The 288358-nt window shown below is 43.0% G+C and overlaps 1 protein-coding gene across 1 annotated transcript; it reads right to left on the bottom strand.

Annotated features, from left to right (window-relative positions):
• Positions 1–124309: 124309 nt before the first annotated feature.
• Positions 124310–271485, bottom strand: LOC126418776 (phenoloxidase 2-like). The gene is made up of 13 exons (XM_050085702.1): positions 271420–271485; positions 190050–190202; positions 188219–188414; positions 173765–173988; positions 161900–162102; positions 161411–161561; positions 159494–159595; positions 131168–131332; positions 130671–130799; positions 127653–127841; positions 127442–127577; positions 125382–125608; positions 124310–124620 (listed from the first exon to the last, which is right to left on the bottom strand). Exons 1-13 carry the CDS (start codon positions 271483–271485, stop codon positions 124366–124368), a joined length of 2196 nt encoding a protein of 731 aa, XP_049941659.1. The 3' UTR covers positions 124310–124365.
• Positions 271486–288358: the final 16873 nt, after the last annotated feature.

Here is a 288358-nt window from a genome sequence, read left to right as displayed (position 1 = left end):
TACACATATACATATTCGTCGACATTCTTCAATATTTCATCATTATAAATATGTAGCATAATCAAATTCCTCATATAGCATCAGCTTATTGATCATAAACATACCTCAACAGCATAATACACATCGTCGTCATAAAAATAACATCATAACACCTCAGTCAAATCTCAAAATCGTCGTAGCTTCCTCCAATAATATCAAAACCTAAAGAAAATTCTCTGCTCATTTCAATAGTGTCATCTACCTCAAACGTACTTTACAAATCATGATCTCATACCAAATACATCATTCAAAGCTCTCATAGTATCACAATGGTTCCGAAAAAATATGAACAGTTCACAAAGTACAGACAAAATACAATTTCATAAGTGTGAAGTTATCCAACTGTGTAATTACGTAAACATCTGTCACTGATGTATTAAAAAAAATGTTTGTCTCTCAGTTAAAAGATCAGATAGCTGTGTAATTTGTGTGTTAGAAAAATATGGTACCGAAGTGTAAAGTTGTATAAGCAAATACCATACTAGCTAGGGCTCCTTGTGCTTGCCACACACATGGTACACAAAGTAAACGTGTACCCCCCTGAGGATTAATGTAATTATACCCTCAGGTGTTACAGACTACAGCAATGGAATGAAATGTATCACGGAAAACCTTTGTATCTTTGTACTTCAAATATCTTTAAAAATAAATGTTTTAAGTTCAAAATCAATCACTCAAATACGTGTACTGTAGCGCTAAACTGTTCGTCTTGTTGTAAGATAATCTCTGTGGAAGTGTCGTAGTTATCGTCCTCTGAAAGCTAAGTTCTGCAGAAGCCAATGTACTTACCTCATGATAAACAAAAGTGAAATGCTTTGGGTATAGATATCTTAGTTATTACACTTATTGCCGTGATGAAGAAAGTACTGTGCTGTAATGTATTGTTGTGCTACGGAAAAGGCTGTCTCCTTGTAGCTATACCACAAAAGTTACTACTAAAACATGTTCTACTTTCCAGAAGAACTCAGAAAAACTGTGCAGATATAAAACAGTTACACAGCAAAAGCAACATTGTAAATTGTCACTCATTAGTAGCGTCGTGATAAAATCGTGTAGCTGTCACATAAACTAACCACTGTGTCATCTGGTATCTCGCAGAAAGTACTTTAAATCCAGAATGTATTTTCAAGTAAACCAAAATGTTGCATTAAAATCTCATTAGCAGTACCAGTATATGTTCTAAGTATGTGAGCCTTATAGTCGTTACGTAATCGTGCAACTAACAAGCAAGAATGTACACACACAATAACACTGTGACATCTGGTCACTAAAACAATGCATTCGTAATTTCTGTTTAAATAAGTTCTCTTGGTTCTTGATTGGATATTTAACTTCAAACATTGTTGCATGGTAACAGTTTCTAAGTCTGACAATGTATTCTAGAAATGTGAAGTGAAAAGTTTTATGGCAAAGACAAAGTTAAAAAGCAGATTCTACATCTACATCTACATCTATACTCCGCGAGCCACCTTACGGTGTGTGGCGGAGGGTACTTATTGTACCACTATCTGATCCCCCCCTTCCCTGTTCCATTTACGAATTGTGCGTGGAAAGAACGACTGCTTGTAAGTCTCCGTATTTGCTCTAATTTCTCGGATCTTTTCGTTGTGATCATTACGCGAGATATATGTGGGCGGTAGTAATATGTTTCCCATCTCTTCCCGGAATGTGCTCTCTCGTAATTTCGATAATAAACCTCTCCGTATTGCGTAACGCCTTTCTTGAAGTGTCCGCCACTGGAGCTTGTTCAGCATCTCCGTAACGCTCTCGCGCTGACTAAATGTCCCCATGACGAATCGCGCTGCTTTTCGCTGGATCATGTCTATCTCTTCTATTAATCCAACCTGGTAAGGGTCCCATACTGATGAGCAATACTCAAGAATCGGACGAACAAGCGTTTTGTAAGCTACTTCTTTCGTCGATGAGTCACATTTTCTTAGAATTCTTCCTATGAATCTCAACCTGGCGCCTGTTTTTCCCACTATTTGTTTTATGTGATCATTCCACTTCAGATCGCTCCGGATAGTAACTCCTAAGTATTTTACGGTCGTTACCGCTTCCAATGATTTACCACCTATGGCATAATCGTACTGGAATGGATTTCTGCCCCTATGTATGCGCATTATATTACATTTATCTACGTTTAGGGAAAGCTGCCAGCTGTCGCACCATGCATTAATCCTCTGCAGGTCCTCCTGGAGTACGTACGAGTCTTCTGATGTTGCTACTTTCTTGTAGACAACCGTGTCATCTGCAAATAGCCTCACGGAGCTACCGATGTTGTCAACTAAGTCATTTATGTATATTGTAAACAATAAAGGTCCTATCACGCTTCCCTGCGGTACTCCCGAAATTACCTCTACATCTGCAGATTTTGAACCGTTAAGAATGACATGTTGTGTTCTTTCTTCTAGGAAATCCTGAATCCAATCACAAACCTGGTCCGATATTCCGTAAGCTCGTATTTTTTTCACTAAACGTAAGTGCGGAACCGTATCAAATGCCTTCCTGAAGTCCAGGAATACGGCATCAATCTGCTCGCCAGTGTCTACGGCACTGTGAATTTCTTGGGCAAATAGGGCGAGCTGAGTTTCACATGATCTCTGTTTGCGGAATCCATGTTGGTTATGATGAAGGAGATTTGTATTATCTAAGAACGTCATAATACGAGAACACAAAACATGTTCCATTATTCTACAACAGATTGACGTAAGCGAAATAGGCCTATAATTATTCGCATCTGATTTATGACCCTTCTTGAAAATGGGAATGACCTGCGCTTTCTTCCAGTCGCTAGGTACTTTACGTTCTTCCAGCGATCTACGATAAATTGCTGATAGAAAGGGGGCAAGTTCTTTAGCATAATCACTGTAGAATCTTAAGGGTATCTTGTCTGGTCCGGATGCTTTTCCGCTACTAAGTGATAGCAGTTGTTTTTCAATCCCGATATCGTTTATTTCAATATTTTCCATTTTGGCGTCCGTGCGACGGCTGAAGTCAGGGACCGTGTTACGATTTTCCGCAGTGAAACAGTTTCGGAACACTGAATTCAGTATTTCTGCCTTTCTTCGGTCGTCCTCTGTTTCGGTGCCATCGTGGTCAACGAGTGACTGAATAGGGGATTTAGATCCGCTTACCGATTTTACATATGACCAAAACTTTTTAGGGTTCTTGTTTAGATTGTTTGCCAATGTTTTATGTTCGAATTCGTTGAATGCTTCTCTCATTGCTCTCTTTACGCTCTTTTTCGCTTCGTTCAGCTTTTCCTTATCAGCTATGATTCGACTACTCTTAAACCTATGATGAAGCTTTCTTTGTTTCCGTAGTACCTTTCGTACATGATTGTTATACCACGGTGGATCTTTCCCCTCGCTTTGGACCTTAGTCGGTACGAACTTATCTAAGGCGTACTGGACGATGTTTCTGAATTTTTTCCATTTTTGTTCCACATCCTCTTCCTCAGAAATGAACGTTTGATGGTGGTCACTCAGATATTCTGCGATTTGTGCCCTATCACTCTTGTTAAGCAAATATATTTTCCTTCCTTTCTTGGCATTTCTTATTACACTTGTAGTCATTGATGCAACCACTGACTTATGATCACTGATACCCTCTTCTACATTCACGGAGTCGAAAAGTTCCGGTCTATTTGTTGCTATGAGGTCTAAAACGTTAGCTTCACGAGTTGGTTCTCTAACTATCTGCTCGAAGTAATTCTCGGACAAGGCAGTCAGGATAATGTCACAAGAGTCTCTGTCCCTGGCTCCAGTTCTGATTGTGTGACTATCCCATTCTATACCTGGTAGATTGAAGTCTCCCCCTATTACAATAGTATGATCACGAAACTTCTTCACGACGTTCTGCAGGTTCTCTCTGAGGCGCTCAACTACTACGGTTGCTGATGCAGGTGGTCTATAGAAGCATCCGACTATCATATCTGACCCACCTTTGATACTTAACTTAACCCAGATTATTTCACATTCGCATTCGCTAATAACTTCACTGGATATTATTGAATTCTTTATTGCTATAAATACTCCTCCACCATTGGCGTTTATCCTATCCTTGCGGTATATATTCCATTCTGTGTCTAGGATTTCGTTACTGTTCACTTCCGGTTTTAACCAACTTTCCGTTCCTAATACTATATGCGCACTATTTCCTTCAATAAGAGATACTAATTCAGGAACCTTGCCCTGGATACTCCTGCAGTTTACCAATATTACGTTAACTTTTCCTGTTTTTGGTCTCTGAGGACGGACATTCTTTATCAACGATGATAATGTCCTCTCTGGTAAGCCGTCAGGTATTTTATCGTTTCGCCCAAGGGGGGGTCCCTCTAACCTAAAAAACCCCCGTGTGCACGCCACACGTACTCTGCTACCCTAGTAGCTGCTTCCGGTGTGTAGTGCACGCCTGACCTGTCTAGGGGGGCCCTACAGTTCTCCACCCAATAACGGAGGTCGATGAATTTGCAACCATTATAGTCGCAGAGTCGTCTGAGCCTCTGGTTTAGACCCTCCACACGGCTCCAAACCAGAGGACCGCGATCGACTCTGGGCACTATGCTGCAGATATTAAGCTCAGCTTGCACTCCGCGTGCGATGCTGGTTGTCTTCACCAAATCAGCCAGCCGCCGGAAGGAACCAAGGATGGCCTCGGAACCCAAGCGGCAGGCGTCATTCGTTCCGACATGTGCTACTATCTGCAGCCGGTCACACCCAGTGCGTTCAATAGCTGCCGGAAGGGCCTCCTCCACATTACGGACGAGACCCCCCGGCAAGCACACCGAGTGCACACTGGCATTCTTCCCCGACCTACCCGCTATTTTCCTGAGGGGCTCCATAACCCGCCTAACGTTGGAGCTCCCTATAACTAATAGGCCCGCCCTCTGTGACTGTCGGGACCTTGCCGGAGAATCGGCCACTGGCCCAACAGGCGAGGCACCCTGTGGTGGCTCGGAAACGATGTCATCACCACTAGGAAGCACCCCGTACCTGTTGGAAAGGGGTAAGGCAGCTGCCACGCGGCCAGATCCCACCTTCGCCTTTCGGCCAGGCACGCGCGAGCCCACCACTGTCCGCCATTCACCCTGGAGTGATGGCTGACCGGTAAGATGCTCACTGCCGGAAGACGCAGCGACATCAGGGGTTCCATGTGATTCCAAGGCCACCGAAGTAGGCACAGGTCTCACCACAGTTGCCCCAACGCCACTACGAGCCGACGCCTGCGCCTCGAGCTCGATGAGCCTAACAGACAAAGCCTCCACCTGTCCCCGAAGAGTGGCCAATTCTCCTTGCGTCCGCTCACAACAACCACAGTCCCTACACATGACTATGTTTATCCTATTCTATACGGTGACAAATTCCCAAGATAATCTTCTGATGAGCTACTCTGATAATCAAGAAACACTCACTGAAATACGAGACGCGAAAACTACGCTAGGTTTTCCCAGAAAAACTATTTAAAAGCTAAGCGCAGCAAATAAGTACAAAAACGCTTTATACAAACAGTACTCGCTGCTGCTGGTGCTTTCTTTCAAGAAACGGTTTTACATGTGCAATGTGGTGTAAACCTTTGGTCTTCCTAGTACGCAGAGTTTCAACTTCAACGCAATTATCATGTGGTAGATGTCGGTAAGGAATACTGGAATATTTCTCAATGTTAGCGTCTATGTTATTTTTCTCTGAGCCAGCCGGCGCACGCGGCTGCCTGCTGTACGAGTCATTGTCTGTTATCTCTTTGTCGGCGTGGGTCGTTATTGGGATTAGGAGACCTAACTTCTACAAATTCATCTTGACGAGAAGGCCCTGCCGTGTTTGAAGCTCGCCAGTTCTGATGCAATTCAGGTCTGTCGTTACGATTATATAGTCTGTCGTCGTGTCCGTAGATTCCATAGTTTCTTTCTTGCCGGTCATGTGGTAGGGAATTTCTTCCTGAATTGTAACTGCGCGCTGAACTGTTGCGTCTGAAGTTATTCTGTGTGACCAGTTGGGAAGAAAACAATGAGAGAATTAATGAAGCCATGCTTGTGGATGAATGTCGTTGCCGGAATTCTTAAATGTTTTGAATTTACGTGTAGTAATAAACAGCTTATAGTCAAATTCATCATGTCGGCGAGTCGCATGTCGGTCATTGTTACGTCGTTTCGGGGGATCCATTTCAAAATTCGGTGCGCCTTGCCAATTTCTTTCATAATTTCCGAAATGTCCTGTGTTATTATTTTGTGGTTGTTCCGTATTTCTATGTCCCTCTTCCCGTACTGGAGCGCGAGTGTCCTCTGAAATATGTAATTCTTGTATTACTTGTGCCAACTGATCTTGTACTTCCCGGATTTCTCTTTTGTACAGTGTATTGATTTGATTTTGATTTTGTTTGAATTTTCTGATTTGTTCATACTCTTCAGTGTCCGTGAAGGCTACAGGTCTTGTGTCATTCAAATCATCATCTACCTTTGTAGATAAGTTAGTGAACTGATCTGAAAGTTCGGCTACTTTATCCGATAGTGAAATTATTTCCTCTGTGTGTTTTTCTGAACCAAGTTTCAGGGTGTCCATTTGTGTTGAAATCGTATCTACTGTGTCCTTTAGGTTTTCCTGAGTTTTTGCAAGTTGCGTAACTGAATCGGTAGATGCAACTGAGTCAATTTTAGCTTGCAAGGTGTCGTGACTTTCATGAACAATAGTTTGCAGTTCTTTTATGGCTGCTTCGTGATTCTGTAATGCATTTTCATGACGCGAAAAAATAGGTTTGAAATGCTCACAAATTTGTGTTTTTACGTCATTACAGACTTTTTGACATTTCGATTCGATTTTAAGTAACTCAGCAGTTAAACCTTCACGTGTTTGTTCAAGTGTGGTATCTAACTTTCGAAGATTTTCTTCCATCGTGTCTAACTTTTGAAGATTTTGTTCCATTGTGCCTAACTTTTGAAGATTATGTTCCATTGTGTCTAACTGTTGCTGTGTTTGTCTCTGATTTTGTTTCATTTGTTGCATTAATTACAATAATAATGTATTTGTGTCTGGAATCTGTTCCTCTATGCTTTTCGGCAGTGAATTTGCACCGGCAAGAGTCACATTTTGACAAGCGGAAAATGTGTCTTGACTCATTTGAGAAAACGGTGAGAACCCAAAACCTGAGTCTACTGTATTTGCAATATTGTGTTCTGTCATTCCCGATTCCTGAGGCGAGCTGTTGCTGACCGATCGATCGATAATGCTTACCTGTTCACTACCTGTTTCACTGTCTACACCATTATTTGACGCCTGCTCCATTTCCCTATGCACAATTAGCAAATTACTACTTTGAACATTAGTTAATTCATTACACGGTGGCGCTAACACACTGATTTCGTCTTCACTGTCATTTCTCAGTTTACTTTGGAGCCTAATATTACGTTTTTCACACGCCATTATTGTCACAATATTTCACACGATAACACAGAAAAGCACAATTTGAACAGCAAAAAATAAGAGAACACATTAACATAGCGCTGAAAATAATATCTAGTTAATTGCAAGCGCAGCTGTGAAATACTTGGTGCAAATGCATGCCACAACTGTTTTACTGTACAACAATGAAAGACTGCAACTACAAAGGAGATTCTCTCTACAATTACGCGCTAGCGATAAACAAAAGCTACACTAATTACACAAACTACAAGAAAAAATCAGAAGATTCCATTGAGGTATCCTCGGCTAAGGGTCGACATATGAAACGTCCCGTTAGAAAAATTATACATGACTGTGCTTAAACTGACACACAATATTTTTTAGCGCAACGCAATCTGACTTTCAAAAATTCCTACAAAAGAATGGCCCTGACTAACATTAACCTATACGTTTCACAAATCACTTACCTCACAAAAATCTTGGTTACTCGAACTACTGCAATACAGCGAGCGCCACTACTGCCAGCTAAATAAAAGATTCAAACTACGGAAGGCACTAACTACTGATAGGCATAGTTAGCAAATGAAAGATTGTCATAGAGAACAAACAATGTATTTGCCTTAATAGTGTTGAAAAATCATAATATACATAGCAGTTCATGACATCCAGTCTTACAAATTTCAAAACTCCGCCATTTCTCTCCCCATATCCACCACTGCTGGCGGCTCACATCCAATTGCGCAACGCTACGCGCTGTTAACATCCAGCTGCCCAACACTACAATGGCAGACAACAATACAAACTAGCCACAGACTGCACACAGCACAGCCAGTGATTTTTCATACAGAGCGCTACGTGCCGTTACCAATAAGAAAACATAAACAGCCTACTTACAAAATGTTCACAAAAACAAACCGGCAGCGATAAACTTCTGTTGGGCCCGCGCCGTAGATTTTCCGTAAAACCGTCGGGAGAAAAATGCAGTTGTTTCCTCTTAAATTGTAATTTAATTATGAATGTTTTATATGCACTGGTTACACATAGTAGTGTATTGGTTACGGAATACTTAAATCACAAGTTTGGACTAACGCTGGCCGCTGCATGTCCGACGGGCCAGCTACGTAATTGGTTTTCGCCGGTTTTTTTTTCACTTCCTTTTCGACGTTTCGGTAGCTCTCGTATTTGCTCGGTACTGGATTTTATTGGATTCCTTTCGACATGAGTTTTTTCCTCTGACTTGCGTTTCTATATTTCTGAGCATATTTACCAGGCATATTGCGCCGAATACTTTTTGCCTGCGGCGGGGCGGGTTTAGAAATGCGGCGTAATATGTTTGATCACTGTCTCTCGTCGTACTGTGCACTACAAAAGTTCCACCTACCTCAGTATGGCGTCTGATCACCAGCCCGTTTCTCTGTATACGTAGATACTGTCCAGACGATGTTAAAAGCACCGTTGAAGGAAAACACCGTCAGTACTTACGTTTGCAAAGTCCGCATTAACTCTGGTAGCAAGCTATCCTGTAATATCTTATAACAAATTTCGGGTGGAGGGCGATTGCTTCATCTCTTTAGAAAAATAGTAAAATTCTGCAACGAGTTCTTCTCTTTCCTTAGGTTCAAAATTAAACACTCGCCGTCAGCCCGTATTTAATTAACATCATTGTCCTCAGTTCACAGTTCATACAACCCAGTACACACACATGGCAGCCAGGAATGTACTTAAGCCCGACGTGACTTATTACGCGAATTACAGTCATTACTCTGCTACAATATACGAGTTTCACATTCGGTCCTTTTTCAGTGGATTTCTGATAAAGAAATTGCTGGCCAAATATTCCATAGACGAATATGAAGCCGGCCGGTGTGGCCGAGCGGTTCTAGGCGCTTCAGTCCTGAACGGCGCTGCTGCTACGGTCGCAGGTTCGAATCTTGTCTCGGGCGTGGATGTGTGTGATGTCCGTAGGTTAGTTAGGTTTAAGCAGTTCTAAGTTCTAGGGGACTGATGGCCTCAGATGTTAAGTCTCTTAGTGCTTAGAGCCATTTGATTTTTGAACACGTGTTCTGTCGGAGACAGATCTGAGGATCTTCGTAGCCACGGAAGTACACGCAGACAGTTCTATAGGCAGGTGCAAGGTGTGCCTGGGACTAATCTGTTTAAGAATTATATCACAATAAGACCACATGAGAGGTGACACATCAGGACGCAAACTATCCATGGCGTACCTTTGAGCCATCAGCATTCCCCCAACCACTGCCAGCAGTGAGATGAAGTTATATCCAATGGCCCCACATTATATCAGGTGTAACACCACTGAGCCTCCCCAAAACTTTGGAAGAATAGGATCTCTTCCCAAGCCGCCTCAGTACTCGCCGACTATGGTCATCTGGGCTAATGCAGAATCGCTGCTCATCGTCGAACACAGAGCGATGCCATACTTCAGCAACGCATGATTCCAGGTCACGATGCTGCTCGAAATACAATCGTTGTGTTGTGACGCCTTCGTATGCTTGTTGCTTGACAGGAACCAACTCTTCGAGATGACACAGAATGTTATAGCGAGTCCAGTACTTGTTCTCAGGTGGTAGGCGCAAATGTGATTACATGTGATCGATGCACGATACGACGATCGACGATCCTCCCTTTAATGGCTACACGTGGTCCATCGGAATATAGACGAGTATGTCTGCAGTCATGTTCCCATGTAGTCCAAAATCTTATCACTGCCACATCCGAATGCCTCACAAATCTGGATACTGGATTATTTGACCAGCTGGCCAAACCGAGATCCAAAATTAGGCCCGTTTGAAACTCTCTGTGGTGCTACTGACGGCCTTGGGAGAGCCAGTCAAGACAAAACTCTACCATATGGTGAGCAAGATGTATGAGACAGGCGAAATACCCTCAGATTTCAAGAAGAATATAAGAATTCCAATCCCAAAGAAAGCGGGTGTTGACAGATGTGAAAATTACCGAACTATCAGTTTAATAAGTCACAGCTGCAAAAGACTACCGCGAATTCTTTACAGACGAATGGAAAAACTGATAGAAGCCGACCTCGGGGAAGATCAGTTTGGATTCCGTAGAAATGTTGGAACACGCGAGGCAATACTGACCTTACGACTTATCTTACAAGGGGAGGCCGCCAATTGTGAAATTCAGATTCGATTCATACTGGGCATAATAAAAGCTCATGGCCAGAGGTGTCATGTGGCAAAGCACCAAGATGCACTTCTCAGCCGTTGTCGAGAAAATCGACAGTTAAAAGAAATATATATATACATATATATATATATATATATATATATATATATATATATATATATATATATTTGAATTACAAAAAACTAATAATAAAAAAAATCGCATGGTGCGAGATTCGATCCGACGACCTTCGGATTACGAACCCGAGCGCTTACCGCTGCGCCACGACGCTGTAGAAGGTTATTAATCGTCGAGAGTATTTCACCACAACGGTTTCTTTTAACAGTCGATTTTCTCAACAACGTCTGAGAAGTGCATCTTGGTGCTTTGCCACATTACACCTCTGGCCATGAGCTTTTATTATGCACAGTATGAATCGAATCTGAATTTCACAATTGGCGGCCTCCCCTTGATAGAAGAAAGATAAAGGAAAGGCAAACCTACGTTTCTAGCATTTGTAGACTTAGAGAAAGCTTTTGACAATATTGACTGGAATACTCTCTTTCAAATTCTGAAGGTAGCAGGGGTAAAATACAGGGAGCGAAAGGCTATTTACAATTTGTACAGAAACCAGATGACAGTTATAAGAGTCCAGGGGCACGAAAGGGAAGCAGTCGTTGGGAAGGGAGTGAGACAGGGTTGTAACCTCTCCTCGATGTTATTCAATCTGTATATTGAGCAAGCATTAAAGCAAACAAAAGAAAAATTCGGAGTAGGTATTAAAACCCATGGAGAAGAAATAAAAACTTTGAGGTTCGCCGATGACATTGTAATTCTGTCAGATACGGCAAAGGACCCGGAAGAGGAGATGAACGGAAGGGACAGTGTCTTGAATGGAGGATATAAGATGAATATCAACAAAAGCATAACGAGGATAATGGAATGTAGTCGAATTAAATCATGTGATGCTTAGGGAATTAGATTCGGAAATGAGACACTTAAAGCAGTAGATGACTTTTGCTGTTTGGATAGCAAAATAACTGATGATGGTCGAAGTAGAGAGGATATAAAATGTAGACTGGCAATGGCAAGGAAAGCGTTTCTGAAGAAGAAAAATTTGTTAACATCGAGTATAGATTTAAGTGGCATGAAGTCGTTTCTGAAAGTATTTGTATGGAGTGTAGCCATGTATGGAAGTGAAACATGGACGATGAATAGTTTGGACAAGAAGAGAATAGAAACTTTCGAAATGTGGTGCTACAGAAGAATGCTGAAGATTAGATGGGTATATCACATAACTAATGAGGAGGTATTGAATAGAATTGGGGAGAAGAGGAGTTTGTGGCACAACTTGATTAGAAGAAGGGATCGGTTGGTAGGACACGTTCTGAGGCATCAGGGGATCATAAATTTAGCATTGTAGGGCAGTGTGGAGAGTAAAAATCGTAAGGGAGACCAAGAGATGAATACACTAAGCAGATTCAGAAGGATGTAGGTTGCAGTAAGTACTGGGAGATGAAGAAGCTTGCACAGGATAGAGTAGCATGGAGAGCTGCATCAAACCAGTCTCAGGACTGAAGATCACAACAACTAAGTTACTCAGATGCCTGACAATGCCTTCTATGGTCTCACTTTTTTTGTCAGACAGTGTATTTGAGCGCAGATATGTACTGCAACTCTTCTTCAGAGATACAGGGAGAGGTGGAAATTGACTATGTCCAGAAATAGAAGCAGTGTCGGCCACGTTCAGTACACTTCGACCTCGATAGTTTAGAAACAGTTTCTGGTAAATTCTTATATGCCTCCTTTAAGCTAGTAATTTAAGATGCTATTGTTCCTAAACCAATGTTTAACGATTTTACTAATTCTTCATTTACCTGAGGGGAAATTTGAGTGACCAACTGTTTGTCACGTTCAGTCAAGATATTATTTCGCTGAGATGTCAGCGCTACGTCTCTCTCAGCGTAGAGATTTTTAAAGCCAATTGTTTGTCCCTTTCAGAAAGGGTGTTGTTTATGCGTGAAGCAAGCGCGTCATCGAGTCATTTTAGTGATCTACAATGGAAGGAGGTATTTGCTCGGTACTACTTGGTTGTACCTGCTTATTAACCTCTGCCTGCACATTTTTAGCATCGGATTCTGCCACCGTCGGATCGGTACTACTGTTACTGCCATCGAAGTTATTTTCAGAAATACTGCCATTTGCAAAATCAATGTTTTTCAAATTTATTTATTTTAGTCATAACACAAATTGAAAACATAGTTCAAAATAAAATCTCTTGACAACACGCTGAATAACTGGCGTAAATTGACGTGAAACTAATTGTTGTGTTACTAAAAGTACAAGATGAATGTTTCCAATTAAAACAATACACTGTCACTCGTTTTCATTTTGCTTGGGCACAGCGCAAATGTAGCCGTCTTAGTACAGCGTTTAGCAACAATCACTGCTGCAATTATTGAGTTGCAAAACACGCACAATGCAGAACATCCAAAATTGACCATGAATTAAATGAGCTACTCGCTGCAGACTACAAAAGCAAAGGCAACAGGTCACATGTTGATAACCATACCTTTTTTCCTTCGCTGCTTGGAGTCTGCTTTAATTCCCGATACTTCAGTTAATTCCATTTATGTTTCGTGTAGCCGTCATCAGTTTTTTCTTGACTCCAACATTACAGTTGACTCATGGAAAACAAACAAACAAGCATCAATTAACATCACACAACTTTTTTTGTTCGAACAACATGTTGGCTCCACCAATATAATATTACTGATATTAAAATAATATATTGTATTTATCAGTTTTGCTGTTTGCAAAGCTTCTGAAATGTTAAAATTGTGCATAGAAAATTTTTACTTATTTATAATGACATTATATTTCGCCAACCAGCATCAGATTCCCATCAGACCGACGAGAACGTTGACCGACAGCATTGCTTAGAGACCAGTGACCGATTTCAACGCAGTTTGCGTAATGATGTTGCCCGGATACTCATAGAAAAGACGGATGAAAGAGATCTCAGGGACACTGAAATAACAGTTTGATAAAGTAGATGACAATTGAACACTAGTAGGGATTGCTGCGGAAAATAAGAGGACGACAGCTACAAAAGTCACTGCAGAATTGAGTGTCTCACTCACGAACCCTGTTAGCATCAATACAAGACGAAGGGAACTGCTGCGAGTTGCAGTGCTGTAATTCCAAAACTTCTCATTAGAAGTGGAAATGGACGTAATTGGAAAACGTGGTGCCGAAGCCATGAAACCTGTACTGTCGGATGTGTCAAATTGTTTCCGACTCATGATCGAGTTTATAATCCAAGAGTGAAACATGGTGGGGGTCTCGTAATGCTATTCAGTGGGATCCATGGTTAATCTGAGACGTCGCATTACTGCCACGGATTACGAGACCATTTTGGCTGATCAGGTCCACCACATACAGTAGTAGAATATTTCCTAATGGTGATGTGATGCAAGGCGATAAGGCTCCAGTCCACACAGCTCGCATCGTCCAGGCCTGGTATTGTGAGCACGAGGACGAACTGTCGCATCTCTCCTGATCACTACGTTGCCGGTTCTCTATACAGAGTGTACATAAAGCCCAGGAACACTTTCAACTATTTATTGCACAAGAACTAATCATTGTTCATATGTCACACATATTGCATTTTGAAGAGAAGCTCTGAAAGATTTTTTTACAAACATTCGATATGCGAACCATGAGTGACCCGGCAGACGTCAATACAGTAATCGAATTCTTGCCATACCCGTCCCACATTGGCACCGTCGACTGTGGCAGTCGCTTCCCGTATTCTCTCCCGGAGCTCTGCTACATCATATGGTAGAGGCGGTACATACACCAGATCTTTAATGTGTCCCAACAGAAAAAAGTCAAGCGGAGTGAGATCTGTTGATTGGGGAGGCCATTTCATGAAACAGCTTTCCCCTTCCCCTTCTGTATATGGCCGATCCATCGATGTGGCAGCCCCGTGTTCAGGTACCCACGAACTTCACGATTAAAATGGGGTGGAGCCCCATCCTGCTGAAAGATGAACGGAGAATCCGATTGCATTTGAGGCATCAGCCATTGCTCCAATATTTCCAGTGACAGTGCTCTCGGCGAAGAAGAAAGACCCAAGGCGCAAAAAACAATCACCTTTGGGGAATCACACTCAAATTCAATGCATTCGTGTGGTTGCTTTGTACTCCAGATTCGACAATTATGCCTGTTCACTTTCCAATTAGTGTGAAAAGTGGCTTCGTCGCTAAAAATTAAGCGATCAACAATGCCATCCTCATCCTCAATCAATTGTTGCAACTGCGAACAAAACTCAAAACGCTTGTGTTTGTCGTCGTCATTGAGCTTCTGCACTAGCTCCAGTATAAATGGCATTCTCCGCAAATGAGAACCATATCGATTTGTTCTTCGAAGGAATACACCATTCACATTCGCTTGATTCGACGATACTAGTTTTACCGTTACTATTAGTGTTGTATTGCGAAACTGTCGAATGATGTTTACACGTCAATGACACCTTAGATGGATACGCTGTATTTGGCAAATATTTACTATTTGAACGATATACGAGAAAGAATTGTCAGATCATGTGCTTCGATAAGCGCCGATGTAATAAGGAATACCACTCAATCCATGATAAAAAGATTACACCATTGCACTGATAACAATGGCCATCACTTCGAACACCTTCTGTAAATGGATATTCTTGCCACCTTTGTGACCTTCGTTGACCTTCAGAGAACTATATGTTACAGTTCATTGGATTCGTCTCGATAGCAGCTATCAGAAAATAAGTACAGAACTATAGCATCCCATTTAAAAAAACAAAGTTGACGTTCATATTTCTGAAACGGCCCCACCTAGCAACAAAATACCAGTCATATTATGGCCCCCGTTGTCCCATGCAACTTTTCAGCTCCTATCATACTTCCGGAGTTATTCTTGGTGGCAATAGTTAGTGACTCACCTTGTATACTATAAAGAGAGGAAAGGTTTTTAGTAAAAATCTTTGAAAATTCTTGACCACTTAATTCAGTTCCTTACACCGTACTGTAATAGATATATATGTATACAATGTAAAGGGCAAACCTTTTTGGAAAAAATCTCAACCCTCGGAAAGTTCTTAACCGATTTACTTCAGATTTTTACGTAGTACTCCAATACACATTTGGACGAACGTAAGGTATATGTATATCAACATATTAATGTATTTACTATTTCTATATAAAGACGAGGCATTGTTTAAAGTTGTAACTAAAAATCTCGAAAGTTCTTGACCGACTGATGTCAAATTTTTACACAACTGTCTTGGACGAATACACTATTCATATTGCGTATAGATACATGTGTACTATACAAAGAGGGAACATTGTTGGCAAAAATGGTAAAGTTCTTGGTCGATTTAGTTCAGATATTTACAAAATTTTCTGATCATCATTTATACGCACATAAGCCACATATATATTTTTTTTAAACACCTGTACAGGTTTCCTGTGAAAACCGACAGTGAGGAAAAAATGCTCTGCTGTGTAAATGTGTGGTTTAGTTTTCTTTCTGGAGTCAATTGTAACTACACAAGGCATTTAAACTATAAGATAAATTGTTTTTCCTATATGCATTGTTTCTTACAATGTATATTTTAAATAAAATTTATATACACAGCTTTTTGCTGTTTTGTTTTACGTCTCACAGTCCGTTTTAACAGAAAACAGGAGAGTTGTATTTATGCCTTAGCGGCCAATGATTACAATGGTGCTACGGAATCTCGGTCGTCCGAAACCTTGTCACGCATCTCATTCACAGATTAAAACCATGTGAAATACTGTCATTGCAACAAACTGTCTTCACAGATTCAGCAACTGGAAAAGTCTGTCTCATACACCGTGTACCAATCATCCCAACCAGTTTACCTATTCATTTTAAGCGACATCGTTTCCAATTAAGGTTTCCTGTGGAACACCAGTAAAGAAGGCTCATACACAGAGAGAGGAGGAAAGAGCAGGTGGACGGAGAAGGGGGAGGAAATGAACACAGCGAGGGAAAAGGAGGAGATGAACAGACAGGGGGGGAGGAGGAGAACGACAGAGAGAGGGCGGAGGGGATGATGGACAGAACAATTGGAGGAAGAGATGGACAAAGAGAGTGGGGTGCAAGAGATGGACAGAGAGAGGGGGAATACGAATACTAGGACACACAGCCAATTCCCATACACATTTAGCAATTCTGAAGCATTCCCGGGTTCGCTATTTTAGTATAAAGACAAAAACAAATAGTAACAAAATATACATGAATGTAGATAAAATGTTATCTATAACTAACTGAACCTAATGAAAAATATAAAGCGTCATTTTGCAACTGGACTTTGTAGTTTGGTTTTGGCTCCATATTGGCATTCTACACAACTCTGCCACGACTGTTTCAGTGTGTAGGAAACTACAGACATGCATCTGCTCATCCCTTCCTCTCTCTCTCAAACATCAAATTAATTCGATAATTTTATGATTTCGGGGTTATAACTAAAACTTTATGCTACCTTGATCATGTTGTGCAACACAGTTGACACTAGCACAATAAAGGCGTAAAAATACAGCTGAAGTGGTTTCTATTAATAATTAAAATTTGTAATATCAAAAAGAAAAACATATCCTTTTGTTCCATAAAATTGTATTTATTTGGTTACGAACCGTCTTTCAGCTTCTTAAATCATCTGCAGATTATGTCGCAAATGTAGATAAACATGATGTGCGACTTACAAAATAGCTCAAATGGCTCTGAGCACTATGGGACTTAACTTCTGAGGTCATCAGTCCCCTAGAACTTAGAACTACTTAAACCTAACTAAACTAAGTACAGCACACATATCCATGCCCGAGGCAGGATTCGAACCTGCGACCGTAGCGGTCGCGCGGTTCCATACTGTAGCGTGCGACTTACACAGGTATCATGCGTACAGAAGATATAAAAATTGCATGGAATGCTTACATAGGGAAAAATTACACTTACTAAAAACGGGTGGAACGAAGTTTTTGTGAGGAGATAACCAGGCTTTGTAACTAGTGATTAATTGCTGTTGTCCAGCGTACAGAAGGGGTGTAATTTTACGCATTTTCTCTTTCCGTAGTATATTATCAATCAGGGAAGAGCTACAGCCGTTGTTGGAAGCGATGTGTTCCACGGTCTGTACTTCTTTTTTGTAGGGCTGATACAGATAATGGAACATATATTAGGCGAAAAACTAGCGAATGGGAAACTGCACATTTGTTGCTCTGTGGATACTGAGAGCTTGCAGGGATTACCGCATCTGTAGCTACGTTTTTTACTGTAAATTCCAAACAAGTGTCTTCTTACGCTATATCTTTTGTTGACACCTGAAGATGGTCCTAGAGCCGAAAGCCAGTTCGTGGCCAAATAAATATAATTTACGAGAACTTAAGAAGTGTTTTTCTTTTTAATATTATTATTATGTTTTGACTAGCGCCGACGGAAAATTTAGTTAATACACTCTAAAACAAAAAACGACGCACAATAGAGGAGTTACGCAAATTGGACATAAACTGATATTCATAAAGGCATCGTTGGAAAATGCAAAATTGCAAACTTTGGCGGCCTATCGACGAATGTGTGTTGCTGCAGCGCAATTTCACCGCGCTGCTCGCAGTGATAGTAAACAGGGGAAATGTCGCTACCAGGATATAAAATCTTTGCGAATTTCATCCGGTGTACCCCGTTGGAGAGCAACTATGCCTCGCAGACAGGCAAGTGAACAATATGTGCAGATGTCAGAATTTGAGAGAGGACGTGTAGTAGGGTTCAAAGAAGTCGGTTTGGAGTAACCGGCGAATCGCTCGATGTCTGAATAGGAGCGTGTAACGTATTACCATGTGTACGGCGTTTCTCATCGAGCCATATACGTTATTTCGCATTTCTAGCTGCTTCTCTCACACAGTTAATGATAAAAATTCAGAAATTTAGGGTCGCCAGTAGCCCAAGCCCTTCCTAACCATTTAGAAAGAAACGGAGCTGTAAAATTATTAGTTTAATTACTTTAATAATTTAATTACAAGTACGCAAATTTCTTTAAGCAGCCAGATAAATAGCACTCCATGTCGTGCATGAAGCAACTTGATTAATTCAGGATTGGAAATCGGAGTAAGGCGGTAAGATTGACACCAAAGAATTTATCTTTCACATAGATTATTTATTGTAATTAAATATTTGGTTGCACGTCCTAACTGCACATAACTGGTGTCTGACTAGAAATATTTAAGTAAGAATTAGTGAGAATGAAACAGAGCACAATTCAACAACAGCAAGAAGAAACAGAAGACGGGGGTGGGAGACAATGATGCTATCATCTCCTTTGCAATAATACCATAAAAATATCTTAGTGAGATTTGCATTACGATTCTACGCATGCACTATTCTGGACAGAGGTTTAACCAATACACGAGGCGTGCGATAATTATTTAACATACTAACTGCGTCTGCTGCTTGCAAACGACCGAACCAGAGCACGTGGTGCATTACGGATCAAATTGTTGGGCTGCTTTGTAGAAAGCACACGAAAGAACAGATATTCTTGCCGAAATTATAGCTCATTAAACAAGCAAACTGTTAAAATAAAGCCTATTGCGGTGCCGTGGTGGACCAGAAGGGTCATTTATTATCAAACACGTGGCACTAAAATTGTGTTTTATTCAGTTGCTGTCAGACGGTCCATAAGTGAAAATCATCAACATACCGTAGTACGTGGCACAAAAACGACACACAAAGACAAAAGCAATTTCCACAAAATATAAGATTAAAAATCATTTAAAAAAATAGCTCGCTTCACACGCTTCAGATAAGCTAAAGTTCTTAAGTATTTCACCAGTTAAACATAACGAAGTCCTAACTCAACCTGATTCCTATCACCTGAAACCCCCTTAAGAGTTACGATTCGTACTCACCAAGCGTTCACCGAAGAGTGCCTCTTTCTCTTTCCAGATTACCTAGCTCCCCGTGCAGTGAAAGCTACCAGAGGAGTAGCCCTCCGTCACCAACCTCACACACAAAAACAGCCTTCGACTAAGATGGATAAACCTGTCTGTTCAGGTATTGGAAACCTAAGTTGGTCATCCTGTACTTTCTCCGAACGAGAAGCAACATCGTCTGCTCCCACAAAACAAAACCGAAACCCCACATTAAAACACACATCATATTCAATAGGACTTATTTGAGTGCTCAGTCTTTCTGAAAGAGTTCATGAATTGAGCTAAAATCAGGTAGTAAAATGAATAGGTTGTACCGAATTCGACAAGCGTCTTATGAAACGACTTCACAGAGACGTTTCAAGCGATGCCACTATTCGATGATGTTGGCAGAAATGGGTAACCATGGCTGAACACAGTGCCAAGAACGAAGCGGTCGATCTAGAGAGAAGAAACAACATGAGGACCGAGCAAACGTCAGAGAGGCACTCAGAGTCGAGGATTCATCATTGTGATGGATCCGGGGTACAACAAGTGCTTCAGTGTCAACAAAGACCAGGAAGGGAGCTGAGCTCAGGGCGCCCTTGCGCCACCTCCCATTGAACGCCAAAAAGCCTGTTTTCAGTAGTGTCGGGCACATTCGGCCTGGACTGGAGTAGAATTGTCTTAGCCTCGATGACTGGCGAAGATGTGTTTGGATGCTCCGCGTACAAAAGTGGGATTCCAGTCTGACTGTCACCCGCGATACGGCCCGACAACAGCACTTCATTTCATAGCAGGACCCCTTCGATCGTCATCGGCGGCGTCGTCTTAGCACACCGGTGCGTCGACGATATTATAAGCCCCGTTTCGTTGCCCTTCGTGACAATCCATCCTGAGTTTACATTTCAGGAAGATAATGGCCCTTACGCACACAGCGGGAGTTTGTACCGTTTCTCTCCATGCTTTCTGAACCCTACCTGGGCCAACAAGGTCGCCGAAACTCACCCCAGTTGAGAACATTTGCTGTGTCATTGGCAGGACCCTCTAATCATCTCGAGATTTCGACGCTCTAACACGCCAGTCGAACAGAATTTGGCGTGATATCTCTCAGGAGGACATCCCAAAATACTGTCAATCAACGCTAAGCTGAATAACTGTTTGCATGATGACCAGAGATGGACGAACGCGTCATTGACTTGCTCACTTGGTGAAGCTCTTTCTCATGAATAAATCACCTAATTTTTCGAATAAATCATCCAAGTTTTCTGAAATTGTGATGATTTGATTTTGTGTACATGTACATCGCATCTAGCGATTTCCGTCCGAAAGTTTATCGTATCCTATCGCATTGCAGGTTTGCGGACAGACGTGGCGTGGACACCGAAGAAGCGAGACTCATGCTCTGATAACAGCCTAATACGAGGATCGTCCAGAAAGTAAGTTCCGATCGGTCGCGAAATGGAAACCACAGTGAAAGTCAGAAAATTTTTATTTGCAGCAGTTAGGTACACCTTCCACCTACTTCTCTACATAGTCGCCGCCCCAACTTCGAGTTTTGTCGTAGTGTTGTATGAACTTTCCAATATCCTCGTCATAGAAAGCAGCCGCCTGTGCTTTCGGCCAGTTATCTGCACTGGTCTGCAGCTCGTTGTTGAGCCGTGGTAAAAAATTGCTGTTTTGATTAGCACGCCGCAGTGCGCTGTGTGAAGCAGTCGCCCTCCGTTTCTGGCGGTGGCGCCGCTGTGGCAATCGCAGCTTTGGTGTCTCCCTCTGTTGGGAAAGCGGAAAGGTTGCGTGTTCACGTGCATTTAAGTGGCGTGATCAGCTCGGCAGTGGGGCCATTCCGAGTTAGTATTCGCTGCTCGACTCGCTGCGACACACTTGCTCTTGTCACCGCGCACGTAACGCTATGGCTGTGAAGCAGTTTGCCGCCGCACTCGAAGCTCTCATCCATGCGATGGGGTTCACCGGCCGCCGCCCACGTCCGCCAAAGCGCAGGCAAACGCAGCAGCGCCGGAAGGGCTTCCAGTGCTACAATTGCCAGCAGCTGGGGCATGCCGCGCGGGAGTGCACGAACGCCGTCGCGTGCTTGAAGTGCGCGGCGGCTCACGACACCCGCAGTTGTACAAAGCCTCGTGGTATGGCCAGCAGATGCGCGAACTGTGGCGGGTCCCACGCCGCAAACTCGCGTAGCTGCGCCTACCTTCGGGAGTTCCGCCGTCTGTCCGCCGCACCACGTCCTGCGGCGGTGTCGAGCGCCACGACGGCCGCCCCGCCCCCCCCCCCCCCCCCCCCCCGCTCCGGCGAGGGGTGCTTGCCGCGCCGCCGTGAGGCCGCCACCGATGACGCTCTGGCCGGCTTCCAGGCCGCCTTTACGGCCGAACGGGCCGCACTGAAGGAGGAGCTCGCAGCTGTCCATCGCCAGCTCCAACAGCTGCGCGATGAGCTGCGGGTTCTCAAGAAGAAGCCGCCAGTTCCCGCCGCCGCCCCCGCTGTGAATCGTCCGGTGGGGGTCGCCGTGGCCACGCAAACACCCGCCGCTGTGAGTCGTCCGGTGGGGGTCGACGTGGCCACGCAAACGGCAGCCGCTCCCCCTCCCGCAGCAATGCAGGAGGTGGCGCCCATGGACACGGATGATGTGCCGCCTGGGCTGCCCCCCTCCGCGGTGGCAGCCGCCAGCAAGGGCGCTAAGGCGCCTCCTGTCTCCTCGCAAGCCAAGAAGCCGACGAAGAAGAGGAGGATTCGCCTACCTTTTCCTGACGTGACCAACGTGCAGGTCGTCCTGAAGGACATTGCCGCGGCACTGAAGAATGGGTCCTACCCCTATGCCGACCAACCATATCCCTTCACTCCGCCAGACCAGCCCATACCTTCCCTTCCCCATCGGCCGCTCCACATGCGCACCTACCGATACCGTGACGCGTTTATGGAAGTACTCACAAAGAAGGAAATAGCCCTGCTCAATTCGCACCCCATCTTCACCCCCTCTCAATGGGATGCCTTAGTCGACGTTATCGATGTATTCCTGAAGGAAGAGTACCGGTCTGGTCGGCGGAAGATGGACAGCGAAGCTATGGAAGCCATGGACATTGACAGTAAACATCGCCAGGTTCAGTAATGGACACCACACGCGGCCATTCCAGCAGTAGCGGAGCCTTCAGCTTAAACCACCGGCCAGTCACTTCGGCCCTTCGTTTTCCATTTCTCTCACTGTCCCTCTTACTATCCTTTCATCTTTCTTTTATTTAAAAAAAAAAAAAAAAAAAAAAAAAAACAGCACAACAGTCAAGGACAATACCACGCGTCATGTCACACCCACATTTTCACCTCATCAATGAAGAAGGAGAAGCGCATTAAACGCGCTAGAACTTCGTTTCCGGCTGAGGGTTCAACCCTCCATCATGTGCGTCGTCGTCGTCGGCAGTGGGGCAGTCGGAGTGAGGCTAGATCAGTCCCGCGTCACCAGTTGCTGGTCTATCTCTCGCTTATATTTGTGCGGCAGTTAGTGTCTGTCTGTCGTCGGAGTGCGAGTATGTCGTTTGGATCAAACTTTAAGCCAGAAAATGAGAGTCTTGCCACTCCGCCAGTAACAGAACTCAGCTAGTGGTCGCCCGATCGGGGCTTTGTTTTGGGGTCGTCCCACCATTCTTCTCCGTTTGCCCACCCGCGGGAAGGTGGTTATTGTGAATTGGGTGGTCCGTTTTTCCCTTGAGGAATTGAGAAGGTTTAGAACAATCTGAGTCTGCGCGTTAGGCCGCCAGTCTGCTCGAGTTGCTCGGGCAACGGTCATTGGCGGTTGGGTCGGTCGGTTGGTCGGCCGCGCACTGAGACGCGAGATGACTTGTCCGCCTTGAGCGTCGGCGCATGTGAGATCCCCACGTAAGTCCAGTGGGCAGCGCCGTATAGAAAGGGGTAGTGGCTTCGCGGTTCACAAGAGAGCAACAGGAACGGAACCACAACATCGGGCAGGCCGCGACGCCGTGCGACGAGAGATCGGTGCGCCTTCCTGCGTCCGTTGAAGCGGCTGGCAGCGGACGGTTCGGGAGAGCGTTGGGGGTGCTGCGCCAAGTCTTCGCCAGAAATCGCGGTTTATTAGAAGTTGAGTGATTGGAGATATGTTGTTTCATTTACTTGTTAAATTCTTCTTGTTTCTTTGGTGAGGTCACCAGCCGCTTTGTTTTGGGGTCGTCCCACCATTCTTCTCCGTTTGCCCACCCGCGGGAAGGTGGTTATTGTGAATTGGGTGGTCCGTTTTTCCCTTGTGGAATTCGGGAGGTTTAGAGCAATCTGCGGTTCGGGTTGTTTAGTAACCCCCCCGTCCTGTCAATCTGCCATACGTTAATAGCTGCCTCTGTCATGTTTGTCGGATTCGGTGTTAACGAATTTATTGCTTAAAGGCCGAATTCTTGAAATATGTTTCTATCTTGCTTATCATCTTGCGAGGTGGTATATGTGTAATGTAGAACATGTTCTACATTTTATGTTAAGTCTGCATTTTATGGGTTTTCTTTAAATAGTCATTTTAGGTTATAAGCTTACCACCCTTCCACCGTAAGAGTCCTTAAAAAAATTGCACTTTCGTTGGCAAATAATTTGAGGGTTGTACCATTTCCATTCCTCTTACGGGGTGCATAGTTTACATGTTTGTATGAGTTGTTAAAATTTTTTTGTTTAAAGTAATCTGGTGTGTTGCAGATTTGCACCAGTGTACTCTTTCAGAGGTTGTTGTGAGCGGTCATCACTTGGGCCGTGTCGAAAGGGAGCAGGCAAGCTTCTCAGCCCGAACGCTTATACTGTTAATATTGTTCTTGCCTCTAAATAAAACTGTAACTTGATATTTCGAGGGTGCTTTTCTGCTTATAATTTTAAATCTGTTTTGAAAAGCTTTTAGGAATAAATTCACATTTGTTAAAGGTAATTTTCCATCAGTTACTTCCTGGCAACTACTACCACGCTCACCTATTGTGATTAAATGTGTCAATGTTCTTGATGAATCGCCAGTAAATAAAGTAAATTATTTAAGAAAACATTTTGAAAGTCTAAATCTACGGTTCAGTTGTCTGTGGAAAAAGGCCCTCATACTTGGCGGGAGACGCTATTCCCTACGCATCTTTACGTGCTCACTGTTCACTGAAAACCGAAAAGAGCGACGCGACACGATCGACGGACATACTAGAGACACTGCCCAACACATCTGTGCAAAGATTTACCGGACTTTCCCAGTGGTTTTCATTTCGCGACCGATCGGAACTTGCTTTCTGGACAACCCTCGTATTTATTGCCGTAGAACTTATTAACTATGTGAAGTCTCTTTTTTTCAAATAGGTCGTGAGGTGATGGTGTTAGACCATGCATTTTTGTCTCCTTTACCGAACTTCGATAGAGGCAGGTACGATTAATTCGAATTATTCGCCATACACACTGCAAGAGCAGTTGAGGAAGAAGGTGCTAAGCTGAACTGTGAAGCGACAGCCGCCTCGCGTTCGTGGCGGTGAGGGCAGTTCCAATAAGGGTGGCGCGGCGGCGGTAGGCAGGGACGCCAACGCACGCGAAGGCGCATTTCCGGGGAGACTTCGAGGATACATCCGACGCATATATCGGGCAGAGAGGCGAACCGCAGGGGAAATCTGCAGAAGAGGAGGCGGCGGCGATGGCAGCGACCTCACAGCCTCTCTTAGCCCTGCCTTTATTCTTTTCGCATCCGCGAAAATCCGCACTCCGGTCTCGGAGGACGCGCGCGCCAGCCGCGTTTGTTCGCCCCGCATTGGCGCTCGTCGCCCTACGGGCGAGGTGCTTGTCTGCTGTGCGCTTCACAAATAATAAGGCGGCGCGTGGCAAACTGCGCTCAACCCATTGCTCTCCGCCAAGTATTTCGTTTCTGCGAGTCTTTCCTCTCCTGCCCGAACGTAGCTTTCCTGTTGCCGATCACAGGCTTCCCCAAGGCGATTCTAGTTCACGTTAGTGAGGCCGAGGCAATCATTACATCTACATCTACATGAATACTCTGAAAATCACGTTTAAGTGCCTGGCACAGGGTTCATCGAACCACCTTCACATTTCTCTATTATTCCAATCTCGTATAGCGCGCGGAAAGAATGAACACTTAGATCTTTCCGTACTATCTCTGATTTCCCTTGTTTTGTCGTGGTGATCGTTCCGCCCTATGCAGGTCGGTGTCAACAAAATACTTTCGCGTTCTGAGGAGAAAGTTAGTGATTGGACTTTCGTGAGAAGATTCCGTCGCAACGAAAAACGCCTTTCTTTTAATGATTTCCAGCCCAAATCCTGTATAATTTCTGTGACACTCTCTCCCATATTTCGCGATAATACAAAACGTGCTGCCTCTCTTTGAGCTTTTTCGATGTACTCCGTCAGTCCTACCTGGTAAGGGTCCCACACCGCGCCGCAGTATTCTAAAAGAGGACGGACGAGCGTAGTGTAGGCAGTCTCCTTAGTAGGTCTGTCACACTTTCTAAGTGTCCTGCCAATAAAACGCAGCCTTCCCCACAACATTTCCTATGTGTTCCTTCCAATTTAAGTTGTTCGTAATTGTAATACCGAGGTATTTAGTTGACTTTACGGCTTTCAGATTAGACTGATTTATCGTGTAACCGAAGTTTAACGAGTTTCTTTTAGCACTAATGTGGATGACCTCACACTTTTCGTTATTTAGGGTCAACTGCCACTTTCCGCACCATTCACATTTTTTTTCTAACTCATTTTGCAGTTTTTTTTTTAATCTTCTGATGACTTTATTAGTCGATAAACGACAGCGTCATCTGCAAACAAACGAAGACGGCTGCTCAGATTGTCTCCCAAATCGTTTATATAGATAAGGAACAGCAAAGGGCCTATAACACTACCTTGGGGAACGCCCGAAGTCACTTATGTTTTATTCGATGAGACAAATTAAGATCACACATTCTGACAACTGATGAAATTGCAAATCAAATGACCGCAGTCACTGTTCGACCACATATGTATTAACACATTGTGGAGAGATCCCGAGTTTCCTCGTGTTTCGCACGCCGTCCGTTAAGCTCGGATATCGAGGTAACAAGTGTTTTCTGTACATCTGCTGTGATATCAGCACACATGCAAGAGCATGCATACCTAATATGTTCCAAAATGCTGCACATAAAAACGAGATTTTCCGGTGCGCATACCTGGGGTTCTATTCGTAATCAAGAGGCTGTTTCAAGTATTTTGGAAGCCCTTGGGATAAGGACCGTTTGTATAACCAACAGGAGGGTAGTCTTAGTGTCACTATCCTACAAAGAACAGGCTCAAAGTATTAATATTACACATTTCCTCCTGCTCAGGCAAATAGAGAAAATCCGAAGGTTGTTTTTGCATTTGATGTGGTCTAGCGGTGTGCTTAGTGGGACTTACGGAGGCAACGTTAGTTCCTTGAGAGTTCCACGGAAACCCCGAAAACGGGATTTTTTCTATAGTTTCGCTGTCACCAACGGGCCAAAACCCAAGAAAAGATTTCAAGGCGGCTATACACAGCAAATTACTGAAATTTTTACGATGTATTCCTGAGATCTCGATGTCGAACAGACTTGAAAATTTTCTTGATTATTTTATCCATTTCCAAGATTCAGAGGTTCAAAAATGTTCAAATGTGTGTGAAATCTTATGGGACTTAACTGCTAAGGTCATCAGTCCCTAAGCTTACACACTACTTAACCTAAATTATCCTACGGACAAACACACACACACATGCCCGAGGGAGGACTCGAACCTCCGCCGGGACCAGCCGCACAGTCCATAACTGCAGCGCCATAGACCGCTCGGCTAATCCCGCGCGGCTCAGAGGTTCATATTTACCCTACTTCTACACATAAAATCCGGTATGAGGTGAAATCTAAAGAATAAATAACCGCAGAAAATCGTTCAAATTTTAACGTATATTCTCTAGGCATTTGTCTGAAAGGTCCATTTCCTGTTTTCAAAACTTTTTATCCGTTATCGAGAAACGCTCCAAAACTTGTCTGTTGGATACCAAAACCTAGCCGTGGATTTCGAGACGGCTATGCACAGCAAAAAGCTGTAATTTTTACTATATATTGCTAAGATCCCAATCTCGAACGACCTTGAAAATTTTCTTCATATATTTATCCGTTTCAGAGACACAGAGATACGAAGTTACCTTACGTGTAGGCCTAAAATACGCACGTAAAATCCGGTGTGAGGCGAAATCGTAGTTTATAAAGTGACGTATCACGGAGAGATATACTGTAAAGTGCCTCCGTATTCATCTAGTTACCCCCTGTTGTAGTACTGAAGCACATGCGAAGTATTTCTGCACGTAAAATCCGATCTGAGGTGTAAAATCAGCACTGCATTATTTCAGTGTCACATAAATAAACTATCTAAATTTTACTCACTAACACATTTCCTTTCATGTGAGTTACGTGCTCTGCTGCAGCAAGGGAAAGAAAGGAACCAGTGGAATAATCCTCCTACCAGAGTACACAAAATTTGAATGTGTTCCTGTTTCTTTAAAAGGCTGTGACTGAAAAGTGGGTACCAGCTGTCTCATTCTAACTCCTTCAGCACGTTTAGAAATTTTCCAAAAAGATTTGACATAGGAAAATATTTGCGCTTTTTTAAGCTGAGAGAGAAGACAGTGGTAGGGGCAAAGAGACGGAAAAGTAATAAATTGAGGAAGATAGTAGGCAGCGGTTGTGTTATTGAAAGAGTGAAGCAGACAATGGCTGTGTGAGAAAAGAGAGTGACACAGTAGCAGTGGATCATTGTTGACAGTGATAGAGAAAGTGGAAGTGGGTGAAAGCCAGTGGTAATGAGAGACAGAGTATATGATAATGAAAGAGGAAGGAGTTGATAGTGAGAAGAGACACTAGTAGTGGATAGAAAGGAATGAGATATTAGCAGTAAGAAAGAGCAAGAGGGAGACAGTGACAATAGGAGGAAACTGTAGTAGTAGGACAGGATGAAGGGGATTGTGGTTGTGACGCCAGACAAGACAGAGAGACACAAAGAAATAACGACAATGAGTTGAGCTGAATGTGTGAGTGAGAAAGGGGCAACTGAGAGTGGACGGGTATTGGCGACTTACAGCGATGTGAGTGACAATTAGGGGTGCTTGTGGAAGTTGGAGGTGAGTTGCATATTCAAAAAAAGCGCGGGTATGTTCGCATGTCAAAATCTTTGGGAAAATTTTTAAAGGTGTTGAGGAAAGTGGAATGAGGTAGCTGGTACCCCATTTTTAAGCCAGAGGTTTTTAAATAAGTAAGAACATATTCGCATTTTTGTTCTCTGACAGCAGCATTTTTCCGCTGGTATTATTACTACTTTGTCTTTTAGGTGTTTACATCAGTAACACAAACGTAATTTTCGCTTATTTTGATTGTATTTCGACGTTTGAAATACACGGTCCTATCACGTTGTGTGACCACTGCCCATGTTCGACGTCAGCTTGTAGTACACACTCTTAGACGGTAGGTGGCAGCACTAACAGTGGAGGGTGTGTAAAGTTAGTCGGGATCGGGCGTGATGGGGGACCTGATTACGGTGTAGTATTTGTCGTAATGCAGGAACGAAGAGATTTATCTGACAACCAACAGAACATGAGCATTGGCTTTCGGGTGGAAGCATTTCCGAAACGGCTAAGTTTGTAAACTGTTCGTGTGCCGCCGTGGTTAAAGTATACTGTGCGTGGCTAAATGGCGCTATCTAAAACGCCGCCAAGGCAGCTGTGATGCAAGACGACAGGGGTGAACGACAGCTGCCAAGATGTACTGTATAGTGACGAACAGACATCCAACTGTCCAGTGATTGACCGCCCCCATGAACCAAGTGGCTAGCAACAGTGTCTCCCCAACGACCGTTCAGCAAACGTTGCTGCGTTCGGACCTCCACAGCAGGCGCCTGGATTAGATTAGATTAATACTAGTTCCATGGATCATGAATACGATATTTCGTAATGATGTGGAACGGGTCAAATTTTCCAATACATGACGTAATTAAGTTAATTTAACAACATAATTAAGTTAATGTAACAACTTTTTTATTTTTTTTGTTTTTTGTTTTTCTTTTGCTTCTTAATTTATATCTAAAAATTCCGTTATGGAGTAGAAGGAGTTGTCATTCAGAAATCCTTTTAATTTCTTCTTAAATACTTGTTGGTTATCTGTCAGACTTTTGATACTATTTGGTAAGTGACCAAAGACTTTAGTGACAGTATAATTCACCCCTTTCTGTGCCAAAGTTAGATTTAATCTTGAATAGTGAAGATCATCCTTTCTCCTAGTATTGTAGTTATGCACACTGCTATTTCTTTTGAATTGGGTTTGGTTGTTAATAACAAATTTCATATGTTTGTTGTTGTTGTTGTGGTCTTCAGTCCTGAGACTGGTTTGATGCAGCTCTCCATGCTACTCTACCCTGTGCAAGCTTTTTCATCTCCCAGTACCTACTGCAACCTGCATCCTTCTGAATCTGCTTAGTGTATTCATTTCTTGGTCTCCCTCTACGATTTTTACCCTCCACGCTGCCCTCCAATACTAAATTGGTGATCCCTTGATGCCTCAGAACGTGTCCGATCCCTACTTCTGGTCAAGTTGTGCCACAAACTTCTCTTCTCCCCAATCCTATTCAATACTTCCTCATTAGTTATGTGATCTACCCATCTAATCTTCAGCATTCTTCTGTAGCATCACATTTCGAAAGCTTCTATTCTCTTCTTGTCCAAACTATTTATCGTCCATGTTTCACTTCCATACATGGCTACACTCCATACGAATACTTTCAGAAATGACTTCCTGACACTTAAATCAATACTGGATGTTAACAAATTTCTCTTCTTCAGAAACTCTTTCCTTGCCATTGCCAGCCTACATTTTATATCCTCTCTACTTCGACCATCATCAGTTATTTTGCTCCCCAAATAGCAAAACTCCTTTACTACTTTAAGTGCCTCATTTCCTAATCTAATTCCCTCAGCATCACCCGACTTAATTAGACTACATTCCATTATCCTTGTTTTGCTTTTGTTGATGTTCATCTTATATCTTCCTTTCAAGACACTGTCCATTCCATTCAACTGCTCTTCCAAGTCCTTTGCTGTCTCTGACAGAATTACAATGTCATCGGCGAACCTCAAAGTTTTTATTTCTTCTCCCTGAATTTTAATACCTACTCCGAATTTTTCTTTTGTTTCCCTTACTGCTTGCTCAATATACAGATTGAACAACATCGAGGAGAGGCTACAACCCTGTCTTACTCCCTTCCCAACCACTGCTTCCCTTTCATGTCCCTCGACTCTTATAACTGCCATCTGATTTCTGTACAAATTGTAAATAGCCTTTCGCTCCCTGTATTTTACCCCTGCCACCTTTAGAATTTGAAAGAGATTATTCCAGTCAACAACTATACTGTGAATATCCCTAGATCCTTAAATAAATGTCTGCAGGATGATCTTGGGTGGACTCCAGCTATTATTCTGATTACACGCTTTTGTGCAATAAATACTTTATTCCTCACTGATGAATTACCCCAAAATATGATGCCATTTGTTAGCAATGAGTGAAAATAGGCGTAGTAAGCTAATTTACTAAGATGTTTATCACCAAAATTTGCAATGACCCTTATTGCATAAGTAGCTGAACTCAAACGTTTCAGCAGATCATCAATGTGTTTCTTCCAATTTAATCTCTCATCAATGGACACACCTAAAAACTTTGAATATTCCACCTTAGCTACATGCTTCTGATTAAGGTCTATATTTATTAATGGCGTCATACCATTTACTGTACGGAACTGTATGAACTGTGTCTTATCAAAATTCAGGGAGAGTCCGTTTACGAGGAACCACTTAGTAATTTTCTGAAAGACATTATTGACAATTTCATCAGTTAATTCTTGTCTGTCAGGTGTGATTACTATACTTGTATCATCAGCAAAGAGAACTAACTTTGCCTCTTCATGAATATAGAATGGCAAGTCATTGATATATATTAAGAACAACAAAGGACCCAAGACCGACCCTTGTGGAACTCCATTCTTGATAGTTCCCCAGTTTGAGGAATGTGCTGATCTTTGCATATTATGAGAACTGCTTATTTCAACTTTCTGCACTCTTCCAGTTAGGTACGAATTAAACCATTTTTGAACTGTCCCACTCATGCCACAATACTTGAGCTTGTCTAGCAGAATTTCATGATTTACACAATCAAAAGCCTTTGAGAGATCACAAAAAATCCCAATGGGTGGTGTTCGGTTATTCAGGTCATTCAAAATTTGATTGGTGAAAGCATATATGGCATTTTCTGTTGAAAAACCTTTCCAGAAACCAAACTGACATTTTGTTAGTACTTCATTTTTACAGATATGTGAAGCTACTCTTGAATACATTACTTTCTCAAAAATTTTGGATAAAGCTGTTAGAAGGGAGATTGGACGGTAATTGTTGACATCAGTTCTCTCCCCTTTTTTATGCAAAGGTATAACAATAGCATATTTCAGTCTATCTGGCTCATGCAGTCATGCTGACCGCTGTTAACCGGCGATGAAGGCTGAATTCGCGCGCCAATACTGCAGCTGGACGTCCACTGATTGGCGACAGGCGGCCTTTACAGATTTATAGTGTTTTCTGCTCCGTTGGTCAAATGGCCTGTGGCGTGCACGGCAAGAAACACCCGAAAGCAAAGAGGCCAGGACGGAGGAGGAAGCGTTCCGGCCTGGAAATGTTTTCGTGGCATTCTCTGGGTGATGTCATCATTCAGCAGGGCACTGTGGATCAACACAAGTATGTATCTTTCCTTAGGAACCATGCCGCCCACCCCTACATGCAGTTTTTTCTCCTCGACACGATGGCATCTACAAGTAGGATAACAGAATGTGCCACACAGGTCGCAGTGGACGTGCGTGGTTGGAAGAGCACCAGCACAAGTTTACTGTACTCTCCTGGACACAAAACTTCTAGGATTTAAACCAGATCAAGCATCTGTGGGGCCACCTTTATCGGGAAGTTCGTGCCGTGGGTCCTCAACTGAGAAACCTGGCGCTGCTGGCCTTGATATTGGAGTCGGCAGGGCTCCACATCCCTGTCCGTACCTCCAAGACCTCAGTGACTCTTTTGTTGCACGCCTCTCAGCGGGCAGCGCTGCTAAAGGTGGTTATTCAGGCTTTTGACAGGTGGTCACATCAGTGTGGGTGTACAGTGTAGCTACTCCTGATTTTAGAGATGGCCCTATTTATAAAACGGAAGGAAACGAACAATTTCAAATATCTTTGGAGGTTTGAGACGATGATCATTCACATGTTTCTAGCGAGAACAAAGAACCTGATGACTGTTTGAGACAATGTTTTTATGGTTCCGAGGATGATTCCAGTGACAGCGATATCATCAGTCCTGTAAAGTAACTACGCCAGTGCAGAACTGAGATTCGGGCATCGTCTCGAATGTGTTAAGCAAGTGCGTTAACTTAATATGCATATCTCTCCCTCAAAATCAGCTGTGCGCGTAATTCTGAAACCACCAACGTGTGGTGGAAGGAGTGGACTATCAGTCAGTGACGTCAGAATAATTATGTGATTATCAAGCTCAGTATTATTAAAAATTTCGATACAGCAGTGACCGTTAGGAAACACCATTTCCTTTCAGTTTTTGTTCGTGGTCCGCACGACTGTATAGAGAGACGTTTATCTCCGTGTCTTGGCACCACAAAGAGATTTGAAACCTAGGGATAAGAAATTCTTCGCTCCTTCCATAAAGAGGTGACAGGGGTAGACAGGCCGTGGTGGCCGAGCGGTTCTAGGTTCTGCAGTCCGGAACCGCGCGACTGCTACGGTCGCAGGTTCGAATCCTGCCTCGGGCATTAATGTGTGTGATGTCCTTAGGTTAGTTAGGTTTAAGTAGTTCTAAGTTCAAGCGGACTGATGACCTCACATGTTGAGTCGCATAGTGCTCAGAGCCATTTGAACCATTTTGACAGGGTGAGATCAGTGCATGTTCCCTACAGAGTTGGCAATTTGGACTGTACATATGCTACAGAGAGAGGTACACAATCCAGATTAGGAAACTACACGGAGAACTGCGCTCCATCTCACTCTCTTCATCTCATTCATCTGTTTCGATACTCGTTCGTTTACCCTGTCTTACATCGTTCTTTGTCAACATGAACCCAGACGCAGCAGTCTGCCGCCATGCTACGTAACATGACGCTCTGACCTCCATTACCTGTTAGGCACACTGGCAGAGTCCAGACTTGCAGTTCATTACGTTGCGTCACGTTCTATAGGGCATCGGCCGGCGCTCGAGTAGAGGTCACACGCATTCCTGAGGTTGACGCTACGACTTGCAGCCAAATTTTGTGTTTGTGGTGATCCACTGCCTCCAGATGCCGAATAAACGTAAACATGGTCCTTAGTAGCTGTAACCTTATTTTTATTTAATCGTGCAATTAACTAATTTCGGCTACCTGTCATCGTCAAGCGCTTGTAAAACCAACATGGAAAATTTCTTGCAATTGCATGGTACCAGGTGCATTACCATTTGTGTAGTAATGTTTTATCTTAATGTGAAGTGTGTAACATGCGATGCATGCAGGCAATGTAGTGCTTTTCCATGCTGGTTTTACAAGTGCTTGACAATGACAAGTAGTCGAAATTGGCTAGTCACAAGAGCAAATAAAAATCAAGTTACAGCCTACTACGTATCTCGTTTACGTTTATTAAGTAAGCGTGGTAGTTATTTTATCTGCTGTCGTCTTGGCTCACTTCGTTTAACACGCTATGTACTGGAGCAAACCAACTTATTTTTTCTTTTTTGAGTCGTCAGTCTTCTGACTGCTTTGATGCGCCCCGCAATGAATTCCTCTCCTGCGCCAACCTACGTCTTCAATTACTTTTTGGATGTGGTCTGGTCTCCGTCTCAACAGTTTTTACCCTCTATAACTCTCTCTAGTTCCATGGAGATTACTCCCTCAAGTCTCAATACATATCATCCTGTTGCTTACTTCACCGATTCTACAGAGAACTTCTCCATTTCTTGTCTTATCAGACCACACAATTTTCAAGATTCTGCTACAGCACCACATATCAAACGCTTCGGTTCTCTTCTGTTCCTGTTTTCCCACTGTTCACTACCATACAAAATGTACGAATGGACATGCTCAGAAATGTCGTCGTAAAATTAAGGCCTCCTCTTTGTCAGGAATGCCGTTTTTGCCAATTCTATTCTGCTTCCTTTCTCCGTCCGCCATTGGTTGTTTTGCTGCCTACGTAACAGAATTCTTTAACTTCACCTACTTCGTGACCATCAGTCCTGACGTTAAATTTCTCGCTGTTTTCATTTTTGCTACGTCTTATTACTTTTGTCTTTCTTCGATTTACTCTCTATCCATATTCTATACACATTAGACTGTTCATTCCACTCAACATATGCTGAAGTTCTTCTTCACTTTCACCCAGGATAGCAATGTTATCACTGACCTGCTCCCATCCTGCATTTAAATGCCACCCTTGACCCTTTCTTTCATTTGTGTAACTGCTTCTTCGATGTATAAATTGAACAGTAGGGACGAAAGACTGCATCCCTGTCTTATGCCCTTTTTAATTCGACCACTTCGTTCTTGGTCGCCTATTTGTATTGTTCCTTGGTTCTTGTAAATACTGCATATTACCAGTATTTCCCTACTGCTTATGCGCATTTTTCACAGAATTTAGAACATCTTGTTCAATTGTACATTGTCGCTTGCTTTATCTATCTCAACAGATCTTATGAACGTCTCTTGTTTTTTTTCAGTCTTGCTCCCATTATCAGCTTTACCTTTCCTAAAGTGAAACTGACCGTCAACTAACAGATCTTCAATTTTCTTTTCCATTTTTCTGTGTATTATTCATGTCAGCAGGCTGTGAGCATAAGCTGTTAACCTAACAGTGCGACAGTTCTCGCAGTTATCGGCCCTTGCTACCTACGGAATCGTGTGAATGATTTCCCGAAAGACAGTTGGTACGTCGTCTGTCTCGTATATTCTACAAACCAACTTGAATGGTCGTTTGGTAGCCACTTCTCTAAGGACGTTTGGAATTCCGACGGAATGTTACCTATCCCTTCTGCTTTATTTTAACTAAAGACTAACAGAGCTCTTCTGACTTTAATACTCGATCCCATACGCCGTCCTTATCGGCTCCCGAATCTTCTTCTATCGCGTCGTCAGGTAAGTTCTCCCCCCCCCCATACTGGCCGTCAATGTACTCTTTCCACCCATTCCCTCTCTCCTCTACGTTTAACAGTTGTTACCACTCTTGCTTTTTATTTTCTGTATGCTGAGTCAGTCCTTCCGACGATCAGTTCTTTTTCGATTTCTTCACATTTTTCCTGGTGGAGCCATTTACCTTGGCTTTCATGTACTTCCCATTTATTTCATTCCTATGTGATTTATATTGCTGTATTCCTGTATTTCCCTGAGCATTTTTGTGCTTCCTTCTTTCGTCGAACATTTGAAATATTTCTTCTGTTAACCAAGGTTTCTTCGCAGTTAACTTCTCTATTTCTTCAATACTTTTATATTTCAAGTAATTTCTCTTGTGTAGAAGGGCTAATACACTAATAATCAGGGATTGTGGATTAGTGGCTCCCGTAATGGAGAGGCTGTCTCAGGTTTTGTTTGTATTTAAGAATGTATATTACTCACGCTAAAATTCCACTGTCACTTGTCTGAAACTCTCCCACCCGTCCCAGCATATTAATACAGTCAGTGTTGGCACAAAAGCTACAATACGACAACAGTCCGACGTTACAACGTTCATAGTGACGGAAGAATTTCTCTGTAGGTTGGAAGTTTCTTATCCAAGAGCAGGACAGGAAGCGACATGTAGTCAGAGACAATCAGCCGACATTTAAAATGCCTCTCTCCCCTACCCTTTTACGTCTTTTCTTAGACTGGCTACACACAAGTTGGAAGTGTACCGACAAAATTGTAGAGATAGTTGAATGTGGCGGTCAGTTGCTTGTACTGAAATTTTCGTTAAGGTAAACAGTTACAAAAGAATAAAATAGCATTTTAAATATGAAATTAGATTATGTGTAATAAAGCTGGATCCTCCTCTTCTTTTGGGTGAATTAGTTGATCACTAGGTAATAAATCTCAGAATTTCAGGCTTCACCTGGCTCATGAGATCCTTTCCGGTTGATAACAAACATGTTTTCAAGCAGTTATTAAGTTTGTGAACTACTTATAGAGTTCTTTATCCTTGTCAGGGCTGAAAAGCTTCTCTCAGCTGAGGCACAAGATGCAGGAAATGTGCTGTATCCCAGTTTACTTTTACGCCTCCGTCGTTGAAAGTTTCATGTTTTTACTGAATCATTTGAAGTTTCTTTCCTCTACGCTCTGCAGTGAGGCAACGATATATTTTTACTCTGAGGATGTTCAAATGCCCCCTCTTTATGGAGACGAAAACGACACCAGAAAGAACAGTTCGCGTTCATTAGCCCGTTCAGATACACACTTTTGTGACGCGTTCCGCAATATACACTCCTGGAAATGGAAAAAAGAACACATTGACACCGGTGTGTCAGACCCACCATACTTGCTCGGGACACTGCGAGAGGGCTGTACAAGCAATGATCACACGCACGGCACAGCGGACACACCAGGAACCGCGGTGTTGGCCGTCGAATGGCGCTAGCTGCGCAGCATTTGTGCACCGCCGCCGTCAGTGTCAGCCAGTTTGCCGTGGCATACGGAGCTCCATCGCAGTCTTTAACACTGGTAGCAGGCCGCGACAGCGTGGACGTGAACCGTATGTGCATTTGACGGACTTTGAGCGAGGGCGTATAGTGGGCATGCGGGAGGCCGGGTGGACGTACCGCCGAATTGCTCAACACGTGGGGCGTGAGGTCTCCACAGTACATCGATGTTGTCGCCAGTGGTCGGCGGAAGGTGCACGTGCCCGTCGACCTGGGACCGGACCGCAGCGACGCACGGATGCACGCCAAGACCGTAGGATCCTACGCAGTGTCGTAGGGGACCGCACCGCCACTTCCCAGCAAATTAGGGACACTGTTGCTCCTGGGGTATCGGCGAGGACCATTCGCAACCGTCTCCATGAAGCTGGGCTACAGTCCCGCACACCGTTAGGCCGTCTTCCGCTCACGCCCCAACATCGTGCAGCCCGCTTCCAGTGGTGTCGCGACAGGCGTGAATGGAGGGACGAATGGAGACGTGTCGTCTTCAGCGATGAGAGTCGCTTCTGCCTTGGTGCCAATGATGGTCGTATGCGTGTTTGGCGCCGTGCAGGTGAGCGCCACAATCAGGACTGCATACGACCGAGGCACACAGGGCCAACACCCGGCATCATGGTGTGAGGAGGGATCTCCTACACTGGCCGTACACCACTGGTGATCGTCGAGGGGATACTGAATAGTGCACGGTACATCCAAACCGTCATCGAACCCATCGTTCTACCATTCCTAGACCGGCAAGGGAACTTGCTGTTCCAACAGGACAATGCACGTCCGCATGTATCCCGTGCCACCCAACGTGCTCTAGAAGGTGTAAGTCAACTACCCTGGCCAGCAAGATCTCCGGATCTGTCCCCCATTGAGCATGTTTGGGACTGGATGAAGCGTCGTCTCACGCGGTCTGCACGTCCAGCACGAACGCTGGTCCAACTGAGGCGCCAGGTGGAAATGGCATGGCAAGCCGTTCCACAGGACTACATCCAGCATCTCTACGATCGTCTCCATGGGAGAATAGCAGCCTGCATTGCTGCGAAAGGTGGATATACACTGTACTAGTGCCGAAATTGTGCATGCTCTGTTGCCTGTGTCTATGTGCCTGTGGTTCTGTCAGTGTGATCATGTGATGTATCTGACCCCAGGAATGTGTCAATAAAGTTTCCCCTTCCTGGGACAATGAATTCACGGTGTTCTTATTTCAATTTCCAGGAGTGTACAATAATTGACCATTACAAGAGGCGTAAGCATTTTAATATTATTGCGGAAATAGATACTAAGGTCAAACCTATCTATAACTGTTTTGAGTTCATTATCGGAGCTGTGTTAAGTTTCGTGCTCGGAGCAACAAAAAATCAAAAAAGTATAAACAATTTTTCCTCCATTAAATCTCTGTTAATCACTTTAGGATTTCACAGTCAGATTAATCGGCAACACAATAACGGAAGTAGAAGACAGTTTTCTTCTATCCTGCTACACCTTCCACACCCCAAGCGAAGAGGCGCCATGGTAATCAGTTGTTTGAAAGAATAATTAATGTGGGACTCCTGGCACGAATTCTTCTCCTGTGCCAACGTCTCCATCTCGGATTAGCACTTGCAAACTACGTCCTCGATTACTTCTTGGATATATTCTAATCTTTGTCTTTCTCTGATTTTTTTTTCTTTTTACCACGTACTGCTCCCTCTAGTACCATGGAAGTTATTCCCTGATGTTTTAACAGATGTCCCTTCTTGTAGGTGTTTTCCAGATATTCCTTTCCTCTCCGATCCTGCGCAGAACCTCCTCTTACCTTACCTTATCAGTACACCTAATTTTCAAAATTCGTCCGTAGCACCACATCTAAAATGCTTTGATTCTCTTCTGTTCAGGTTTTCACACAGTCCATGTTTCAGTACCATACAATTCTGTGCTCCAAACGTACATTTAAAAATAAATTTCGCTTAAATTAAGTCGTATTTTTGATTCTAATAGACTTCTCTTGGCTAGGAATGCCCTTTTTGCCAGTGCTAGTCTACTTTTTATGTCCTCGTTGCTCTGTTCGTCATGGATTATCTTGCTGCCTATGTAGCAGAATTCCTTAGCTTCATCTACTTCGTGACCCCCAATCCTGATGTTCAGTTTCTCGCTGTTCTCATTTCTACTACTTCCCAAGACTTTCTTTTTATTCGCTTTACTTTGTCCATATTCTCCACTCGTTACACTGTTCATTCCCTTCAACAGATCCCGTAATTCTTCCTTTTCACTTGGGATAATGTCATCAAAGAATCTTATAGCTGATATCCTTTCACCTCGAGTTATAATTCCACTCTTGAACCTTTCATTTTCGGCATTGCTTCTTCAATATATAGATTGAGCAGTATGGGCGAAAACTACATCCCTGTCTTACACCCTTTCTAATCCGAGCACTTCGTACTTGGTCTTCCACTCTTATTATTCCCTATTCGTTCTTGTGCCTATTGTATACTGTCGTTCTTTTCCTGTAGGTTACCTTTATTTTTCGCAGAATTTCGAACATCTTCCACCATTTTACATTGTCGAACGCTTTTTGCTGGTCGACAAATCCTGTGAACGCGTCTTAATTTAGTGTCTTTAGTCTTGCTTCCATTATCAATAGCAACGTCAGAATTGTCTCTCTGGTACGTTTACCTTGCCTAAAGCCAAAGTGGTTGTCACCTTATGTTCTCTTCTGCATTCTTCTGTATATTATTCTTGTCAGCAATTTCGATGCATGGGCTGTTACGCGGATTCTACGATAATTCTCGCGCTTGTCGGCTCTTGCGGTCTTCGGAAATGTGTGGATGATGTTTTTCCGAAAGTCAGGTGGTACATCGCCAGCCTCATAGATTCTACACACTAACGTGAGTACTCGTTTTGTTGCCACTTCTCCCAGTGATTTTAGGAATTCTGATGTAATGTTGTCTATCTCTTCTTTCTTATTTAGTTTTAAGTCTCACAGAGCTCTATTAAATTCTGTTTCTAACACCGGATCGCCTGCTTGTTTCTTCTATCTCTTCATCTGCCGAGTCCTTCCTCTCATAGAGGCCTGCAATGCATTCTTTCCAGCCATCCGCTCTTTTCTCAGCATTTAAAAGTGGAATTCCCACTACACTTTTAATTTTACCAGCCGTGCTTTTAGGTTCAGCGGAGGTTGGTTTGACTTTCCTATATGCAGAGTTAGTCCTTCCGACAATGATTTCTTTTTCGATTTCTTCACATTTTTCATGCAGCCATTTCCCCCTTGCTTCAGTACACTTCCTATTTATTTCATTCCTAAGTGACTTATGTTTCTGTATTCCACAATTTCCTTGAACATTTTTGTACTGCCTTCTTTCATCGATCAACTGAATAATTTTTCTTCTGTCACCCTGGTTTCTTCACAGTTACCTTCTTCGTAAAGACGGTTTTCATTCCAACTTCTGTGATTTCCCTTTTCAAAGAAGCCCATTCCTCTTCAGCTGAAATGGCAGTGAGCTATTCCTTATCGCAGTATCTATAGCCTCAAATAACTTCAAGCGTACGTCCTGATTCCTTAGTACTTCCATATCCCACTTCTTCGGGCATTGATTCTCCCTGACTGATCTCTCAAGCTTCAGCCTACTCTTCGTCACTACTAAATTGTGATCTGAGTTTATATCTGCTCCTGAGCATGCCTTACAATCCACAGATTTCCAAATCTCTACATGACCATGATGGAATCTAACAGAAAACTTCCCGTATCTCTTGGTCTTTTCCAAGTATATCTCCTCCTCTTGTGAGTATCCGCTATTACTAGCTGAAATTTATTGGAGAATTCAATTAATCTTTCTTCTCTCTCTTATTCCTAACACCAAATCCATATTCTCCCATAACCCTTTCTTCTGCTCCTTCGCCAACAAACGCATTCCAATCTCTCAAGACAATTATATTTTCATCTCCCTTTACGTACTGAATTACCCGTTCAGTATTCTCACATCGTTTCTCTATCTCTCCACCTTCATCTTGCGACATCGGCATGTATACCTGAACTTTCGTTGTCGGAGTTGGTTGGCTGTCGATTCTGTATTATCCAAGCCGAATAATATTACAATATTATTAGAAAGAATAATTAACGTGGGACTCATGGCATTATATTAGCCAAGCCAAATAATTACACAGTCAACTCCAATTGTTGCCACGAGAAGGAGTGATTTGTTAGAAGTGGACTACTGAAACAACTATAAACAACGGACGTACGAACAACATTTGTTTGTTATTTTAATTTTAGTTATTAGCATTTTATCTATTTTCCTATTTCATTATTGGACTTATAACTAAACCGTTTTTTAAATATTGTTACATGGACTACACGGATCTGTACGATGACGAGAGGTATAAAAATCTGAAGGGGAAAAATAAAATTCACAAACCAACTCCCCTGGATTCGGAACGCCAGTTGAAAAACTTTTCAGTTCTATCTTAAACTTCATAGCAGCAAATTCTGCACTGAGTCTTAACAGTAGAAATCTCCTAGTTACACTGCGGTTTACAAATACCTTTAGCCGTTGAGCAACTGGAATTTAATTAAAAGGAAGGTCAGCGTTGGCCGTAATATTCATGTTTTATTGATAGCAGAATCGATTTTCGATCACATAGTGATCATCTTCAGTGCAGTACAAATTAAACTCAGACACTGGTATCAAGTTATCAATAACCAAAACTGAGAAACGATCACAATATCGCTTCTCAGTTTTGGTTATTGATGTGTGTGTGTGTGTGCGTGTGTGTGTGTGTGTGTGTGTGTGTGTGTGTGTGTGTGTGTGTGCAGATAATGGCGCAATCGGAATTTCAATTAAATGTCTGTATAAAAAGTTGTAGACTTATACTGGTGATCACGTCACGGTACGACGTCATAGGGGTGGGAGACGCTGAGACGCTAAGAGAGAAGAAATTAGATTCTGGAGGTGGTGACTGATACTAAAAGGGCTGAGGTGAGGTTCCTCGTGGTCGGTCTATCTGAGGTGGTCTGTCTCTCAGGATCTGACTGTCCGTCACAGCCTCGTGAGTTTGGGCTGGGAGACGATCGTTTTGAGCAGTGGCCTAGCCACGAGGCTTGGGTGTTTGAAAATATTTCGCGTTCTATGTGGACTCTGAAGAACTTCGTGCAATTTTCGACTTACTTTCTGGCACAGTCGAATGACAGCATTATTCGGGATCAGTTTGGACACTGATATTTTGCAGTGTGCCACAGCAGTCTGTGGAATCGTTATTTCAATTCAATATCTAATCGAGCTGCAGAACAGTACATTGATGTGTCAGATAGCTCTCCTTGAGTAAGGATATTTTATCTTAATTTGTAGCTGTGAACAAAATCGGGTGTTTTACAACTAGTTCACTGATTTATTAAATTTATGGTATGTTGTTATTCCACCACTGAATCCTCAAATCTTTCATCGTTGCACAATGGCTTATATTGATCAAGCAGAAAACTATAACATGTGTTGAATGGACAATAAATTTGATTTCTGGAAAAATTACTTGTAGTTGCGTTTGTGATTTTAAAACTTGCACCTATATTTCAGTCTAGCAGTTAGTGTAATTCTGTCCAGTTGTCAGTAACCATTCTACTTTTTTAGAGTTTTATATTAAATTAAAGGGAATAAAGTCTTCTCCTAGACTAACAGAAGCAAAGCCCTGCTTCAGAAATAAATTATAATTTACTTACACATTTCTCTCCATCACGTCGGAATACACAGGCGATATTTTCTCGATCTTGGCAGAAATATGTTGGTTCTGTAAGACATTGATCGTACCTGCCATGGCATAAAACAGAAACTTTTAGATGGTAATCCTGTCCACCTCACATCCCACTATTTGTTACAAGACGATGTCTTGTACTATTGGAGTAGTCCGAATAGTGAGCAATGGTAAATGTGTATTCCTCATCAATCAATAGAGAAACTGACTTGGCTCATGCACTTTAACTGGGCTTATTTTGGAGTACTAAATTGTGCAAGCAAACTCAGTGAGTATTGCTACTTTCCTAACATGTGACCCAGTGTTCAACAGATAGTCAAGACTTGCTTGAGTTGTCAGAAAACAAAAGCCAACAACAACTTCACGTTTCATTATCCAAGGCTGAAGTTTCCCACAAGAGACCATTGTATGATGTGTTCAGCAAGTGATGAGTAAGTCTCCCAGGCTGATATGTTTCCGAGAGTTTGCGAGCCTGTGGTGCTCTCTGACAATGGCACATAATTTGTGAGAGAGAGTCAAGGGGAGAGAATTCTCTGGAACAAAGGGGTTAGACAAATATTGATATCGAAATACCACTCTGAAGGGAATCCTGTAGCAAGATGTTTTCGCAAGCTGTCTCAGTTTTTGTGTATGTACTTGGTGTGAGATCATGTACAGACTAAATGGTGAGACCATCTGGAACAGTGAACAGTGAATAATTTGCCAAACATGACAACTGCTTACACACCACATGAATTGCTGTTTGACAGCCCAGCGGATAACGAAAGGTGTAAACTCATTCAAAAGCTACTGTGAGACAAACAGTCTCAAGCAGATAAAGTAAGACAGATTTTTATAAACTTATCTGTGAACGAAAGGACATCTTACTTTGAGAAGAAAGACACTGAACTTCATGACTATAAAGTCGCTGACTTAATCCTGGATTGCAACCATCCTACGTCTTCTCTTATTGCTAAGAAGACATAAACTAGCAATTCGTGAGGATGGGGCGATTTGAGATGAAATGAACCCACTACCTAGGATCATATCTCCTTATCGTTCCCGATGCAGGGAGAATATGAAGTTTATATCTGCACTGGGACGTGAAACCATTCTACAAATAAACAAACATGGAGGTATGAGTCTTGTCTCACAACTGTATGTAGTTTCCTAATGTGACTTTATGTGATTTTTTTGCTTAGAATAGTCTTATCGTTCATGTTTTATTTTCTTCATCTTCGAATAACATATTTTATGTTAGTAGTCAGGGACTCCACATGTTGTTTAGCTGGACTACACATTTTGATAGGTAACCTGCGCTCTAAACTTAATTAGGATACAGTAGCCAAGGTAATTACATTCTTTGTTGTTGTTATGTGTGTGCAATGTGATCAACCGTAGTTGTGATCTATTTCCCAATGGTATGCTATTTTGTCATGATCAGACATGATTGTGCTCTGTATTTCTTATAGAAATTTCGAGGATAAACTCAGCGCAGAGCTTGCTCTGAAGGACTGTTAACATTACCAGTACAAAAGCCATGACTGTCCACGTGCAATTTGCAACTGTGTGACAAGATAGTGTGGGTCTTCCTACTCACAACGAACACTCTGTATGGCAAGACGTATGGCTATAAAGTTAGAGTCTAGTTATGTTTGGTGCATCCGTCGAGTACAGTCTGATCTGCTCTGAGCACGTTTAGTAAGGTAAATGCAGAATTTCTTATGTTTTCGTTACGGAAAAAAGATTTTTATCGACGAAAGTGCGTTGGGGCCATTATGTTTACGTAATAAGTACTCACTATATCTCACATCACACAATGCGTGTATGAAATTTATTGCCACTTTTAAGGGCTTGAAGTTTACCTTACTTGGATGACTTGGTTGCCTATGTGAGATTTATGTACTTAAGGCTCTGTGGAGGTATCCACTTCGCAGTGAACATGCTAATACTCTCGAATGGGACATGTTGAAAAACAGATAATTACTGCAAGAGGTGAACTGTTCACTCAGATCTCTACAATTTAGGGGAGAGGTCCCAAATATCAGAAGCTTTTCATGAACTGACTTTAATAACATTTCGTTCTATTAGTGCTCATCAACAGACCCTATTAATAAATGTTTGAAACATTATAGAAGAATGATACAGAAAAAACATTTATTAATTTGAAATATTTCTTTTTAAAAATGTCGAATGTTATAAAATGTGTATATAAATGAATTTTTTAGGGTGCCTGACGTTGGATAGTTGACAATCATTAATTTAAAAATTGGTATTATTCATTACAATGCACTTTGTTCTTGTTATGGTCTTCATTCCAGAGCCTGGTTTCATGCAGCTCTCCACCCTACTTTATCCTTTGCAAGCCTCTTCATCTTCAAATAATTAGTGCAGCCTGCATCCTTCTGGTGTCCCTCTACGATTTTTATCATCCACACTTCCCTCCAGTACTAAATACTAAACTGATGATCCTTGACGGCTCAGAATGTATCCTGCCAACCGATCCTTTCTTCTACTCAAGTTGTGACACAAATTCCTCATCTCCCCATTTCTGTTCAGTACCTCCTCATTAGGTACATGACCTACCTATCAAATTTCAGCATTCTTCTGTAGCACCACATTTCGAAACATTATATTCTCTTTTTGTCTAAACTGTTTATCGTCCATGTTTCACTTCCATACATGGCTACACGCCATACAAATACTTTCAGAAAAGACTTCCTGACACTTAAATCTATGCTCAATGTTAACAAATTTCTCTTCTTCAGAAACGCTTTTCTTGCCATAGCCAGTCTACATTTTACATCCTCTCTATTTCGTCCATCATCAGTTATTTTGCTCCCCAAATAGGAGAACTCATTTACTACTTTAATTGTCTTATTCCCTAAACTAGTATCCTCAAAATCATCTGATTTCATTCGACTACATTCCATTATCCTCGTTTTGCATTAGTTGGTGTTCATCCTATCTCCTCCTTTCAAGACACTCTCCATTACGTTCAGCTGCTTTTACAGCTCCTTTGCTGTCGCTGACAGAGTCACAATATCGTCGGCATACCTCAAAGTTTTTATTTCTTCTCCATGGATTTTAATTCCTTTTCCATTTTTTCTTTTGTTTCCTTGATTTGTTTGCTTGCTCAATATACAGATTGAATAACATCGAGGATAGGCTACAACACTGTCTCACTCCCTTCTCAACCACTGCTTACCTTTCATGCTCCTCGACCGTTATAACTGCCATCTGGTTTCTGTACAAATTGTAAATAGCGTTTCGTTTCCTGTATTTTAATACTGCCACCTTCAGAGTTTGAAAGAGAGTACTCCAATCAACATTGTCAAAAGCTTTTGTAACCTCCCCACAAAATTTAAATAAATAATATGAATATGATTCTAATTTAGTGTAACCTCAAGACAAAATTCTTTCACAGTGTAACCTCCCCACAATTTTTTTTTTTTACATTAACCTCCACACAAAATTCTTTCTGATATAATCTAAGCTCAAAATTCATTCACATTTAGCGTAACCTCACAACAGAAAAATTCCTAAACCTCTCAACAGTAAAAAATTATAATTACGTCGCTCACATTCAGTATAACATCCCAATAAAAAAATAAATTCAGTAACCTGGTAATAAAACAATGTAACTAACCTCTCAATTAAATTGTCGCTCATTTATGACTTTTCAATAATTCACTGTGAATTTAACCTGGTAAATTTTGGACGACAGCAGTGCTGCGTCATGGCCCTGAAAGATCATTCTGAATAAAAAAAAGGAAAAATTCTTACCTCAATGAAGTCACCGGATATTTCTGTTCTTACAATAAATTTTTCCGGCACAGCTCTGTGCAATGCTGGCCGATATATCTGTCATTTATGAAAGGAAGCAACTAATTTTTTTTTGCAACAGTTGGGATGATCATGGATGGGAGAAATTAGTAAATTCTTTAAATTGAAATAAATAGTTGTTAGAAGTTACTTTTTATGAGAAAGATTATTATTACGAGTTTTTTTAAAACATTTACTTGGGATTTGAGATAACATTACTACATATGTGCGAGGCTGCTTTTTACCTTATACAATAATACTCAGGCTCCGGCATCGCTGCACCACAACCGGGCCAGCCAACACGATACACCATACCAGACCAGAGCAGACTCCAGACTAGCAACAACTTTCTGCTACAGCTACACAGTTCCTACTGCAGTCAACACTGTTCTCTGGTCAGAGACCTTGCATATCGCAGGCAGCGCATGAGCAATACATCGAAATTACATCTGCTCGGACCTCTTTCATAACCCTGCACTGGGGGGGGGGGGGGGGGGGGCAAAAATTTGGCAGCGATTGTGAGTCAATTGGACTTGCCATGAGCAACAAATTTTTCTAAAATCTACTTAATTAACTAAGTTTACAGTCACAGAGTATATACATATATATAAGTGCAGAACATGAAATGAAATAGAGTGCACATGCACTGAGTACAGAACATATCAAGCAATGACAAAATGTATACACAATGAGTACAAAACACATTAACAAATGGCATAAAGTGCACATGCGCTGTATATACTTTTTTCCCATTTTACAAGAACTAGTATACGCAATGAGTACAAAACATATTAATAAATGACATAAAGTGCGCACGCACTGTATATGTCTCTACCATTTTACAAGAACTAGGAAAGGAAGGGGAAGGATTGCATCATGGTTGTAGCACAGTAGGTTGCACGTAGCTGCACTGAAAGTCCATATCTTTCTACAGAAGCACAACACCAAGTGAGACAATCTGAAGTTCTCTTCCCAGAAGTATTAATCAGTGTAGCCAAGACACTGAAATGTCGTATTAATATTCAATGTTATCATTTTGGCAGTAAATTAAGTGCACCAAACAGTGGGACCATAATAACATCTCCATCGTGCAAGGTGGTGGACAGCATGATGTGTCAACACCACACTCCTGCAGAGTCGATAGTTTTTACCAATGTAGAATTAGTGCAAAATCCAAATATAGTGCTCCATGATCATGAGGATGGACAGGACAAACGGATATTGCAGTAATTTCTGGTAATTAGGTCAGAAGGTGAAGGACTATAAGTCTTATGCTAGTCATCATAGAGAATTACACCAGTCTATCAACCGATTTGAGTAATTGTTGGTACTCATTGCCTAGTTACTAAACATTTCTGTACTATGTATGGAGTATTACAGAACATCATTCATAAGTCATCTGATTACATTAAATATTGGTACTCATTGACCAGTTACAAACCATATTTATGCATTGTTCAGAAGTCATCATTCAAAACAAGAGTTAATTAATGGCATAGCATTAACATAATTCATCTAGTTATAGTAATCATTGGCACTCATTGGCCAGTTACAAACCATTTTTATGCATTATTCAGAAGTGATCATTCAAAACAAGAGTTAATGAGTGTAGCATTAAGCTACTGGTATTCATATATAATAGCATGTAAGTGACATAAGACAAATTTAAAATATAAGAAACAGTGGCATTCATTGGCCAGTTACAAAGTATTCATATAGTTTTATAAAACATTATTCAGTATTATTCAGAAGTCATCATTCAAGTGACATAGGACACATCCAAAATGCAACATACTGCAACTATTACTCAAGGTCCATGGTTAGAAAACATCATTCAGTATTACTCAGAAGTCATCATTCAAAATGAGAGTTAATTATTGGCATAGCATTTGTAGAGTATAATAAAAATATTATTTATAGAAATTATTGGCATAGCATTTATACATTATTACAAAACATCATTCAGTATTACTCAGAACTCATCATTCAAGTGACATAGGACATATTTAAATGTAACACTATGTAACTATTACTCGAGGTCTGTGGCTATAAAACATCATTCAGTATTACTCAGAACTCATCATTCAAGTGACATAGGACATATTTAAAATGTAACACACTGTAACTATTACTCAAGGTCCATGGTCCAATAATACATAGATATAATTGATTCAATACATCTGACAAATCTGCATTATATTTAGTACTATAAATATCTCTTAAACTAATAGCATTATTTGGGACTGGTAATACATTTTTTTGTGCCAGCAATGCATTGCGTTAGGATCGATAATTAATTGCTGGGGCATGAAAATATTTGCTTTTGACTTATTGATGCAAATAACGATTAATAATGTCATTTGTCATGAGTCAGCTGTAGCAAGGTTATGAACAAGTAGAGTATATATGATCACATTCATGAATGACACACACAAATGGGTAAAAAAAATGCAGGTACTAGAACAGGTTTAATAACTAACTGCTTATAGCACATTAATTTCACGAATAGCTTCTCCTGGAAAAAATACAAAATGGATTATTAAGCTGAAAGAAGAAACGCATATTATGATGAAAAGTAGTGAACTTCGAATTAACAGGTAATGAAACGTGTACTCAATATGTATGTACTCTAGCTGTCCTTTCCAAAACATTCAGTCATTATACCATGCGATATAAGACATACTGTCAAAACGAACTGCAACAAATACTTAAATAACTACATAGCATCTCTTAACTAACAGTCATCATTATCCTCATCTGCAAAGAAAAACTTCATTATTCATATTACCATAACTTCATCACTATCATCAGCTGCAAAGAAAAACCTCATTATTCATATTAGCATATTCTTCATATAACTATTCATCATCATTCATTATCATCTGCAAAAAAGTCACTTCATTATTCATATTACCATTTACTTCATACAACTATTCATAGTATAGAGTTTCTTATTTCTAGCATATTTCATCACTAAAACTAGGATGTGTAGTTCTGTCTGACAGTCTGCATCAACCACCTCGTATTCTGAAAGAAAAATAATTAGTTAAGACTGCTATCATACGATGTGTATAGTATATTCTTGTTAATGCTTGTTAATTCTGATCCATTTACTCTTCATCACAAGGTATTCCATTTTTTTCGTTCATTTCGAAGGTCAAATTCCCATTTCATAGTAATCCACTGTGGTATTTCTTTTACACGTTATTGCTTTCAGAAAATGATGAATAAGGATTAATATCTTGAATTTAAATCATATACCCATTAAATAAAAACTTGTTTCTAGTGATACAATTAAGCGTACAGCATAGCATGACAGAAAACGTATTATGTCAAAAACATATACAGTTTTCAAGTGCAAAAAATGTACACAGAGTATCATAATGTAGTAGCAAAAAAACAAAAAATGTAAAATAGTCACGATGTTGAGATGTCATAAGGCAAAATGTCAAAGTCAACTGGTGTTTGTTATATCTTAAAGATTTCGTAGTGCATACAAACAAAACAGGAAAACAATCATACATACACGAAAAATGGAAAATGTGCACGGTCTGATATATAGCGACAAGAAATGACTTTCTTTGTGTTCAGCTTGTATGTTGTGTAGTTGATAGAGGCGAGAGTTGAAGACTTTAATGGAGAAAGAATTTGATAAAATTAATATGTCACTAGATAGAATTGCATAATTGGTCATAAAATATGTAAGTTTATCTAGAAAAATGTGCACGGACTAATGTGTAACGACAAAAAAAGCGACCTGCTAACCTTACCTTGCCGGACACTTGCCAAGAAAAAAATACGATAATCATCAGTAAGTATTCATATAAATATAATTGCATAAGTGGTCATATAAAAATCAGGAAATGGCATTACAGTGCAATAAATCATAAAGTATGTTCATTCAATAAAGGGTTTAATATTGGAGACATGGTGATTGCCTTTACTTTTTCTGGTTCTCAAAGTTTCGACGTGTACTACATTGGGGTGAGGAATGCTGCGAATTCTGTATGGACCTGCATATAGAAGCTCAGATTTACTGCATCTACTCTTTCCTCTGTTGGATAAATAATGTGTGCGTACTAATATCTTCTGTCCAATGTGAAAGTCACGGCGTGTACAAACCTGTTTTTGCTGTCTTCTCCGGCGCTCTGCGGCACGTTTGATGTTGTTCAGCGCAATGTCAATTATTTCATGGTGTCTTAGTCGACGAGATGTAGGAAAGGATACTAATTCTTTAATTTTGTTAGGTGGTTCAACATTTTTCAGTATAACAGTCGGAGATAACATAGTAGATTCATTTGGTATGGAGTTAATTACATCCTGGAATGACAGTATGTGTGTATCCCAATCAATATGTTTTTTATAGCAGTATATTCTACATAGTTTACCAATTTCTTTCATTAGTCGTTCACAAAGGTTCGAAGAAGCGTGATACTTGGATATATAGATCGGAGAAATGTTTCTTGTTCGTAACATACGTGTCCATATAGCAGATCGAAACTGTGGTCCATTGTCGGAAATTACTTTCAATACATGCCCTACATGAAATAAAAAATGTTTTACAAATACTTTCGAAATAGTTTTAGCAGTAGCTTTGCGTAACGGTGTGAAGGTTACAAATTTCGAAGTGAGTTCAATAGCGACAAAGATGTAACAAAAACCTCTATTAGTTCTGAGAATCGGACCAAAAATGTCTACAGCGGCTATGTGTCTCAATTTAACAGGTACAATGGGATGTAACGGTGGAATATGTGAAGTCGTGTCTGACTTAGCTTTCTGGCAGATTTTACATGACGCTAAAACTCGTCGAATACGTTTCTCCATGTTGGCAAAATAACAGTTCTGTCTCAGTATAAGAAAACATTTTCTGGCTCCGTAATGTGCGTAACTTAAATGAGTATACCAAATTAATTTGGTAACAAGCTCGTGAGGAATACATAGTAACCAATTGTTGCTATCAGGGTGAGAACGGCGAAACAGAATATTATTGCGTACAGTGTAATGGTTTCTAATGGTAACATTATTCCTGTCTTGCCAAAGGTGTTTAATTTCTTTCCACACGTTGTCTTTGCTCTGCTCTTGCGCTATGTCTCGTAATGATGCCAAAATAAAATTTTCGAATGCAACTTGTTGAATATACATGACGCTAAAATTTGCTTGGCAGAAGTTGGTTGCGATGTCTTGCTGATTGTTGCTGAGAGAACGGGATAGTGCGTCTGCTACAACATTTTGTGTACCGAGAATGTGAACAATTGTAAAATTAAATTCCTGTAAATAAAGTTTCCATCTGCTTAACCTGTCATGTGTAAATTTTGCTGAAAGTAAAAACTGGATAGCTCTATGATCTGTGTAAACGGTAGTATGTCTTCCATAAGGAAAATGCCTGAATCTCGTAAATGCCCATACAACACATAATGTTTCAAGTTCTGTAACAGAATAATTGCGTTCAGCAGGTGACAGAATGCGACTCGCAAAGGTGATATTTTTAATTACTATAGAACCATCTTCTTCAATTTCCTGAACGCCTAAAGCGGTGTTAGAACTGTCGGTGGCAATGGAAAAATTTCTAGTAAGATCTGGATGTGATAAAAGTGGTGCATTCAACAAAGCTTGTTTCAGATTGACAAATTCAGACTGCGCTTGGCTATCCCAGGACCAAATAGTGTTTTTACCCGTCAATTGACATAATCTAGGGGTGTCTAAAGCAGAGTAATCAATAAATTTACGAAAAAAGTTAATTAAACCCAAAAAGCTGCGTAGTTGTTTCTTCGTCGTAGGTACAGTAATGTAACGTAAAGCTTGAAGTTTTTCCGTGTCAGGAGCAATGCCTTCTGCTGAAATTGCATGTCCAAGAAATTTTATAGAAGTTTTGCCAAAGTGCGATTTACTGAGATTAACTGTGAGTCCTTGCACACGAAAAGTTTGTAACAGTTGTTCAAGAATCAAATTGTGTTCAGACCAGTTAGCTTCTGCAATAAGAATGCCGTCTACGTACGTTGTGATTCTGTCTTTTAATTCTGTTGGAAGTATAGTATTCAAACCGCAAATAAATGCTGCTGAAGAAATAGTTAAACCGAACGGTAATTTGCAAAACTGGTAACAGTCACCAAAACAGAGAAAAGCTGTGTACTTTCTGTAGTTCGGATGGAGCTGAATTTGCCAAAATCCCGATTTTAAATCTAATGTGGAATAAATAGCAGTACCATGAAATTTCTGTAGAAGTTCTTCTAGTGTTTGAGGGCGATCTGTTTCATTAATAATAATGTCATTGATGTGGCGCGAATCAAGTACGAGGCGAAGTGAACCATCCTTTTTCTTAACAATATGGAGCGGGTTTATGTACGGACTAACTGCCGGTTCAAGAATTCCTTGGTCAAGCATAGCTTGCAATTCTTTCTTAACTTGTTCTCTGTGAATATACGGAATGGGATAATGTTTGGCTTTAAATGTGTCGTGCTGTTTAACTTGAAATTCATACATAAATCCGGACATAGTACCAGGGACGTTGTCAAAAACTGGAGCTTGCTGTAAAAGAATTTTGTGTAGTTGAGTACGTCCGTCGTCTGTATTTGCATTGCTCTATTTAACTTTATCAGAAATCATCTGTATAACGTCATAGTCGGCTTCGTCTGGAGTATTATAGTTGTGTACGTACGTATCTGTGAACAATGTGGAATGACAGTCCGTGTTACGTGATGCCGAAATGACCTCTGACCGATTAATTGTTTGTTCTTCTGCAGATAAAGAGTGCTGAAATTCTAATGCCAGTTGTACATTTTCATAATTTAACATTAAATAGGAATTTTGAAAGTCAATAATTGCGTCGTATTGCACCAAAAAATTCGTACCTAAAATAACGTCTGTTGTCAATAAGAGAACAATCCAAAATTTTGAGTGTAACGTATGACCTGCAAAACAAAACGATAAGTATGTCTGTAACTTTACATCTTCTCCTTTACCAGATACTGCTCCTTTTACTTTAGTTTTTCCTAATGGTAACGTAGGATAGGTATTCTCTTTGTTACATTCGTTGAAAGTTTCCTCATTTATAACTGACTTAGGTGATCCAGAATCGATTACTGCTAAAAATTTGGATGATCCAATCTTTACTTCAATGACAGAGTGTGAAATGGTTTTTTGAATAACTGATTTTTCCTGCAAAAGAGTGTCTCGGATGTCTTCAAAAGTAATAACATTTTTGTGAACAAGATTCTGTGTGTCAAAAGTATTGCTTGCGTTGCTGGCAGATGCAACCTGTACTGTATCTAGTCAAATTCTCTCTGACGTGCCGTTATTCGCGGGAGGATGCTGTGGCATTTCGACTATTTGTACTGTTCTGTTATTTCTTCCTGACGCATTAGGTTCGGGATGATACCGACTGTCTGGTTCATTCATGATAATCTGTTTTTGCGGATGATTTTGCTGCTGGTAAGACCGTCTGTTATTAAACGTACGCTGAAAATTGTGCTCATTACTTTTACGTCTGTCATGATAGTCATTTCTATACGGTGCATTGCGATATGAGTTGAAATGGTGTGTTTTCTGTACGTAGTTATTTCCTTGTTGCTGTGCGTTACTATTTGGCGGAGCCGACGCTATACGTGTAGGCGGCGAAACATTAAAGCTTGGTTGACCTTGCACATTAAATTGTTGGTTAGGTATGCTAACCGGTTGGTTTTGTTGCTGTTGTTGGGAAAAACCTCTATTGTTACCAAAATGTGGTTGCGATAGCTGAAAATTTTGTACATACTGATGATTACACTTCTGTCTTTCATTAAAATTACGGTGGTAGTTTTTGTCGCTTCGGGAGTGTCTAAAGAAAACTGTCACTTTCGGTAAAATTTGTCATATCAGGTTTTCTTTACTCATTCTTAATTCTAGATAGATCGATAGTTGAAGAGCTGTTTTGATAGATATAAAGGATAGTAAAAGAGAAGGCAGCAGTGCAGAAAACTATAGATGAAATAGCACTACTACGGCTCGGGGCCCTGTGCACGCTACGGCACATATTCATCGAAGTGTAATGAATCCCCTGAGGTCAATTACGCGCTGCAGATAAATTTTAATTTCTGCATTACAGGCAACGCCGGTGAAAATTCAAAAGTAAATTGTTGTATCCAGTCCAAAGCGTGAATCTGTGTTCTGTCATTTTTAAATACCTTAAATTTTCTCACGGATAGAAAGTGCTTATAATCAAAATTACCATCTCTGAATGTGTGAACAGGTTCTGTCATTTTAAAACGTTCGTCAATTTGGCTGTTCTGTTGTTCAAATCTCGTATCGACTTCCGCATCCAGCGTGTATGAAAGTTCTTCTGACATAAACTCGTCGCGTAACTGTGTTGCTTTTTCAAAACATTGTTCAGCGACTGCACTACTTTCATCTCTAAATAATTTCGTTGTGGCTACACGTGTACTACTTAATTCTTGTGCAACAGATCTAATTTCTTCACTACTGTTCCTAGCACAAGCCTTACTTTCCTCACGTAATTGTTCTTTAGTATCATGACATTGCACGGTAACGGCTGTAATCTGTTCACTAAGTTGTTTGTTCTGTTCGTTAAGGTTGTCGTGTTTTTCATTCGACTATTTGAAACTTTCATTAAGTTGTTTGCACGATTCAGTAAGTTGTTTGAAATGGTTGTCGAAATTTTCATTAAGTTGTTTGAAATGGTTATCTAGTATTTCATTCCGCTGTTTGAAACTTTCATTAATTTGTTGTTTGAGATTTTCATTAAGTTGTAGCAATAATGCCATAACTTGATCCCAGCCAAAATTAGCGGCTCTATTCTCTGTACTGTGTGAAGGTTTGCCAGTTGGATGTGCACTGTGGATCACTACCTCGGAATCAAATAAATCTGACGTGTTTTGTGAATATTGTTCACCTTCGTTAGAAACAATTATCTGTTAGTTACGTAAATTTTCCAAATCAGGCATGTCAAACTGGACAGCGTTCATTGTAACGGAATGTGCCGCGTCATCGATTATTACATTTACTGTGGACATAATTGAATTTGTTTGTTCATCATTAGGATCAAAATCATTACTAGTGGTCGGTACGCACTGATTATCAGTAATTAGAGGGTTATCGCTATTACACTGAGCGTCGCAAGTATTATCGGTCAAATTATTCGAGTTGGCTATTTCACTAATTGCACATCGCGATGTACTGTTAACAGTTTTTCGCGGCATTTTTCACAAATCAAAATTAAGCACAAAAATGATACAAAGACAAAGCAAAAATGGAACAAACACAATTACAACAAAGAGCAATAAATTGCCGATGATCTGTGAAAGAAAGCGTGACAAATTAGTAAATGCGTTGCGCCAGATGCAAACTACATTTAAGTAAATAAGAGCAGATATATGACTACTTCTCAGAGATTCACAAAGAAATACGATCCTGGCCGGTTGTCGCCAAGTGTAACCTCCCCACAAAATTTAAATAAATAATATGAATATGATTCTAATTTAGTGTAACCTCAAGACAAAATTCTTTCACTGCGTAACCTCCCCACAATTTTTATTTTTTACATTAACCTCCTCACAAAATTCTTTCTGATTTAATCTAAGCTCAAAATTCATTCACATTTAGCGTAACCTCACAACAGAAAAATTCCTAAACCTCTCAACAGTAAAAAATTATAATTATGTCATTCACATTCAGTATAACATCCCAATAAAAAATTAAATTCAGTAACCTGGTAATAAAACAATTTAACTAACCTCTCAATTAAATTATCGCTCATTTATGACTTTTCAATAATTCACTGTGAATTTAACCTGGTAAATTTTGGACGACAGCAGTGCTGCGTCATGGCCCTGAAAGATCATTCTGAATAAAAAATTCTTACCTCAATGAAGTCGCCGGATATATCTGCTATTACAATAATTTTTTCCGGCACAGCTCTGTGCAATGCTGGCCGATACATGCATCTGTCATTTATGAAAGGAATCAACATTTTTTTTTTTTTTTTTTTTTGCGACAATCGGGATGATCATGGATGGGATAAATTAGTAAATTCTTTAAATTGAAATGAATGGTTGTTAAAAGTTACTTTTTATGAGAAAGATTATTATTACGAGTTTTTTTTAAACATTTACATGGGATTTGAGATAACATTACTACATATGCGCGAGGCTGCTTTTTACATTATACAATAATACTCAGGCTCCGGCATCGCTGCACCACGACCGGGCCAGCCAACACAATACACCATACCAGACCAGAGCAGACTCCAGACTAGCGACAACTTTCTGCTACAGCTACACAGTTTCTACTGCAGTCAACACTGCTCTCTGGTCAGTGACCTTGCGTATCGCAGGCAGCGCATGAGCAATACATGGAAATTACATCTGCTCGGACCTCTTACACTTTCTCTAAGTCTACAAGTGCTAGAAACGTAGGTTTGCCTTTCCTTAACCTACCTTCTGAGATATTCCATAGGGTCAAAAAATTGGAAATTTGTGGTAAGCACTATGGGACCAAACTGCTGAGGACATCAGTCCCTAAGCTTATGCACAAGGACAACACAAACACCCATGCCCGAGGGAGAACTCGAATCTCCGACGGGAGGAGCCGCTCGAGCCATAGGGTCAGTATTGCCTTGCATGTTTCAACATTTCTCCGGAATCCAAAATGATTTTCCCTGAGGTCGGCTTCTACCATTTATTCCATTCGTCTGTAAAGAATTCATGTTAGTATTTTTGCAACCGTGACTTATTAAACTTATAGTGTTATAGCCACAAGCGACTGGTGACTGGTGCATGTCAGAGAATGGAGACGCGAAGCTGCCAGGGGGGGGGGGGGGGGGGGCAGCTGCTGGAGGTATCACTAACAACGAACAGACAGGACAGACGACAGACGGACAAGTAAGGGACGCTGGGCACTATGACCGTCCAGCACACAACACGAGCCGGCCGTCGTGGCCGAGCGGTTCTAGGCGCTTCAGTGTGGAGTCGCACGACTGCTCAGAAGATGACGGCGTCAACAGATGGAGCAGGGTCTGTGTCTGCCACCCATGAAGGCGTTTGGGCATACTATGGCCATCAATCGGCATGGTGCTATAAGTGCTCAGGAGTAAGGTGAGGGCCGACGTAGTGGCAGAGGATTCGACTGCTTTAGTCAGCTGTTGTTTGAAAGTCCTGACCTTGTCGTTCTGCTGTGTCATTGGAGGACGGATAGAACAGAGGGGTGCGGATGTGTTTGATACCATTGGCCTCACAGAATGCATGGAAGGAGGCTGTCATGAATTGGGGGCCATTATCAGAGACCAAGGTATGAGACAGGCCTTCAATGGCGAGAACCTGAGCCAAGGCCGTGAGTGTGGCATCAGTCGTTGTGGATGCCATGTGCACCACATATCGGTATCTGGAGTGTGCATCCACAATTAGTAACCACATTGAACCTAAGAACAGGCCCACAAAACCGAGATGGATGTGGTCCCAGGACTGGTGAGGCATGGGCCAGGGTGCAAATGACTGTGAAGGGCTGGCCTGGTGATACACATACACTGTACACCCAAGGACAAAGCATTCCATGTTGCCATCGATGCAGGGCCAGTTCACATGCTGGCGAGCCAGCACCTTCATAAAGGACATCACCCAGTGTCCACAGTGTAGCAAGCATAGGATGTGGTGGCGCAAATCGGGTGGGCTGATCACCTGATGGGCGTCCTCCTCTGCAGCCAACAGAAGGACACCTTCTACAACTAAGAGCCTGTGTCAGAGGTGCCGCCATGGGGTGAATTCAGTTTTCAAACGTTAAGTCAGATAGGTGCGCCAGCCATAGGTCACATAGCGGGGAACCTGCTGCAGAATGGCGTCCTGGCGTGTGGCAGAGGCGACCTGTGCAGCCATGTCGGGAAATCTGTCCAGTGTACCTTGGGGTGTCATATCAAAGTGAAAGCAGAGGAGTTCCTGCTGGTCGAAGTCGGGATCAGAGCCCGAGGGGAGACATGACAGAGCATCTGCGTTGGTGTATTTAGACGTGGCCATATATCAGGTAATATAAGTGTAATTGCGTAACAACAGTGCCCAGTGCTGGAGACGTTGAGCAGTTCACTCTGAGAGGTGGGTGTGTGGGCCGAATGGGATAACCAAAGGCTTGTGATCAGTGAGGAGAGTGAACTTTGTCCCAAACAGGTAGATGTGAAACTTTTGAATGGCTAACACCATCGCCAGAGCCTCTTTCCCAATCTGGGAATAATTGCTCTGTGCTGGGGACAGCATCTTGGATGCATACGCTTTAGGCTGTTCTGAGCCATCGGCATTCCTGTGAGCCAGGACTGCCCCAGTACCATTGGCTGAAGCATCGGCTGCCACAACCAAGGAACAATCTGGAGAGAAGGGAGTCAGGCAAGGGGCGGAAAATGGTTCAAATGTCTCTGAGCACTAAGGGACCTAACATCTCAGGTCATCAGTCCCCTTGAACTTAGAACTACTTAAACACATCACACACATCCAAGCCCGAGGCAGGATTCGAACCTGCGACCATAGCGGTCGCGCGTTTCCAGACAGAAGCACCTAGAACCGCTCGGCCACCAGCGTATGGCGCAAGGGGCGGACTTCAGCATTGTTTTCAAGAGGAGAAAAGCTTGATCAAAGGCAGGAGTCTAGTTGAAAGGCGCCCCTTTGTGGTGCAAGTGATTGAGAGTCTGTGCATCAGCAGCAGCTTGGGGTAAAAACTTTAAGTAGTAATTAACCTTGCCCAAAAGAAACCTGGAGGTCAGATAAATCCTTGATGCAGAGAAGGGAATTGATGGCCATGACCTTGTGATCCAATGGACGAGTGCCGTCTTTACTGAGCCAGTGCCCCAGGAATTCCACTTCTGGTCAAAAGAAATTACACTTGTCCATCTGACAGCGTAAGCCTGCAGCCTGCAGGGCATGAAATAAGGTACCGAAGTTTTGCAAATGCTTGTGGTGTATGTGGCTGGTGACCAAGATGTCATGAAGATAATTGAGACAAGCCAGGATGGTCTATGTGAGCTGCCCCAGGTACCTCTGGAAAATGGCCCATGCCGAGGAAATACCAAATTGGAGGCACTTATATAATCCGAAAGGCATGTTGATGTCACCGATGTTCTGGAATCCCTCATCTAAGCATAATTGGTGGGAAGCCTCCACCAGGTCGATCTTAGAGAAGCATTCATCATGTGCGTGTTTGGCGAAAAGGTCTTCCTGCTGAGGAATGGGATAAGTTTCATCCAGGAACTGTGCACTGATTGTAACTCTGAAACCCCCACATAGGCGAAGGGAGCCACTGGGTTTCCTAATCACCACCAACGGGATTGCCCAAGCAGTCCTTTTCACGGGCTCAATGATGCCAGCAGCCTGTAGTCGACCCAGCTGTTGCCTGACTGCTGGATGTAAGGCCAACGGAAATGGTCGAGCCTGGAAGAATCATGACTGAGAATCTGGCCAGAGAGCAATGTGCGCCTGGAAGTCCGAAGCACACTCTAAGTCAGACTGAAAGAGAGAGGCACAGGCCAAGCACAGATCGTCGAGGTGCTGGAACAAGATGGTAGTGGAAACGACCTTAACTTCGTCAGAAATCGAAAAGCCAAACAGTGTGAAAGCATCGAGTCCAAAAATGTTTGACGCCGAGGGATGGTCAACCATCAATAGGGTCAGGAGCTGGGGAACCGAGCCGGGATCAAGAACTGCCTACGGAGGGCGATAGGACCGTCACCATCCGTGGCCAATCACTGAGGGATGGGAGACAGCTCTGGGGAACCCAGGCACCTATATGTCACCAGATTGATGAAGGAGACAGTGTCCCCCGTTTCGACCTGGAAATGAGCGTCCACGTTAAAAATGCAGGGTGTGTGGAACATCTTCCACATAAATGGGGCGTCCAGTGGGACGACTGATTGCAGCAAGTGCACGGTATCGGCCGTGGGTGGGGGAGGGAGCGAGTTGAGCTGCTACAACAGACAGATCAGAGATGGCCATGTCTCTGACAGTGCGTGCATATCTTCCAGCGATAGGGACAGTCTGCGTGAGAATGGGCGGAAAAGCACTGCGGGCAAGACGGAAGTGACCGCCGATAAAGGACGACCGGTTCCTCTGAAGTCATAGAGACATCGGTCAAGGAGAAATCTCAATGATGTTGCCCTCTGTGGGCTGCACCACGCCGACGGCGCGAGGGAGGCGCCTGTAGGGAGGACTCTACTGCTGCAACCTGTAGCCTCACCATGTGACACTGGTTCGCCACTTGTGAGATTTCAAAGGAGTGGGCTAAGGACAGAATGTCTTACAGTAAGGGGTTATCGGGGCTCAACGCAGCTGTGCGGACCTCCGGATCGGGTGCCAGTTGAACGACAAGATCACGAATCAAGAGGTCCGCATACGACGCCTTGCAAGGCTGATTGGTGCAAGTGAAGTCGAATTTACAGCTGAGACCCTGCAAGTATGTGACCCAAGAATCCGGGCTCTGGTGGAACTCAAGCCGAGACGCCACGATGTGATATTGCTGGGAATAGTAGTTAGTCAGCAGCACACATTTCTCGTTAGAGGAGAGAGCCACGGTCTGACAATGGTGCTAACTTGCGGAGCAGAAAGAACGTGTCTGGTGACGCTCAGGACAAGAATAAAGACCGCTGTAGGGAGTCATCCGTGACCTGAAAGGGTGTGTAATGTTGTTTCAGACGATGCAAGTATGTTTCTGTCTTCCTTAGCGCCGTTAAAGGCCGGAAACGACTGCAAACGTGGGGAACCAGGACACCCGGGAGCTGGTGCGGTAGAACTTCCCGTGTCGTGACTTCGTCCATCACCACCTGCAAGGATTGCTATAAGATGCCTAACTGGCGCTGCTGCTGCTGCTACATGAGCTGCTGCTGTTGCTCCAGGAGACAGACCAACTTAGCTTTCATGCTACCGAACCTTTTACCTTGTCGCATGTTATAGCCGTGAGTGACCAAAGAGCAGTGCATGGCAGAGAATGGAGACACGAGGCCACCAGGCAGGGGACCCGCTGGAGGTATCGCTAACATGGAACAGACAGGACAGACGAATAAGACAGTAGCGGATGACACACACAACGACAGACAAGGACACAACATGAGGCAAGCAAGCAAGAACTGAGGTGATAAACATAGCGAGACAACAACAATGTAGGAACACTCCAAACAACATCTGTATACAAGGTGCGACAATAAAGTAATGAGGCTGACGTGAAAAAAATGTTACTTACTGTTTTAATCGAATTTAGTGTTGTCTCCTTCAAAGTAGTTCCCTTCTGATTGCACACACTTTTTCCAGCGCTTCTGCCATTGATGGTACCATTTCTGGCCTCATCTCTAAAAGCCGTCTGAAGCTTACCGTAAGTTGTCGCCGCGTTTTCGCCCAATTTAACGCAAAAAGATATGGCACATCATTGCGCAATATTATGCGGTTCTGTTACCATGACGAGAGACACAAACACGAGTTAACTTATTACAGCACAATTCACATCGATGTGCTGCTTGAACTACAAGCAGCTTACAGACCAAGGTCAAAGATATTGTGCCTATGCAAGCCTGCAGGGTTGCCACATCTTGCAAAGATGTTACTTTATTGTCGCACCTCGTATATCTCAACACACTGAACTGGAACCCAGTACAGCCGAGATGCACACGTGAACTACAGGTAGTACCAGACTGCCGCGATAGCTCCATGTGGCTGCCTAAATACGAGGCCACGGGAAACGCGATTGTCCACGGACTTCATGTGGTACAGAGAGTGGCGCACTCGCACGGCGAGGCTCACGCCACAGGCGGTGCACAGAAACCCCTGGTGGGTATCCAGGTCCATACCCTCTGGCGCACATTCAACTTCCGCGCCTTCCGACACCAGAGATATTTCGGTAATTTTCACACCCGTCAACACCTGCTTTCTTTGGGATTGGAATTATTATATTCTTCCTGAAGTCTGAGGGTATTTTGTCTGTCTCATACATCTTGCTCACCAGATGGAAGAGTTTTGTCATGACTGGCTCTCCCGAGGCTATCAGTAATTCTAATGGTATGTTGTCTACTTCCAGGGTCTTGTTTCGACTTAGTCACTTCAGTGCTATGTCAAACTCTTCTCGCAGTATCATATCTCCCATTTCATCTCCATCTACGTCCTCTTCCATTTCCATACTACTGCCTTCCAGTACATCGCCATTGTATAGACCCTCTACATACTCTTTCCAACTTTCTGCTTTCCCTTCTTTACTCAGAACTGGGATTCCATCCGAACTCTTGATACTAGTACAAGTGGTTCTCTTTTCTCCAAAGGTCTCTAATTTTCCTGTAGGCAGTATCTATCTTATCTCTAGTGAGATAAGCCTCTACATCCTTACATTTGTCCTCTAGCCATTCCTGCTTAGCCATTTTGCACTTCCCTGTCGATCTCATTTTTGAGACGTTTGTATTCCTTTTTGCCTGTTTCATTTACTGCATTTTTATTTTTTCTCCTTTCATCAATTAAATTCAATATTTCTTGTATTACCCAAGAATCTCTACTAGCCCTCGTCTTTTTACCTACTTGATCCTCTGCTGCCTTCATTATATCATCCCTCAAAGCTACCCATTCTTCTTCAACTGTATTTCTTTCCCCAATTCCTGTCAATTGTTCCCTTATGCTCTCCCTGGAACTCTGTACAACGTCTGGTTCTTTCAGTTTATCCAGATCCCATCTCCTTAAATTCCCACCTTTTTGCAGTTTCTTCAGTTTCAATGTACAGTTCACAACGAATAAATTGTAGTCAGAATCCACATCTGTCATCGGAAATGTCTTACAATTTAAAACCTGGTACCTAAATCTCTGTCTTACCATTGTATAGACCCTCTACATACTCTGAAATCTTCCAGTGTCTCCAGGCCTCTTCCACGTATACAACCTTCTTTCATGATTCTTGAACCAAGTGGTAGCTATGATTAAGTGGCTCTATGTGCAAAATCCTACCAGGCGGCTTCCCCTTTCATTCCTTACTCCCAGTGATTATTCAGCTACTACTTGTCCTTTTCTTTTCCTACAGTCGCATTCCAGTCCCCCATGACTGCTAAATTGTCGCCTCCCTTAACTACCTGAATAATTTCTTTTATTTCATCATATATTTATTCAATCTCTTCATCATCTGCGGAGCTAGTTGGCATATAAACTTGTACTGTGGTAGGCATGGGCTTCGTGTCTGTCTTGGTTACAATAATGCGTCCAATACGCTGTTCGTAGCAGCTTACTCGCGTTTCTATTTTTTATTCATTATTAAACCTACTCCTGCGTTACCGTCATTTGATTTTGTATTTATAACCCTGTATGCACCCGACCAGAAATCTTGTTCTCCCTGCCACCGAACTTCACTAATTCCCACTATATCTGACTTTAATCTATCCATTTCCCTTTCCGAGTTTTATGATCTACCTGCGCGATTAAGAAATCTGACATTCCACGGTCCGATCCGTAGAACGTCAGTTTTGTTTCTCCTCATAACGACGTCGTCCTGAGTAGTCCTACTTTACATATCTAAAAATAATTGTTTCATGTTTCTGAACAGTACTTTCATTGTTTTTCACTAAATTAAAACAATTAGGCCAAATTACAAAACGCTCAAAGTACAAAATATAAATTATTGGCATAAATCGTAAACACCAACTCTTCTTTTCGACATCAGAACACAGTTCATGAGTCCATCTAAGATACATGTATTTGGTACAGTGCATCTATTGTTCCCCACTTTTGTCTAAGCGACAGGGATGATTACAATAGATGCATTCTTCATCCGCACTTTTCTCGTCGTCAGTTAAGACCAATCGTCCTCATATTAAGAGATAGACGAGCTACGGCTTCCTTTGTTTTATTGTCGCCTGTTTTGCTGGTTGATTGTTGTGGATGCTTTAGGGACAGCAGTTGCAACAGTCTTGGATGACGATTACGACGACAGACCTAGGGTTGCCAGCTCTTGCTACTCTTTCTCGGTTCGCCATTTCTTTGTAGTTTCTTTTTTTTTTTTTCAAGTGCCATTTCGAATGGGGAGGTTACTGTCGTAGCTGCTGCAGAGAAAGGTCGTCCAACTATGTTGGTGCTATTAGACTGACCTGCTCTTGGTGGTGGACGAATTTGGAACTGCTAGCACTTCTTCCTTCTAGTACACTCACCTCAAAAGCAACGTCACTGTCTTTTTCTAACGGAAACAAATTAATGAGCAGTAAAGATATGGCTGGACATGCCTGTTGAAGGGAATTATGCCACATGACAAACACTTTCAGACAAATCTCAAGGGTCGTACATTTAGAATAAGGATTTCCTAGCGGTTCACCTACCTGAGAGGAAGCTAAAGCTCTGAATGGTTGTTCAGGCATCCAAGAGTCTTCAGTTTGACTATAGTGCAATTTAAACTGAGCCGTGAAGGACATGTCCAAATGCTTCAACTTGTGGGTTTTATATGTCGGTAGATAAACAACAATAACATTAATAATGCTGTAGTGCTAGGCGGGTGACACGGAGGTTCCTTGTGTAGGAGGAATGCCCATCCAAGATGAGAACACCTTAACTTTCTGCAGTCGGCTTTGTATACTCCAAGAAATGATGAAACCCTCCGTGCAGATATGGATCTGAATGCATCAAGAAGGACGACAGCTAGCTATAGTTCCTGGGAGACAATGGTCCAGCAGCACAGCCTTCGTGTTCTCCCGAGGGAAGACTGTCAAAGCCGGAACGAACGTATTGGCCACATTCAACCAGTAAACCACTGCCTCAAGAGCCTCTCTCTCCTGAAAAGATACGACTTCCAGCGTGTTTCTACCCTTTAAAAGTAATTATTATCGACCGTCGACTCTGAACAACAGTTGTTCCAGTTTCGTCCACATTAATCACTTCTGCTGGATTGAAATTAACTTTTTCCATCTCCAGCTTTAGTCTGTTGAAAAACAAGTTCACCCTTCCCTTGGAAAAGCGTTTCGCTATAGCTGGCGACACTGATTCCGGTGTTCTCAAGCTGAGAGATGGACGTCGCTTCAAAAAATCTCGGAACCATTTTTCCCCGGCTCTCCTCTTGAGAGTGGAAGCGGACTCATACAGTTTCTCACAGCAATTGAAAAGTTAGTTGCCTGATATTGGAAGATCTTAATCCACGACGTCGCAGTACCCAACTCTGCTTCCATTTCATCTCCTAGGATATACTTTGTCGAAGCTTCATATTTTTTAAATTAGTTATGTACTTTGATTTACGTCTTACATAGTCTTCAATAGTTGATTTTGGCACATTGAACACTTTCAAAGCTTTGAAATACTCCATCTTTTTTCGTTAACTGCAGTTATAGCTTCCATCGTGCACTGCTTATTCCATTGTTTCTACTTCTTCGCATTTTTTAAAGGTGACCTCTATAAAATAAAGCTGCCAGTATAAGACAATTAATCGAAGTCTAATACTGGACATCCGATATTCCTAACTATCCGATAATGACAACCCTCCGGATCACGAAGACAAATACGCATAGAAAGGAAACTGCGTTATGTATTCAATAAATTAGAATTCAAACAGTTATTTCGAATGACCACATAAAACAGCAGACGATAAATGCTTACATTTAATTGATGTTCTCAGGTACACTGAACGCAGCAAAATATTTCTCAGCTACCTTCTCACAACACCTCTCAATAAGCTAGCACGTGATATTCTTTCTGCAAGCAAACTTAAAATGGCCGCGTAGGAGAAGACAAAGCATGTCATGCATACTCCGGCAGAGTGCAGCAGTTATAAGAAAGGGCCGGCCGCTGTGACCGAGCGGTCCTACGCGCTTCAGTCCGGAACCGCGCTGCTGCTACTGTCGCAGGTTCGAACCCTGCCTCGGGCATGGATGTGTGTGTTCTCCTTAGGTTAGTTAGGTTTAAGTAGTTCTAAGTCTAGGGGACTGATGACCTCAGGTGTTAAGTCCCATAGTGCTTAGAGCCATTTGAACCATTTATAAGAAAGGAAATCCTACTATCTGATGTTGGGAATCCATGATAATCGGACCCTCTTCCATAAGAGGAAATAAAGTGGAAATACATTGTAATGTCTGTGTTCGTGGCGACAGTCAACCTCTCATAGAACATTAATGTTTAAAAAATATTATGCAGACTCATTTGTTAACGAATTTACACTCCTCGTCGAAATGTTTCCGTTCCTTACTAAAGGCGTCGGCACAAGGGACGATGCAGCTAACGTTGACGTGAGTGCAGGCGAGATATCCCACGTCACGGACACAGCGCTGTCTGCACACGATACGAGCTGGTTGACGTGACTTTGCGCTCTCAGCGCTCTCCATCGGCGGTTGTCGGATTTATTTCGCTGGAAAACCATACAGTTCGTTCACAAAAATGGATGAGAACAGAATTCCTAACTTAGCTCTATTACAACGAACATTTCGTTTCCTGGCCGTACGCTATTCATGTTGTTGTCTCTGTGATATACATAAATAAAAATTTTAATATCCATGAACGTGTCATAAGACAAAACCGGAAGGTACATGTCCACTCGAGAAAGACAGCTTATAAAAGTTCACACACACACACACACTTCTGACAGAAAGAGCACTCATATTTACTTAACATCAAATATTGCAGAAATTATTTTTATTAATTTCATTTGAAACTCCCATAACCTTTTCGAAAACGCGAACGTGAAAAAAAGAAGTGGTTATTGCGGGACGCGAACCCGTGTCCACCCTACTGCTCGTTTCATCATGCAGTGCCTCAGCCAACTACGCTTCTTTTTTTTATTGTTTTCGGTATTGTTGGTTGCATTTGGTCTGGACGGGCGTTATTTACATCCGTTCGAATTGATTGTAGATTCCTGTACTCCGTTTTTTTTTTACTTTTTTTTTTACAGGAGGGCGACCAGCCCTCGTACCAAACATGCGGAGCTAACGTACCAGGCAGCTAAGCTGACATGCACCGGCAGTTTCCTCTTTTTTATTTTATTTTCCACATTGTTATAGATTCTCAGTTATACACTCCTGGAAATTGAAATAAGAACACCGTGAATTCATTGTCCCAGGAAGGGGAAACTTTATTGACACATTCCTGGGGTCAGATACATCACATGATCACACTGACAGAACCACAGGCACATAGACACAGGCAACAGAGCATGCACAATGTCGGCACTAGTACAGTGTATATCCACCTTTCCCAGCAATGCAGGCTGCTATTCTCCCATGGAGACGATCGTAGAGATGCTGGATGTAGTCCTGTGGAACGGCTTGCCATGCCATTTCCACCTGGCGCCTCAGTTGGACCAGCGTTCGTGCTGGACGTGCAGACCGCGTGAGACGACGCTTCATCCAGTCCCAAACATGCTCAATGGGGGACAGATCCGGAGATCTTGCTGGCCAGGGTAGTTGACTTACACCTTCTAGAGCATGTTGGGTGGCACGGGATACATGCGGACGTGCATTGTCCTTTTGGAACAGCAAGTTTCCTTGCCGGTCTAGGAATGGTAGAACGATGGGTTCGATGACGGTTTGGATGTACCGTGCACTATTCAGTGTCCCCTCGACGATCACCAGTGGTGTACGGCCAGTGTAGGAGATCGCTCACCACACCATGATGCCGGGTGTTGGCCCTGTGTGCCTCGGTCGTATGCAGTCCTGATTGTGGCGCTCACCTGCACGGCGCCAAACACGCATACGACCATCATTGGCACCAAGGCAGAAGCGACTCTCATCGCTGAAGACGACACGTCTCCATTCGTCCCTCCATTCACGCCTGTCGCGACACCACTGGAGGCGGGCTGCACGATGTTGGGGCGTGAGCGGAAGACGGCCTAACGGTGTGCGGGACCGTAGCCCAGCTTCATGGAGACGGTTGCGAATGGTCCTCGCCGATACCCCAGGAGCAACAGTGTCCCTAATTTGCTGGGAAGTGGCGGTGCGGTCCCCTACGGCACTGCGTAGGATCCTACGGTCTTGGCGTGCATCCGTGCGTCGCTGCGGTCCGGTCCCAGGTCGACGGGCACGTGCACCTTCCGCCGACCACTGGCGACAACATCGATGTACTGTGGAGACCTCACGCCCCACGTGTTGAGCAATTCGGAGGTACGTCCACCCGGCCTCCCGCATGCCCACTATACGCCCTCGCTCAAAGTCCGTCAACTGCACATACGGTTCACGTCCACGCTGTCGCGGCATGCTACCAGTGTTAAAGACTGCGATGGAGCTCCGTATGCCACGGCAAACTGGCTGACACTGACGGCGGCGGTGCACAAATGCTGCGCAGCTAGCGCCATTCGACGGCCAACACCGCGGTTCCTGGTGTGTCCGCTGTGCCGTGCGTGTGATCATTGCTTGTACAGCCCTCTCGCAGTGTCCGGAGCAAGTATGGTGGGTCTGACACACCGGTGTCAATGTGTTCTTTTTTCCATTTCCAGGAGTGTATAATAAATCATATTAAGAACTACATGTTTTCAGGAGTCATAAATGTGGCGTTGCTTTAAAACAGCTCACTCTGATTACGCACGAGATATAACGCGAAAGTAACAAAAACGAAAATTCTTTTGGCACCAGTATGAATTTTCCAGTCATTTTATTGCAACTCCTCCCAATAACGATTCATCTAGAGACATTCAACGTGCTGGTACTTAAAAACAGTATTTATTCATACGGTGCAGCGTGTAACATAAAACCCATCGAATATGGGCTTTTGCTGAACCCAAGTATAGTACGGCGTCTTGCTTTCTGCTTGTTACGTAGGGAGCGTTCTTGCTTTACTGGTTCCACTTCGTGCTGCACGTTGCTGAAATATCGCAGAACTTATTGTGTGTTTCATGTGACGAAATGGCTTCTCGACGAGAAATAGCAGGAAATGACGTCACAAAACTCATTGAGCGCCACGTCAACATTAGCTAACCGTACCGCGTGCTGACGGCATAACGTTTAGAAGGGTGAAATACATCTTTAGGTTCGTCAGGCATTTTTTATTTTCTTTGTGATTGCCAACTTTTGTACCTTCTTTTTATGCAAAATATAAATGTGCGTCCCCGTGGAGGTCACTGAGACCAGCGTACTTGTAACAGTTTAAACACTGATGTGTGTTGTACGATCTGCTGTATTTATGACACAATGAGATACGTTATGCAATGGAGATCTTTTTCCCTCATGACAATGCATCCTGTCATCACATGTTGCTGTTGTCGAGATATTCTGCCTACGTCATGTCAAACCTGTACTACATACCATGTACCCACATAAAACTACGATGTTGGATGCCCCTATGCTGCGGGTTTTAAGGAGGATTTCCCTACAGTTAACGGTCTAATGATCTGTAACATTGCAATGAAGTGACTGAGTATCCGCGGTGAAATTGCAGCCCATTCTTGCTCAAGAGCCGAAACCATTAGGGGGACAAGGGGGTGCAGAACCACTGACGTCATCCAAGATGGCGGCCGTAACGTCGCTTGACGTCAGCTGATGACCCGAATACCACCATCCAGAATGGCGGCCGTGACGTCAGCTAATGACACGAATACCATTATCCAATATAGCGGCCGTGACGTAAGCTGATGACGCAAGTTCCATTATCCAAGACGGCGGCTTTTGGCAGCAAAGCTCCTAGCCCCCTGGGGGGGGAGTTTGAATTTTGGCGCGGAAGTGCCAAGCCCCCTGCCACGCCCCCCTGGGGAAATTTGAATTTAGGTGGGAAATTGAATTATGTGCTTCTATGGGTGCCCTGCCCCCTCTTTCAGGCTTTTTTGCGTGATGGCATGTCATTCTCTTGGAAAATTGGCGGGAATTTCGAATTTTTGAGAGAATTTCACTCTATGAGCTTACAGCTGCAGCTGAGGGGAGTTAGTATGGTGTTGCCCCCATTAGAGGCTGCTCACTGAATTCGAATATAATTTGTTGAAATTTGTCTAAATTTGTTACCTACCTTCAGCTGTAGTGGCTTAGTGTGGTGTTATCGCCACAAGAGGCTGTGATATCAGTGCCTGTAGAGCTGTCAGTGTGGAAGGAGCATGAAGAAATACTGATGCCAGGCAGGGGGAGTTTTAATAGCTGTATTACATGCATTTATTCAGTCAACGAGTGCATCCACAGCTCGCTGCATGAAGAATGGAACCGAGCATTAATAATTGAACATATGAAGGGGAAGAATATGGTCCTGCAAATAAATGTTTTTCATTAAAGATGCATTACACAACGTATAGAAACATCTGTCTCTGCTGGAATTGTCTGTCATTTCTAAAACCTACGTATAAGCTCCTATCACACAAGAGGCAACTGCCTCTGATCCACCAGACCAAACAATTGACCTAGTTTGGGAGTTCACCACTAGACGGCACTGCAATAGGCCATGTGATCATGCAGGTCAGTCCTATCGTCACGTGTTTTTCACAGCTGCACGTGTGCCTGAGCCTCCTCATGCCCCCCCCCCCCCCCCCCCCCCCCGCAGTGGGGCGGATGGGGGAAAATTGGCGGGAACAGGAATCAGCCTGTTCTCAGCTGCTGGAGAGAGGAAGGAGTCTATTTATTTTTGGAACAAATTATTTAGGTACAGATTTCACATAGTTCATTTATCATACTGATACAAAACACTCACCCTGATGTGCTTGAGACCGCAATATACAGTTGACAGACCTGGAAACTAACCGTAAATAATGCAATACACTGATGTACAGAGGCACAAACAACTCGCAAATTACCAAAATAATCCAATACACAGCATACTGACGTGCAAACTACTTGTAGATCACCGAAAGAATGCATGCAAACACGCTCACACCGATTAAACGCCCGAAACCAGTGCACGTAAAAAAAAAAACAAAAAACCAAAAAAACGCGAAGTATCAGCATCTCGTACGCTGATTCTACTGGATGGAAAGCCTAAGTGTACCCCGTAACAAATGGAAACTGTCCAGATGTGGGAGAGGAATGTTAGCTTAGTGTACTTTATTTATTTTTCTCTGAAACTTGACTCAAAAGTCGATCCTAAGTACATAATTAATTACAAATATCGGTCTAATTACACACCTACACTTGCACAAGGACGGTTTGAAATCGCAATACAGCTCAAAAACTAACTATACCATACAACTGGTGCTATCCTGCTAGGAAAAAAATTAGCAATACTACTCGAAACTCACGCAAATATCGATCCTAATTACATCTTTAATCACAGACATCGGCCCTAATTACACAGCTACACAATGACGGCTATAAATCGCAATGCAGAACAAAAAATAATTATGCCATCCAACTGATTTCATCCAGCTGGGAAAAAATTTCGCAATACCAATCGAAACTGACCCAAATATCGATCCTAATTATGTAATTAATCCCAAAAGTCGATCCTAATTATGTAATTAATCCCAAAGGTCGATCCTAACTACACAACTATATGCATTATCAGATAGTATCTTGTGGTCATAAATGTGAATGGGCCCTGAGGGACACTGATCTGTAGTACTTATATGTAGTCTGAGGATGCACCACAGTGCAGTAGCGAAAATCCTCGTCGTCCGTGTTCCTGTTTCTATCGAATGGTCAAAAGACAGTCCTGTCGCAGTAACACAGCTCAGCCTGTTTCTACATGGGTTGCAATAGGTGATAGATACAGTTTTCTTTGTGTTCTACTCAGTTCCGACTTAAATTGGTAAGATAACTTGCGTAAAGCTGCAGAAATGGCAGCATTTCCACAGTGCCTAAGGACTACCTGAAACGAGGTTGTAATTTTACTGTAACATATAGGTTTGGGAAAGGTGACTCGTTTCCAGATATGAGAGTGCCGGAAATATGATTCACTAGTGGCTGTAATCATTAAAGGAATTCTACATAGGATCCAACACAGGTATGTGCTTGAATGGGGAGACTTGATCCAAATCCCACACAGCATTTCTAGTGGATAACGTAGTGCTAGAGATCTGAAAATCTAGTGTACATTTCTTACAACCTCAATCAGCACACCATCTACTGTTTGTAATCCTTCTGAATCAACCACCGTCTACAGCCCAGTCGATGTATCTCTCAACCTGTGACGTGGCTCCGAGACATAATGCGTTGCAAATACTGGAGAGGGGCGGCGGCGTGAGGGAGTAGCAAATACCAATTTCATACCACGTTCCTTAGCCGAATCACTTTCTAAATTCGGTAATTTTATCACGAGTTTGGTCTGATACTATACGCTTTGGCGATCACCGTCTATATTCAGTGTCACGGTATTTGTCTGAAAAATACAGAACTACTTCATTAAGAGGTAATGCCGTTTCTCGATTTATAATGCCAGTAAAACTTTTAACGTGGATACTTGTATGCACCTGTACAACCTTGACCTCTAGTGATGGTAATATGGTTGCTTTTTTTTACATCTTACGGTTTTTAAGACGATTACGCCTCTCTTTCTAAGACATAGTGTTACTTATGAGACATGCCCACCAATCATTGATTTTCGGTCAGTATTATTTCGAATCGCCAGCAATCAGTTACTGACGACGTATTATACTTCGTAGTGGGGATGTGTGCTAGGTACGCCATGAGCATCAGGTTTATAAAGTATGTGTTTGTATTTTGACATGTGCAAAGGAGACGACTATGCCCAGTGGTAAGGAAGGTATGGATTTGACGTGGAACACTGTGACAGCAAAGGGAAGAGTATGTCAGGTCATAAGAATGGTACAGATATTTCTATTTCCAGAGTCACATCCACCAGCAGGGTGTATTTCCGATACTTCGGTCACTGCCGGATGTCATTCAACTGAAACCACAATCGTGACATTTAATTGTAAGTATAGCGATCAAATATATATGTGACTGATTTCGTAGGATGATTGTCACTATGCGTGGCCTGTGGCGGGAATGATTCACGTTTCCTGACAACGGCAGAGGCCGTCCCAATGAAGATGCCTTTTGCAATGCAGGAATGTAGTTGACTTAATTATGTAGTCCTCTAGACGGCCGAATAGCGAACTAATACTTCATTTCTGTTGGACTGTTTTCGTGGTCAAGTGGAAATTCTAGAAGATTCAATGTGGACGTGTGTTTACGCCGGGCCATTATTCCCTACCTTGTAAAATTGTTCGGTTGACTGCTTCTTCACATTTCCATCTTTATTTAGTTGAGAGAAAATATACTGTAGTGTGTACACTAGCAGGTGGAATACACCTTTGCTGGTTCTCTAGATATGAGAAACATCCTATGTGATTTTTTAAATTATAGGGTTGATTTGGAATCTGCTACATCACCGACATCGGTATTCGTGAATGGAAATAACAGTTTCCTCTATTTTCTTTTTCGAGTTTCCATGTAAATGTCTTCGCAGATGGGATAAGTTTCTCAGTTGAACATGAAAAGCTATATCGATTTTGCTCATAAAACTAAATGAAACTGACCTTTGTCAATTTTGGTGGAAAGAGGACATTTATTATCGACACGAATTTTTTTTTCCTTTTGTTAGTAGTTGCTTTATTATAGGAGTCGAGGTGATGTTAAATAAGCCCTCGCAGAACGGCAGGTGAGGTCTCTAGGAGACTGTGGCTCTCGTCTGGTCCCTCCTGGAGCATCCTACGTGTTGTTAAAAAAAAAAAAAAAAAAGTGTTTTCCATCCCAGAACGAGAGGCCTATTGGAGGCGTTGAGGGCTTGTCTAGTATGTGACAGCCCGTTGTCGCAGTGGCGCCTCCTAACCATTAGGGGCGGCTGCGCCACTATGCTTTAGACAACCAAGATTCATTTGGGAAAGCCGCCCTTTTATCTCTGTACTTGCTTTTGTGTTGGCGGATTATGGCCAGCACAAGCCAAGAGGCTGTCGGATGAGTAGCTGCCTCCCTCTGTCCTTACATCCCGTAGAGTGGATTTTCAGCAGCTTGTGACTGAACATGGAGGAGAATGCACGTTCCAATGCAGTCTTTTCCCCAGTACATGAGATGCATTATGACCAGTTCAGTAAGAGGGCTGTTTTTTTTTCACGTCAATTTCGAAGTGTAACTAGAACTGTGATGCATTTTTTCCACCAGCTGTGATGCACGTATTGGCTTTGGCTAGCTGGGCTGTAGAGTGACTTTTAGTAGGCGTGTGTAGTGAACTCTGACGTCAAACGGCGATAGATGCTATATGCTTGCAGGTAATACACTTTTTTTAAACTCCATTCTGTCCAACACCAGCATCTAGTCAGTTGAACGTATTTCCCACCAAAAAGAATAAAGATTGTACCTTACACTCCAGACTCTTCCCCCCTCTAGCTTATAGGTGTATGGTGGGGTTTGAGTGTTTCTGTTATTGGTTTCGAGTGGTATTAAGAAATTTTTTCCCAGCAGGATAAGACCAGTTGGATGGTGTCGTCAGCTTTTACACTATATTGCGATTTTATGCCGTGCTTGTGCAGTGATAAGCATATAGTTGTGTAGTTAAGACCGATCTTAGTGATTAATTATGTAATTAGGATCGATATTTGGGTCAGTTTCGAGTGGTATTGCTAAATTTATTCCTAGCAGGATAGCACCCATTGTATGGTATAGTCAGTTTTTGAGGTGTATTACGATTTCAAGCCATCCTTGTGCAGCACTACACATGTAGTTTTGTAATTAGACCGATATTTGTGGTTAATTCCGTAATTAGGATCGATATTTGAGTCAGTTTCTCAGCAAAATAAATCAAGTACACTAAGCTAAACTTCCTCTACCACATCTGGACAGTTTTCATGTTTTAGGGGTGCACTTAGGATTTCCATCCAGTAGAATCAAGGTACGAGACGCTGATACTTCGCGCTTTTTTTATGTGCACTAAGTGTTTGTACACTGCATTGTTTTCGGGTGTTTAATCGGTGTGAGCGTGTTTACATGCATTCTTTCGGTGATCTACAAGTAGTTTCAACGTCTGTATTCTTGTATTGGATTATTTACGTAATTTACGAGTTGTTTGCATCTCTGTATATCAGTGTTCAAATGGTTCAAATGGCTCTGAGCACTATGGGACTTAACATCTATGGTCATCAGTCCCCTAGAACTTAGAACTAATTAAACCTAACTAACCTAAGGACAGCACACAACACCCAGCCATCACGAGGCAGAGAAAATCCCTGACCCCGCCGGGAATCGAACCCGGGAACCCGGGCGTGGGAAGCGAGAACGCTACCGCACGACCACGAGATGCGGGCTATATCAGTGTACTGGATTATTTACAGTTACTTTCCAGGTCTGTAAACTGTATATTGTGGTCTCAAGCACATCAGGGTGAGTGTTTTGGATCAGAATAATAAATAAACTATGTGAAATCTGTACCTAAATAATTTGTTCCAAAAATAAATAGACTCCTTCCTCTCTCCAGCAGCTGAGAACAGGCTGATTCCTATTCCCGCCAATTTCCCCCCATCCGCCCCACTGCGGGGGGGGGGGGAGAAATTGAGGAGGCTCAGGCACACCTACAGTTGGGAAAAACACGTGATGTCATGATGCTGTGCTCCTATGGACTGAACGATCACGTGACCTATTGCAGCGCCTTCTAGCGGTGAACTCGCGAACTAGTTCAGTTTTTTGGATCAGAGGCAGTTGTCTATTGTGTGGTGGGAGCTTATACGTAGGTTTTAGAAATGGCAGACCATTGCAGCAGAGACAGATGTTTCCATGTGTTGTGTAATGCATCTTTAATGAAAAGCATTTATTTGCAGGATCGTTTTCTTCAATTCATATCTTCAATTATTAATGCTCGCTTCCATTCTTGCAGTGAGCTGTGGATGTGGATACACTCTTTGGCTGAATGAGTGCAGCTATTAAAACTCCCCCTGTCTGGCATCAGCATTTCCTAATGCTCCTTCCACACCGCCAGCTCAACAAACATTGATATCAGAGTCTCTTGTGCTGATAACACCACCCTACGCCACTAATGCTGGAGGTAGATAACAAATTTAGATAAATTTCAACAAATTTCAACAATTTATATTTGAATTGAGTGACATCATGAGCAGCCTCTAATGGTGGCAACACCATACTAAGTCCCCTCTGCTGCAGGAGTGAGTTCATAGAGTGAAATTACCTCCAAATTCAAAATTCCCTCCCATTTTCCAAGAGGATGACGTGCCATCATGCAAAAAAAGTCTGAAAGAGGGGCCTGGGGACCCGTAGAAGCATATAATTCAATTTCCCGCCAAAATTCAAACTTCACACTAGAGGGTGTGGCACTTTCACACCAAAAGCCGCCATCTTGGATAATGGTACTCGCGTCATCAGCTGACGTCACGGCCGCCATCTTGGATGATGTCAGTAGGGCCGCACCCCCCCCCCCCCTTTCCCCTTTCTAAAACCAGAGGGGCTAGTAATGTTGGGCGCTGGGGTCTGGTGCGAAGTTGGCGTTTACCTCTTCCAAAAGATATTACATTTGGCTATTCCATTTCAGGAATATTACGGTCCACAAACCTTTCTTTACCTGACATGCTACTTTAGGACAGGGTGCATTGTCATACTAGAGTATGCAGAACACAATGCTGTAAAATTTATTTTTATCCTTCTGATTTAACGTTTTCTTAAGCGCAATAATGGGGCCACACTCTTTAACTGCGAAAACCACCCTCGTACCATAATGCCACCTCATCCATACTTTACTGTTAGCGCTGCACAAGATGGCAGGTCACATTCCGCAATCAATCGACAAACCGAAACCCATCCATCGGATTGTTACATGGTATAAAATGGTTCATCACTCCATGTCGCTCGTTTCCACTCATCCACTGTCTAGTGGTGTCACTCTTTACATCACCTCAAGCGTCACTTAGAAATTTTTGGCTTATGAGAAGTTGCTCGACCATTGTAACCAATTCTTTTTAGTTTCCTACACACAGTCTTTCTGCTAGCTGTGCTACTAGTAGCACTTATAACGTGACAAGTGATTCCTCCCACTGATTTCATGAGATACTTTATAATCATCCTTCGCAATGGTCAATAGTTCCAGTCCATCGGTACATGAGGGCTGCCTGGTCTCGGTTTTACTGCGGTTGTACCTTCACTTTCCCACTTCAGTCACATCACCGACGGCTGACTTGGGCAGCTTTACAAGGGTTGAAACACCCTGATGGAATTGTTACTCACAATAACATATCACTTACGGAAGTGCTATACCCTTAATACACTGAAGAGCCAAGGAAACTGGTACACCTGCCTAATATCGTGTAGGGCCCCCGTGAGCACGCGGAAGTGGCATGAACTCGATTAATGTCTAAAGTAGTGCTGGAGGGAATTGGCACCATGAATCCTGCAGTGCGGTTCGTAAATCAGTAAGAGTGCGAGTGGGTGGAGATCCTTCTCAACAGTATTTTGCAAGACATCCCAGTTATGCTCAATAGTGTTCATGCCTGGGGAATTTGGCAGAGAGCGGAAGTGTTTAAACTCAGAAGACTGTTGCTGGAGCCACTCTGCAGCAATTATCGACGTGTGGAAAGTCGCATTGTCCTGTTGGAATTGCTCAAGTCCGTCGTAATGCACAATAGACACGAATTGATGCAGGTGACCAGACAGGATGCTTGCGTATGTGTCACCTGTCAGAGTCGTATTTGGATGTATCAGGAATCCCATAACACTCCAACTGCACACGCCCCACACGATTACAGAGCCGCTGCCAGTTTCAGCAGTCCCCTGCTGCCACACAGGATTCATGTATTCATGACGATGTCTTCATACCCGTACACGTCCATCCACTCGATACAATTTGAAACGATACTTGCCTGACCAGCCAAATATTTCCAGTCATCAACAGTCCAACGTCGGTGTTGATGGGCCCAGGTGAGGCGCAAAGCTTTGTGTCTTGCAGTCATCAAGGATATACAAGCAGGCCTTTGGTTCCGAAAACCCATATCGATGTTGTTTCGTTGAATGGTTCGCACGCTGACATTTGTTCATGGCCCAGAATTGAAATCTGCAGCAATTTGCGAAAGGGTTGCACTTCTGTCACGTTGAACGATTCTTTTCAGTCGTTGTTGTTCTTCTTCCGGCTGCAACGACTCCTGATATTCAGGGTAAAACGGGAAAATGCCCACTTCATTGCCTCCTCGGAGATGCTGTGTCCCATTGCTCGTGCGCCGCTGTAACACCACCTTCAAACTGTCTTAAATCTTGATAACCTGCCATTGTAGCAGCAGTAACCGATCTAACAACTGCGTCAGACACTTGTTGTCTCATATACGCGTTGCCGACCGCAACGCCGTATTCTGCCTGTTTACATATGTATGTATTTGAATACGTATGCCTATAACAGTTTCTTTGGCGCTTCAGTGTATGTTCTGCTGGCACCAGAGGCTCTTGTAGAGTTTCAGAAAGTCGGTGATGGGAGAAGGACGTTTAATATTTGCTACTGTGTATCTATTGTGAAAAAGTGTGAACATTTTTGCATAGGAGACAGAGCTTTTGAGGATGTCACATATTGAATGTCGCATTTCCCAAATTCTGAAATCACAGTTTATCCAAAAGTCAAAAGCTAACTATGTTTTGTCTAATATTATAAAGTTAATGAAGACAGTGATAAGAAGATGAAATGTGTTTTAACTATTCAAGGTGCTCAAATGGAGTTTTTTGCTTCAGATGGGATTTCCTGTCATGTTAGTGAATACTGACCTTCCTTTCTAGAGCATCCAACGCAAAGTGACCGGTTGCTGAATTTCTACAAGCAGTTTCCCAATTTTTTACTGTCTTCCCATTTTTCTTTTTTTATAAACAGATCATCTGCTGATTACTTTATAAGAATTTAAAACCGGTTATAATATTGTTTGCCTGACCTGAGGACACAAAATACAGTAAAGTCATCTGTAAAAATAAACGCTTTGGTAGCGGCTCACATGAGCGGCATTAACAGCACTGCCAATCTTCCCTACGAGTAAAATTTGAAAACAGACTTGTTTTAATACCATCGCTGCAGCACGTGTGTCAGACACTGGCGAGAAAGTTTTTACTAGAACGCTGCAGTTTTGTGCAACTGGTGGGTAGAGCATACTACGTTTCTGGGTGCACATATAGATGAAAATCTTAATTGCAAAATTCATATTTTGGATCTCCTAAAGCTACTAGGTTCAGCAACTTTTGCAATCGGAATAATTGCTAATTTTGAGGATATAGAAATTAGCAAGCTAACATAGTTTCACTCTCTGATGTCATACGGAATAATATTTTGGGGTAACTCAACACTTAGCCAAAAAGTGTTCACTGCTCAAAAGAAAGTGGTTAGAATAATGTGTGCGGCTCATAGTCGCACATCTTGTAGGCATCTGTTTAAAAGGTTAGGAATGCTTACAATACCTTCAAAGTACATTCACTCACTAGTAACATGGACCAGTTTAAAACAACAGTGACATTCATGATTATGATACCAGAAGAAAGAAAGACTTACACTCTCCTCTACTTTACCTATCTTTGGCGCAGTGCTGCTGTAAAACTTTTCGATAAATTACCAGATGAAGTAAAATGGCCGGCCGCAGTGGTCTAGTGGTTCTAGGCGCGCAGTCCGGAACCGCGGGGCTGCTACGGTCGCAGGTTCGAATCCTGCCTCGGGCATGGATGTGTGTGATGTCCTTAGGTTAGTTAGGTTTAATTAGATCTAAGTTCTAGGGGACTTATGACCACAGCAGTTGAGTCCCATAGTGCTCAGAGACTTGAAGTAAAATGTGTGACAGACAGCAGTAATACTTTTAGAAATAAATTTAAATCATATCTCCTTGATAACACCTTCTATACCATAGATGAATTCTTGAATAGGAATAAATAAATCTATAGGTATAATATATGCATTTTGTGCCATTTAACGGAATGGGGTAGATAACAAAAATTTTAAGCTTTAAAAAAATAACCCTCGATTCATGTGCGCATTTCTTATGCACTTGACACGTTCCACATCATAACGGTTACCGTGAGGTTGATCAATGGAACACGTAACTAACTAACAAACTAAAAACATGTCGAAAGGTTTTGTAGAAATGTCGATTTCGAAAGTACCCAACCGGCGCTTATTAAGGGGACACACCCCCAAACGGACTGCATGTTTAGCTTTATTTCACCCTCATAGTGCAATTGATCTATAAATGAGAAATAGCTCAAAATTCTTACTCATAATTAGGGTCATTAGTCAAAGCATTTCCCGAAAAATCATTGAGATATTTATTATATTTTGGTACTGACAATAATATTTAAAACAGTATAAAAAACGGAACACTATTTTACTGCGTTACCGTTGTGTTTGGAACCACTGACTGCACATCTTGGAAAAAGAGTCAGAGTACAGACAACATTGACGTAAGTGTTTTGTGCTTCCAGTTTCCTTCCGCAATGCTGATCTGTGAAAAAGACAAGTAATTTATTTTACTAAACAAAAGTATTTAAAAATGTAGCTCAAATATCGCAGACGTCATCCTCATGTTATAAATTTTTCAGTAAATAATAGGCAAGGGAGGTCATTCCAAATATCTGTACCAAATTTTTGTGAGTTTAACTTTAGTCATTTAGGAGAAAAGTGTACCTGAATGATGGAAATTCAAGTTTTCCGTAAATCGCAAAAGAAGATTTACAGATTTATTAACTTACCACTTTGCTCATTTAGAACATTCCAGCTGCATACTCTAGTTGTCCTCCTGTTTCCTTATCCTCCATACTCTTTCTCTTCGTTCTTTTCTTTATCCTTGACTCCTTGGTAGCAGCTTCTGCCGCTGTCACTGCTTCGGTTACCTGCTGCTTATCAGTAGCAGTTAGAGCTGAAGCCATATTCATTCCCGCCTGGATGTTCAATTTCTTCATTACATTGATCCTTGAAATTGCACCATCATTGAATGTTATTATTACATCCATTACACCAATCTTTAGCTCTATCAGCCCAACAAATACAGCTGTTGATGCTTTCATTTGCATTCTGAGAGAGACCATGCATACATTTCCTAAGTAGATTTTTATTTGCCAGAATCCTATATATAGGCCTAATTACCTCCATTACAACGAGTGGTAATGAATGCTTGTGGGTATATTGTATGCCGTAGCAATGCTCAATCAGTATTTGCACCACGAATCTTCCCCTTTTGGACACTAACCATGCTGTGGGGTTTCATCTGTTGACACTCTGTGAAACCATGTTGCCCAAACAGCTCATCTCATGTTCTCCAAATCTCCTACATTTCTCCTTATTGCTAGTCCATAATATTGAGTCAAAGAACTTTTTGTAAGGCGATCTGGACCACCTATGTGTTTCCCATCTGACAGTTTTTTTTCCACCGAGGTCTTTACATAATTTTCTCAGCCGAGCTTCCATTCTTTTTTATACATGCCCAACCCATTCATGCTTTTCTATCAGAGAGTCCCCATATGGTCTGTCATTAATAACAGTAATGTGTCCTTTACAATCTCCATCCCAAAAGTAGCCTACATACATCACACCACGACTGACCTCAGATCTTCTAAAACGTATGACCTCTCTTCTGGCAAGATCCATCAAATGCTGCTACAATGTCAGTATTCCCAGACAAGGCTACTGCTTCTTCTGCTGCTCTTTTCATTGAATGTTGACTTACACCACATAAAGCATTATATATTAATTTATTATATCTGGCAAACCTCAGTGGAGGTGGAGGCAAATCCATCACTGCACAAGAAATCTGGGGAGCTCTCTTCCCCTTCCAATACATTGCATTGCATAAGCAAGCTGAATATTTACACTCCATTGTAATGCCGACTGTCAGTTATTGGCGATGTCATAGTATCACAGTGCATCTTACACGAGTTACAGACAATCACTAACCGACGTGAAAGACCCTTCCTTGCTGAAATGCCCTCAGAAAGGTCAGTACTATCTTCACAATTGCAGTACTTACATTTCACAGCACTGAAAAGTCTTGACAGCATATTTAGATTCACAGTAACATTTCTGTTGTTATTGCTGCTCACAATACTACTAGGCTTGTTCTTATTACATTCAGAAAGCGAAAGGTTACGTCTAGAAGCACTGCCAGTAGCCACAGTTTCCATGGGCGACTTCTGAAACAACTGATGTCTATTATTCGGTTGTGTTTGGAACTGTTTGCCGTGAAACTTTCGTTTGTGGCAAAATTTCTTTACTCTCGGTATTTGTAGCACAGGAAACACACACACAGAAACAAACCAACACACAATAACTACAAAATCACACACATATAAAATTCCAAAATCACATTTTCCCAGATATTTTTACAATCAAACGATAGCCTTCTAGACATGCCTGTACTTTGGTTCTGGGAATCAGTGCCTTCTAAAATACACCTGTGTTAACTAACCTTAACTAACGACGGAAAAAACGAAGAGCAAAATAATGCATCTCGTATTCTGAAGCTCTTCAAACTGACAGGATGGGCTTGGCCCCTGTGCAACATTACGTTCAATCTCAATATTATAACGAACAGAAAATGAGAATGCCCATGAACTATACATTTTTAAATCAGCAGGAAATGCTCTTTTCTATAGTCGAAGAATTTTTTTCAAATTTTGGTCATTTTCACGAGCATGGCCCTGGCTTGAGGCAGCAAAATTATCACAACAGATCTATACATGATAAAGAATGTAGAAATGCTAAGGCAGTTCATAGGTCTCTTGCCAGAATTTACCTAAAATTATTGACGTTTACGACGGCATACTTCATGTGATGCAACCATGAGGTGGCAATCAGCCTCTCGAGTTTGTAGCAGCTGGTCGAGGGCATACAGTAAGACTCAGGATGGAGGCTTGGAAGTATAAATTACATGAAAAATGAGATGTACTTCTTCTCTGTTAAATATGACAACGATTAACATAATAAGTTTCGTACTTCAGTTATGAATTGTGGTACTACCACATTAACATTTAGAGACAGTTGGGATCAAGAGCTCATTTCTTGAATACAGATCAAATAACGATACAAATCAAAATAGTATTTTCATTTATTTTTGTTGCTATGAATTTGAAATAAAACACTTACTGGTACTACACTACTGGCCATTAAAATTGTTACACCAAGAAGAAATGCAGATGATGAAGGGGTATTCATTGGACAAATATATTATACTAGAACTGACATGTGACTACATTTTCACGCAATTTGGGTGCACGGATCCTGAGAAGTCAGTACCCAGAACAACCACCTCTGGCCGTAATAACGGCCTTGATACGCCGGGGCATTCAGTCAAACAGGGCTTGGATGGCATGTACAGGTACAGCTGCCCACGCAGCTTCAACCCGATACCACAGTTCATCAAGAGTAGTGACTGACGTATTGTGACGAGCCAGTTGCACGGCCACCATTGACCAGACGTTTTCAGTTGGTGAGAGATCTGGCCAGGGCAGCAGTCGAACATTTTCTGTATCAAGAAAGGCCCGTACAGGACCTGCAACATGCGGTCGTGCATTATCCTGTTGAAATGTAGGGTTTCGCAGGGATCGGATCAAGGGTGGAGCCACGGGTCGTAACATATCTGAAACGTAACGTCCACTGTTCAAAGTGCCGTCAATGCGAACAAGAGGTGACCGAGACGTGTAACCAATGGCACCCCATACCATCACGCCGGGTGATACGCCAGTATGGCGATGACGAATACGCGCTTCCAATGTGCGCTCACCGCGATGTCGCCAAACACGGATGCGACCATCATGATGCTGTAAACAGAACCTGGATTCATCCGAGAAAATGGCGTTTTGCAAACCCAGGTTCGTCGTTGAGTACACCATCTGGCGCTCCTGTCTTTGATGCATCGTCAAGGGTAACCGCAGCCATAGTCTCCGAGCTGATAGTCTATGCTGCTGCAAACGTCGTCCAACTGTTCGTGCAGATGGCTGTTGTCTTGCAAACGTCCCCATCTGTTGACTCAGGGATCGAGACGTGGCTGCACGATCCGTTACAGCCATGCGGATAAGATGCCTGTCATCTCGACTGCTAGTGATACGAAGCCGTTGAGATCCAGCACGGCGTTTCGTACTTCCCTCCTGAACCCACCGATTCCATATTCTGCTAACAGTCATTGGATCTCGACCAACGCGAGCAGTAATGTCGCGATACGATAAACCGCAATCGCGATAGGCTACAATCCGACCTTTATCAAAGTCGGAAACCTGATGGTACGCATTTCTCCTCCTTACACTGGGTATCACAACAACGTTTCACCAGGCAACGCCGGTCAACTGCTGTTTGTGTATGAGAAATCAGTTGGAAACTTTCCTCATGTCACCACCTTGTAGGCGTCGCCACCGGCGCCAACCTTGTGTGAATGCTCTGAAAAGCTAATAATTTGCATATCACAGCATCTTCTTCCCGTCGGTTAAATTTCGCGTCTATAGCACGTCATCTTCGTGGTGTAGCAATTTTAATGGCCAGTAGTGTAAATGAGCAAAATATCGTAGATTTTTACGGCAGTCAGTAAGAGAAACAGAAGTATGGTATTGAGTGGATGGATGCTCCTTAAATGGACTTTATAACGTATTTTCTATTCGTTAACGGTGAAAATAACCAGGAAACTTACTTCTAATACTTGTTGTTGGTTTTTCGATGCCGTTTACAGCTCATGTTGAAGCAGAAATTTATCGAACACAGGATACCCAGCATTTAGGCGATACATCTGCTTCTTAACAACGCTGCAGTTGACGAATGCTGCAGTGTGTGACTGCGCGCTGCTATGAGCTGCTTCACGTGCAGCCACAGCCACTAAACGGTGCCACTGCCGGCCGCCTCGGTCCTCTGCTTGACTGTGACTGGCGACCACAAAAAGTGGCTCACTCATGCCTGTACAAGCAAGATAATGGTAGCGCTCAGACTGCGCCTCAGCCGCACCACTATTTCAAACGCGCAAATGCAAACCCTTCCAAAGGACGAGTCGTGGGCGGCTTTGTCGATAGCGCAGGCCTATTGAAATGTCGAACGGGTAGGCTGTGTTCCGCCATAGAACGTGACGCTGGACACGGGAATGCACAGGTCAAACATTAATACAGATCTTCTGGTGAAATTGTGTGTTTCATGGCTGTGTGTTTTCTTCAAATCACGCTGATTCCATCCAAAACATCTTGAAATGAATTTTTCGACATACGATAATAAGAAAAAAGTTACAAACATGTTGCTGAAAAACATCAAGTAAGATGCGAAAAAATACAGGATTAAGTCTTTTTAAAATCAGACGATAGACCCAGATTCTTCTATTTCGACGTCTATTCTTCCCAGTAAAGTCAGAATGAAATCAGTTTCTATATCCATGGCCAGTGCAATACAAATTTGCACAACTTGAACAGAGCTTGTAGTGCCACTAACGTGCGCTTGCAGCGCTACAAACGGCGCGCTCGGAGCGCTATTTGCAAGTCACGTAATCCACGTTTTCCTAGCCGCGGGAATTTGTCGCAGCGTGCTGCGGGATACGCTTGCGTCTTTCGCTGTGCGATGCGGGTCGCAGGGCGCTGCGTGAAACGTTTTCCTAGGCGCGGAGCGGTGCGTGTCACAACCTAAAAAAAGGAACTTTTTTACAATTTGGTAACTGCACCTGATGGAGCGATTCGAAAGCTACCTCCTGATACCTTTTTTTAAACTCAATGAAAATTTTGTACTACTGAAATAGATTAATATCTAAGATTTTAAGAAGAGTTGATTTTTCGCGATATTTAACACGCCATATCTCCCAAACTAAGTGTCGTACAACAACATAACTTTATAGTAGCCCTCAGTAGTATATGTCGATAAGGCCTGCAAACGCTCTGAGCATTATGGGACTTAACATCTGAGGTCATCAGTCCCCGAGAGCTTATAACTACTTAAACGTAACTAACCTAAGGACATCACACACATCCATTCCCGAGGTAGGATTCGAACCTGCGACCGTTGCGGTCGCGCGGTTCCGAACTGAAGCGCCTAGAACCGCTTGGCCACAGCGGCCGGCCGTCTGCAAAAGTTCTGGCCAATAGAGTCGGTAATAATGAAGCAATAAATTAAAATGTAACGTCTGACGCGGAACTTATACCAAACCAATGTCCAAAATGTACTAAGCGACAAACTTTTTCCCGTTACATTTTTTGTGGGGGTGAAAGCGAGAAAATGTTTCGGAAAGGTTTGAAATAATTTTTACAGTTTGTTGGAAGTCGGTGGGTGCTATAGTTACTCCCAGACGAGAGCAGTTTCGTGCGTTCATTGGCGCGACGTTATTTCCTGCGTGCTGCGAGGAGCTTTCTGCAAGGCCCGGGGCAGTAGCTGCGCAGTGCTCGGGCAAAAAAAAAAAAAAAAAAAAAAAGTAAATTGGGGCACTCCGAGAGTACATGGAAGTTAGGGAAGAGGAAGAAGACTGTATGTTACTGAAAAGAGTTCTCAGGAAGCGCAAATCATTGAGACAAATGTTCTTGCATAGCGAAGAAGAAGAAGCATAAAAAATTTTAGTTAAAAAAAACATTTACTCGGCGATGAGGAGAAGTTTAAGGCATTTTTCAGATTCACAACCCAACCAGTTTCATTATCTTCTTTCGTCAATTGAAGATAAACTGAGAAGTAATTCCTGTAACTGAGTGACAAAAGCCGGCCGGAGTGGCCGAGCGGTTCTAGGCGCTTCAGGTTCGAATTCTGTCTCGGGCATGGATATGGGTGATGTCCTTAGGTTAGTTAGGTTTAAGTAGTTGTAAGTTCTAGGGGACTGATGACCTCAGATGTTAAGTCCCATAGTGCTCGGAGCCATTTGCACCATTTGAGTGACAATACCGATTACACCAGCAGAAAATCTCGCACCAGCAGAAAAACTCGCAGTTACATTAAGGTAAGTTTCTCAATAATAATTAACGTTAATGTAACTTATTGGGCTATATGATGTAGTTATAATTGTTAAATCTATGGCTGTGCCATTATTTCAGTAATATCGATTGTTATAATACACTTTGCACTGCTTTGCCATTGTCCCAGTAGGATAAATGCAAATTCGCCGAATTTCTGTTAGATATATACATGTGGTTTGTACTGTTTCCGACAGCAGCAATTGGGACAAAAATATTGACACTGTAGTTTGAAGAAAATTTATTGCAGCAGAAAGAGAGAAATTAATACTACATGGCATAATATAGAAAGCATGTTTCACTTATTATAGGTATCAAAGTTTGAAGCCGTAACATTATTGTCGCAGTTCACAGGGCCTTGCTCACTGTTAACACTACGGATAGAAGCAGGAAGTCTGCTGTTTACGTACCTAAACGTTGAGTTGTTGCCATAGACTTGATCTCTCTGATTTATGGTCTATGTTCATCACAATATTGCAGATATAGCTTTGGCTTCGCATATAAGGTCGGATCTAATTTTTTTTTTTAATTTACTGTTGGTGCCATGGATTTGCTTAACAAATCAGTTTCGTCCTCAGTTGCAGGTCCATTAGCTTGTTGATAATTTTAGAAAACGTCTGTCGATCTTCACATCTTTCTTTAACGGGTTCCTGTAGCACACTGTTACTCACAACTTTTGTTTTCCTTGCTGCGGATCTATGGAAAAGTGGAAGAGAGCTGTTAGGTATTTGAATGGTCCTTTCAGCATTACCAAATGAAGCTGTGGAATCATCCTCTGGTTGGTGGCTGTATTCATAGACTGTTGCCTGTTCCACGTTATTAGACTCCATATATTCCGCACTGACGTTCTAAAACGTTTTTCTTACATCCTCCATGCTACACTACTGGCCATTAAAATTGCTGCACCAAGAAGAAATGCAGATGATAAACGGGCATTCATTGGACAAATATATTATACTAGAACTGACTTGTGATTACACTTTCACTCAGTTTCGGTGCAAAGATGCTGAGAAATCAGTACACAGAACAACCACCTCTGGCCGTAATAACGGCCTTGATACGCCTGGGCATTGAGTCAAACAGGGCTTGGATGGCATGTACAGGTACAGCTGCCCATGCAGCTTCAACACGATACCACAGTTCATCAAGAGTAGTGACTGACGTATTGTGACGAGCCACTTGCACGGCCACCATTGACCAGACGTTTTCAATTGGTGAGAGATCTGGAGAATGTGCTGGCCAGGGCAGCAGTCGAACATTTTCTGTATCCCGAAAGGCCGGTACAGGACCTGCAACATGCGGTCGTGCATTATCCTGCTGAAAGGTTGGGTTTCGCAGGGATCGGATCAAGGGTAGAGACACGGGTCGTAACATATCTGAAACGTAACGCCAACTGTTCAAAGTGCAGTCAATGCGAACAAGAGGTGACCGAGACGTGTAACCAATGGCACCCCATACCATCACGCTGGGTGATACGCCAGTATGGCGATGACGAATACGCGCTTCAAATGTGCGTTCACCGCAATGTCGCCAAACACGGATGCGACCATCATGATGCTGTAAACAGAACCTCGATTCATCCGAAAAAATGGCGTTTTGCTATTCGTGCACCCAGGTTCGTCATTGAGTACACCATCGCAGGCGCTCCTGTCTTTTATGCATCGTCAAGGGTAACCGCAGCCATGGTCTCCGAGCTGATAGTCTATGCTGCTGCAAACGTCGTCCAACTGTTCGTGCAGATGGTTTTTTTCTTGCAAACGTCCCCATCTGTTGACTCAGGGATCGAGACGTGGCTGCACGATCCGTTACAGCCATGCGGATAAGATGCCTGTCATCTCGACTGCTAGTGATACGAGGCCGTTGGGATCCAGCACGGCGTTCCGTATTACCCTCCTGAACTCACCGATTCCATATGCTGCTAACAGTCATTGGATCTCGACCAGATAAATATTTAGGTAACAGTGCTTGTTCAAGTGCCTCGAGAACATGGGCACAAATGTAATTATTGCACAAACTGAAAGGCGATGTGAGAATTGTAGAGATTCCCCAGTTGCAAGATACCTGAAAAAATTATGGGAGTAAATTACTCTGTATGAAAAGTAAGCAGTTAAATTTGAAACTGACGCAAAATTCAATACATAACAACATTTTTGAATATGAATAACAATGTTAACATTATAAATAAAACGTGTTTAGACGTAGTTTAACTGTTCGCTCTTTGTAAGATTTTTAACAGTTCCGATTTGAAATCCGAGATCATGACATCTTGGGTTGTTGGGTGTTCTGCCGGATATCAGCGTCGTACTTGCACGATATTTCGGTCACGTAGCTCGTAACCTTCATCAGGTGCGACCTGAGACTGCTCCTCGAGTGGACCTGGTCCAGTATTTATGCCTATGGCCTTCCCCCTCCACCAACGGCTGCAGGCGCTTCCTCTGTGGTCCGCGCCCATTCCCTGCGACCTGCTGGAGCGTTGCTGCTCCGTTTTCCGTCCGCTGTGGTTCTAGGTGTTCCCTCTGCGGTCCGCGCCCACCAAACCCGCTCCTGGGGGTTTCATCTACGGTCTGGGGTACCATGCGTTCCCCCTGCGGTCCGCGCCCGCTCACCACGACCTGTTGGAGCGTTGCCGCTCCGTTTTTCGTCCGCTGCGGCTCTGGATGTTCCCTCTGCGGTCCGCACCCACCAGTCCCACTTCTGGGTGTTCCATCTTCGGTCTGGTGCGCCTGGCAGTCCGTCAGGGGCTCGTTTTCCATCCCCATGTCTCTGTTTCTTCTGTTTGTGTAGTGTTGCAGCTGGCCCCGTTGCTCCTTTAACAATTCCAGAGCCGGATCCCAGGCTCTGCTTAGCTGGTACCCTGTCACGGTTCATAAGATCGTCAGCCATTTTAATTTCTATCGATTCTCTGATAACACTGTCCCAAAATCTGGGTGTTTGTGCTAGAATCTTGGTATCCTCATACTTCATGGCATGATCTAGTTCTAGACAGTGTTCAGCAATGGCTGACTTAGTCACCTGTCTTAATCTAGTGTGCCTTTGATGTTCTTTGCACCTGATCTCCACAGTTCTTGTCGTCTGGCCAATGTAGGACATGCCACATAGACTAGGTATATTGTAAATCCCTGGTTTTCGTAACCCCAGGTCGTCTTTGACACTCCCCAGCAGTCCCCCGATCTTGTTGGATGGACAGAAAACACACTTGATATTGTGTTTACGGAGGATCCTACTGATTCTGGCAGAAATAGAGCCAGCATAGGGCAGATATGCCACCTTCTTTGTTTCATCTTGGTCTTCTTCAGGAACCTGTGGTATAGTGGCTGGTTGAAGTGCCCACTCAATTTGTCTGTCCGTGTATCCATTCTTGGAGAAAACTGTTTTGAGACGTTCTATCTCTATAGGTAGATTCTCTTGGTCTGACAGGACACGTGCTCTGTGGACCAAAGTCTTCAGAACCCCATTCTTCTGTGCAGGGTGGTGACAGCTGCTGGCCTGCAGATATAAATCAGTGTGTGTTGGTTTTCGGTACACACTGTGGCCAATTGACCCATCTGCTTTTTTCTGCACTAGAACATCCAGAAATGGCAGCTGGCCATTCTTCTCCAGTTCCATGGTGAACTTGATATTTGGGTGGCATGAGTTAAGATGTTCAAGAAACTCATTGAGCCTGTCCATCCCATGTGGCCAGATCACGAAGGTGTCATCCACATACCTAAAGAAGCATGTGGGTTTAAATGCGGCTGTCTCCAATGCCCTCTCCTCAAAACTCTCCATAAACATGTTGGCAACCACAGGGGACAGTGGGCTGCCCATAGCTGGTACCCTGTGTCACAGTTCACTTGAGGAGCAGTCTCAAGTCGCACCTGATGAAGGTTACGAGCTACGTGACCGAAATATCGTGCAAGTACGACGCTGATATCCGGCAGAACGCCCGACAACCCAAGATGTCATTAGATCGCCGGGAAAGCCTGAAGAGTTACATCAAAAGTCTCTACAGGGAGGAGATGTATCAGAATATCAAGAAGCTGGACAAGCTTTGGCAGAAGAAAGGGAAGATGCTGAGTTCTCTCAGTTGTTTGCTGAGGTGTCGAGATGGAGAAGTAGTACCAGTATTTTCCAGAATTAAACATCACATCAACTCCAGAGCGGCGAACAAGATAAAACGCAGAGCCAGCATGGCACTGGTGAGAGAGAGGATTCGAGATATGCGCCACAGGTTAGATGTTGTGGCCATGGAGCTGTTACACATTCATCTGTACATGGCAGCCTCCTTAACAAGAGAAGATTTGGAATGGGTAGACCGTGCCTCCTGGTCTTTAGCTGAGTGTGCTAAAAGGAATGCCTCATCTTGTCAATCTGCAAAGTTTGACCGCATGAGTAAGAGAGCACAGCAGATGGAAGAGACACGCACTGTGATGAATCTGTGTGGCATACAGTTTGATGATACAACCTTAAAGGTACTCAGCAAGGGTCTCAACTTTGCTACAACCCCTAGAAACGTACCCATTTCAGGTTTCGTCAGTGCAGTAGAGCAAGTTGCAGCCACATTTTCTCCTAATGTGGCAGAGGAAGTCCGCCGAGAGACCTGCAGGGCCCTCACCAAGGCCAGGCCGCCGAAATCGAACATCACAACCGAGGAGAGGTTGCACTCAAGAAACTCCGGGAAGACAACAGCATTGTGGTACTGCCAGCAGACAAAGGGAACTCCACAGTCATCTTACAGCGGGTGGAGTATGATGAGAAAGTACGCCAACTTCTGGAGGACCCTGCATACAGAATTCTGGAGTGTGACCCCACGGACAAGGTGGCCAAGAAGACTAGTGCTTTCTTGAAGGAAACAGGGATGCCCGATAAGATCATCAGACAACTATGGGAAAAAGCGCCAGTGCCACCTAGACTAAAATACACAAGGAGGGCGTGCCCCTACGTCCAATTGTCAGTAATATTGGGGCACCTACGTACACAACAGCCAAGTACTTGAAAGGTCTCCTGTCTCCATATGTGGGCAAATGTATTCACCACATCCGCAACTCAGAAGATTTCCTGCAACGCCTCAAGCAACTGCACATCACCGATCGGACATCATGGTTAGCTTTGATGTGGTATTGCTGTTCACCAGGGTCCCACTGAAGGACTCACTAGAACTGATTGCAGAGAAATTTGACGATGCTCTGTTGGACCTGTTCAGTCATACACTGACATCCACGTATTTCCTGTACAGAAGCCGAAGTTGTAGCTATGGGCAGCCCACTGTCCCCTGTGGTTGCCAACATGTTTATGGAGAGTTTTGAGGAGAGGGCATTGGAGACAGCCACATTTAAACCCACATGCTTCTTTAATTATGTGGATGACACCATCGTGATCTGGCCACATGGGATGGACAGGCTGAATGAGTTTCTTGAACATCTTAACTCATGCCACCCTAATATCAAGTTCACCATGTAACTGGAGAAGATTGGCCAGCTGCCATTTCTGGATGTTCTAGTCCAGAGGAAAGCAGATGGATCAATTGGCCACAGTGTGTACCGAGAACCAACACACACTGATTTATATCTGCAGGCCAGCAGCTGTCACCACCCTGCACAGAAGAATGGGGTTCTGAAGACTTTGGTCCACAGAGCACGTGTCCTGTCAGACCAAGAGAATCTACCTATAGAGATAGAACGTCTCAAAACAGTTTTCTCCAAGAATGGATACACGGACAGACAAATTGAGAGGGCACTGCAACCAGCCACTATACCACAGGTTCCTGAAGAAGACCAAGATGAAACAAAGAAGGTGGCATATCTGCCCTATGCTGGCTCTATTTCTGCCAGAATCAGTAGGATCCTCCGTAAACACAATATCAAGTGTGTTTTCTGTCCATCCAACAAGATCGGGGGACTGCTGGGGAGTGTCAAAGACGACCTGGGGTTACGAAAACCAGGGATTTACAATATACCTAGTCTATGTGGCATGTCCTACATTGGCCAGACGACAAGAACTGTGGAGATCAGGTGCAAAGAACATCAAAGGCACACTAGATTAAGACAGGTGACTAAGTCAGCCATTGCTGAACACTGTCTAGAACTAGATCATGCCATGAAGTATGAGGATACCAAGATTCTAGCACAAACACCCAGATTTTGGGACAGTGTTATCAGAGAATCGATAGAAATTAAAATGGCTGACGATCTTATGAACCGTGACAGGGTACCAGCTAAGCAGAGCCTGGGATCCGGCTCTGGAATTGTTAAAGGAGCAACGGGGCCAGCTGCAACACTACACAAACAGAAGAAACAGAGACATGGGAATGGAAAACGAGCCCCTGACGGACTGCCAGGCGCACCAGACCGAAGATGGAACACCCAGAAGTAGGACTGGTGGGTGCGGACCGCAGAGGGAACATCCAGAGCCGCAGCGGACGAAAAACGGAGCGGCAACGCTCCAACAGGTCGTGGTGAGCGGGCGCGGACCGCAGGGGGGAACGCTTGGTACCCCAGACCGTAGATGAAACCTCCAGGAGCGGGTTTGGTGGGCGCGGACCGCAGAGGGAACACCTAGAACGGCAGCGGACGGAAAACGGAGCAGCAACGCTCCAGCAGGTCGCAGGGAATGGGCGCGGACCACAGAGGAAGCGCCTGCAGCCGTTGGTGGAGGGGGAAGGCCATAGGCATAAATACTGGACCAGGTCCACTCGAGGAGCAGTCACAGGTCGCACCTGATGAAGGTTACGAGCTACGTGACCGAAATATTGTGCAAGTACGACGCTGATATCCGGCAGAACACCCAACAACCCAAGATGTCATGATCTCGGATTTCAAATCGGAACTGTTAAAAATCTTACAAAGAGCGAACAGTTAAACTACGTCTAAACACGTTTTATTTATAATGTTAACATTGTTATTCATATTCAAAAATGTTGTTATGTATTGAATTTTGCGTCAGTTTCAAATTTAACTGCTTACTTTTCATACAGAGTAATTTACTCCCATAATTTTTTCAGGTATCTTGCAACTGGGGAATCTCTACAATTCTCACATCGCCTTTCAGTTTGTGCAATAATTACATTTGTGCCCATGTTCTCGAGGCACTTGAACAAGCACTGTTACCTAAATTTTTACCTGCTCCTGACCAGATAGACTGGGGGAGGAAGGCAGAAGAATTCTGGATACGGATATTTCCTAATGCTATTGCTGGGCTTCATGGTAAACACCTTATGATTTTAGCACTTAACAAAACAGGAAGTCTGTATTAGTTACAAAGGCTACTTTTCAGTAGTTCTCCTTGCCATGGTGGATGGGAACTACTAGTTTCTTGCCTTGACATATGCTCTTATGGCACAGAGGGAGACGCCGGAATATTCAATAAATCGGAAATAGGGAAATTAATTAAAAAATGAATCAATTATCCCGCCGCCACAGGTATTGCCACAATTAAACAAGCTGTTGCCGTATGTCATACTTTGCGACAAGGCCTCCAGATTAGACGAATAAATGATGAAACCGTAATGCAAACAACAAATGCTAGAAAATGCACGTAAAAGAAACATCAATTACCAGTTAAGCAAACCACTGTGGTCTTCAGTCCTGAGACTGGTTTGGTGCAGCTCTCCATGCTACTCTATCCTGTGCAAGCTTCTTCATCTCCCAGTACCTACTGCAACTTACATCCTTTTGAATCTGCTTAGTGCATTCATCTCTTGGTCTCCCTCTACTATTTTTACCCTCCACGCTGCCCTCCAATACTAAACTGGTGATCCCTTGATACCTCGGAACATGTCCTACCAACCGATCCCTTCTTCTAGTCAAGTTGTGCCACAAACTTCTCCCCAATCCTATTCAATACATCCTCATAGTTATGTGATCTACCCATCTAATCTTCAGCATTCTTCTGTAGCACCACATTTCCAAAGCTTCTATTCTCTTCTTGTCTAAACTATTTATCGTCCATGTTTCACTTTCATACATGGCCACACTCCATACAAATACTTTCAAAAATGACTTCCTGACATTTAAATCTATATTCGATGTTAACAAATTTCTCTTCTTCAGAAACGCATTCCTTGCCATTGCCAGTCTACATTTTATATCCTCTCTACTTCGACCATCGTCAGTTATTTTGCTCCCCAAATAGCAAAACTCCTTTACTACTTAAAGTGTCTCATTTCCTAATCTAATTCCCTCAGCATCACCTGATTTAATTCGACTACATTCCATTATCCTCGTTTTGCTTCTGTTGATGTTCATCTTATATCCTCGTTTCAAGACACTACCCATTCCGTTCAACTGCTCTTCCAAGTCCTTTGCTCTCTCTGACAGAATTACAATGCCATCGCCAAACCTCAAAGTTTTTATTACTTCTCCATGGATTTTAATACCTACTCCGAATTTTTCTTTTATTTCCTTCACTGCTTGCTCAATATAAAGATTGAATAACATCGAGGATAGGCTATAACCCTGTCTCACTCCCTTCCCAACCACTGCTTCCCTTTCACGTCCCTCGACTCTTATAACTGCCATCTGGTTTCTGTACAAATTGTAAATAGCCTTTCGCTCCCAGTATTTTACCCCTGACACCTTCAGAATTTGGAAGAGTATTCCAGTCAACATTGTCAAACGCTTTCTCGAAGTCTACAAATGCTAGAAACGTAGGTTTGCCTTTCCTTAATCTATTTTCTAAGATAAGTCGTAGGGTCAGTATTGCCACACGTGTTCCAATATATCTACGGAATCCAAACTGATCTTCCCAGAGGTCAGCTTCTACTAGTTTTTCCATTCGTCTGTAAAGATTTCGCGTTAATATTTTGCAGCTGTGGCTTATTAAACTGATTGTTCGGTAATTTTCACATCTGTCAATACCAACTTTCTTTGGGATTGGAATTATTATATTCTTCTTGAACTCTGAGGGTATTTTGCCTGTCTCATACATCTTGCTCACCAGATGGTAGAGTTTTGTCAGGACTGGCTCTCCCACGGCCGTCAGTAGTTCTAATGGAATGTTGTCTACTCCCGGGCCTTGTTTCGACTCAGATCTTTCAGTGCTCTGTCCAACTCTTCACGCAGTATCGTATCTACCGTTTCATCTTCATCTACATCCTCTTCCATTTCCATAATATTGTCCTCAAGTACATCGCCCTTGTATAGACCCTCTATATACTCCTTCCACCTATCTGCTTCCCCTTCTTTGCTTAGAACTGGGTTTCCATCTGAGCTCTTGATATTCATACAAGTGGCAGTATCTATCTTACCCCTAGTGAGATAAGCCTCTACATCCTTACATTTGTCCTCTAGCCATCCCTGCGTAGCCATTTTGCACTTCCTGTCGATCTCATTTTTGAGACGTTTGTATTCCTTTTTGCCTGCTTCATTTACTGCATTTTTATATTTTCTCCTTTCATCTATTAAATTCAATATTTCTTCTGTTACCCAAGGAGTTCTACTAGCCCTTATCTTTTTACCTACTTGGTCCTCTGCTGCCTTCACTACTTCATCCCTCAGAGCTACCCATTCTTCGTCTACTGTATTTCTTTCCCCTATTCCTGTCAATTGTTCCCTTATGCTCTCCCTGAAACTCTGTACAGCCTCTGGCTTAGTCAGTTTATCCAGGTCCCATCTCCTTAAATTCCCACGGTTTTGCAGTTTCTTCAGTTTTAATCTACAGTTCTTAACCAATAGATTGTGGTCATAGTCCACATCTGCCCCTGGAAATGTCTTACAATTTAAAACCTAGTTCCTAAATCTCTGTCTTACCATTACATAATCTATCTGAAACCTGTCAGTATCTCCATGCTTCTTCCATGTATACAGCCTTCTTTTATGATTCTTGAACCAAGTGTTAGCTATGATTAAGTCATGCTCTGTGTAAAATTCTACCAGGCGGCTTCCTCTTTCATTTCTTAGCCCCAATCCATACTCACCTACTACGTTTCCTTCTCTCCCTTTTCCTACTACCGAATTCCAGTCACCCATCACTATTAAATTTTCGTCTTCCTTCACTATCTGAATAATTTCTTTTATTTCATTATACATTTCTTCAATTTCGTCATCATCTGCAGAGCTAGTTGGCATATAAACTTGTACTACTGTAGTAGGCGTGGGCTTCGTGTCTATCTTGGCCACAATAATGCGTTCACTATGCTGTTTGTAGTAGCTTACCCACACTCCTATTTTCCTATTCATTATTAAAGCTACTCCTGCATTAGCCCTATTTGATTTTGTATTTATGATCCTGTATTCGCCTGACCAAAAGTCTTGTTCCTCCTGCCACCGAACTTCACTAATTCCCACTATATCTAACTTTAACCTATCCATTTCCCTTTTTAAATTTTCTAACTTACCTGCCCAATTAAGGGATCTGACATTCCACGCCCCGATCTGTAGAACGCCGGTTTTTTTTCTCCTGATAACGACATCCTCTTGAGTAGTCCCACCCGGAGATACGAATGGGCGACTATTTTACCTCCGGAATATTTTACCCAAGAGGACGCCATCATGATTTAACCATACAGTAAAGCTGCATGCCCTCAGGAAAAATTACGGCTGTAGTTTCCCCTTGCTTTCAGCCGTTCGCAGTACCAGTACAGCAAGGCCAGATCAGTCTATCATCCAGACTGTTGCCCCTGCAACTACTGAAAAGGCTGCTGCCCCTCTTCAGGAACCACGCATTTGTCTGGCCTCTCAACAGATACCCCTCCATTGTGGTTGCACCTACGATACGGCTATCTGTATCGCTGAGGCACACAAGCCTCCCCACCAACGGCAAGGTCCATGGTTCACGGACGGCGGGGGGGGGGGGGGGGGGGGGGGGGGGGGGGAGGGGTTGCAGATCTATCAGAAATTAATGAACTGCCCAAGGACAACTTGATACCCTTGGCAGGAGTTGGTAGTTACGCCAAAGCTGAGGGGCTCACTGTGAGAAGCGGATTCACTGATTACTTCAATGGACTGATCACAATACCAACTTCCAACTCATGGTTAAAAAATTAGTAGGAATATAATTATAAATGTATTACATTCGACATAATACAAAACATGTGTACTTACTTGTTTCTTCATTTTTCTTCCCATTTCTGCCCAAATTAAGTCCTTTTTCATTTGATTTTTCCACTCTGCGTCTGCCATATTCCACAAAATTTGCTTTTCGGAAACCAGCTCAATAAGCTGCTCATCCTCTGAGGCAGAGAAGCGGTCAGTCAACATTTCTGGTGATTGTTTCTGTAACAACTCTGCTAAAAATTGTCTGGGTGTTCATGTGTTCTAGACCTAGCCACCTTGTAGATAAAAAGATATATTGGTGTGATATTTAAACCTGAAAATGGCTTCATTTGAATCTTCATCTGCATCTACAGGGCTATCCTGCAAATCACACTGAAGTGCCTGGCAAAGGGTTCCTCGAACCACCTTCACAATAATTCCCTATTTTCCCCCTCTAGAATAGCGCGCGGAAAAAACGAATACCTATGTCTTTCCATGCAAACTCTGATATCAATTATTTTATTATGATGATCGTTTCTCCCTATGTTAGTCGGCATCAACAAAATAATTTCCCTTTGGAGAAGAAAGTTGATAGTTGAAATTTTGTGAGATAATCCCGCCGCAACGAAAAACCCCTTTGTTTTAATGACATCCACCTCAAGTCCAGTATCATATCCGTCACGCTCTTTCCCCTATTTCTGGATAATACAAAACGCGTTGCCCTTCTTTGAACTTTCTCGGTCAAGTACTAAATTTAGGAATTTCGAGAAAAGAAGAAGTCAAATGATGTGCTAAGAACGTGCTAACTGAATAAAACTTCAAAATAAAAAAATGAAAGGAATCGGTCAAATAATATGTGCAATGATTTGCCTAAAAGAAATAAAATGCATCAGAGAAACATTTTATGTGCCATTAAATGAAAGGAATCGGTCAAATAATTTGTGCAATGATTGCCTAAAAGAAATAAAATGCACCAGAGAAACATTTTATGTGCCTTTAAATGACGTTAGACTCAAATGGCTCTAAGCAGTATGGAACTTAACATCAGAGGTTATCTGTCCCCTAGACTTAGAACCACTTAAACCTAACTAACCTAAGGAGGCAAGATTCGAACCTGCGACCGTAGCAGCAGTGCGGCTCTGGACTGAAGCGCGTAGAACCGCTCTTCCACAGTGGCCGGCGAAATGACGTTAGAAATCATGTACCGAAAATGATATGCATCAAATGTTTCTCCAATATGTTTCATATCTCACTTTCAGACAAATCATTTCACAAAATGTTGGACCCTCTTTTCAATAATGTTGTGTGCTTTATCAATGCAGACTATTTAGATTAATAGAAACGTTTAGCCTTAACTATGATTGCTGACAAATTAGGTTCCCAACAGTCAAATATCAGTAGAATTTCATGGTTGTTAATTGTGTTGTATTAGGAATTTAACGTGTGTGTTATACTGAGGCAGGTGAATATACTCTTGAATATCATGTACTTTGGCAAGACCGTACAAATACTTTGAGACGCAGTGTAAACAGTACAGATGAAAGTTAGTACATACGATTGGTGACAGGGTTGTAGCCGAATCAGTTAGAATACAAGAACTGAATGGGATCGATCCCAGGACCGAACGACAGTCCCGGTTAGCAGCCGAAGGCGCTATCGTTACACCATGCGGTAAAGTTCTTGGTTACGCAAGAAACTTTCGTCTTTATTTATTGATGACATAGTCGAACGTCTCTGCTCATCCATATACATTCGAAGAATTTGTCTGCTGATCTTCATAGCTGATGATACAAATTATGAAATTCACCATGAAGATTCCTCCCTTCGTAAATTTCAAGGTCAGCGCTCCTTTATCGCATAATTTTTCAAAGGAAAGCTAATTCTACATCTACATCCATACTCCACAAGCCCCTGACGGTGTGTGGCGGAGGATATCTTGAGTACCTCTAACGGTTCTCCCTTTTATTCCAGTCTCGTATTGTTCGTGGAAAGAAGGATTGTCGGTATGCCTCTGTGTGGGCTCTAATCTCTCTGATTTTATCCTCATCGCCTCTTCGCGAGATATACGTAGGAGGGAGCAATATACTGCTTGACTCCTCGGTGAAGGTATGTTCTAGAAACTTCAACAAAAGCCCGTACCGAGCTACTGAGCGTCTGTCCTGCAGAGTCTTCCACTGGAGTTTATCTATCATCTCCATAACGCTTTCCCCGCTACTAAATCATCCTGTAACGAAGCGCGCTGCTCTCCGTTGGATTTTCTCTATCTCTTCTATCAACCCTATCTGGTATGGATCCCACACTGGTGAGCAGTATTCAAGCAGTGGGCGAACAAACGTACTGTAACCTACTTCCTTTGTTTTCGGATTGCATTTCCTTAGGATTCTTCCAATGAATGTCAGTCAGGCATCTGCTTTACCGACGATCAACTTTATATGATCATTCCATTTTAAATCACTCCTAATGCGTACTCCCAGATAATTTATGGAATTAACTGCTTCCAGTTGCTGACCTGCTATTTTGTAGCTAAATGATAAGGGATCTTTCTTTCTATGTATTCGCAGCACATTACACTTGTCTACATTGAGATTCAATTGCCATTTCCTGCACCATGCGTCAATTCGCTGCAGATCCTCCTGCATTTCAGTACAATTTTCCATTGTTACAACCTCTCGATATATCACAGCACCATCCGCAAAAAGCCTCAGTGAACTTCCGATGTCATCCACAAGGTCATTTACGTATATTGCGAACAGCAACGGTCCCACGACACTCCACTGCGGCACACCCGAAATCACTCTTACTTCGGAAGACTTCTCTCCATTGAGAATTTGGTTGCTTTACTCTCTTCGGTTTAGGAGCGCCATTTTGTAGAAACATTTGGTCAGCTCTAGTAGGCGTCTTGTAGCGGGAGAGGTCAGTCGCACGCAGGACGCCTGGGAAGTACCGTCCGATGTTGCCGCTTGCTGGTGGAGTGTCGTGTATCCAGACGTCGCCCGCTCTCGGTCACTTCAGAGGCTCGCGCAAGTCTGCGCACCTGAGAGGAGCTCACCAAACCTCATTGGGCTGTTCTTCCTGATCCACCGTACATCCCAGACACTGCACCTTCCACCTTCCATCTACTTGGCCCAATAAAGGGTGCACTCCGCAGGAAGCAGAACGTGAATGATGGGAAGGCTATTGATGCTGGAACCGTTGACTGCAACGTTGACCACTAAAGTAGTAACATGCGGGCATACAGGCCTTCCCGGTAAGGTGGCATAAGACCGTCGCATTGGACGGAGTTTATATTGATAAAGTAGGGTTTTGTAGCCAAAAGAGTGAGGAATAATTTGCTAAATTAGAATCCTGAATAAACCTAACCTGCTTTCAGAAAAATATGTGTTGTATTACTTGCTGAACGTCCATCATATTTCGTATTTCTCATTGTGATTTTTTCTTGTGATATTCAAGGATAGTTCGTCAAGGCCTATGTGTCGAGTAGGGTCGTCTCTTCAGCAGATGTTGATTGTTTCTGAGGAATGTGACCTGTTGACAACCAGCCCCCCATTAAGCAGCTGCTGTGTGTCGCCAATAGGGATCGTGGGAGAGGAATCTCGCGTTCACTGCTGGCTGACACTGGAGAGCGTCGCCACCAAGCAGTTGCTTGGGCAAAATCTTAACAATGTGCTACAATGTGGTGGCCTACAGCCTTTAGACTTAAAAGAATGGCAATCGTAACTAAATTGAATATATTAAATTTGTGTGTTTAAGGCGACCTATAACTACTCCGTTCCTCATATCCAGGGTTTCACACAATTTCTGCATGGCTCAAAGTTCTTCTCTGTCTTAGATTGTTCGAAGGCATATCACCAAATCTATATTGCACCTGCCAGATATTCCGAAGATGGCCATCATCACAAGCTTCAGCCTATTTGAATATTGTTGTATGCCTTATAGCTTGAAAAATGCTGTGCAGACGTGACAACGCTTCATTGATTCCATTTTGCTACCTCTGCCTTTCACTTTCGCTTATTTGAATGACATCCAGAATTTTACCTGTTTGCCGAGGAGCACCAGTTTCACCTTGATGCAGTTCGTTTGCCTCTCGCGGCCAACGGTGTGGTGATCAACCACGACAAATCTCAAATATGTTCTACATCTGTTACTTTCCTTGGCTATACGGTCTCGGCTGACAGATCCTCGTGTCGAAACTATTCTCGCACTGCCTCTTCCTGAGGATTATGCTCAACTCTGTCGTTTTCTGGGCATGGTAAACTTTTATCGACGCCATATTCCTCGGGCTGCCTCTGTCCAATCGGCCCTCACCGACGCCTATCCAGTAAAAATACCACAGAGTAGCGAAAGGTGGACTGGACTAAGCCCATGCTCGATGCATTTGATTATCTGAAAACTGCGATCGCGAAAGCGATCACTCTAGCCCATCCAAACCCCAAGGCTGGTATCTCTATTACGACCGACACTACCGAGTCAGATGTGGGTGCTGTCTTACAAAAGCACACCGTGGACTCCACTCAGCCGCTCCATTTCTTTTCAAAAAACCTAACCAGGAGTCAGTGTAAGTGGTCGGCCTTCGACCGCGAGCTTCTCGCAGTTTATGAGGCAGTCAAACACTTTCGGAATGGCCCGGAGGGGAGTCCTTTCACTATCTACTCGGACCACAAACCTCTCATTGACGCAATATGCAGCCCGACGAAGGATCTCCTGTCGCGACACTTCCAGCACATGGACTATGTTTGCAAACATTCCTCGGATGCTTGTTACATCTGCGGTGCGGAAAATTTTGTAGATGACTATGTACCTTGTATCTCGGTGGTCTCTGCACCCTTGAAGTTACACGACCTCGCCCGACTCCGGACTGAAGATGCAGATACACAGTGTTGGTTTCGGACAACAAGTCTTCGCTCGCTGTCAAACCTGTTGTATTGCACGGGTCAACGACCCCAGTCCTGTGCGACGTTTCTATGGGCTCCCCCCGCCCCTTGGTGCCGTCTGGTCTTCGGCGCGGGATCTTCGACGCTTCAGACAACCTGGCCCACCCTGTAACGTGGGCAACGGCGAGACTAGTCACTGAACATTTCGTATGGCCCGGCGTGAGGCATGATTGCCACTCGTGGACCCACGCGTGTGTCCCTTGCCAAGGTAGTAAAGTGGGCAGACACGTGCAGCCTCATTTAGGACAGTTCGACGTCCCCAGGGGTCGCCTTCGGCACGTGCACATTGATGTGGTTGGTCCTCTCCGTCCTTCTAAAGGGTACAAATACATATTGTCTATGATCGACCGCAAAACCTGTTGGGTCGAGGCAAACCCTCTTGTCAACATATCGGCAGTGACCATAGCTCGCGCTTTCCTATCGGCGTGGGCAGCGAGATTTGGCTGCCCCTTTTACTTACTATGAAACGTCCCCTCAAAAAAATTAACGAATTACTGTGCTGATAAACCTCTTACGTTATTTGATTTTCAAACAGCTGAGCAGAACTGAACGTACTCAGACATTTTTCTCTTTACTTATTACAATAAACACTAAACTGACACACAATATTTTTAGTGCAACGCAATCTGACTTTCAATAATCCCTACAAAAGAATGGCCCTGACTAACAATAACCTATACCTTTCATAAATCACTTACATCACAAAAATCTTAGTTACTCGAACTACTGCAATACAGCGAGCGTCAATACTGCCAGCTAAATAAAGGATTCTAACTACTGAAGGCACTAACTACTGAGAGGCATAGTTAGCAAATGAAAGATTTTGGTAGAGAACAAACAATGTATTTACCTTAACAGTGTTCAAAAGTGATCATGTGATACAGTGATCAAGTGATATATATCAGTTCATGATATCCAGTATTAAAAATTGACGCTTTCTGACGGACACACGTCCAGATCATCCTCTCTCAAAATTCTGCCATCTCTCTCCCCACATTCACCACTGCTGGCGGCTAACCCCCAAATGCGTAACGCTACGCGCTGTTCACACCCAACTGCCCAACACTACAATAGCAAATATTCCAACAATGCAAACCAGCCACAGACTGCACACAGCACAGTCAGTGATTTTTCATACATAGCGCTACTTGGTGTTACCAACATAAAAACCTAAACAGCCCATGGGCATACCCAGCAAGAGCAGGGGGGGGGGGGGGGCAGCTGCCCCCCCCCCCCCAGAAGATATTCGCAGCTTTTCACTAGTTTACTGTTTTATTTAATAAGAAATGCTGCATGTTTTCTCAGATTGTACAAGTGCATTCTTGTATTTAAAATGTTTATTAAAAGCAGTTTTTCACTGGTTTACTGTTTTATTTAATAAGAAGTGCTGTATGTTCTCTCGAGTCCTTGTTTCTTGAGACTAGTATGACCCCCCCCCCCCCCCCCCTAGATCAGATCCTGGGTACACAGCCTACTTACAACTATGGATCAGGGACGGCAATTCGAGTCCACACTTTTCGCTCGAGCTGCGCAGAGTAGCAAAATTCCACACTACGGCCTATCACCAACAGGCGAACGGCCTGGTTGAACGATGGCACCGAACTCTAAAAGCTGCTCTCATGTGCCGCGGTGAGCTTTTGTCCGAGGCACTTGCTTGGGTCTTACTCGGCATCCGTTCCGCCCACAAGGACGACCTGAATGCTTCGCTGGCGGAGGCCTTATATGGAGAACCCCTCTTCCTGCCAGCTGAATCCATCGACGATGCACCCCTGACTGCTGAAATCGACCTGCCGGCCCTGTAGAACAAGTGCGCACGCATGTCGCCTGCCTTCGACCACTCCTGCCTCATGGTGTTTGTCCACAGAGACCTGGCATCATGCGAGTTCTTAATGCTGCGCGACGACTCCTCACATGCGGCCTTGCAACCTCCTTACTCGGGTCTTGTGCCGCGGAGCGAATACTTTCATGATACTTCTCACAATGGAACCTCCCATCGCACAGCCATCAGATTTAGCTACAAGTTGACACAATGGATAGGCCTTGAAAAACTGAACACAGATCAATAGAGAAAACAGGAAGAAGTTGTGTGGAAGTATGAAAAAAATAAGCAAAATATACAAACTGAGTAGTCCATGCGCTAGAAAGGTAACATCAAGGAGAGTGCGAGCTCAGGAGCGCCATGGTCCCGTGGTTAGCGTAAGCAGCTGCGGAACGAGAGGTCTTTGGTTCAAGTCTTCCCTCGAGTGAAAAGTTTACTTTTTTATTTTCAGATAGTTATCTGTGCGTCCGTCCGTCCGATGGATTTGACGGTCTACACACGGGGAAAAATTTGAAAACGTTAAAAACATATGTTTTGACAGAGCACAGGGAAAACTGTACTACTGTGAAACTGTTGCATTCATTTGTTGCAGTTTATGTGACAAACTCTTATGTTTTCACCACTTTTTTGGGAGTGATTATCACAGTCACGAGAAAACCTAAATTGGGCAAGGTAGAAGAATCTTTTTACCCATTCGCCAAGTGTACAAGTTAGGTGGGTCGACAACATATTCCTGTCATGTGACGCACATGCCGTCACCAGTGTCGTATAGAATATTTCAGACGTGTTTTCCTGTGGAGGAGTCGGTTGACCTATGACCGTGGGATCAAATGTTTTCGGCTCCCGTTGGAGAGGCACGTCCTTTCGTCTACTAATCGCACGGTTTTGCGGTGCGGTCGCAAAACACAGACACTAAACTTATTGCAGTGAACAGAGACGTCAATGAACGAACGGGCAGATCATAACTTTGCGAAAATAAAGAAAGTAAACTTTTCACTCGAGGGAAGGCTTGAACCAAGGACCTCTCGTTACGTAGCTGCTCACGCTGACCACGGGACCACGGCACTCCCGAGCTCACATTACCCTTGATGTCTGTCTTGCGCATGGACTACTCAGTTTGTATATTTTGCTTATTTTTTTCATAGTTCCACACAACTTCGTCCTGTTTTCTCGATTGATCTGTGTTCAGTTTTTCAAGGCCTACCCACTGTGCCAATTTATAACTAAATCTGAGGGGGGTGCGTTGGGGACGTTCCCTTGTCAGTGGACGACCGAATGTGGTTTCAGTTAACCGATTAAAACTGGCGTGGTCCCTCGCCGAACCGCCTTCCGTCGACTCCGGTCTGCCTGCCATGGCCGCCGCCTCGCCCGCTGATGACACCGGCGTGACCTCCAGCGACGCTCCACCGCCTGCGCAGCAGTCTAATGCACGTGACACTGTCGGCGTGGCTTCTGAGTAGAGATGGGTCGAACTCGTTCATTCCCGTGAAGTACTTCATTCATTTCACTCTTTGCCGTGAAGCGTTCAAATGAAGTAGTTCATTCATGAAGTACGGAAGCCTGGGGAAGTTGTCCAGTTCGCCGCTCAGCCGCGGCTACGCTCGCTTCGCCTCGCTCGTACTATAAAGCTTCGTAATACTTCATAATTTTACCAACAGATGGCCGAACTATGAAGTAACGTCCACGTAACGTTTTGCGTCTTACAGCGTCTGAGGTAACTTAAATACAGCATGGTCGAAGGGGACAAAGGAAAGATAAATAGAGAAGCCTGTCACATATAAAGAAGGTATTACGTTTAACCTTGCTCGACATTTTTTCATGAAGCGCCAAAAAGAGTCTTCATCTGCCAAGTGAAACCTTATTAGTTGTGTTTATGGACTGAAAACTAGGGCTACCAACGAAATTAAGTCCAATTTTATGTTCCTTTTAAAATTTAATCCAAAATAGAATGAGTATGTTTACCACTGTCACAAAGTCTATATACCTACGTTAAGTAATTATTCAGAAGTTTTCCTGTAGATTTTATTTTTGTTGAGAATAATAACCCTCTAAATTCAAAACGTAAACTGTCACCTGTAGTCATTGGTACGATTTCAGGTAAAATCCCTCTTTATTTTATTCGGAAAGCAATTTTTGTGTGTTCACGCTTATACAATGGCTAGCAACTCGCGATCGCGTAGAAGTAGTGAAATTTGGGGTTTCTTCGCCGAATTAGGTGATGGGAAAGCAAAGAGCAACTGTTGTTGTAGGTGTATTTCACCGCGCGATTCGTCGACAGGCAGTGGAGGGAGGACTGAAGTGAAGGGAGAATGAGTGACGTAGCGCCAATGTAGTGGGAGAGGGAGAGGGGAAGAGAGTGAGTGAACGAACTAGAAAAAAAGTGTGGAGTGTGCTATCTGTGGAGAGTTTGAAGTACCAGTTCATTGAACTTGAGTGGTTAGTTCACACTTCACTGGAGTGAAGCGTTCATTTGAACGACTCATTCATGAGCTCCCCACCACTACTTCTGAGGCACACACTTCTCGCGCTGGAAGCCGCCTTCAACCGCCGCGCTGGCTCGAAGAGATTTTATGTTCAAGTGTGAAAGCTTCCCTCTGCCATGCTCCGCACAGCCGACGGGGGGGGGGGGGGGGGGGTGGGGGGGGGGGGGTGTCTCTGTGCCGCCTCTGGCGTAAAACCCCGTTATCTCAGGACCAGAGGATCTTTTACTTACTTTTGTCTATGTCTTCTCAACACGCTACGTTTTTACAGCCATGTTGTATTCGCCTTGTTCTGTGCTTAAATAAATGTTTATTCGACAGCTGAAGTGTGTTATTACCGATGTACAACACGTAATATCCAAAGACTTTTTCCGACGTGCTCGACCATGATCGGCTTCGTTTTCTTTAAGTTCACTATTAATTTCCATATACTCACAACAACACACGATAACGTGAGAGTGAAAAAAATGTATTTTAAGAGTGTCGTTTGTTGAAGTCGAAACCATGCCGCCTGATGTAACGTCATTTTAAAGTCATTATTAATGTGACAGTTGCTTATCTTTAACAGTTCCACTAGGAATTTCAGAGTAATGTAGGGTAAATTACTGTTAATAGTTTTCTAATTATGAGAGGATATCGTTTGAAATGACACTTTAGCGCTTTGAGATTCAGGTTGTAGCGCATCAAGTTACTACGAGATGACATTCGTTGCAGTAAGGCACGCAGCCATCTAGTGCAGTGGCTGCAGAATGGCTATGTGCTATTTATTGTTTTTGTTTTTTTGTTTCTTTTTTTCACTTTGCTCACAGCACAGCTGACGCTGCCTGCAGTGAGATCTGCATAGCGTAACATTCAATCGATACGAAGATTCATACACTCCACCAATCTAAATAATCCATATTAGTTATTATCCGCTTTTGTTCAAATTTGGTACACAGCGTTTTGTTGTTAATGGAATGATGCTGTGAAAATTTCAGATTTTTATTTATTATAGTTTTGGAGATAAAGAGAATTACCTAAAACCTCAAAAACCTACGCTTGTTTTTTTAAAACCAAGTTAGGAACAATAACAGATTGCCTTTCATTATCATTTGAAGCCATTCCAAAGTTATCAGTGCATAAAAGTCAATTAACAGGAATTTTATTTCTAAAGCTTTAGTCACTGTGCGTTACGTAATACAAAGATTGGTCAAAATTATTATTTGATTATATTTTGCCGTGTGAGTGCCTGAGAATGATTGAGAGAGTAAAACCTAGTACAAACGGACTGTGGCAAAGTTATGTTGCAACCATGGAGGTAGAATTTTTACCTCCATGGTTGCAACAACGATTCAGGTGACATATGTCGGTGTGTACTTGCTTTTGTATAAAGTAGCCAGAATGGAAGTTAGAGATGGAATAAGTTTATTTATCAATTTGAAGAATATTTCGCAATTCGTTTATTTCGATTAAACAAAATACAAATATTTGAAGTGTGTGAGGAATGTTTGGCGGTACCTTTTTGTAACACCCTGTATACATACAAAATATGCAGGCATATGTCCGCCCAAACGTTTATTGGAGTATCGTGTAAAAATCTGAGCCAAATCATTTTACAACTTTTCGAGATTTTTGATGACATTAAACTACATCTTGTCTTTATGTACTAGTATAGACTGGATGGATAAAAAAATCTACTCACCAAGTGCCATCAGGAGAACACACATGTAAAAGTATTGAAATTTGCATGCTTTCAGAACCAGTGGCTCCTCCTCCTGGCACAAGGGCTGCAGGGAAAGGAAGATGGGTGAAGGGTAAATACTGGAAATGGGGAGAGTTCAGAATAGTTGCCTAAATTCTGGGTCAGGGAAGACTTACCAGATGGGATGAGAGGGAAAAACTTTCCTTCCACTGGCTCCAAAATCTTACAAATTTCGACACCTTCATATGTATGCTCTTCTGCTACTGCTTGGTAAGTAAACTTTTTTATCCATCCACTTACATTACTAATCTCTTATACTAGCAAACTTCGAGGAATCCGTGGAAGCATCACTGGCTTCTTGGTTCACAACTTGACAATCTTTTCAGTCTCTTTTGCCACAAATTGTCTCCAATCCATGTCTCCACAGTTGTTAACCTGAGTCACAGCATGACCATCTATTTTATCTCGTGCTCCAAAATCTCCACGAACAATATCTCCTTGCTTTCTAGGCTCACAACTCGAGATTAATCCTTTTGTGGTAATGTTGACAGTAGATTCACTGGCATTTTAATCAATACACTTTCTTCTACAGTTTCTTGGTCCATTACTTTTCACATGGACTCACACATGTTCAGTCAGAGTGAAATGATCATGGGGTTGATGAAGCCTGGTTATGTTGTGCACTTTCCCATGGGCAGTTCATAGACCTGGTAATGTGGAGCATTTAGCTGATAAAGAGTTACAAGTCCCATTGCCTCCATTTACTAACACCACATCTTTTCTCACATGAGCACTCTTTTCTCTCTAAAATAAAATATCTACTTCCCACCACTGCTTTGTCAGATTTTTATGTAATACAATTGAGAGCTCTGGCACTTAGTCAGCTACTGCGACTGGAAGGATATTTTACAGCAGAAAATTAGAAACCCACTCTATGAAAACTCTTGAAACACATTTCTTCATGATACCAACCTAACTTTCTGGAGTGAAACTGCAATAAGTGTTTCAGGATACAGACATGAGCTGCGGCAGCAGGAATGAGAATGTTATCATGCCATCATTCTCTAACAGTGCTTTTATTGTTCTTAAACGTGCATGTCTACTAACAAGTAAGCTTCTGCGAGGTGGACGTGGAAACATTCCCAGCAAGTTAACTTCCTCAAGTTTCATCAACATGCAGAAATAGCCAGTGCAAGTTAGTGGAAACAGTTTATTGCATCTTTCTCAAGTACTTGCTGATCTTAAAAAGTTGCTGGAAGTTGTGTGTTTTCAATACCAGTATGAAAATGTTAAGTGTCGAAAAGGACAATGGTGCAAAGACAGATGGGCCAAACAAGTGTACCACTGGAACCCCCTAAACATGTACAGTTGGCCACCACAGCCAAGTATGAAATTAATTTATTGATTATTTTGTTTCACCAGGAGGAGAAGTAGAATGGCAGTACATTTATCTCTAAATTTTAGGAGATTTTTTAAAATATTAACTTAAATGAAATGCATCTGTGATAAAAACTGTTGGCAAAAGTTGAACAGTAATTAAAAAGGCGTTTCTTGGTGGTATATCTTACTTCATTTTTATATCCTATTTTTCAAATATTTGATTGCACAATGGACAAGATATGTTCAAAACTAGCATATGACCTTCTCAGGAAGTTCTTAATCTGAGTTAAGTCTTCTAATTGTGTACTAACTAAACATAACACCTCCTTAGCCTTGTTTCACAAACTTTATTATTACAGTAAAACCTATGTTTTGGCTTAGAAGCCCATTTTCTAGTACATAAGTGAAGCCAAAGATGAGAACAGGCAAAGATAACTTTTTCAATTTATTGATTCTTGAGTTAAACTGTAAAACGCTGATGACCACGCTGTTTAGCGCCCGAAAACCTCAAACCACACACACACCAAACTGTAAAAGCTAACTCTGTTGACAATTTTGACAAAATTACATATGGATTTGCAAGATTTAATACAAACGCATTTATGATAACTACGACAAAACCTATATTATAGTAGAGCTATGAACAGGAAAGGAATTTTTTGTTATCTGAGTGAAGGCACCAAGGTTCTTCTATGTAGGGGGTTACAGTATTGTTTAAAACGGGTGAATAAGCAAGTATAATTTGTTCATTCAGTAATGTGGGGATACATGTATATATTTCTTAATTTCTAAAATTTGAAACTCAGTGAGCTTTGCACCCTTTCCCTCTATGTGTAAGACTTTTGTAACTATTATGTATAATTGCGGCATTCATTTACACAGTGTTCAGCAAAGGATATTTCTGGCTTCTTTAATCTCCAATTTCTCTGGTGTTCTCTGAGCCTAGTGCAGACTGACCTCCAAGTCTGTCCAACATAGCAACACTGACACTCTCAGCAGATGATCGTATAAACCCCACTTCTTATTATGTCTGGTTGTTTATCTCTTGAATTGAAGAGACATCTACCTACTGTCTGTTGGACACAGAAAAGCACAGAGAAACCCGCTGCTTTTAAAATGTTGCTTATCCTACTTGGAGGTTTACCTACAAAACAAACTGCACCGTTTTCTTTTCAATCTATTTGTATTGTTGATTGGGTACAGTAGGGGGCTGGACTGCTGCTTCAGTTTTTTATTGAGAATTTTGCCAATAGTGTTGGAATCAGTTTCATTATTTGTGGCTATTGGTTTTATAGTACTGAGTTATTGGTTATAGCCTTCTTGGGACATGGGATTAGAAAGCAGGTGAAATGCTGCACATTTGTTGAGAAGAAGATGGGATGAATATGTCAGTAAAGGAGTCTTTTCAGTAAATTTTAACTTTAGGATTGTTATTTTCCATCGGTAAACATATTTCTAGGACATTATTGCCATGACTCCCAAATCCGTACCAACCTTTATGCTAGTTTGCCACTGATTTATGTTTTCCATGACCTAGTGGAGTTATCTAATGAAATCTTTCTACATACAGAGAATGTCGTCGACATATATGTACCAACAAACAATTTGTTATGCCAATGGTTCACCCTTATGAACATCAGTCTTCCACTTCTCCATGAACACTTCTGTGAGTGAGGGGGGGTAAGGATGAACCCTTTGCCAGACCATCTGCTTGTTTATAATATCTCCCTTCAGAGCAGGAATAATTCTCATTAAACAGAATTCATCTGCTCTTCCAGATTAATGTTGTGTAAATACAATTATTGTCACACTATCTGTAATTATAATCTTTCACGGGAATACTGAGAGCAAACTGTGTACATCAAAAGAGACTAATTTTGCGTTTGTCCATATCTTACCATCTGTTGTTAACTTCTTAACTAAATCTAAACTGTTCTTGATGCAATATTTTGCTGTGAAGTTCAGTTTTTTCCCATTCAGTAGTGTTTCTTGATAACTGATCTCTGCAACCATTTCTTCACCCATACATCTATTTGTTTCTTAATAGTTGTGATTCCTCTCTTTTTAACCATTACACTCTAAACTTCCACTTGCCTGTCTCACAACACAACTCTAATGGAAACACTTCTGTAAGTACTTTCAGCAAGTCCCTGAAATTGACTTACAGAGGTAAACTTGTGAAACTACTTCTAATGTAAGCACCTCACAAGTGCCTGTAGAAGTTACTTGCTAGTGGACACATGCCTTTGTGCTATTCGATCCATCCATCATTTCATCAGCATGTAAACTGCATTAATCCATATCCTGTTGAGTGTCACAATGTCTTTCAAATTCTCCTCACTAAATGTAGATACTATAATCTCCAGACACTATATCGGGTTTCTCTATGGTAAACACCCAAGACAAAAGCTTTTAGTTAGGAAAACCAAGCCCATAACAGCCCACCTTGTATCGATATGAGTGTCACTCCAAAAGAAATGCACACTATATTTTTTTAATCCATCTTTTATTCTACATGTTTGAAAGTTTTACAGTGTGTAGATACATCCTTTAGGAACAATATTTTCAGTTCTCCACATAACTTCCGTCCCTCTCAACTGCCTTACGCCATCTTGGATCCAGTGCCTGTATACCCGCATGGTAAAATTCTGGACCAACCTGCTGGAGCCACTGTTTGGCAGCGTGCACAAGGGAGTCATCATCTTCAAACCTTGTTCCATGAAGAGAGTCTTTCAGTTTCCCAAAGAGATGATAGTCACATGGAGCCATGTTAGGACTGTAAGGCGAGTGTTTCAGTGTTGTCCACCCAAGTTTTGTGATCATTTCCATGGTCTTTTGTCTGACATGTGGCCGTGCATTGTCTCATGCAGCAGCAAAACATCCTGCTTTTGCCGATGTTGTCGAACATGACTCAGTCAAGCTTGAAGTTTCTTCAGTGTCATCACATATGCATCAGAATTTATGGTGGTTCCACTTGGCATGATGTCCACAAGCAAGAGTCCTTTGGAATCGAAAAACACTATAGCCGTAATTTTTCCAGCAGAAGGTGTGATTTTGAAATTTTTGTTGGGTGAATTTGCATGATGCCACTCCTTTGATTGTCTCTTCGTCCCTGGTGAAAAATGATGGAGCCATGTTTCATCACCTGTCACAATTCTTCCAAGAAATTCATCTCCACCATTCTCGTGCTGTTCCAAAAGTTCACTGTGTAACTTTTTCTTGTTTCTTTGTGAGTCACTGTCAACATCCTGGGAACCCACCTGGCACAACATTTTTCAATGCCAACAATTTCAGTATTCTGGAAACACTTCCTTCCCCTATTCCAACGTAGTGTGATAATTCATTCAGTGTGATGCGTCTATCAGTAGTCACCAATTCATTAACTCTCTGCACATTGTCTGGGGTGTGTGTGCAGTACGAGGTCTGCTGCTGCGAGTACAATCCTCAATATTGCCATGCCCGCTTTCATCACTTAACCTGCTTGCCCCCTGAGTAACTGTACTGCAATCAACAGCAGCATCTTCATACACCTTTTCAACCTCTTGTGGATGTTTCCCACTGTCTCATTTTCATTTTCACAGCACAGGAATTCTATGACAGCACGTTGCTTCTGACAAACGTCAAGTGTAGCAGACATTTTGAAGACATGCTGTGATGGCGCCGCTCATGGGAACAGGTTGAACTAAGTTTGAAAACAAGTGGGAAGGATGTATCTACACACTGTAAAACTTTCACACATGCAGAATGAAAACAGTATTTTTACAAAAATAGTGTGCATTTCTTTTGGAGTGACCCTCGTAGTAGCATTAGCCTGCCTGTGAATTGCACCCCATCAGAATGGAAGCATTTTGATTGCCCACACCACCATTCATATAACATCTGCACTTCAGTTGAAAATGCTTACACACTGAGCACACCCATTTCCATCCTTATCCACAGATTAGAATTAGCCTTCCAGCCCTCTGAAACCAGAAAACACTTTTAGGTGGAGAAACTTGTAGTTATGTAACCAACAATCAAAATCGGAGGCACTGTTCTAGTGCTATAGTATGCTAGCTATCTCCCTGTTTTGATAAACTTTTCTTTACAGGGGAACTTAAATGCACAATCGATTTTACCCTATTGTGGTTCATCAGACGTAGTGCAGTGATCAATCGCACACCACTGCAAAAGAGTTCCTATTTACAGTTATCACAAATTTACACTGATTATTATGCAGACTTAATAACAGTGATTTAAATAAAAGAATGTAACTGGAGATGTTTAAAAGAAATAAGCTAACGACTCCACTTTTCTTGAATTGCTTATTCATTAAAAATGCAACTGTACTAGTGACTCTAGTAAACTTTACCAAACAGGCAAATTCACAAACCAGGTTCAAAAGTATCTCCAGTAGTATATAATTAAGCGTTCACTCTGTTATTTTATGTTGACCAACTTCCCTACAAAACTTTAAAGCCTGTCAAGTTCACACTTGTAGAAAAAGTCCAAGAGTTGCAAAATGTACAAAGACCCAAAACTTGACTCCTCTGTGGACACTTGCCACCCAAAAATCAGTCACTGAGTTTACTACTTGCATCCTGGAGACAGCTGCTCACCATTAAAAGGCCCAGCACAAAGTTCCACTGGTGCTCTTCAAGCCTCAGCACAAAAGTTCCTCCTTTCTCGGAGTCTAACATAAAACTTATCTCCTGTCTTAATGTTCAAGCCCAGTTTCCTATTGGCTGCCAAGTATCATCTCCTCCCTACCACGCCATTCTATCCTAATAATGTGCATGTAACTACAGTATCTTTCGTAACTGTGAGCCAACTAGTGAACGTTAATTAAAAAGTATATAACAGATCATACCAAGCATTGATCAAAAGACATCAAACACTTACTAGAAATGAATTATTTTGTTTCTAACCAAAATAGATAAATATTGTGCATATTTTTCATATTCAAAGTTGTCACTGGGGTTTTGAAGGTAAATTTAATTGGATTTGCATGCTCACGTGTGTACATTAAATGTTGGTAAGCATGCATCTGGTGAAAATTCCACCTCAGTCATTTTTGGCACCCTATTTCACATTGAGATATGCTTGTGCCCACTTGCGAGGCCATGGAGGTCTGGCCTAGATTATCTGACACTAGCTACCCAAGGTGGAGTTATGGAATACCAGACTAGATTGACAGTAGGATCCATTTGCAACTTTCGAAAAGTGGAAATGCCTCATCAAATTTGCACACACTAACATCTCATCCAGCAAATATTTGTAAAGCACTGCTCCCAGGTAGAAAGACAGTAAGTGCTAAGGGCTCTTCCTTTCAGATTTATTATTGTTATGACATTTAATGAAAGAGGATGACACATACCGTGTGCTGTGGCCTATAATTGTACAGAGTAATTTGAGGTGATAGGTCTTCCCACCTTTTGACTAAGATTTTGTGATCTTTTTGTGCTGCTGCCGCCATGTGGGGGAGAGATGCACTGCTTGTAGTTTTACTGTAGGGCCAGAAATCTGGGAAGGCAGAAGCTACCAGCTCTAGGTAGAATGGTAGAGTGTGGACAAGAGCTGGTGGCTTATTTTACTTATGTAGTGAGGCTTGCACAACGACCAAGACGGGGACTCGCGAAGTGACCAGTGGTGTCCTACTGTTTATGCAGGATGGCATATTGTTTCCAATGCTATCCAGACTGTTTTTATGATTTTTGAGGTCCCCCTACGGGGTGGGCCAGCACCCTCATAACTTTCCTGTTGGGAGAGAACTTTTTTTGAAATCTGCAGATATTTGCAAACCAGATGGCCAAGGACCTTTTTCAGGGAATCTTATCTGCTGGTGTTGTGAAAGACTTCTCCTCAGAGAGAATCACATGCTGCTGGGTGCCTGACAGTTTGTCACCAATACAGCCAGAGTATTTTCTTGAAATCTTTTGCTTCCCATGCCAAGTGATTTCCTGTGAGGACTGAAAATAAGTGTCATGATTGGGGTATCAGGCGGCGACATCGGAAGATGCATCCAGGGTGTAAGTAACTATTGGTGGCAAGCCACTCTATTGTGGGAGGGACTTTTGCCCATCTCTTGGAATGAGGCAGTGTGCAGACTTTTGCTTATGCAATTTGTGTGAAGAACATCATGCCACTTGCAATTGGAAGCTTGAGGGACTTTTTTTTGGGTGGTCCACATGGAATGTTTTTTAGGAGTTCATGCATGGGCACCAATCTAAAGATTTCATGTGGGTACAGCATGGTGTGCTCATCACAGAGTTCATCCAGCAGTGGAGATCAAGGCTGGGTCCAATGTCTGAATCTGAGGGCTGGAGCCCTGGTCGCGGACTCCAGATTTTCACAGCACTGAGCACAGGATGTAATCACAATGGCAGCAGTTTGTGGTGAGCATATTTGCAGCTCCATCACATAGGGAAGTTTCTGTGTTGCTTTACAATCTCAGCACCATGTTCTTTCAACTTGCAGCGGCAGCTGTTCACTTAATATATGTAGTACATCCTTAAAGTTTGGTAGTTCAAAAACAGTCAGTCAGATAGGTTTACTGTTCAAACTGTCAGATGGAGGCATTGCATAGAGAATTCCAATTCTTTATGTGAACATTGCCACCTATTCATTACCTTTGACATAATTATGATTTTTAGGTGTTTTACTACATTGGTGTTTCTTTTCAGTCATTAAGTTGGATCAGCATACTCCATGCATTTTTCTATTGCAATAATCAGTTGTTTCAATGAATAACCTCACTCATTTCAGTAGAGAACATTCCTTGTTTGTTTAATAATTTTGGTTATGTTTATGGGGCTGTTCATGTTATTTATTCTTTTACCGTAAGTTACCAGCTTGGGGTTCACTACTAGGGTCACACAATATCAATATGCATTCAAATTAATTTACAAGTGTATCTTAAGATTCTGTGGTTCTTTGTCAGGTGTCAATTCAGTGCAGAAATTAACTATAGGTAATTCACACAATACCAAACCACTGTGACATCTTGCAAAGTTTTCTACTGCTTTGTCATGAGCTCACAGCTTGAAAATTCTTAAGCACCTGCATCATCCCTTGCCAGAATTCTGCAACACACCACTTTCAGGAGTTGAAGTGTCTGTCCAAGTGATTCAAAATCTTATTTGCCACACTGCAGTTACCAGTCCACTCAAAATGAATGCAGGTGTCCACTTATATCCTTCAAGTACAATGTATAAATTCATAATGGAACCAACCCAAAAATTTTCTTTCTGAACTTCACAAATTGCTTTGATGTAATGGGATTATAGAAACAGCATGCAACATATGATGCACAACAGAAGTAGATACAAATACAGACTTTAGTAACAGGGGTGGCAAATTATAAAGAGACTGACTATGGGTAGTAAGATTTGATATGGGGTGGAGTGTATTGAGGGGTTAAAAAAGCAGCCAAGAGATCTGGCTGTAAGGTATACATTTTTGAGTGTCAAAGACAAGGTTTCAAGAAGTGTGCAAAACTACTCAAGTAACCTTTGGGAGTGTGAAGAGAAAGTATTCCAAAAATATAACTGAGCAGGTCAAAAATACTTCATAGAAAAATAAACTAATAAGAGGTAGACCCAATGAAAGGTTAACTTCAGGAAGGGGTAGAACAGCCTGAAAATGTTCAGCAGTCCTTTGAGAATCCTGATCAATGAAGTGCCACTGCGAGGTGGAGACAGCCCTTCATTATAGCCCCCAAATAGGGATCAGTCTAAAAATGTGACCACCATTTATTTATCATTTCAGTTGTGATGTGGAAACCTATTCTTCCTGATGTTTCTGTATGAATTGTCATTAGTAAGCGAAACATTTATCTAAGATAAACCGGATACTACTTCTACAGGCAGCAGTACGTGCCATTTCTCAGCGTACTGTAAAACACAAACGTACAGCCTTCCACTCCATGCTGTACTGTCTGCTGTCTATATTATAATATTAATCAGATTCTGAAAATGAATTAAAATAATTAAAGCAATTACATGTTGTAATTGTTATAGTCCTACTTTAATTGATAACATACTTAGAAAGAATATACAGGCTACATTATTCTAATTCCACATCTGTTTTGTTTTTTTAATTACAATCTTAACTACTATTTATGTCATCAATTTACATAGTACTCGGTTATGTCACCTTATTTTTATCTGTGAAACTGTGTATTGAATCTAAGTAGTAAAGTGAGTAGTAGTAGTAGTAGTAGTAGTAGTAGTAGTTATCTTCAGTCCTGAGACTGGTTTGATGCAGCTCTCCATCCCACTCTATCCTGTGCAAGCTGCTTCATCTCCCAGTACCTACTGCAACCTACATCCTTCTGAATCTGCTTTGTGCATTCATCTCTTGGTCTCCATCTATGATTTTTACCCTCAACGCTGCCCTCCAATACTAAATTGGTGATCCCTTGATGCCGAAGAACATGTCCTATCAATCAATCCCTTCTTCTAGTCACATTGTGAAACTTCTCTTCTCCCCAATCCTATTCACTACCTCCTCATTAGTTGTATGATCTACCCATCTAATCTTCAGCATTCTTCTGTAGCACCACATTTCGAAAGCTTCTATTCTCTTTTTGTCTAAACTATTTATCGTCCATGTTTCACTTCCATACATGGCTACACTCCATACAAATACTTTCAGGAAGGACTTCCTGACACTTCAATCTATACTCGATGTTAACAAATTTCTCTTCTTCAGAAACGCTTTCCTTGCCATTGCCAGTCTACATTTTATATCCTCTCTACTTCAACCATCATCAGTTATTTTGCTCCCCAAATAGCAAAACTCCTTTACTACTTTAAGTGTCTCATTTCCTAATCTAATTCCCTCAGCATCTCCCGACTTAATTCGACTACATTCCATTATCCTCGTTTCGCTTTTATGAGTAATATGCCACAGCATTTGTGTTGTGGCATAACAACATTGCATCAAGTGTCATTGTTATGTCAGAGGCTCCAGGCAATAGTAAAGACTTCCACTGGAACAGCGTGGCCTGATAAATAAACAATGGAAAATCCAGGATGGGATGTAACATCATTATGAAATGGACAGTTGCTACTCACCATATAGTGGAGATTCCGGGTTAGTTTTCTATTTCTAACATAGGTCTTGTTGTCTGAAAGCTTATTTTCTACACACTTTCTGTTGTCTCTGCAACACATCATCTCTGCTATATGATGAGTAGCAACTATCCTTTCCTTAATGTGACCTAATAATTGATATACTAGATTCCACATGTGTTATTGGCTGCGTGCAGAAGGCCAGATCTCCCTTTACGACTCAGCCTATTGACCCTTTCTACAAGCCTAAGACAGTGGCATGGTAAACTGATATCTGGAGCATGCTTAACCTTCCACTGGGCATATTCATTAAAGTACTTGAACTGAGGCCTTGAATGGCCAAGTGCTATGTCATGTTCCAGGGGCACTTGTTTGGTCTTGTTAGAGATTCTTTATTACAACGTTATGTTATATTCTATGCTGTGTATTAGTAGACCATAAATATCAAGGAAAAGTCTGTTTTATGTTTGGAAGAAAATTCAGAGTTGTATATTTTGTAACATTGTTTCCCATTGCTTCTTTTAAAACATGCTGTTATTCTTACATATTAAGTATTCTCAGGACGTGGTTTTTATGATGCACAAACAGTGCCCGAACTCTTACGGGAATCGGCAGTAAAGCAGCGAGTAATGAGTATGATGGACAGAGGCACAAGGAATATAGTGCGGGACAATAAGTTGCGAATGTGGGTCTCACGGGACGTGTGCCAGCAATAAGTCCCTGCATTAGCACTATCCTCTGTGTCCTTGGTGGCTCGGATAGAGCATCTGTCATGGAAGCAGGAGATCCCGGATTCGAGTCCTGGTCAGGTCACACATTTTCAACTGTCCCCATTGACATAACATCTGTACGCAGCTAAGGATATTCATTTCATTGTACTTTCATAAAAATAAGTGGCTTGTGTTGGTATGACCATTTCTAAGCGCAACACAGCCTGGTCATAATGGGAACTGCAAACAAATCTTACAGTTTTTACTATTTTTTTTATTTTTTGTCTGGATGTCTTGGACACACAGAACACAGTGTATTTTGCTGGTGGGTTGGCAATTTACAGGTGCACTGTATCCGTTAGGCTCTTACTCATACCTGTGGCACCTCTGGCACAAAACGCCATGTCTTTGGACTCTAGCATCTTTGTACTAAATTTGTTCTATTCTCCTGGCATGCAACTTTTGTACTGCCATGATGTTTTGACTTACTTCAGTGCTAAATAAATGTATAAATGACATCTAAGTGTGTAATTACCACCCCATAATATGTGATAACCATAGTGGTGACCCCAACATCGTCATCGTATGTTCACGAGTTATTTTTTGCTTCTCTTCATCATTACCGGACTTCGTGTGCCAGCCCACATTGTCTTTGGAACAACACATCTACTGGTGTCTTTCTGTGCTAGGGCCACACAGCCTATTAACTGTCCTTGTGCATATACAAGTGTAAATAATGCAGGTTTGATTAAAAGTGAACAAATATTTACACCCAGCTCAAAATGACCACTGTCAAGTGCAGCAGCTCAACAACTGTCACAACATGGACAGTGCATGCCACCTAGTGACTTCGTGGGTGATCATCCAGTTAAAGACGTTGTGGTTTACCCTTCATCTATGCAGTTACTTTCGGGGTGGTTTGATGTGCCAACAAAATTCTTATATGTTAGTGTCGCTGCACTGCACTGCAGTGTCTAATCTTGTCTAATCTGTGGCAACAAACAATAGCTTGAAATCTTTTTAGGTGCATAGCGCAATGAAAATAGGCCTGCCATATTTCTCATTCCACTGTTCCCTCGAGTCCTCCCACCCTGATCTCGAAGCTCCAGAAAATATGAAAAATTTAGATCATTCCATACCACAGGTGTACTAATAGTATACCTTATTTTCATTCTACTTTTACACTGCCAAGCACTTCTGTTTCCATAACCACAACAGATATTTCTGGGTAATTAAGTTTTGAACTAGGGATGCCACTTTAGGAACAGGTTTACCCCAGATAAGATGTAGTTTGGTACTTAATTGGAGGCTCTTTATACCCAAGTGTTTCATTTTTCCAGTGAAATCTGTCATGTCATTACTTATTACCATGAATGACATCTTCCTTAGCCGCCTCTTCCATTACCACTGCTTCCCCTCTGTTCGCAACGTGAGTGTAAGTATTTGTTGCGATTCAGTCAAAAATGCATTCATTGACATTGGCAATATCCCACATATGAAGAATCTTCTTACCCTCTGCACTGAACAACTTTTCCATCAAAGATAACTAATCCTGTATAGTTGAGGTCTTTGAAGACCCCAAGTGCTCACTTTCATTCATTCTTAATATACAAATTAAAGCCACAGTTAATGGTATTTCTGCATATCGATCTTTTTGTAATAGCAGGAAAAGACATCTGGGACCAGAACATTGTAGGATCATTAAGCAATGAAGCACAGAAAGGGCAAGGAGTATCAAGTTTTAAGATCCATGTGTGAACCAGAGAGGTAAAGTCTGAAGTGCTTCATGAGGCACATTTTACAAGTGCTCTAGCATCTCTTGATGTGTGCTCATATCCCATCCATATATCTTTAGCTGCCATTCAAAAATATGGATCGTCCCCCTTACCTTTTATCAATCACTTCTTAACATTGCAAATGTTAAATTTCTTCCATGGACTTAATTCTGTGGCATTTAATATTTATCTAGTAACTGCAAAGATTCTAATGCCGATACCATGTTCCTTCAGAGTTTTGTCAGGTTGGAAGCCCAACAAATTTAGTCTTTTCAAAAATCTGCAAAATTACAAAATGCTTCCTTGTACAAAAGCTGTCTACTTAGTTTCAGGAATTTCCTCTTTTTCCTCCTGTCCGTGCCCACTAGTTGACTTCTACAGAAGTGTTTTGAAAGTGGATATGGCAGGCTTAGGAAGGTGTAAATGTCACTCTTTCCAACCGGATCATTTCTTCTTCTTTCACATATCACTTGGAATATACCATGTTACATCCTTTATCGCTATATATATATGATGTGACTTACCAAACTAAAGCGCTGGCACGTCGATAGACACACAAACAAACACACAAAATTCAAGCTTTAGCAACAAACTGTTGCCTCATCAGGAAAGAGGGAAGGAGAGGGAAAGACGAAAGGAAGTGGGTTTTAAGGGAGAGGGTAAGGAGTCATTCCAATCCCGGGAGCAGAAAGACATTATATATAGTGAAAGCCATTGGTTTGTCATTACATATGTGAATATGGTTAGTACCAGCATCAAACCTTGCCGGAGGCTCCTTTTGAGTGGAATTTTACTCTTTAGTTCCTTAATAATGTTTGTTACTGAATGCTGTTACATATGCAACATATCAGGTCCAAAACTAGATTTTTACAGCTTTAGCAATCGAATGCCGTGTTGCAAAATACTAATTTGTACTAAAAAAATTTCTGTATAAATGTTGCTTATGCATTCTGACTAGATAACTGTTGAGACAATGCTGTGTACTGTTAAGGCAATCATTGTTCACAGACTACTCAGTGGGGTAATTTGTATTTTTTGTTGTTGTATCAGGACTTCATTTACACCACCATGCATTGTGTGTATAAAATCTTTTCCAGAAGTGAACATGAGAAATATTTCTTGCATTTATAAATTGCCACAAAATGCCTTGAGTCTGTGACATTGCAATAACTTAGAAACCCCATTGTAGCCCGAGTCACTTTTCATCAATGTAACAATTGTGACAATTTCAGATTGTGTGCATGAAACTGAAGTATCAAATGTGTGTGCAAGTTGTGTTCATTTCAGTAAATGCAGATTTATCAGTTGCTCATACTGTGCGAGTTGAATGAACTTAGTTGTTCATCAATCTTGCAGCCAATTTAAGTATTTCATCCTGGTATTGCTTCATTCAATGGAAAACAGGTTGTTTCCAATTTCCCAAACTGGGTCATGTTGTGTCATGCCTTTTTGTAAATGATCTACGATGTTCGTGTGAACTGTGAACTGATGTAATCTATCTACAGGGCTTTCTATTGTTTAAATCCACATATGAACTATGACAGCTAACCTTATAGTCACATTTCAGTGTATCTTTTAGATTAAGTATGTCAATTTGCATACCTATTGGGCGAGGGTAGCACAACCTTTCTAGATGCTTTATCAGATTCATGAGAATATGGAAACTTTTCTCTAGATGCTCGTTAGTTTTCATCCCTTACTATTACTAATTTAATTTGTTGTGCATCAAGACATAACCTGAAAATTCAGTAATAGATATTTGCTCCTATCTTTTGCAAAAAGTAAGCACCAAACTTTAGTTCATTTAAGGTCAAAAGTTCTCCACTGTTGTCATGCTTGCAGTGCCACTATGTGTTTTGTACCTTATCCTTAACTTTATTTCCTGTTGCTTAGGTTAGAATTTACTTTCTGGTAAATAATTTGTGCCACTTTTTCTGCGAAAAAATGCCTTAATTTTGTTGGAAGAGTTTTCATTATTACTAACTTTATAAAAATAACAAATAGTAATGTTGAAATTTTGTTTATTAAAATTATACATGGAAAAGTTTTTATCCAAAATTTTTGTAGGAGTATATAAGGCATCTGCAGTAAGTCATGAATATAAAATACTAATAATAAATAATAAAGATCATAATTGGCTCAGATTAGGAGGCAGCACAGGAACATTTCCAGGCCCTGGGCCTACAGTGGTTTCATAATGCCTTATTTTCACATCAATTAAGCCCATGTTTGGTGTCATGAACTCACGTAAAGTATTTACACCATCTCTTGGCACGCGGTCAAAGGGGTAGCCCATGCTGCGGCGATCTGGGTAGAGACGCTTGTGCAATCCACAGTAACTATGAGCTGCACGACAATTTTGTTCCGGAGGGGGTTGTTCAACCTGGAAGCAATGACAATTTGAACTGTATGTTCCACATGTAAGGTAGTGATAAGTATATTCAAGGTGTGTGTTAATGTAAGTAGTGCCTCATTATATCCACCAAACTATGTAGCAGCTGAAAACCATGACATTTTGTACAAAGCCATATGAAACACTTTGTAGAGCCCTTAATGCTACAGCAGACTATTAGGGTGATCTGGCTGAAAAATTGTGTGCAAGTATTATCTGTAATTAAACTAATATACCAAGTCTGCAATGTATGAACACATTTTAAGCAGGTGATACTGTTTATAATTTTAATAACCTCTAAGTGATCCAGTACATGCATTATGAAAATTATCAACCACAATAGGAAATTTTACGGTACTTCATAGACAAATTGGTTGAAAAACTTAAGCAGGCACTTCGTTATGAGCACTTTAAATGCTCATGAGAACATCCTTAAAAGAATCTGAAGTGATTGTCACTTTAATTACAAACCGCAGTAAATATGATGTGAATACTTTTTCCATATCAAATGACAAGAAACTGGAACCCCATTCAGTGGCCAGCATATCTGAGATGTAGGCACCACATGGTTTCGCCTTTCAGATAGGATGTCCATCAAATAATTATGGGGAATTACTAACCTTTAAGCACTGCTATTGTTTGACAAACTATTGTCAATGAATTTTCCACCTTGTGCATAATTTACGAGAAATCTTTTATAGCAATTTTTGCTGGAAATGGGCAATTCAAACAGCTGGCAGAAGAAAACTCACCTTGTCTATACTACCATCTGATACCATGACAAAGAACTCAGCAGGTAGGCCCCCTTGGCGCCCCTTTGGTATCAACATGTGTTGTGGCCATCCACAGCCACAATAGGTATATTCCGCCACCTGTTGAGACTCTCCTACTCCAGTCAAATTGCGGAATGTTCTCTCAAATGGTATTGTTACTGATGATTCATCTGAACGGCGCTGTATGATGTTGCTACCACTCTTTACTGGAAAAGGGAATTTACCACTGAATTTAAGTGAGAAAACATTTACAATTGGATTTATAGATAAGACGCAATGGAGTATTATACACTGGAAGTAGACAATACATTATAAATTCATTATTATTACATGGTGGTGAATGTAATACTGGCTTCTTTTAGTAGATGAGATTTGAAGTAAAATATCTTAAATTGTTTAACACCTGTTAAATTGCTGAACTAGCAGAATAATTTTTGTTAAGGTATTTCACAGCATATCTTTATGGAAACTTCAAGAATTGATGTTTGATACACAGCTTATCCTTCCACAATGAAATAATTTTTCACATTCACACCAAAATCCAAGCTGCAGTCACTTGGAAGTGTACCTTCCATCTTTTAACACTACGTTAACTTAATACCTGAAGAATGTAGCAGGGTTAAGGAAGAATAAGCTAAAAACATGAAGTTTTAAGATTTCAACTATGGAAACCAGTCTTAAGATTTTTATAGTATAGTTGAAACGTACTCTTTGCAGTTTTGATTTATAAGCCATGAAAAGGAACTAAAAAAATGATGTAATTTAATCTCAAAGATACAAGAAGAAAATTTGTTTGACTGTCATACCAGAGGACTACTCCGGTAAACTTTATCATTGAGAGACAAAGGACTAATTTCGAGATGCTTTCATACTTCTAGTATTAACTACCTTCTTGTTCTGATGTGCTGGCATAAAGATGTACTGTATAGTTTCATGTCTGTGTGTGTTAAATGAAGGTGTCAAATGATGAAAAATGTGTTTTCTAATTTCTGTCAAGATCAAGCCTAAATCCCATACCAATGGAGTACAAATTATTCTGTTAATTCGACAAGGCGAATATTAGATGGAGGCGACCAACTTTACAACGGCGCTGCTCAGCAATAGAGGTACACGATTGTTCTCACTACTTTACTTTGGTGGCCGCTAAGATTAATTTCGGTGCGTTTTTGCCAAGACATTCAGAACCTGCAATCTTCCTTTTGGTATAAAAATAGGAGTGATTGGAAAAGAAATATTCTTAAATTTAAATAATTGCAATTTTTTTACCCAGGCCACGGGGAATGATAGGAAGTACGTGCCTCTACCCTGATTGTACGTTCGCAGTCTCCGAGTGTTACAACATAATTATTTTACAGAAAAAAATTTAAGACAGATCTTTCATCAGATCACAACCACTCGTACAAGAATGTACGTACCCTCTGAATGTGTCTAGTCAGTCGTGCGCATTGTTCTAAAGCTTTTCTGTTAATATTCTGTGGATTGCATCTCCACAATTAATTTTTGTTTATGCCGCAAATCACACTTCACGCGAAGTATCTGTTACTCAAGCTTCGGGCTCCATTTAATGTCAAAAAATTCCGAATTACGGCTGACTAAGCAAACTGCTACAATAATTTCATATCTCTACAACTACAATAACAAAAAACAATAACAAAAAAAAAAACAGAAAACAATAACAGAGCGGGTACATTACAGCTGTAATAGCTGTGTACAGACAAAAGGTCTATTTTTGTATTTTTCTTCATTCATTCCACAAAACTATTGCATCATGTATTTTCAATGCAACACTCAAGTGCAACTAAGTAAAGTATTTGCTGATGTAACCAATCCAGTTTTTGCTCACAGACTGGGCTTTGAGTTACAGCCCACTGAGCATAACTACCAAAATTTGTTTTGGAGGAATTTTGTGACAAGGGAATTGCCTCATGATGGTATCTTTTATGGAGATCTTTACATATTTTCATCCAGCATTTTTGCCATAATGATGAGACTTTGAAAAAGCCTTAATATACATGCTGCTTATGAGAGTAAATACTTACACTGCACAGAGAACTTGTCAATTTCAATGAAGAGGGATCTCTGGTCTCTTAACAACATTGGAAGACCTCTTTCATCGTACTTTGGTGCCATGAAAATTCTCACAGTTCCTGGTCTTTGAGGTCCTTTATTTTCAACCTACAAGTATCACTTATGTTAGTTTGTTTTCATTGAATAGCAAATTGTAAAATTTAGTAGATGATTTATACGTACTTGTATCTTAATCACAAATGGTGCATGCTGCAAATGTGTGAAACGAACGAACACTGGACCTCGTGGTGCAAAGTCAAGTCCCCGTGAAAGATCTATATCATTTTGCTGCCAGTATGTGACAAATTCATTCTTTGGAGCTTTCTCTGATATGACTTCAACACCAGTAACATGAACATAATCAAAGCTTAGCTGAAAAAATAATTCAATAAAATAATAGTTTCACTGCAACATGTTTCCAACAAAGTTGGAAACTACAGACCTTACTCTCTATACCTTCAGACAAAATGTCTGACACACACACACACACACACACACACACACACACACACACACAGTAACTGAACAATACACCATAGATTAGACTAGAGTAGTACTTGTTCCATAAAAGAATGAAGCCTTTGCAGACAGATAAAAGTGGAAGAACGAAAGACTTTAAGAGGTGGTAATAAATGACAGGTCTAGGAAGACATTAAGCCCCACTTTATCTCTTACTTTCTGTATTGTTGGGTTTTTTTCTTTTGTATGTTTGCTACCTATAGCAGCAGACATTCCAGATTCTTTGTTTTCATGTATATGTTTCTCAGCTTCTGTTTGGCACCTCAATTTATAATCACTGAAACCACTAAGTTATTTGTGCTAACTAAATAAATACAAATGTTAACATAGTGTTATTGATGATAAGTCTTCAAGTGAAACTAAACCAGTTTCTGGCATTCCCCAAGGTAGTTTTATTCTATATGAATTTATTTTCTAAGTGTTTTGATGAAGTGAATTTTTGGTTGAATTAGGTAGGTGCATAAGTTGATAGCATTTGTTGATGTTCTGGTTGCTATGGGCTTATTTGTAAACTGCCATTTTCAATTTGTAGCTCACCGTTTCTATTTGGGTTTACATATTTTGTCATATGGAGATAGTTAAGAGCTGTGGATGCTAGAAAGTGGAGCATGAAGTGGAGAAATTGAGCAATTTTGAGCTCTTGTTCTGTTTGAGTGCAATAGGCCAACAGCCTTGCTGCAGCAAGGACACCAGTTCCTTGAGATCACTGTAGTTAAGCACTATTCTAGCTGGACAGGTGACCATCCAGTCTGCCGAGCACCGTTAGCAAGCAGGATGCACTCAGCCCTTGTGAGGCACACTGAGGAGCTACTTGACTGAGAAGTATCAACTCCAGTCTCAGATTGACTTATGGCTGTGAGCCATGTGCTGACCACATGCTCGTCCATATCTGCATCTAGTGATGCCTGTGGGCTGAGGATGACAGCAGCCAGTTGGTACCTTTTTGTCTTCATGGCTTATTCAAGTCAAGAGTTCCGAGTGCAGTGAAGGGGTGACAGCAACAGAGGCAACCAGGAACATTTGCACGACACATGGCAATCACACCATTTGATAGCCTAGCAAGAAAAACTGTTCCGATTTTAAGGATGTGCATGTTGACATTTGTGACTATTAGGGAAGACCTTTTGGGTTTTATGAAATCTTTCAGATTCATTAATACAATGTCATGACATGTCGGTGAAGTCCAGAACTGGCCAATGTGAGTAACTGGCCATTTTACTATCAGTGACATTTGCATGCAATGGGGAAGGTATAAAAAAATCTGGTGTATGTGTACCAATGAAAACAAAAACTCAGTGGCTGGACATGTGCATCTCTGCTTGCTCCTCCTCAGTCAGCTCATTGACAGCAGCTGCAGCAGCAACCATTCCTGCCTTTTATTACTGACAATGAGAAATTGTGTCTTTATGCTAACATGAAACAAGGAAAGAAATGATTGAGCCCAAACAGAACAGCAACTTCCTGTACATGAACCTGTGTGCACCCATGAAAGATAATGTTATGCATCTGGTGGAACAGCGATAGTGTCTTACTACAAATTGCTTTCCTGAAATTTAACTACTACTGCCCACATTTATTGTTAACAATCTGTGTTCCTTCCAAATGCTATCCAAAAATAGTGATCAGGAGGATTGCATGAAGTGATGCTACTCCACAGTAACTCCCACCAACATTCTGCTACTCTGACATGACATTGTACAGGTGACTGTATGCGAAGTCATTCCACAGCCCCCTTATTCACCTGATCTTGTGCCCTCACATTTTCACCATTTTGTTCTCTATTTAAAGAAAGTCCAAGGAAATTCCTTTCCAAATGGAAATGTGCTCCAAACATGGCTCAAATGTTTCACTACAAGAACACTCAATTTCTACAGTCATGGAATAAAAGTTCTCAGCATTGGTAGATCATTGTGACCAGTAAAGGAGACACTATTACTGATGACTGAAGTCATATGTGTATCTGCTTTTATTAAGTTTATGGACAAATACAACGAACTCTTACACCAACCCAATACACAACATCTTTCCTGAACGTATCTGTCTGATTTTAACCTTCAGATATTTCAATTGCAAATGCATTTGGTATTTTACCTATTACACAGTGACAGTAATGTTTAACCAGTTCCTGATTGACATAAGAGCACCCTGTTCATTCTTGGACATTTCTGGACTCTTGAATAGGTAGAGGATAATTTTTTTCTATTAGCTATTACTTTATGGAATTAATGTTTCTTGAGCAAAACTGCAGTTGGAGCATTAACATTTAACTGTGCACCTTGTGAAGTTCTTGTGCCTGCAACACCAAACTATAGTTAATATAATTTTTTTTCTGACAGATGCTTCATTAGGTACATGTATTTGTTCTTTTAAACCAATATGGCAGATTTTGACCTGCATCCCTTTTTAAAATACCCTCCTTAAAAAATCATCTTTGTTGTAAATGTTATACTCCATAAATCTCTATTTGGTAATCCTGTGTACTTTGTGCATTAGCATTGCTTGTTAAGTCAACAATTCAGGGTCTCTGTTTGGCTTACTGTTCAAATTTTTTTTTAAAAAATTAGAAAAACATAATTGTGAGAGTCAGAACATTATTAGATCACTATTATTTGAACTGATGATTTACATTGGTCAAGACCTGTAAAAACAGTATGTATTTCAGGCAATCAAATTGTACCATACCTGCTGGACAGTGTACCTAGGAAGAACCTTCTTGTGCTCCTGGAAGATGCCATCTATGAAAGCATGCCACCTGTAGAATATAGGATCCCTCATTGTCGTTGCTGGATCAGCAATGACCCCAAATGTTTCCTGTCATGGGAGATTTATTAGTGAGAAGTGAATAAAATTATACAACCTACAGGAATTACCTTTAATGGAAATTAAATTTATAAAGAAAATCTCCCTAATTTGATACAGTTTATCCCCTACTGGTGAAATTTTTTTTCTTGTTTGACACTGACAATATTATTAAGTGTGTGCATTAGCTTCCAATTTATAATCTTGTATGCATGACATTGCAAAGCTTATATTTTGTAAGATATTTTAGCCAGTTTTTTCTGATCAATATGCATTCCAGTCTATGCCACAAAATATGTTTTTATACATACAGTACAATTTACTTTGCATGCAGAAGAATTTACAATACAAGGTTCTTAATAAGCAGAATTTGCACTTACGAGATGTCTGGCATCAGGATCATGGCAGAATCCCATCATAACATGGCCAAGGTTGTGTAGATCGCCGTACAGATTGGGGTTGATAGACAGTATGCTTGCATCTACGATGTTACCAAGAATATCTATTCCATCAGTTTCTGTCAGTTCAACAATTTGCTTTTTTTCCTAAGAAAAGGGAAAGTAAAACATTACTATGTCTTGAACAAATAAATCGGCATGTAAAAAATGCATGATGAAGGGATATTTAAACCCTCAAGAAAGGAACAGCCTTCCTAAAACAAGAAAACAAAAACTAAGTGAAAAAAGTGGTGTAGTGAAAACAGTGGAACAGTAGTGAAAAGTAGTCACAAAAACAGTCTTATTGATATTGTTAAGCGTGATTTGCAAACCAAAAAAGGTGTTATGATGAAAAATGTAATATCGAACTCAGAATATGTCAAGACTACAAATAAATTTATGTGGACTGCAGTAAAGCCCAAAAACGGAACACTAAACTATCAAGAAAATAGAAAACCAAAACAAAGCACTAGAAGCAGTGCACCAGTTACATCAAATAAGTTTTCAGCACCAGATTCATCCAGCGAAACAACGAATAGTGTAAGCTAAAGTAAATATAATTAATCCTCCAATAAAGGTCGTAACAGGAAAATTCTGACACCTTGAAGCACAAAAAAAAGAAAAAAAAAAAAAAAAAAAAAAAAATTTACTGTATGCCGACAGCCACGGAAAAAGCCTTTCAGCTCCCCTCCATGAAGCTGTACACAATGAGTATTCTGTATTTGCTTAAGTTAAACCAGGAGCTACATTACATGCTGTAGCCAAGAATTTATCAGAAACAATCTGAAAAAAAGATAACTATGTTTTAATCATTGGTGGCACCAATGGTGTTCACAAAAACAAGAGCAAGTAAGCACTCAGTTTATAGGATGTTATTGCCAAAACTGTACAACACGAATGTTAACTTACAAACCTACCAGTACCACTCTCCTCCAGTGGTCTTGTGTTACTACAGAAGTAAGGTGCTGTAATTTAGAACTGTAGAAACTATGTAAAAAACCAAATCATGTGCACTTGCTAGACATGAACTGAAACATGAACATACCTGGCACAGACTTGAACAGAAATGGAAAGCTCAAGTTAGTGAACCAGATAATTTAACTCTGTAAAGAGCTGCATAAAACCATGGACCCCGTCATTTTAGATTATAATCAACAAGTTTTTTAGGCTCAATTTCAAGCAACACGATTTTGCTGAACTAAACCCCTTGGATTGGAGAGAATCCTGGTCACATGCCAAAGGAACTGACTTTGAAGACAGTAAATTGTCATTACAGTGCAGTGTTAAAGACTCTGGCGATAATTCAACTGATTCAGAATACCAATTCACAGTGTCTTAAGATATCAGTACCATTTAGGATAATTCATCGAAATGTGCAGTATCTGAGGAATAAAAATCTGCTGTACGAATCTGTGGATGAGAATTCACCACACCTCTTAGTATGAGGGTCACTCCAAAAGAAATCACTATTTTTTAAAAAATACAGTTTTCGTTCTGCGTGTGTGAAAGTTTTCCAGTGTGTAGATACATTTTTCCCACTTGTTTTCAAACTTAGTTCAGCCTGTTCCCGTGAGTGACACCGTCATAGGATGTCTTCAAGATGGCTGCTACTCTTGACATTTGTCAAAAGCAACGTGCTGTCCTAGAATTCCTGTGCTGTCAATGAGACATTGGGATACATCCACAAGAGGTTGAAAATGTGTATGGAGATGCTGCTGTTTATCGCAGTACAGTTACTCAGGGGGCAAGCACGTTAAGTGATTAAAGCGGGCATGGCAATATTGATCATTGTCCTCGCAGTGGCAGGCCTCGTACTGCACACTCTCCAGACAATGTGCAGAGAGCTAACGAATTGGTGACTGCTGACAGACGCATCACAGTGAACGAATTGTCACGCTACATTGGGATAGGGGAAGAAAGTGTTTGCAGAATACTGAAAGTGTCAGTGTTAAAAAGGGTTAGTGTCAGGTGGGTTCCCAGGATGTTGACAGTGGCTCTCAAAGAAACAAGAAAAACAGTATGCAGCAAACTTTTGGAACAGTATGAGAATGGTGGAGATGAATTTCTTGGAAGAATTATGACAGGTGATGAAACAGGGCTCCATTTTTCACCAGCGACAAAGAGGCAATCAATGAAGTGGCATTTTTTTTTTGGTGGGGTTTAAGGGCGCTCAACTACTGAGGTCATTAGCGCCCAGTCACTGTTGTTAGAGCACATGGAATCTAGTAAAACTCAAGGGGAGGGGGGACACCAGAAAGACCTGACAAAGATGCAGATGAAATAAGGAAAAAGGTTAGATGTCTTTGGACATGCCAGTCAAAGTTATAAAACGCAGAACACGAGCAGCTGCTGGAATGTCATCAGCTAAAATATCCGGTAAAGTAGATGGCAGGGACAGGACAACACGAGATTGACTAAAGCGGGGACACGACAATGAAACATGGCACACTGTTAATGCCTGACCACAAGGGCACTGCGGGGCTGGGTCACCGGAGAGCAGGTAGCGGTGGCTAAACCGGCAATGCCCAATCCGCAACCTGGTCAGAAGGACCACCTCTCGCCGAGAAGGTCGGGAGGAGGTTGTCCAAGCAGTTGGGAGCGGTTTTACTGCCCGGAGCTTGTTTCCTTGGAGGGATGACCAAGCATCCCACCACAACGACAAGCCTCTTACAGACATCCCCACGAACGTCAGATGACGGGACACAATGGGAGGCTGGCCGAGGCAGGAGGACTGCAGCCTTGGATGCAGCATCTGCAGCCTCATTCCCAGGCACTCCTATATGTCCAGGAACCCACAGAAAGCTGACCGGAGAACCATCATCAGTGAAAGAATGGAGGGACTGCTGTATCCGTTGAATCAAGGGAGCTCCAAGGCTCTGAAGAGCACTGAGTGAGTCAGAGCAGAGTACATACGATGAATGGCGGTGGCGGCGGGCATACTGAATGGCCTGATGGAGAGCAAAAAGCTCGGCCGTAAAGCTTTAACATTGGTCGAGGAGCCGGTATTTAAAGGTGGCGGCCCTGACGACAAAGGCACAGCCGACACCATCGTCAGTTTTGGAGCCATCGGTGTAAATAAAGGTGTGACCGGCAAGTTGAGCACGAAGTTCGACAAACCATGAGCAATGCACTGCAGCCGGAGTACCCTCCTTCGGGAGTGAGCTGAGGTCGAGATAAATATGAACCGGAGCCTGGAGCCAAGGTGGTGTCAGGCTCTCACCCTCTCTGAAGGTGGCAGGGAGGGCAAAATCCAATTGTCGAAGCAGGCGACGGAAGCGGACTCCGGGGGGGCAGCAGGGCAGAGACATACAACCCATACTGACGGTCGAGAGAATCGGCGAAGAAGGACTGGTAAGAGGGGTGGTCGGGCATAGACAACAGCCAGCAGGCATACCGACACAGCAGTACGTCGCGCCGGTAGGTTAATGGTAATTCGGCAGCTTCAGCATAAAGACTCTCGACAGGACTAGTGTAGAAGGCTCCGGTCGCAAGACGTAACCCCCAATGGTGGATGGACTTGAGACGGCGAGAGGGATGGCCGAGCAGATGAGTAGACGAAGCTCCCATAATCCAGCTTCGATCGGACTATGGACCGATACAAGCGAAGCAGGACAGTGCGATCCGCTCCCCAAGATGAACCACTAAGAACTCTGAGGACATTAAGTGAACGTGTACAACGGGCCGTCAAATAAGACATGCGGAGACCAACACAGTTTCCTGTCCAACGTGAGCCCTAGAAACTTTGTTGTTTCCACGAATGGGAGAACAACGGGACCGAGATGTAAGGATGGCGGAAGGAACGCTTTATATCGCCAGAAGTTGATACAAACCGTCTTCTCTTCAGAGAACCGGAAGCCATTTGCCACGCTCCACGAGTATAGACTGTCTAGACAACGCTGAAGGCAGCGCTCCGGGAGGCATGTTCTCTGGGCACTGCAGTAGATCACGAAGTCATTGACAAAGAGAGAGCCTGAGACATTAGGTGGAATGCAATCCATAATTGGATTGATCGCGATGGCAAAAAGGGCTACGCTCAAGACGGAGCCCTGAGGCACTCCGTTCTCCTGGAGGAAGACATCGGACAATACGGAACCCACACGTATCCTAAACTTTCGATCCGTTAAAAAGGAATCAATAAAAAGGGGCAGGCGACCGCGTAGGCCCCACCTGTGCATAGTGCGGAGGATACCTGCTCTCCAACAGGTATCATAAGCCTTCTCCAAATCGAAGAACACGGCTACCGTTTGGCGCCTTCGCAAAAAGTTGTTCATGATGAATGTCGACAAGGTCACAAGGTGGTCAACAGCGGAGCGGCGGCGACGAAAGCCGCATTGGACATTGGTAAGTAGCTGTCGAGATTCAAGGATCCAAACTAACCTAGCATGAACCATGCACTCCATCACCTTACAGACACAGCTTGTAAGAGAAATGGGGCGGTAACTAGAAGGAAGGTGTCTATCCTTCCCGGGTTTGGGTATAGGAACAACGACGGTGTCACGCCATCGCACAGGGACATGACCTTCGGTCCAGACGCGATTGTAGGTATGAAGAAGGAAGCTTTTGACCGCCGGAGAAAGGTGTGCAAGCATCTGAACGTGAATGGCATCTGGCCCCGGAGCAGAGGACCGGGACAGTGCAAGCGCACGTTCGAGTTCCCGCATAGTAAATGGGGCATTATAAGTTTCCAGATTCAGCGAGTGGAAGGAAGGTCGCTGAGCCTCTTCTGCCTCTTTCCTGGGAAGGAAGGCAGGGTGGTAATGGGCGGAGCTTGAAACCTCTGCGAAAAACCGGCCGAAGGCGTTGGAGACAGCCACAGGATTGACAAGGACCTCATTACCCGAGGTCAGGCCAGGTACCGAGGAGTGGGCCTTAATGCCCGACAGCCGGCGCAGGCCACCCCATACGACAGAAGAGGGAGTAAAACTGTTAAAGGAGCTGTTGAAAGAGACCCAACAAGCTTTTTTGCTGTCTTTGACGACTCTACGGCATTGCGCTCCGAGTCGTTTGTATCCAATACAATTCGCCAACGTAGGATGGCGGCGAAAGGTGCGTAAAGCACGTCGTCGAGCACGGATAGCGTCTCTACAGGCCTCGTTCCACCAGGGGACGGAAACGCGACGTGAAGAAGAGGTAGTACGAGGAATGGAACGTTCGGGAGCATTGATGATAACAGCCATGAGGTATTCGACCTGACTGTCAGAACTGAGAAAATCGTGGTCCGGAAAGGTCGCCAGGGAGGAGTAGAGTCCCCAGTCAGCTTTCGGTATGTTAAAGCTCGAAGGACGTGGGGATGGGGTGTGGTGCAGGAGACGAACGACACAGGGGAAGTGGTTGCTCAAATAGGTGTCAGAAAGGACATACCACTCGAACCGACGGGCAAGAGTGGTAGAGCAGATCGAGAGGTCCAAGTGGGAGTAGGTATGAGTAGAGTCCGAGAGGAAAGTCGGGACACCAGTATTGAGGCAGACAAGATTGAGATGGTTGAAGACATCCGCCAAGAGTGAGCCTCTTTGACAGGATGCAGGAGAGCCCCAAAGGGGATGATGGGCATTGAAGTCGCCAAACAATAAAAACGGCGGGGGAAGCTGAACTATCAGGTGCATCATGTCAGCCCGACTAACAGCAGATGACGATGGAGTGTAGATGGTACAAACTGAAAAAGTAAAAGCAGAAAGAGTAATACCGACAGCTATTGCTTGGAGTGGGGTGGTCAATGGGATGGGATGGTAATAGACATCGTCCCGAACGAGCAACATGACCCCGCCATGAGCAGGGATACCGTCCACAGGGGTGAGGTCATACCGCTCCGAGGTATAGTGGGTAAAGGCAATATGGTCAGTCGGGCGCAACTTGGTTTCCTGGAGACCAAGGACAAGCGGACAGTGCAGGCGGAGGAACAGTTGTAATTCCTCCCGATTAGATCGAATACCTCTTATGTTCCAATGTAACAAGGCCATCGCTAGTCAAAAGAGGGAATGAGACGGGAAGAGCTGGTCACCTCAACGGCCGCGGAGGGCCATGTTTCGAGGGAACAACGCTACAACCGGCGGGAGATGGATCCTGTTCCATCGAGTCGTCGCCAGCTGCAGCCGCTGTCCCTGGTTGTGTAGGAGGGGCAGCATCTTTTGCCGATGAGAGGCCAGCTGAGCACCTGGCAGCATAGCGTCCCGGCGAAACTGAGGACGGCCGGGAGCAGCGACTCACAGATGGAGCGTCAGCCGAAATGCGCCGGGGTGGAGAGGGGGATAGAGACTTCTTCTTAGAGGCCTTCTTGTCAGTCCGAGGAGGCACAGGGATGGTGGGCTGGGCCCGAAGAAGGTCCTCACGCGCGGGGTCCATTTTGGAACGCCGGACTTCGGAAGCTGGGGTCCGGAACGTTTCCCGATGGACGCCTGAGAAGAGGATCGCTTCTCGGGCAGCGGCGGGAGGAGGAGGAGGAGGAGGAGGAGGAGGAGGAGGAGGAGGAGGAGGAGGAGGAGGAAGGGTGGCCCCTGGGACAGAGGGGCACGATGTGAACAAAGTGGAGGGGTAGCCCTACTTAGCAAATGACAATGGCTAAAAAGGCAGTGCCCAATACACATTGGTGATGCCAAATGGACACCACCTCCTGACAGACAGCAACACAGGTATTGTCAGAGGTAATACAGGTACTTGAGGGCCGAGGTACAAAGACTGCAGCCTTGGCAGCAGCATCAGCAGCCGCATTTCCTGGCACACTGACATGACCAGAGACTCTCTGAAACATTACAATGGCTCCACCAAAGGTGAGCAGCTGACAGTTTTCCTGGACTTGCTGCACTAAGGGATGAGCAGTGTACAGCGCACATGGACTTTGGAAGGTACTGAGTGAGTCCGAGTAGAGGACGTAAATGGGAAGCTGTATTGCTGGATGTACTCCGTGGCCTGATACAAGGTGAAGAGCTCGGCTGTAAATTCAGAGCAGTGTGCCAGAAGCCATTATCAAAAGACATAGGTGCCAATGATTAAGGCACACCCAACCCCACAGTCAGTCCAAGAGCCATCAGTGTATACAAAGGTAGTATCACAAAGTTCCATGTGAAGGTCATGAAACTTAAGGTGATAAACCGAGGTTGGAGCAGTGTCCCTAGGAAGCGTATGAAGGCCCAGGTCAACAGGAAGCCAAGGTGAAGGGTTCACAACCACTGGGAAAGTTGCAGGTTGTGTGAAGTTAAGCCACTGTAGCAAGTGGCGAAAGTGGACTCCAGGATGTAGCAGAAGAGGGACAAGCCCCATACTGACGATCAAAGGAATTGTCAAAGGAGGCGGCATAGGAGAGGTGACCAAGCATAGCAGACAAATGGCACGCATACCTGCTGAGGAGAAAGTCACGGCAGTAGGACAGTAGCAGTTCAGCAGCTTCAGCATACAGACTAAACCAGGCTAGTGTAGAAGGCACCTGTGGCCAAACGGATGACATGAATGTTGAGGGAGCGTAAGAGGGATGGGCGAGCAGACACATGAACAAGGCACCCATCATCTAGTTTCAAATGGGCAAGGACCGGTGCAAACTGAGGAGGGTAGTTCCCTCGGCACCCCCACGAAGTACCAGTGATTATACATAGGAGGTTGAGGGACTGTATATCGGGCTGCCACGTCAGACACATGGGAAAAATCAAGAGTGTTTCCTATTGAGCATGAGCCCCAGAAATTACGCAGTTTCTGGAAACGGAATGGCAACAGGCCCAAGGTGAACAGATGGTGGGAGAAACCATTTGTGCCACCTGATAGCTAAAGCCATTGTCGATGCTCCAGGAGTAAAGGTGATCAAGCAGATCGAAGACGCTGCTCTGTGAGACAGGTCTGGGGAGAACTGCAATAGATGGCAAAATTGTCAACAAAAAGAGATCTGGAGACATCTGGTGGAAGACAGGCCATGAATGGGGGGAGAGGGCTGTATGGCAATACCAAGGATGACGATTCTCTGGACAGAACCCTCAGGCACACCATTTCCCTGGATAAAGGTATCCAACAAGGCAAAACCCACATGCTCCTTGAAAACTCTGTCTTGTAAAAATGCCTGAAGGAAACGGCAGGTGGCCACGGAAGCCCCACGTGTACAGAGTATGGAGGATACTAGTTCTCCAGCATATGTCATAGGCCTTCTCCAAATCAAAAACAGCCATAGTCTGATTTCTGCAGAAAGCCATTCATGACATGGATGGACAAATTAATGAGATGGTCAACTGCAGAACACTGCAGTCTAAATCCACACTGTGCATTCATTAGTAGATGTCTAGACTCTAGCCACCACGCCAACCAGGCATAGATCATGTGTTCTATCACCTTTCAAACACAGCTGGTAAGAGAGAAGGGGCTGAAGCTAGAAGAAAGGTTTTGTCCTTACCGGGCTTAGGTACGGGTATGACAATGGCTTCATGCCAGCATCCACGAAATGTGCCCTCTGCCTAAATGCAGTTGTACACGTTAAGCAGAAAATTCTTGCCCGCAAGGGAAAGGTGTTGCGACATCTGAATGTCGATGGCGTCTGGCCCTGGGGTGGAGGATCTGGATGAACAGAGCAGGATCTAGCTTAGTCATAGTAAAGGGTGACACTGTAGCACTGATGATTCGAAGGAGAGAAGGTTATCACCCCAGCGGCCTCCACTCATTTCTGATGGAGGAAGGCAGGGTGATAGTGCGAAGAACTCAAAACTTCTGCAAAATGGCGGCCCAAGGTGTTTGAAATTGCAATAGAATCCACGATCACATCGCCAGTGACTGTCAGGCCAGAAATTGGGGAATGGATCTTTGTGCCAGAGGGCCATTGGAGATTTGCCTACACAACAGAGAAAGGTGTTGTTTCAAAACAGTTCAACTAATTAATGAAATCCAGCTGGCTCTTGCTATCCTGAAGAACAGGATGACACTTTTCACTAATCTATTTATAATGAATGCCGTTAAAAACGCAGACAGCACATCTACATGTGTGATTTGCATCGTGGCATGCCTCAGTCCAGCAAGGGAGTGGGTCACAACGTGGTCAAGAGGAAGTGCGGCGGATGGAACATTCTGTAGCAGTAAGGATAACTTTTGTGAGATATTCTACCTTGTCATCACAGCTGGGGAAATCTTGTTCTTCAAAGGTCACCAGGGAGGAGTAAAGCTGCCAGTCAGCCCCATGAAGCTGCCATTTAGGTGTGCATGCAGGTGGGGTAGGGGTCAGCAAATTGATAGCACACTGGAAATTATTGCTTGAGTAGATGTCAGGAAGAACGGACCACTCAAGATGATGGGCAAGCTGGAAAGTGCAGGGGAATAGGTGTGCGAGGAGTCCGAAAGGGAAGTGGGTGCTCCAGTATTAAGGCAGAAGAGGTTAAGTTAGTTAAGAAAGTCACTTAAGAGGGTCCTGGGAGAGCCCCAAAGGGGATTATGTGCATTAACGTCACCAAGTAACAAAAATTGGTGAGGTAGCTGCCCAGTAAGTTTTAAGAAGTATGACCTGGCAACAGCAAATGATGTAGGGACATAAATGGTACAGAGGGGGAAAAAAGTCAGGCAGGGGAGGAAAAGGAGAATTGCAACAGCTTGAGGACAGGTAGTCAGCGAGATTGGCTGACAGTGTCATCCTGTATGAACAGCATGACACCCCCCATATGAGGCAATGGGGACTTCAGGGGGAAGATCAAAACCAATCAGTAAAAAATGTGAAAGCTCAAAGCAGTCTTAAGGACGCAATTGTTTCTTGAAGGCAGAGTGCAAGGGGACACTGCTACATTAAAAACAGCCATAAATCATCCTTATGGGACTGAAGGCCGCAAATATTCCATTGGAGGAGAGTCACAATGAAGAGACGTGGGACTGTCACCTCGGCGGCTGTTGGGGAAGAGGTGCTGCTACAGGGCACAGAAGGAGGAGGATCCTGCTCCATGGGGTCTACAGAAGCATCAGCTTGCTTGTGTGGTCAGTCTGGAACCCACCGCTGAGAAACGGATGTTGGTGCGCACTGGCAATATGGAGACTGGCTGGGCTAAGGTATCATGTCCAGACACCATCGAAGAGGATCTTCATGGTGGCAAAGGAGAAGACTGCTTGCCTTTGGAGGATTTCTTTGGGCTTTTCCGGTAGAAGAACACTCAGGTATTATGCTATCCTGACACTGGGCGATTTCACAACCTCAGAGCTGAATTGGAAATTGTATGTCTGCGTGGCTGTGTCCTTCATGGAGCAAGGGGGTAACAAGAACAGATCTATAGGTACCTGATGGGAGAACAGTTTGCGACTCGCCAGTAACTTGCAAGCAAATGGATAAGGCACCTTTTCCTTTATGCAGATCTCTAACAGCCTGCTCATGAAGAAACACTGGACATTCTTGAGAGGTGGCGGCATGGCTGCCATTGCAGTTGGTACAGCAGGGAGGAGGTGGTGATGGACGATCGCCCTCTTGAACACTCCTATAACAGATGACATTTGGTTGGGTGTCAAGTCATTCTAGTGTGGATGAAACAATGACACTGGTAGCAGCACATCGGGTTCAGAATGTGTGGTTGGACGATGATTTCATAGCCTGCTTTGAGATTGGATGGAAGCAACACTTTATTAAAGGTGAGAGAGAGTGCAGGTGGGCACTAAGGAAGACTCTACCCTTTTCATTACATGATGAATGTCAATGACACCCTGATCAGGAAGTTAAGATTGTGTTTCAGCCTCAGACCATCAAGCAGCCTGGTGTAAATTACACCACAGAAGGATTTCAAAGTTCTGCAGGCCTAGACATGAACTAGGTAACAATGGAGAGGTGAGGCAGCAAGCAATTGTCGAGCTTGAGAATCAGAAGTGGTCTCCAGAAGGAAAATGCCATTCTGTGAACTGGAGCAGGATTTCACAGGGCCATAAATTGCATCTACACCTTTCTGAAAAATAAACAGATTTACCGGGGTGAAGAACTGACCATTTTCAGTACGTGAGACCACGAGGAACTGTGGTACAGCAGGAAGTAGGTCTAAATCATTAGCCTCATTGCGTTAACATTTTGTAGAAGGGGAGTGGGAAGACGATTGATGCATCATGAGGACATTTGCAATGATTGCTAGTGTCTCCGATGGCATGCTCCTTCCAACTGGGGCCCCTCTTCGCAAGGGGGCACCAGCCTTAGGTGATTGGTCCTTCTGTCAAGTGTTTGGGGGTGTGAACAATCGGCAATTTGGGTAGATTGCAGTTCAGGCAATCACCCTTCCATGGACCCAGCCTGTGCCAGGAGGTATGTACAAACCCTACCTGCCGACCTGGGCTGGGAATTACATCTTACCCAGTAACCTGTTACGTGTCAGACACATGGGCACAGAGGGAGGAAGAAGAATGAAGAGGATCCTTTTACGCTGAAGCAGACTCAAGAGAAGGGAAGTAAAGAAAGGAAAAATGAGTGACAAACAAAGGTGTAACTGCTTGCACATCAGCTCAGAATCATCATCATAATAGCAGGAGAAGAGAGATGCAGCACGGAAGGGAAAACAGATGCTGCAATGACTGGGACCCCATAGTAGCCTAGCACGAGCCCACCAATGAGTGGCGAGCCCCCTGGGGGATTATAGAACAGTGCTGAAGCACTTTGACTGCTGCTGCCCTCTCAAAGAAATAATTAGTGTATGAACCAACTGTTGGCTTTAGAGAGTAATACTAGGCTGAAACTTACCCCTAGGCTGATTATGGCAGAATATATATGATCTTGACTGTATATAAGGAGAGAAAGCTACATATATGAAAGGAAAAGTCATATCAAGCCAAAAATACGTAAGACAGACATTTTACACTTGAGGAAATGGGTAAACAGTGATGCAATAGAGCATTCAGGCAATGTAAGTAAGGCATCCTACATACTAATCAAAAATTGTTATGCCACCAGCAAGGGACAGAGTGAACCAGTTAGCATTAGACAAGAGCCAGCTAGTAGAAAATCCATATGAAGTATGTAATTTGTTCATTAAGCATTTTAACTCTCCTTTTGACCAACCAGCCCTTATTATAGATCTACAGGCTGACACACCAAATGATGTCACAGAAGGTATAGAACTAATTTATGGAGGTGTATCAACAGGAAATGTGTAACAATACAAAAGCTGAAGACCAAGCATCCATCTGGATGGGATGGTATCTCAAGTGTGGTGTTAAAGGGATGTGCCAATGAAATAACTAAACCCCTTACATATCTTATCAGTTTTAGTATTAATGAAAACATATACCAAATGCCTTCAAAATAAGTGTAATTCAGCCAATCCATATGAAGGAAGTAAAGAAGTAGTTTCAAATAATAGACTGGTATCACTAATCCTTACCTTCAGTAAAATATCTGCAACAGTTATCCTATCACAACTCAACATTTTTCTCAAGATACAAAATGCTTACCGAATCGCAGCATGGGTTTAGCAAAGACCTAAGCATGGCCACTGCTGTTACCAGTTTTTTTCCATGAAGTATATAGCAAATATAGAACAGGGTATGCAGACAGCCGGAATATTCCTTGACCTGAGCAAAGCTTTTGATTCAGTAAACCATGAACTCTTAAAACTGTGGGCGTACAGTATCAGTGATCCACCAATGAAACTTCTATATGACTACCTGGTGAATTTGAAACAGTGTACCAAACTTACACGTCAAATTAACAACACCACCATAACTTTCGAATCCACAAGTGAGTGACACGGAGTCATTCAAGGCTCAATTCTTGGACCTTTCCTCTTTTTTAGCGTAAATTAATGACATTGTACACCCCATTAACTTGCACATTGTAAATGCTGATGACACCTCAGTTTTATTTCATGATAAAGATTGTGAGGAACTGAAATTTTCAGAATACTAAAATTAAGGTCATATTTTCATGTACAAGGATTAAAGGTCAATGTAAATAAATCCCAGATGGCAATATTTACAACTGGCAGCTCACACCACTCTTGCTTAAATGAGGTATGGGGCATAGTGGCAGAGGAAGCAAATGAGTGCAAATTTCTAGGGTCCACCTGGACTCAAACCTCCGGTGGATTAGCCACATTAATGCTGTATGTAAAAAGTCAGAAATGGGCTGTATCTTAGCCAACTATCCAAAATGGTGCCCACCCACACACTTAAAACTGAATTATGGGACAATCTATCCCTATCTTAGCTACTGTATAGAAATATGGGGTTGTGCTGCAGACATTCACCTTAATAGAGTACTGTTGCTACAAAAAAGAGGTTAAGGATTATACATGGACTAGTCTATAATAGAGAGTCTTGCTGTGATGTTTTCAGACAACACAAGTACTTCACCATATACTCTTATCTTTATAACTTAATTACTTTGTCTCCCAGAAAACTGCAGTAACTAAATGTAGTGACATATCTGACCACAACACCAGGTCCACAGAAAATTACTACGGACAAACAATAACACTAAAAGTGACAGACCAAAGCCCATATACTAATGAACCAATATGGCATAATTAACTGCCAGAGCCCATGAAGAAACAGTAATAAAAAAGCAACTTAAATCCAAAACTAAAATAATTCTTAATTGAAAAGTGTGTTCACTCAGCAAATTTTAGATGTTTAAGAGCTGTAAAATAATGTATAAAAATAATTGGCTGTATTAATATGTGTAAGATTTATTTTGACAAGCATCAATTTACTGTTTAAGTACATGACAAGAATGTAATATCTATGTTTACAGTATGTTAATCTTTTTGTTACTGAAACAAAAAGTAACGTTTTCCATCAAGTTCTATTTTAGTATCTACACTGGCATGCACTACACTGCACTATCAGCGCAGGCACTTCATGGGGCCAAATGGCTCTACAATGACTGAGAAATCAAAATCCACAAGAGGGAACTAATACTAATTATGCAAGTCAATCTGTGAGTGGCAAAACACCATGCACCTTCAGGGACATAGGGATAGCTTGTGCACAGCTAGCATGGGCAGTTGTGGACCAAACACTAGGCACAAACACATGTTCATGTTCAAGGTGATGTCTTGAACAGTTGAACTCAGCATAAGCACTGGCCTGCTCTGCTCATGACTATCCCCAGGTAAACTTCGATGAGCATGTCTGGCCATACTACACATCACAAGCACCTTCCATGACGCGTTTCTGTACTATTCCACTGTGTTGCTCAAGCCAGCTCATCTGCATTCATCCACTGGTAGGCATACCAAAGTCCTTACTTGTTAAGGCCATGTAGGGCTGACAATTACCCGTTCCTGGTCACAACCTCCAGCACAGGACTGAAGAACATGGCAGCAGTTTGGCCACCGAAGAAGTCAATGCAAACATTACCTGTTTCAGTGAAAAAGCAAAAGGGCACAGATGCTGAGGAAATGGGGGTCCACTGATTTGCATGCGCAGAAGGAGGGATGGGGGGCAGTTGTATGAACAGGCTGGTTCGAAATATATCTGCTTTGAGAAGCAGCAATATGGGCCAACTTATTCAAAGACATATCAACACATGTAAATAAACACAAACCCCCACTTGTAATATTGGTACAGGGAAACTATCGTTATTACTGTTCTATTTGATGAAAAGACCTACAAAACATGTTAGCAACAAAATCCAACTTTTAATTTAGAAGTTGTTTCAATTTTTAAAGCCAACATTGTTGCTAGGTGGTTTTTCCATGTTGTGGTTATGTGAACCATATTACTTCAGCTTCTTTATTCTAAAATGATTAACATTTTAGAAGTCTAAGTTCTGTAACTACTTTTGGAAAACAACTCAATTTATAGTTTTTAATTAACGCTTTAACCAGTGTTTTAATTTGTACTTCCATCACTGTAACCCACATTATGCCATTGGCAACAGCACTGGCATCCCACTGTTTTCCCAGGTTTTATCAAGCTCTGTTTAACATTTGTGATTATGTTTTCAAGAATAAATTGTGTTTCAGCTAGATCATTTCACTTGACATTTATTAACAAACAATTGCCTGGCAATATGTCAGATACAGGATTCCAATTATCACGTGGAGCAAACTGCAGTGCATAGAGATTGAATCTTCAGTGTCAAGAATCAAAGCTAAGTACTAATTGTCATTGCCTAATTAAATGGTTTCAGATCGATTATATACAGTAATGGTAAGATAGAGATTTAGGAACCAGGTTTTAAATTTTAAGACATTTCCAGGGGCAGATGTGGACTCTGACCACAATCTATTGGTTATGAACTGTAGATTAAAACTGAAGAAACTGCAAAAAGGTGGCAATTTAAGGAGATGGGACCTGGATAATCTGACTAATCCAGAGGTTTCACGGAGTTTAAAGGAGAGCATAAGGGAACAATTGACAGGAATGGGGAGAGAAATACAGTAGAAGAAGAATGGGTAGCTCTGAGGGATGAAGTAGTGAAGGCAGCAGAGGATCGAGTTGGTAAAAAGACAAGGGCTAGTAGAAATCCTTGGGTAACAGAAGAGATACTGAATTTAATTGATGAAAGGAGAAAATATAAAAATCCAGTAAATGAAGCTGCCAGAAAGGATTACAAATGTTTCAAAAATGAGACCAACAAGAAGCGCAAAATGGCTAAGCAGGGATGGCTAGAGGACAAATGTAAAGATGTAGAGGCTTCTCTCACTAGAGGTAAGATAGATACTGCCTACAGGAAAATTAAAGAGACCTTTGGAGAAAAGAGAACCACTTGTATGGATATCAAGAGCTCAGATGGAAACCCAGTTCCAAGCAGAGAAGGGAAAGCAGAAAGGTGGAAAGAGTACATAGAGGGTCTATACAAGTGTGATGTACTTGAGGACAATATAATGGAAATGGAAGAGGATGTAGATGAAGATAAAATGGGAGATATGATACTGTGTGAAGAGAGTGACAGCATTTAAAGACACAAGTCTAAACAAGGCCCTGGGAGTACACAACATTCAATTAGAACTACAGACAGCCCTGACAAAACTCTATCATCTGGTGAGCAAGATGTACGCGACAGGCGAAATACCCTCAGACTTTAAGAAGAATATAAGAATTCCAATCCTAAAGAAAGGAGTTTTTGACAGATGTGAAAATTACTGAAGTATCAGTTTAATAAGCCACGGCTGCAAAATACTAACAAATTCTTTACAGACAAATGGGAAACTGGTAGAAGCTGGCCTCAGGGAAGACCAGTTTGGATTCCGTAGAAATGTGGGAACACTTGAGGCAATACTGATCCTACGACTTATTTTTGAAGATAAATTGAGGAAAGGCAAATATAAGTTTCTAGCATTTTCAGATTTAGAGAAATACTTTTGACAAGGCTGACTGGAATACTCTCAAATTCTGAAGGTGGCAGGTGTAAAATACAGGGAGCAAAAGGCTATTTACAAGTTGTACAGAAACCAGATGGCAGTTATAAGAGTCTAAGGGTATGAAAGGGAAGCAGTGGTCGGAAAAGGGAGTGAGACAGGGTTGTAGCCTCTCCCCAATGTTACTCAATCTGTATAATGAGCAAGCAGTAAAGACGTCAAAAGAAAAATTCTTAGTAGGTATTCAAATCCATGGAGAAGAAATAAAAACTGAGGTTCGCCGATGACATTGTAATTCTGTCAGACAGCAAAGGACTTGGAAGAGCTGTTTAACGGAATAGCCAGTGCCTTGAAAGGAGGATATAAGGTGAACATCAACAAAAGCAAAACGAAGATAATGGAATGTAGTTGAATTAACTCGGGTGATGCTGAGGGAATTAGATTAGGAAATGAGACACTAAGTAGTAAAGGAGTTTTGCTATTTGGGGAGCAAAATAACTGATGATGGTCGAAGTAGAGAGGATATAAAATGTAGACTGGCAATGGCAAGGGATGTGTTTCTGAAGAAGAGAAATTTGTTAACATCGAGTATAGATGTGTGTCAGTAAGTCCTTCTGAAAGTATTTGTATTGAGTGTAGCCACTTATGGAAGTGAAACATGGACGATTAATAGTTTGGACAAGACGAGAATAGAAGCTTTAGAAATGTGGTGCTACAGAAAAACACTGAAGATTAGATGGATAGATCACATAACTAATGAGGAGGTATTGAATAGGATTGGGGAGAAGAGGAGTTTGTGGCACAACTTGACTAGAAGAAGGGATTGGTTGGTAGGACATGTTTTTCAGGCATCAAGGTATCACCGATTTAGTATTGGAGGGCAGTGTGGAGAGTAAAAAATCGTAGAGGGATATTAAGAGATGAATACACTAAGCAGATTCAGAAGGATGTAGGCTGCAGTACGTACTGGGAGACGAAGCAGCTTGCACAGGATAGAGTGGGATGGAGAGATGCATCAAACCAGTGTTAAGACTGAAGACAAGAACAACAACAACAAAATGGTTGTGTTTTTTTTTGTTTGTGGTTTTTTAGGGCGCAAAACTTCTATGGTCATTAGCGCCCAGCCCGTGACGTAGAAAACAGGAAAAAAAAAACGAAATTTAACATCAGCAGCAATGGAAACAAAGTCAGAAAATTTGAGAAACTAAAGGCAGAAGGAATGCTTAAAAGTCCACTATAGAAAGGGGTTGGTTGTCCCCAAAAAAAAGCTTCAAATGACTGACGTCATTTCACTGTCACTAATAAACTGTAGAACGCGGTCAGCTGAGCGCGTGTCATCTGCTAAAATCGACGATAGATCAGGCGAGAGCTGTAGACGGGAGCGTAACGGATTAAAATATGGGCATTCAATTAAAAGGTGTCTGACCGTCCACAGCTGAGAGCAGTGGGGACAGAGTGGGGGAGGATCACCGCTTAAAAGATGTCGATGACTAAAAAGACAGTGCCCTATCCGGAGTCGAGCTAAAATTACCTCCTCCCGACGACGCGTTCGGGAGGAAGAGGTCCAAGCGCAAGGAAGGGCTTTCACTTCCCGCAATTTATTGTGGGGAAGTGTTGACCAATGCGCATGCCATAAATGAGTAACTTGGCGACATAAACCGCTCCGTATATCGGTAAACGGAAGAGACTGAAGAGCTGGCCGAGGAAGAGAGACTGCAGCCTTGGCCGCTATATCGGCCGCCTCATTTCCACAGATACCAGCGTGTCCCGGGAGCCAGAGGAACGCCACTGAGACGCCCCCCAGGTGGAGCAAGCGCAGACAGTCCTGAATCCGGTGGACCAGAGGGTGCACAGGGTAAAGAGCTTGGAGACTTAGGAGAGAGCTGAGAGAATCTGAGCAGATTACGTACTGTATCCGCTGATGGCGGCGGATGTAGTGGACAGCCTGGAGAACAGCGTAAAGCTCCGCAGTATAAACCGAACACTGGTCGGGAAGCCGAAAGTGATTTGGGGTGTCGCCAACAATATAGGCACTCCCTACACCTAACGATGTTTTCGAGCCATCGGTGTAAATAAATGTGGCTTCCGTCATTTGTGCACATAGAGCAGCAAATGCCCGACGGTAAACAAGTGTAGGGGTACCATCCTTGGGAAATTGACATAGGTCTCTTAGCAAGTCGATCCGGGGACGGAGCCAAGGCGGTGCTGTACCCCAAGTTGTCAAGAAGGTTTTAGGAAAGCGGAAGGAAAGAGAATGGAGCAGTTGACGGAAGTGGACTCCCGGGGGTAGTAGGGAGGAGGAGCGGCCTGCATACCAGACATCAAAGGAGGCGTCGAAAAAAAGGTTATGGGCTGGATTAGCAGGCATGGAAGACAGATGGCTAGCATAACGACTCAGAAGGACTGCCCGCCGATTGGACAGCGGAGGTTCAGCAGTCTCAGCATAAAGGCTTTCCACAGGGCTGGTGTAAAAAGCTCCAGACACTAAACGTAATCCACGGTGGTGGATAGAGTCGAGACTCCGAAGAATAGACGGCCGAGCAGAGGAGTAGACTATGCTTCCATAATCCAATTTCGAGCGCACTAAGGCGCGATAGAGGCGGAGAAGGACCACTCGGTCCGCTCCCCAAGAGGTACCATTCAGGACACGGAGGGTGTTAAGGGAACGCAGACAGCGAGCCGAAAGATAGGAAACGTGGGAGGACCAGCACAGTTTTCTGTCAAACATAAGACCCAAGAATTTAGCGACGTCGGAAAACGGAAGGTTGACAGGACCTAGATGTAAGGAGGGCGGAAGAAACTCCTTACGTCGCCAAAAATTAACACAAACGGTCTTACTGGGTGAGAAACGGAAGCCGGTTTCGATGCTCCACGAGTGGAGGCGATCGAGACATCCTTGAAGACGTCTTTCAAGAAGGCTGGTCCGTTGAGAGCTGTAGTAGATCGCAAAATCGTCCACAAAGAGGGAGCCCGAGACATCAGGAAGGAGACAATCCATAATTGGATTAATGGCGATGGCAAACAGTACAACACTCAGCACGGAGCCCTGGGGTACCCCGTTTTCTTGGGAGAAAGTACGGGAGAGAGTAGTGTTCACCCGCACCCTAAATGTGCGCTCTGCCATAAATTCGCGAAGAAAAAGGGGCAGCCGGCCTCTAAAGCCCCAAGAGAACAGTGTGCGGAGGATGCCTGTCCTCCAACAGGTATCGTACGCTCTCTCCAGATCAAAAAATATTGCTACCGTTTGGCGTTTCCGGAGAAAATTGTTCATGATATAAGTGGAGAGAGCAACAAGATGGTCAACAGCAGAACGATGCTTTCGGAATCCGCATTGGGCTGGTGTTAAAAGACTGCGGGACTCCAGCCACCAAGCTAAACGGTAATTCACCATACGCTCCAAAACCTTACAGACACTACTCGTGAGAGAAATGGGACGATAGCTAGAGGGGAGATGTTTGTCCTTTCCAGGTTTCAGAACGGGAACGACAATAGCTTCCCGCCATTGCCTGGGAAAGGTACTGTCGGTCCAAATTCGATTATAAAGGCGAAGGAGGTAACGCAGGCTATGGGTTGATAAATGCAGCAACATTTGGACATGGATACCATCCGGTCCTGGGGCGGAGGAACGAGAAGAAGAGAGTGCATGTTGGAGTTCGCGCATGGAGAAAACAGTATTGTAGCTTTCGCGATTTTGAGAGGAGAAATCAAGATGTCGCACTTCCGCTGCACGTTTCTTGGGGAGAAACGCTGGTGGGTAATTTGAAGAGCTCGAAATCTCAGCAAAGTGCTGACCCAATGAGTTAGAAATTGTGACGGGGTCCACTAAGGTATCATGCGCGACAGTGAGCCCAGAGACCGGGGAGAAACTAGGCGCGCCTGAGAACCGTCGAAGCCGACTCCAAACTTCCGAGGAGGGAGTGAAGGTGTTAAATGAGCTAATAAAGAATTTCCAGCTTGCCTTCTTGCTATCGCGGATGACGTGACGGCATCGCGCACGGAGCTGCTTATATCGGATACAGTTCGTCAAAGTTGGATGGTGACGGAAAATGCGAAGAGCACGTCGCCGCTCACGTATTGCGTCACGGCATGCCTCGTTCCACCAAGGAACTGGAGGGCGCCGGGGCAATTCGGAGGTGCGTGGTATTGAATGTTCCGCAGCTGTGAGAATAACGTCGGTAAAATGTGTGACCTCATCGTCGACGCTGGGAAAGCGACGGTCATCGAATGTCGCTAGAGACGAAAAAAGTGTCCAATCGGCTTGGGCAAACTTCCAGCGTCGCGAGCGCATATATGGCAGTTGAGGCTGCAGTCGAAGAACACATGGAAAGTGGTCACTCGAGTGTGTATCATCAATGGCGAACCATTCGAAGCGCCGAGCTAGCGGAACAGTTCCAACCGCAAGGTCCAAATGGGATAAATTTGCCGTGGAGGCAGATAAAAATGTGGGGACCCCAGTGTTGAGGCAGACTAGATCCGCTTGGTGGAAGACGTCTAGCAATAGTGAGCCACGTGGACAAGGATGTGGAGATCCCCAAAGCGGGTGGTGGGCATTGAAGTCCCCAACCAACAAATAGGGGGGTGGAAGCTGATCAAGAAGATGAAGGAGATCAGCTCGTGCCATGGGTGTAGACGATGGAATGTATACCGTACAAAGAGAGAACGTGTACCCAGAAAGGGAAAGACGGACGGCGACAGCTTGGAAGGAAGTGTTTAAGGGGATTGGGTGATAATGGAGAGTATCATGGAGCAGAATCATGAGTCCTCCATGGGCTGGAGTGCCTTCAACAGAGGGGAGGTCATATCGGACGGACTGAAAATGAGGGAGAACAAAGCGGTCATGGGGACGCAGCTTTGTTTCCTGAAGACAGAAGATGACCGGCGAGTAGGATCGTAAGAGGATCGACAATTCCTCCCGATTGGCGCGAATGCCGCGGATATTCCAGTGGATAATGGACATTGGGTGAACAGAAAAGGGAGGAACGTGACCAAGGGTGCTGTCAACTCAACGACTGCTCAGAGCTTGCGACCGACAGCATGGAATGGCATTCAGTCGAAGGCAGAAGATCCTGATCCATAGGTTGGTCAGGAGCAGCTCCTGCCACCAACGATCGGCCAGTTGACCGGCCACCAACAGTGCGCCTCGGCGACACAGAAGATGGCCGAGGGCGATTTCCGCCAGGAGGTGCTGTAGATGGGACACGCCTTGGCAGAGAAGGAGAGGAACTGTGTTTCTTCGTAGCCTTCTTGGAGGTATGTTTAGATGAAGGAGGAACCGATGGTTGTGAAGTTGTAGTACGTAAAAACTCTTCACGAGAATGCTCTTTTTTTGAAGACTTGGCGTCTGACTTTTGGGCTCGAGATTTAGCAGAACCCGACGAAGGGTGAGCCATAGAGTGGGCAGGTGAAAGTGGTGAGGTTGAACGGGCGATCTTTGCGCTGGCCGATCTGACGACCGTGGTACTAAATGTGAGGTCGCAAGTCTGCGTGGCCGCCTCCTTTGTTGACCGAGGAGAAGCAAGGACAGCGCTGTATTTTCCTTTCTGAGGCACGGTGGGCTGGCGACTGGCGAGTAACTTTCGAGCAGCAAAGGTCGACACCTTTTCCTTCACTCTTATTTCCTGGATCAGCTTTTCGTCCTTAAAAACGGGGCAATCTCGAGAGGAAGCAGCGTGGTCACCCAAACAGTTGATGCAGTGAGGGGATGGAGGTGGACAAGCACCCTCATGGGCATCCTTGCCACATGTAACACATTTGGCCGGATTGGAACAGGACTGGCTGGTGTGATTGAACCGCTGACATCGATAGCAACGCGTAGGGTTTGGGACATAAGGGCGAACGGAAATTATCTCATAGCCTGCTTTGATTTTTGATGGGAGTTGAACTTTGTCAAATGTCAAGAAGACAGTGCGGGTCGGAATGATGTTCGAGTCAACCCTTTTCATAACCCGATGAACAGCGGTGACGCCCTGGTCAGACAGGTAGTGCTGAATTTCTTCGTCAGACAATCCATCGAGGGAGCGTGTATAAACGACTCCACGCGAGGAATTTAAGGTACGGTGCGGTTCCACCCGGACAGGGAAGGTGTGGAGCAGAGAAGTACGCAGCAATTTTTGAGCCTGGAGGGCACTGTGTGTTTCTAACAACAGGGTACCATTCCGTAATCTGGAACAAGACTTTACGGGACCCGCAATTGCGTCGACACCTTTCTGAATAATGAAAGGGTTGACCGTGGAAAAGTCGTGACCTTCGTCAGACCGAGAAACAACAAGGAACTGTGGTAACGATGGAAGAACCGTCTGTGGCTGAGACTCAGTGAACTTACGTTTGTGAGCAGACATAGTGGAAGGTGAGGAAACCATTGCGGAAGAATCCCCCATGATTACCGGCGTCTCCGATGGCGCGCTCCTCCCTTGTGGGGGCCCTCACCGAGGGCACACCCGCCTTAGGTGATTGTTCACACCTCAGGTCACACCTCCCTACAAACGGACGGAGGGACCAATCGGCACTTTCGGAAGGTATCAACTCGGGTAATCACCCCTCCCTGGGCCTGGCCGTTACCAGGGGGTACGTACGTGTCCTACCTGTCTACCCGGGGCGGGGAATTACGCGTTACCCCGTCACCGGCTACGCATGGAAGTGCGTGGGTCGGCCTTCAGACATGCACAGGGAGGAAAAAAGAGAAAGGGAAAGGAAAGAAGAGGGGGTCTCAAACGCCGCAGCAGAGAAAAGGGCAAGGAGAAGAGGGAAGGAAAAGAGAAGGACAGAGGAAGGACGAGGACTTGTAAGTGTAGAAAGCAAGTAAGTTGGAAAAGTTTCGAGCGTCCGTCTCCGGACGTAGGCACAAACCATACTCCCAGAGGGGGAGAAAGGGAAGGAAATAGTCAGAGGTGAGGGGGGGGGGCGAAGATGGGGGACGGGGAGGGATGCGGAAAGGGAAGGGAAGGTATGCAGCCCGGAAAGGAAGGAGGGCCACATTAGCTCGGGGTCCCGTGCTCGCTACGCACGTGTCCACAAAAGAGTTGTGGACCCCTGGGGTTGTGTTATGGACTACTTCAGCAGCGTAGGTGCAAACCTCACTGGGGCTTCAAGTCTGCAGGTGACAGCAAGGGGCACAGAAACTGTGAGGCATGCTGCTTTAAGTTTAACTAGCACCTGGAACAACAGTGTTACCAACCCTGTCATCCAGGACCAGAAGACTGTGGCAGTGACATTCCAACAGTGCATGGGCATTACTGATTTGCACAATCGCTAAGCTGCTCCCTATTGTCATCCACAAATTGCCAATCTTTGCGGCCCACACTAACACCTGGAAGTCATCCCTACCACCAGCTCAATGACCAGACCTCATGGCATCCCGAGGATGGGTACTCCATGTGCCGTGGTGGTGTGTGGCATCCGAGTACAACAAACCCAGGAGCACACAGCTTTCACCCATGTAAATGTTATACCAGACTGCACACACTGACCAGCATCACCTGGTACGTAGACAACTGAACAATGTCCCATGATGGGAAGAGGCAGACACGGGCCACTTAATTTGTGTCTAACGTACACAAGAAGTACTCCACCTCCATTTAAGAAGCTGCAGGAAGTGGGGCAGTTTTCTTTCTCCCTGTTTCATGTAACACATCAAGTTCCATGTCCGACATGATTTTGAATGTGAAAAATCTTCAAACGCCAATGACAAGTTGCCTACTGTTATTGGACAAGGCTCCAGAGCAGATACAACAATGCCAAGAATAGTTATCAATAGCAGTTGATGTGGAAGACAGCTTTATTACATACAAGAAATTTAATACTGCATCTATCATCAACAACTACATGCTGCCCGAAACAGATCCAGAAAATCAACATGCACTTTGCCCTAGGATGCTCCAGGACCAGCTAAGGAGGAAACTAATGGCTCCACAGTCTGCTTCTGTGCACAAACCCACATCAGACATTCTATGTTTTGATCTACTGCAGATCAGTAGACCTGAAGTAGCACAGTACCTTCACTTAAGCCATTCCCAGAGCACCCAACAACTGCAGTGCATGCAACAACTGGGAGATGACTCGACAGCATTGCTCCTATGTGGCAAGCATGATGATCTTGACATTGTTTAGTCCATCATGGGCAGGGAGGGGAGAGGGTGATCCACAGCAGGAGAGATGCAGTCTGGCCAACACATCTGGACAATTTTCCAGAAACGTGGGTCAGCAACTGCAGTGGTTATAACACATACTGTGAACAGAAAATCTGACTGGGTTTTCAGAAAGTCTTCAGCATGAACACAGAGCCTCCTGCCAGTCGAACTCTACCTGAGGCCCCACATGAAGCCATGAGAATGCTGAGCAGTGGAGTCTTAATAATGATAGCAAAAATTACTGAGAAAGAGGAACTACCTCTGCAGTTTGTGGGCAGTCCTGTCGGACAGCTTGGAATGAGATTCAAAGACACCAGTGGCTTTGTCAGGGATTAGGGGGAACGTCATCCACGGGCAAGACAACGGGGGATTTTTTAACTCTCAAACTAACAGCTAGTGCTTCGTTTTCCTCTTCTGAGTAATTTCACTGCATGGCAGAAAATGTCTGATGCATAGGCGATGGGCTGTTTGGTGCCATACAGGTTTCTGTCAGACAGAATTGCATCTGTGCCATAATGGAACGTCACAGGCCAGGGGTAAAGTTTCACTGTGTAAAAGTAGTGAGACAGGGAGCAGAGCATGAACACTGCTTGAGGGACTGAAAATCCCATTGATCAATCTGCAGACCAGATGAACGTGAAGCCCATCTAGCAATACCAATTTAGAGGATGGTAGATGTACATAGCCAAGAGGGGGGGGGGGGGGGGGGGGGCACCTAACTGTGGATAATACAGAACACCGGAGATCCTTCAAGTTCTTGGGCACTGGCATGTTGATTTAGGTTTTGTGTGGGCATCCATTGTAAAAAATGTACAAGAGGCACACCTTTGAGGAGAGAAGACTGTTTTTCAACTGCAATGAAGGGAATGCTGCTCTTGTAGGGCTGGTTAAGATGTCAAGGTAACCGATGCAACAGATAATATCTGTAATAATCTGCTCCAAATTCTGTCAATTTTCGGTGCAGACAAAGTTCTGAAAGGCTAGTAATTTAACTAGTGAAGCCCAAAGGGGATATTTATTACTAAGAGTCATTGCGACAATCCAACAGCAACTTTGAGTAGACATGGCAGAAGTCACTGCATACTTATTTCCCAACAACTCCAGTCACACCACCACCTGTGGAATTGGATACAAATCCAGGACGTTGTGCATTGACCGTCTGTTTAAAATTGCTGCAGTCACATGGTACTATCTGTCTTTAAACATCACCGAAGGGGGAGGCCCACTGACTTTAGATAATAGCAGTAATTAAGGCTTAACCCTGCCAAATTTCTACTTTCACCTTTTCACACATGGCAAAGTGAATGGGGGAGGGCAACAATATTTAGTAAGTGTTGACAGCTGAAGAGCAGAATGCCTAAATTTTCAGCCTGTCCAAAAGTACTCTCAAACAGGAGGCCTTATGAATGGATATGGAGTCCAAGTTGTGTATTTAGCGACTCAACACATTTTTCACAAAGACAACTGTCTCTGAACCAAGAACAGTTTTTGGCAACAGCGAATTTACCACTAACAATTTGAGCAGCCATTCCACTTTCTTATAATGTGCACAGATGGAGAATTGCCCCTGTGAATGAACACACCATTTATTGTAAGCCCCAACCTGACAACAGCTGTTGCAATTCTGAGCACTGAGCCTGTACACACACCTCAAGTAACGAGGCTTAGCGTCTCTCCCAAATCTACTTTAAACTCAATGGGCCACCGCACCATAAACTTCAGTGAAACATGGTGGGGTGATCTGCTCCGAGTGGGAAGGACATCCCCACTGTCCAGTGAAACCTCAGGGGCATCTGGCGACTTACTCTCAGCATGCCAACTGCCATTAACAGTGGCCACAGTCTATCGGATGACTGACAGACAGACAGACACATGAAATCTGCACAGACCACTGGCAACCCTCCCTCCCATTTATCGGCCTCCCTTACTACTGTCGTCAGCTAATTAGAGTTGATAATCAGATCAATGTTGGCTACAGAAGGGTCCAATGTGGTCAACAGCCTGGTCTGAACCTTGGACTTAGTGATAAGCAGACTATCACATCCACAATTAGTGAGTGAACAGAAGTGAACAACATTTCTGTCATTCAAAAATCACACTTGCAGGGGAGCATGATTATTGGCAATCTAGACCACATACTGCAGCTAGAGAGCCTGTGGTGCTCTAACTTCAACACAATATTGGTTTAGTGTCCATAATATCACATCAGGAACCAACAAAACTGGTCTAAGAGAAGTATCTCAGGACTTCTTCAAACCTGCACTGCTGGACAAAGCAGTCTTACCTGGTCTGCAAGAGATCATCTGGCCCACCACTGGCAGGTTAAGGACATGAAGCAATTCCACATTCTTGCACACCAGTACCTGTATCTGCTCCTGCTGTTGCCACCATAAGCGTAACAGTTCCTGCTGGCATTGAAGAAATGCTGGGTCCATGGTGACCCCAAAATTAACACTAGGGAAAGGGTAACAACTGCACAAATGAGAATGTCTTCCACTGCTACTTTAGTATTTGCCTGGCATGACAACACTGTTGCACTATACTGTTGGTGGGAGCACTTTGTGGGCTGATTGTGACTTTAGAAAAGTGGTACAGAACCCAGTGAGGGGAAATTTATACGCTCCATGTGACTCACTCTACAGGGAGCATAAAGTCTGTACCATCAGATGTGCATGAAGGTAGCTCAACATGCATCTGGCGCAGGCAGCTGATCATTTACATTGGGGGGGGGGATACTAAATGAATTAGCAAATACAGTTTAACATTCATTCTTAATTAAGAAAATTATTCTGTTTTCTGTATCCAAAGCAAATGATAACAAGAACGCATCCTGTGTGATTAAGCAGTTCCTGAGAAAGTTTAATTTTGACGTTTCTTGCTTAATGGCATATGCACAATTTTCATATTGATTGCAATTTTAGTTTTGAAAAATATATATGTATCATTTGGCAAGAAGTGAAGCACTCAGAAGAGAAAGAGGAAATTCTTGGGTTGAAAAGGTGTGTGATGTTGCTTCAGTGATTACAAAATAGAGTCAAATTTCCGATCAACTTGGCAGTATGATATTGCACCCATCCTCTGGCCAGGATGCATGTGAGCACTGATTCAGTTGGGAAGGGGCTCAAAGCTGTTTTTCTTCTCATGAGGCAATATGGCACACAGCTGTTCTAACTCTTGCTTGGTACCCTGAATACTGGGGACTGGGATGGTGCTGATAACCACGCTGGCCCCCCATATATTCTATCAGGGCCAGATCTGGGGCTTTTGCTGGCCATTGGAGCATTGTAATACAGAGTTCACGATAGACACACATGGTATTTGTCAATCATTGTGCAGTTGATAAGTGGCACCAAGATACTGTCACACAGGAGGTAACATGAAGATGCGGTACGTCTAACGTACCAGCATGCCATCAGCACCACTACCAGCAGCTCCGACATGATCTCCAACTCGATTGCTCCCACTGTCTGGACACTGGGAACAACAGTTGTGCACCCCCTCCAAAACTAGGGAATTATTTAACATTTGCACAGGCCACTGCTTGACACTAGGGACTATTGTGCACGGTGTAGAACTAATTACTCGACATAGTGTAACACCATCAGTATTGCATACTTCGTGATCATGGCACCATTGCAAATGCAATTTGTGTTGTATGGACATTGAGTGAAAGTTTATGTCCTAATTTTTTATACATTGTACATTATTAGTATGATTCAATGTTATACACCAGCTGTTAATACTGCTACATGCAGACTTTCCAATTTCTAATGTCACTAATGAATGACAAGCAAAGGCTTAAACTCATGTGAATTTACCAGGTCAGAGAGAGAGAGAGAGAGAGAGAGAGAGAGAGAGAGAGAGAGAGAGATAACCAAATATTTGTACATTCTTCATCACATATCCATTAACTATTAGCAAATACTCACATTTATAACAGATCCACTGTGGATAGCTTCAAAGATGCGGTCCCTCCAACGCTCTAAATCCTGGATATCAAACTTAATTTGATCTAGTTCTCTGTTTATGTCCTGCAAGAATTAGACATCTCATTAATGAAAGCACAATTACCCACCCTGCATCATTGGAAACATTGCAGAATAACTGCAGAAAGCATATGTTCCCACCATGTCTAGGACTCCCATTAGTAATTGTGTTCAGTCCCATTTTTTTCATTAACACCTTATAAATAATTTATTCCTTTTAAACCGTTTTTCATAAATTTCCTTGCTTTGGTGTAGTTCTGCAGCAGCTAGGACAAATACACTGTAGCACAAAGATATATCTTTAGCTGTGTATTACATCAGTAAAATAAATATTTCTTGTTTCTTCCTTGCACTCTGAAGTGACAACCAGTAAGTTTTTTGTACCTTGTTTCTTTGTCCCTAAAGTCTATGCAGAATTTTTTATTGACTTTATGTGCACATGTGATTACAGCCTCAACTATTCCACACGCATCTATAAAGCATGGAGAATCGCTGCACACAGATTATGTGGGCAATTTATTTACTACATAAAATTGTAGAGGAAACTTTAATGTTCCAGAGGGGTCATTAAAGAAGATTGTTAGGCCATATCTCTAATAATGCCAACCACATGTGACTAGAGAACACTGAATGAAAAATGCATGCAGTACGCATCATCAAACATCCATGTTATTGTCAGCTTTTTTCCAACCCAAACAAGTGCAAAGGAGTGTACAATACAGCAGTGAAAACAAGTCTATACTACCAGTCCCAGGAAACAGTGATTGAAGTACACAGTCCAATTATCTTCCACTCACAAGAATACTGGACACCTATTTTTTTTGTAGTTTTATTTTATTTCAATGGGATATTAGGTTAAATGGAAAGATAAGACATTGGAACTATCAACACAGCCATTTTTAATTACTTCCTTTACTGACTTGAGTAGTTTTTAGCAGGAGAGTGCACCTTTCAAGGTATGTCTTCACATGGCTTAAGTGGTCCATGTCTGGTTTGATAAGTAAATTATTTTTCTTCCCTGCCAAAAATTTCCAAATTTTAGTTTTTTTAGATAATAAGTCTTGTGCACATGACCACATTTCCTAGAAATTAAATTAAAACTTATACCTATTAATTGGCCCACCAGGTCCCCAGATTTCTTTCTGTATTGTCTCTTTGAAAGCATATCACTAAGTGTACTGAAGCTGGCAGCTCTACATCTGAACACTAATTGGAGACGTACAGTAGCATTGGCCTCGACCCACTGTCACAATTGCACATCGAGTAGTCCCCTGTTCAGCATGCCAGAGGAATACGACATTGTGAATAGGGTTTCCGATTGGAAGTTATGAAATACTGGTCTGTCCTACCCTCAAAGCAGGAAGAAGTATCTCATGCCACTGAGTATCATGTCTTAAGTTATGATTGCGCACCCCCATTCCTATTTGTCCAATTAGATCGCCGTCTGTGGCACAATGGAGAGAATGGTAAACTTTGGTGTGTTGCTGCAGTTATGGAAACTGCCAGCTGACAAAGCCAATTGATAGAGTAACCCACAGTAAATAGATTCTGCTCAGTTAGTAAACTTTTAGTGTAAATGAGCATGCACATCCAAGAGTTTATTGTCATAAATGGTTTATTAGTTTTTAAGTGTAAGGTATTACTAATATGAATGTATCAGCATATGCTTAAATATTAATGATGATTCCTTGTGTTATTAACCTTGTTTATTAAAGAACTGTTGATTGGTACCACTCTTCAAAAACACTGACTCATTCCAGATTCTAGTAACTCTGGTGCTACTGGGATCAACAGACATAGCAGTAAAACAAAAATCCATCACCACAGGTATGCTACTATTGCTGTATTAGGCAATCTTACCCGTAGAGTCGTAAATGAATTCCTTGGGGGCCAAACTCTGCTGGAAACGATATTATCAAGTTTTGGAAAGTAGCCTTCCTCCACTGGTTCGTGCCAATTCAGTAAGCGTTTTACACGAGCAAGCTTGTTGCTCAGCCGCTCAAAGTTGTACCTGGAAGATGAAATTTAACTTTGTTTAACTTTCTCAGGCTGTTTTAACTCATTTTAATGAGAAAATTGTAAGTCAGTATCATTGTTATCACTAGTTTCTCCAGAACCACTTGCTTTCTCTGTAAACAAAAGAAATAGTTTAACCAAGTGTGTGTCTTCTCCATATACTTTGATATGCTCCGACATCACAAGGGATATTCTCAGTACCAAAATCTAACTAAACAAAGGAAGGGCGTAAATTTATTATCTTGATTCACAAAATGAAATGAAGGTACAATGAAGTCAATTGTGAAGCTTTTCTTGATACATCACTAACAAGTTCAGTTAAGAAATACAAACCTTGCTATGATCTGTTGATGAAAATAATAGAACAGTTCACCTCGACGATCTTTCTTGACAATTTCCATCATGCCAGAGAATGGGTAATAAAGATGCCATTGCCAGTGCAGTAAATTTATGCCTATATCCTCCCGAAAGTATGCAACACGGTGCTCTGGCTCCAGATCAGAAGCAGTGTAATCCAGTGGAATTATGATTGGAAGCTAGAAATAGGACAGAATTAAAATCTACATATAGTAATCAATTTACATGGTGACATTACTGGGACCTCAATCACATTTGGAGCAATGCAAGGAATGAGTAGGTGGCATCAAACAAGGCACAATACTGCTAAAAATACAAGGGAACTCAGCTGATTAATGTATTCCGTAAACAAGGAAGCCACCATAACCAATGCTTTCCCAATATGGCTGCTCTCCAGTAACAATTATTTCATTGTAATTGACTACTCTGTCAGATTTTCAACATTACTTAAGAAAATGCATTTGACAGTTTTTTAAATAATGCTCTTTGCCCAAGACCAAGGAACTGGACTACTTACACTGTTTACACTTTAAGAATGAGTCGATGTACAGTCCTGTGATGTGTTTACAATGAACTGTGTTAAAGTGCTACCAAAATTGCAAGCTAACATGCTAAAGATGTTCGGGCTCACATGCAGTTTCTCTTTGTCAAAATGTCTTGGCTCAAACTCGTCTAGGAGTTTTACCGCACATGTCACATTACACACCATAAATTAGACACTTGTGACCCTTTGGTTAAATTGTCTGGCTGATGGCATGTTTGCAGAAAGCAAAGTTAATGTAATATATTATAACAGTAATAATAATAATAATAATAATAATAATAATAATAATAATAATAATAATAATAAACCCCGTGGAGGCCCGGGAAAAGAATAGGCCTCCGGTATGTTCTGCCAGTCGTAAAAGGCGACGAAAAGAACAAACCACTAATAGGGCTAACCCCCCTTTTAGTGTGATTACTTTGTTCAGGACAGAACTAAAGAAGCCTCGGAAAAGCGCCGTCATGGTCGGGGACGACGCTTGAACCCTATGCCCGCCCACAATGGTAACGACACTACTAGCCACACAGAAAATGATTTAAATCCAAATAGAGGTGTTTTGCAGGATATGCTTCCTGCAACCACCCTAGAAGGAAAACAAAGACAGAGGATGAGATGGTCAGATGAAGTCAATCGACACCTCATGTTCTGTTATTACCAAGCAACAAACCTAGGAACCAACACAACTGGATACAGATCACAAGTATACACAACATTTATTACCAGATACCCAGAATTAAAATTTTTAACAGAACAACGTCTAGCTGATCAGATTCGTGTAATAATAAAAAATAACAGGATACCCCAGTCAGAATTAGAAAACATCAAACAACAAGTACAAGAAATACTGGAACAAAATAATGTGCAATTAGAAGAAGAAGAAGAAAATACAGTAATGGACTCAAACATCCCAGAGCAAACAAACAAAGAACAACACGCATCAATTAAACAATCAGAGGAAAAAGAAATCTTAAGACATTCACCAACACAGGCACAAATAGAACATGAAGTGACACACATGTTAGATATAGAAGAAAAATTTCAGTTGACATATATAGAATACAAAGACACAAATACAGACATTAGACCATTCTTGCATAGACCACCAAATAGCCCACAAGTCGAAACAACAATAAAAACTATCAACACAATCATACACAACAAAATAAATGAAAATACAACTATGGAAGAGTTACAATTACTGGTTTATGTAGGAGCACTCACTACACTAAATATACACACTAGACAGATCAGAACGAACCAACACACAGAAGAAACCCACAACACCAGCATGGCAACACAGGCTACAGATCAGAATAGAAAAACTGAGAAAAGACATCGGACAGCTAACACAATTTATAAGAAATGAAATATCAGACAAAAAAGGAAAAAGGTTAGATAAAATCTCACAACAAGAAGCAATAGAGCAGTTGGACGAAAAGAAGCAGAAATTACAAGCTTGGGCCAAACGACTTAGAAGATACAAAAAAAAGTGAAAATAGAAGGAAACAAAACCAAACATTCAACACCAACCAAAAGAAGTTTTACCAAACAATAGATAACACACACATAAAAATAGACAATCCACCAAACATAACAGACATGGAACACTTCTGGAGCAGCATATGGTCAAACCCGGTACAACATAACAGGCATGCACGGTGGATACAAGCAGAAACAGACACATACAAGGTGATACCACAAATGCCTGAAGTGATAGTTTTGCAACATGAAGTCACCCAAGCAATTAATTCTACTCACAATTGGAAAGCCCCTGGAAGAGATAAAATAGCAAATTTCTGGCTAAAGAAGTTCACCTCAACACATTCACATCTAACTAAATTAGATAACAATATAATGGAAGGAAACATTCCACGTGGGAAAAATTATAAAAAATTATAAAATTATAAAAAATTATAAAAATTATTTAACAGTTACATTGCAGACCCATACACATTCCCTGATGCACTTACACATGGAATTACATATCTGAAACCTAAAGATCAAGCAGACACAGCAAACCCAGCTAAATATCGCCCCATAACATGCCTACCAACAATATACAAAATATTAACTTCAGTCATTACACAGAAATTAATGACACATACAACACAGAACAAAATTATCAATGAAGAACAAAAAGGCTGTTGCAAAGGAGCACGAGGATGTAAAGAGCAACTAGTAATAGATACAGAGGTGACATATCAGGCTAAAACTAAACAAAGGTCACTACACTACGCATACATTGATTACCAAAAAGCTTTTGATAGTGTACCCCACTCATGGTTACTACAAATATTGGAAATATACAAAGTAGATCCTAAATTGATACAGTTCCTAAAGGTAGTAATGAAAAATTGGAAAACCACACTTAATATCCAAACAAATTCAAATATCACATCACAGCCAATACAGATTAAGCGTGGAATATACCAAGGAGACTCATTAAGTCCTATGTGGTTTTGCCTTGCCCTGAACCCACTATCCAACATGCTAAATAATACAAATTATGGATACAATATTACTAGAACATACCCACACAAAATCACACATTTGCTATACATGGATGATCTAAAACTACTGGCAGCAACAAATCAACAACTCAACCAATTACTGAAGATAACAGAAATATTCTGCAATGATATAAATATGGCTTTTGGAACAGACAAATGTAAGAAAAATAGCATAGTCAAGGGAAACACACTAAACAAGAAGATTACATACTAGATAACCACAGCGACTGCATAGAAGCGATGGAAAAAACAGATGCCTATAAATATCTAGGATACAGACAAAAAATAGGAATAGATAATACAAATATTAAAGAAGAGCTAAAAGAAAAATATAGACAAAGACTAACAAAAATACTGAAAACAGAATTGACAGCAAGAAACAAGACAAAGGCTATAAATACCTATGCTATACCAATATTGACCTACTCATTTGGAGTAGTGAAATGGAGTAACACAGACCTACAAGCACTCAATACACTTACACGATCACAATGCCACAAATATAGAATACATCACATACATTCAGCAACAGAAAGATTCACATTAAGCAGAAAGGAAGGAGGAAGGGGATTTATCGACATAAAAAACCTACATTATGGACAGGTAGACAATTTAAGAAAATTCTTTCTAGAACGAGCAGAAACTAGCAAAATACACAAAGCAATCACCCACATAAATACATCGGCTACACCACTACAATTTCATAACCACCTCTACAACCCTTTAGATCACATAACATCAACAGATACAAAGAAAGTAAATTGGAAAAAGAAAACACTACATGGCAAGCACCGTATCATCTAACACAGCCACACATCGATCAAGACGCATCCAACACATGGCTAAGAAGAGGCAATATATACAGTGAGACGGAAGGATTCATGATTGCAATACAGGATCAAACAATAAACACCAGATATTACAGCAAGCATATTATTAATGATCCCAATACCACAACAGATAAATGCAGACTTTGGAAACAACAAATAGAAACAGTAGATCACATCACAAGCGGATGTACAATACTAGCAAATACAGAATACCCCAGAAGACATGACAATGTAGCAAAAATAATACATCAACAACTTGCCATACAACATAAACTAATAAAACAACACGTTCCCACATACAAGTATGCACCACAAAATGTACTGGAGAATGATGAATACAAAATATACTGGAACAGAACCATTATAACAGATAAAACACCACCACATAACAAACCTGACATCATACTCACCAATAAAAAGAAGAAATTAACACAACTAATTGAAATATCCATACCCAATACAGCAATTATACAGAAGAAAACAGGAGAAAAAATTGAAAAATACATCCAACTGGCTGAGGAAGTCAAGGACATGTGGCATCAGGAAGTAAAGGACATGTGGCATCAGGATAAAGTTGACATTATACCAATTATACTTTCAACTACAGGAGTCATACCACGCAATATCCACCAGTACATCAATGCAATACAGCTACATCCAAACTTATATATACAACTTCAGAAATCCGTAATTATTGATACATGTTCAATTACCCGAAAGTTCTTAAACGCAATGTAACATATACCGTACAGTTAAAAGGAAGTGATGCTTGATCAAGGTCCGCGTCACTTTCATTCCGAACCAGACCTAAGGTCTGAGAAAGGAAAGATAATAATAATAATAATAATAATAATAATAATAATAATAATAATATCAGGAACTCTATGACCCATAAGTGATGTAGGCCACAAAGTTGCAATTTGGTTAGAGTAATGTTTATTCTAATTGTGAAAGTTGTCATATTTAGAATTACTATTGCCCTCTAGCACATATCCATTTGACACAGTTCGATCATTCACCATCTCATTGAGAATTACGAGTTCAATACTCCATCTCAATATTTACATGAAAAGTTAGAGTTCACACCAGGTGCACAGCTGCTCACCTCTTGGAGACTAAGTCCCGTGGTATCACACAAAGTGAACTTTGCTAAGCCCTTTCACTTCCTAGTTACCTAAAGAAATGTCTGCTTTTGCATGTCTATTCGAACTGTTCCCTTTGGTGTCTAGACCAGAACTGTCCACTTTCTTGTTTGCTGCAGCACCGTCTACGTTGCCGCCTCCAGCCACACTGTTCCTCTGCGCGTCCCTGGCTGCATTTCCTGCAAGTCTAATATCCTCACTCATCAACTCACTAGGGCAGTTCCCTTTACTGAAGCTGTCCATCCGATTGGCTACAGCTTATTCTACATTATTTTACATTTTAACATATTTAAATAATCAAAGCTTCACCACTTTCACATTCCAAATAAAGTAACAATAGTATGCATTACATAATAAACGTTAAATTCTTTTACATAACATCAATACAATTTCCTTCTGAACTTTGAATGTCACAGCCCGTAGTCTTGCACCAATGTGCTTTCTGATAAATAAAGAACAAAAGTAACTTATGCACTAAACTTTACGACAAATATTCTGTTACCTAATGATTCAGTAAGGTGTCATGCTGGCATCATTCAATGTGTTGTGTGGGTGAAATGATCTGATGCTCAACTGTAAGTAGTGATATAGTAAATTTACTATATCTTTTAGACAAATTTACAGAGTTGATATTTACAACATTTGTCATGTTAATGACACGCTTCTATATGAAATGTCTGTAGTTAAGATCGACCAAAGCTTTCAGATTTTAGCGTTCAGGTCTTTTAGAAAACCAGTTAATTTCATTGTAACAGTAAATCCTGAACTATTATAGATATGATCAATATTCAAGTTTTATTGGGATCACCATGAAAATTTATAGAGGATGGTAGAATAAAATAAGTGTGGCTTAATTCCCTGAATTACTACAGAATTGAATAGTTTTCATTAATTTTTCCCTTTATGGCAGATCTCAGGTCCGCAATATTGATCACTGCTATGCTACCCTGGGTTTCCCTATGATGTAGGGCCTGTCTCACTTGCACACTACAGCACTTGGGCTGATTAGCCTGGCCCCATTGATCACAGTAACTGCCTGTGGACTTTCCTCATCTCATGGTGAATCTGCGCTCTTTGTGGCGGAGGTTCCTGGATGACAGGAAAGCTGCCTCTTTCGGCCATGTATTTAAATGAGAGAGAAATACTTGTTAACTCACAATATGCTTTCAAAGTTTTCTAGGAATAGCAAGCAGGATAAATTTTGATGTTTGTTTCACTTATCTTAGCATACATTAACTTTATTTTGTATACATGGAGAACTGGTCAGGAACATTTGTGGCAGATTAAAGTCTCTGCTTGATTCATTAGGCAGGGATGCAAAGTTAATATGGAATTAGCTTCTTATCGTATGATAGTCATTTACTAAAATTGAGTGATAGCCTCAGACATTTACTGTTTAATGTAGTGAGTGAAATACAATAATTTCTAGATCACTGAGAAAGGATCCGGTTATGATGGTAGTAAGCTGTTTAGGGTGCATAATGTAATTCTGCATGTGTTGTGTGATAATAGGTATATCATGATCCTCTGGATATATAAATCATTAACCAAATAACAGATATTGAATGAGATTTATTTGTAAATAAGTCATCACTTCCCAATACCTTTTTTGAAGACTAAAGATTTAAATAAAATGTCTTCACACAGAGTTATGACAACTGCTTTTGCAAACATAAGAAATTAAGGTATTACAGTAATTTCATTTACAAATTATGTAATATACTACAATTTTTAGTCATATCTATTTTATAGATTTATTACTTTACAGCTCATATACTGTTCCATTATCACAATCAGTGTCTTAAAATTCAACAACTTCATATTAGAATGTGTTCTATTAGAAACGGTAACACCAAATTTTTAACGTCATTCCACTTTGGTAATTTGTCAAACCAAACCACTGAAGCAGGGGCTTGGATTTGTCAGTTTCAATTTTGTTTGTTTTTCATTAATTTCATGAGAAGATTCTCTGTGAAAAAGCCTTGTGCAAGTTCTGTTGTTTTCTGTAAGGTTTTTTTTACTGCAGTCATCAGCTGCACAGCCCGATTCAGTCCCAAAGTTAAATCTTCCTGTAGTATATTATTTTTAAGGTAACACTGGGCACTATCATTGCTAGCTGGCTAAGCAGATAACACACTACTGTCTTTTCCACATACAATAATGTGGTTTCTTCACAAATTTTCCACCAACGTTACCACCTATTAATTTACAGCTGCCAATTTCTGTTGTTGAGAAGTTACATTGACATTCGTGTGTTGAGAACTGTTCATTTTAAATTTCAGTAATTGATATTTACTGACATTCACATTGAAGTATTTTGGCAAGTTTGTTACAGCTCTAGTAATGAAAGATCCTCACTACAGTTCCAACCATTAAATAAAATTTAGTTTGATTGATAAAGAATCTGCTTATGTGACTGCAGAAGGAAACACAGAAGTTACGGAAATTTTTAAGCTTTTCGAATCAGTGGTAGTTTCTGCAGTGTGTTGAAGGGGAAGGAAGAGGGATCAAGGGAAATTACTTGCGAGTTTTGGGAAATGGGAGAGTTATAGGAAAGTCTCACAGAACCCCAGGTCAGCGAGACTTACCAGATGCGATGACTCAATCTTCTCATCCCGCCCAGCAAATCTCCCTTGACCCAATGCTCTGGGCAACTTTTCCATAACTTCCCATTTCTTAAAACTTTCTAATCTTTCTTTTATCTCTTTTCCTTTCAACCTTGTTAGAAGGAGCAACTGACTCCTGACATTCACACATTTCCATGAATTTTGTGTTTTCTCCTGTACCACTTTTTAATTACTTTTTATCCAGCCAATTCTATTTTCAAAACTTCATTATTGCCATTAACATATTTATCCACAGGACAAGAGAACTCATTTCCATAGTTAAAGGGTTGTGTTAAGTCATTCATAAAAGCAGTGTACAAAGGATTGAGTCACAAGTTTCATCTTTTATGATAGTTTTACTGGTAAATTGGAAGTTTATAATGATAGATGCTTATAATCATCATCATTATTATTCGGATACCCCTACACATTGTCTAATTGACCACTGAACATCATGAGAGGTTGACTTGCTAGTACAAAAGAAGGCAATGAGTATTGTTGTCACCAGAAACACACCAACATCAGAATGGGTCAGTCAAGTGAGCTTAGTGACTTCGAACATAGGCTAGCCATTTGGTGTCACCCAAATAGCAAATTTAACAGGGGTATTTCAGCCCTTCTAAAACTGCCCAAGTCACCTGGTGATGAGATTGTGAAGTGTAAATTCAAAGGAACAATCATAGCTAAACCAAGACCAAGCAGGCCTCATGTACAGAGACATCTGACATCTAGCATTGCTAAGGGTTGTAAAAATTTCATGAAATAAACAGAAGAATCATTCAAGGTCTAGATTGCTACTGCAGTTAACAAGATTGTACAAAGTTAAAACGAATGTGGTACAATGGTCAAGCAATGCAACACATTACTTTAGGTGCTGTAAAGAGTGACACCTGTGGGCAGTGAATGACCAGAATTTTGTCATTTCAAGCAATGAATACCCTGTGGCAATGCAGTGGAAGTACTGAGGGTATGGTGGTTTTCATGGCTTTGAAGTGGTCACCTTGTGTTTAAGAAATGAAGGGTATGAACACATTCTACAGCACTGCATACTATGTGCAGTAAAGGAATAGCTGCATTAATTCTGTTTCTTCTAATATTTTGGCTATGTCTTTAGAGTGAGCTGGAAGATTGATGCTCCAGTAACCACTATGTTTTTATACTTAAGACTGTGCCACTGTGCATTCATGCACAGATACACAAGCACCAATGACTGATCAAGGAAGTATGATATGCAGGAATTCTAGCTATGGCTGCACAGTTCCTGGGATGTTTATGTATCACTGCAAGCTGTACTGTGGAAATGCTTTGTACATTTGCAGAAAGTGCTGGATTCCTTGATTTATCCGAACTGAAGCCACTATCACTATTAATTTAATTCTTCATTAAGCAAATTTGAATTTTCCCCATCACACTGAGTGCCAAAAGAAAAGTGGGTGCTAAAATGTTGATTTATTTGTACAACTTACAATGACCAGCGTAAATACACTGCTCTGCCACAATAGCTGAAAAGCCAGGTGTACCTACAGTGTTCTGCACACCTTTCACAGATTCAGTTTCTCAGTCTGATGTATGAAAGGCCACATCTGCAGAGAATCTCTTTAACCCAAGCCTTCCAGAGCACCAAAACATTTGATGCAAGCCAGGAGTGCTTCTGTCTTTAGTGGAGGATGAAATACCACTTGGTCCATGCTTACTGAGAATCTGTCATATTTCTGATGATAGGCATCAGACAGACTGCAGGAAAGCCACAGATTAACTTTCTGTTCACCTTTCATTTTATCCATAACACCATATGTATCTGCTGTGGAAAATACCAATTGGCTCAGAAAACTTAAGTGCAGAAGTTCATCCTGAAGACTGCTCTCATCAGCAATGATGTGCACTCTGAACCAAATTTGTGAGAACACTCTTCCTCTGGGAAGGGTAGTGGCAGCTATTTGCACATAAACATAAATCTGTGTGTGTGTGTGTGTGTGTGTGTGTGTGTGTGTGTGTGTGTGTGTGTGTGTGTGTGTGTGTGTGTGTGTGTGTTTTTCCATACACTGCATGTCCCAAAGTGACATCTTCACATCAAGCTGAAGCATCACATTGTGACGAATTTAGTAAGAAACGACAGCTTCAGTTCAAGTAGGTCTTTTAATATGGAAGTTCCTGTAATAAAATTGTGAAGACATTCTTGAAGCACAGCTTTTAGTGGTTACAACCATATCCCAGAGTGGAATGACTGACTTGTCCATATCTTACTATTTTGCTGCCGATCAATGTCTCCAGTCCTTCTGTAGCTAACTGCAAGTGTTGTGGCCCTGTGGCACAGTGCCTAGTATAAAACTAGAGTGAGCTGGAGCATCTGTCTTGGCTCCCTCTGAAGCTATCTGAATGACATACAGCCAAAATTTTACAACCATCAGAATTTATGTGGCCGCTATTGCAAAATTTAATGGAGCAGTCATTACACCACGAAAACTAAAAAATGCATGATAAAGGGATAGTGTAGAGACCATGATTCACTGCATCAGCATGATGTGTACCCTGTCAAAGGAGCATCTGTGAGGTGTTATGTTCATCTCCTTGGGACTTACGTAGTACTTTAGTTAGCTCTCATGATGCTTTACTTATCAGAGTATTCTATATCTATTTAGTTCCTGTAGTTAGCAATTTCAGTTTTAAAAGTGATTGTTGCCTGATTGCATTTCTCCTTAAAAATGTGCAGAGTATAAAGCAGGTTTATCTCTCACAATCTGCCTGAGCTTAATCCAACTTGGCAGATGTTTCTACTTCTGATTATTTCCATTTTGGCAGTATCTTTTTTACTCCACAGCAGGACAGCAATGATCAAAGACTCCACAGGGTTGGCTAGAACTCGTTGAATTTCCAGTACATCAATGAGTTTCAAGTTTACTATCTGAATCTATTTCTAATGGAATCACCACATACAGTTAAGCCATCAGCACTGGTCTGTCCAACTACACTACTGAGTATCCATAAACATTACTACATCACCATTTTGATGACAACCCTATCACTTTATGCTTCACTGAGCTCATTAATGTGGAGCCCAACACCTCATTGTGACTGATTATTGGTCCTGTGCTCAAGAAATTAACTGCCATGTTTTTACTAGGCTAATAACATTTCCAGATCACCTTTATGGTATTGCCTGCTATAATTATTTGCTAGTAAGTAACCTAATTTATAGAATATTGTTGCTCTGGATTTTAGTCCCTCTTCAGTTATTACTATCACATGGTATGTGTTCCTTTTTGTATATGTTGCTCTAACTACTCAACAGGCCCATAACCTTTAAGGATGTTATTCATTCTTGGTGATTTATCATTATGAATCACTTATTTAATTTTTTTACATATCCTGTGTAACATAGTTAAGATAAATGTTGTTAGCTTTTCTCGTATTCACTTTTTGTAGATATGAAGACTGTTTCACAATACAAGTTGTCTTGTTAATTGTAGCTGCAGTTTCAAATAAACTGCTTAATTTCTTTAGCATTTATTTTTTCAGGATCTATCTTGATTGTAATTATCTTAGGTCAGTATTATATACTGGGATAATATTCAAATTTCGAATAGCAATAAATGAAAAATATTTTGTATTTGCACAAAGAAAGTTCAAATTAAAGGCCAACTGATTTTACCAGTGCAGTCTTGATTCTGTTTTACTTTGCTGCATATCAGAATGCTGAGAAATTTTCTTTAAAGTAATTGGTTAACCAACACATTTGTAACAATGTGAATTCCTGGATGAAACAACACACACAACAAAGGGAAGGCTATCACCAGAGCTGACTCATGTGGTGCATAGAAACTCACTTTTGTTTATGTGCATATCATGCAAGTATTGCACAAATTGGGATTTTTAAGGTTTATATTTAAGTTTTTTCAATAATTTTGAAGCTCTTCAACCAAGGAAATAAATGATAGTGATGTTCACATACGTTTTTACCTGAAAACAGTTACTTTTGATTTGTTATTTATACAATACAGAAGAGAAAACCAGACACCAATTTTTCCAATACCTTATTTCATTTCCCTTACTTTATTTTAATTCTTTTAACTCAGTATTTTAACTTGGTACTGTTTGGGTTGTGGAGCAAAGTAAGTTTTTTGTGTACTTTACAAAAAGGTCATGTGTTACATTGTCAGTGAATGATAGTTACATAAGACAGTGACAATACTAATTTACTTATTTTCTTACCCTGTTCTCACTGCTGACAACATTTGCTTCCTGACGAGCTTGTGAAAAAACTGCACCATCCATATACTTGTCTGGAAACACTTCTGTTAGAGGTGGCAGAGGAAGTTCATGTGTATCTGAACGATGAAGCATTGCAATTGACAATGCATAAGTGTACATGTATGGATTTATACGATCACGACAATAGACTGACAAGGAAAGAAAATCTTCATATGTCCGCATTCCTGAAATGAAAAAGTTAACAACAAATTAATATGTAACTACTGAACCACACTGTATTAAATTACAGTTGTTTCGAATCTAGATTTAGATTTCTCAGGACATTTCACTTTGGAACAGCACATCAAAATGCATTATTTAAATCTTTAAGTGCTTCAGAAAACAATTATTTTTGGTTGATGCTCTTCATGAAGCCAAATTTAAGCCGACTATTTTTGTATGTCTATTATTTCACAACAATAAACCCACAATATGTACTCTTCACTTATGTCACATGTTAAATTCCCCATTTTGTCTCCTAGGGCTACTATAAATATCTGACACAACCTTTAAAAATACACTGTACCTGGTTGAGGCAATAGATGTTTGACTAATTCTTAGTTATTGACTGGAAGTAATTGTTTAATATGATTTACATCTCTGGCACAGCATGGTTTTTTTGCATTTGTGGACCCGTGAAACAAAGTTATGAAATAGCTAGACTGCTACTCACGTCTACAGAAGATGGACACAGAATTACTTTTCATTGTGCCTGTCTGCAACTGAACACCTATATGGCTGGCAGCAATCATTCAATTGCTTTCAACAGCTTTAAAGTTAACTATCATAGAATATTATGCAACATTTAAAAATTGTTTTCTGTGTGGATATTGCGGAATTCTTGCTAATTGTGCATATCAAAATGAGCTGTAAGTCTGCATCACAAGTGGACCATTGATTATAAATCTTCACCACTATTTTATGACTCCCCATTCGTCTCGTGCACCACTGCCTTGACTTGCTCACAGTATGTACCAAACTGAAGAACAACTTGTTAACATAGTTTTCTGTGACTAGTACTGGGAAATTCTCTCACTGTACCCACTATCTAATGTATCTTTTCCTCATTACTAGAGAACCCAGGATTAAGAAATTAGCAGGTTTATTTACTTGAGCAAAATCAATGACAATATCAGATTGTGCAATATGTTTGAAATTCTACAAAAAATAGGTATAAGCCATGGGGGGGGGGATATTATTTATAATTATCCAACACGTACAAAAGCCAACGGAGTAACAACAGTGGAAGACCAAGAATGAAGTGCTATGTCAGGGATGCAGGTGTAAGCCAGGGATTCATTTTTTTGTCCTTGCTGTTGAATCACTGAAGTGAAGGAAAGGGTGAAGAGTGGAATTAAAGCTTGAGGTGAAAGGGTATCAATGGTAGGATTCACTGTAGGCTTTGCTGTCCTCTATGAATGAAGAATTATAGAATGTGCTCAATGGAATGAACAGTTTGATGAGCACAGAATATGTAGCGAGAGTAAATCTAGGAGACTGAAGTAGTAAGAAGTAGCAGAAATGTGAACAGCGAGAAAGTTAACATCTAGATTGGTTGGGGGGAAGGGGGGGGGGGGGGTCATGAAGTAGATTAAGTTGAGGAATTCTGCTATCTAGTCAGCAAATTAACCCATGGCAGACTGAGCAAGAAGATGGAAAGACTAGGACTGGCATGGAGGTCATTTCTGGCCAAGAGAAGTCTACCAGTATCAAACATTGGCCTCAATTTGTGGAATAAATTTCTGTGAATTTATGTTCGGAACACAGTGTTGTATAGTAGTGGAACATTGACTGTGGGGAAAACTGGAGAAGACAACTGAAGTGATAAGATGTGGTGCTACAGACAAATGTTGAAAACAGATAGGATGTGGAATGAGTTGGTTCTGCTTAGAATCTGAGAGGAGAGGTATATATGAAGAGTGTGGTGCTGGAGAGGGATTTATGGCAGACCATATCAGACCAGTCAGACCAGTCAGATTCCAAAAAGGTGATCAACTGCAATTGTAAAATCTACTTTTTCCTAGTTACTGTTCCCATATACTCTACTTGGGAAATTTATTAAATTTAAGTGGACACAGTCACAAATGATACTAAGAAACATCATAGCCGATATCTTTAGCAGTTCACCTCTAATCCCCTCAAGTTCATTAAAGAAGTGCCCATAATTCCATGATATTTTATTACACAATTATTTTATGCCTTGAAGGGAACTTGACTCTTGGGAGAGTGCCTCAATTCACTTGTTAAAAATGAATCACCCTTCTACATGTTCCCAGAGGAATTTGTACTTCAGTGAGCCTTGATTCACACATTAAGGTATTTATCTTTAATGACCACCTCTGTCCACTCTCATTCGAAGCTAGTTAGTGTATTATGATCTGACCAACAAATCATTACACAAAAAAGAAACCTTATTACTTGTCAAAAACCATTATCAGCACCATCTTTAGTACCACATTTACTTTTCTCACAGCACTGTTAGCATTTCATTCACTGCGTCATTTCAAACATTGAAGTGAACACCAGTGGTGGAAGTCTGAGCTACGATCTTGTCCACATCACCCCTTGTAATATGAATGAAGAGGCTGTCACAACTGTTCCCATTCCCAACTTCCATTATTATTCTTTCTTTTTCTCAGACATTATGTCTGGTCAAAAATGGAAAGTGACGCAGACCTTTATCAAGCGTGACTTCCTTTTAACTGTACGGTATATGTTATATTGCATTTAGGACCTTTCGGGTAATTGAACATGTATCAATAATTACAGATTTCTGTAGTTGTATATATACGTTTGGATGTAGCTGTATTGCATTGATGTACTGGTGGATATCGTGTGGTATGACTCCTGTAGGTGATAGTATAATTGGTATAATGTCGACTTTATCCTGATGCCACATGTCCTTTACTTCCTTAGCCAGTTGGATGTATTTTTCAATTTTTTCTTCTGTTTCCTTCTGTATATTTGTTGTATTGGGTATGGATATTTCGATTAGTTGTGTTAATTTCTTCTTTTTATTGGTGAGTATGTCAGGTTTGTTATGTGGTGTTTTATCTGTTATAATGGTTCTGTTCTAGTATAATTTGTATTCATCATTCTCCAGTACATTTTGTGGTGCATACTTGCATGTGGGAACATGTTTTATTAGTTTATGTTGTACGGCAAGTTGTTAATGTATTATTTTTGCTGCATTGTCATGTCTTCTGGGGGTATTCTGTGTTTGCTAGAATTGTACATCCACTTGTGATGTGATCTACTGTTTCTATTTGTTGTTTGCAAAGTCTGCATTTATCTGTTGTGGTATTGGGATCTTTAATAATTTGCTTGCTGTAATATCTGGTGTTTATTGTTTGATCCTGTATTGCAATCATGAATCCTTCCGTCTCACTGTATATATTGCTTATTCTTAGCCATGTGTTGGATGCGTCTTGATCGATGTGTGGCTGTGTTAGATGATACGGGTGCTTGCCATGTAGTGTTTTCTTTTTCCAATTTACTTTCTTCGTATTTGTTGATGTTATGTGGTCTAATGGGTTGTAGAAGTGGTTATGAAATTGCAATGGTATAGCCGATGTATTTATATGAGTGATTGCTTTGTGTATTTTGCTAGTTTCTGATCATTCTAGAAAGAATTTTCTTAAATTGTCTACATGTCCATAATGTAGGTTTTTTATGTCGATAAATCCCTTCCTCCTCCTTTTCTGCTTGATGTGAATCTTTCTGTTGCTGAATGTATGTGATCTATATTTGTGGCATTGTGATCATGTAAGTGTATTGAGTGCTTGTAGGTCTGTGTTACTCCATTTCACTACTCCAAATGAATAGGTCAATATTGGTATAGCATAAGTATTTATAGCTTTTGTCTTGTTTCTTGCTGTCAATTCTGTTTTCAGTATTTTTGTTAGTCTGTCTATATTTTTCTTAGTTCTTTAATATTTGTTTTATCTATTCCTATTTTTGTCTGTATCCTAGATATTTATAGGCATCTGTTTTTTCCATCGCTTCTACGGAGCTGCTGTAGTTATCCAATATGTAATCCCTTTTAGTGTGTTTTTCCTTGACTATGCTATTTTTCTTACTATTGTCTGTTCCAAAAGCCATATTTATATCATTGTTGAATACTTCTGTTATCTTTAGTAATTGGTTGAGTTGTTGATTTGTTGCTGCCAGTAGTTTTACATCATCCATGTATAGCAGATGTGTGATTTTGTGTGGGTATGTTCCAGTACTATTATATCCATAATTTGTATTATTTAGCATGTTGGATAGTGGGTTCAGAACAAGACAGAACCAGAAAGGACTTAATGAGTCTCCTTGGTATATTCCACGCTTAATCTGTATTGGCTGTGATGTGATATTTGAATTTGTTTGGATATTAAGTGTGGTTTTCCAATTTTTCATTACTACCTTTAGGAACTGTATCAATTTAGGATCTACTTTGTATATTTCCAATATCCATAGCAACCATGAGTGGGGTACACTATCAAAAGTGTTTTGGTAATCCATGTATGCATAGTGCAACGACCTTTGTTTAGTTTTAGCTTGATATGCCACCTCTGCATCTATTATCAGTTGCTCTTTACATCCTCGTGCTCCTTTGCAGCAGCCTTTTTGTTCTTCATTTATAATTTGGTTCTGTGTTGTATGTGTCATTAATTTCTGTGTAATGACTGAAGTTAATATTTTGTATATTGTTCATAGGCATGTTATGGGCGATATTTTGCTGTGTCTGCTTCATCTTGAGGTTTCAGATAAGTTATTCCTTGTGCAAGTGTATCAGGGACTGTGTATGGATGTGCAATGTAACTGTGGGATAGTAGGCCCACCCAGAAAATAATTGGAGTAACTTTTACACAGCAAGTACTGTGGGTGGCACCACTCTGAACACAAGAAGTAGGGTGAGAAACTGCTCCAGACAGAATTGTGGAGCTGGGTCAAGAGACCCCACTCATGGAGAGTAATGAGTATGTGGTGATGCTGTGTGGTGTCACGAGCACTACACAAGTTGAAGACAGTCACAGTATATTGACAGTGGGCAAAAACTGACTGAGTAGCAGACTCCAGGCAGATCAAATGGTCAGTAATAGAGTGGCCTTAGCAAAAACCACCCACAGATGAAGTGGAAAGACCCCAAGACTCCCTGTATCAACACAGGGATTGTCACATACGTTCGAGCCACTTAGAGAATGTTAGTGAGGCTAATTGAGTGACAGCTGTCAATCTCAAGGGGATTTTTTTTTTTTTTTTTTTTTTTTTTTTGTTTGTGGTTTTAGGGCGCAAAACTTCTATGGTCATTAGCGCCCAGCCCGTGACGTAGAAAACAGGAAAAAAACGAAATTTAAAATCAGCAGCAATGGAAACAAAGTCAGAAAATTTGAGAAACTAAAGGCAGAAGGAATGCTTAAAAGTCCACTATAGAAAGGGGTTGGTTGTCCCCCAAAAAAAAGCTTCAAATGACTGACGTCATTTCACTGTCACTAATAAACTGTAGAACACGGTCAGCTGAGCGCGTGTCATCTGCTAAAATCGACGATAGATCAGGCGATAGCTGTAGACGGGAGCGTAACGGATTAAAATAGGGGCATTCAATTAAAAGGTGTCTGACCGTCCACAGCTGAGAGCAGTGGGGACAGAGTGGGGGAGGATCACCGCTTAAAAGATGTCTACGACTAAAAAGACAGTGCCCTATCCGGAGTCGAGCTAAAATTACCTCCTCCCGACGACGCGTTCGGGAGGAAGAGGTCCAAGCGCAAGGAAGGGCTTTCACTTCCCGCAATTTATTGTGGGGAAGTGTTGACCAATGCGCATGCCATAAATGAGTGACTTGGCGACATAAACCGCTCCGTAGATCGGTAAACGGAAGAGACTGAAGAGCTGGCCGAGGAAGAGAGACTGCAGCCTTGGCCGCTATATCGGCCGCCTCATTTCCACAGATACCAGCGTGTCCCGGGAGCCAGAGGAACGCCACTGAGACGCCCCCCAGGTGGAGCAAGCGCAGACAGTCCTGAATCCGGTGGACCAGAGGGTGCACAGGGTAAAGAGCTTGGAGACTTAGGAGAGAGCTGAGAGAATCGGAGCAGATTACGTACTGTATCCGCTGATGGCGGCGGATGTAGTGGACAGCCTGGAGAACAGCGTAAAGCTCCGCAGTATAGACCGAACACTGGTCGGGAAGCCGAAAGTGATTTGGGGTGTCGCCAACAATATAGGCACTCCCTACACCTAACGATGTTTTCGAGCCATCGGTGTAAATAAATGTGGCTTCCGTCATTTGTGCACATAGAGCAGCAAATGCCCGACGGTAAACAAGTGTAGGGGTACCATCCTTGGGAAATTGACATAGGTCTCTGAGCAAGTCGATCCGGGGACGGTGCCAAGGCGGTGCTGTACCCCAAGTTGTCAAGAAGGTTTTAGGAAAGCGGAAGGAAAGAGAATGGAGCAGTTGACGGAAGCGGACTCCCGGGGGTAGTAGGGAGGAGGAGCGGCCTGAATACCAGACATCAAAGGAGGCGTCGAAAAAAAGGTTATGGGCTGGATTAGCAGGCATGGAAGACAGATGGCTAGCATAACGACTCAGAAGGACTGCCCGCCGATTGGACAGCGGAGGTTCAGCAGTCTCAGCATAAAGGCTTTCCACAGGGCTGGTGTAAAAAGCTCCAGACACTAAACGTAATCCACGGTGGTGGATAGAGTCGAGTCGCCGAAGAATAGACGGCCGAGCAGAGGAGTAGACTATGCTTCCATAATCCAATTTCGAGCGCACTAAGGCGCGATAGAGGCGGAGAAGGACCACTCGGTCCGCTCCCCAAGAGGTACCATTCAGGACACGGAGGGTGTTAAGGGAACGCAGACAGCGAGCCGAAAGATAGGAAACGTGGGAGGACCAGCACAGTTTTCTGTCAAACATAAGACCCAAGAATTTAGCGACGTCGGAAAACGGAAGGTTGACAGGGCCTAGATGTAAGGAGGGCGGAAGAAACTCCTTACGTCGCCAAAAATTAACACAAACGGTCTTACTGGGTGAGAAACGGAAGCCGGTTTCAATGCTCCACGAGTGGAGGCGATCGAGACATCCTTGAAGACGTCTTTCAAGAAGGCGAGTCCGTTGAGAGCTGTAGTAGATCGCAAAATCGTCCACAAAGAGGGAGCCCGAGACATCAGGAAGGAGACAATCCATAATTGGATTAATGGCGATGGCAAACATTACAACACTCAGCACGGAGCCCTGGGGTACCCCGTTTTCTTGGGAGAAAGTACGGGAGAGAGTAGTGTTCACCCGCACCCTAAATGTGCGCTCTGCCATAAATTCGCGAAGAAAAAGGGGCAGCCGGCCTCTAAAGCCCCAAGAGAACAGTGTACGGAGGATGCCTGTCCTCCAACAGGTATCGTACGCTCTCTCCAGATCAAAAAATATTGCTACCGTTTGGCGTTTCCGGAGAAAATTGTTCATGATATAAGTGGAGAGAGCAACAAGATGGTCAACAGCAGAACGATGCTTTCGGAATCCGCATTGGGCAGGTGTTAAAAGACCGCGGGACTCCAGCCACCAAGCTAAACGGTAATTCACCATACGCTCCAAAACCTTACAGACACTACTCGTGAGAGAAATGGGGCGATAGCTAGAGGGGAGATGTTTGTCCTTTCCAGGTTTCGGAACGGGAACGACAATAGCTTCCCGCCATCGCCTGGGAAAGGTACTGTCGGTCCAAATTCGATTATAAAGGCGAAGGAGGTAACGCAGGCTATGGGTTGATAAATGCAGCAACATTTGGACATGGATACCATCCGGTCCTGGGGCGGAGGAGCGAGAAGAAGAGAGTGCATGTTGGAGTTCGCGCATGGAGAACACAGTATTGTAGCTTTCGCGATTTTGAGAGGAGAAAGCAAGATGTCGCACTTCCGCTGCACGTTTCTTCGGGAGAAACGCCGGCGGGTAATTTGAAGAGCTCGAAATCTCAGCAAAGTGCTGACCCAATGAGTTAGAAATTGCGACGGGGTCCACTAAGGTATCATGCGCGACAGTGAGCCCAGAGACCGGGGAGAAACTAGGCGCGCCTGAGAACCGTCGAAGCCGACTCCAAACTTCCGAGGAGGGAGTGAAGTTGTTAAATGAGCTAGTAAAGAATTTCCAGCTTGCCTTCTTGCTATCGCGGATGACGCGACGGCATCGCGCACGGAGCTGCTTATATCGGATACAGTTGGACAAAGTTGGATGGTGACGGAAAATGCGAAGAGCACGTCGCCGCTCACGTATTGCGGCACGGCATGCCTCGTTCCACCAAGGGACTGGAGGGCGCCGGGGCAATTCGGAGGTGCGTGGTATTGAACGTTCCGCAGCTGTGAGAATAACGTCGGTAAAATGTGTGACCTCATCGTCGACGCTGGGAAAGCGACGGTCATCGAATGTCGCTAGAGACGAAAAAAGTGTCCAATCGGCTTGGGCAAACTTCCAGCGTCGCGAGCGCATATATGGCAGTTGAGGCTGCAGTCGAAGAACACATGGAAAGTGGTCACTCGAGTGTGTATCATCAAGGGCGAACCATTCGAAGCGCCGAGCTAGCGGAACAGTACCGACCGCAAGGTCCAAATGGGATAAATTTGCCGTGGAGGAAGACAAAAATGTGGGGACCCCAGTGTTGAGGCAAACTAGATCCGCTTGGTGGAAGACGTCTAGCAATAGTGAGCCACGTGGACAAGGATGTGGAGATCCCCAAAGCGGGTGGTGGGCATTGAAGTCCCCAACCAGCAAATAGGGGGGTGGAAGCTGATCAAGAAGATGAAGGAGATCAGCTCGTGCCATTGGTGTAGACGATGGAATGTATACCGTACAAAGAGAGAACGTGTATCCAGAAAGGGAAAGACGGACGGCGACAGCTTGGAAGGAAGTGTTTAAGGGGATTGGGTGATAATGGAGAGTATCATGGAGCAGAATCATGAGTCCTCCATGGGCTGGAGTGCCTTCAACAGAGGGGAGGTCATATCGGACGGACTGAAAATGAGGGAGAACAAAGCGGTCATGGGGACGCAGCTTTGTTTCCTGAAGACAGAAGATGACCGGCGAGTAGGATCGTAAGAGGATCGACAATTCCTCCCGATTGGCGCGAATGCCGCGGATATTCCAGTGGATAATGGACATAGGGTGAACAGAAATGGAGGAACGTCACCAAGGTTGCTGTCAACTCAACGACTGCTCAGAGCTTGCGACCGACAGGATGGAATGGCATTCAGTCGAAGGCAGAAGATCCTGATCCATAGGTTGGTCAGGAGCAGCTCCTGCCATCAACGATCGGCCAGTTGACCGGCCACCAACAGTGCGCCTCGGCGACACAGAAGATGGCCGAGGGCGATTTCCGCCAGGTGGTGCTGTAGATGGGACACGCCTTGGCGGAGAAGGAGAGGAACTGTGTTTCTTCGTAGCCTTCTTGGAGGTATGTTTAGATGAAGGAGGAACCGATGGTTGTGAAGTTGCAGTACGTAAAAACTCTTCACGAGAATGCTCTTTTTTGGAAGACTTGGTGTCTGACTTTTGGGCTCGAGATTTAGCAGAACCCGACGAAGGGTGAGCCATAGAGTGGGCAGGCGAAAGAGGTGAGGTTGAACGGGCGATCTTTGCGCTGGCCGATCTGACGACCGTGGTACTAAATGTGAGATCGCAAGTCTGCGTGGCCGCCTCCTTTGTTGGCCGAGGAGAAGCAAGGACAGCGCTGTATTTTCCTTTCTGAGGCACGGTGGGCTGTCGACTGGCGAGTAACTTTCGAGCAGCAAAGGTCGACACCTTTTCCTTCACTCTTATTTCCTGGATCAGCTTTTCGTCCTTAAAAACAGGGCAATCTCGAGAGGAAGCAGCGTGGTCACCCATACAGTTGATGCAGCGAGGGGATGGAGGTGGACAAGCACCCTCATGGGCATCCCTGCCACACGTAACACATTTGGCCGGATTGGAACAGGACTGGCTGGTGTGATTGAACCGCTGACATCGATAGCAACGCGTAGGGTTCGGGACATAAGGGCGAACGGAAATTATCTCATAGCCTGCTTTGATTTTTGATGGGAGTTGAACTTTGTCAAATGTCAAGAAGACAGTGCGGGTTGGAATGATGTTCGAGTCAACCCTTTTCATAACCCGATGAACAGCGGTGACGCCCTGGTCAGACAGGTAGTGCTGAATTTCTGCGTCAGACAATCCATCGAGGGAGCGTGTATAAACGACTCCACGCGAGGAATTTAAGGTACGGTGCGGTTCCACCCGGACAGGGAAGGTGTGGAGCAGAGAAGTACGCAGCAATTTTTGAGCCTGGAGGGCACTGTGTGTTTCCAACAACAGGGTGCCATTCCGTAGTCTGGAACAAGACTTTACAGGACCCGCAATTGCGTCGACACCTTTCTGAATAATGAAAGGGTTGACCGTGGAAAAGTCGTGACCTTCGTCAAACCGAGAAACAACAAGGAACTGTGGCAACGATGGAAGAACCGTCTGTGGCTGAGACTCAGTGAACTTACGTTTGTGAGCAGACATAGTGGAAGGTGAGGAAACCATTGCGGAAGAATCCCCCATGATTACCGGCGTCTCCGATGGCGCGCTCCTCCCTTGTGGGGGCCCTCACCGAGGGCACACCCGCCTTAGGTGATTGTTCACACCTCAGGTCACACCTCCCGACAAACGGACGGAGGGACCAATCGGCACTTTCGGAAGGTATCAGCTCGGGTAATCACCCCTCCCTGGGCCTGGCCTTTACCAGGGGGTACGTACGTGTCCTACCTGTCTACCCGGGGCGGGGAATTACGCGTTACCCCGTCACCGGCTACGCATGGAAGTGCGTGGGTCGGCCTTCAGACACGCACAGGGAGGAAGAAAGAGAAAGGGAAAGGAAAGAAGAGGGGGTCTCAAACGCCGCAGCGGAGAAAAGGGTAAAGAGAAGAGGTAAGGAAAGGAGATGGACAAAGGAAGGAAGAAGACATACAAGCAAGGAAGAAGAAGAATGCGGTACATTTACAAGCGTCCGTCTCCGGACGTAGGCGCAAACCATACTCCCAGAGGGGGAGAAAGTGAAGGAATCAGCCAGAGGTGAGGGGGGGGGGTGAAGACAGGGGATGGGGAAGGATGCGGAAAGGGAAGGTATGCAGCCCGGAAAGGAAGGAGGGCCACATTAGCTCGGGGCCCCGTGCTCGCTACGCACATATCCACAAAAGAGTTGTGGATCCCCTGGGGGGAATCTCAAGGGGAGTTAACCAGTTTCAGTACTAGACTATCACATCCTCTCACTATTGAGATGAGAACTTGCCTTCAGTGCAGATATGGTTGAAAATGTCAAGTATATGATGTTGGTGACCCATTGCCAAGTGTTTTAGCATGGTCCTGGAGTCTTTTCAGGGCACAGGGCTGGGGCACTGAGGAATTCCAACTCACTGAATGAATAACTAAGGTTCCAGGTGACGTGTATTAAATTAAACTGTAAATGAATTCTCTCTACCTACTGTTTGAGGACACTAAACACAGGCTGATAATTCTCACATGGAAAGACCCAAGTACGCTGAAAATGAAAATATTTTCCAACGGCATCTGGATGTAGACATCACCAGTAACAGAGATACCATGTACATTTTCAGGACACTGGTGCCCATAGAGCATCCTATGGCTATCAGCCACTGACTGGCTGGCATCCAGTTGCAGGTCAGCCTAGTCTAAGAGAAAGTACCCTAAAGGACACCTTCTTGGTAAGGGATGTTGGAGTATGGCATTACTTCTCCTGCTGGGGTTGGGGACTGACATCCCTTATGGATAGGGAGTTTGAACTCCCAAAGAGGGTGTGGGGGAAGCAGAACCAACATTACTACCAGGCCAGTGGATGTGGTGGTTATTTTAGGTGAGGGACACCCAACATCATGGTGATCAGTGTCCTGTTGAGAAGGCACAGGGTCAGATGAAGGCTGTCCCAACATGCAGAGCATGTTTATAATATATTAAAGTCTGCCTCCCTTCCCCACCAATTTAGAGATGAGGTCTGACAATTCACAGGATGTCACCACACTTAACACTGGAATCAATATCAGTGAGACTGATGGCAGCCATCATATCAGAATGTAAGAGACACACTGTCAAAATATGGTAAACTGAAAGTGTTACACCACAAACCTCAAGAGTGGTGGATCCTCCCACCAAAAGAGGAAGCCATGTGGTAAAGAGCTATATCCAAAGCACAGCCTGGTAAGCAGAACCTCCTTCCAGTGGCAAGACTGACATGAAGCCCACCATGCCTGTGTGGTCGATTTGAACAACTACAGTTTGTTCTGTCACCTTCTTTTAATGTATGATGCAGCTTTCAGAAAATGAGAAGACTGCACACAACAGGATGGGACATTAATTGCCAATTCCATCTTGACATGCTACATTGGCCGCTCTGTTGGCCATATCATTTCCCAATACCGCTACCTGATCAGTACCCCACACAAGATCAAATTCTTACCACTGTGTTGGAGCCACTGTAGGGTGCTTAGATGTATTGAATCAGCTGGTCTACTGGATACATTTGGTGAAGCACTTTTAGTGCATGAGAGTGAACACAAAAGAAACCTTGTACTATGATGTCTGAATCACCTGTAATGCCATGTAACCCTACATCATAATTTGCAAATTATTACGGAAGATTTACTTTGGTAACACTGTCAGGGAAAACAGTGGGTCAATTGAGGACATTCACTTGCTCAGAGCCATCAGTGTAGACAGTGATACAATTGTGGTACATACTTAAAATACAAGGAAAAGTTGTAAAAATCTAATCACAAGTTGAAGTTTTCTCATAACGCATTGTAATCCACCCCCTCCTTCCTACTTGCAGCTATTGTCCACAATAAGCATATTCTTCTAAGAAAAATTTAATAGGAGGGAAGATTACAGTAAACTTTCTAGTTTACTAAGCTTTTTGTGTCTAGGGGTGTATTTCTTGAAGATGAAAATGTCATATTTTAGATCCTCATGGTTGAATTTAGCTAAAATTTGAAGATTGTTGCTGCATAATTTTTGTTGTTACAATCACTCTAGGCCTCTGAAGACACCAAGGTGGCAATGCTTTCCATCCCTGCCTACGTATTCAGATGTCCGATACAGAGCCTCGACTGCCAGCGGCACATATCCGAAGTGGGTTGTTCATATGGGGCCATTCCCTTAAGAGATATTCAGAATATGGTTGGACTGCGGCACTAAATGCCTGTCAAGCCAAAAGGATATGTAGCCAAATCTAGAGTGCAATCTGCACTGGGCTGGTCCAGAAGGACCCAGTCAATATTCCAATGATCTCATGGTGGACAGCATCTAACCTTTTTGGATAGGAAGTAAGGACTGATCCGGAGACAATGCTGCCCTAATCTAAACATGATCAAACAAGTACCCTAGGCGGGATCTGTCAGCTCTCTGTGCTTTTCCTGTAAGTCATTTCAAATGATTCAATGAAGGGATTGGATTTTGTTCATATGTCTTTCAGGTATGGAAGCCAAGTCAGATAAACTGGAAAGTGGACAGTTCCCTGAAAACTAAAATGTTGTTCAAAAATAGCCCGTCAATTGTACAGCGACCAATATGCTCTCTGAATCATCATCCACCTTCACGGTCTTCTTTCAACCACTATCTGAGTTGGGAGACAGATCCCCACTGGGAAGTGGCCACTAGAATGTATCTGTAGCCACTTTCCACTGAACTCCGTTTACAATAGCTGTAAAGCGAAAACGAAGGTCAGTGGCTGAGAGAGACCTTGTAGCTGTGGGAAAGTGTCATCTGACAGGACTTCAAAAGAAACGTTCTCAGAATGGACAAGTCATTCTATAATTTGACCCCTGAAGTAAGTGCTAGCTGATCCCCCTCCCCATCATTCAGAGGAGCAGCAGCCAGTCAATCTCAAGAGACCATAAAACTATGAATAATAAGTTGAAGGCCAGAAAATAAGAAAATAAGTGTCCAGAACACAAACAAGTTCAAAGCATAACTGTCACTAGGAGGACCATCCCATGGGAATAGGGAAAGACTTTCAGCACAGAAAGGGAAGTAGTGCTGCAAAGGGCTTGGGTCCCATGTTGACAGTATGTACCGTCAAAGAGATGGAAGTGCTTTATATTTTGCTTATTTTCAGTGAGATTGCTCTTTATGAAAATTTAATAGTTATCCTTTGATGGTATGAGGGACTGGGCCAGTAATTGCACAACATATAATTTGCATGTTTTCTGTTTATGATATTAAATATTATTTTTCTCCGGGTTATTACAACAAAATTGAAGCCTGCAATTTAATTTTGTTAAAATATTGGCATCACTGACTTATCAATAGTCAATTCTCCATTTCCCACTTCATTTACTGTGAATCCACCAATCATTTGACACTTCAGGAGTATAACTATGCAGTCACCAACCTTCAGTAGTTTCACTTACCAAGAAATGTTTCCACTAGTCTTGAAGCCATTTTCCTGTGATGTGGCAGGAAAGGAGAAAAGTTCTCTCTACGGCTAAGTGTCATTGGATATGAAAGATCAGGCAAGGTGATTGGCTTAACATCAATTTCCATTCTATTTTGAACTCCACCCCATCTGTCTGTAATTTCTGAAACTATTGACTGGTAACGAGGTGTCTGGAAAGAAGGACAAATTTTAGAAAATTCTGCATAGAAATTTTTATTTGCATTCTTTGATGATAAGTTATTAAGGAAATAACATTTGTGAAAAATATGACATTCTTAAAAACATCACCAATACAATTTATAAATAGTAACATGTTAACTTTTTTCAGGAAAGTTATGTATTGTTGCTTATTTGTAATGAGTATCTTCCCAACCTTTCTGTAAGTTCGATAACTATTTCACCAAGTTAAACTGACTTGTCTCTACAAAGACCATTCATGAATAAATTTTATGAACTTTTTGATGCTGTTTGAGAAACATTTATGCCGAGGTAAAAAGGTTTACCACTTATTTAACTTATTCTGTAAATTTTAAGGAAGGAATTTCAGAAATGTTCAATGTGTGAGCTAGTACAACAATCTTAACATCCAGGCATGTTATTTGCCTTGGAATGACCACCTTAATACAACAACTCTTCTCCTGTAGCTGGTATTCAACACCAAATTAAGATTAGAAACATTTTAACTTGTCAGACTTATTAATTAAGTGGCAAAACAACACACTTCCAGTTCATTGATGTGTTGACAACTCTTGTCAATATAAAATGAGCAGAGCATGTACTTTAAATAGAATATTTAATCTGATGAAAATCTCATGCGTTTCCAGTCAGTATGTTAATGGGGCTACCTGGCTGGAAATTTTAGTTTTCATCTATCTATATTCACATGAATACTTGATCCCTTATCAGAAAATGCGTGAAAATTATGTGCAACCTTTTCCCCATATGAAAACTATGGGTGTTCAATTACCATTCACTGTACCTTACTGTTATTTACAGCTTGTTATCTCTCATCTATGCTTACTCTTCCATGCCTTGTCTTCCATTGTGCTGCCTTGCCTATTATTTATTCTGTATCAATTTTTCCTCCTCCAATCTGCTTATTTCACACCGATTGCTAGTCGGTTTTAGCTAAAATTAAACAATGGAAAATCTAAGATGGAATGTGACAATACTATGAAAAGGAGTTTTGCTTCTCACCATACAGCAGAGATGCTATGCTGGGCCACAGATAGGTACAGCAGGAACACCTTCACAATGTAAGATTTTGGCCATCAAGGCCTTTGTCGAAAATAGATCACACATGCAGTCTCTGGCAGCTGAAGCCACACTGCAAGCAACAGCAGCAGTGCACGATAGGAGTGGCAACTGGGTGGGGGTAATGAGGAGGCTGGGGCAGGGAGGAGAGAGGAATAGCAAGGTAGGGGTGGGGGCTGAGAAGTGGTGCTGGGGAGCACACAAGGATGAGGTGAAGAGAGAGGCAGGGGGGGGGGGGGGGTGTTTGCAGAAAGGAGGCAAGTAAAGACTGGGTGTGTTGGTAGAATGAAGGCTGTGCTGGAATGGGAACAGGAAATGAGTGAGAAAAGTTACTAACAAAGGTTGAGGCCAGGAGTGTTATGGGAATGTACAGTTAAAAAAAATTAGAATTTTGCAGTCAACCATTCCATGAGGTTTGTCAAGTCTCGTTCCACTTCTAACTGCAGTTTCTCAGTACTGCCTGCTAAAGATATCTAACTGATAATTGTCATACCAGTAAATTACATGTAATTACAGATTTGTTGCTTTTTGGTATGAAATTTGTCACTTACCAAGTACTCAGGTGGAAGTTTGAACACTATTTTATTCTCTTCTCCTTTTGGTAAAAATAGTGGTTCTGCAACTCTGTCGAACAGGTAAAGTACATTTCTATGGTTATTGAAGGCAATCGATCTTGAAGCTGCTGTGATATTCAGCTGTTGTGCCTGAAAATTTGGTCGATGACCAGCATTAGTAGAATCATGAATTTACTGTCCAATTTTACATTATGTAACTATGTCATTACATTAATAGTACACTACACTTTACCGAACATCTTTGCAGTCTTATCTCTATATAACCAAAAAGAAGAGCTCTTACCCCATACCTACAGAAGACAACAAGGCCAAAGTTTACTTCTCCTGGCTGTTTGAGTACACTCACAGTATCCACACTGGCCAGAATATTAGTAAATATTGTAGGTATGCTCCGGTTGAGGTTGCTAACCTTTATATGAATCTAGAAGTTTGGTTACTATCATTGAAGGGATGTCTCCAGACAAGGCTAGAGACCCAGAATACAATGGTCAGATGTAAGAACTTATCTGCTTTGTGGAGAAATTCTTCGAAACAGAATTCAGTGCACAAAGTATCCAGTGCTGTCCATCCAAGTCCTGCAGACCATATTCAATTTATATACACTCCTATACGCAATTTTGGATAGGTAAATATCGTTCACTTTTCCAGTTTTCACTAAGCAAGCCTTAATTTGCAAATGGTTCTCACTTTAGAAGTCCATGTCTCTCAGCCCCAAATCAGGACTGTTTATACATGCTTCTGAAAATGTTTGTTTACAATTAGCATTCCCAGGCCATATTTACTGTATTTTCCTAACCAACTAGTTCAGAAACTTAAGTGACAATGTGTTATTTCTTTTCAGTATTCCACTTGACACTTTCACATAGCCATTTTGAATTTTACTCTCTCTCTCTCTCTCTCTCTCTCTCTCTCTCTCTCTCTCTCTACTACTACTTATCAGAACTTTACAACTTTCCATCTTAATCATTTACCACATGGCAGAAGAAACCTGTTGAGAAGACTTCTTAATACATTGTTCAAGAAAGCCAGATCCAGGTTCGAGTTTGAGTTTCACTCTCAGCCTTGACACAGACCACACACAATATTGAGCTTGTGAAGGTAAGTAGTTAATTCTATAATAACTTAATTAAGCATGTAAGGAAGCTAGAGGGTTTCATATTATCTATTGGAGGTATCACTAATATCAAAGAATTTACCAGGAAAAAAAACCAGAATGTAAGTGCCAGTTTTCACTTACTTTAGTCTTAGTTTTACATACAAATTTGAGACATTTGCTTCAGTATGAAGTGAAGAAATTAGGTTGTTTTGATTACACATACATTTAGTAGTTACATATCTACTTGAGGAATTAAAGGTTTTAAGGTCTTATTTCCTTTCAAATAGTTTATGTGCAATATATACTTTACACTATCTTAGGCCTAATTTTTGAGGTATACCAGATTTGATTTATAACATTAGTTTAAGTACATTACTACGTTAATAGTATAATAGTATATTAGTGTTCCACATAACTTTATTGACTCTTGTGATCTGTAATAGAAATATTACTGTTATTACCTACATAAATTTTGTAAAAATATTGAACAGCCACAAGCAAGAAGTGCTTGAGCTGCCATAGGGAAGTTAGTTCTGGGGTTCTGTGCAGCTGTTGTGACAGATGGTTGCAATGGGAGGCATGTAGTAGCATGGGAATTGGGGAAGTAAATGGGTCTCTTCTATGGTATTGCAGAGGATGTTAAAGGGATAGGAAAATAGCTGAACAGGAAGAGAAGATCAGAGCCCTTAAGGCTGAACTGGATAATGTTAGGGAGGAACTGACAAGGTTAAGAGGGGGGATGGAGAGGGAGGGGGGGGAGAGGAGGATGAAGACAGGTGGGAAGTGGTAGCAATGAACAGGGACACAGAAAGAACAGTATCTGACAGTTTCACCATTGGCACAATCAATACATTTGCCTTGCTTTCTCAGTCAACTAAGAAAGAGGCAAAAGTAGATTTAAGTGTACTCAGCACTCAACAGACTTTCACTAGGAAACCAACTGTCTCAAATAAAGGAAAATGTAGGAGAGAAGTTCTTTTATGTAGTAGCCATGGAAGAAGTGTGGGCCAGATCTTGAAGGAAAAATTAGGTGACAGGTACCTTGTCACTAATTTTTTCAAGCTCAGTGCATGTCTTAGCCAAATGATAGAGGATGTAGGATCGTTGTGCAATCATTTTATAAAGCAGAATCTGTTGTTGGGTGAGGTGGGAAACAGTATTTATAGGGATCAGGCATACAATATTTAGTGTGACCTGGTAAAAATAGCATCTGCAAACAAACAAATGTTGGTTTGGTTCTTGCTTTCATGTGGTATGATCGACCCCAATTGAACAGCTCTCTCAAGAGAGATCTAACTAAATAATTGTACTTTTGTAATTGTAGAAGTGTATAGGTTCCCATTCAATCTGTATATTGAGCAAGCACTAAAGGAAACAAAAGAGAAGTTTGGAGTAGGCATTAAAAGCCATGAGAGGAGGATATAAGATGAACATCAAGAAAAGCACAACGAGGATAATGGAAAGTAGTCTAATTAAGTCGGGTGATGCTTAGGGAATTACATTAGAAAATGAGACACTTAAAGTAGTAAAGGAGTTTTGCTATTTGGGGAGCAAAATAACTGATGATGGTCGAAGTAGAGAGGATATAAAATGTAGACTGGCAATGGCAAGGAAAGCATTTCTAAAGAAGAGAAATTTGTCAACATCGAGTATAGATTTAAGTGTCAGGAAGTCATTTCTGAAAGTATTTGTATGGATTGTAGCCATGTATGGAAGTGAAACATGGACAATAAATAGTTTGGACAAGAAGAGAATAGGAGCTTTCGAAATGTGGTGCTACAGAAGAATGCTGAAGATTAGATGGGTAGAACATAACTAATGAGGTGTTGAATAGGATTGGGGAGAAGAGGAGTTTGTGGCAGAACTTGACCAGAAGAAGGGATTGGTTGGTAGGACATGTTCTGAGGCATCAAGGGATCACAAATTTAGTACAGGAGGGCAGCGTGGAGGGTAAAACTCTTAGAGGAAGACTAAGAGATGAATACACTAGACTCAGAAGGATGTAGCCTGCAGTAGGTACTGGGAGATGAAGCTTGCAGAGGATAGAGTCACTTGCAGACCTGCATGAAACCATTCCGACGACGACGACGACGACGGGGACGACGACGACGACGACGACAGCTCCTGTCAGTAATATTTATGAGGATTTCAGGGTAGATTTTCAGAAAGATATTGATATGAAGTTTGAGCTCCAAGTATTATTTGGTTCTTTCAATTGGAAGTCTTATTACTTTTCCTACTTGGGTAGTACAGGAAAGCAGCACACTGACAAGTTTTTTTTTTAGGCCAAGATAAATTTAATCAAACAAAAACATTTCCTATTAAGAGTGGTCTGTCCAATCACGATGCATATCTAGTTACAGTATATGATGTAGCTTCATACAGTAAAGGAGAACAGTCTTCCAAAATGGTGCATTCAATTAATGATTTAACAATCTAAAATTTTAGGGTAAGCTTCCAACAGTTAGACTGGTATGAGGTGTTCAGGGAACCTTCCACTAATTTGAAATTAAACCTATTTCATGAAACCTTTGTGAGTATATTTGGAAACAAATACAATTTTAAGAAACCATCTATAAATCCATGGCTCACTAAACAGATGAAACTGTCTTGTAAACTAGAAAGCTAGGAGGGGGAATGATCCAGAAACAGTGAAACGAAGACTGTTGTTGTGGTCTTCAGTCCTGAGACTGGTTTGATTCAGCTCTCCATGCTACCCTATCCTGTGCAAGCTGCTTCATCTCCCAGTACGAACTGCTACCTGCATCCTTCTGAATCCGCTTGGTGTATTGATCTCTGTCTCCCTCTACGATTTTTATCCTCCACACTGCCCTCCAATACTAGACTGGTGATCCCTTGATGCCTCAGAACATGTCCTCCCAACCAGTCCCTTCTTCTGGTCAAGTTCTGCCACAAACTCCTCTTCTCCCCAATTCTATTCAATACCTCATTAGTTATGTGATCTACCCATCTAATCTTCAGCATTCTTCTGTAGCACCACATTTTGAAAGCTTCTATTCTCTTCTTGTCCAAACTATTTATCGCCCATGTTTCACTTCCATACATGGACACACTCCATACAAATACTTTCAGAAACGACTTCCTGACAAATCTATACTCAATGTTAACAAATTTCTCTTCTTCAGAAACACTTTCCTTGCATTGCCAGTCTACATTTTATATCCTCTCTACTTCAACCATCATCAGTTATTTTGCTCCCCAAACAACAAAACTCATTTACTACTAGAAGCATCTCATTTCCTAATCTAATTCCTCAGCATCGCCCGATTTAATTGAACTACATTCCATTACCCTCATTTTGCTTTTGTTGATGTTCATCCTGTATCCTCCCTTCAAGACACTGTCCATTCCATTCAGCTGCTCTTCCAGGTCTTTCACTGTCTGACAGAATTACAATGTCATCAGCGAACCTCAGTTTTTATTTCTTCTCCATTGATTTGAATACCTGCTCAGAATTTTTCTTTTGTTTCCTTTACTTCCCTTTCATGCCCCCTCGATTCTTGTAACTGCCATCTTGTTTCTGTACAAATTGTAAATAACCTTTCACTCCCTGTATTTTACCCCTGCGAACTTTAGAATTTGTAAGAGTATTCCAGTCAACATTGTCAAAAGCTTTCCCTAAGTGTACAAATGCTTGAAATGTATGTTTGCCTTTCCTTAACCTTTCTTCTAAGATAATTCGTAAGGTCAGTATTGCCTCACGTGTTCCAATATTTCTACGGAATCCAAACTGATCTTCCCCAAGGTCGGCTTCTACCAGTTTTTCCATTCGTTTAAAGAATTAGTGTTAGTATTTTGCAGCTGTGACTTATTAAACTTATGGTTCAGTAATTTTCACGTCTGTCAACACCTGCTTTCTTTGGGATTGGAATTATTATATTCTTGAAGTCTGAGGGTATTTCACCTGTCACACATCTTGCTCACCAGATGGTAGAGTTTTGTCAAGATTGGCTCTCCCAAGGCTGTCAGTAGTTCTAATGGAATGTTGTCTACTCCCAGGGTCTTGTTTTGACTTAGGTCTTTCAGTACTCTGTCAAACTCTTCACGCAGTATCATATCTTCGTCTACATTCTCTTCCATTTCTATAATAATGTCCTGAAGAACACCGCCCCTTTATAGACCCTCTATATACTCCTTCCACCTTTCTGCTTTCCCTTATTTGCTTAGAACTGGGTTTCTATCTGAGCTCTTGATATCCATTGAAGTGGTTCTCTCTTCTCTAAAGGTCTAATTTTCCTGTAGCCAGTATCTGTCTTACACCCAGTGAGATAAGCTTCTGCATCCTTCCATTTGTTCTCTAGTCATCCCTGTGTAGCCTTTAATAAGCGCAAAAATTAGTGCACTGTATTAAGTAAAGTTATGAAAGAGTCCAGAAGTATGTGCATTATGTCCGAGACTAGCACATCTGATAATATTAAAAGTTTGGAATATTGTTGAAGGGGAACAGGGCAACAGAAGACAAGAAGAATGTATTTCTATCAAGCTCATTGAAAAGTTATTTAACAGTATGTCAGAAGTAGAAAACATTTTGAAGTGTTTTAGAGAAAATAGGATCCAGCAATTCATTAGAAAATGCAAGGTTGTATGTGGAAGAGGAAATGCCTATGCATGAAAAGGTGGGGGGGGGGGGGGGGGGGGGGATGGAGATAGGGCAGTAGTTGATAGCATCAGACCTATGTTTTCAAGAGTAGCATCACGTATTTGTAAAAATAGAGTACAAACAAAATGTCAGTTTGGTTTTCAGAACGACTTTGCAACAGAGAATGCTATATATGCTTTCACTGATTGAATATTAAATGCACTGAATAGCTGAATATCACCCTTTGGGATATTTTGTGACCTTAAAGGCTTTTTATTGAGTGTATCATGAAATTATTGTAATTAAGCTTAACTGGAAGAATGTGGAAGGTTGAAATTAACAGTATAGATAGTTTGCAAAAATCAGTAGAGTCCCCCAGCTGGGGAGGTATGAAGAATGGTGTCCCACAGGGTTCAGTCTTCGATCCCATATTGTTCTTTATGTATATTGATGACATGCCACTCTACATTAATTAAGATGCAAAGCTTTTTTGCTGATAGAAGTATAGTAATCACACCCAACAAACCATAATCAGCTAAGGAGATGGTAAATATTGCCCTTTTCAGAAAATTAAGTAGTTCCCTTCAAATGGACTAAATTTTGAGAAAACAGTAAATAAAATTCTGTACAGTAAATGGTGAAACACCACTGAAAAATATAGACTATGAACAGACATCTGTTGCTAAGACAGAATATTCCAAATTTCTGGGTATGTGCATTGATGAGAAACTGAATTGGAGGAAACTTCTGTGTACTGAAACAGTTAGGTTCAGTTACTTTGTTATTAGGGTTATTGCAAATTTTAGTGATAAATGTACCAGTGAATTAGCCTACTATGCCTATTTTCATTCACTGTTTTTATATGGTGGCATATTTTTGGGTAATTTGTCACTAAGAGAAAAAGAATTCATTGCACTCAAGTGTGTAATCAGAATAATAGCTGGAGCCCACTGAAGATTACCTTACAGACATTTATTTAAAGAACTAAGGATATTCACAGTACCTCTGCAATACATATATTGACTTATGAAATTTGTTATTAATAACCCATCCCCATTCAAAAGTAACAGTGAAGTACATAGCTACAACACTAGGAGAAGGGATTATCTTTACTATTCTGGGTTAAATCCGACTTTGGCATAGAAAGAGGTGAATTACACTGTCAGAAAAATCTGTGTGTCATTTGCCAAATAACATTAAAAGTCTGACAGCCAGCCAACCAACATTTAAAAACAAATTAAAAGAATTTCTGAATGATAACTCCTACTCAGTAGATGGCTTTTTAGATGTGAAGTGTTAACTGAAAAATTGTTTTGTGTAAAGAAAACTTATGTTACAGTGACATGTTCCACATCATTATGATATGTCATTCATGGTCTATGCAACATGTACGTATGTATGTATGTATGTATGTATGTATGTATGTATGTATGTATGTATGTATGTATGTATGTATGTATGTATGTATGTATGTATGTATGTATGTATGTATGTATGTATGTATGTATGTATGTGGTTTGAATTTCACAAACTGACATGCACACCACTGAATCAAAATTTTCTATTCACTATGTTCCTGTAAGTGAATAAGGAATTGAAATCAGGAGGCAATGAATTTTTTTACTGCATTGTTTCCTTGCCTGGATGAGAGGACAAGTATGTAAGAAGTGAAGTAGAATTTTAAAACATTCTCAGTATCCAGATTTACATGTACTTTGATTGGGCAAGAGTAACTTATCTGGCTGAGGCCTTGTTGATACACTGCTTTCAGCAGTGTAATATGTTGCAATGAAATGAACCAAATAGGCCACCACCTTTAGAAAAATAATTTCACCGAGTGATTCTAAATTTTATGTCGGCAATACCTAGTATTTCTTTCTTGATGGAAATTGCAAAGAAACAATCAGGTCAAGTTAGCTAAATTACTCAGTTCAGAATTATTCAGCAACAGAATATACTTCCTGGCAGATATAAACTATTTGCCATACTGCAACTCAAACCCAGGACCTGTGCTTTTTGTGGGCAAATGCTGTACTGACTAAGCCATTTAAGCACAACTGATGACCCACTCCTACAGCTTTGCTTCCACGAATACCTTCTAACAAGGTATGCTGGAGAATTAAGTATGGAAGATAGGAGAGGTATGGGTAGAAATTAAATTGCATGGACATGTCAGGAACAGTGCACAATCATCTAATTTGTTACAAAGGCATAAATTCCAATACGAAGTCTGACGGTAGTAATCTGTGTGTGTTTCAAAATCCTTTTTTGAAATTGTTAAGTTATGCTACTCAGTGTAGAAACAAGTTTTAGGAAACAACCCCATGACAAATAGTTAAGATGAAAGAAGGTAGTATGTCTGTTCTCGAGCTAGATAAGTCTTCCATACACCTCTTTTTCCATTTTAGATTAGATGCACTCCATTTCAATGGATCCATTATGAGGAGATCCTCCCATATACAGAATGTAAAAAAAACACTAACATTTATGAAGAAAAACATATCCTAACACACATTCCAAAGCTATTTTCAAATAATGGAATACACTCATCATAGAATAAATTAAATTTAATGTTAGCACTTTGTTCATTATGAATTTCAACTAAGGTTATCTTTTCTAAGCTTTTCTTAAGAAGATTTTTCCTGGCACATTAAGTATTCTAATCAACTCCCATTGAGGGGAATCCATACTGTAAGGCACTATGATATGTAAACTGTGCATCATAATCTGAGATAGCATTTGTTACTGGGTGAACAATTATTTTCTTGCTTTTAGCTACAAAGACCATTACCACTGAGGGTCCTCCTGTCTATCCACCCATGTCTGAAAGTTGATTACTATGATCAAATTGTAGGGTCCAAGAGAGACTTGGAGATTAAAAAATCTCTAGTGAAGTCGCCACAGACCATTTTCTGTTTGCTGCTTTCTGACAAATAGCAAGGCACCTAGATCCCTCAAAAAGTTCAAATTTTCCCAATGAGGATCTGTGTACAGTTATAACTGCAAGTGAATTATTTTTCAGTATTAATTCTGAAGCATACACCTCTGTGTGCGCCAATCACTACTATGGTTTTGAAATTGTGCTCTTTTTAATATATATTAACAAACAACAGCTACTTTTCCTTTTCCTCAGTTCCACCTCTGTTCCCACCCACTAAATCCACCTCATCCAGTCACATCTGCTTTCCCCTTCTTTACGCTTATCCACCCTTAAACCTGCTACCCACAGTAATTTATTAATGATTAGTTATTCTCTACTTTGACCCTTGTGACTTCTCGCCAATTTTAGTGAGTTTTCACCTTCCACTATTATCTTTGTAAGATTTCATCTCGTTTCTTCCCTTGTGCATCCATTTTGCCCTTTTCGTATTTGTCACATGTATTGAGTGTAGTTTTGTGTAATCTTTCTGATGTAATTCCACTTTCTTGCGTAATTTTTCGGATTTTCTTGCACCACCATAGATCCTTACTGCTTCCATCTGCATCGATACAGGAAAGTTTCCTTATCCCTAGCCAGATCCCAGTCCCACATACTGTTCCTGCGTATTCTCCTGCTGTGCAATCCCAAATTCCTGGAACTCTTAACACACATTGAAACTCTTGCCGTGCAGGAACTTCAGCAACATGCACACCACCACCTCAGAAAGCTTTCCATCCTGCTCACTTCCTATTCCCACCTTGGAGTACCACTGTCTACTTCTACAACAACCTCCTAACCTTCTCACACCCCCTCATAGCTGACAAACCCTGTCTCACAGACCTACTACACTTACCCCACCCTCCAAAACTCACTCCCACCACCACACACAACCCAGAACCTAAACAGACCTGTAACACAGATATGAACCTTTCCTCCAGAAGCCTTAGTCCCACAGAAGTATCAATCCTCTCCAAAGGCCTCATGTTTCACCCCACTCCCAAATTCAACCATGCAGGACTAGTTGAAGACCTTCCCTCCTCCCCCCGATCCCTACAGTGGAAACACTTTCACCACCAACCTGACCAATCAGACCAATCAGACTCAACCAAAGACCAATATTGAACCTTGCCTAACTCTGTTCACTCTTCTATCCAACCGTGATCCACCCCCACTGCCTCCAAACCACCCCCGTTAACTTTCCAGAATTTCTTAATCTCGAACCTTGCCTCACCATCATTCCCCTAATCCCTCAACATGCAAACTAACCTTACACCCACAGAAAGAACTGCGGTCCACCATCTAAAACTGATCACGACCTTATAATCCTACCTGCAGACAAAGGCACCACCACCGTTGTTTTGAACTGCAATGATTATGTGGCAGAAGGACTCCATCAGCTGTCAGATACTTCCACTTACAAACCATGCCACAGTGATCCCATTCCAGTAATCCAGCAGGATCTCTAGTCACTGAAGTCCATAAACCCAACCACCCAGGGTGCCCCTTGTGGCCAGTTACTGTGCCCCCACTGAAAGAATCTCTCAGACCAACACCTTCAACCTATTACCTGGAATCTATCCTATATAAAAGATAACCATTTCCTCGACTGACTCTCCACAGTTCCTGTCCCTTTACCACACTGTGCCATGCTTGTCACTATTGATGCCACCTCCCTGTACACTAACATTCCTAATGCCCAAAGCCTTACTGCTATATAACACTACCTTTCCAACCAAACCAACAATCTCCTTCCTAGTCTCCATGACCAACTATATCCTCACCAACAATTACTTCTTTGAAGGCATTACCTACAAACAAATCCGCAGTACAGTTATGGGCACCTGCATGGCACCATCCTATGCTGATCTATTCATGGGCCATCTAGAGGTATCCTTCCTAGAAACCCAGAATCCTAAACTCCTCAGCTGGTTCAGATTCATTGATGAAATCTTTGCTATCTGGATTGAAAGTGAGGACACTTCATTCACATTCCTCCAGAACCTTAACTTCTCCCCTATTTGCTTCACCTGGTCCCCTGGTCCTACTCAACCCAACAAGCCACCTTTCTAGATGTTTACCTCCACCTCAGATGGCTACATCAGTACTTCCATCCATATCAAACCTACTAACCACCAGCAATACCTCCACTTTGACAGCTGCCACCCATTCCGTACCAAGAGGTCCCTTCCATACAGCCTAGCCACCCAGGGTCATATCTGCAGTGTTGAGCAGTCCCTCTCTCAGTACCAAGGGTCTCACTGAAGCCTTCACTGACCATAATTATCCTCCAACCTTTGTACAAAAACAAATCTCCCATGCCTTATCTTTCCAGACATCCACCACCTACGCAAGTCCCACAGTCCACCCACAGGGGAAGATTCCCCTCTTAACTCAGTACCATCCAGGACTGGAGCAACTGAATTACATTCTCCACCATGGTTTTGATTACACCTCGTGAGAAATGTCCTTCCCGCTATCCTTCCCACCCCTCCTACCATGGTATTCCGCTGTCCACCGAACCTACACAATATACTGGTCTACTCTTACACAACCCCTGCTCCCAGTCCCTTATCTCATGGCTCATACCCCTGTAATAGACCTAGACGCAAGACCTGTCCCATACATTCTACCACCACCTACTCCAGTCCGGTCACTAACATCACCTAACCAATCAAAAGCAGGGCTAACTGTGAAACCAGTCATGATTTACAAGCTAAGCTGCAACCACTGTGCTGCATTCTATGTAAACGTGACAACCAATAAGCTGTCTGTACGAATGGCCACCAACAAACTGACCAAAACAAGTGGATCACCCTGTATCTGAACACACTGCCAAACATGATACCCCTCATCTCAATGACTGCTTCACAGCCTGGGCCATATGGATCCTTCCCACCAACACCATCTTTTCTGAATTGCACAGGTGGGAACTTTCCCTGCAATACATCCTATGTTCCCGTAACCCTCCTGGCCTCAACCTTCATTAGTTACTGTCTTCACCCATCCAACCCCCTCCCTATTCACATTCCAGCACCACACAGCCATCATTTCACCACAACACCCAGTCTATTTCTTTCTATTTCTCTCCTTTCCATTACTTACCCCCTCAGCACACCTCTCCTGCCCTCTGTCTAAACTGCAACACTTCATTGTCCACTACTAGCACCATACTATCCCTCCCCCTCCCTGCCCCAGCCTCCTCCTCACCCACACCCAGTCACCACTCCCATCATGCACTTGTACTGCTGCTCACAGTGTGGTTTCAGCTCTGCAAGACTGCAGACATGTGTAAGAATTTTGTTTCCGTGTGACAAAGACCTTTATGGACAGCTCTACCAGTCTCCTTCAGTGTATCCCATACTGTTATTTGATATCTGATTCTCTTGACACATTAGTTTGATGTTCATATTATTTCATTTAACATTTTGCAGTGTGCCTGGTAATGGGCTATTGTATCAACGTAAGATGTGATTTACAGGTACAGTTTCCTTTTCATTTGAAGATACCTTTGTAACTAATAATACATGGCATCTATGTAGACTTTGGTCTAATCCAGGTTAGTTTTGGCAGCAAACAGTGTTCATGTCAGGTAAGAACTTATTAAAAGTTTTTTTTTTATTTTGAGCATGTACATTGATCAGCACTTGAGCTAGAAAAACCATGTCACATACATATCCAAAAAACTCAATTCAGCATGTTTTGCACCAAGAATAATTTCTAGAGTTTGCAGTGCAGAGTGTAAAAGCTTAGTGTATATGGCTATTTTGATTCTATTATATACTATGGAATAACATTCTAGGGTGTTGCTTGAGAGATGTGTTTAAATTACAGAAAAGGGCCATTAGAATTGTTACACACAGCTCCCCACAAACACACTGCAAGCCCTTGTTCATGCAGCTAAACATACTTACAGTACCATCTTTGTACATATTGAAAGGCATATTGCATGGAGGAACACACTTTAGTAGTTTACATGTAAATTCAGATCTTCATGACTACAATACACGAATGTGTAAGAATCTGCACATAGAAAGAACAAAACCTCAATCATGTGAGCCACTATGGAGTAAAGCTTTATAATGCTCTGCCACTCTGCATCAAGGGAACAGAAGAGGAAGGAAAATTTAAGTCAGGTTGTTCTCATTGTCAGTTCTATGTCTCATTTATACTCTTAACTCTAAATTATGTTTAATATGTGTTTCCCAAAATGTACTAAATATATATAAAGCCATCACATACGGTACGTGTTAAAAGAGCATGTAAAAGGACACCACATTAATTCAATGTTTTAATTTTCAACATAATGTTAATTTTGTGTGTTTGAAAGAAATTTTTAATATTCTGCTGTGCTTATTCTGGACAGTATTAGGACAAATATCATGTAAATGATGGTTGGTTGGTTTGTGGGATTAAAGGGACCAGACTGCTATGGTCATCGGTCCCTTTTTCCAAAATTTCAAACACCCACACAGATTAAAAAACAACCAATGGAAAAGATGACACACACAGGACAAGACAGACTTACAGACCAGACAAAAGGAATTAAAATCACACAGAGTGACAGTGGTTGGCCGACCATAGAGACGAAAAAGGAAAAGCCAACCACCAAGAAACACACTAAAAACTCAGACTAAAGCCGTAGGCCAAAGGCCAGAATCAATACAAAAAGGACAAACACTTAGATTAAGTGATAAAAGCCCCCTGACCGAATAAAACGCTAAACTAAGCCTGCCATAGCAGTGTCATCTTTTAAAAGGGCAGGGAGCGTATCAGGCAGTGCAAACGTCTGCCTGAGCACAGTTAAAAGGGGACAGGCCAACAAAATGTGGAGCACCATCAAAGCCAACCCACAGCGACAGAGGCTGGTCCTCATGGCGCAGTAAATGGCTGTGTTACAAGTGGGGGTGGCCAATGTGGAGCCGACAAAGGACTACTGACAAGGGAACCTCCCCATCGCACCCCTTTCAGATTTAGTTATAAGTTGGCACAGTGGATAGGCCTTGAAAAACTGAACGCAGATCAATTGAGAAAACAGGAAGAAGTTGTATGGAACTATGAGAAAACTAAGCAAAATACACAAACTGAGTAGTCCATATGCAAGATAGGCAATATCTAGGAGAGTCCGAGTTCGGAAGTGCCGTGGTCCCGTGGTTAGCGTGATCAAGTGCGGAACGAGAGGTTCATGGTTCAAATCTTCCCTAGAGTGAAAAGTTTACTTTCTTTATTTTTGCAAATTATGATCTGTCTGTTCGTTCATTGACGTCTCTGTTCAGTGTAATAAGTTTAGTGTCTGTGTTTTGCAACCGCACCGCAAAACCGTGCGATTAGTAGCCGAAAGGACGTGCCTGTCTAATGGAAACCGAAAACATTTGATTGCAAGGTCATAGGTCAACCGATTCCTCCACAGGAAAACACGTCTGATATATTCTGTACGACACTGGTGACGGCATGTGCATCACTTGACAGGAATATGTTGTCGACCCACCTAACTTTTACACTTGGTGAATGGATAAAAAGATTCTTCTACCTTGCCCAATTTAGGTTTTCTTGTGGATGTGATAATTACTCCCAAAAAAGTGTGAAAACATAAGAGTGTCACATTAACTGCAACAAATGAATGCAACAGTTTCACAGTCGCACAGTTTTGTCTGTGCTCTGTCAAAACATATGTTTTTAATGTTTTCAAATTTTTCCGTGTGTAGACCGTCAAATCCTGCATATGTCCAAGCAAATCTGAACATGTCCTGGAGTTTTGGAGAGCGAAGTTGATTATATGTGAGTGCCTGAACTTTGATAATTGTCTGAAAATAAAAAATTAAAATTTTCTCCCGAAGGAAGACTTTAACCACGGACTTATTGTTCCGCAGCTGCACATGGTAACCACGGGACCACTGCGCTCGTATGTTCACAGCGACCTAGTTGTTGCATATCTTACACATGGACTACTCAGTTTGTATATTTTGGTTTATTTTTTCGTAGTTCCACACAACTTCTTCCTGTTTTCTCGATTGATCTGTGTTCAGTTTTTCAAGGCCTATCCACTGTACCAACTTATAACTAATTCTGAGGGGGTGCGATGGGGAGGTTCCCTTGTGAGTCCCTGCGAGTGGCTCACATGGATGACCACCACACATCCGTCGTCTTCTTGATAGGATGCAGTTTGTTTGGTGTGTTCAGGTTGCGTCATTCAGCATCCGAAAGTTCAAAAACTTTGCGGTGTAAGATTGCTCGCAAATCAGTCTCCGGGAGGCCAATGTCCAGAGATTGTTTACTGGTGACCTGTTTGGCAAGGCGGTCAACATGTTCATTGCCGGGTATCCCAACATGGTCTGGGGTCCACACAAAAACCACAGAGCAGCTGCAACAGGCAAGAGTATGGAGGGACTCCTGGATATCCATCACCAGACAAGAGTGAGGGAAACACTGGTCGACAGCTCGTAAACCACTCAGGGAGTCACTATAGATAACTAAGGGCTCACCTGAGCAGGGGCGGATATACTCTAGGGCACAAGAGATGGCGACCAGCTCAGCAGTGGAAATGCTGCAGCCAGCTGGCAATGAATATTGTTCGTAATGGTCCCCTAAGAGTCAGAGCAAAACTGACATGACCAGCAACCGTCAAACCGTCAGTGCAAACAATGCCAGTGCCCTGATATGTGGCAAGGATGGAAAGAAAGCAGTGGTGGAAGGCTTGCAGAGGGACTGAGATCTTCAGGCTCTGTGCCAATTCGAGCTGAAGGCAACGGTGGGGCACGCACCACAGGGGTGTACGCAGTGGGGCCTGGAAAGGAGGTGGCAGAGGGAAAACCTCAAGCCCTGAGAGAAGCCCTCCGACACGGGACCGCGACCTTACAGCCCGACCGGGACCGATGTTCTGGGAGATGGACAACTGACCGAGGGAACAGGAGACGATAATTAGAATGCCCAGGCAAGCTACAAACATGTGCAGCATAAGCGGCCAGTAAATATTGGCGCCGTAACTGCAGTGGAGGGACACCTGCTTCCATAAGTAAGCTGTTCACAGGGCTGGTCTGGAAAGCACCAGTGGCAAGTCTTATCCCACTGTGAGGGATTGGGTCCAGCACCCTCAACACAGAAGGGGATGCTGAACCAGGATCCCATAATCCAGATGGGACTGGATTAATGCCTGGTAGAGCCGTAAGAGGGTAGATCAGTCGGTGCCCCAGCTGGTGTGACTTAAGCATCACAGAGCATTAACATGTCGCCAGCACATCCAAGCTGCCGAATGTGGGAGCCAAGTCAACCGGGCATCAAAAACCGATATGTCTCCACCCCAGCAAGAAGTTCGCCGGCAAGGTAAAGCCGCAGCTCAGGGTGAACTATACCTTGCGGACAGCACTCTGCAGCCGACGTTCAGGACGCTGAGACAGAAGTTCCCACCACCACAGCGAGTCCATTAATTGCAATTAAAAGCAGGTAGACACTTAGGACAGATCCCTATGGTACCCCGTTCTCCCGAACTCAGGAGGGACTATGGGAGGCCGCGACTTGCACACGGAAAGAACGACGTGACAGAAAATTTCATAGGAAAATCGGCAGTGGACCCTGAAGACCCCAACCATGAAGTGTAGAGAGGATTTGATGGCGCCACGTTGTATCGTACACCTTCTGCATGTCGAGAAAGACAGCAACGAGGTGCTGACGGTGGGCAAAGGCCCTATGGATGGCTGACTCCAGGCTCACCAGATTGTCGGCGGCAGAGCGGCCTTTATGGAACCCGCCCTGAGACAGCCAGGAGGCCCTGAGACTCCAGTACCCAACTCAACCGCCGGCTCACCATGCGTTCAAGCAACTTGCAAAGGACAGTGAGGCTAATGGGGCAGTAGCTGTCCACCTCCAATGGGTTCTTACCAGGTTTCAAAACGGGGATAACAATGCTTTCCCGCCATTGCGATGGAAACTCACCTTCGACCCAGATACAGTTGTAAAGGTCGAGGAGGCGTCGCTGGCAGTCCACTGAAAGGTGTTTGAGTATCTGACAGTGGATGCGATCTGGCCCGGGAGCTGTATCAGGGCAAGTGGCTAGGGCACTGTGGAGTTCCCACTCACTGAATGGAACATTGTAGGATTCAGGATGGCAGGTGTGCAATGAAAGTCTCTGACATTCCACCCGCTCTTTAATGCGGCGGAAGGCCAGAGGGTAATTTGCAGAAGCAGAACTCTGGGCAAAATGCTCTGCCAAGCGGTTTGCAACTACATCAGAGTCAGTACAAACTGGTCCATTCAGTGAGAGCGCAGGGATTGACAGGGGTCCAATAGCAACAGAGGCGCCTAATCTTGGCCCAAACCTGCGATGGAGAGATATGGAGCCCAATGGTGGAAACATACCGTTCCCAGCACTCCTGCTTACGTTGGCGAATAAGGCGGCGGGCCCGTGCACGCAGCCGTTTAAAGGGATGTCGGCTTGTGACACTGGGGCGCCCGCCGGCGATCTTTAATCGCCTCAGAGATCTCAGGTGATCAAGGCACAGTCCTCCACTGGGGAGACCCAGAAGAACGGGGAATGGCAGATTCTTCAGCAGTAACGATGCCGGTGGTGACCGAGTGAACCGACCGCATAAATGGCTTCATTAGAAAGAGGCGCAATAGCAGCCATGGAGGAGAACAAGTCCCAGTCAGCCTTATTCGTAGCCCATCTGCAAGGGCGCCCAGAAGAGTGACACTGTGGCAGTGACAGAAAGATTGGAAACTACCATACAGGCCGTCATGAACACTCCGTTGGACAGACAGTAAGAGGCTAGTGTTGCAGATCGAAAGGTCAATGGCTGAGTATGTACCATGTGCCACACTGAAATGTGTGAAGGCACCATCATTTAAAATGGAAAGGTCGAGCTGTCTCAATACATGCTCAACGGTGGCGGCTCGACCTGTTGCCACTGACCCACCCCACAGAGGGCTATGGACATTGAAGTCGCCCAGTAACAGGAAAGGTGGCGGCAATTGGGCTATCAGCACAGCCAGGACATGCTGTGGGACATCGGCATCCGGTGGAAGATAAAGACTGCAGATAGTAACAGCCTGTGGCGTCCACACCCAAACAGCGACAGCTTCTAAAGGTGTTTGTAGAGGGACACACTCACTGTGAAAGGAGTGAAGGACATAGATGAAGACACCACCACAAACCCTTTCATAAGCTGCCCAGTTCTTATAATAACCCCGATAGCCACGGAGGGCAGGGGTTCACATTGCCAGAAACCAAGTTTCTTGTAAAGCAATACAGAGGAAAGGGTGAAGGCTGAGAAGTTGTCGGAGCTCAGCTAGATGGTGGAAGAAACCGCTGCAGTTCCACTGGAGGATAGTATTGTCCATGCCTGAGAAAGGCATGAAGGGACTGGGGAGGCAGTTTACGCCACAGGGTCACTTGCTGCCACCGATTCAGTACCCATGTGAGTGACATCCATTGCGTCTGAGGCACCGGCGAGATCCAGGTCTTCAGCGGACACCAGAATCTCTACCTCATCCTCAGACGCTGAGCTTTTAGGAAGCAGTGGGACGGGTGCCACTGCAATGACAGGATTCTTGGGAACCTTTTTCTTCTGTTTCTTGCGCTGTGCCTTCAGTGGTTTTGGCTGGGAGGGCTTCCCTGGGTCAGTCTCAGGGACAGATGACGACCGTATGAGGCCCTACGACCAGTGACCGGTGGTTGTTTCAGCCACTTGCGGGTATCCGCTTTTCTGTGGATCTGAACTTGCAAAGGGAGGTCCCCAAGGGACCCCTTCCTGGTGAGAAGAGCCGAAGTAGTCTTACACTTCTCCAACTGGGAAGGGGGACTGATGTGCCCGATGGTTGGGGGGGGGGGGGGGGGGGGGGTAGGGAGGGGTGTTGCTCCTGAAGTAGATGGAGCAGGAGCAACATGGAGTGAAGTGCCCCCCCTCCCCACAATCAAGGGGGGCGCAGGTGGATCCCAACAGATAATAGAGCCAACCGTATGTGAAGACATGGAATATAAGACCCTGGACTGCCTGATGACCTACATTGAGGCTAAGCGGAAATGAGACTGTATCCTGTGCCAAAGAAGTCAACCTACGCCGCTGCTGCAACAACGGTTCTCCCATCTCCCATGTCTTCACATACGGTTGGCTCTATTATCTGTTGGGATCCACCTGCCCCCCTTGATTGTGGGGAGGGGGGCACTTCACTCCATGTTGCTCCTGCTCCATCTACTTCAGGAGCAACACCCCTCCCCCCCCCCCCCCAACCATCGGGCACATCAGTTCCCCCTTCCCAGTTGGAGAAGCGTTCTCAAGTTTATTAGTGCCAGTGAAATGACGTCAGTCATTTGAAGCTTTTTTTGGGGACAACCAACCTCTTTCTGTAGTGAATTTTTAAGCCTTCCCTCTGTTTTTAGTTTGTCCAATTTTATGACTTTCGTTCCCATTGCTGCTGGTTTTCAATTTCGGTTTTTTACTGTTTCCTAAGTCACGGACCGGGCGCTAATGACCATAGCAGTTTTGCGCCCTAAAACCAAACCAAACAAACAAACCCCAATACTCCATGTGCCCCGCCTCCCATCTGTATTACCTGAGAACACCATTACCCCTGCTCGCCAGACTAAGATAATCCAGAAAGAAACGTGGGAGGACCAGCACAGTTTTCTGTCAAACATAAGACCCAAGAATTTAGCGACGTCCGAAAACAGAAGGTTGACAGGTCCTAGATGTAAGGAGGGTGGAAGAAACTCCGTACGTCGCCAAAAATTAACACAAACGGTCTTACTGGGAGAAAAACGTAAGCCGGTTTCGATGCTCCAAGAGTAGAGGCGATCGAGACATCCTTGAAGACGTCGTTCAAGAAGGCTGGTCCGTTGAGAGCTGTAGTAGATCGCAAAATCGTCCACAAAGAGGGAGCCCGAGACAATAGGAAGGGGACAATCCATAATTGGATTTATGGCAATGGCAAACAGTACAACACTTAGCACAGACCCCTGGGGTATCCCGTTTTCTTGGGAGAACGTACAGGAGAGAGTAGTGTCCACCCGCACTCTAAATGTGCGCTCTGCCATAAATTCGCGAAGAAAAAGGGGCAACCGACCTCGAAAGCCCCAAGACAACAGTGTGCGGAGGATGCCTGTCCTCCAACAGGTATCGTATGCTCTCTCCAGATCAAAAAATATTGCTACTGTTTGGCGTTTCCGGAGAAAATTGTTCATGATATGAGTGGAGAGAGAAACAAGATGGTCAACTGCAGAACGATGCTTTCGGAAACTGCATTGGGCAGGTGTTAAAAGACTGAGGGACTCCAGCCACCAAGCTAAACGGCAATTCACCATACGCTCCAAAACCTTACATACACTACTCGTGAGAGAAATGGGGCGATAGCTAGAGGGGAGATGTTTGTCCTTTCCAGGTTTCGGAACAGGAACGACGATAGCTTCCCGCCATCGTCTGGGAAAGGTACTGTCTGTCCAAATTCGATTATAAAGGCGAAGGAGGTAACGCAGACTATGGGTTGATAAATGCAGCAACATTTGGACGTGGATACCATCCGGTCCTGGGGCGGAGGAGCGAGAAGGAGAGAGTGCATGTTGGAGTTCCCGCATGGAGAAAACAGTATTGTAGCTTTCGCGATTTTGAGAGGAGAAAGCAAGAGGTCGCACTTCCGCTGCACGTTTCTTCGGGAGAAACGCTGGCGGGTAATTTGAAGAGCTCGAAATCTCAGCAAAGTGCTGACCCAACGAGTTAGAAATTGCGACGGGGTCCACTAATGTGTCATGCGCAACAGTGAGCCCAGAGACTGGGGAGAAACTAGGCGCGCCTGAGAACCGTCTAATCCGACTCCAAACTTCCGAGGAGGGAGTGAAGGTGTTAAATGAGCTAATAAAGAATTTCCAGTTTGCCTTTTTTGCTATCGCGGATGACACGACGGCATCGGGCTCGGAACTGCTTATAGCGGATACAGTTGGCCAAAGTAGGATGGTGGCGGAAAACGCGGATAGCACGTCGCCGCTCACGTATTGCATCACGGCATGCCTCGTTCCACCAAGGAACTGGGGGGGCGCCGGGGCAATTCGGAGGTGCGTGGTATTGAATGTTCCGCAGCTGTAAGAATAACGTCGGTAATGTGTGTGACATCGTCGACGCTGGTAAAGTGACAGTCATCGAATGTCGCTAGATACGAAAAATGTGTCCAATCAGCTTGGGCAAACTTCCAGCGTCGCGGGCGCATGTATGGCAATTGAGGCTGCAGTCTAAGGACACATGGAAAGTGGTCACTCGAGTGTGTATCATCAAGGGCGAACCATTCGAAGCGCCGAGCTAGCGGAACAATACCGACCGCAAGGTCCAAATGAGATAAATTTGTCGTGGAGGCAGACAAAAATGTAGGCACCCCAGTGTTGAGGCAAACTAGATCCGCTTGGTGGAAGACGTCTAGCAAGAGTGAGCCACGTGGACAAGGATGTGGAGATCCCCAAAGCGGGTGGTGGGCATTGAAGTCCCCAACCAGCAAATATGGGGGTGGAAGCTGACCAAGAAGATGAAGGAGATCAGCTCGTGCCATTGGTGTGGACAATGGAATGTATACAGTACAAAGAGAGAACGTGTATCCCGAAAGGGAAAGACGGACAGCGACAGCTTGGAAGGAAGTGTTTAAATGGATTGGGTGATAATGGAGAGTTTGATGGAGAAGAATCGTGAGTCCATGTGTTGGAGTGCCTTCAACAGAGGGGAGATCATATCGGACGGACTGAAAATGAGGGAGAACAAAGCGGTCATGGGGACGCAGCTTTGTTTCCTGAAGACAAAAGATGACCGGCGAGTAGGATCGCAAGAGGATCGACAATTCATCCCGATTGGGTCGAATACCGCGGATATTCCAGTGGATAATGGACATAGGGTGAACAGAAAATGGAGGAATGTGACCAAGGTCACTGTCAACTCAACGACTGCTCAGAGCTTGCGACCGACAGCATGGAATGGCATTCAGCCGAAGGCAGAAGATCCTGATCCATACGTTGGTCAGGAGTAGCTCCTGCCACCAGCGATCGGCCGGTTGATCGGCCGTCAGCAGTGCGCCTCGGCGACACAGAAGATGGCCAAGGGCGATTTCCGCCAGGTGGTGCTGTAGATGGGACACGCCTTGGCGGAGAAGGAGAGGAACTGGGTTTCTTCGTAGCCTTCTTGGAAGTATGATGTTTAGATGAAGGAGGAACCGATGGTTGGGAAGTTGTGGTACGTAAAAACTCTTCACGAGAATGCTCTTTTTTCGAAGTCTTGGTGTCTGACTTTTGGGCTCGAGATTTAGCAGAACCCGACGAAGGGTGAGCCAGAGAGTGGGCAGGCGAAAGTGGTGAGGTTGAACGGGCGATCTTTGCGCTGGCCGATCTGACGACCGTGGTACTAAAGGTGAGGTCGCAAGTCTGCATGGCCGCCTCCTTTGTTGGCCGAGGAGAAGCAAGGACAGTGCTGTATTTTCCTGTCTGAGGCACGGTGGGCTGTCGACTGGCGAATAATTTTCGAGCAGCAAAGGTCGACACCTTTTCCTTCACTCTAATTTCCTGGATGAGCTTTTCATCCTTAAAAACGGGGCAATCTCGAGAGGAAACAGCGTGGTCACCCATACAGTCGATGCATTGAGGGGATGGAGGTGGACAAGCATCCTCATGGGCATCCTTGCCACAAGTAACACACTTGGCCGGATTGGTGCGATTGAACCGCTGACACCGATAGCAACGCGTAGGGTTTGGGACGTAAGGGCGAACGGAAATTCTCATAGCCTGCTTTGATTTTCGATGGCAGTTGAAATTTGTCGAATGTCAAGAAGACAGTGCGGGTTGGAATGATGTTCGTGTCAACCCTTTTCATAACTATGAACAGCCGTTACGCCCTGGTCAGATAGGTAGTGCTGAATTTCTTCGTCAGACAATCCAGCGAGGGAGCGTGTATAAACGACTCCGCGCGAGGAATTTAAAGTACGGTGCGGTTCCACCCGGACAGGGAAGGTGTGTAGTAGTGAGGTACGCAGCAATTTTTGTGCCTGGAGGGCACTGACTGTTTCTAACAACAGGGTGCCATTCTGTAATCTGGAACAAGACTTTACAGGACCTGCAATTGCGTCGACACCTTTCTGAATAATGAAAGGGTTGACCGTGGAGAAGTCGTGACCTTTGTCAGACCGAGAAACAACAAGGAACTGTGGCAACGATGGAAGAATTGTCTGTGGCTGAGACTCAGTGAACTTACGCTTGTGAGCAGACATAGTGGAAGGTGAGGAAACAATTGCGGAAGAATCCCCCATGATTACCGGCGTCTCCGATGGCGCGCTCCTCCCTTGTGGGGGCCCTCACCGAGGGCACACCCGCCTTAGGTGATTGTTCACACCTCAGGTCACACCTCCCGACAAACGGACGGAGGGACCAATCGGCACTTTCGGAAGGTATCAGCTCGGGTAATCACCCCTCCCTGGGCCTGGCCGTTACCAGGGGGTACGTACGTGTTCTACATGTCTATCCGGGGTGGGGAATTACGCGTTACCCCGTCACCGGCTATGCATGGAAGTGCGTGGGTCAGCCTTCAGAGACGCACAGGGAGGAAAAAAGAGAAAGGGAAAGGAAAGAAGAGGGGTCTCAAACGCCGCAGTGGAGAAAAGGGCAAAGAGAAGAGGGAAGGAAAAGAGAAGGACAGAGGAAGGACGAAGACTTGCAAGTATAGAAAGCAAGGAATTTGTAACAGTTTCGAGCGTCCGTCTCCGGACGTAGGCACAAACCATACTCCCACAGGGGGTGAAAGGGAAGGAAAGAGCCAGAGGTGAGGGGGGGGAGAAGATGGGGGACAGGGAAAGATGCGGAAAGGGAGGGTATGCAGCCCGGAAAGGAAGGAGGGCCACATTAGCTCGGGGTCCCGTGCTCGCTACGCACGTATCCACAAAAGAGTTGTGGACCCCTGGGGGGGGGGGGGCGGGGGGGGGGGGGGAGAGTACTGGGATGTGAAGGACGTTCACAATCTACACGTGATGCCTGAAGTACATCGGGATGACATATGCCCAAACTTGCAGCATTTAAAACACCGCATCGGAGGATGGATATATGTTTTCACATCACAGCGGTAAACCATCACCTTAACCTTTTCTGTTAAAACGTCACCCTCGAAGGCCAAGATGAAGGCACAGGTGGCCACCTAATTATCCCTCAGCCCCCGATGGACACGCCGGATGAAGTGAACACCTCATCGTTCTAGGCTGACACGCAGTTCATCGTCCAACTGCAGAAGAAGATACCTGTGGAATATAATAACCTGGACGATGTTTAAACTGAAACATCCAACTTATCGCAAGCGAGCAACCTCCGTGACTGGGCAGAGGATGCTGTTTTGATTAGAACTGACCCAGAGCGCATTTTGGACAAGCCCTCCACCTCACCGAACTTGTCCTCTAAATGCTCCACAAAAACTGATGCTTGGTCAACATAAATGATTCACCATCAATTCTCGCACAGACGAGGTACTGGGGTGAATAATCTCCACTGCCTTCTTTAGCCATATGTTCCTCCCATGGAGTGGCCAGGGAGGGAAATGATCTCTGATTGTATTTCTTGCCATTGAGGGTAGACCTTGATCGCTTGGAGACTGCTTGTGGAGGCCCACCAGCGAGAGATGATGTACCACGCTTCATTGTGGGTCATCCACATTGATGCCACCCACTCCGACCAGGGGCTCTCCCCACCTGGCAGAATGGCCTTTGCCAGGAGTCCTGATGCCCCAGAGAGATAGGCATCGACTCCTTGGTGTACGTGGGGAGGTAGCAGCTCAGGCATCAGCAGTGCGATCCCTGTGTAGTCAGGGGCTACCACCAAGAGGGTACATGATAACCCCAACACAACAGACTGGCTACCGTGCTGGGTGTCAGGTGTCTAATATCCACGTATATCGCAAGGACAAAGATGGAAGTGCACAATTGAGTTAATGTATGCTACCCGGAACACACTGCAGCTGATGTGGCCGGATGCTCGGTGTAGGTCCAACTCCAAAACAATATGGGGTGTGCCAGATCGTAGAGAAAGATGGCTATAGAATGCACCACATAAGGTGTCCTTCCCCAAATGGTACACACTAACAGAAAATTTTGAAATGGAGTGGTCAAACCCCTTAGCGGACCATCACATTAAAGGCCGAAATGGTTGAGACTCCTGTTAGTTGCCTCTTACGACAGGCACAGGAATACCGCAGGCCTATTCTTACCACCGAACCTGTAGGAAGGGGGGGGGGGGTGTAAATTATGAAAAGGATGATAATAAATGCAATGAAATCACACCATGAGCACTGCACCCATCACTCCAGCACTGACGCCTGAAGACTGTCTTAAAATAACTGTCTTACTGACTACCCTGTGTAACTCAGATTTAATAGATTTTATATCTTCCACAGTACCATGTTGACATTTAACCAAAGAGCTGCATGTCATGGTCTCTTAAGCCATTGACTACTGGTTTTGTAACAGTGCTGTTAATTAGATTTATGTATAAAGATTTTATAAATGACGATGTCAGCAATTGGCTATACTAGTTGGGAAATGCATCACAGCATGAAGATGCAAAAGGCAAAGGAAACCACTGCATTAAATACATGTAATATTTATTCAAGGCCATGTGGCCTGTAACTGAGCAAGTTTCATGATGCTCCCCATTTGGATCTCTGGAAAGGGACTGCCAAGGGGAAGGTGATCGTGAGAGAAAGATCAAATGATGAGTGAAAGGCTGATCAAGTTGGCACATGGAATGCATTTGAGACAGTACCCCACCACATACTTAAAGGTACAAGCTTATGGAATAGATTCCCAGATATGAGTGGCTCTAAGACTAATGTCATAGAACCCAGTATGTTGCTTTCAGCAGCAAGTCTTCAGAGACAAGATGATATCAGGAGTGATGAAGGAAAGTGCAACAGGACCACTTATTTTCTGTATGCATAAATGTTCAACAGACAGGATAGCCAACAATCTAGTTGTTTGCTGCTGATACTGTGGTGTAAGGGAATGTGTTGAATATGAGTGACTAAGATGATCCAAAATGACTGACAACTAGCTCCGAATGTATGAAATATGATATGGATCAGCAGGGAGAACTAGTACTGTTTGGATACAGTGTTAACTCTGTCCTGCTTGACAGTCACACTACTCAAGTTATCACAGCAGTGTCATGAAGTGATATGGAGTAAGTATGCAAGTGTTTTGTTGTTATGCTTTAGGGTCCAAAAACAACTGGGGCTATATGCTCCCAAGTCAGAACTACAGAACACAAAGAAGGAGTAAAAAAGTGACTACATCAGTCCGAATTGACATAATAGAAAACAGCTAAAAATAAGCATGTGGAAGAAGGACTAAAAGAGAGACCATACAGAAATGGAGGTCCAAAACTAAAAATTAAATGGCTCTCACTGTTTAGCCCTGATATAAAAAGTAAACTGTGGTCAACAGCCCACATGTCATTTGCTAAATTGGCCACTAGCTCAGATGGCAAACAAAAAATGGAGACAAAAGATTAAAAGAAATGGACATTACATTAGGAAAAGGTATAGTTAGAACGTGGCACAGTCCGTACAAAGTGGTGGGGTAGCACCACTTAGCAAATGACGATGGCTAAAAAGGCAGTGCCCAGTATGCAGCTGAGTTAAAATAACCTCCCCCTGGCAGGAGGGCTGAGGAGACGTCATCCAAGCTGCTGGGAGAGGCTTAGTAAGAACGAGCTTGTTCCCATGAAGGGAGGACCATTGGTGATGCCATAGGGACACCACAACTGACAGACGGCAGCACAAATCAGAGGGAATGTAGGTACTCACAGGCCGAGGTACTAGGACTGGGGCTTTGGCAGCAACGTCAGCAGCAGCGTTTCCTGGCAGACTAACATGACCAGAAACCCACAGAAACATCACACTGGTTCCCAAGAGCGAGCAGCTGACAGTTTTCCTTGGCCTGCTGCGTTAAGGGATGGGCAGTGTACAGTGCACATAGACTTTGAAGGGCACTTCTGAGAGTTTGAGCAAGACACAATTGGAAAGTGTGTCGCCGGATGTACTCTGTGGCCTGATACAAGGTGAAGAGCTCAGCTGTAAATACTGAGGAGTGTGCCAGAAGCTGATATTGAAAGACACAGGCAACAATGACGAACACACACTCACCCCAGTCAGAGAGCCATCAGTGTATAAAAGGTACTATCGTGAAGTTCCATGCAAAGGTCATGAAACTGAAGGCGATAGACCGAGACTGGAGTAGTGTCCTTAAGACGCGAATGAAGGCCAAGGTTAACATGGGCCACTTCATGAAGCCAAGGTGGTCAAGGGTTCACACCCAACAGGAACAGTGTAGGTAGTGTTAAGTTAAGCTGCTGTAGCAAGTACCAAAAGCGGACTCTAGGAGGTAACAGAAGGACAAGCCCCATACTGATGATCAAAGGAGGCATAGGATGGATGGACACACACACACACACACACACACACACACACACACACACACACACACACACACACACACACACACACACACACACACACCTGCTGAGGAGAAAGTCACTGCAGTAGGACAGTGGTAGTTCAGCATACAGACTCAACTGTGCTGGTGTAAAATGTGCCCGTGGCCAAATGGATGACATGGTGGAGGATAGTGTTCAGACAGCGTAAGAGGGATGGGCATGCAGACACACAAACAAGGCACCCATAGTCTAGTTTTAAATGGACAAGGGACCGGTTCCAACGGAGGACAGTGGTTCAATTGACACCCCAATACATACCACTGAGGACACTGAGGAACTAAGTACAGCAGGCTGCCAGGTAAGACACATGGGAGGACCAAGAGTTTCCTATCAAGCATGAGCCTCAGAAACTTTGTAGTTTCAATGAACGGAAGGGCAACAGGCTCAAGACGTAAAGATTGTGGGAGGAAGCACTTGCATCACTAGAAATTCACACACACAGGTTTGTCAGTGGTAAAGCAAAAGTGATTGTCTATGCACCACGAGTAAAGATGATCGAGACATCACTGAAGATGCCACTCAGTGAGGCAGGTCCGTGGAGAACTGCAATAAATGGCAAAAACATCACAAAAAAGGGAACTGGAAGTGCCCAGTGGGAGAGAGGCCATGATAGGGTTAATGGCGATAGCAAAGAGGATGTCACTCAGGACATAACTCAGTCACACCATTTTCCTGGATAAAGGTGTCAGATAAGGCAGAACCCGCAAGCACCCTGAAAACTATCTTTTAAAATGCCTGATGGAAACAGGGCAGGCAGCTATAGAAGCCCCACGTGTAGAGAGTACGGAGGATACCGCTTCTCCAGCAGGTGTCAGACCTCCAAATCTAAAAACATGGCCACCGTCTGGGATTTCCGCAGAAAACTTCACGACATGGGTGGACAAAGTAACGAGATGGTCAACTGCAGAACGCTGCACTGTAAATTCACATTGTGCATTTGTTAGTAAATGGCGAGACTCAAGCCACCACACCAGTCGCGCATGAATCATATGTTCCATCACCTTGCAAATGCAGCTGGTACGAGAGATGAGGCAATACCTATAAGGAAGGCTTTTGTCCTTACCGGGCTTAGGTATGGTTATGACTGTGGCTTCATCCCAACATCCAGGAAATATGCCCTCTGCCCAGATGCAGTTTTACATGTTAAGCAGAAAGTGCTTGCCTGCAAGAGAAAGGCGCTGCAACATCTGAATGTGGATGGTGTCCGGCCCTGGGGCAGAGGATCGTGGTGAACAGAGTGCATGATTGAGCTCCATAGTAAAGGTGGCATCAAAACATTCACAATTCTGAGAAGAGAAGGGTATCGCCCGAGCTGCCTCTGCTTGTTCCTGATGGAGGAAGGCAGGGTGATAGTGGGATGAGCTCGAAACTTCTGCAAATGTTGGCCCAAGTTGGAGATAGCAATAGGGTCCACGATAACATCATCTGCTACTGTGAGGCCGGAAATGAGGGAATGGATCTTTGTCCCAGAGACCATTGGAGGTTCACCCTCCTGACAGAGGAAAGGGGTGGAACTGTTGAACTAGTGAATGAAATCATGCTCGGTCTGCTATCCCAAAGAACATGACAGGAGTATGACCGTTAAAAATGTGAAGAGCACATCTCTGCATTCAAATTGCATTGCGGCATGCCTCAGTCCACCAAGGGACAGGTAAATAACATCAAAGAGAAGTACAAGGAATGAAACATTCTGAAGCAGTATGGATAACATTGAGACTTCCTCGCAGATTAAAACTGTGTCGGACCGAGACTCGAACTCAGGACCTTTGCCTTTTACGAGCAAGTGCTCTACCATCTGAGCTACCCAAGCACGACTCACACCCTGTCCTCACTGCTTTACTTTTGCCAGTACCTCATCTCCTACCTTCCAAACTTTACAGAAGCTCTGCTGCAAATCTTGCGGAACTAGCACTCCTGAAAGAAAGGATATTGCGGAGACATGGCTTAGCCACAGCCTGGGGGATGTTTCCAGAATGAGACTCGGCCCAGCACACAGTCTTAATCTGCCAGGAAGTTTCATATCAGAGCGCACTCCACTGCAGAGTGAAGGTCAGCCAAGACAGCACCTCCCCAACAGGTCCTGGGAGAACCCTGAAGAGGATAATGTGCATTAAAGCCACCAAGTAGCAAAAATGGGGGAGGTAGCCGCCCAATGAGTTTGAAGAAGTCTGCCTTGGTGGCATCAAATGCTGTAGCGACATAAATGGTACAGAGGGAAAAGGTCAGGTGGGGAAGGAAAAGTTGAATTGCAACAGCTTGAAGACAGTTGTCAGAAAGATGGGATGACTATGGATGTAATGTGAAAGCTCAAAACAGCCGTGAGAGTGCGATTTTGTTTCCTAAAGGCAGAGTACAAGGGGATCCTGCAATGTTACAAGCAGCTGTAAATCCTCTTTGTGGGACTGAAGGCCAAAAACATTCGATTGGAAGACAGTTATGAGGAGGAAGAGATGTAGGGGTGTCTACTTGGTGGCCGCAAAGTGACAGCCCATGTAGAGTTGCTACTACAGGGCAAAGAAGCAGGAGGATCCTGCTCCATGGGGACCACATAATTGGCATGCTTGTGCGGTCAGTCTGTGGAGTCCCAACACCGAAAAACAGTAGTTGGTGCACACCAGCAATACAGAGGCTGGCCAGGTTAGGGTACCACGTGGTGACACCATCTAAGAGAACCTTCGAGTTGGCAAAGGAAAAGACTATTTGCCTTTGATGGACTTCTTGAAGCCCTTCCGTGTAGAGGAAGACTAGGGTGTTATTTGGATGGAGGTAGTCTTCACAGGAGTATTTCTGTTCCTTCTAGCCTAACAGTTGTGTAGCTTGTGGCTTTGCCCCTTGAGGCCAGAGTTTGACAGCTTGTTGCACAGCTGAATGGGGGAATGGCGATGCTACCTTGCCACTTGGCAATTTCACAACCTCAGATCTGAATTGGAGGTCTCCTGTCTGCATGGCCTTGTCCTTCATGGAGCAAGGGTAACAAAAACTGAACTATAGGTACAAGGCAGGAGAACACAGGGTTTGCGACTAGCCAGTCACTTTTGAGCGATTGGGTAAGGCACCTTTTCCTTTACCTGGATCTCTTTAATAGCTTGCTCATCAAGATACACAGGACAATCCCGAGAGGAGGCAGCATGGCCACCATTGCAGTTGATACAATGGGGAAGAGGTGGACAACCACCCTCATACATATCCCTACCACAGGTGACATTTGGCTGCTGTCGACAAAACACCTAGTGTGGTTGAAACGATGACACTGGCAGCAGTGCATCAGGTTTGGAATGTATGGCCAGACTGTGATAATTTCATAGCCTGCTTTGAGCTTTGACAGAAGCACCACTATCGAAGGTGAGAGACTGCAGGTGAGCGCCAAGAAGAAATCAACCTTATTCGTTACATGATGGATGGCAATGGCACCCTGCTCAGAGAGGTAAGATTGGATTTCAGCCTCCGTTAGACCATTGGGTAGCCTAGTGTAAATTACATTAGGTCTTCCGGGTCCAGATCTATCTGATTTGGTGAAGGCTGCCGGTCTTGCTCACGAGATGAAGACAGAGCTCACCATATGCAGCATCATTGACAGAACCGACTGCGGACCTTTGGTGCAGAGCCGGGTGGAGGGCCTGAATCAGAGGCTCAGACGGTTTTGTGACTGTGTTGGCTGCAGACTCCTTGACTTGCGCCATAGGGTGGTGGGGTTTCGAGTTCCGCTGAATAGGTCAGGAGTTCACTACACTCAGCTGGCGGCTACACAGGTAACGGAGGCTGTGTGGAATGGACAGGGCGTTTTTTTAGGTTAGAAGGCCTCGGGAAAGTACAGCGTGGGCTGCAATCTCAAAGGGTGCAAGGCAGATACAGGACGTGCTTGGATCAAGAAACAGTCGGAATTTTGCTTGTAAATTGTTGTTGTGCTGGGAAAGTCCCTGAGTTTCAAGCGCTATTGGAAAGCACAGAAGCTGAAATCGTTATAGGTACAGAAAGCTGGCTAAAGCCTGAAATAAGTTCTGCAGAAATTTTTACGAAGTCTTAGACGGTGTTCAGGAAAGATAGATTAGGCATAATTGGTGGTGGAGTGTGTGTGTGTCAGTAGTGGTTTATCTTGCAGTGAAGTCCAAGTAGATACTCCGTGCGAATTGGTATGGGTGGAGGTTATACTTAACAGACGAACTAAGTTAATAATTGGCTGCTCCTACCGACCCCCAGACTCCGATGATATAGTTTCTGAACAGTTCAGAGAACACTTGAGTCTCGTAACAAATACCCCACTCATACGGTTATAGTTGGTGGGGACTTCAACCTTCCCTCGATATGTTGGCAAAAATACTTGTTCAAAACCGGTGGTAGGCAGAAAACATCTTCTGAGATTGTCCTAAATGCTTTCTCCGAAAATTATTTCGAGCAGTTAGTCCACGAACGCACGCGAATTGTAAATGGTTGCGAAAACACACTTGACCTCTTAGCCACAAACTATCCAGAGCTAATAGACAGCATCATGACTGATACAGGGATTAGTGATCACAAGATCGTTGTAGCTAGGCTCAATACCGTTTCTTCCAAATCCACCAGAAACAAACTCAAAATAATTTTATTTAAAAAAGTTGATAAAGTGTCACTAGAAGCCTTCCTAAGAGAATCTCCATTCCTTCCGAACTGACTATGCAAATGTAGACGAGATGTGGCTCAAATTCAAAGACATGGTAGCAACATTAATTGAGATTCATACCTCATAAATTGGTACGAGATGAAACTGATCCCCCATGGTACACAAAACAGGTCCGAACGCTGTTGCAGAGGCAACGGAAAAAGCATGCGAAGTTCAGAAGAATGCGAAATCCCGAAGATTGGCTAAAATTTACAGACACGCGAAATGTGGCACGGACTTCAATGCGAGATTCCTTTAATAGGTTCCACAACGAAACATTGTCTCGAAATTTGGTAGAAAATCGGAAGAAATTCTGGTCGTATGTAAAGTACACAAGCGGCAAGACGCAGTCGATACCTTCGCTGCGCAGTGCCGATGGTACTGTTACCGACGACTGTGCCGCTAAAGCAGAGTTATTGAACGCAGTTTTCCGAAATTCCTTTGCCAGGGAAGACGAATGGTATATTCCAGAATTTGAAACACCAACAGCTGCTAGCTTGAGTTTCTTAGAAGTAGATACCTCAGGGGTTGCGAAGCAACTCAAATCGCTTGATACGAGCAAGTCTTCAGGTCCAGATTGTACACTGATTAGGTTCCTTTAAGATTACATTGATACAATAGCTCCCTACTTAGCAATCATATACAACCGCTCGCTCACCGATAGATCTGCACCTACAGATTGGAAAATTGCGCAGGTTGCACCAGTGTTTAAGAAGGGTAGGAGGAGTAATCCATCGAACTACAGACCTATATCATTGACGTCTGTTTGCAGTAGGGTTTTGGAGCATATACTGTATTCAAACATTATAAATCACCTCGAAGGGAACGATCTATTGATACGTAATCAGCATGGCTTCAGAAAACATCGTTCTTGTGCAACGCAGCTAGCTCTTTATTCGCACGAAGTAATGGCCGCTATCAACAGGGGATCTTAAGCTGATTCCGTATTTCTAGATTTCCGGAAAGCTTTTGACACCGTTCCTCACAAGCGACTTCTAATCAAGCTGTGGGCCTATGGGGTATCGTCTTAGTTGTGTGACTGGATTCGTGATTTCTTGTCAGGAAGATCGCAGTTCGTAGTAATAGACGGCAAATCATCGAGTAAAACTGAAGTGATATTAAGTCTTCCCAGGGAAGCGTCCTGGGACCACTGCTGTTCCTATATAAATGACCTGGGTGACAATCTGAGCAGGTCTCTTAGGTTGTTCGCAGATGATTCTGTAATTTACCGTCTAGTAAGGTCATCCAAAGACCAGTATCAGTTGCAAAGCTATTTAGAAAAGATTGCTGTATGGTGTGGCAGGTGGCAGTTGACACTAAATAACAGGAAGTGTGAGGTGATCCACACGAGTTCCAAAAGAAATCCATTGGAATTTGATTACTCGATAAATAGTACAATTCTCAAGGCTGTCAATTCAACTAAGTACCTGGGTGTTAAAATTACGAACAAATTCAGTTGGAAAGACCACATACATAATATTGTGGGGAAGGTAAGCCAAAGGTTGCGTTTCATTGGCAGGACACTTAGAAGATGCAGCAAGTCCATTAAAGAGACTTTTTTTTGGTTGGGTTTAAGGGCGCTCAACTGCTGAGGTCATTAGCGCCCAGTCACTGTTGTTGGAGCACATGGAATCCGGTAAAACTCAAGGGGATGGGGGGGGGGGGGACACCAGAAGGACCTGACAAAGATGCAGATAAAATAAGTAAAAAGGTTAAATGTCTTTGGACAAGCCAGTTAAAGTTATAAAACGCAGAAGACGAGCAGCTGCTCGAGCGTCATCAGCTAAAATATCCGGTAAAGTAGATGGCAAGGACAGGACAACACGAAATTGACTAAAACGGGGACACGACAATAAAACATGGCGCACTGTTAATGCCCGACCACAAGGGCACTGCGGGGCTGGGTCACCAGAGAGCAGGTAGCGGTGGCTAAACCGGCAATGCCCAATCCGCAACCTGGTCAGAAGGACCTCCTCTCGCCGAGAAGGTCGGGAGGAGGTTGTCCAAGCAGTTGGGAGCGGTTTTACTGCCCGGAGCTTGTTTCCTTGGAGGGATGACCAAGCATCCCACCACAACGACACAAGCCTCTTACAGACATCCCCACGAACGTCAGATGACGGGACGCAATGGGAGGCTGGCCGAGGCAGGAGGACTGCAGCCTTGGCTGCAGCATCCGCAGCCTCGTTCCCAGGCACTCCTACATGTCCGGGAACCCACAGAAAGCTGACAGAACCACCATTATCAGCGAAAGAATGGAGGGACAGCTGTATCCGTTGAATCAAGGGATGGACCGGATAGGGAGCTCCAAGGCTCTGAAGAGCACTGAGTGAGTCAGAGCAGAGTACATACGATGAATGGCAGTGGCGGCGGGCATACTGAACGGCCTGATGGAGAGCAAAAAGCTCGGCTGTAAAGCTGGAACATTGGTCGAGGAGCCAGTATTTAAAGGTGGTGGCCCCGACGACAAAGGCACAGCCGACACCATCGTCAGTTTTGGAGCCATCGGTGTAAATAAAGGTGTGACCGGCAAGTCGAGCACGAAGTTCGACAAACCATGAACAATACACTGCAGCCAGAGTACCCTCCTTCGGGAGTGAGCTGAGGTCGAGATAAATATAAATGTCCGGGAACCCACAGAAAGCTGACAGAACCACCATTATCAGCGAAAGAATGGAGGGACAGCTGTATCCGTTGAATCAAGGGATGGACCGGATAGGGAGCTCCAAGGCTCTGAAGAGCACTGAGTGAGTCAGAGCAGAGTACATACGATGAATGGCAGTGGCGGCGGGCATACTGAACGGCCTGATGGAGAGCAAAAAGCTCGGCTGTAAAGCTGGAACATTGGTCGAGGAGCCAGTATTTAAAGGTGGCGGCCCCGACGACAAAGGCACAGCCGACACCATCGTCAGTTTTGGAGCCATCGGTGTAAATAAAGGTGTGACCGGCAAGTCGAGCACGAAGTTCGACAAACCATGAACAATACACTGCAGCCAGAGTACCCTCCTTCGGGAGTGAGCTGAGGTCGAGATAAATATAAATGTCCGGGAACCCACAGAAAGCTGACAGAACCACCATTATCAGCGAAAGAATGGAGGGACAGCTGTATCCGTTGAATCAAGGGATGGACCGGATAGGGAGCTCCAAGGCTCTGAAGAGCACTGAGTGAGTCAGAGCAGAGTACATACGATGAATGGCAGTGGCGGCGGGCATACTGAACGGCCTGATGGAGAGCAAAAAGCTCGGCTGTAAAGCTGGAACATTGGTCGAGGAGCCAGTATTTAAAGGTGGCGGCCCCGACGACAAAGGCACAGCCGACACCATCGTCAGTTTTGGAGCCATCGGTGTAAATAAAGGTGTGACCGGCAAGTCGAGCACGAAGTTCGACAAACCATGAACAATACACTGCAGCCAGAGTACCCTCCTTCGGGAGTGAGCTGAGGTCGAGATAAATATGAACCGGAGCCTGGAGCCAAGGTGGTGTTGGGCTCTCGACCTCTCTGAAGGTGGTAGGGAGGGCAAAATCCAATTGTCGAAGCAGGCGATGGAAGCGTACTCCGGGGGGCAGCAGGGCAGACACATACAACCCGTACTGACGGTCGAGAGAATCGGCGAAGAAGGACTTTTAAGAGGGGTGGTCGGGCATAGACAACAGCCGGCAGGCATACCGACACAGCAGTACGTCGTGCCGGTAGGTCAATGGTAACTCGGCAGCTTCAGCATAAAGGCTCTCGACAGGACTAGTGTAGAAAGCTCCGGTCGCAAGACGTATCCCCCGATGGTGGATGGAGTTGAGCCAGCGTAAGAGGGATGGCCGAGCAGACGAGTAGACGAAGCTCCCATAATCCAGCTTCGATCAGACTATGGACCGATACAAGCGAAGCAGGAGTGCGATCCGCTCCCCAAGATGAACCGCTAAGAACTCTGAGGACATTAAGGGAACGTGTACAATGGGCCGCCAAATAAGAGACATGTGGAGACCAACACAGTTTCCTGTCCAACGTGAGCCCTAGAAACTTAGTTGAGTCCACGAATGGGAGAACAACGGGACCGAGATGTAAGGATGGCGGAAGGAACGCTTTATATCGCCAAAAGTTGATACATACCGTCTTCTCTTCAGAAAACCGGAAGCCATTTGCCACGCTCCAAGAGTAGAGGCTGTCTAGACAACGCTGAAGGCAGCGCTCCAGGAGGCATGTTCTCTGGGCACTGCAGTAGATCACGAAGTCATCGACAAAGAGAGAGCCTGAGACATGAGGTGGAATGCAATCCATAATTGGATTGATCGCGATGGCAAAAAGGGCTACGCTCAAGACGGAGCCCTGAGGCACTCCGTTCTCCTGGAGGAAGACGTTGGACAATACGGAACCCACACGGACCCTGAACTTTCGATCCGTTAAAAAGGAATCAATAAAAAGGGGCAGGCGACCGCGTAGGCCCCACCTGTGCATAGTGCGGAGGATACCTCCTCTCCAACAGGTATCATAAGCCTTCTCCAAGTCGAAGAACACGGCTACTGTTTGACGCCTTCGCAAAAAGTTGTTCATGATGAATGTCGACAAGGTCACAAGGTGGTCAACAGCAGAGCAGCGGCGACGAAAGCCGCATTGGACATTAGTAAGTAGCCGTCGAGATTCGCGAATCCAGACTAACCAAGCATTAACCATGCGCTCCATCACCTTACAGACACAGCTTGTAAGAGAAATGGGGCGGTAACTAGAAGGAAGGAGTCTATCCTTCCCGGGTTTGGGTATAGGAACAACAACGGCGTCACGCCAACACATGGGGACTTGACCTTCGGTCCAGACGCAATTGTAGGTACGAAGAAGGAAGCTTTTGCCTGCATCTGAACGTGAATGGCATCTGGCCCCGGAGCAGAGGACCGGGACAGTGCGAGCGCACGTTCGAGTTCCCGCATAGTAAAGGGGGCATTATAAGTTTCCAGATTCAGCGAGTAGAAGGAAGGTGGCTGAGCCTCTTCTGCCTCTTTCCTGGGAAGGAGGGCAGGATGGTAATGGGCGGAGCTTGAAACCTCCGCGAAAAAGCGGCCAAAGGCGTTGGAGACAGCCACAGGATCAACAAAGACCTCATTACCTGAGGTCAGGCCAGGTACCGAGGAGTGGGCCTTAATGCCCGACAGCCGGCGCAGGCTACCCCAAACGACGGAAGAGGGAGTAAAACTGTTAAAGGAGCTGGTGAAGGAGGCCCAACAAGCTTTTTTGCTGTCTGATGACTCTACGGCATTGCGCTCCGAGTCGTTTGTATTCAATACAATTCGCCAACGTAGGATGGCGGCGTAAGGTGCGTAAAGCACGTCGTGGAGCACGGATAGCGTCCCTACAAGCCCCGTTCCACCAGGGGACGGAAACGCAACGTGAAGAAGAAGTAGTACGAGGAATGGAACGTTCGGCAGCATTGATGATAACAGCCGTGAGGTATTCGACCTGACTGTCACAACTGGGAAAATCGTGGTCCGGAAAGGTCGCCAGGGAGGAGTAAAGTCTCCAGTCAGCTTTCAGTATGTTCCAGCTCGAAGGACGTGGGGATGGGGTGTGGTGCAGGAGACGAACGACACAGGGGAAGTGGTCGCTCGAATAGGTGTCAGAAAGGACATACCACTCGAACCGACGGGCAAGAGGGGTAGAACAGATCGAGAGGTCCAAGTGGGAGTAGGTATGAGTGGAGTCCGAGAGGAATGTCGGGTCGCCGGTATTGAGGCAGACAAGATTGAGATGGTTTAAGACATCTGCCAAGAGTGAGCCTCTTTGACAGGATGCAGCAGAGTCCCGAAGGGGATGATGGGCATTGAAGTCACCAAACAATAAAAACGGCGGGGGAAGCTGAACGATCAGGTGCATCATGTCAGCCCGACTAACAGCAGATGACGGTGGAGTGTTGATGATACAAACTGAAAAAGTAAGAGCAGAAAGAGTAATACGGACAGCTATTGCTTGGAGTGGGGTGGTCAATGGGATGGGATGGTAATAGACATCGTCCCGAACGAGAAACATGACCCCACCATGAGCTGGGATACCGTCCACAGGGGTGAGGTCATACCACTCCAAGGTATAGTGGGTAAAGGCAATAGGGTCTGTTGGGTGCAACTTGGCTTCCTGGAGACCAAGGACGAGCGGACAGTGCAGGCGGAGGAGCAGTTCTAATTCCTCCCGATTAGATCGAATACCTCTTATGTTCCAATGAAACAACGCCATCGCTAGTCAAAAAGTTGGGGGAACGAGACGGGGGAAGAGCTGGTCACCTCGACGGCCGCGGAGGGCCAGGTTGCGAGGGAACAACGCTACAACTGACGGGAGGCGGATCCGGTTCCATCGACTCGTCACCAGCTGCGGCCGCTGTCCCTGGTTGTGCAGGAGGGGCAGCATCAGTTGCCGACGAAAGGCCAGCTGAGCGCCTGGCAGCAGAGCGTTCCGGCGAAACTGAGGACGGCTGGGAGCAGCGACTCACGGATGGAGCGTCAGATGAAACGCGCCGGGGTGGAGAGGGGGATAGAGACTTCTTCTTAGAGGCCTTCTTGGAAGGCCGAGGAGGCATAGGGATGGTGGGCTGGACCCGAAGAAGGTCCTCACGTGCGGGGTCCGTTTTGGAACGCCGGACCTCGGAAGCTGGGGTCTGGAACGTTTCCCCGATGGACGCCTGAGAAGAGGATCGCTTCTCAGGTGGCGGGGGGAGAGGAGGAGGAGGAAGGGTGGCCCCTGGGGCAGAGGGAGCGGGTGCCATGGGGAGGAGGATTTGGAAGGGAGGGATTTGGGAGGCGGAGGCAGAGCCCCCTGATGGGCGGAGGAGGTGGAGGGGGGACAGGATAGGGGTGAGGATACCGCGGAAGGAGTAGACACAACTGAGGCAAACGAAGTGGTCAACGGCACGGGATGGAGGCGGTCATACTTCTTCCTGGCCTCAGAATAAGAGAGCCGATCCAAAGTTGACTTCCTGCATCTTCTTCTCCTTCTGATATGCGGGGCAGTCAGAGGATCTAGGCGAGTAGAGGCAGGGCAATTAATGCACCGAGGTGGTGGGGTGCATGTATGTTCCTCACGAAGAGGACGTCCGCAATCGCCACAAAGGGGCTCAGCCTCACACCATGACGACATGTGCCCAAAGCGCAAACACCGAAAACAGCGCATAGGAGGCGGGACGTAAGGTCGCACGTCGCACCGGTAGCACATCACCTTTACCTTCTTCGGGAGAACGTCCCCCTTGAAGGCGAGGATAAAAGCCCCGGTGTTGATGCGACGGTCTTTGGGGCCGCGCTGGACTCGCCAGACGAAATGCACGCCTCGGCGCTCCAGGTTGGCCCTGAGCTCCTCATCAGATTGTAGCAGGAGGTCACGATGAAAAGTAACCCCCTGCGTCCGATTTAGTGCCAGATGCGGGACAATGGACACTGGGATGTCCCCAGGCGGTCGCATGCCTGGAGCGCTGCCGACTGTGGCGGAGGTGTTCTTGATAAGAACGGACCCCGAACGCATCTTGCTGAGAGCCTCAATTTCCCCGAAGATGTCCTCAATGTGCTGAACAAAGAACATGGGCTTGGAGGTGGCGAACGTCCCCCCATCGGTTCGAGAACAGACAAAATAGCGGGGGAAGTACTTCGCCCCAAGCCGGCGGCCTGTCCCTCCTCACAGGGAGTGGCCAAGGGGGAAAGGGCAGGAGAACCAGAACTAGAAACGGTACCTTTTCTTTTGAAAGACTCTGCCGCAGAGTGACCTGATACGTGTTTATGTTTGATCTGCGAAACGTCCGCCCCGATACCACCCACTCCGACCAGGGGCTCTCCCCACGGGCGCCACCCAGCCTCAGCAAGGGCCACCTGGCAGGATGACCGTTGCCGGGAGTCCTGATGCCCCAAGGAGACGGGCATCTACTCCTTGGCCGACGTGGGGAGGGTGCAGCTCAGGTATCGGCAGTACGATCCCTGTGTTGTCAGGGGGCTACAACCTAGAGGGTACATGACGACCCCACCACAACGGGCTGGCTACCGTGCTGGATTTCTGGTGCCATGGAAAGTCCATCATGATCACTGGTGCAGATGGGGACACACTATGTGCGTAACTTGTACAACCCATCAGGCGTTTAGGCCCAATTTGAGGAATAGTGGGCATGGTTACAACACCGGTACAGTGCTGAGTGCCAAGGTCTTAGTGCACTTAGGACCAGTGGTACACCATGTAAGGTGTCCTTCCCCAAAAGGCTCGTACTTCTGTAGAATTTTGAAAAATGGAGGTCAAACCCCAAGGGGGACCATCACATGGAAGGCCGAAACGGTTGGAACTCGTTTTAGTCGCCTCGTACGACAGGCAGGAATACCTCGGGCCTATTCTTACCCCGGACACGCAGGCGGGACTAAAGAGACAGCTTACACTACACTCGTTCGTCCTCTGTTAGAATATTGCTGCACGGTGTAGGATCCTTACCATGTGGGATTGACGAAGGACATCAAAAGGCTGAAAAAAAAAGGCAGGTAGTTTTGTATCATCACGTAATAGGGGAGAGAGAGTGGCAGATACGATACGTGAGTTGGGATGGAAGTCATTAAAGTAAAGACGTTTTTCGTCGCAGCGAGATCTATTTATGAAATTTCAGTCACCAACTTTCTCTTCCGAATGCGAAAATATTTTGTTGGCATTCACCTACTTAGGGATAAGTGATGGTCATTATAAAATGAGTAATCAGATCTCAAACAGAAAGATCTGTGTGTTCCTTTTTCCCCACGCGCCATTCCAGAGTGGAATGGTACGGAAGTAGTACGAAAATGGTACGATGAACCCTCTGCCAGGCACTCAAGTGTGAATTGCAGAGTAACCATGTATATGTAGATGAAGGGAAGAATTCAAAGTTCTATGGGCCTCGACACAAACAGGGTAACTGTGGAGAAGCGAGTCACTGAGCAGTAATTGTGCCTGAGGGTAAGAAGCAGTCTCCAAAAGCAAAGTGCCATTTGTGGACGAGAGCAGAATTTCACAGGGCCAGCAATTGCATCAACACTTTTCCGAATAATGAAAGGATTTACCATGGTGAAGGACTGGCTGACTTCAGTACACGAGACACCGTGGTGCAGCGGGAAGTGCCTTTGAATCATTAGCCTCATTACGTTTACATTTTTTAGACAGTGGGAAGATGATTGACCGATCATGTGGGAATTTCCCACTATTGCCAGTGGGTCTCAGTGTGCTCCTTGCAACTGGGAGCCCCCTTCACAAGGGGGTGCACCCGCCTTAGGTGATTGTTCACACCTCAGGTCACACCTCTAGACCAATCGGCAATTTGGGAAGGATACAGTTCAGGCAATTACCCCTCCCTGGGCCTTTTTTTTTTTTTTTTTTGTGGTTTTAGGGCGCAAAACTTCTATGGTCATTAGCGCCCAGCCCGTGACGTAGAAAACAGGAAAAAAAAACGAAATTTAAAATCAGCAGCAATGGAAACAAAGTCAGAAAATTTGAGAAACTAAAGGCAGAAGGAATGCTTAAAAGTCCACTATAGAAAGGGGTGGGTTGTCCCCAAAAAAAAGCTTCAAATGACTGACGTCATTTCACTGTCACTAATAAACTGTAGAACGCGGTCAGCTGAGCGCGTGTCATCTGCTAAAATCGACGATAGATCAGGCGAGAGCTGTAGACGGGAGCGTAACGGATTAAAATAGGGGCATTCAATTAAAAGGTGTCTGACCGTCCACAGCTGAGAGCAGTGGGGACAGAGTGGGGGAGGATCACCGCTTAAAAGATGTCGATGACTAAAAAGACAGTGCCCTATCCGGAGTCGAGCTAAAATTACCTCCTCCCGACGACGCGTTCGGGAGGAAGAGGTCCAAGCGCAAGGAAGGGCTTTCACTTCCCGCAATTTATTGTGGGGAAGTGTTGACCAATGCGCATGCCATAAATGAGTAACTTGGCGACATAAACCGCTCCGTATATCGGTAAACGGAAGAGACTGAAGAGCTGGCCGAGGAAGAGAGACTGCAGCCTTGGCCGCTATATCGGCCGCCTCATTTCCACAGATACCAGCGTGTCCCGCGAGCCAGAGGAACGCCACTGAGACGCCCCCCAGGTGGAGCAAGCGCAGACAGTCCTGAATCCGGTGGACCAGAGGGTGCACAGGGTAAAGAGCTTGGAGACTTAGGAGAGAGCTGAGAGAATCTGAGCAGATTACGTACTGTATCCGCTGATGGCGGCGGATGTAGTGGACAGCCTGGAGAACAGCGTAAAGCTCCGCAGTATAAACCGAACACTGGTCGGGAAGCCGAAAGTGATTTGGGGTGTCGCCAACAATATAGGCACTCCCTACACCTAACGATGTTTTCGAGCCATCGGTGTAAATAAATGTGGCTTCCGTCATTTGTGCACATAGAGCAGCAAATGCCCGACGGTAAACAAGTGTAGGGGTACCATCCTTGGGAAATTGACATAGGTCTCTTAGCAAGTCGATCCGGGGACGGAGCCAAGGCGGTGCTGTACCCCAAGTTGTCAAGAAGGTTTTAGGAAAGCGGAAGGAAAGAGAATGGAGCAGTTGACGGAAGCGGACTCCCGGGGGTAGTAGGGAGGAGGAGCGGCCTGCATACCAGACATCAAAGGAGGCGTCGAAAAAAAGGTTATGGGCTGGATTAGCAGGCATGGAAGACAGATGGCTAGCATAACGACTCAGAAGGACTGCCCGCCGATTGGACAGCGGAGGTTCAGCAGTCTCAGCATAAAGGCTTTCCACAGGGCTGGTGTAAAAAGCTCCAGACACTAAACGTAATCCACGGTGGTGGATAGAGTCGAGACGCCGAAGAATAGACGGCCGAGCAGAGGAGTAGACTATGCTTCCATAATCCAATTTCGAGCGCACTAAGGCGCGATAGAGGCGGAGAAGGACCACTCGGTCCGCTCCCCAAGAGGTACCATTCAGGACACGGAGGGTGTTAAGGGAACGCAGACAGCGAGCCGAAAGATAGGAAACGTGGGAGGACCAGCACAGTTTTCTGTCAAACATAAGACCCAAGAATTTAGCGACGTGGGAAAACGGAAGGTTGACAGGACCTAGATGTAAGGAGGGCGGAAGAAACTCCTTACGTCGCCAAAAATTAACACAAACGGTCTTACTGGGTGAGAAACGGAAGCCGGTTTCGATGCTCCACGAGTGGAGGCGATCGAGACATCCTTGAAGACGTCTTTCAAGAAGGCTGGTCCGTTGAGAGCTGTAGTAGATCGCAAAATCGTCCACAAAGAGGGAGCCCGAGACATCAGGAAGGAGACAATCCATAATTGGATTTATGGCGATGGCAAACAGTACAACACTCAGCACGGAGCCCTGGGGTACCCCGTTTTCTTGGGAGAAAGTACGGGAGAGAGTAGTGTTCACCCGCACCCTAAATGTGCGCTCTGCCATAAATTCGCGAAGAAAAAGGGGCAGCCGGCCTCTAAAGCCCCAAGAGAACAGTGTGCGGAGGATGCCTGTCCTCCAACAGGTATCGTACGCTCTCTCCAGATCAAAAAATATTGCTACCGTTTGGCGTTTCCGGAGAAAATTGTTCATGATATAAGTGGAGAGAGCAACAAGATGGTCAACAGCAGAACGATGCTTTCGGAATCCGCATTGGGCTGGTGTTAAAAGACTGCGGGACTCCAGCCACCAAGCTAAACGGTAATTCACCATACGCTCCAAAACCTTACAGACACTACTCGTGAGAGAAATGGGGCGATAGCTAGAGGGGAGATGTTTGTCCTTTCCAGGTTTCGGAACGGGAACGACAATAGCTTCCCGCCATCGCCTGGGAAAGGTACTGTCGGTCCAAATTCGATTATAAAGGCGAAGGAGGTAACGCAGGCTATGGGTTGATAAATGGAGCAACAGTTGGACATGGATACCATCCGGTCCTGGGGCAGAGGAGCGAGAAGAAGAGAGTGCATGTTGGAGTTCGCGCATGGAGAAAACAGTATTTTAGCTTTCGCGATTTGGAGAGGAGAAAGCAAGAGGTCGCACTTCCGCTGCACGTTTCTTCGGGAGAAACGCTGGCGGGTAATTTGAAGAGCTCGAAATCTCAGCAAAGTGCTGACCCAATGAGTTAGAAATTGCGACGGGGTCCACTAAGGTATCATGCGCGACAGTGAGCCCAGAGACCGGGGAGAAACTAGGCGCGCCTGAGAACCGTCGAAGCCGACTCCAAACTTCCGAGGAGGGAGTGAATGTGGTAAATGAGCTAATAAAGAATTTCCAGCTTGCCTTCTTGCTATCGCGGATGACGCGACGGCATCGCGCATGGAGCTGCTTATATCGGATACAGTTGGCCAAAGTTGGATGGTGACGGAAAATGCGAAGAGCACGTCGCCGCTCACGTATTGCGTCACGGCATGCCTCGTTCCACCAAGGAACTGGAGGGCGCCGGGGCAATTCGGAGGTGCGTGGTATTGAACGTTCCGCAGCTGTGAGAATAACGTCGGTAAAATGTGTGACCTCATCGTCGACGCTGGGAAAGCGACGGTCATCGAATGTCGCTAGAGACGAAAAAAGTGTCCAATCGGCTTGGGCAAACTTCCAGCGTCGCGAGCGCATATATGGCAGTTGAGGCTGCAGTCGAAGAACACATGGAAAGTGGTCACTCGAGTGTGTATCATCAATGGCGAACCATTCGAAGCGCCGAGCTAGCGGAACAGTACCAACCGCAAGGTCCAAATGGGATAAATTTGCCGTGGAGGCAGATAAAAATGTGGGGACCCCAGTGTTGAGGCAGACTAGATCCGCTTGGTGGAAGACGTCTAGCAATAGTGAGCCACGTGGACAAGGATGTGGAGATCCCCAAAGCGGGTGGTGGGCATTGAAGTCCCCAACCAACAAATAGGGGGGTGGAAGCTGATCAAGAAGATGAAGGAGATCAGCTCGTGCCATTGGTGTAGACGATGGAATGTATACCGTACAAAGAGAGAACGTGTACCCAGAAAGGGAAAGACGGACGGCGACAGCTTGGAAGGAAGTGTTTAAGGGGATTGGGTGATAATGGAGAGTATCATGGAGCAGAATCATGAGTCCTCCATGGGCTGGAGTGCCTTCAACAGAGGGGAGGTCATATCGGACGTAAGAGGATCGACAATTCCTCCCGATTGGCGCGAATGCCGCGGATATTCCAGTGGATAATGGACATTGGGTGAACAGAAAAGGGAGGAACGTGACCAAGGGTGCTGTCAACTCAACGACTGCTCAGAGCTTGCGACCGACAGCATGGAATGGCATTCAGTCGAAGGCAGAAGATCCTGATCCATAGGTTGGTCAGGAGCAGCTCCTGCCACCAACGATCGGCCAGTTGACCGGCCACCAACAGTGCGCCTCGGCGACACAGAAGATGGCCGAGGGCGATTTCCGCCAGGTGGTGCTGTAGATGGGACACGCCTTGGCGGAGAAGGAGAGGAACTGTGTTTCTTCGTAGCCTTCTTGGAGGTATGTTTAGATGAAGGAGGAACCGATGGTTGTGAAGTTGCAGTACGTAAAAACTCTTCACGAGAATGCTCTTTTTTTGAAGACTTGGCGTCTGACTTTTGTGCTCGAGATTTAGCAGAACCCGACGAAGGGTGAGCCATAGAGTGGGCAGGCGAAAGAGGTGAGGTTGAACGGGCGATCTTTGCGCTGGCCGATCTGACGACCGTGGTACTAAATGTGAGGTCGCAAGTCTGCGTGGCCGCCTCCTTTGTTGGCCGAGGAGAAGCAAGGACAGTGCTGTATTTTCCTTTCTGAGGCACGGTGGGCTGTCGACTGGCGAGTAACTTTCGAGCAGCAAAGGTCGACACCTTTTCCTTCACTCTTATTTCCTGGATCAGCTTTTCGTCCTTAAAAACGGGGCAATCTCGAGAGGAAGCAGCGTGGTCACCCAAACAGTTGATGCAGTGAGGGTATGGAGGTGGACAAGCACCCTCATGGGCATCCTTGCCACACGTAACACATTTGGCCGGATTGGAACAGGACTGGCTGGTGTGATTGAACCGCTGACATCGATAGCAACGCGTAGGGTTTGGGACATAAGGGCGAACGGAAATTATCTCATAGCCTGCTTTGATTTTTGATGGGAGTTGAACTTTGTCAAATGTCAAGAAGACAGTGCGGGTCGGAATGATGTTCGAGTCAACCCTTTTCATAACCCGATGAACAGCGGTGACGCCCTGGTCAGACAGGTAGTGCTGAATTTCTTCGTCAGACAATCCATCGAGGGAGCGTGTATAAACGACTCCACGCGAGGAATTTAAGGTACGGTGCGGTTCCACCCGGACAGGGAAGGTGTGGAGCAGAGAAGTACGCAGCAATTTTGGAGCCTGGAGGGCACTGTGTGTTTCTAACAACAGGGTACCATTCCGTAATCTGGAACAAGACTTTACGGGACCCGCAATTGCGTCGACACCTTTCTGAATAATGAAAGGGTTGACCGTGGAAAAGTCGTGACCTTCGTCAGACCGAGAAACAACAAGGAACTGTGGTAACGATGGAAGAACCGTCTGTGGCTGAGACTCAGTGAACTTACGTTTGTGAGCAGACATAGTGGAAGGTGAGGAAACCATTGCGGAAGAATCCCCCATGATTACCGGCGTCTCCGATGGCGCGCTCCTCCCTTGTGGGGGCCCTCACCGAGGGCACACCCGCCTTAGGTGATTGTTCACACCTCAGGTCACACCTCCCGACAAACGGACGGAGGGACCAATCGGCACTTTCGGAAGGTATCAGCTCGGGTAATCACCCCTCCCTGGGCCTGGCCGTTACCAGGGGGTACGTACGTGTCCTACCTGTCTACCCGGGGCGGGGAATTACGCGTTACCCCATCACCGGCTACGCATGGAAGTGCGTGGGTCGGCCTTCAGACACGCACAGGGAGGAAAAAAGAGAAAGGGAAAGGAAAGAAGAGGGGGTCTCAAACGCCGCAGCAGAGAAAAGGGCAAGGAGAAGAGGGAAGGAAAAGAGAAGGACAGAGGAATGACGAGGACTTGTAAGTGTAGAAAGCAAGTAAGTTGGAAAAGTTTCGAGCGTCCGTCTCCGGACGTAGGCACAAACCATACTCCCAGAGGGGGAGAAAGGGAAGGAAATAGCCAGAGGTGAGGGGGGGGGCGAAGATGGGGGACGGGGAGGGATGCGGAAAGGGAAGGGAAGGTATGCAGCCCGGAAAGGAAGGAGGGCCACATTAGCTCGGGGTCCCGTGCTCGCTACGCACGTGTCCACAAAAGAGTTGTGGACCCCCTGGGGGGCTCCCTGGGCCTGGCTTGTACCAGGGGTATATGTGAACCCTGCTTTTTTTTTTTTTGTGGTTTTAGGGCGCACAACTTCAACGGTCATTAGCGCCCAGACTACGTGAGGAATGCACCGCGAGTCACAAGTTTAAAACAGCAACGAAACGGAAAACACGATAAAGGACAGACTAACAGGCATAGGATTAAAAAAAGGAAGACAGTAGAATCAAATGTCCTTTGAGAGGGTTGTCAAATTGATAAAATGAAGAATGCGAGCAGCTGCTCGTGGGTCATCCGCTAAAATGGCTTCTACAGTACAAGGCAGGCCAAGATCAAGACGCAGGGTGTTAAAATCTGGACAGACCGTTAAAATATGGCAGACCGTCAGCAACTGCCCACAGGGGCAGAACGGCGCCGGCGCATCCGTCAGCAGATGGCGATGGCTGAACCGGCAGTGGCCAATTCGTAACCGGGCCAAAACGACCTCCTCCCGCCGAGAAGGGCGTGAGGAGGACGTCCAAGCCACGGGAAGAGGTTTCAGGGCCCGAAGTTTGTTGTCTTGAAGTGCAGCCCAATCGGCATGCCACTGCGATAAAATGCGCCGACAAATGACCCTGCTACAATCTGACAAAGGGACACAACAAGATGCTGTCCGAGGCTGGAGGACCGCAGCCTTGGCCGCGGCATCTGCAGCTTCGTTCCCAGGGAGACCGACATGGCCAGGAACCCACATAAAGCTAACCGGAGAACCGACGTCCACCAGCTGCTGAAGAGAGCGTTGGATCCGGTGCACGAAAGGGTGAACCGGGTACGGATCACGGAGGCTCTGGATAGCGCTCAGGGAATCGGAGCAGATGACATATGCAGAATGTCGGTGGCGGCAGATGTAAAGGACAGCCTGGTAGAGGGCAAAGAGCTCAGCTGTGAAGACCGAACAAAGGCCATGGAGCCGGTATTTGAAACTTTGTGCCCCGACAATAAAGGAACACCCAACCCCGTCATTGGTCTTAGAGCCGTCTGTATAAATGAAGGTCATATTAATGAACTTCGAACGAAGTGCGATAAAACGGGAGTGGTAGACTGAACCGGGGGTAAACTCCTTCGGGAGCGAGCAGAGGTCAAGGTGGACGCGAACCTGATCCTGGAGCCAAGGTGGCGTGTGGCTCTCGCCCACTCGAAAGGTTGCAGGGAGTGAAAAATTAAGGTGTTGAAGGAGGCGACGAAAGCGAACTCCAGTGGGTAGCAGGGCAGAGACATACAACCCGTATTGACTGTCTAGAGAGTCATCAAAAAAGGAACAATAAGACGGGTGGTCGGGCATTGCCAGTAGCCGACAGGCATACAGACAAAGCAGTATATTGCGCCGGTAGGTGAGTGGCAACTCACCAGCGTCAGCATGAAGACTCTCGACGGGACTAGTATAAAACGCTCCGATCGCAAGTCGTAAACCCCGATGTTGTATGGAGTTGAGGCGGCGTAAGATGGATGGCCGTGCAGAGGAGTATACGAAGCTCCCATAATACAGCTTGGAGCGGACGATCGACTGATATAGACGAAGCAGGACGGTTCGATCCGCTCCCCACGACATACCACTGAGAACACGGAGGACATTTAGAGAACGGGTACAATGGGCAGCCAAATATGACATGTGGAGACCAACTAAGTTTCCTGTCAAATGTAAGACCTAAAAATTTTGTTGTCTCCATGAATGGGAGAGCAACGGGACCGAGTCGTAAGAACTGTGGGAGAAACTCTTTGTAGCGCCAGAAGTTAATACAGACCGTCTTCTCGGCAGAAAAACGGAAGCCATTGGCGACACTCCAGGAGTAAAGACGGTCAAGAGAACGCTGAAGACAGCACTCCAGGACACGTGTACACTGCGCGCTGCAATAGGTGGTAAAATCGTCCACGAAAAGGGAGCCTGATACATCAGCTGGGAGGCAATCCATTATTGGATTGATCGCGATGGCGAAGAGAGCGACGCTCAAAACTGAGCCCTGTGGCACACCATTCTCCTGGCGAAAGGTGTCTGACAGGACAGAACCCACACGTACCCTGAACCGTCGATCCATTAAAAAAGAACGAATAAAAAGAGTGAGGTGACCGCGAAGGCCCCATGTATGCATGGTGCGGAGAATGCCCGCCCTCCAACAGGTGTCGTAAGCCTTCTCCAAATCAAAGAACACAGCCGCGGTCGGGCGCTTCCGCAAGAAGTTATTCATAATGAAGGTCGACAAGGTAACCAGATGGTCGACAGCAGAGCGGCGCCTACGAAATTCACATTGTACATTGGTAAGTAGGCGTCGAGACTCGAGCAGCCAAACCAATCGAGAGTTAACCATTCGCTCCATCACTTTACAGACACAGCTGGTAAGCGAGATGGGTCGATAACTGGAAGGCAAGTGCTTGTCCTTCCCCGGCTTAGGAATCGGGACAACAATAGACTCGCGCCACATGCGGGAACATGTCCCTCAATCCAGATGCGATTGTAAGTACGAAGAAGAAAACCTTTACCCGCAGGAGAAAGGTGCTTCAGCATCTGAATATGAATAGAATCAGGCCCTGGAGCGGAGGACCATGATCGGCCAAGTGCGGTTTCGAGTTCCCGCATGGTGAATGGGGCATTATAACTTTCAAGATTCGAGGAGCGGAAGTTAGGTGGCCTAGCCTCCTCTGCCTGTTTGCGGGGGAGGAAGGCAGGGTGGTAATGAGCGGAGCTCGAAACCTCGGCGAAAAAGCGGCTGAAGGCATTGGAGACATCCTCAGGGGCCACAAGGACGTCATTCGCGACCGTCAAGCCAGAAACTGGTGAGTGAACCCTAGTGCCAGATAGCCAGCGCAGGCTACCCCAGACAACAGAAGGAGTAAAACTGTTGAAGGTGCTTGTGAAAGCAGCCCAGCTGGCTTTCTTGCTTTCTTTAATAACACGACGACACTGAGCACGTAATTGTTTATAATTGATACAATTCGCCACTGTAGGGTGGCGTTTAAAGGTGCGTAAAGCACGTCGACGAGCACGTAAAGCTTCTCTACATGCTGCAGTCCACCAGGGGACCGGTACGCGACGTGGAGAAGAAGTAGGGTGAGGGATGGAATATTCAGCAGCAGCGAGAATGACTTCCGTGAGGTGTGTGACCTGACGATCGCAGCTTGTGAAGGTTTGACCCTGAAAGGTCGCCCTGGAAGAGAAGAGCCCCCAATCTGCCTTGGAGATGGTCCAACTAGAGGAGCATGGAGAGGGGGTATGCTGCAGGAGATGGATAACACACGGGAAGTGGTCGCTCGAATATGTATCAGAAAGTGCATACCATTCAAACCGGCCTGCAAGTTGGGGAGTACATATAGAGAGGTCTAAATGGGAATAGGTGTGAGATGTGTCCGAAAGAAAAGTAGGGGCGCCAGTATTGAGGCAGACAAGGTTGAGCTGGTTGAAAAGGTCTGCTAACAGGGAGCCCCTCGGGCAGGATGCTGGAGAGCCCCAAAGGGGATGGTGGGCATTGAAGTCTCCAGTTAACAAAAATGGTGCAGGTAGCTGAGCAATAAGTTGCATCATGTCTGCCCTGGTAACGGCAGATGACGATGGACTGTAAACGGTACAAATGGAAAATGTATAAGTGGGGAGAGTAATGCGGATGGCAACTGCCTGCAGGCCAGTGTGCAACGTGATGGGATCATAGTAAATATCATCCCGGACCAGCAACATAACCCCTCCATGAGCCGGGATACCCACCACAGGGGGTAGGTCTAAACGCACAGAGGTGTAGTGTGCCAAGGCAATTTGATCGCATGGGCGTAGCTTCGTTTCCTGGAGGGCTACGACGAGCGGACGGTGCAAGCGGAGCAGCAACTTCAAGTCCTCTCGATTGGAGCGAATGCTGCGAATATTCCAGTGAATAAGTGCCATCGTAAGAAAAGGAAGATAAAAGAAGGGGTCACCTCGAAGGCCGCAGAGGGCCTGGCTTCGAGCGAGCACTGCCACCGCTATCAGTAGGCGGACAGTCTTCGTCCATTGGGTCTATAGGTTCATTGGCCATCTTGGGAAGATGGCCGGGAGGGGGGGCTTCCTCCACCGGTGAACGGCCAGATGTTCGGCTACCAGCGGTGCGGCCAGGCGAAACGGATGACTGCCTGGGGCGGCAACCGCTGGGTGGCGCAGGAGAAGAAATGCGCCTTGGCGGAGAAGGAGAACTGTGCTTCCTAGGAGCCTTCTTGGAAGGTCGTTTGGTGGAAGTACCGGTCGAAGGCTGGGAGGTCGAGGTACGTAGGAAGTCTGCACGGGACGGTTCCTTCTTAAAGGCCCGTGCATCTGACTTCTGGGTCTTCGTCTTGGCAGAAGCTGATGAAGGTGCTTGTGTCTGAGGGGTGACGGGAGGAAGAGGAGACGTCGACCGGGCGATCTTAGCACTGGCCGAACGGACAACTGTGGTGCTGAAGGTCAGATCGCATGTCTGGGTTGCCACCTCCCTGGTAGTCCGAGGAGAGGCGAGGACAGTACTATATTTCCCCGCTGGGAGCAGCGTGGGCTTCCTACTAGTCAATAGCTTGCGAGCAGCCGAGGTGGACACTTTCTCTTTGACCCGAATTTCTTGAATACAGCGTTCTTCCTTATAGACAGGACAGTCACGGGAGGACGCGGCATGGTCACCCTGACAGTTCACACAACGAGGAGACGGAGGTGGACAGTCACCCTCATGGGCATCCCTGCCACAAGTGACACATTTAGCCGCATTGGAACAAGACTGTCGAGTGTGATTGAAACGCTGACACTGGTAACAGCGCGTAGGTGTCGGGACATAGGGGCGAACAGAAATAACCTCGTAGCCCGCCTTGATGCGCGATGGCAGCTTAACACTATCGAAGGTCAAGAAAAGTGTCCGGGTCGGTACAAGGTCATTGTTGACCTTTTTCATGACCCTATGGACAGCCGTCACACCCTGCTCAGCGAGGAAAGATTGAATCTCCTCGTCAGTCAGTCCGTCGAGGGAGCTAGTATAGACCACACCACGAGACGAATTCAAGGTTCGGTGAGCCTCCACCCGCACAGGGAACGTGTACAGGAGTGTGGCCCGAAGCAGTTTTTGTGCCTGAAAGGCGCTCTCAGTTTCTAGTAATAAGGTACCGTTACGCAACCTGGTACAAGATTTGACAGATCCGGCTATGGCATCGACACCCTTCTGGATAACAAAAGGGTTGACAGAGGAAAAATCCTTTCCGTCCTCAGATCGAGAAACAACAAGGAACTGTGGGGCAGGCGGTAGTACTTTTGTCACTGATGGCTGGTCACGTTTCTGTTTTTGGGCAGAAGTCGAGACAGATGGAGTGAAATCCATTGCGGAGGAATCCCCCATGATTGCCAGCGTCTCCGATGGCGCGCTCCTTCCTTGTGGGGACCCTCACAGAGGGCACTCCCGCCTTAGGTGAATGTTTACACCTCAGGTCACACCTCCCGAGAACCAGACGAAGGGACCAATCGGCATGGTCAGAAGGTATCAGCTCAGGCAATCACCCCTCCCCGGGCCTGGCCTTTACCAGGAGGTACCCGCGTGCCTTACATGTCTACCCAGGGCGGGGAATTACGCGTTACCCCGTCACCGGCTACGCGTGCGAACGTGTGGCGTGTGGGTCGGCCTTCAGGCACGCACAGGGAGGAAGGAAGAAGAGGAAAAGGAGGAGAGAGGGAGAGAGAGGACAGACTGTCTCAAACACCAAGGCGGAGACCAGAGAAGGCAAGGAGAAGAAGGCAATGAGAAGAAGGCAATCAGAAGAAGGCAATGAGAAGGCAAGGAGAAGAAGACAAGGGAAAGAGTAAGGAAGACAGTGAGGTGGAAAAGAGCGAAGAAAGGAACCAACCAAAGGAAGGAAGAAACGAGAAGTGAAAAAGCAAAATGACCGCAAATAGAGGTCGTGGAACCGTCCGTCTCCGGACGCAGGCGCTAACGACCCCCTTGAGGGGGTGGGACTCCTTTTAGTCGCCTCTTACGACAGGCAGGAATACCTCGGGCCTATTCTAATCCCCGGACCCGCAGGGGGGGGGGGGGGGGGGTGAACCCTGCTTGTGGACCCAGGGCTGGGAATTACATGTTACCCAGTCACCTGTTACACATTAGACACATGGGGCGGCCTTCAGGAGCACACAGGGAGGAAGGAGAAAAACAGGATACTTAAATACTGAAGCGGAGGAACAACAGGAGAAGGGAAACCAAGGTAAAGGGAGCAAACAACAGAGGTGAGACTTTGCATGTCAGCAATAGAATGCAGAACATTTCCAGTAATACCCCAGACACGTTCCCCAAAGTAGGGGGAAAATAAAAGCCCGAAGATAGACTTTCAGTACGGATGGGAAAAAATGCTGCAAAGGCTGGGGCCCTGTGTTAGCCAAGCACAAACCCGTTTAAGAGTGGCAAACCACATGGGGGGCCAAGTATGTGAGGATTGTTGCATAGGGGGATGGTTGACTTCCGTTTAGTTGGAGAATTTTTTAAAAAAGTGGTTTATCAGTATAGGAGATTGTATACAGATTACTAGTGTAGCACATTCTTGAGTACATCTGGAGTGTTTGGAATCCACATCAGCTTAAATTAATGGAAGACATCAAAGCAGTTCAGAGGTGGACTGCCAGATTTGTTACCGGTAAGTCCAAACAACAAGCAAGTGTTACCGAGGTGCTTTGGGAATTCTAATGGTGATCCCAGGTGGGAAGGAGGTGTTCTTTTTGAGGAACACTACTGAAAAAATTTAGAGAAAGATTTGAAGCTGACTGCAGAACTGGTATTGTCACCAAGATACATCTCACATAACAGCCACATAGATATGGTGCCAGAAATTAACAATCATACTAAGGAATACAGAAAGTAACTTTTCCCTCCCTAACTGCAGGTAGACTAGGAAAGGAAACAAATGGTGAGAATTTACCCTCCACCACATGCTCTACAGTGGCTTGTTGAGTATGTACATAAGTGTAGATGTAGACTGTGGAAGAAAAGCTACAAAATCTGAGCAGGGAAATGCTAAGGCTCAATCTAGATATAGAGCATAGGACAGTGAAGTGAAATGGAATGGAAAGCAAGGATTTCTGGTTGTCCTAGTATATGGTAATATTAACAGCAGCAGAAAATGATGCAATGGGCATAGAATAGGAAAGTAGGGCAGAAAGGGAGTTACTGTGAACAGTAAAGTGATAGGGTCGTGCTCATCACAATCTACAGCAAACAAAGACTCACAAAAATAATTGACACACTCCAACATCAGAAGCAGATGATCACGAGACAAAGGAAACTACGATACTGAATGAATAGTTCAATGTGTGAAGAGATGAAAACTAACACCCATAGAAGATTGGATTGCAGTGTTAGGGAGATGATAGAAGAAGGGATTATGGTCAAATATTGAGTTACATGGTAAATATCATGTTAGTACTAGTGAATAATCTGTTCAAGAATCACAAGATGAGTTGGTATACTGGGTAACAGCCAAGACATGGGAAGATTTCAGTTAGATTAAATTGTGGTCGGGCAGAGATTCTGAAATCAGATACTGGATTGTAAGGCTAGCCAGAAGCAGATAAAGATTTAGATTAAAATTTATTAGTGATGAGTAGGGTGAAGTCAGACTATTCAGGAAGAATCAATGGGCAAAGAAGTGGTATATGGAAGTACTAAGGAATGAAGACGTAGACTAAGTTCACCAAGGCTACAGACAATGCAATAATGAATAGCTAATTAAGTAGTTCGGTTCAAGAGGAATGGGCACCTCTTAAACAGGGCAGCCACAGAAGTTTGAAAGAAAAACATGGGTAGAAGGAATGTAACTGAAAAAGCCATGGATAAGAGAAGAAATACTTCAGATAATTGATGAAAGATTTACAAAAAATGTTCGAGGAAATTCAGGAATATAGAAATTTAAGTTACTTATGAATGAAATAAATAGGATGTGTAGTGAATTTTAAGTGAAATGACTGCATGAAAATAAAACTAAAAAGAAATGATTGTAAGGACGACTCAGCATGCAGAAGAGTCAAAATAATCTTCTGAAAAATTAAAACCAAGGGCAGTAACATCAGGAGGTAAATGGGAATTCCACTGTTAAATGCAGAGGAAAGAGCAGATAGTGTGTATTGAAACAGGATGCAGTATTAGAGCTTTGGACGACTTAAAATGAAATAAGGCGGGAGCAATATGTAACATTCCATCAGAATTTTACAATTGTTGGGAAAGCAGCAACAAAATGACAACTGCAGTTGGCATTATGAACCTACGAGCTGCAACACCATCAGACTTTTGGAAAAACTTCATCCACCTAATTCCAATGACACAAGGCGAGATAAGAGTGAGACTTCTTGCACAATCAGCATAACAGCTCATGCATCGAAGTTGCTCAGAAGATTAATATAGAGAAGAATGGAAAAGAAAATTTACTCTTTGTGAGATGATCTGTTTGGCTGTAGGAAGGGTAAAGGCACCCAAGAGGCTGTTTTAACTTTTCAGCTAATGATGGAAGCAAGACCGAGGAAAGAATCATGATGCATTCATAGGATTTGCTCTAGGATTTAACAAATCCTGAGAAAAATCTGGGTAAGCTATAGGGAAAGTTGGGTAATAAGCAATGTGTACAATAACAGTGAGACCAATAAGAATGGAAGAGCAAGAATAAGATTAAAGAGTGTAACACAGGGATTTAATCTTTCACTGCTACTGTTCAGTTACACAGGGAAGAGTCAGTGATTGAAATAAAACAAAGGTTCAAGAGTGGGGTTAAAATTCAAGGTGGAAGGGTATCACTAATAACATTCACTGATGACATTGCTATTATCAGTGAAAGGTGATAAGAACTTTATGATGTGTTGAAAAGAAAGAGTAATGAGCACAAAGTATGGATAGAGAGTAGATCTAAGGAAGATGGAAGTAATGATAATTAGCAGAAATGAGGTCAGAGAGGAACTTGACATCAGAAGTAGTGATCATGAAGTAGACTAAGTTCAAAAATTCTGTTACGTAGGCAGCAAAGTAACCCATGATGTATGGAGCAAGAATGACACAAAAAGCTGCCTAGCACTGACAAAAAGGGCATTCCTTGCCAAGAAGTCTGTTGGTATCAAATATAGGCATAAATTTTTGGTAGAAACTTGGGAGAATGTGTGTTAGGAGCATAGCATTACATGGCAGTGAAACATGGACTGTAGGAAAACTGGAACAGAAGAGAATCTGAGCATTTTTGATATGTTGCTACAGACAAACATTGAAAGTTTGATCCTTAAGATGGAAAAAATGAGGTTCACCAGAGTTGGTGAGGAAAGGACTACATGGAGAAGACTGACAAGAAGGAAGAGAATGATAGGATGTGTTAAGGCACCAGGGAATAACCTCCTTGGTACTAGAGGGAGTTGTACAGGTTAATTGTAAAGGAAGACAGACTGGAACACATCCATCAAGTAATAAAGGACCTAGGCTGTAACAGTTACTCTGGGGTGGTTTGCACAGGACAGCAATATGTGGCTGGCCTTATCATACCAGTCAGAAGACTGGTGACTCAAAAACATTGAAGTTTGCAGTAAGAATTAAGTGTACTGAAATTGAGGATGGGACATGTGAATTTATTTGCACTCCAGTTGCATGTATATGATGTACATTAGCCATCACTTAATGAAATACAGAAAAATTGCTAAATTTGCATTCAGTACTGTTTTAAACTTTCACAAGTATCTTACACAGCAGTCCTCATTTCTCTCAGATGCTCAGTACTGTTTACATACTTTGATCTGTTTTATGAGGCAGCTTACAATGCTGCCAGTGATAAATTAGAAGGCTTGAGCTGCACCCTTACACAAGAAAAATTACTAAGGAAAGAAGAATTAAGGAAACTGCTCAGATTCAGAAGCTGATGACATATCCATAAACAAGAATGGGCTAAGCTGTGAGAGTCTTGTGCACCCAGAGATAAGGAGGACTGGTAAAAATTTATAGAACACCAATTAGCCTACCTACTTTTAATGCTTGCAATTTATGCACAAATTATGATAAGTAGCAGAGAGGAGTAAGTGGCACAACTGCACATTATTTATGAATGTAAACTAAGATTAACAAAGAAATATGCGCTCGCGCTCTCTCTCTCTCTCTCTCTCTCTCTCTCTCTCTCTCTCTCTCTCTCTCTCAGCTTTCTTTCCATCCATTTTTGTTAATACTGTAACACGATCACATTAAAATTCGCATTTCCATAAATCATGTTTCCCTATGGCATTCTTTTGTCAGGTGTGAATCAAACTATTACCATGTTTAATATTTTTTACATAAAATATACAACTGGAAATTACGAAATTCTACTGCTATAAAATGAGCATCCTTCTGAAAGGATTTCAATTTTCTACTTCTACTACATGTTTCAACTTTATTAAAATAATAAACAGCTTCGAGTGTGTACAATAATGTAAACCTATATGCAATATATTTGGAGATCACCCACTATGTATATTGGGCTTTCCATAAAATATCCTGAAGTTAGAATTTACTGACATCTTGGATTTAATTTGGCTTTATGCGAGTGCTACTGCGACTACCAGTTTCCTCCCACTATGACGCAAGTGCACACATGAGAAAGCCTTCATTAATGTTTACTTCAGTCAAAACTTGATAGAAGCCTGTAGCTTCACTGGTTTTGCAACTTAACGCATATTTGTTGTAGGGAAAGGGTACTAAAACGTGCCAGCGAAGAGTTAACTGTACTATTACTGATATTCATTTTGTTGGGTGACTGGAGAGAATCCCAGACCAACTGACATGTGAGTGTGCAAATTTGGAAACATGCTAAATCAGTTTCTGCACACCACTAAGTATCCTAGCCATCAAGGATGGGATTTCCTATAATTAATGTTTTCTTGTCACCAGAATGTCGGCTTTCCTGCAGTTCATTGTGCATTTTTCTCCTAGTGTAACAGTACAGGAGATATGAACATGACGCATCTACTGCAAAAAATATAGTCTACAGGCAAATAAAACTAGTGGAATTCTTCATTGAAGTCCACCGAGTTTTTGGTTTTAATAATTTTTGTTATGCTTTATACGATGTATGCGCCGTTTCGTCTAACGTCATTATTTTGTTATGTATTCCGGGTCTCATTTTCTCTGCAGCAATTATGTGCATAATCAGAACCTACTGCCCGATATATAACCAAACCGCCGAAGATGTGATCCAGACATTAAACAAACGCTAGGATACTTCGCTCAGATAATCTAGAGCTACCGGCGCCATGCGAAAGGGAGAGATCGATATTCTTCTTTAGTTTTGAAGTGAAAAGGTTAGTCGACATCTAGACTGTGCAACAATTTCCTACATTCCCTCTTTTCCTCCCTTCACGCTCAACAAATCAAACGTCGCTATTGTTCTTGTGTATCCCTGACTGGATTTCCGTACCGTAATGCATTCCGCAGGCGGCACAATGCTGTTCACGAAACTTAACGTTAACGCCCCAGACACGATTAACTGACAAGGGGAGGCCGCCAATTGTGAAATTCAGATTCGATTCATACTGCGCATAATAAAACGTCATGGCCAGAGGTGTAATGTGGCAAAGCACCAAGATGCACTTCTCAGCCGTTGTCGAGAAAATCTGCAGTTAAAAGAAACCGTTGCGGTGAAATACTCTCTACGATTAATAATTCTCTACAGCGTCGTGGCGCAGCGGTAAGCGCTCGCGTTCGTAATCCGAGGGTCGCCGGATCGAATCTCGCGCTATCCAACCCTGTTTTAGTATTTGTTTTTTTATAATTTAAATACACACACACATTATAATATATATATATATATATATATATATATATATATATATATATATATGCACCAAGATGCACTTCTCAGCCGTTGTCGAGAAAATCGACAGTTAAAAGAAACCGTCGCGGTGAAATACTATAGGCGATTAATAATTTTCTACAGTGTCGTGGCGCAGCGGTAAGAGCTCGGGTTCGTAATCCGAAGGTCGCTGGATCGAATCTCGCGCCATATATATATATATATATATATATATATATATATATATATATATATATATATATAACAAAAAACTAATAAAAAATGCATGGCGCGAGATTCGATCCAGCGACCTTCGGATTACGAACCCGAGCTCTTACCGCTGCGCCACGACACTGTAGAAAATTATTAATCGCCTATAGTATTTCACCGCGACGGTTTCTTTTAACTGTCGATTTTCTCGACAACGGCTGAGAAGTGCATCTTGGTGCTTTGCCACATTACACCTCTGGCCATGAGCTTTTATTATGCACAATATGAATCGAATCTGAATTTCACAATTGGCGGCCTCTCCTTGTGAGTCTGGTCATTTGGTAGGTAGCTTGTGTTCAACCGAAAATTGAAGATATTTTGGCGCAAAACCACCGTTTTCGAGAAAGTCACCAATAACGCTGATGATGCACAATGAACTTAACATTGGCGAAGTCTATCGAATTTAAAATTGAGCATTCTTCATGAATATGAGATCCACAGACTACATACAAAATGAGGAAAGTAATTTTACAAGTGCCGCTTATTTACCCGTAAGGTAAACGCTAAGCGAAACCGCCCCTGGCGTACCGGCAACAAAAAGAAAGTCTGGCTGGACATCAGAGAACCTGTGTGAGGAATAGGAGAGTCTATTTAGTAAGTAAATATAAAATATGCAAATTTCTCAAATAATTTTGATTAGTAAATAAAAATTTAATTCTGATCGCTTTACAATGACTTTCTCATTGTTTCATGTCCATTTTCCCCTCTAACAAATCTGTGTCCTAGAACATTCGAAGCAAATATATTCGCGGCACCAAGTTCTGCTGGAAGTTTCTTTTATTAATTATGCTGTGAAACAATGCATCCGCGCCGTTGTGCAATTTCCGCTTGGTTTCCAGAAGCAAATTTCAATTTTGTAGCTTCGAAATACAGTTTTTAACTTTGGGATAGAAATAAGCATCACAAGGCAGGCAAACAGGCATCCAGTTTGGCGGTATTACTTTTTCTGCTCAAGTCGGTTGACCATATATAAACATGCTGTTATATATGATATTAGCTTTTCCACCGCTGGAATCCCGTATCAGATATAACTAGTTATCAGTAACTTGTGTTTTCTAACCTTCAAGTCACGTATTTTAAACTGAAGTTTAAAATTTCAGGCGCACGAAGGAAGTGTCGTGAACATTGAACTATACTGACGGTTAAACGATTGACGATTATATTCCGAGGACGAATTTAATCAGTTTCTTACACGCACAGGAAAATGTTAAGCAACAGTTTTCCACACGATGTGATTGAATATTGCGCCATGTGCAAATGTGTTATTTTACGTGTACTACAAACTGCGACAAGGGTTTGTTTCTCTTCCTTACGTGCGTAAAATGATAGCCTTCGTAACAACCTTATTCGGACCGTTTTTCCCTACAATGAGACAGTATTTTAATTCCTTACCAATCCAAGTCTTGTCTAATTTGCCTACCTTATTCCTACTGCTTTCAACGCGGAAAAAATGACAATGAAAACTACAGAACGCACCTGAGAAATCCAGGTTCTCTGCTCCCCAGTCAGATGCATTGGTCGCTATGACAGAGGCTCTTTTCTCTAACTGCGGTTACTTTATGTCCACACAAAAAGCGGTAGATAGTTCCATCAATTTTCTGGAAAATTGTGCGCTTGCTGATCCCACAAATGATGAACGCCCAGTTACCTAAAGATCTCTTCGACTGAGTCGACTGCGCGTCATAAATTTAGGATTGGTTTTCTCAAAAATACCTTCGCGTCTTTGGATTGTAGTGAACCGGTATGCCCAATGTGGGCCTTCCCCTCGTAAGTGTAGAACCGTTTGATCTGGTTATTAACAAGTCTCAGTTTTGAGTTAGTTACGAGCCTTTATGTATCAATGCGGGCGAATATGAATTTGAACGGTCACAGTTTTAGTGAATGAGTAAAGGAAGTGCTTCCATTAACTGGAATTATACTAAGAAGCCAAAGCTTGTCAAAGAAATTGCTTGCAATACGGCCTACTTCTAAGGTTTGCACTACAATATCGGCTAAAACTGTCTTATTAGATTAAATCCAGCACACTAATTGTTTCAACCATGGTAAGTTTAAGCACGGGTATTACGTCCGCAGTGGCAGAAACAGAATCCCATAATGAATACGAAAACCTATAACAAGAACGGATTTTCACACCCGAATCCACGAATATTCTCCCTGCGAGGCCGTGAAGATATGCTTCCTTAGATGCAAAATTTTACAGTAGTGTTGCATTTCATCCATGGATGTAATGAAAACAGAAGACAGTTTTCTCAATGCGGCTGCTTGCCGAGTTCGTATTTACATAACGTAGAACCACTTTCTGCATTAACATCAGGTACACTCACATATTTCAGTTCTCAGACGAAGTATTAATTTTAGTTCTCGCATAACGGCAACGTCTGGACTCTCCCCGCCTTACGGTCCGCTGAGTATGACGCACTTGCAACCGCTGCGCCAACAGGTTTCACGAGCCCCGTTTGATTTAGTGTTCAGTCTCATTACTTCCCATCAGAAATCCGTGATTTTCTTTGTTACGGTACTAAGGAAGAAACTTTCAAATCTGAAACTTAAGGTTTTCCTGTTACACAGTTTTACATTAAAAAGCCGATTCATTGTCCATCCTAATTTCAATGGAAGAAACTTCATCCTCCTAACAAATGATACCGAGAGCCGCTGCAATTAAGACTAAGTTTGAACGCCAGACAACAATCGGCTCCAGGTACACGCAGTATGAAGGGAGCCGCACAAATAGCTATTTCTTCAGGCGTTTAACGTTATATTTATTCACACATTGAACTGAAATTTATAGTTGTAAGGAGACATGCGTAAGCAAAAGGTGATGATTCTTATTGCATCGGAACTAGGAAAGTTTACTTCCCTAAGTTGATAAGATGGACCCCGGAATGGTTCCATCGATTAGACCATGGCCAACTTCCTATCGTATCATTGCCTAATCCTCTCCTACGTTGTTTAGGTTTTGTATATGTAACGGTATTATTCCTGTAATACATCTAACTTATCAGACTGTTGAACGGAATGGTGTAAGATCAGATAAATAAAAAATAACTACTACTGCTACCGATCTTCCTGTTCACTGCCTTCCAAAAGGGGAAACTCACTTTTGTACGGCTTCAACAAACACTTTGGATAGCCGATTTACAATATTTACTCGTGAAATGGCCACGTTTTACTTCATCTCAAAGAACTGCAGAGCACTGAACATTACTGAAGAAAAACAAACTTTTAAGTATAACAGGGATCGGAAATGGTCACATTACATGCAGAGTACAATTCACGCATTCCGTTCCCACAAAAACACACGACACCACTCCTGTATACACTTACCTGGACGTATTGAATAGACAGCAGCACCAGTAACGGCCTCCACCACACAAACAACGATTCCATGGTGCAAATACTCCGCCGCAGTGCCTACCGCGCCGTTTATATACGAGCAAACTTTCCGGCGTCTCCAAAGCTCATTTGCGCGAAAGCAGTCCTAAGATTGTCTTTGAATGCACGCAACGCTTACCCAACGCTCTCGGGAAACGAGTGTTTCATCTACATTCGCACTGTACACGTCACTCCGATATCCGCTGCAGGGGGTATCTTCCGTTACACGATACCATTGCGTTCGTACCGGTTCGTCCAGTGACAGCGGCTCTACTTGATGCCCCAATATCCTCAGTGGAAACCGGATACTGAAATGTGCACGTGTCTCGACTCGGTGTGAAATGTTACTGTGATATTCTCATGTGGGTTAAAAAAATGGCACGAGAACTCATACTGCATCTTCATGCGATTCAGATTTCTCCCATATATCGTTCAATATTTTTTTTTTTTTTTTTTTACCAGTCTTCTTCGGAGACGAACTGTTGTTCCTCCTTTCAGTCAACAGACAGATCAGTGTTTTAATAAATATCGATGTAACTTATTTTTGGAAGTTTGAAATACAGTAGAGTTATTCCATTTTGAGCACGTTTTTCCCCTCGTGTAATGGCTATCGTCGAAGTTAGATTAGATTAGATTAGGTTAGTACTTGTTCTATAGACCATGAATAAGACACTAAGTAATGATGTGGAACGTGTCAGGTTAATAAAAGGTGTCTATACAAGATATTACATTAGACAAAATATTACATGACAAACAATTTTTTTTTTTTTTTTTTTTTTTTTTGTGGAGGTTGGGAAATTACCCACTTTCTATATCCAAAAATTCATCTAATGAGTAGAAGGAGTTGCCATTAAGAAATTCTTTAAATTTCCTTTTAAATGCTATATGGCTATCTGTCAGACTTTTGATGCTATTAGGTAAGTGACCAAAGACTTTTGTGGCAGCATAATTTACCCCCTTCTGAGCCAAAGTTAGATTTAACCTTGAGTAATGAAGGTCATCCTTTCTCCTAGTGTTGTAGCCATGAACACTGCTATTACTTTTAAATTCGTTCGGATTGTTAATAACAAATTTCATAAGTGAATACATATATTGTGAGGCTACGGTGAAGATTTCTAGCTCTTTAAATAAGTCTCTGCAGGATGATCTTGGATGAGCTCCAGCAATTATTCTGATTACACGCTTTTGTGCAATGAACGCAACTGTCTTCACCGTACAGTAATGCAGCATGCTTCCACAGTTTCTGATCTACTGAACGCTAAGGTCATGTTTCCAATAACTTAGTAACTCACTAACTGAAGTACAGCTAAATACGCTAGTAAAATGTTTACGGAATCCTATAAACTAGGTGACTATTTTGATGTAGTACAATGCTTCATTTATGTCAGGTGTTGTATACAATCAATTATTAGATTTAACGCACATTACATTATACAGGGTGTTCCAGAAGTGAAGGTCAATATTCAGGGATATGAGAGGAATGATCATTCGAAACAAAAAGTCAAATAAACATGGACTACAAAACGCATACCTTAAAAGCTATGAGCTATTTTTGATATTGAGAAACAAATTTCTTCTACTGCAAGCCCCTTGCTTTCCGTATTTTTAGAAGTGGTAGTATGGACCAAAACAAGAAAAAGATAAGCAATAAAGATGTGCTCTAAAATGCATTCCTTAAGTTCTACGAGCACTTGTTCATCTTCGATATTTTGAAACACAACTCTTCTAATGAACGAATGCTCGTAACTTTTTAGGTATGTATTTTAGAGCACATGTTTACTGGAAATTTTTCTCGTGATTTGGTCCATACTATTACTTCCCAAAATACGGAAAGCAAAGAGCTTGCAGTAGAAGAGATTTTCTTCAAAGTTTCTAAGATCAAGACTTGCTCATAGCTTATAGGGTATACGTTTTAGAGCCCACGTTTCGAATTATCATTCCTGTCATTTCCTTGAATATTGACCATCACTTCTGAAACATCCGATATATACCATATTATCTTGCATCAGACTGCATATTGTATAGTACAACATTTACAACAATTTTAAATAGCACAGCGTAATAAACGGAAGTCGGCCATTAAAGGTCTCTTGAATTTTTACCCTGTATAGCATCCTTTAATAACCTTAATTGTAAATTTATTCGTAGACACTCTGCGGAAATCTGTTAAAAACATTATGCTAAGATGTTCATAACTATAAAAAGACCAAAGAGAAAACTTTAGAAAGGCTTCCGAGCAATGATATACCGTGTAGATTAATAGTGAATGCTGTTCACAATCATTTCAGGACATAAACAACCCAAACGGCATCTTTTATCGCTAACACAAACCGATTTACATTAATAAGGTGATAATAATGGGTACTGCTACAGCAACCATACCCAATTTGTGGCAACTGCTGTTTACTGCTGTTATTCCTGGGCCGTTTCACAGACCTGACCACTCTCGAGCGACTGCGGAACACGGTGTATGTGTGACTAAATTAGTTCTTATCAGAGAACGGAAGACTGAAACCTAACGAAATGACACACTAGTTAAGTCACTAGATTCGCAATCGGAAGAAGGGGCATCAAATCCATATCTTGCTTTTCAGATTTAGATGCTCCGTCTTTTCTCTCACTCATTTTACATTCATTAATGCCGGAGAGGTTCCGTTGACAATGCCGTGGTCGAATTAATGCCCCATTCCTGTCCTATCCAATTTCCTTGTCTCTTATGACGTAAACCGAAGACGTGGCATGTAGTCACACAAGAGATAGGCTCCCATTTTATGAGATTTAAAATGTTGAACATTGTTGATATGGACACTGGATAAATATTTAAAAGTCACTAGATTAGGGCATCCAAACCATTTTCGGAGAAAACGGGAACACAATGAGCCAGAATCAAATGCCTCCTCCCCCCACCAAATGTACGCAAGTTCCTTTAATTATTAATATTAATATTTTGTTAAAACATTTCGTTAACCTTATGACAGCCTATTTACTATCGATGAAAAAGATAAACACAAGTTTTCTCTATTTATTTCTGTAATATCTGTTTAATGGATGATGTTTAATATACACTATTAAAAATGTATTATGATTTTTCAAAATATGAAAGCCATGAAATTTTTAATATAAGAAAATTAAAATAAGCTTTAAGTATCACTGAGGGCTGGTAGACGGCATTGACTGCTCTTGGAGAAAAAAGTATCTTTCACTGTTTCAAGACTTCTTGATAATTTTGGAAATAGATTATAAACATTCTCGACCGCAAAAACATTTATTTCAATGGTGATCCGTTTAGGTCAGTATTTGACCATCCTCAGACCCCCATACGATGATGATAGGCGGTGGCGGTGAACGGAGCAGACTTGTGTGACTCCACGAACGTCAGTATTGCCATCCAAACAAATGTTTTGCGGTCGAGACTGTTTACAGTCCATTTTTAAAGTACTTTTAGTCAGAACTCTGTTTCTTCACGAGAGATGTTCTCAAAAATGACTTCTTGATCATGTCTTTATTCTTTTAGACCCACTGGAAAATTCTACACACTCGATTTTTTCAGTTGTACAGGATCTGTTGGATTGGTTCAAGAGAGTCCTCCTCCAGTCTGTTCCTTGCATGAGTCTACTGGATATTCATGAACGAAAAATTCTTTCTACGTTGGCATTACGGACTGATGTTGCAAACAAATACGTTGCACTTATTACTATCTCAAGAGTATTGCTGAAGACAGTCACAAAAAAAACTGACTCACTTTTCATCACACTGCAATGGTGCTTCGTCTACATTATTCTACTTGTAAAGATTTTCAGCGAAATTTTGTTATTATCTATAACTGATCAAAGAGGGTGGGGTCATCGATTTCAATTTTTCCTCTTCAAATAAGAAACTATCTCTTTAACACTTTCCCATTTTGGCGCTCCCTTCAATAACATCCAACCAAACACGGACAATAATGGTCGATATGAGGTGGTCCAACTACTCAGATATTCCATGCAAGTATCATACAATTCGCTAACTTCTTCTTTAAAGTCCTTTTCTGGTGAATGGGTTACTTCTGCTATTTTTAAGAACAGATTTAACATTAAATGGAATAAACTTCTGCTCTTTTCTCTTAGCAAAAGTTCAAGGGTATTTTTCGAGACATCTTTACCACTATTACACTTTTCGTGCTTCCCTCACATTTCCTTCATCCCAAGCCGCAAAGTGCTAAGCTTGATATGAATGAACCTTACGTAGGCTTCTCTTAAAAGATCGCTGAAAAACTATGCCAATGTTTTGGACGCTTTGTCCTCTTTTAGGAAGAAAATCTTTTAATGCCTCAAAAAGCCTGACGACTTGTTCAGCTGCTGAAAAAAGTGATAACCAGTGGATTTTCGAGTAAAACATTCCATCCATATATTTAGTCGCTACGCAATCGCAAAACTCTTTAACCCTCTCTGTTCTAACTGTGTACGTAGAAATGAACGAGAATACCTTTACAATGATAGTTTCAAGATCACAGCTTAAAGTATTACAGAGGTCTGTACGCCATTGTGTAAAACATGTGCAGGATAATCCATCCCTTAAAAAGATTTCATGCAATGTTCTCTTTAATTTGGTAAAAACTCTACATTTGCCTTCTATTTTTAAACCATCAAAGTTGGTGTTCGTACAGTCTTCACAAAATGTCACACATTCATTTTTTTTTCGAGATCAAACATTTCGGCAGTACTAATACAAAATATTGAAATTTCATCAGATGTTTTCATTAGCTAGGGAACTCACCTTCAAAAGTTTGGACTGAATTCCTTCGTTAATATCTAAAAGTTGAACAACAAACGGAAATATTTTAGCGGCTTTATGATTGCTACGATCAGGGGATATCCCGCATCTTGATGTACTCAGGGCTTTCCTTTAAGCTCTGTGGAGCAATAACTCCACTTACTAAGGCTGATACCTTAGTTCCTGCTCTACTAAACTTTTTTCGCAATGAAAGAATCATCAAACGTAATGCTATTAACCGCCCCTGGATTTGCATTCACGTTTCGGCATTGCGTTTTGTAACTCACTGGCAACAATATGACTAATACGAGATGCCACCGGTACAGCTCGTCGGACACAGCTAGTACACTATTCTGAAAATATCCGTGCTTAGTCGTGCGGCAGTAGGACAGTTATCGTAACTCTTCTCAATTTGCAAAGCCTGGAACTGTTACAGAACAGAATTGCTCTCCAGCGACAGTAGCTCTCAAATATATTATTGTTTAGTGCATCGAAGTTGACTCTGTAATTACTGTGGGACTACGGAGGTTAGAAAAATAGGGTAAAATGTTTTAACTGAAAGTGTTGTAGTCCGTTTAGTTGAGCGAAATCTCTGAAACCTTGTAGACCTTCACAAAATATATTTAAAAACAGAATTCCGGGACCTTCGGGCGCCCCGAAACAATTTTTCGGCAACGGTATATTACCATGAAAATTCGGCGCAATCCCGTTTATCCTGGTTGTTGGGTCACCCTACTATAATCGCTCTTTCCGTTTAGGGTTTTCAATATTTGTTGGAGTGAATATAAAAATCAAAGAGAAAAATAATGATGAGAAGATCGACGAAACTCGGCGAAGCCTGCGCTGTACTTGGGCCTATATTTGAGGCGATGATCAGTAACCGTGGAAATATCATTTATCAGTTTTGTGTGTCAGAATTGATGACGCTCATAAATCGGCATCGGACTTCACTATCACATAATTAAGCGAAGACAGTTTCGTTTTCTGGAAAGTGCCATGAGCACTTAAGGCTCCCACAATGGCGACGGATCCATCGCATCATCATATTAAAACGACCAGCAACGAATATTTGCTGAAAAATATTAAAAAATATTAGATAAGGACAAAGAGTAAATTAAATAATACAAGTGAATAAAATAAATCTTCAGATTTATATAATTCAAGCTAGTTAAACAATCATAATAAGCCATCACCTTTTATTACATCCGTTCACTGACAGGGCTACGACAGAAGAGTGCGAGTACAAGAGAGTAATGAGACACTAACGTTTGTTATAAAACAATATCGTGTCGTAAATAGTCACAGAACAAACCGGGTGTTTCAGAAGTGATGATCAATATTCAGGGATGTCACAAGATTGATCATTCGAAACAAAAAGGCAAGCAAATATGGGGTCTAAAACGTTTACCTTAAGAGGTAAGAGAAATTTATCTTCGATACTGCTAAACAAACTTCTTCTACCGCAAGCTCTTTGCTTTCCTTATTTTGGGAAGCGGTAGTATGGAACAAAACAAGGAAAAATGCCTAGTGAACATGTGGTCTAAAATGCGTACCCTAAAAGTTATGAGCACTTGTCCATTAAAAAGAGTTGTGTTTCAAACTAGCGAAGATGAACAAGTGCTCATAGCTCTTAAGTATGCATTTTAGAGCCTTTGTTTACTAGACAATTTTTTCTTGTTTTGCTCCTTACTACCACTTTCCAAAATATGGAAAGCATAAAGCTCGCAGTAGAAGAGATTTGTTGCACAGTATAGCAGATCAAGAATTGCCCGTAGCTCTTAAGGAATGCGTTGCAGAGCCCATGTTTACTTGACTTTTTTGTTTCGAATTATCATTCCTGTCATATCCCTGAATATTGACGATCACTTCTGAAACACCCTGTATATCAGAGATCAGGGAGCTGTGACTAATAAATTTTGGGATTACACAACCCCTGTGAATGGCGTTGGAACAATTCTTCACAATGAATTTGACAATGCCGTTCAACAAGTCACTACATAATGTCTATCCATTACTTTTTTCCCTTGAACTCACGTAAGAATAAGTACATTTTATCATATACATACACAAACCAACAAAATTTACTCAGAAAGGTAGAAATTGTTTTCTTACTTTTGAGCGGATATCTTTTCATTTCTTTATTTCTTTCTAATTTTTACCACCGATTGGTGTAACGGTAGACCACATGCCCAGGGAAGAAAGATGAAAGAGGCGACAAAAGTTGGTGGACAGTTCCATTTGGGGGAATGGCATCCAGGAGATGAGTTTCTTGTCCGTACTGTCCCTGGACGTCACGACTCGGCCAAAAAGTTATTTAGGTAGCCGTCAGATCTTCCACATAGGAGCAGAAACAATTGTACGACAGAATCTGTGCTGATTTTGCACAACTCAAGACGGTTGCGCTGAAATAAATGTTTTGAAATACAAAGGGTTTCTAATACAAAATGAAAGTTGAAATAAAATTAGCGGTTTGGCGCCATTGCTCGAGGGGGGGGGGGGGGGGGGGGGCTTGCGGGGCAGGTCCTGCCGCCTTGGTGCAGGTCTTATTACATTCGACGCCACATTAGGCGACCTGTGCGCCGGATGGGGATGAAATGATGATGAAGACAACACAACACCCAGTCCCTGAGGGGAGATAACCTCCGACCCAGCCAGGAATCGAGCCCGTAGGACGGCAATCCGTCAAGCTAACCACTCAGCTATCGGGAAAATTTATAAATACTGTAATAAATCGAAAGATATCTCAAGAGATTCTAGAATATCCTAGAAGATCTGCTCAAGGAACGCAAGTTTCTTTTAATCACACAACACAAGAAGTGCCCGGATAGTGTAACGTGTTACGAAAATCCAGACATAGTTCCTTATGAACTGTGACACTGTCGACCAGTAGGAAAACTTGATCACCTCAGAATTTTTGGAACAAGTACAGAGTTCATATAAACAAACAGTTTCTTTCGAAGTTTGATAACAAGGTTGTTTTTTTGTCAACTTGTAGGGTATGTCGATTTAGAGACTAGATTCCATAAAAAAAAAAGGTCATGAGTCATGATGTAAAATTTAAGCCAGAAGCTGTTTGTAATTTCCGTACTGATCATATTAAATTTGAAATTTATTGACAGTCTGTTCGCGGAGGAAGTCAAATAATGCAGAATCAACAGAATTCCTGAAAGCCAGCGAATTTTCTGATGAAGATAAAACTGGAGAGCAGAAGACAATGAAGAATACCATCATGAATAGACAGTGGCCATTTCTTGACACCAGTAAAAGTTATTGCTGATCAACATAAAGATCCAAACTGTTTTGCTGACTTACTGCACTCAAATGAAAAGGAAAAATGTATACAAACTATTAATGAAGAAATAGAAGGCTCAAGAGAAAAAATACGTTGGTGTTAGTTGAATGCCTCTCTAACTGGTTCAAATGGCTCTGAGCTCTATGGGGCTTAACATCTGAGGTCATCAGTCCCCTAGAACTTAGAACTACTTAAACCTAACTAATCTAAGGACATCACACACATCCATGCCCGAGCCAGGATTCGAACCTGCGACCGTAGCAGTCGCGCGGTTCCGGACTGAAGCGCCTAGAACAGCTCCGCCACCGCGGCAGGCCCTCTCTAATTCCAAAGTATTGACAATCTCTGGGTTCTACGTCGAAAAGTTGCATCTGACGGAAGCACTCTCTTCGAAGTCAGATTCGTTGCTAAAGAGTATATTCAGCAATCAGAAATTGATTATGAAGACGTCTCTAATCCTGCTGCAAGTTATGACACCATTCGTGTTTTTCTAGCGTTAGCTGCTTCAAAGAAGATAGTTTGAAACAATTTGATGAGAAGACGGCTTTTTTGAACGGAATACTTCCAGGAAAAATGTATAGGTGGAACAACCAGAAGGCTGTGAAGATAATGCATATAAAGTGTCTCTTGAAACGGAGTCTCTGTGGACTTAAATGAGTACCACCCTGCTGGAACAAACGTTTTATTTCACTCATGAGTAAGGCGAGTTTTCAAAACAGTGCTGCAGATCCTTGTAACTCCGGTCACGCCCACTTTCTACGATATATAAGTCGCTCTCAGACGTCCGACCCGTCAGTCGGCAGGACTCAGCGGAGGAGAAACACCCCTCTGAAGATGTCCAGCGCAGCTCTGGACGAAACGTTAGGAGTTGAAGAGTTTCATGGACCACGATCTTACATCCCGGAAGGTTTACCGGAAGATATGTCATCCGGTCGTGAAAGCTTTCGTACTAAGATCCTTGTTTGTTTTATCTTAAATACAATTAAAAAAACTTTATGTATCAATTCACGTTCATGGTGGTCTAACTGTTGGTAATGACAAAGAAGAAATTAAGGTTTTCTGAACACTTTCCAACGTGAATTTGATATAACAGAGAGGACTTGTAAATTTCCGTGGCATAAAAATATAGCAAAATGTCAATGGAACCATTACGGTAAATCAAGGAAAATACTCATAAACAAATATTGAAAAGGTTTCTAATGGTAGAATTCAACATGGTTTCAGCTCCCATTGGATATGAGGAAAATGATCAAGATGAAGCAGTTTCTTTCTCTGTCTCCTGTCGCGAGGCAATTCGATGTCTTACGCATCTCGTCCAGACATAACCTTCGCAATGAATAAAGCTGCTCGAGCTGTGGAAAAACCAACTACAGAGGACTGGAATCGAGTGAGACGCATATTCCAGTATCAGAAATGTACATTTAATTACGGTATTATTTGTGCAGAGAAAAAATTTGAGAATCTACGGTGATGCTGATTTTACTGGAAACAAGCGGACAAGACATTCAAAAACCGGCATTGTGGCAAAGTACTCTGTTGGAGCAATGTCATGGACAGGTCAGTTACAAAAGATGGGTGAACTGAAGCAGAAATTATTTCAGCGAGATAAGGATCCAAAGAATTAATTTGGTTATGTCATTTATTAAGTGTAGTAGTTGAAATGCAGGACAACCTCCAACATTTGATATTGACGATACTAGGGCATTAAAATTGGCAAAAAACTCTGAATATCATCGTCAGTCAAAGCGTATAAGGTCCAACACTTCTGTGTTCGTGAAAGATTTCTGAATGGTGTAACTATGTAGGAACATATATATGGAAATAATGAGTTAACCGATGTTCTGACAAAGCCTTTTGAGAGAGTTTGATTTAATTTACTGCGTGCAGAGACTGGCGTTCAGTATGGTAACAGTAACTCTTTATTTGTTTATTTGACTGATTTCTTATTTTTCCTTTTGGAGGATGTGTTGTGTCAAAAGGAAAAATGTTTTAGCGTTCACAATAAAGAGTTATTCCACGGTATTTTTTTAAACATTTTATATTTTTATATAACCCCGAAGTTCGTTTTAATTAAGAAGAAAAGCTGTATCTTGAGAAAATTTACCGTTCATAGATAAAACTGTTATGTTCAGACTTAATAATTTACAAAAGCTAGTGAACAAAATCTTCACATTTTACAGCAGGATTATCTTAGGTAGTGATCTGTTCTTTCGTACTTTTCTTACACATATGTGATTAATCTAAAATTCACACTATAAAAGCATAGGCTGCGTTCTTTGGTTACTTCAAGTTTCGCATATGTCATTTGCAAAAGAAACAAAAAAACCGTTAGTACATGTAATGATTTCTCAGATCAGAGAAAAAGATCGGTACCGTTAAACATGCACGTATCTTTTCAGATCTTGGTGACAATAAAGTCTTTTAATTTGATCAGATTTTGAAAAAGCGAACAGATAACTACATGGTTGTGGTGTGCTGACTATTCGATAGGGTTATTGTCATTTGCTATTTTTTAAATCTAAAGTAGACGATTTCGGATCCGATTTAAGTAGTACTGTTTCTCGAACTCAACATTTCTGAACATGGCCTAACCTACTGCAGTATGTATTTATTCTGATGCTGGCTTCATCAGTGAGTGCGACAAGTGCGTTCCTTACCTTTCCCTCCAGTACGGGTTCTTCTTTAGGAAGACGTGGCAATGGGGATTTATCCACTCGTTAGTTGCCTTATGGTTATTACGTAATTCTGCAGGTGTGTGTGTGTGTTGTTGTTTAAACAGGTAAATTATTTACAATATTTTCAAACGGTTCAATAAATTCCATCCGTCTTGTGTGTTGTGTGCTAGCATAAGCTCTATGAAGCGACTAAATTCTCTGGCAATACATTAAAGCGAATGGTGCCGGGATATCAAAATGCGCTTAGTACTGTTATTGTCTTGTAAAAAGTCATTCCATCTCTTGCACGCAAAATTCGACGCACCATCTGTGAGAACGTGACAGTCTTGCCAACTGTTGGTATGTAATGTTTGAGGATTCTCCTGATGAAAGTGGACGCTACCGCCGATCGTGTAGCATACAGCTTGCCATATTTTGAAAAAAAAAAAAAAAAAAAGGTCATTCAGAGCAACTAAATTGGAGGGGCAATCATTAAAACGGAGGCGATTTTTTTGATACAATAATTTACCAACAGCCGTATGTGAAACGTCCCATTTGAACAATTTATACATGACTGTGCTTAAACTGACACACAATATTTTTAGCGCAACGCAATCTGACTTTCAAAAATCCCTACAAACGAATGGCCCTGACTAACATTAACCTATACGTTTCACAAATCACTTACCTCACAAAAATCTTGGTTACTCGAACTGCAATACAGTGAGCACCACTACTGCCAGCTAAATAAAAGATTCAAACTACGGAAGGCACTAACTACTGATAGGGATAGTTAGCAAATGAAAGATATTAATAGAGAACAAACAATGTATTTACCTTAATATCATCAAAAGTCGTAATATATATAGGAGTTCATAACATCCATTCTTACAAATATCAAAACTCCGCCATTTCTCTCTCCACATCCACCACTGCTGGCGGCTCACCTCCAACCAGTGTTGCCAACTCTAAAAAACCCGAGTCACTAGATTCAATATCAAAAGTCGCTAGAAAGTCGCTAAAACTGATTTTACTAGGGGTGTACTGAAAACTTCGTGCTGTGAATGGTGCAATAAGCCAGTTAGGGGGGGGGGGGGAGTTAATAAAATATTAATAAAAATTTTCTCATACATAATTGCTATATTGTCTTAATTAAATGACGCATCGCTTGCAACAAGATACATATAAAATATGCTAATGTTTAATTATACATGTTATCATAATTGACGCAACACATAAATTGTTTTTTCAATCATAGTAGTCAAATATACTAGAAATATACAACTACATTTGTAACAAAAGAAAGCAAGAACGCAAATTAGGTTACAAAATATATACATACCGGTATGAGAGATATTCATCGTCGTCACTCAGAAGATCGAATAACTCTTCTGTTTCATGCTCTGACAGAACTGTATTTGATGTAGAGGGTTGAACGTCGCTCGAAAGATGATGTTGCAGTTCGACTGGTTTGGTCGCAAAGGAGTAACTTTTGTTCATTCCAATAAGCTCCAATACGTCTGACGGTATGTCAAAAGAGGCACAATCTTTATTTTGTTTCTTCAGCTGGTCTCTCAATATGATCAAAGCATTAATTGTCTTTAACGATGATCTGTTACGTTGTTTAGTTTTTATAATGTTCATAGAACTGAATATTCATTCCACTTCTGCATTTGAGTGCGGTAGGCATAAAACAGTCATTGCTAGCTGTGAAATCAAAGAAAAAGGATTCTCCCCTGCAGCATTTTTATACTGCAAAACCTCACTCCAAAATCGAACAGTGTTAGTAGTGTTATTCCACCTAATGAAGTTGATATTATGCCATTCTTGCAGCATACCGTCTATGAAATCGCCACTAAAACCCAATTCTTTGGCTACATCAGCTACAGCATTATTTTTATTCACTTTTAGTGTTTCTTCAACATTCAGCATTGACATTTTTTTCAGGATCGTAACGTTACTTGGCAGTCTTTGTTGAATTTCTTTTATGAGTTTCAGACTAAACTCAATGCATCTCTTCTTCAAATAAACTTTATTTTCTTCAGAGAATTTCTGTTTAAACATAAAGCCAAGGTTCGGATTTGCGTACATACATTTGCTTGGAACTGGTGTTATCAACAAATCAAAAGGGGGGTTCAAAGGGTTCTAAGCACTATGGGACTTAACATCTGTGGTCATCAGTCCCCTAGAACTTAGAACTACTTAAACCTAACTAACCTAAGGACATGACACACATCCATGCCCGAGGCAGGATTCGAACCTGCGACCGTAGCAGTCGCGCCGTTCCGGACTGAGCGCCTAGAACCGCTAGACCACCGCGGCCGGCAACAAATCAACAGTTGGAAAAACTATGTTTTGTCCGAGTGCATGAGAAATACAAGTGTAACTAGTAATTTAGTGGGGTCATTGTCCTTCTCCTTCAAAAGCTTTTGTTGTTATTTGTACGTCTTTTAAAGCATGTTTAAGGTAAAACATGTAAAGATGATTTGAGTCCTCACAATACATCTTGTACAAAAGATCAGCAGTGTAACAATTGTCTTGAACCATGGCAAGTGAAAAATGTAGCTTTAGTTCTTTCCACTGCTCCAGAATTCTTCGTATTGCTGGTTCACTTGAAAGCCAACGTGTTGCACAGACCTTCAAAATTTTTAGTGGTTGTTTTCCACAATTTATTGTCTCATAAACCTTTTTATAATCCTCCTGTCTTTTGGGTGAAATGGAGAACCAATTGTAGATTTCCCGTACAAGAAACTCTATGTTTGTAGGTATGGTATTCACTGAGGCGTGCAAAACTGCAAGCTGAAGAGAGTGACAAATGCAACGGATCAATACCAAATGCTTCAAACCATATTCTCTCTTGAGTTATTCGAAAAGCCCATTGCTTATTCCATCCATTGCAGAAGCATTATCTGTGCCAATTCCTACCATATTAGCGATTGGAAGTTTGAGATCTTTCAAAGAATTCACAAGAACAGCAGCCAGATTTCTTGCATCTGTAGTTTGTACTACAGCGAGTTTGAGAAATGTTGATCTAATGGTTTGGTTGTTTACCCTATAGTTCTGTATAACGATACCTAGCATTTTAAATATTGATACATCTGTGGATTCATTTATTGGTACACTGTATTTTTGGTTACCCATATTCTCAACCAATGGTTGTGTAAAATATGGAGCCAAAACTTCAGTTATAATGTGAGTGCACTTTGTACGATGTAATGCATGTTTCTAGCGCCCTCATTACCGGAAAACACCTTCTTGCACAGTATTCCTAAATGATCTACAGCTACAATAGAACGATGTTCAGCAATAAATAAAGAAAGGCCGCCTTCCGCTCTGCTTACTATTCTAACTGCAGTTTTCGGAAGAATTTTCACAGGTAAGGTGGTTTGTGTTTTTTTTAAAATCAATTTTTTTTTATGCTTAATAGTTTTCGAATGCTTTCTAATATCACACAATTTAGCATAAAACTCTGTTGCACATACTTGACATCTTGCCTTGGATAAGTCTCCAATGACTGGTTTCAGCTACCCACTGAATTCAGGTTCTGCTTCCCACACATCCCAATATTTTTGAGCGTACTGCTTCTTCTTCCGCGGTAAATCCATTATGTAAGCCACCACAACATAAGTTTCACCAATTTATACTCACTGAAAATACATTAAATCTCAGGTGAACTAGAGGTCATGAAACAATCTACTCACTCGGTAACTCGATATCAGTCCTATTGTTCATTGTTTAAAACGTAATAATGTCTGAGATACCCCCACCGAATTGTTCTTGCGTTACCACTGTGCATGTGGTAATAATTTGACTACGAGTTAACATTTCGAAAAATTAGAGGTTGCTGGACAGAAATGTATTTTATTATACTTAATATTACGTACGTTTTTGTTGAAGAATTATAGATCGATACGCTATCGACGATAACAGGCTAGTGGGTAATGAATAATGAATTGTTCTATAGTCATGGTTTTCTTACTCTGTAGGCAATTCCCACATTCAGATTTACTAAATGCTGAACAATGCTACATGATCTGCTAAGAACTTAATTTAGCTTAGTAAATCTAGAACAGAGTCAGTGGTAGGACCCATTCTACAGCTAAAATCTTAGTTTTGTTAATAAAAATACTGGCCCAAAATAGTTTTGATTTGTACTTCAAAAGTCGTCAGTACTACAAAAGTCGCCACATAAGTTGCTAAATAATTTTTGTCGCTAAAAAGTTTTTTTTGTCGCCAAGACGAAGGCAAAAGTCGCCATTTCTAGCGACAAAGTCGCTAAATTGGCAACACTGCCTCCAACTGCGCAACTCTACGCGCTGTTCACATCCAGCTGCCGCTGCCCAACACTACAATGGCAGACAACAATGCAAACTAGCCACAGACTGCACACAGCACAGCCAGTGATTCTCACACAGAGCGCTACGTGGCGTTACCAATAAGAACACCTAAACAGCCTACTTACATATGTATTGTAGAAATTTATTTTATGAACTTCATATATGCAACCAGTTTCGGCATACTCAGAAATACTGAGCTGGAGAAACAGTACTACTTAAATCGCATCCGAAATCGTCTACTTTACATTAAAGTAGCAATATAAATTCAGTTTCATTCAACATTTTGTGATACCGTTATCACCCCAAACATAATCAATATGCCAAACCAAGGTTTCTTTAAAAATATCAGGAATGCATACACCACACACTCCACTCACACACACACACACACACACACACACACACACACACACACAAACCTCTCTGTCTGTGTTGTCACCAGAAACCTTGGTATTTTGGATGCTGTAAAATTTCCACAGGTGGGTTTCATGTAAAGAGAGTTTTTATTTTACACCACCTCGGATTTGCATCTTGCAATGTAATCATGCTGTTATTCATAATTACATAGTATTGTTTGTAATGTGTGTCTTTCATTAACAAAACTCTGTAATCAGTTATTTGTTCTGTTAAATTTGAAGGGTCAGTCAGTCCTTGCGTTAGACACGACAAAGCTTCATCAACATTGTTCTTACCTCGAAGTCTGATTCCTGTAGAAAAACTGTCAACATGGTAATCCTAGCCCTTAACTTACGAATTGTGGACTCTCAGACCGCGCGAAAATTTTCGAACTCGCTCTCCAAAGCCAGTTGTGGTGGAATGCTTCTATACTCCCCCTACCCTCCTTAAATTGCCAAGCCTACGATGTTTTGTTGTCGGATGCGTTATCGCCTTCTGTGTTCGTTGTTGACATGTGCTATTGATAAGTGTTGAGTCTCCTGCGCCGCGCCTCGTGAACTACGAACCTGTTTTCTTCATTACAGTACCGTATAGCTCAAAATGTGTTGGCACAAATGTGTCATTTTCAACTTTCCCGAGTTTGATGAAATGGTTAGTCGGTATGAGGAAGCTGTTAGTAATATAGATCAAGAAGTAAACGAAAAAGGCGACGATTTTACATTAGTCAGTGATCACAGTCTTGCTGTCCGCCCCCCGGTAGCTGGGTGGTCAGCGCGACAGAATGTCAATCCTAAGGACCAGGGTTCGATTCCCGGCTGAGTCGGAGATTTTCTCTGGGTGTTGTGTTGTCCTAACCATCATCATTTCATCCCCATCGACGCGCAAGTAGCCGAAGCGGCATCAAATCGAAAGACTTGCACCTGGCGAACGGTCTACCCGACGGGAGGTCATAGTCACACGACATTTACATATACAGTTCTGCTATCGAACAAGAATATCATTCAGAGGAAGAACTTCTGGAACGTTGTGATAGGGATCTGTCTGTTTCTTTAATGAAGTACTTAAATACTGTTAAAATCGAATGTCTTCTGAGTGGTGATAAAAATGTAGTTCCTGGCAATGAATGTCAATTTGACAGACTCTCTTTACGTACCTGTCGGGTGGAAATTTTATGCGCAAATTTAAACCCTGGAATTTAGTTTTTTTTTTAAATTTATGTGTTACAATGGTTGTATAATTTACAGAATGTAATGAATACTCTAAGAGTCTATTTATGTGTACTATTTAGAAGAACCACACAAAATTATGTGCCTCTGTGTGATAAATAATAAAACTCTGCAGTCTTTGTTTAGTGCAATAAAATAAACTAGAGGCCTTTAAACAACACTTAAATAATTGTAAGAATAAATGTTATATAGCAAAAATTAAAAATTTCAAATTATTTTTGCATTACATATCGGTTTAAATGTAGGGATCCCAGAGACCCCATCTCGTGGTATACGTTATAGAAAAGTCTCCTCGCGAGGTAAGGGCTGGGTTGCAGTAGTTTATAGGTTAGTAAAAAGCTCAGAGGGTGGAGGTCGCAAAATATTTAATGTGTTTTCCATCAACATAATAGCTGAACTTCTTAAACAAGATCTTCTAACTCTGTAGCATAATATCCACGCTTACACTCGGAAAGCGTTGAACTACAGTACTAATCATGTTAAGTTCAAACTTTCTGTCCTTTTTAAACATCTAAAATAGACATGCACCGATTCCCCAAAAGCAGTGTTTCTTAACCTTTTTCAATACGCGATCACTTTCGAAGTAAAAATATTCTGGCGACCTCCAGAACCATAATAAAAGTATGTCAGCGATTTCAGAGGCAACGTATGTAATTTTCTTTCTATTAATACTATACTGATTGAGAAATCAAGTGATCTGCGGAGAGAGATATAATTATATTCTTTCGCCGCGGTAGATGCGTGGGGGCGAGAAGGAGTCAGCAGGGGCATAGTCGCGCGTTTTCGGTCACTACAATCAGTGTACGGACGTGATTATAGTCTTCGTGCTTCGCTCTGAACGAGCATGAAATGGACAAGTTTCTAAGATCTGTGAAGCCCTCCACGTCTGGCACAAGTGGCAGTGGCGGAAGCGAATCAAAATAAATAAAAAAATAAACTTTATGACAACAGTTATCTGGAGTATGGTTTTACTCTAATAAACACTAAGCCGCAATGTGTAATTTGCAGGGATTTATTGTTACATGAGAGTATGAAACCATCAACGCTTCTGTATCACCTCTCAACTAAACATTCCAAGGAAGCTGGTAAACCGTTGGAGCAGATGATCGTCATGAAACTTACGTTAACAGCCATGCTGCAATTGCGGGTCGCAACCCACAGGTTGAAAAACACTGCCCTAAAAGAATGCGCCCGTGGCAACGCAAAAATCTCTATTCATATCAGGACAACATAGGATTTCAGAATTTCCTAAAGTATCCTTTACTATGTCGAAATCTGCTTCACAATTTCACGACCGGTGCCATGCGACATTATTTTTTAATAGTGCCAACATGGAGAGCTGCATCAAACCAGTCTCAGGACTGAAGACGACAACACCAACATCAGTGCCAACAATGTTGACTATTAAGCAACTGTCCAGAAACAAAACGACAAGAAACAAACAAATGCCAAGAAAAGCTTTCAGCTGCAGTTTTGTGTTCGGAACTGGAAAATTTACTGCACTTATCGTACCAGGATCAGGTGTACTCGTGCAGGAGACGCATGACTCAAAAATTTTATTTCCTCACGACCGAACATTGATTCCTGCAAGTTAACTGTGACTCCAACTTTTGAAAATTTACGTAATGTACGGTCCAATTATTCAAGGTGTACTTCCCATGTGGCGGTTCCACTCAAGTTGTCATCAACATATAGTCTTACTTTGTCTAAGAGATTTGCTCCGAGAACTGTATTTAGTGCCACAATAAATACACCAGAACTTTCGTTAAGTCCAAACGGTAAAACACAACGTTAAACTTTTGCCAGCATGGACAAAAGCTGTGTATTTCCTAGACTCATTCGACAATAAGACTTGGCAGGAGAAACAGTAACGATATAGGCTAGTCAAAAGAATACTGCATGAAACTTTTGTAATCGCTGTTCTAGGTTTTCTGCTTGCATGCAGATTGGTATTATTGTTTTATTAATGGCATGCCATCTTTACTGCTAATAATGGACTACAATATGGTGAACGTGATGGTTCAATTACTTTTCACTGACGCATTCATCTTATTTGCCGATAAACAGCCTCTCGTTCCATCCATGGCATGGAATATGGTTTACGGCAAAATGTATCACATGGCGTCACGTCCTGGTGTACACCTACGTGTTTATTACACCAGGTTTCTTCTCAAAAACACCTAAGCATTTCAAAAATGTGTTTCTTAAATCTAACTGCTGTTGGGAATCCAGTTAAGATGATTCCATTGCCTTATCTTGTATATATGCTTTGTTATTGTCATTGTCACCATAGTGGATTGAGAAACAACAGGTACACTCTCTGCCTTTAAAAATTTTACTTTAATTACCTGGTAGTACTTACCGTATTCCACTGGGATTTGTATTAAATCTTCTCCAATATCCTTGCCCTTCATGCGTAAATAGCACTTACCCAAAGAATAATCTAATTTTACACCCTTCTCCCTACAAAACTGTATACCCAGCAAGCAGTCGACGATAACATTTCTTAGAATCAGGGACAGCCATAAGATCACTCCGTTTCCGACAACAATGTTTACTTGTTTCTGCCACTTGACAGTTTGCGATTTAGCTCCTAAAGCTTCAGGAATACAATTTTGTACAGGGTGGATGGGCACTATGTCTGCTTTTTTAACAGGTTTTGTGTTGAAACATTAAAAGAGGCATCTGTTACTTCTACTTTTGTAGGATTTTTTCCCACTATGGCAAGTATTTAGATTTGTACTAAAACTTATGTATGTTTAGTGTTCAGAGATTGCCCTTTAATCAATTCATCTCTGATATCAAAACCGTCATTACACATTAAGAGATCGACGTGATTGCCCCCACCCTCTAATAGATCGTCATCAGAGGGCTTAAAGAGATCTAAAGAATTTGTCACAATTTGGTTATGGTTGTCCGATTGTGGCTTATGAATCACATCAGGGAAATTTAAGGACAAGACGTAATTCTGTCAGCTAGTGTCAGGAGAACCATGGGACATCTGTGAGTAATTGAGTAATTTTTATTCTCACTTGGTTGTGGTTCGCATTTCGAAAATCCCAGCACCATTGTGTTTATTTCTGTAGAATAGTCCACCTGCACTTCCTTGGTGACGTGGTATCGATTACTGTACTTTCTTCTGCTTACGTTTCTGGTAGCGCGTACGCTGGTCAACAAGCCGTGCGTCACACACATGTGACGTGCAGATAACGTCACCTGAGCAGCGCGGCAGCTATTAGGGGGGCTACACTGTGTTCATTATAGGAATAAGAAGGATGTTAACAGTACACCACGCATTATTCCGCGTTTGCTGGAATCTCAGTGGATTTCGTTTCAAGTGGAGCGGAAGCGAAGCTGTCTCGAGTATGGTTGAGTATGATAATAAGGAGGTGTTACTTACAGCCAGTTGTCAGTAATTTCTGAACTCCTCCCATATCCGAATCTGAAAAAAGCCATTTCAGTACTAGAAGTGCAATACTGGAAGTCCAACCTGCTACAATGAAAACGACTCAATCAACAACAGAATCCACGAAGCTGTCCAAGCGCCAGATCAGTTCTGTTGGGCTCATATTTCAGTGATATGGTAGCAACTGTAAAAATGCTGTGCTCGATGATGTGAAAATTATTGCTTTCCCTGTTTTCACGACACTAATCGCTCGTGTGACAACACATTGGTGCTAAAAACAATGGACGTAGTCCAAATTAAGAGGATCTGGTTTAATATTTTTGTCCTAAAATTTGATTTGTTGCGCTTTCTTGGTTTGAAAAACGTTTGCTAACGATATTTTATAAAATATCGATAACGAAGAATTCATATTTCCAATGAAAACTGGAATTTTATGTGCAATATGTAATAAGAAACATGAAGGCGTGCATTATCATTAAAATAATGATTAGAAAGGCGTTAATTAGCATATATTTGATGAATTTTACGTTTAAAATATGTAGATTTTCACACTGAACGGAACTGGAACTATAGAGACACTGGAACTACAGAAACGCGGATTGTACAGGATTACCATTCAACAACGCAACCGATTCAGCTATACATCCCGCTTAAGGTCGCCCCTTAACTTCAGCAAATATAGTTCCTCAAAAAACTTCGAAGATGATTATTTCTGTAAATTTGTGAAAAAATTAAGAACAACCTATTTCTCGCCATTTTTTATGATGTTCCACGTGCATGTTTCATTACAGAGAAGGAAGCAGCTTCGGCCATTTTCACACTACGTTTTAACAGCGCGACAGTCAGAGCACAACAGTACGGACTGAGACAGTAGACGATTTTTGAAATAAAAACTACACAGCTAAAGTAAGATTAGGAAAAACGTTGATGGCTCTTAATACAATAAATATCTTAAAGCTTCATTTGCTGTAATGCAGTAATAAGTAGGGATCGGAAAAAATCGTTTAAACGATAACGCGGCGAATAACGCGAATTTGGTGGTTTTTAAAGAAATAACGCGAATTCAGCTGCTTTCAAGGAGGTAACGCGAATTCGGCGGTTTTTAAGGAAGTAACGCAAAATCGGAGTTTTTCAACAAAATTTCTCTCTGTGCTCGTAAGAAGTGTCGTAAATCTAATGACGTTTGATGTTAAAATGTTCTATGTTCAACTGTCGCACTACTTTTTGCAGTCGTGACGTAACTAGTGGCCTTTCGACTATCGACTTTTGCGATGGCGTACGAACGAACACTGTGTGAATTTCGGTTATCTATTTCTTTTACAATGTATGTGCCGCAGTTTGCCGTTTTAAAGCAATGGCGCAATGAAAATCTATCACAAACACAGAACCAATGTTTATTAAATGCGGTTAATAACGCAGCAACGATATAAGGCTTGAAGAAATGTGATCATTGAGACGAGACAGTAACCGAGTGAGTAACCCATGACGTCACGGATAGTTTCGTGGTTTACGATACGAGTGAACGTAAGTTTGTGTTCCCCTGCATGTTAATATATATTTTTTTCCATCGTAGCATTGTCGACACGGTTTTGGTCTTTTGTTGTGAATGTAATGCAAGTATTGGAAGGAGGGTGAGCGCGAACACTGCCAACACCGTCATCGATCATTGAGCTTACAATTCTTTCACTTTTCACAGTAAAAGTAAAGGAAAAAATCCGAAAGGGCAATACAAATATGTTCCGCAATAAATGATGCACTTACGTCTGATTTGAGATCGAAGAATGAAATAAATATTTGGATGTTTATTTCCAAATATGTGATGAATTCCGAATGCTTGGTGAAGCAGGTATTTTACAGGAGAGCGTTAATTTCTACGACGGAAACGAGTAGCTATAAAATTCACCTTTTTGGATTTTCAGCACTCTGGATTAATAACAGGACAGCGACTTGAGTTAATCAGTTTTATGTAGAAAACAGCCAAAGTTGCAAAATTCAGTTACTTTTGTTTATTTGATGATCGGTTACACGTAGCAGAACCCTTTCTCAAATCATCCAAACAAAGAAAAAGGTGTACTCCGTAATAGTACGCAAACCACGTTAATATTGTACATGATTGTGTTCAAGCCATTAGTCAAGGTTACAGAGACCATTCATTGGCAGGACAACTGTTTTACGTATGCTCGCTGCCAACCCTAACTGCGTATTTTTCTATGTGTATTAACTACGGAAAATTATAATTAATATCGATATGATTGTTTTCTAATTTCGCTGAAATAAGGTTCGTTTAAGCAGTTGCCAGACAGCTTGCCGCTCACGAGCAGAGCTAAAATCGCGGTATAAGCAGCGCCTACTCCTGCTTCTGGCTGCATGGAGTGTGGCTGTTAGGTGTATAAACAGTGAGAGAAAGCAGCCAGCATCCACCCGGAAAAATTTTTTCTGACGCTGCAAAACTGCCAGACCCGCGGATGCGCATAGCTGTCTGAGTTAGAGTGGGGGTACATTTCACTTGACTCGTGTTTTGTTTGTGGCGCGTTTTTGAATCGTTTCGAAGCTATTGCAGTTCCCGCGTTCGGATATTTCACGTTTACACTTCATTGCTAATAGTAAGGTAAGTATATCAGATGTTTTGTCTGTTTTCACCCACTTTGTGCAGATCTTGGTAAGAACAGCTGCAAATGCAGTACGAAATGTGTCTTACTACCAGTTTTATATGTGTGTCAAAAAAAGATACTACGTTAAAAGAAAGTATTTTTGTATTAAAAGTCTATGTTACGGATGGAAAATGGAATTTAAAACTCAAAACGTGTACTGAAACATATTATAAACTTTGTTTCCAAGCAACGACTGAGTGAACAGTATTTAAAATACATGTATACTCCAGACCATTCTGACCAAGCGCAGCAACAGTATACAAATGTAAAAATTTAAATAATAGTCTCTGTTGCAGATACTTTATTGATGACTCGTTTCACGCTCCTAGCGGATTTTCAGATCATTCTTGAGCAGCGGAGACCGGTTTTTGTGATCTCCACGGCTCGAGAACGATATGATAACGCGAAACATGTCATCAATAAAATATCTGCATCATACTGTTATTTTCATTTTTACCTTTGGTGTTTGTTTTAAATAATTATTTGTGTCGAAAATTTATGTTAAAATAATTTTTCTCTACACTTGTATCATGTTTGGCCCACCCTATCTTAGGAATAGTTCCATTTTCAACATAGCATTGAAAAATGGTTAAATATGACAAAAATAGATAACTGATAATAGAAAAAGCTTGCCAGAAAATAACACCGACAAATAACACCGAAAAGTGCAAAAAATAACACCGATTTTGGCCATAAAATAACACCGATTTTGCCTGTCCCTAGTAATAAGGTATCTAATACATAAGTAGTGCAAGCTGTCGCCTGTTTTAATCATAGATATATGTCTGAGTGATGCTAAATGTTATTATCTTTACATAAAGAAAGAAAAGTATCATCTTCTCAATAACCTCAAAGCGCGTGCTTTACCCTTAATTTTTATATACGAATTAGAGAATTTACTCATGGCACTTTCGTTGCCTAATGTCTGTGATCACTTTCAGAACTCAAATTAATAGTTAAATTAACTAATTTCATAATATTTAATCTTAAATTGCTGGTTTACCCATGGAATGCCACAATAAAATAAAAACAGTGAATAGCAGAAGGCATATGAATCAGAAAAGTGGCATATTTAAGTTTAGAAAAAATGACAAGTTTTATTAATTCTTTTGTAACAACAACTATCTGGAGAACCAGCCGATAAATCTTACAAAAAATGACAAACACAAATCAGTTAAGGAATGGTGTTTGACAGGCAAAGCTATACCAATGTTCCCCTGAATTAATCCCATATAACAACGAAATCTGACTTTGTTTACATGAATCCTCTGTGACGCCCAACTTTATACAAATGAAATCAACTACGACGAAGTACACCACAAACTATGGTTCACCTGAGAACAAAAAGCTGTGAATATTATTTAACAACCCTACGGGGGTTGCAGCAATACTTTACCCTTTCGCCTTGATTCGGGAGGCAGCAGAAAACGTCGCTTGGAGGCTAGGAGCGGTGCGCTGCGGCAGCTGTATGTTCTGATACGTCCACGAAAACATGCAAACTACGCGGTCTGGCGTTCTTATTATCAGAACGCGGGAAACTTACCTATCAGAGCCCTGATATCCCGGCAGATTTCAGTGTGAGTTGCACACGTTCGCTGGTCTGGCCAAACCAATTTGACTCACAAGCACGTCGATGCATGCTGGAATTGTCAAACGTCACACGACCAACTCATGGCGAATAAGTACACCCTCATGACTTACAAAAAAATGGTTCAAATGGCTCTGAGCACTATGGGACTTAACATCGGAGGTCATCAGTCCCCTATAACTTAGAACTACTTAAACCTAACTAACCTAAGGACATCACACACATCTATGCCCGAGGCAGGATTCGAACCTGCGACCGTAGCAGTCGCGCGGCTCCGGACTGAAGCGCCTAGAACCGCTCTGCCGCCACGTCCGAGATGACAAGCAGTTCACTATCGGTACAGTTGGAAACTGCCACTGGCTCATAGTCCACCACAAGATAAAAATAGCAAATCTCACTCACTAGGGTAAATCTGAAGCTCTCCACCAGCAGAGGACCAGAAGACGAAGAAGGCAAAGAATCAAAACCGCTTTCCATCAAACCTCGGTATGGGAGCCGAATTAACACAATCGAAACCGCCCACATTGAACAAACCAATCGCACTATCCTCTGCTCATTGAATCAACCCTCTTGAGTGTTCTGTTGGCCTGGTAGCCATTCCAGTGACAGCGCTCGGGAGCAAGCCTCCACTTTGAATATCCCGAGAGCAGCCAATCAGCGACTCTAAATCTCTCTTGTCTGAAAAAAGAAGATTTTGGACTAGGGAGGTGTCGTTCTCACGGTAACCACAGTCATGTTTTGGCAAAAGACATCTACCTAGATGGAACCGCAGTCTCTCATTTATGGAGACATCTGGTCTTTCCAGGCCAACCATTTCCAGTTTTTGAAAGCCGTTAAGCTTCCCAGACAATCACACCCATGAAAAAATATGTTTTGTCCGCTTGCTAAAAGAACCTGGCGATTTCCTGGCTTCAGGAGAGTTACAGAATTGTCTACACTAAACACATGCGCCAGCTGCTGTCTTCGTACCGTCCCAGCTTCTAACATGAGATGCACAGCGTTTTATGACGTTCCCACAATTTGCACAATAGGTCAGTTTGCTGCAGTCCTTCTTAAATGGTTTCCTTCAGCCACTTTCTACCATCCGCCTACCTTCATGATGGACTGCCACCTGGCCCAGGTAAAATGTTTTGCAAACCGGTGCCTTTCTGTCCAACCCTAAGCGGAAAGTGGAGAAGGCGTCGGCCAGAAGCCTCTCTGCAGGTAAGATCCACTAAGAGCTGCTTCCCAGAATCACTCTCATAGCCATGTCGCTGCAGTCAGCATTCATGGCCCCCAACTGATGTCTCTCCCTGTTGTCCGTCACCTCCACTACAACCCCTCGGGTACAACTTCCGTACGTTCTCTACAGATTACACATGCAGTTATAAGAACATTCAGGACACAATTTCCTGATGCCAAAAGTTATTAACAACATGCAGCAAATGTAGTATTGGAGAACACCGAAATCATGACTTAAAATACGAATATCAATCTAACTGACAATGCTGTTGAAGTGAGAGAGTGGCTATTGACCAACCATCACATTTGTCTTTGTTTACGTTAGGCTTATTCGCATGAATAAAATATAGAACTGTAATTCAGCTCTGCAACTTGGTCCCGCGCTGAATTAAACTTTCTTCAGGTAGGATAGGAGAAAGTGATTGTGCAGTCATTACTTCATAATAGTACGAAAGCTTGCGATAGATTATTAGAATCTGTGTCGCTACCACTTGTTCACTGCAGTATGACTGCCGTAATAATCATGTACTTTACCGACATTTGGTGGGATACTTTGAACCATGCCCTTGACTGTAGACAGTTCCTTTGGTACGTTTCCAACTTGCACATTTATTTGGTCACGCAATTCCAGTAAATCTTCACTTACTGTGGCCTCGATTTGACTTAATTCTGATTTTACAGGTTCGCTGTATCTGTTTCATTCAGACGTAGAGGCTGTGACAGTTTGATCTACAACACACTCTAGTTATGAATTTATTTTGTCATTTACCTTTTCATCCTTTTGTGAAAGCCTCTGTGAAACATCAGCAGTCAGTTTCTCTATGTTACCAGGTTGTTTTCTTATTCTACTCTCGCTTTCATAAAAAAAATTTTAACACTAACGAGATCACTTGGTATTTTCGTGTTCATTTCAAGTGATCAAGTGAAATATAGTCCCCCCCCCCCCCCACCCACCCCACAACATTTACTTCTTGGGTTGATGAATTATACTAGGCGAAAGATTACCTAACTGGGCACCATCTTTACACAATAAATTATTTGTGATAACATCTGCTTCAATTCCAGAGCGTGATGCCAGATTAGGTTCTGAAACTTGTGCATTTTCAACATCCATATTAGCAAACATGTACTGTTCGATGTTAAGCCCTACGTTATTGTCTTCTGTTGGATGATTTTAGAAATCTTGCCTATATTCCTCATAACATCAATGTTAACTAAAAATTATATTTGTAAAAACTTTGAAAAACTATGATCTGAAGAAACTTCTACAGGATAACGATATCCCACTCAGGAATGTTGGCACGACAATGTAAATCAGCACACGCTATTACTGATTGTGGCGTCTTCTGTCATCGTCCAGCGCCGTGACATGCTCGGGTGTTTGAAAGTACAGTGCTGCGAAACTTTCCCGCTCGACACCAGAGACGCTATACACAAGCAACATTTGTTCTGTGTTTTATTCTTTGATTGTTGATTTCTGTTCCACGTTCTACTCCGTGGCGAAAGCGTGAATCCAAGTGTGTTAGATACGAAATAATTTACCGTACTGAACTTTTCTCACGCCTTCGCACGAGTTATCGGTTGCAGTGTAATATTGTTTGTTTCGACCGCAGAATTTCGTAAATAAATTATTCCATTAAGCTGAGACAAGCCTACTTCTCTTATTCAGCCTACAAGCACTCGCAGATATTAAAGCGTCGATTGCGGTAATTCAAACCGGTACCGACAAGGTGGTGAGCCCGACGCGATCTCCTGCGTGCACACTGATTTTACGAGAAGTCATTGCAAGAAATTGAAATGGCGAATCCACCAGAGCCGACAAATATTTCTGTGGCGCGTCTAGCGGTGCGACTACCACCCTTCTGGCCGCACAATCCATCGCTGTGGTTTGCGCAAGTCAAAGCAAATTTTTCATACGCGGGTATCACGGTCGACGCGACGAAATTCGTGCTGGTGGTCAGCCAACTAGATCACCAGTACACCGCTGAGGTTCAAGACATCATAATTAGCCCGCCAGGAACGAACAGCTACGACCGATTGAAAGCAGAACTAATTCGGCGCGCGTCCGCTTCGCAAGAAGAACGAATCCGGCAGGTGCTTACCCAAGAGGATAACGACGATAAGAAACGTACGCAGTATCTACGTCATCTGCGGAGTAAAGTAGACGCAGGTACAGTCCCGGACAGCTTACTGCGCACGATATGGAGCAGCCGGTTTCCACCACCAGTGAATGCAATCGTGGTGTCGCAGACTGATGCGTCTTTAGATCCAGTGGCCGAATTAGCTGATAAGATCCAGGAGGCAATGACGCCGTCAATAGTTAGCTCCGCCACCGCGGCGTGCGCCTGTGCGGCGACAACGGTCTCGCGCGCGGATTATGATGTTCTCGTCAACAAAGTGGAATTATTATCACGGCAAATCAGCGAGCTGTTACACTGCCGCGACACGGACAACAGGAGCCGACATCGATTCCGTCGTCGCTCATGCAGCCGATCATCGACAGCCTCGACTACGACAGGGACAGAACAAACAGTCTGTTGATACCATCGCAAGTATGGCGAGCAAGCACGTAAGTGTACGACGCCCTGCGCCTACCCAAACGGCAGCGGCGATCGGAAGTGAGCGCCTCCTCCGGTTGCTGTCCGATATCCAGGTGTCTGTTTGTGAGTGACCGACGTTCCACCTGGAAGTACTTAGTAGAGATTGGTTCCGATTTTTCAATCTTTCGTCGAACCATGCTATGTCAGAAGCGACCGTCTAAGCCCATTTGCCTCACTGCTGCTAATAACTCCCGGATTACGACGTATGGCACGATGCGCTTGGATCTCGACCTCGGATTGCGGCGCGCTTGCGCGTGGGACTTTACCGTCGGGGACGTCGCCGAACCAATCATCGGAGCCGACTTCCTCGCCCACTACAACCTGCTGCCTGACATAAGGAATTCTCGCCTGGTCGACAACACCACCGGCCTAACAACTTCCGGATTCCATCGAGATACCGCTGTCCACACTGCCAAGGTAATACAGGTAGTGGATGGCGAGTACGCGGGGCTGCTGCGAGGATTTCCAGCCCTGATGCGACCACCCGGAGGGTAATTTCCAAGAATGATTGCCTATCGAAGATGGAGGGCTGCAAACGGCACATATCGAACGTACGATAGTAAATCGATTATGGAAGTCCCGTGGCGCGCGTTACGAGTATGTTTCAAGTTGTTACTACAGCAACGACAAAAAAAAAAAAAAAAAAAAAAAAAAAAAAAGGCGTTAGAGAAGCACTTCTAAATTAAAAGGATATGACTTACCTTAGTCGTCGTCGGTGTTATCGTCTTGTGACAGTCCGCGTGATGTGTAAGCTACAGGGGCAATTCCTTTTTTCCCGTACCCAGGGTAAACTCTGGCAATATCGCGCAGGAATATCGGCAGAGTATCACATGCCTCGACTTTCCCCTGCAAACTCAAGTTGTGAAAGTATAGGTACTGGAACAAGTACAGTTCGTCCCTCTGTCCTGGGCACCCTTCTTTCTCTTTTTATGGTAGACTTGACAGACTTCCAAAGCCGTTCTATATTCTGGGTATGGACACTGGCGTCATCTGAAGAGACGAACTCCACAGAGTGGTTCACGAATTCGCTAGTGGTCGAACCCTTCACCTTTGAGAGTCCGGTACGACTGAAACCCGTCTGTGATGACTCTTGTTCCAGGCAGTATGAAATGTTTTATGAGACGCACTAAAGTCACCTTGTCTCGGGACAACAACCTCACAACGAAACACTTGCGGGACTCCCTTTCTATCCCACACAAACCCAAATATGATCTACTTCACTTTTAGAAGGTCGTCCTCTCTGATTCTTTCGCCTAGCAATATGAGATTCGTCTACTTCCACTGTTTTATTCGGTCCACACTGTCATTTGTCACTATCACGAAGCACACTTATCGGCAAAAACCGAAGTAATCACACTTGGTATTTGCCGATAACTCAGTTTCTGATGTTGTGGCTTGCAACGTGTAATCTCGAAGTAGCACGACACAAGAATTACGCTCGTCTGAATCGATAATTTGGAGGACTGGAGCTACGTGTTTCTCCTGATGCTGGTTCGCTTTCCGCAAAGTCCGCAATGAAATTGCAACGGAGTTTCAGTGTCCACACTCCTCTTACGAAGTTTCACAGACTTCGCAGCACCACAGTCAACACAGTCCCTAATTTCCTCGTCCGGCAGAAGTCCATATTTCCGGCATTTGTCTATTCTGGATAGGCATGGAATTAGAGGTTTCCATGTGAGGAATTCCGCAGAAGAAACGTGAGAAGCAGCAGACATTACACTTGCTATCAAGAGAAACTGTGTCGATTTCCCAATGGAGTCACAAACAGTTACAGCGGGAAGGTAATGTACACGAACTGAAGAAACAACGCAAAACTGATAAAAATGACGATCACAAATAATTGAGCAAACGCGCGCCACGAGACTTCCATAATCCATTTACTATCGCACGTTCAATGAAAGGGTACAGTACCGCCCGACATTGTAAATAGGTACAACATACTTCATTATTTTTGTCAGAACACATTTTTTTCTAATAACATCTCAATTTCAATTAATACAGTGAAGCCGGATACCAGTGTGGGAAAGAATGACAATTTATTTATTTAATTGATCACATGTGCACTCCCACAAAATAAATCCCTACATCCAGTTTGGTGAGATCTGTGAAATGAATGAATGTATGGTCGTCTGCTAACCGCAGATAGTGAATGTGAATATATGATCATCTTTGAGTCGATCCTTTGGTGGGACCAAAGAGATGAAATTTACCTGAGCTTTGAGCGCCTGAAATGTGGCTGACCAATACGGTAGCAAGGTGCTCCCCCACTTCAGCAGAGGTGCGAGAGGACCTGGAGGACGGCCATGTTTCAGCACTCTGCCGGTGGATCTTGTGCTGTTAAGACCTGATTTAGTTGTGCTCCATAAACACAAAAGAGTAGAGACATGGTATGCATGTGGAATATTTAAGAGTAGTTTGATATAATAATTTCTCTATTTCAGAAACTTTTGTGGGGAGAATTAAATGTCAGGCAGGTAATATTAATGGGATCGTAGTAATCTTCGGAAGTGACCAACGGTCACAATGAAACCACGTGTAGCAATAAGTTGAAATACTTCCGTGTGCTTAAGATAAGCTGAATTACTAGCGTGTGTACAGTAAGTTGAAATATTTAAGAAATATCGTGTGTACCATAAGTTGAAATATTTAAGAAATGGCGTGTGCAGGACTTGAAATTAGAGACGAGTACTTCCACGTGGTGAGTACTGTGTGAGTCTCAATCTGTGTATGAGACAAAGGATAAAGAGAAGTACTCGTCCATGGTGTCAGTTGAGGACTCGCATGTGTGATGAATACATTCTTAATATTACTTTGCGTGATATGATTCCGTGTACACTAGATTCAAACTCTGAGAGAGAAGCAAGGTGAGTCGGCCGTCTATCCAGCAATGCCACTTGGCTTGCATTGCACAGGAAGACGTGCAAATATCTCCAGAGTTCATAGTAGGAAAGTAGAATTACAAAATGGGGCAGTGTCGTGTGAAACTGGGATAAATGTTAATTGAAGTGGGAAAGCTGAAAGTGATAATGTTGTGACTATTGCCTGTGTAGTATTTCATATTGTAGTGTGGTGTATGTCATGTAATTTGGGTATGTGTGGTTTGCATGGGAGAGTAGCGAGGTAGTTTCAAAAGATTAGTGGGTTATGCGTGTTCCTTTTGTACTGCTCGGTCTGGAGGAAAGTTTCGTGATGATGATTGTGAGAGTCGAAGTGTGAGAAATAATAAAAGATCCACCATGCTATCCAGAAAGTGCACTGTAGCGTTAAATAATTACGAGACCATAATATAGAGATTCACCAATGTAAAGCCATGCCCACTGGACGGAATTTCTCATGTGTTATTGTTGTAGGTTATAGAATTTGTGTGTTTCGGCTATAGAATTTATCGGAATAAATAAGATAGTGAAAAGAAAAAGATTGGTGGACTTTTCCTTCGAATTGTATGTTGTCATGATGTCCCGAATTTATAATGTGTGCGCCATTCATATTCAGTGCGGTGGCCACGTGTTGATAAAAGCCGTTAAATAAAAGACAAAAAGAAAATGTGGTATTGCCAGTGCGTAGTGAACAGTCAGAGTTCTGTAAATCACTGACAGCCAGATGTGCGTTTCCGTTGTGTATTATTCATACAGGAGGCTAATTTGTAACTGAATTGTGAGTACGAGAGTTCATGTTACTCGATAAATAAGAATGAATCCACTCGCTTGGCAGACCACTCATCTTGCAGGCCTGACTGCTTGATGCCACAGTATGAGCAAGGCATGTGGGTGCCTCTCATAATTTCGACCCTGCCAGGATATTTTGCTGTTAATTTTTTTTACTTTGATGGAATATATTGTGATAGGGCTAAGAAGTAAAATTTTTTTTTGTTTGCAATTTCTTTCTGGATTGGTGAGGATCTTTTATTTTTTTATGTAATTAATTGCTGTATCATCTATGGTTGGAAGATCGTTGTATAATTTTTTTTTGCGTAATGTCCGTAGTAACTAGGTCGCAGTCGAAAAGTGTAGTCACCATGGAGAATAGTGATTCCGGGGTGAACGTAGCAGTGCAGCAGGAAGTACGTGTTGACCATGGGCTAATGAGCAGGAACGGCAAACACTCGGAAGGGGCTGAATTGTTCAGTGGACCGCTGCCAGGTGATCCTTTGAGCGGCGGGCTTTGTTCACAATCGGGGGCTTTTCCCGACGACGCGGGCGAGCCAGGACTAGGTCAGGTACGCAGTGAAAGTGCAGCTACCCTTAGCGAAGCTACGGTTTCTCAGGCGAACAAGGTGAGCGCACCGAAAGTAGCAAATGACAGTGTGCTACTGCAGTTTTTACAGAGGATGGATAGAGATAATAAGGAAAGATTGGAAGCGATGAATAAAGATAATAAGGAAAGATTAGAAGCGATGGATAGAGATAATAAGGAGAGAGATAGGGAGACTAAGGAAAGATTGGAAGCAAATAAGGAAAGACTGGAGGCAATGGATAAGGGAAATAAAGAGACAATGAGGAAGCTACACACAGTTATCGATGAGCGTCTGCCTGCAGTTAATAATCAGTTAGATGAGGGGGAGAAGAATCTGGGTGCGTTGAAGCAAGTATGTGATGCCGTGAAAGAAAAAGCCAATAATTTGGAGGTACGAATAATTGCAATAGAGAGTGATATTACAGAACGTAGGAACGTGTTGCCAGATGAGCGAATCAAAGAGGTAGCGGAGGACTTACTTGCAGATAAACAAGGGGCATTAGACAGCGTGGAAGCTCAAATCACCAGGCAAGAAGTGGCGCTAAATAAACACAGGGATGAAGTTGCGGAGGTAGTGGTCAGAAAGAATAAGATTAGTGCAGATGTAGAAAAGATCAGTATAAGAGGGGAGACGGGTTCTGACAGTACGCAGCGAGAGGTTTATGCCAACCAGGAGGAGATACAATCACCATTACAGTTTAAAGAGGCACAATTAGAAATAAATAGGAAACATAGGGAAGAACTAGCACAGTTGCAAATAATGTGCAGTGGCGAAGGTGACATACCACCAGGTAGATTGCAGACGGAGGGTGAGATAAATTCAAAAAAGGAAAATAGGCAGAAAGAGGAAGACGAATTCAGAGAGTCAGAAGAACGGTTGTGTCGGATAAAGCAGGTGGCAAACCCAACTGGGTATAGTCCAAGGCTGTCTCAATTTCAAGATTCATTACCTTCATCGTGGGGACTGCTCCTCAAAATGAAGATTGAGTGTAACCATTTGAGGGACGAGGCTAAAGCGAAAATGCAGGAAGTTATTAAAGACTGCTGTAGCTATTTAAATGAATTCTGGTCGAAAAGTAAGCAAGACCAGGTTACGCAAAGCATATTGATGATGTCAAATTGTAACGAAGGTAGTATAAGAGATCCAGTGGCGTGCTATCAGGAAATGCTGAGACGAAATAGGTATTTGGATGTGCCATACGAAACTGGGGAGCTCATTAGGATCTGTATAACGAAGTTGCCAGTGAGATTGCGTAGAGATATAGTGATAGCAGGCAGAGGCTTAGACGATTCCGCATCATTTCAGCACTTGTTACAGGAACTGGGTAATGAGAGCAATATCGTGAACGGAAACACGACTCATAGGTCAGATAGTGTCGAGGATAGGAACGGCAGAAACTATCAGAATGACAGGAGAGCATGGAATCCTGGCATTTCATTCTTGTCACAATGGATTGAAGGATAGGAGAAACTAATCCAACATATCAGCCCTTAACATCTTGCGTTAAAACACATGCCGCTGGCACTGAAAATTGTCTATGTACCAGACATACTCTACTGATATGTAGGAATGCAAATACCATACTTCTGATCACAGAATAAAACACCAGTAATGGAATCTGTTAGGCTGGTCTCTCAGAGCAAAATCTGCAATTTTTTTATTTCGAACACTAAAGTAAAAGGACTGTTTCCTCAAAACAAACCAGTTAAAAAAAAAAAAAAGTTATGTAATAATGCCAATGAGTCCAGTTTAATTAGTGTGATTTGACTATAGCAGGTACTTTACACGTAATGTAAAAAGTAAACATTGTGATCTGTATGGAATAGGGTACGTTTATACTGCTGTTACAGGTAATATCAGCAATGTGATCGAAGTTTTTAGATTAGCTGCTATCTGATAGCATTCCGGCCAAGGCGTTCAGTAAGCCCGTTAGTCTTATCTCTGTCACAAGATTCGATGGAAAAACTTTCTCTCGATCCGAAAATTAACTTCCTTGGGGCACCGTGTTTTAATATAATGTCTTTCACAATGAATTTGGCTACCTCGGATGCTTCGGCTGTTTTCACAGCTTTTGTAATGGCATAGCGTGTCAGATAATCAGTGCAAATAATAATCCACCTATTGCCACTAGTAGACGTTGGAAATCACCCGAGGAGGTCAATCTCAATACGTTGGAAAGGCGTTTCGGCTGGTGGAATTGGTATGAGTCGCCAGGTGGTTTCTGAGGAACTGCCTTTCTCCTCTGCTCTCTACAGTGCGATACATAGTGATGGACACTCCACACTAAACGTGGCCAGAAAAATCTCTTGCAGGTTCTATCGTAGGTCTTGATAAATCATAAACGTCCGGCCTCAGGTGTGTAATGGAATTTCTGTAGAACATCTAAGCGCATGTGTTTAGGAATCACTGGTAGCCACCTCTTTCCAAACGGATTAAAGTTTTTCTTGCAAAGTAATCCATTAACTACCTTAAATTGTCCTTTCACATCCTCTGACCGATTAAAGGCAAGCATAATTTAAGATATCTTGGCGTCCTTCTTCTAGTCAGCAGAGAGATCCTGGAGTGCAGTGACACAGTCACTATCTTCATCAAAGTCTTGATGGTCTTGCAAGGGTTTCCTGAGAGATAGTCGGCATCTTGGTGTTTTCATCCACTTTGGTACGCTATGGTAATGTCATACTCTTGAAGACGTAGTGCCCACCTGGCGAGTCGTCCTGTTGGATCCTTAAGACCTGTCAACCAACAAAGTGAATGATGCTCTGTAACAACTGTGAATGGCCTTCTATAGAGATACTGTCGAAACTTGCACATGGCCCAGATCACAGCAAGATATTCTCGTTCTGTAGTTGAGTAGTTTCTCTTGGCTTTTGTAAGTGTCCTAGAAGCATAGGCTATAACCTTCTCTTTGCCATCCGAAATTTGCAACAGAACAGCACTGAGTCCATACCCACTGGCGTCAGTGTGCAGTTCTGTAGGTGCTGTCTCATCATACAGGCCAAGTACAGGGTCAGTGGTCAAAGCTTTTAGCAGCACATCGAAAGAATCTTGTTGAGCACCACCCCAGATAAATTAAGCATCAGCTTTTAACAACTCTTGAAGTGGCCTGGCTTTCATACAAAAGTCTTTGATAAAATTACGGTAGTAAGAACATAATCTCTGAACATTTGTTATTTCAGCCCTAATGCTGTTTACTGATTTGTTTACCTCCGTGATACATTGGCTTTGCGTATTCAAAATATCTAAATTGGCTTTTATTTTTCCAGATAGGTTTTCATCCAATTGGGGTGTATGACTAGCCATTTCTGCTTTGAAACTAGCATTCCCTTCTCGAATTTGTGCCATCATTCTATTTAACAAACTTGTTAAGTCCATATCCTCTCCCTTTTGACTTGCATCCACAGATACATTGGGTTCAATTTTCACTATCTTCGATTTCACTTCCCGTTCCTCCTGTCTTATGGGTGTGGATTCATCTATAGGATTTTCCAAACCTGCAACAGTATCTATGGTCCCTAATTCTGGGTCTGGCCTTGTAATGTTTTCGTCTTGCTTGTTACTATTCGACTCCATTTTATGCTGCTGTATTT

This window comes from Schistocerca serialis, chromosome 9 (assembly GCF_023864345.2).
Source record: "Schistocerca serialis cubense isolate TAMUIC-IGC-003099 chromosome 9, iqSchSeri2.2, whole genome shotgun sequence".
Classification (NCBI taxonomy): domain Eukaryota; kingdom Metazoa; phylum Arthropoda; class Insecta; order Orthoptera; family Acrididae; genus Schistocerca; species Schistocerca serialis.
This window is presented reverse-complemented; position numbering and strand designations above follow the sequence as displayed.

Bases quoted from the DNA above. Each gene is read 5' to 3' on its own strand.
- LOC126418776 (XM_050085702.1), bottom strand. From the start codon at position 271,485: ATGAAGGGCAAGGATATTGGAGAAGATTTAATACAAATCCCAGTGGAA. The intron at 131,333-159,493 runs GTGAGTATTTGC...CCCTTTTCTTAG, and splicing joins ACAGTGGATCTGTTATAAAT to GAAAAAAAGCAAATTGTTGA. The intron at 127,842-130,670 runs GTATGGTACAAT...TTATTTTTTCAG, and splicing joins CTAGGTACACTGTCCAGCAG to CTAAGCTTTGATTATGTTCA.